At 29.8% G+C, this 288,358-nt stretch overlaps 5 protein-coding genes and 5 long non-coding RNA genes across 25 annotated transcripts; 5 read left to right on the forward strand and 5 right to left on the reverse strand.

Moving 5' to 3' along the window:
* The first annotated feature begins 340 nt into the window (after positions 1-340).
* On the forward strand, positions 341-4,473 carry LOC114129877 (DNA-binding protein Ets97D-like). Of its 4 annotated transcripts, none has more exons than XM_050210897.1 (4): positions 341-553; positions 907-1,101; positions 1,792-2,392; positions 4,407-4,473. In XM_050210897.1, exons 1-3 carry the CDS (start codon positions 524-526, stop codon positions 2,389-2,391), a joined length of 825 nt encoding a protein of 274 aa, XP_050066854.1. In that variant the 5' UTR covers positions 341-523; the 3' UTR covers position 2,392; positions 4,407-4,473. The 4 variants fall into 4 exon arrangements, with proteins under 4 accessions (XP_050066854.1, XP_050066853.1, XP_027850532.2 ...); XM_050210896.1 differs by lacking the exon at positions 4,407-4,473 and adding an exon at positions 2,636-2,779; XM_027994731.2 differs by lacking the exon at positions 4,407-4,473 and having other exon boundaries at positions 342-553; positions 1,792-2,593.
* LOC114129876 (adenylate kinase 7-like) lies at positions 4,244-9,506 on the forward strand. 4 transcript variants are annotated; one of them, XM_050210894.1, is made up of 17 exons: positions 4,244-4,545; positions 4,677-4,894; positions 5,017-5,200; positions 5,335-5,574; positions 5,654-5,758; positions 5,854-6,020; positions 6,094-6,190; positions 6,283-6,360; positions 6,428-6,580; positions 6,649-6,777; positions 6,846-7,045; positions 7,180-7,322; positions 7,547-7,766; positions 7,828-8,030; positions 8,452-8,549; positions 9,012-9,167; positions 9,244-9,506. In XM_050210894.1, the coding sequence occupies exons 1-17, from the start codon at positions 4,363-4,365 to the stop codon at positions 9,433-9,435; spliced, it is 2,766 nt and encodes a 921-aa protein (XP_050066851.1). In that variant the 5' UTR covers positions 4,244-4,362; the 3' UTR covers positions 9,436-9,506. The 4 variants fall into 4 exon arrangements, 2 of the variants coding, with proteins under 2 accessions (XP_050066851.1, XP_050066852.1); XR_007607005.1 differs by lacking the exon at positions 8,452-8,549 and having other exon boundaries at positions 9,244-9,392; XR_007607006.1 differs by lacking the exon at positions 9,244-9,506 and having other exon boundaries at positions 7,828-8,066; positions 9,012-9,035.
* Positions 9,507-9,854: 348 nt separating this feature from the next.
* LOC114129875 (PR domain zinc finger protein 5-like) lies at positions 9,855-12,545 on the reverse strand. 2 transcript variants are annotated; one of them, XM_050210898.1, is made up of 6 exons: positions 12,153-12,545; positions 11,922-12,022; positions 11,730-11,820; positions 11,286-11,346; positions 11,038-11,089; positions 9,855-10,956 (listed from the first exon to the last, which is right to left on the reverse strand). In XM_050210898.1, exons 3-6 carry the CDS (start codon positions 11,806-11,808, stop codon positions 10,468-10,470), a joined length of 681 nt encoding a protein of 226 aa, XP_050066855.1. In that variant the 5' UTR covers positions 11,809-11,820; positions 11,922-12,022; positions 12,153-12,545; the 3' UTR covers positions 9,855-10,467. The 2 variants fall into 2 exon arrangements, with proteins under 2 accessions (XP_050066855.1, XP_027850530.1); XM_027994729.2 differs by lacking the exon at positions 11,922-12,022 and having other exon boundaries at positions 9,861-10,956; positions 12,153-12,541.
* Positions 12,546-14,083: 1,538 nt separating this feature from the next.
* Positions 14,084-83,927, reverse strand: LOC114129872 (uncharacterized). Of its 5 annotated transcripts, none has more exons than XM_050198990.1 (13): positions 83,641-83,927; positions 82,133-82,312; positions 51,856-52,011; positions 31,383-31,566; positions 29,943-30,125; positions 27,749-27,856; positions 26,007-26,439; positions 23,253-23,711; positions 20,630-20,893; positions 19,139-19,501; positions 17,731-17,909; positions 16,395-16,582; positions 14,087-14,864 (listed from the first exon to the last, which is right to left on the reverse strand). In XM_050198990.1, the coding sequence occupies exons 1-13, from the start codon at positions 83,910-83,912 to the stop codon at positions 14,573-14,575; spliced, it is 3,261 nt and encodes a 1,086-aa protein (XP_050054947.1). In that variant the 5' UTR covers positions 83,913-83,927; the 3' UTR covers positions 14,087-14,572. The 5 variants fall into 5 exon arrangements, with proteins under 5 accessions (XP_050054939.1, XP_050054947.1, XP_050054946.1 ...); XM_050198989.1 differs by lacking the exon at positions 83,641-83,927 and adding an exon at positions 82,517-82,746 and having other exon boundaries at positions 14,088-14,864; XM_050198982.1 differs by lacking the exons at positions 82,133-82,312; positions 83,641-83,927 and adding an exon at positions 59,068-59,711 and having other exon boundaries at positions 14,084-14,864.
* Positions 83,928-87,714: 3,787 nt separating this feature from the next.
* LOC114129697 (Krueppel homolog 1) lies at positions 87,715-136,545 on the reverse strand. 4 transcript variants are annotated; one of them, XM_050197811.1, is made up of 10 exons: positions 136,175-136,545; positions 123,476-124,479; positions 120,236-120,313; positions 113,443-113,710; positions 101,527-101,711; positions 94,106-94,298; positions 93,811-94,008; positions 92,616-93,098; positions 92,117-92,486; positions 87,715-91,965 (listed from the first exon to the last, which is right to left on the reverse strand). In XM_050197811.1, the coding sequence occupies exons 2-10, from the start codon at positions 124,163-124,165 to the stop codon at positions 91,407-91,409; spliced, it is 3,024 nt and encodes a 1,007-aa protein (XP_050053768.1). In that variant the 5' UTR covers positions 124,166-124,479; positions 136,175-136,545; the 3' UTR covers positions 87,715-91,406. The 4 variants fall into 4 exon arrangements, with proteins under 4 accessions (XP_050053768.1, XP_050053766.1, XP_050053772.1 ...); XM_050197809.1 differs by lacking the exon at positions 136,175-136,545 and adding an exon at positions 124,715-125,105; XM_050197815.1 differs by lacking the exon at positions 136,175-136,545 and adding an exon at positions 124,715-125,104 and having other exon boundaries at positions 94,106-94,277.
* Positions 136,546-200,785: 64,240 nt separating this feature from the next.
* LOC126555928 (uncharacterized) lies at positions 200,786-208,643 on the forward strand. Its single transcript, XR_007607019.1, has 4 exons — positions 200,786-200,997; positions 203,157-203,275; positions 203,658-203,677; positions 208,470-208,643. It is a non-coding gene; the product is annotated as an uncharacterized LOC126555928 (long non-coding RNA).
* A 2,325-nt stretch (positions 208,644-210,968) lies between these two features.
* Positions 210,969-211,712, reverse strand: LOC126548974 (uncharacterized). Its single transcript, XR_007603100.1, has 3 exons — positions 211,575-211,712; positions 211,355-211,483; positions 210,969-211,286 (listed from the first exon to the last, which is right to left on the reverse strand). It is a non-coding gene; the product is annotated as an uncharacterized LOC126548974 (long non-coding RNA).
* A 5,060-nt stretch (positions 211,713-216,772) lies between these two features.
* On the forward strand, positions 216,773-219,351 carry LOC126548997 (uncharacterized). The gene is made up of 2 exons (XR_007603139.1): positions 216,773-216,945; positions 219,067-219,351. It is a non-coding gene; the product is annotated as an uncharacterized LOC126548997 (long non-coding RNA).
* Positions 219,352-230,276: 10,925 nt separating this feature from the next.
* Positions 230,277-233,692, reverse strand: LOC126548996 (uncharacterized). 2 transcript variants are annotated; one of them, XR_007603138.1, is made up of 4 exons: positions 233,359-233,692; positions 230,957-231,036; positions 230,518-230,814; positions 230,277-230,445 (listed from the first exon to the last, which is right to left on the reverse strand). It is a non-coding gene; the product is annotated as an uncharacterized LOC126548996 (long non-coding RNA). The 2 variants fall into 2 exon arrangements; XR_007603137.1 differs by having other exon boundaries at positions 230,277-230,814.
* A 2,746-nt stretch (positions 233,693-236,438) lies between these two features.
* LOC114123702 (uncharacterized) lies at positions 236,439-243,791 on the forward strand. Its single transcript, XR_003592377.2, has 3 exons — positions 236,439-236,547; positions 237,286-237,358; positions 243,619-243,791. It is a non-coding gene; the product is annotated as an uncharacterized LOC114123702 (long non-coding RNA).
* The last annotated feature ends 44,567 nt before the right edge of the window (positions 243,792-288,358 follow it).

Genomic DNA, 288,358 nt, shown 5'->3' on the forward strand with positions numbered 1-288,358 from the left:
TAAACTCGATTATATTAAGAACAAATCATGAACTATTCATATCTATCATGTATAATACATATCCCTAAGGCCGGCGTCAGTGGCGTCACACTTGCAGAATGTCCGCCGCGGAATTTACACTATATCGAAATTCACATGTTTAAATACTACTGGTCACATTATAAATTGGCCTAAATTATATATGTAGAAAGTAATATAATTTTGAAGTATAATATGCATAATATAATATAATTTTTATCAATCTTAATATTGAGAGTTTATTGTCTGACGGTTACCTTCCTGCTTTCGGAGTCTTATCAATTTTCTTTCTCTTATCATTCTTCGGACAACTGCTGATGCCCCATTAATAGGTATATTATTATAAAATTAAAAATTGTATAATAGTATAAAATATCTTCAAACTATTTTATAACTATTTATTTATTTTTGTATTTTTGCAAATTTAATTATGTAGTATCTATTATGTATACTTGTGAATAACTGTTTATAGAAGTCTGTGTATAATAATTCTATATTATTATTTATGACTGAAAGACATACATGCACAGAACAAGTCAGTTCATCAATAAATACAGATTATAATATAATATTATATTATATAAATGAAACATCAGCTGTAATAGGTATTTGTGATATTATATTCTATCCATTAACAAAACTAATCGTTTGTTTAAATGTTACCCTAAAAGTATCATTAACCATTCTTCTAGTCAATTTTAACATGTTTCTATTGAATACAATAGAATATACACTTACATGTGTAAGGTGGGTGTAATTACCGACTGCTCATACATCTATGGGTTATTCTAGTTTATAGGTCTATGATTAGTAGTACTGTATAATATGTATATGCATTTATTATGTTTTAAACAAGATATATACCTATTTATTATAAAAATATTTTAGAATAATCGATCAAATCCATGGATGGAGTCTGCAGAGTGGCATGAGACTGTTTTTGTGATTGGTAAAAGAACAAATGAAGGAACATTTGATGTTGAAAATTGCAAAGTGTTTGATAAAAACGGTTATCGTTGGATTGTTGAGCAAGAGTTTTATAAAAGATTAGAAATACCTGAAGATCCAGGTAAATGGGATCAAGTAGGTACCTAATTAATATCATTGATTAAATATACATGTAAATTTATTATTAAATGTATATTTAATCAATGTTAATAACCTTAGTGATAATATTATACAATATACTTATACACTCAGTAGGGAAACTTATAGGGATTAGAGTGTGCTGGCATACTCGTGCCTGTTTCATGTTTGCTCATTACGTTAATTTATACAATGTTTTTATTTAATCATAAATTTATTGCAAACTATTCAACTATAAATTAATTTTTTTAAATAATTTCAAAATTTTAAATTAATAAAACATGCAACAATATTTTTAAAAAATGTATATAATCTTATTATTCAAATAGTCTTAATAAATAATATGTTTATATATAGTATATAAACTGACTCGTGGTTTTAATTAATTGCTTTTAGAATATTATTTTAATTTTGATTTAATAAAAGAATTATTTTTTAAACAGTATTTATTGTAAATTTATACTTAAAATAATTAGTTATGTGAACACTCTTGTTACTAACATTTTTCATATTTTGGTGTATTTAGTAAATGTAGATGTCAAGAGATGGATTGCACTTAGAATGTGAGATATCATGAAATCATTGTGATCTTGACATGTCTAGAGTCTACATCATATTGTAAAATTGTGCATTTGTAGGTGTTTATAAAAATAAAAGATTATCTTGGTATTATATGTTTTGATCTAGGTGCAAGTTCATACTTGGATGCAATGGGCTAAAAATGAATACAATTTAACTAATTTAAATATTACTGGATTAACAATAAATGGGAAACAGTTAATATCAGATAATTTTTGTTGGAATATTGCTGGTTTGGAAAACAAATCATCAAATGATGATTTTTGGACACACGTTTGTCTGCTTAAAACTATGCACAAAGTATACATTAAACAAAATGATGAAGAATGCATTGATATATGTATAATTTTAAATTATAAAAATAAAATGCATTTAAATTCAGATTTTAATCATGGTATAGAAATTTGGCAATTTTTACTAAATTTATTAACAGATAGTGAATATCAAAATGTGATTGAATGGGTCAATAATGAAGGAACATTCAAAATAATAAAACCAAATACCGTTAGTATTATGTGGGGTTTGATTAAAAACAATTGGAGAATGAACTATAGTAAAATGGCTGCAGCATTAAGATACCATTATGGAAAAGGCATTTTAGAACGAGCCAAGGGAAAACATGTATATAAATTTGCTGGTGATATAAAATCTATGATTGGATATAATCCTATGGATATGAAGAGTATGTTTCAACAAGAATCTATTTAAGGTACATAATAATTGTATTATATTAAAAATTAAAAATTGTATTGCCTATGCTGGTTCTCATAAAAAACTTATTCATTTAATGGTTCACTAAAATTTGAATGGACTGATCATGGTTTACTTAATTATGTTTAAAGAACCACTGGACTACAACTGATTCATTAATTTTTTGGTGAAACAAATAAACAATCATTTATGCAACTTAGTATTAGTCTTATAATGATTGCATTATATATTTCATTCACAGTATGTCAGTATCCTACAAAAAGCTCTACATTTCACTGAAGTTACATCACTTTACAAAAATCATATTCATGTAAATCAATTATTATTTATGTACAAATAACAATTTCATCCAAAACATAATTTTTATAAATTTTATACATAAATTTTTTATTTATATATTTATAATTTCATGTTTTAAAAAATCTATTTTACTTTTATTTCATATTAAAAAACTGACTTGAATAAATTGAAGTATTAAATATACCTTTTGTACGATCTTTATAAATGGGTAGTTTGAACAAAATATTGACCTTAATAAATATAATTAATTATAATATTATATTTTTATTTTAAAATGTGATAAATTAATAAATACCAGACTATATTTTATATTCTCCCAGTTATTGTACATAATTTAAAGATATTTAAATATGTTATATTGAAGTGCGTCTGAATTATACTAGCAAATAATTTTAGTTAAATAATCATGGTATTTATTTGTATATTACCCAGAAAGCTATAATATTTGATTGTTTGATACTTAATTTAATTTTTTAATTATATGAGCTAAGAAATCATTTGATTTTTATATTTAACTTAAAACCAAACTACCTACCATATTTATACCATACTTTATATATTAAATTTAATATAAAAAATAAATATTTTCTTTTAATTGTGCTTAAAATATTTATGTCATTTTATGATTTTTCCATAATTTTATAAATATTATACTATAGAATTTATAAATAACCTTTATGAATTTAATTGTAATACAAATATATACTCTGTGATGTGACTATTGGCATAATCAAGAAGCAGCTTCATTTGATATTTTTTTAAAGAATAGTGGGTGGATTATTTATAAAAGGTATTATTTTAATATTTATAATGATAAATAGTTTAAAATACAAAATAAATGCCTTGATTGAATTTTGGGTGGATGGACGGAACACTAAATTAGCCTTTATAAAATGTCAAGTTTGCCATCTACAATTCATATTATACCATAATTGATGTCAATATGTCATTATCTAATGTAGTTAAGCAATTCAGCTCCTTAAAAAAAAACTATAATAATACATTAATTTAAATTAATATATAAAATATTTGTAACAAATACCCATACCTAACCTTATTATAGTATAACTTATAAGATTTATGGCACGACCTAATTTAACTATTAAAAAAATCAGCTGATCTCTCATAATCAGCCGTCTAGGGCAACAACACTCTGTAGCTACCTCCCTAAATACAGCCCTGATTTTAAATTAATATATTATTAGTAATTGATAAGATTACCTAAAAAAATATTATAAAAAAAAGAAAGTATGTAACCGCTCATCTGTAGGTACATTATAGGTACAATTTAAACTTAAAATGTATAATAAAAACTGCGTTTATACATTTATGAGAATTTTTAATTTCAATATGCAAATTTGTATTAAATTGTTTACTTTTAACTTTATCGTTACCTATCTACTAAAATGTTTAAGTTTTTTCAATTAAAACTAGAAAACTAATTTGCTTATAAACTAAATGATATTAAATTAAGTACCTACCTTTACAATTTTAAACTTTAAAGTAGATTTATAGGTAAATATAATTTTAGAGTTAGAAACCATAACGACCAATAAGTAATTTATCGTTTTAAAAGTTATTTATATTAATTTTTTTACTTTTTATAATAATTTGTATTAGTTTTGCTGCTGTACTTGATATTTGTTTGATTGACTATTTAACTGCAACATGAGTATCTTTAATTCACCTTTATCTGATAATTATCTATCTAGATTAATTTTCGACGAGATTGAACTCAAAAACAATGTTAACCAATACATTAACCGTATGAAGATATCTGAATGGTCTAATAATTTTAATCGTATTTTTATTAGTCCAGGAAACTCGTTTAATACAAAATATTTCATAAAGGTACCTATAATTAAAACAAAATACAGATTTTCTATTATTAGGTATAACTTATTAAAATATGTAGATAATGTTACTTGTTAGTATTATAAAAAATATCTACAGTACCTACCTAATTATTGTGTTAAATCTAGTTTTTATCGTCAAAATTGGCTAAAAATAGTCGGATGTCTAAAGCACATGTCTTATCCAACTCAAACATAGAAAATCATCAACTAATATCCCAAGAATCGCAATCTAATGTCATAGAGTCTCAAAACTCTACCATTATAAATAAATTAAAAGTGGAAGAAAATGATGAATTTGTTGTTGATACTATTATTGATAGGTTAACAGGTGTAGAATTTTTTAGGTGAATGTTAATATATTATATATAAAATGTAACCATATTATATATCTGAATTACATATTATTATTTTTTAATTTTAATTACATTGATATTTTAAAATTGAATAATAAAATATATGGATTCAGATTGTTAAATATAGAACCGAGTAAACGATTAAAGACGATAATGTACAACTACCATGTATTTAATAAAACTTTAGAAGATGTATCGTTTGAAAAATTGGGTAAATCAAGAACTGATGATTTAGAAACTGAAGTTCCATATGAAATATACATCGAAACAATAGATGATAAATCGCTAAACTTGAAAGTAATATATTAGAATATGATATTATGATCTATATAGTATAATATTTAATAAGTAACAATATTAGTAACCTACTTAATCAATAAGGTTTTTTGACCATAGATTAAAATTATTATTGATACTTGTATTTAAATTAGAATGAAGTTATAAGTACAGTAAACAGTTCTGATCTTTTGAAATTACTTAAAACTTGTGGTATCATAGTAATTGACATATCTAGAGATACTGCTGAATTATCGAAAGGAAAAGAAATATTTAGATCATTAAAAAGAGAAATCGTCAACTTTAAAGATATGGGAAAAACCCATGGATCGAAAAAGAAAAAGAAAATAGTGGTAATATCGACTGTAATGACTTGGGCAGGTGTTAATAAAAAAGTAAATAAATTATAACTTTATAACGAATGAAATAAATAATAATGATATTTTATAATATCAAATTATTTATTAAACAAAGCGTTTTGTGAGTGAGAATGATGCGAATAACAGAGTCCCAAATCCAGAATATGCAGAACACTATGAATTTGAACTTGAAGTGTTAGCCGTAAATGAAACTGAAGGAGTAAATATTTTATTTTACATTGATAAAAAATAATAAACACAGATCTCGTTATTTTATTGTACCTACTAACAAGTTAAACTATTTTTTATTATTAGCTTAAAGAACATTTAAAAACAATAATCATTTGGTCTGGTCTTACATATGGGTTCGAACAAGATTTGTTACAATTTCTGTTCGACTCGGCTTGTAAAACTATCGATTTATTTCCAATACCAAATAGTCAAAACCATGTACCAGTAATACACGTTGAAGATTTAGCTAGGTACAGATACCTATTTATAGAAAATCTAATTACTATGAATATCTGTAATAATATTATATGTTAATATTGTTAGACTCGTTCATAAAATAATATCTGAAGATCAGACGCCAGAGTATCATTATATTTTTGCTGTTGAAAGTCCAATAATTACGCTAAAACAAATCATCGCTGTAAGTATATAAGAATAGACTAAGCTATTCAGCCATTCAGGCATAATAAAAAATTGCATGAATTATTCGTAATTTGAATAATATTTGCTTAGACTCTCGCTAAATCATGTGATGTAACTATTCCGACAGCGGTGTCATTAAATACATTCTTGAATAAATATGAACTCAAGGTGAGAAAACAATTTTAATTGTGAAATTAAATATTTGTATAAAACTTTCATTTCGAAATGATTGTAGGGCATACATAAACAAATTATGTCAATCGATATTAAAGTCAATTCAAGTATTAACCGATTGTGGCCCAATTTCGAGTGGTACAACAATAAATCATCAATACTGACTTCAATGAAATATTTAGTTGAAACATATAAAAGAGCTCATAACATTAAAGTGCATTATTTTGAATGCATATTTGGTAGTATAGACTAGAGATAAACGGGTATTTTTTTTTTGTATAGAATATTAAGTTAGTTATACTTGGTCCACCAGCTTCTGGTAAGACCAAACTCGCATTTCAACTTGCCCAGTTTTATGATTTAATTTACCTGGAACCCAAAAAGATAACTCAAGACTACATTAATGAAATCGTGAGTTTGAAATTATTTATTTTTAATAAACAATGTATGTACCTGTATAATACACATATTTTGCGAAGAGAGAAGAAATAAGTTCACTGTATCATAAAAGTCGATTAGCTGACGATTCAGTAGATGATGTATTAGACGATGCTGATGAACCAACTGAAATTAATTCGATTATAATTGACAAAATATCAAAATTAAATAAAAAACTATCAATTTTATATTCATCTATGGATGCCAATAATGATATACTGGAAGATATTTATTTAATTCCGTAAATTCCGTAATTTTTTTTTTACATTTTTCTTAAGTATACTATATGTATTGTCGCATCTACAATAAAATTATATACTCTATTATTTATATATTTTTTATACTTCTGTTTACTATATGTTTTTGTTATTATAGACTATTGATTGAAAAAATTAAGTTTTTTAAACGTGGGTATGTTCTGGATGGATATCCAACAACAGTAGCTCAAGCCAAAATGCTATTCCAATTCGATGATACGAGTTCAGTTCAACAAAATATAGATGTTAATAAACTACCAAGTACCTATATAAATAATCTATCGTTTTTTTTTATTAATACAGTTCCATTTACTCACTACTCACTATACAACACATCATAGTGTATTATAATAGGTATTCGGTATATTTAATAATAATATATACTAAGTATAAGTTATTAGCTATATTATTAAAGATTAAATATACCTATTAAAAAAAAAAATGTGTTTTTGCTTATTAATTTATTATTTATTATATTTTTGTAGACTTGACGGTTACTTTAACGCAAAACACACTAGGTGTTGATTTATTCGCTGATCAAAACAGCGATATCGATATCAGTATAAACACACTTAAAAATACAAGTACAAAAAGACGACTTCTGTTCTCTGAAGTTGACAAAATACATTCATCGAGTTCTGATATCGCCATATCAACTAATGTGGCAGCAAAACCTATTCTAAAAAAACAAATAAAAAAAAAACCGTAAAATATTATTCATTCTGTAAAAGTTTTAATCTTTTAAAAATTTTTTGGATCATTTTAGCAAACGACTAATTTGGAATCGAAAAAATCATGATAATCTTTTGAAATTTTTCAATTTGTATTATGCGCCAATAAAGATTATTGAATCTCCATATTCGCCACTTAACTATAATACTGACAAAGTTGAATTACCAGATATTGATCCAAGTTTTGAACAGTTTCTTAATGCAGTTGTAAAAGAAATCGAATTGAATCAAAATCATGGTAACTGAAAAATGATAGCACTTAACATATCTATAGGTAGGTACCACAGACGTATTTAGGAATTTTGCGCCCCAGGTTTTCTGAGTGCCATTACTTTTTTTTTATCACCCAAATGACCTAGCTAGTAGCTACCGTATTATATCAAAATACTCTTTAAATACGTCTAAATACGGATCCTAAATATGTCACTGCTAGATACTAATATATTACTATAACGATTATAATATTTAATATATATGAGTAATAAACCATGCATTAGAAATTAATTAACAATTATTAACATTATTATTATTACATATAATACAGTTTCAATATAATATTCACAATATCGATGTAGGTACTGTACTATTGTGTTGGATTTTGTATTATAGTCTATAGACGATTATAGTTTATAGGTAATTTATAAATTATATAATTATAGGAATATTTGAGAAAATGACTGATTTAAATAAAATGAATTCATTAGTAGAAGAAATTAACGAAAATCAAAAATATAAACTAATACAGCTTAAGGAAAAAGTAAGTACCTATCTTTTATAATCACTATTAACAAAGAACATTATGGGTCAATGGTTACAGTATTCGCATATCACAATCTTAACAGCTGAAAATGTTTTTTTTTTATTAGGTTATCTTTACCTTTTTATAATTATAATATTTTCCTTAAAATATATAATTTTATTAAAAAACCATACCTATGTAAAAAAAATCAAAAAATCATGTTATAATTCATACCTATGTGTACAATTTGTCGATATGCAATTATTACTTACTTAGGTCTGCTATAAAAACAAAGCACATAAAAAAACATGTAAATCTGAATAATCTGATGACTTTCAAGCCTTATTTATAACCAACTTTATTTATACCTAATGGATAATTTCCATTTATGGCAATGACAATAGAATAAATTAATAATGACAAATATAATGTGTCTATAAATATTGTTTTAACAAAAATGTATACCTATGCATTTTACAGATGACATTGCTAGAGGATTTTGAGAAGTTAACGGATTTCGAATACATTGAAAGCTTAACTAACGAAGAATACTTAATGAAATATGTTACTCCTACCTTGACAAAATTGATAGTACAAGTTGCTAAAGTGAGACCAAAGAATCCTGTTGATTTTTTGGTGAATGAAACTAGGATATTATCTTCCTATTTGATGTATTGAAATTGTATTATTATAATTATTATACTTATTGTAGGCTTATATGGCTCTTAAAGAGAATCCGGAAGGTTTACCAGACTTTCCAGGCTATTCTAAGGAGGGTGTGAAAATACAAAAAATATTGGAACGCATGTTCCTTATGTATAATTACAATGAACATGAAATGATTAAATTAAAACCATTAATGGACGTTTTGACAGCACATTTTATAGATGATGAAGATATTTAAAATAGTAAAGAAGTAGTATAATTGTATAATACAAATTTCACACAAAGTGATAAAAAAAAAAAAAACAAGAATTATAATTTATTTTACATTAATAAAATATTTCATGTTTTAATTTTTGTTTTTGTTAATTAATATAATTGGTTTATAACATAAAATGTTTATTGTCTCTTTTTAATTTATTTATAGGAATAAGAAATTTTGGTTTTTTTTTTTTATATATACATAATTAGGTGTGTAAAAAAAGTTATTCAATAAAATATAATGTCAGATTATTGGTTAATTATTGTAGAAAACTACAACATTACTAACACCTAGTGTTAAAAAGAAAAAATTAGCAATTCTAAGAATTTCTTAAAAGAAAAACACACACCTCAAGGCTTAAAGATAATTTTATTTTGATATTAGTTGTCATCAAGAAAGATAAATATAATACATATTATATTTTACGTGTAACTTGTTATTTCAATTGTATGAGTTTAAAAAGAGAAAAACCTCATTATAAACATTAAACTATTTGGTACATACTGTGATCTAAAAATATAAGTTTTATCTATTTTGGAGTTTTTCCACATTGGGTATAGGCCATAGGGAGTACAGAACAAACCATGATCAGTATGAACTAAGTTTATTTATTAATTCTCAAATTTTACTTTACAAGTTCCCTTAAAAATGCATTTTTGAATAAAAACTACAGAAGTCAGAAATATTAAAAACAATTTTATTTATGTAACTAATTACTAAGATTTTTTTCACATTAGCATTTCAATTAGGAATATTGATTTTTTATTTATTTTAATATTGTTTTTTTAAAAATAAAGTATTGCATATTTGAATGAAAACTTAAATATAATAATATAAATGATAATTTAGATACATTTTTATAAAAAAAAAAAAAAATGATTTGAAATAAATAAATCAGTGTATAAATGAATAAATTTTAAAATAAAATAAAATAAGTAGCTGAATATTTAAACATGATATAATGTATTGTCTTTAAATGGAAAAATTATAATAGTTCTTTGATGAAATGTATTATATGGTATATTTTATAACTGTATCACGCTTTGCAAAACTCATTTTACAAGTACAACATGATGAACAATGTATGCCTTCACTGTGTATTTTTATGTGATCAGTTAAACTTTGAGAGGGTTTGTCAAAAGAGTACATGTTAATGTGGTTCAAAAAATCATTAAATTGCTTAAATTTTTTAAAACAAAATAGACATTTTATACTTTCTTCTTCGTGAAAAATATTATCATGTTTGGATAAATCACTAGGATTTCTAAATTTAATATTACATAATTTACAATCATATACTATCATATCAACTTTGTGAGTTGCTTTGTGTCTATTAAATATTGAAAGGTAAGAGAAATTCTTATTACAAATATCACAATTATAAAAAGTTTTATGAGATTGCATATGAATAGCAATATAGGTTTTCGAAAATAATTGTTTACATACACTGCATTTTACTTCATCATTGTCAATATGATTGGACACTTTTTCATATTTAATCTAAAATTTAAAATAAATAATAATAATAATAATAATAAATGATTTATTTTTATTTTTAGTCAATCAAAAATAGGTACTTACTTTCTTTGATTTCTTTTTCTTTTTTCTTAATTTGTTTACAATTCTTTTCAACCTAAATTCAACAGTTATTATTTAAAATTTACATAATGAACATCAATTATAAATAGTAAATATGCAAATTAAAAATTATTTAAAGGCATAATATTATATTGTTATAACAAAAATATACAAGCAATTTACTATAATGTGCATTTTGAAAGTCAATAAAATATAATAGAGACTAAATTATTTTTAATTCAATAACTTACAAAAATGTAAATTCTTCATCATCCAATGAAGTTTTTGAAGGATAGGTATTAGTAGTAATATCTAAACATTCAAAATAGATTTAATAAATTAAATCAGTATTAAATTCATATTAGTTGTATTATAATTTATAAGTATTGTCCTTAAATAATATTCCTAATATGGTATAAAAAAAAGATGATTCAAATTCTTTAAATGGAAATTATAGATTTACAGTCACAAGATATTCTTAAAAACTTATTAAAATTATTACCATTATTTTTTATTCATATTCAATATTCAATTCTTACATTCATATCAAAAATAAAGGATTTAACTGTAAAATACTTAAGTATTATGTTTAGATCTATTAAATCTACCTGCATACGTATAAACAAACTTACTCTCACATTTAATTTTAACACTCATAAAAGATCAACAATTATTATAATAAAAATTAAACATACCTTTAGTTTTCTTTTCTTTCTTGCGGTGGCGGATTTCATTTCTTTTAATATTTGATACAAAATCATCTTTAAAGCCCATGTTTTTCTTAATCTGCAATCATATAAAAGAATTTATAATACAAGAGAACAAATTAAATTGATGGTGACATTAAATTAGAATAAAACATTATTGGCTAACTGATTCTAGAATACCTATTTTAAGAACTTTATAAATCTTAATTTTTGGATGTTGTATTGTTGCTACATGGTTTCTTATAACCATTACCAACCATAGTATACTGTGTTAGGTGAATCTATATATTATAGTAACAAGGTACATTAGTCTTAAATTAATTTAATTGTTAATTGTACAATGTACAACAATAAATTCATATTTTCACAACAATACCTACTATAAAGTAATACTAAATAAGGTATAGGTACCTGGATTTGTATTGTGTAGTGGTATATGGTAGACACTGTGGTGGTATGAAGAACCGAGAAAATTTAAATAAAAAGTCAACAAGCTTATTATTTGGCATTTACACAGTTAAACGATTGCAAAATGTACATTGTAATTTATATTTTAATATTTTATGGAATATTATACTATGCAGGCATTGCAGGCTATAGTATTGCCTTGAGTCTTAACCGATTTATGTATTCGCACAAGATTTATATTTAAGATAATTAAATTAAACATTAGATCTTTATGGTTTGTAGGTATTCTTGGTACTCGTATGGGCCATCCAAAGCCAAACACGTGTTTGTGTGTTTAATCTATTATACCTTATCATCCGACTACACTGCAGTACTGACAATACTGTGGTCTAAAGCACAGTAAAGCTTGTTGAGTCTATAAATAAATTTGGAAAATGTTGTATAAGTATAATATAATTTAATATTAGCACGGATAAGGATACATACATACTATGCCTATTTTAATTTTTTTTAGTGACAAACATTGTCAAAAATATTTTTTTATTGGAAAAAAATTCACATGCCATAATGATGTACAAAACTGACTAAATTAACAAACGAGAAGCTTGTTTTTTAGAAGGTAGGTAAATTATATTCATATTTCATAACACTATCATTAGAACATGGTCACGGACTAAGATATACTAAGTAAAAAAACTTATGGTCGCTTGAAAATTTATTTTAACTTAGGTATTATTTTAGATGAAAAGTTGTTTTCTTTTAAAATTCATTCAGGAACACCTGTTCATCTGTTTTATATATACAAATACGTTAATTACATCATGGGATATAATTGATCACATTGAAATGTATAAAGATTATCTTTATATATTATTTATGGGTAGGTACGTGTAATGTTAGATAAAAATATCAACACTGCAAATATTTTAAAAGCATACTTTCATGCTAATATACATAAAAAAATAAATACTAATGTACATATACTAGGTCATTTAATTAGTCCCACGAATAATTTTTCATTGATAAAACTCAATTCTCTTCGTTCTGTAAGTATTAAATAAAATAATTTCAGAAGTGTAAAATAATATATACTAAAAATTGTACATCCAACAACACTCAATTTTGTTGCACACATTCAGAGTATCTATGTACCTATTTGATATCTTTAAGATTGAAGTAACCAAAAGTTTGTTTTGAAACCAAGATTAAAATTGTTTATGTGATATCAGGGGGGCGTGGCTTTCCCCCTGCGGTTGCCCTTGAAGTGAAGTGAATACAGAATCAAATACATTTTAAAGTTCTCTATTTAGTTTATTTGATGTTGAAAAGTTCTATCAACAAAACATTTTTGAGTAGGTAGTTATAAAAGTATAAAACTTGCATAACTACGGGTTGCTAACGGCTGCATACAAATTATGAGGATATTTTTTTTGTTTTTAGTCTAATGATATTTTATTTTTTAAAAGATTATTTTATATTGAACATCACTGTTTCATTAAATAGTAATGTCAAGACAATCTATATTTATATCAGTTTAATTGTTCTAAACGCTACAAGGATACTGTAACATAACAAAGTATTATGTATAATAAAATGTACACGCCTATAAATATTTTAGAATAATCTAAATACTTTAAATATTTTATTATGCATAATAATTTTATAAAAAAAACAAAATGAGTCAGACTTAATATAATATTAGGTACTAGTCAGGTATGGTATTGACAAAACCAAATAAAATAAACCCAAATATAAAAATATTTTTCCAGTGACTTGTCACTTAATAATCAACACATGATTAATGTCGAGCACTTACACGGAGCAATTCAAAAACGCTTCATTTTGAATGTATGTGTTAAAATAGGGTGGATGATAATGCAAGTCGCGTATATACACGATCAAATGGAAATCAATATTCTATATTTTGAGAGCATATAAATTTATTTAAATAAAGTAAAATAAAAAAAAAACAATTTCAAAGGTCTTATTTATACATGCGGCGCGCGAGAATAATATATTAAAAAATCGTATATATAGATACTATAGTGTATGTAGACTGTAGAAATTTAGATATTATAGTTTAAACAATATTATATTGTATTATTTGTATAATATATAAAACTATACTATATCTGTATATATTATGCTTGAATCTGGTCCTTAACATACAATTATAATTTTTGTGAATTTTTGTTTTTAATTATTAACAGCATAGAGAAGACAACGTTTATATAATAGTATACAATGGGTGTATCGTATAAATTATAAATATTATTTAAGTATTATATCTATATCTATATCTATATATATATATATAATATGTATATGATAATAAAATTAATAATCGTAAATATAATATGTATATAAATAATAAAAATAATAATAATATGGAACAGTATTGCGTATAATATATAGGCGGTATATTACTCTAAAAGATTAAGAGTGCTATTGGTCTTCCTCAGTTGAGCTCTCCACGGAATGATTTTGGCAAGACCATCATCGCTGTCTGCGTCTTTAGCGTTGTTATTAGAGACATTTTGCTGTTGCTGCGAAGGAGGCTGTGGCCCCGAGAGCTTCTCATCTGTGTCTGCTACAGATTCGTCGTCTATTGCTGGCTGATCGTTTTCCTTGTTCTGGCCGTCCGCTGCAGTATCGGCAAAAGTCACCTTGGCCACGGGAGCTGGCGGTGGTGGTGGTTTTCCATTGGTCGACAGCCTAAGCAGACAAAAATTTTCCGTCAATAACAAATACGACGAAACCACTACCTAGGCATTTTTTAAATTTTCAGATAAGTTATTTCAACAAGACAATATTATGACTGTCCGATTAAGATAAAGACAAAATACATCTAATGTATTAGTACCTACATTCAATTGCTACCGTTGTACCAGTTTTCCTCAAAACTCATCAGGACCGTTGTTTTTTTTTTTTTTTTTATAAATTATTGGTGACTACATTTTTAAGTCATTACCAATTGCCAGCTGATATTATTATACTTAATATAATTATAGTAGATATTGTTCCTGTTATAATATAGGCATATGGTGAGTAGATGATGTGACTTAAAATGTTAATAATTATTAAGAATGCTATTTTGTATTATTATATTTGTTTTTCATATTACCTATATTATTACTGTTAGACATTTTTACATGTTAAAAATGCGTGCCTTTTGGAGTTATCTAAAGGACGCATTTAGTATGCAATCAAAAAAAGTAAGAACAACTTGGACCAAAAAAATGAAATACTGCAAGCCGAACCTCCTCCCAAATTGATGTACCTGGTACCAATAAATTTAAATATCGGTGGCACAGTAATACAATTTCAAGGTAGCATGATATAAATTTCAGATATAATATATATACATAAATATATTATATAACAAATATTACATTATAATGACGAAAAATATAATTTATTAATTCACATTTGCTTATACGTTTGTTAGAATTTATATTTTAAGTTTATACTACGTTTGTATTTTTTATATTAATTTGTATATACTATTATATAACATAGAATATGATAATCTTAATACTTATTAAATATTAATATCATACTGAGAAATTTTCATATTGTAATTTGTAATTTAAGTATACGTAGAAATAGTTAATAGGTAGGCGACTATATTATACTTTTAATCTTCAGTGAAAACATTTTAAATTTATACTAATTACGTTGTTTGTATTGGGGAAACGGCCATAATTAAATTTATTCCTCAACAGATATTTAGGTTATAAAATAAGCTTTACTCAAACTGTTGAAAATGTGACAATGATGATAATGTATCTTGTTTGACGTGTACACACTCTCGAAGTTCGAACTGTTCAAATGTGGATTAGTATTTAAATTACGTAGACATGCAATAAGCACTAATATTTTTCGACTTATGTGTATAATATAGTATCATTATTGAAATTGGATTTATTCAAGATCATATGAAAATATGAACGATGCCGACGCGTGTTATAAATTATATAATAGTAGTTTTAATTTATTAAAGCAATTAGTTCTTAATTTTACTTTTAATTCACTAATTTACTAATTCTCACACACACACACTCGACACTCACACGATTAGGTAGGGACCGACTATACTTTTAGTGAAAACAACAACAGCTGTGTTCTCGCGGGAAATCAAACCGTGACGGCGACAATTTCTATACCAACTAAGTATCTCATTAGACGCTGTCGAAATGTATACCTAGGCATTAGGCTCAATGTATTATATTTTTTAAAACCTACTTATCGTCTTGTCTCTTGTTTTGCATCAGTTGCCTTTTCCACGGTGGCAGAGATTGTAAACGCTTTTCTTCAGCTTGCCGGCTAAGTTCCTCTTCCATATCTTTTCGTGCTTTTTCCGCTGCCTTTTTAGCCATCATCTGACGCTTCCACGCAGGTATCACATTACCGTTGGCGTCCTTTTCCGGAATCTAGAAAATAAGTATTTACAACGATATTTTTAAAATCTTGTTTTTAACAATGCAACACATAAAAATATTAACATATTAATTAATTATCATATAGATTAGTGTATATTACAATTATTATATATTTATGGTTGATAGAAATGTTATAATATCTATAATATATTATGTATATATACACTAAATTGTAGTAGAATATAGCTCGGTGAATATGTTTCAAATGATTCAAATAATAAACAACTAAACAAGTTCCACCGACACTAAACATAATAATATTATATTATAATTAATTAGAAACATAATGTGATTAACGACCGACGAGAATCGTATGAAAAATAACGTCATTAAACGTCTTGATGTCTAACATGAGGTGAAATCGCATATATTATTATAGCTTTCAGATATTTTTATGCTTGGAGTGAAATGCATGTAAATCTAATGGCGATGGAGTATCGCACTGGTTTAGTCACGATATTATGATTGACGGTGTTTGTGTACTACATAATATATCAAATTAATGTTTTAAAAAGTTTAAATTCCTAATATCTCGATAAGTCCAACAGTGGAACTTAAATCACACATTACAAAAAAAAAAAACAATTAATTTAATAATTATTATAGGTATTATATACATAAATAAGAATAACCAATAACCATATTATTTATATTTTAATTAATAATAGTTAAAAATTCATAACAATAAATAATTAGATGGGTAAATAATTTTTGAGCTATTAAAATCATTTAGAATGAACGATACTATTAGTTTTAATTAGAAAATCAATCTATTTTAATTTTTATAAGATATAACTTTATAATTATTAAAATAAAACGTATAGGTAATTAATATTTATTAACACACACTTAACTACAATGTCGAATGCAAGTATAGACTTAATAATAGGAAAAAATTATTTAAAAAATATGTTATTGGAATACTAGATACATTATTAAAATTAATAATTAGGTACCAACGTGATTACCATTAATCCGGAAAAATCAATACCGATAGTCGTTAATTTTGGACTTAATGTAACCAATGAAATTTTGAATACAGATACATATTAAAATTTAATAATATTATGTTTATTATTAATCAAATAATATTTGATCTTATTATAGTTATAATATTTTATATATTCAATTATAGGTACCTGATCTATGATATTGTCAGGCGACAATTGTTTGGTGATCTCGTTGATCTTTTGTTTTTCGCTCATCTCATCCATTTTGACTTTTTCCACTTTCATCTTTTTAATGCCGTTGATATCTTTTGACATTTTTAGTTCTGCTATCAGATCTTGCCTTTGTGCTTGTAACGGAGGCACGGCACCTAATGAAACATAATAAGTAATAACACACATCCTACAACACGAGTCAGTGAAAGCCGAAGAAATTAAAAACTATTCTCACAAGATTGTTATTGTAATATTGTCTAATTACACGCGTTGTTATTTCATTGTTGGACTTTATTAATATGATATAGAAACTAATAAATTTCAGTGTATTGCATTCGCCAAAAATCGATTCCGTCATATTATTGTTGTGTACAGAAAGCATAAGAATGAAAATAGAATCTATATAGATATTAGGCAGTATTATAGGTAGGTAGGCACTACTACACATTGCAATTTGCATATTGGTTTTCTTTTAAACATTTATATACATTTTTCTATGATAATATAATTTGTTATTAATGTAAATAAAATATAACTTAAGCTGGAATTTGATTATTTTATAAGAAAAATGATAGACAATAATTAATAATACAGCGCAGAAGTATAAGTACAATCTTATGGTAGGTAAACAATTTGTCTCTCGATATAGATTCGTCACCATCTTAAGCACGTATATAATTTCAATTATTGTATATTTTACTCGGAATAATTAGTTTTCTAAATGTATTTAATGATTTATTTTTGAAACGTTGTTCAAAGTATATAAACATAAATTGATTTTTCAGTTCTAATTTATGCGACTATATGCGTCAGTTTAATATTTTGTTTATAGTGTAATGAAACATCGTTTTATAGTTGATAATGAACGCAGTTGCATTTCGAAATCAAATTAAATTACCAGGTCATAAAAATAATTAACACTCATCATAAAAACATCATTTATACATCTAAGACGATTCTACAAACAGAAAAAAAATTCACAACGTCGTGAGATGTATAAAATATGTAATTAAACGTAGAAAGAGAAGAATATGAGTTATTCATTTCAATTACGATTCATTGTTTTGTCAATATCTTCGTAGCAACATTCCATTGCAGGTGTGATTTATTGAAAAAATACCAAACCTAATCTATACTTTAATAAATAGAATCATTTTTCCGTATAGAATTTCGACGAATAACAAAAAAAAATAATGACAATATCATATGAAAAACATATTATCTATGTGTCCTAAACCGACGGAAATATAACAATACTTTTGTGAATAGTTTCGTATAGGTACAAGTTTTGATATCAGGTCAAATACCTAATACAGTGGGTACCTTTATACATAGTACAAACGTATTATACGGTGACAATATTTAACATAATATTATTGTTTACCCGAATGTTTGTCCGCGTCGTTGTTGTTGTTCTGCATGATCTTCACGGTGCCCGGCGTCTTTTTGAGCTGTACGCTGTGCAAGTCGTGTATGCTGATCGCGGCCAACGGCTGTTGCTGATGCTGTTGTTGGTGTTGGACTGCCACTGACAGTTCGGACTTGGTCCTGTGCAACGGCGCGTTTGCTGGCCTGACTTCGTTCGGGTCACCGGTGTTGCCGACGATGCTCTTCAGGTATTCCGAGGGTTTGATGAGTCCAATGTCGTGGACGCCCGCGGCCGGGAACTTTGGCGGAATGAACGCTGCCGGTTGCTGAGGCCCGGTCATCGCCGACACCGTCGCCCCACCGCCTTCCGAAGATTCTCCTGCGAAGCAAGCGAGATGTGACTTACCGACCGTGCGCGCTTTATCTGATGGCGGCGGGCAGTGTGCCGTGTGTGGGCGGCGGTTAACAGCGCGTGAAGATTTTTACATTTTTTATTTTCCTATACGCTTTTTGCACACGTATGAACATCGCGCGCGGGACATCTGCGATAACGCTGCGGCACGGCCAGCATTAGGACCCATTACCCATAAACGGGTACCTAATACGAGATTACAGTGTGATGCGGAGCACTCGCCGATAATTGGCGAAAGCCAAGTGAAATCGGAGCGATTTGTAGAGGATTATATCCTCTTTTAAACCGTATTTAATTATTTTAATTGCACTCGAAGTAAGTCGATTAATAAATTATTATTGTGATAAAGTCATGATTATTAATAAATTATTAAAACTAATTATTATTATGCACTGAACGAAAAAACTAGGTAAAATCAACTAATCTATGAGTTGAATTCATAATAATTAAAATACGGTCCATGAACACGATTACTTATTAATAACACAAATTTCATATTATTAAACTCACACTCCGCAATAAATAAAATCGTTGAATTAAAAAATTTATTATTAGTTTATAGCAGAAGATTTAGCCGAATTTTAGAGCGGCTTTGTATTTTTTTTCGATTATCTTGTAGGTGGTGGTACTACATAATTATATTAAAGAGTTCGAATAATCATCACGTCACCCTATCCGTATTTTTTTCTTTTGATTTCAAACATTTCTCGTCGTGAAATAAACAATAACGGTTGTATATAATTAAGCATAACGATTAGATTACCACAGTTAATATAATGTTCAAAAACGTATATATTGTAAAAACATATAGGTATACTTCTATTGCAAAACGCGTTGAGCTTTTTAATTTAAATTAGACTTTTGCATTTTCGGTCCAAACTACCGACTCCCAAAACGACGACTTTAAATAGAACCGTAATTTTTCAGATGAAAAATGATGGTCGCCAAGCCGCATCAGCTCGTACGTCTATCGCCGCACAATATTATTCTATTTTGCAGTCATATATAATAATATACCTGCGGCGCGCGTACTACTTATTTTCGACGGTCGTACGATAATAATACGATAATATACTAAGTATATAATATACTCACTGGGATTGCGGACCGACTGCTGTTGCACGTACACGTACACCTGTCCGTGGAAATCGTTGACCGGCATGGGCGGCGGGGGCGGCGGAGGACACACGCCCGCCGCCGGTTCCGACACCACGCGCTTCAGCGGCGTCCGTTCCTTGTGGTGGTGAACGGCCGCGTGCAGCGGCAGCGTGTGATGGTGATGCTGTCCCGGCATCTCCGGGTCCGAGTCTTCGGCCGAATGGCTCACGTCCGACGGCGAGCCGCTCGACACTCCCGACTCTGTCATTACACACACGCGCACGAGGCGTCACGTTTAATTTTCGTTTTTTTTTTTTTTTTTACCGCAATTCGATTTATAAATAATAATATATATGATTATTATTAAACCCATATTACACGGATAACTACGACCGGCGGCATGATATATTATACACTAGCAGTTATATTATATACGGTGGTCGAGGTGAGATTATGGCGCTATATGCGGATGCCCTCTGACCTCACCTCTCGTATAATATAGCCATCACAAAGAAAAAGCTTAAATTCAAATAAACCTCCGATCGTCATCATAATATTTTATATTTAATCAAAATGGTATAATACCTAACTTTTACTAACATAAACGATACCTAATAATATAATATAGGTTACCTAACGTCCTAACCTAGGTATTTATTATGAAATTGTTATTTTTTATTTTTATTCTTATGGTAAACACACTGAACTATACCTACTCGATGTTTAGTTTTAGTTTTTTTGGTACCTATTAAAAGTCGTAAATAAAACTTTTTGCATATAGGTGTATTATTTATATTAAATGTAATAATGTATATTGATTCATAAGGCATAAGGTACAGAAAAAAATATTGAGATAAATTACCAATTACCCACCTACCAAATAAATGTTGCTCTCTACGCCACTATGTTTACCACACTCGAACACTGAAATTATATTTTAAAACCCAAGAAGGTAAACGAAGGTTTCCTATTTTTAAGACAGATCTTTTTGATAATGCACTATTATAATTAATAATTATAATATCAAATTCCCACATTGTGCGTGTGTTATTCATAAAGGATACAAATGATCAGTGCCTGAACAATATTATGTATACCTATAATTATCATGCAGTAATTCACCGTGACTCGATGTAGACTGATTATTAATAATTATTATTTCTATGCAGTTATGTCATTAAATGGTTAAGTTCACTGCACCGAATACAACATATTGTAATTTGATTATAATGAAAATCCTACTTTATGATTTTACTACTTCGAAAGTCGAACCTACTTATTTGAGATTTGTTGATGTGAAATTTGACTATAACATCACGATTACGATTTATGATAGGTACCTAATTAGACTGAACAAGTGTTATCGTTAAGATATTATAATTCATGAATATAATTTAATAATTAAACAAATTTATAAAAATACATTTTATCGACTACCGTAACTAAATAAACTATATAACTATATAAACATTGTGGAACATGAAAGTATAATACAATCGATTTGAAATCAGGTCTGTTACCATAAAATGATAAAATCATATAGAATAGAATAAAATGTTATACATTGAGTATATTATAATGTGAAAATCCAAGAAACAAATTAATCAGAGTATTATAACTGGTTATTAACGCCGTAGGTAGTGGCTTAAGTTTTTAAACGATCCAACTCGAGTAGTTGTAAATAATTCACTAATGGCAATAAAGAATAATTATTATTACGGATGTACAAATTAAAAATAAAATTCAGTGTTTTCTACTAATATTGGCGTATTCGGAGTCTCTCTTTTTATGGAGTAGTTTATAGAGAAAAGGTATTATATATATATATAATATATAATATTAAGAAAATTGTCGACTGTAAATTAATGCTATTTGTTCACCAGTTACTCAATCTGCATCTTGGTGATCACGTCATAGAATTGAATGTTAACTCAGTAAGTCATGCTCAATGTGACCACTATAAGTGACTGGTTTATAGTATCGACCGTTTATCGGTATCAAAAATAAAATATAAGCCAAATCATACACTACTAAATTGTTAGTATAGCCTTTTAATATTTAATTTATACGAGACAACGATTAATTGATCACTTTTCTGGCTTTATACATATATATTTAAATCAGAGCTCATTATAATAATAATTCACACAGTTTAATTTAATTTTAGGCAAATAAGGAGAAAAAATATGCGTTGGAAATTTATTGGTAACGCTCAAAATCATTGATAATATATTATATACCCAGGTATGTAAATATGCACGACGTATTAATATTGATAATTGGGTATCAAATATCAATAACTGGTCAATATAACCGTGAAACCGATGTTTGCAATATTCGTATAAGCACCGTCTGCCGTACACGATTTATTATTATTCACTATTTTACTTATAATTTTTTAACGGATTCGAAAGAGTAAAAAACAAAAATAAGTAATCTTAACAGTACTTGGCTAATATTTATAGTGTTGTGTATGATAGAAAATATTGTTTCCGTACATAGACTTTGATCGTGCATATCGTACGTTGCACGAAGAGGGTTTAACAATAATCAAATAAAAACGATAATAACATGACTTATAAATTAGTTATAATAATAATATATCATTATGGTTGCATACCTGGCGTCATTGCGCCGACGGGCTCGTAGCACTCGATCATGTCGGTCGAACCGTTGACGGTGACGTTGGTGACGGCCGCCGCCGTGCACGACGACGGGTCGACCGATTTTATTCCGTCGCCGACGCCGCCGCTGCTCGTGTGCAACACGACCACGGACGAACCGACCACGCCGCCCGTGCCGCCGGTGCCGCTGCCCGTGGAGCTCATGGAACCCGATCGGCTGTGGCTGCCCGAGTCCCGGCTAGGGCTCTTGGACTCTTTGCCGCGGTGATGGTGGTGTTGCCCGTGGTGCAGCATGCCCACGCCCTCGGCCCGGTGCCTCACCTCGTAAATGTCCTCGTAGTCGTTCTCGCCGGCCGCCGTGCCCGGGTCGCTGCCCCTGTCCGACGACGACGAGCTGAGGTTCTCGTCCGACCCGGCGCCGGAACTGCTGTTGCTGCTGTGCACCTCCACTTTGACTGCGGAAGAAAAACGGGGCGCCCGAGGCGTCGTCGTTAGCGGTTTGAACGTGCCCGCCGGACCGGACAGCGACGCGACGTCGTGCCGGGCGGCCGCGCTTCCGTTCGGGCCGCGGCCGCCCGTCCACCGGCGCCGCTGCAGCAGTCGCGACGGGCACGGCGCGAGCGCAGCGCAAAGGTCGACGGCGACCATTATATTATTATTATTATTATTATTATATTCGGTTATATAATAATAAATATTTTCGTCCGCGGCGGCGACGTGTGAACGCTAAACGGCGGCTGCACTGCAATACTGACAGACTGTCATAATAATATTATAATAATTATTATTATGTGATATTATTATTGACGACGCAGTGTAAGTGTTAACACCGCGACGGGCACACGGCGACGCCTTTTTCCGTTTTTCATTTATTATTATTTACTCATAGTCTTAACTATGTATACTTATCTCGGCGACACGTAGATAACGCGCCCTCGACGGACGAGATAACGGCGGCGCAGAAAACGATTGACTACAATTTTATTATTATTATAATTATTTGGACGAGTCGTCGCAGCAGCTAACCCGTATCGCGGAGCGCCGTTAGCATTTTTTTTTTTTACGATTTATCGAATCTCTTCGGACGACGAACTAGATTTTTTTTTTTTTTAAAACGGTCGTTTTTAACACCTGTGCAACGGTCACGTGAAAATCCATAACACATACTATATGTATGACGCGCGTACCGGTAAAACGGCTTCGTTATCGTTAATTTATTATTATACTCGTTATTCGTTATGGTGTAGTAAAGTATACCTACTACTGCGCTACTGCGGCCGCGGCCTGGGTTAATCATCGTATACGCGCGAGAACGTGAAAGTGATTAGAAAAAAAAATGCGACCTACGTTCGATATAATAATATGTTATTATTGACGAAGAGTCGACCCATAAACGATCCCGCGATATTTTTGTCCAGTGTGTGTGTGTGTGTGAAAACGACGACTCGAGAGAATTTATACTTATGAAACGGACGGTTTTTGCAGGATTGTAATGACGTAAAATCGATAATATTTTATAGGGATATTAGGCTCGAAAACACTTATAATATGCGTCGTCGTATTTGCCACTTTCGTGTCATTTACATTCACATTGTGCATAATAATATTGCACTTTTCGAGTACCGGGTCGGGCCCGGAAATGCGTCGAGATCGTAAAAAACGGTCTTATCGCATTATTTTATTAATATTTGTCAACTTTTACTCCGCTCCAACCTCGTACCTACCTCACGAATAAATTCTGTATTTAAGGATGATTAATTCCTCTAGATCCCCCTCCGCATCGATTACACACATGAGTAATGAATGGTATTGCGACGCTGATCACATTTCGTTCAATTATATTATATCTATTTCTGATTTTTAACCCGGCTTGATGTTTTACACCAGCTGTAGAATCAAAATTTGTAGAAGTTACTCGACACTCCTTTCTCTCAATGTATTCGTACGTAATGTTTCTTTACCCGTATTAGGTATATAATCTCTCCGGTCATTCCTTTTGATATATTTTCATAAACCTACTCTCTGCCCTATCGCATAAATGGAATAATTTGAAATGTGATTTTTCTCACCGACTACTGTTTAACCGTCTATTGTTCCCGTCAACTTCACATTCCTCGTTTTCATTATCATCATCCTACCGTATTGCTTTTACAACTGTAAATTGTTTAAAGTCTCAGTATATTCTCCTACCAGAATTACCAGATTGGTAATTTCTATATGTTATTATTTTATTTGTATGTTAATCGCACTTGAACGGTATATTTCCAACTGTATAATATTATACACCACACGCAGTGCGTTGTTATGGCCGAGGTAAAATTTTTTTCTCGTTTTCTTTTTTTTTTTATTTATAATAACCTTCAATAAACCGACAACAAGACGTCATAATTTATTGAAGTGTCAACGTATATAATATACGCGTATTCCTCTGTCCTATACAACAATTAATAATGATCTTCCGATCGGTCGGATGTCACTCGCGGTCACGTCAAGTCGTCTTTCGCTATTATAAACAGCTATAATATTAATATCACGCCTGCTAAATAAATATGACGACGTAGGCCGCAGTATAGAATGTTATTAAACTATCATTACGCGCGGGCGGCGGTGGCGTTGTAAGACGCGTTTAAAACGAACCGAAAAAAATCCGTCACGACAAAAAAAAAAAAAAATGGTGCACATTTAACGACGAGCAAAATATCACACAATAATATGTAAACGCGGTGTTAATAACAATATAATTGACTTACCGGTCATCGTGTTGAGGCCAATGGCCGGCAGTGGCGGCGGCGGGGGAGCGGCCGCGGTCACGTACGCCGCCGCTTTTGCCGCCGTCTTGTCCGTCGTGAATATGTCCTTCACCGGGTCGTCGATCAATCCGTTCGGGTTGTGCAGGTAAAACGGTCCCTGCGGCTGCGGCGGCGGTCTGACCGGTTCGACGGGCTGCAGCACGACCGTCGCCGCGTTGACTTTGCAAAACTGTTGCTGGTGCTGTTGCTGCGACGACGGCGGCGACGGAGGCGCGTTCACCACGTACAGACCGTCTTTGACGGCCACCTTGCCGCGGCCGGTCCCGTTGTGCTGTTGTTGCTGTTGCTGTTGATGACCGCCCACCGGCAACGGAGGGTGCAGGTAAAACGGTTCTTGGCTCTTCTTGTAGTTGACGCAATCGGCAAACGAGCACTGCAAACGACACGAGCACGCGTTATTATTATTAATCCGATACAATTTTTATTTAACATCTGCGGTTGTGAACGTCGCAATAGCGGAGATTATTATTTTTAATGAACCCTGCAGGAGCAGTGACATTTATTTCGCGACGGGAAACTGATCGGAAGACCTGAATATTGTTTTTAAGTCGGGAGTTTTGCCGAAGCCCCACATCCGGATGCCAAAGGACCACTGCGGTCTGGTCTTATAATAGATTTTTAAATATTAATGCTTTCTTGAAGATCGAAGGGGTGCAGGCGGAGTCTCGAGTAACTGATTTTATTTTATTTTTTTTTTTTGAAATGTCAAGCAGTATTAAAATATAAATTTGAGTGACACAGATTGTACAATAACTGCCTTGCTAGATGCCGAGATGAAACTAACACCACATGCAGTCCGGTGTCATCTTATAGTGACGGTTTTACTGCTTATTCTAGTAAGAGGTTTGACCGGCTTTAATGGTGATCTATAATAATATTGTATCGATTGAGACGAGTTCAATAATTACTATCGCAGTAAATACGTGTACAATCTTATGAAGTCTTTACGTGCCTATTTATAAAATAAAAAATTTACTATAACATTATGTAGGTATATAGGAAGCAGGCCAGCCACTCATCGGGAAGTTTAACGGACGTTAAAATGGACGAGCAGCAGCAGTGTGTGTCCGCGAAGATGTGTAGATAAATGATAATTCTAACTAATAATTACTATAGTTATTGATTTGTGTTTGTATACCAAGATTTTGTCAGGCGTTTTATGTGAATTTATTCTATTATTCTATTTTTTTTTAAATACATAACTTAAGTACGAAGAGCGAGAATTTAACTCAGTTAAGTTAAAAGTATAGATACACGCATTTTTAAAAACTTTTTTGATTATAACACTTGCTTACTTTATTTTTTTAACAACTCAAAGCTATTTCATGATCATACAGTATTTTTATAATACCATATATTACTTAATTGAAGTTTTCGTCACTAATTTAAAAAAAATGATTTACATCGAAGAAACACCAAAACATTATTGACATGAAAACAAAATCGATTGAAATGTAATTTATTAATAAAAAATAAATAAATTTACTTCAACGAAAATCTTATTGGTTTATTCACGTTAATAAAAAAACAATTAAACCGAATTAGTATATCTATACTAATAAAACCCAAAAGTAACTATATTATACAGGTAATATAAGACAAGTAAGATTAACTTTTTAATTCGTTAAAGCCAGTCCTTTATATTATAATTTATTTGTAATGTTATAATAAAATACACTCACTCGTGTTTTCGGTTCTTCTTTCCGACACGTACAGCCCAACAGCCTGCCGTTCTTTTTCTCGTCGTGATAATCCGGCATCGTACCGTGTTGCACCAATATGTTCAGACACTGCATATACACACAAACACACTCATGATAATATAATATTACATTATTAACATTTCGAAAGGGTGCCGGTATAATACATATACATACAATACAAAACGTATTATCGCATTATAATAATATATATAAATAAATCGATGGGTTTCATAATACTCAGATTTATTTATTATATTATTGTATATAATATATTATACTTATTATTACGTGTAAGAAATGATGCAAACGGCTATTAATTTGCGGTCGACATATCGAGTGCGTATGTTTTTTTTTTGTTTGGCCTATACACATACATTACGAAATGTCTATACGGGATAAATGTTAGGGCGTAGTTACATAGGTAGGTACTTTCGTTATATATTTTTATGATTGTATGCACTCTGGGGTAAGTACGTATATTTCTTCTTACTTGGCATTTTATTAATACGACTCACAGCGGAGAGAGTTATAATATTGTACGTAGGTATTTAAGTACATTGTTGGTCAAAGTTTTGAGCTTTCGTTTTTCTCACGTTGTATACCTTCGTACATAACATAATATCGTTCTTTCACTGGTCATGACGGATCAAGGTCGCCTACCAACGGGAGAATCTGCAAGAGGTTATTGGAACGTGAACGCAAACAGTGCCGACACCGGAATGTCCGTTGGTCGTTGTCGATTTCACTGTGCGATGATCACTATAATATCATTCGCCCACGGTCATCATCATCGCTATATAAATATGTTGTGTATATTGGTATAGCCTGTTATAGTTAAAGATCACGGACGCGGTATTTAACGAGCCACGGAAATAATATACATTGCACTGATGCAGCTGCATCAGACTAATTGGGTTAACTATCCGGGCGGTGAGGACAAACACGTTTTCCTTGTTTGTTTGACGCTACCGCCGATATGCTATCGGAAATTCGACAAACTATTGCTGTAAAAAATTGCTAGTAAAATAGTAAATATAACAATATTATGATGATAGGTCAATGCCAATTGAAGACGACTGACGAGGTTATTATAAAAACGCTTTGCCGAATGTTCGTCTGTAGTACAGGAACGCGAGTAATAATATTGTCGGCGCGTGAAATTGATTTTATTCACCAAACAAGCCGATTTACTGTGACCTCATCCGACGCATTTGACGTACGTCAGTATAGAGCAACAGCAGAAAATTGGGTACACACTACGTACACAGTATTACAATAATAATTATTAAATTATTGTTCCTTTCTCGATAAAATATTATATGTTACATGCATATAGCCGGAAAAACGATAAAAGAGAAATTGATGTACGCACTCGCCGTCTTCATTCTCTCACACGAAATCTAATAAGTAATAACTATCATCGAGATTCATCGACTATGATGAACTACCAGCGGATATCAATAAATTTGTGCTATTGAATTTATGTCGATGAGTTAGTATATATGTCAGAAAGTACTAACAATAATAATTACAGAATTTATAAGAACGATATTTCGTGCAACTACTTTTTGTCGCATGCATTTTAAAATATAAAAAGTCATCAACTCGTTTCAAACCAATGAATTAACCATTGTTATTTTATGTATCTTAAAAGCGGTTTGTAGACTAATATACTATATTTTGTGTAACTATTTAATGTACAAGACGGGAAGACTTCTCTTAAAAATAATTAGACTTAGACAATGCTCATGTATTAAAATTCTAGCTTTATCATGGTGTTGAAGTATAAAAATATAATTTAGTGCAAGTTATTAACATTGATAGTAATAATTAAAACATAATAACATATGGAAATACCTACTTAAATTACAATACAATACATTACATTTTATATTTTTTCTTAATAATTTTAATTTTAAAATTGTAATTATGCTATATATTTTGTCATTTTGGTATTAGGTTTTAATATAATTTTTTTTTGTTATTGGATTTCTTGAATAAATACCCTTAAGGAGGGAGAAAGTATGGAGAAAAAATTATATGAGTACATAAAAGGCAGGAAAATGTGCAAAATCTTCATTCTTTGTTTGGTAAAAACAAGTCATATAATTATTATAATGTAATATTTTATATTTTATTAACGTCGATTATGTTGTTGGCGAGTTTTGCTTACCTCCATTTGATGGTTTTCCGCTGCGTCGTTGATTGGGCTTTTTCCGTACTTGTCGACGACCAGGTTGGCGCCATGCCTCAACAACCATCTCACAGTGTCAACGTGACCCCTGCTTGCAGCGAAATGTAACGCAGTTGCACCATCGCCATCTCTGAGGTTTGGGTCGACTCCTTGATCTCTAACCTGTTCGATCACACGCACGGTATAAAATTCATAATAATATATTAAAATAATAGTAATAATAAATTCTCGGTAACGACGATAATAATACTGTAATAATTAATAATTTTATATGCGAAACAGAAAAAACAACATACACGATATTATTATATTATATCAGGTAGTATCCACACAAGTAAAAAAAAAAAAAATATTGGATGAGATTTACAGTGATTAGCTTGTAAAAAATATTTAAAAAAGAATAACAATACCGCCGAGAACGTCAAAACCATGACGAAACATCTCGAGGTTCATTGATATAAGCGTGAAAGACGTTGTTATTTCGTGTTTTTAATATTATGCGTTATTCTTTTTATAAAGGTAGGCTTATTATAATATGAAGTTTAAGCATACAAAACCTTCGCAAAAATATTCTAACAATGTATGCACGATCGAAACTTAATATTCTTAATAAATAATAAATACTGATGTTATAGCTACAAACTCATCAAAATTAAAATTTATTACATATTATTATGTTTTTATAACTTTTTAAGATTTTTGTATTGTTATAATTTGTAAGTAAGTACTTGACTTTCACTAAATTTTAATGGAAATAAGGTTTTTTATTATGAAATAAGACGTTTGTATTATGTGTTTTGAAGACAAATATTTGTATAACATGTTAACTATAGTGATTATATTTTAATTATAATACAGTTATTAATTATTATGTTTGTTAGTAATTAGTACGTAAACTATGCGTGAAACCAAAGATTAGCAGATTTTATTATGAAAGTTGAGTAGTTATAAAATATAAAAATCCCACGTGCAAATATCTACAACTTCCTTAATACTTTGTAAGATAATTAAAAAAAAAAAATCACACATTTCATTTTTATTATAGTGGCTAGTTCCTATTATAATATATAACTAAAGTAAAATAAATGTTCGATAATAAATCATTATAAAGTGTATGACATTAGCAAAACTTATTATTATATTATATACCTGCATAACTGATTGCGTAGTAGGTCAACAACTTTAATATTGGAATTAAGAACTACTAGCTGTGGCTTTATATGGGTAAAAATATGTTGAAAAAAATGATTTATGTTCTATTTTCTATTAATTTATTTCGTCTAACGTGATTAAATCGTACACATACAATAATAAGTAATAACACATAACATAAGGCATTCCAAATAATTGTATCGTTAGGGCGCGGTTATTTCGTCAGAGAATCATAGTGCAATATTAGTGGTAAAATGTTGAGCTCACCATCCATTTCAAACAGTTGAGACATCCCATTTGGGCGGCGGCGTGCACGGGTGCCATACCGTCTTTAGCTCGGACGTACAGCGAACCGCCTGCTTCGAGCACGAGGAATTTGAGTACTTCCAGGTGTCCCTCTTGTGCGGCCAAGTAAACCGGAGTGACATCGTTGTCCATCTGAGTGTTCGCGCTGCAATAAAATACATATGATTAATATATATCGTTAACATTATAATATTATATACTATAATAATTAAATGCATGACAATATATTGATATGTAGCTGGTTGTGTCTAAGTGGTTTAACTTATCAAAGCAACCCGAGGCAATATATTTTTTTCATCCCTATAAAATAAATTGTATTTTTTACGCTGTATATTATAAGTTTATATTTATTAAATTTTTGCTATAATATATAGGTACTAAGTATTCAATAATTGTTTGTAGAACCCTAATCACACATGTTAACACTTTCCAAAAAAATGTACGCCCAGAGGAAACTGGAGTGTGGAGACGAGGTGAATGATTGATGTGATCTATATATGATCAGTGTATAAGTTATACACAGATTATACAAATATAGTATAAGGGTCCACACACACATGGCACGTTCATACACAACGGTTGACATATCTTCAATAGTGTCAAAAATATTATATTATTCGTTTTCTGTGCAATCAAGAAAATTTACCAGAAGTATTATATATTGTATACGTACAACGTCCGTTCATTGAAATACTTTGTTGTGACAAGTTGTGTACCCACAACTATAATAATATAAACATAAATATTGGAACACTGGTAGCCACCAGGTACCGTGAATGGATGAAAGTATACAGTGTTATTATTTATTATTGTACGGCTTATTTGGGAGAGACTTCGAAAATAACGACCAATATAAGTATTATGCGATCACCATAATATAAGACAGCGCAGTACGCTAATTGCGAGTATTCAAATTTTCGTGATGCATAAACATGTAGGATCGATTAATTTCATATTTTTTATGCATAGACATTAATGTACGCGTATGTCGCACACATGCATGAAGGTTTTTTTTTATAAAATGTTTCAGTAATTCCGTGCAATTATTAATTTTTACGGGTCCGATCGTCACGTCACAAATTGTGTCAACTATTACAGAGAAGTCCACTTATTCGTGAGTTCGTAACAAATGACACTTGAGGAATTTGCAATAGGCATGCGCATTATCGACATCATATTTTATATTATAAAGTGTCAAGACGTAGATTATATATTATTTTTTAGAGATATCTTCTTATTCTTTAAACAGTTTAAACAAATATGACTTTCACGTAATGTGTTCACTTTTTATCTATTTATTTTATATTTATAAAAGAATTTTTTCCATACATTTTAAAATTTGCAGAAGTCAATCAGCTAAATATTTTTTCTTTAAAAATTCGTGATGATTTGTTAAAAATCGAAAATATTATAAACTAATTGTAAATCACTAAATATAGTAATAGTCAGTAGATGTATTGATTACCAGATAAAAACGGTTATTATATAAATTATTTATCAAGAATACAGGATAGGATTCATTATTTACTAAATTTATTTGAAAATAATGAATATTCTACGTACTACGTAGGTAGGTATAATACTAAATACTATAAAATATACGTTGAATAATTGATATCAATTAGTAGTGTAATTTACGTCCACCTCAAACGGACGATTCAAAAGTCGTATTAACACGTTTTAAAAATTTAAAAAAAAAATAAAATATTTTTTCTTTCACTTATACAGTTAATTATTGTCATATATAAATAATATATAGACTATTCTATCGTGTTATTATTGTTACCCAATTGTAACATTCAACTGGTCCCGCAGGCCACCCGGAATTGAACAGGTCATTTTAGGGCTATCTGCAGATCGTTATAGCAAGTCCAACTAGGAACAAAACAATAATATCTTTATTGTACAATCCCCGTCATGACTATAGACTATAGTGAAACGTAACTATATATACAAGTATATAGACTTATATGAAAGCGTATTTGTGTAATATGATTGAAACATTAAAGGTTCAGGTATTATTACGTTGGAGAATTAATGATATTTCACGAGGTTAGTGTCTACGTTAAATAACACGCATGTTATTGTTCGACACACGCAGTGAACCAAAAGAACTGGACAATATAAAACTTAGGAAGTATAAGGTTACTGGCAAGGTATAATTAAGAGTCCGGAAATGATGTAGACTTCTCACAGTGGTATACAAAAAGGTTAGGTTATATAGCTATATTATTTATTTATTACATTTCTCTGTTTGAACTTTGGTATTCGTACATTTTAAATACTTCGTTAATAATATTCGATGGAATATTGAACAAAATTTGACAAAATCGTTTATACGTAGGGATTCTTACAGGTGTACTCGTGATTAAACGTTCATGAATGTGAAAGAAAAAAATTATTTGTACACGGTTATATACCTGTATGACTATGGTGCAGCGAGTCGTTCTCGCTGGAATGCATAATTGATTAACCTGCACATAGGTATTTTAGTGCAGCCGATTCGACATCAAAACGTATCAGGAACACGTTTTACATTTGTCAACATAAAAAATATACCTATATTGGACTCTATTATAGGCGTTCGCAAACTATAGGAACGATTATTAGGCGGTTTTCAGGTTGAAAAACCAGGTTACCGATCCGGAATCATTTTATCAACTAACTCGGTGGCAATAACACTATACGCTTGTTAGCTTTTGAGACCGATTCGCGTGTCTGTGGCGGGCGTAAATAATAAAAATAAAATGTGTAAACATTATGATGTTAACATTCAAGGCGGTCACAACAAAACACCTACCGTTTATTCTGGTGGTTTTATTTTTCAATTATAGACGGACGTGGTGGAATACTAAAAACAACAACAATAAACTTGTTTGCTTATACAGTTGTAGACATTCGATGTTTAAAAAAAAATCCATGGGAAAAAATGTACTTAAAATTAAAATTTATGCGAGACGCAGTTTCCCCCCTTATTACAAGACAGGCCTAACGGACAATGACACGAAAGTGGGCGACAATATTCGCAATCGGTATTGCTTTGCGCGAGCGTCTATAATAAAATATGAAGCAACGGATAATATTATATTGTTATATATGCTCACGCGGGGCTTTAGAGACCTCAAATAATTACAATAATAATACCGCCTGGAAATGAGCGCGAGTCGTGAATTACGAACAACATCGCACTAGAAAATTAAAATCAAAACTACTGCAGCAAACAATATTAATATTAGATTGTAATATTATTTAGCATACTGTTACGATGCCATCATTCAACCGAATGGCTGCATATATACAGGGTAAATCATTAAGCATTCTCACCCCTTTTTTATTACCCAATAATGCAGTTGTAGTGAGTATTTTTTTTTTAAATGTTTGTAGTAAGAATAGTGCCCTTAACTATTTTACAAAAACATAAAATAAATGAAATATTGAATCTAGCATCTATAATACATACTTGAATCATTTTTATAAATTATATAATTATATAAATGATGATTACATAATAATATAATATTATAATATGTTTATTGTTTATCTATTGTTATGAATTTATTATTCTTGGTACAATAAGTGAAATAACTAAAAAAAAACTACTTATTCAAATTTTGATTTTGATATGGCAACATAATATTTAAAACAATTATCCAATATCCACTAAATAATTTAAAGTATACAAAAGGAAAAACGAAAGTTTGTATTTCCATAGGACACTCTTTAAGTAGTACTTCAAATTGAAATATAAAACAAAATATTATCTTTAAGTATACCTAGATATTTAAAAATTCCAAAAATTAGATTGCATTATTGAAGAAAAAAGGGACAAACATGCTTGGTAATCACCTGTATTTAAAACGTTATAATACTTTATTTTGATATATGAGTATACACTCGCTGTCGTCATTATTAAGACCACTTACTTATGAGTGGTGAAAAATTCCAAATACTCGACATTTATGCCACCATAATACATGTAATTATACGTGTGCACTATATACACTATACACTATACAGTTATTGCCAGAATTATCGTATACGTAAATGTATATACATAGTACAGTATTAAATTATTGTGTTGTGTAAAATGTACGTACATAAATTCCCAGTCGTGTGTACCGTTTCTAAAATCTAAATGTACTCAGATTTTCAGTATTTTCATATGATTCATTATTTAATTATTATTAATTTGTTCTTCCGTTTCTCGAAAGAATAAAAAAATTCATTATAGTACAGTTAAACATAACATTATAATAAACTTGCAGTATACGTTTATGTCAATAAATTATTTGTAGATAGTATAGGTATTATAAACATTATCTAAAAATTAAACTTTTAAAATAGTTATTTCGTTTTTAGCTTAACATTTTAAATACTTTTAATATTATGTAATTTTATAAAACCGTGTTAATGTTATTATTGTGTTCGTTTTGTATTAACTATTAAAATTATAATATAAATATTTTTTTTCGATTTTGAGTTACTGCTGCTTAAGGGAACCAGGTGAGCATTACTCTTTCCTATTGTAATTAAATATATACTTAAGTACTTGCACGTTTAAGGTTTAACTCAAATAATAATTATTACTTTGTATTACGTATTTTTTGCTTATTCAATATATAATATATCGTTTTAATAATAGATAATAACAATAATAACATTTCAAAAATTTTATTTTTGTACAATGATAGTAATAATTATTTTCATCAATATGTATACGTTTTGAGTAAACACATTTTTTTTTTATGGAATACGAAGTATCAAAATATTATGGGTTTTAAGTCATTTCTTCTTAAATATAAATAATAAATACAACATATATTGTTTTGTCATTTAGATTTTTTATCGACAGAAGTAGTTCAGACATTTATTACAAATAGATGAAACGATGTTCCGTTAATCTTTTCACGGCAAATACCATCGTGATCGAAATAATTTCGAAACACATGTACCCCATACGCCGTTATACCATATACAGAATAATTTTAAAACGTGATGTGCCTATTCCTTTATATGCACGAATCTTCTATTTGTTCGAGAGATATGATATATTGAAACATGGAATTAAACATTGATTTTAATTAAATTTAAAAATGTATCTATAGCTGGCTATAAAGTTTCATAGATAATGTAACAGCAGTAGGTAATGTTAATTAATATCGTAGTATTTTTCAGCTGTTATAATATTATTATAATGCTTTGTATCAATTCTATTTGAGAAGGAATCTATCGAAAATAGGTTGGTTAGAACAGTGCATTTTCATTTTTATTTGAAACCAGACTACGTCGGAAGTCTATCTTAGTTTTGAAGTATAAAATAATTGAAATAGGTATTACAGTTCAAATCAGTAAAATGTAATTAATAATTGCATTAGAATATTGCATTTTATATAATCAGTATTTGGTAGTTACTTCATAGGAATGCTTGTAGACAAATAATAATAATAATATAAAAATAGGTTAAATGAGATTTACATATTTCAAGTATTATTTATAATGTTTTATATGACTTATGATGTTATATAGTTATTACAATCCATATTTCCATGTTTCCACTAGCGTAGAAAAACGACAGTTAATTTATGATTTTTCGTCCAAGTGCTTGAACAGGATCAAAATTCCATAATTTAGTGAAATATATTATACAGCCAATATTACTATCATTGGGACCTTCACCTATAATTATGTTAAATATGTGATTTTTCGAAAACTTCATAGTTTTGGTAGGTATGTATAAAATACACGTGAGTGGATATTACAACGCGTTTCAAATGGGTTAATTATATCTCTCAGTGACAGTTGACCAATTAAAACGTAACATAATAATTAATAATAATATTATGTAGGTATTCTGAAATCGAAGCGAAATCTTTAGCGTCCACGAGAACGCAATAAAATTGCACAGGTCCTAAACGCTGAGCACATTCCTCGCGCAAACCGAATCGCTATGTAAATTTTCACAGCGAGGTTTCCTCAGGCTAAAATAAGACGATATCTCGTGTATGCGTGTAATAACACGCATACACAGGTACTACACACATTAAAATATTATTATATTACCATGTATAATTGTGTGCATGTATTTGTCTCCGCTACAATTCCAATATCGGTCAATTGGATGGCATGAAAAATAGTTTTATATTCATACAACCGATACGCGCCAAGCCATTACACGGGTAATTGCATCTCAACTGGTCGTCGTCCGACCGACCAGACAAACAGTTATATTCTGCGTGCCTGCCGCTCTCTTGCCACTACAGCGTATACTACGCTACTATTTATTATTATATTATATGTGTGTATAGTATAAATGCTGAGAATTTTATGGAGAAAAAATACACACATACACACACACACACACACACATAATCCAACAGAGCACCAAGATGACACACATTTGGAGACATAAAAAATATAAATACATGTATAATATATTATAGTCATATATTATGTATAATGTATATAATATTATTATATACACACGATGAATCCATAACCAATATTATTATACTTGTGCACCAGACGAGAACTATGCTGCAGTGCTGAAGGGCATATAGTCCGTAAATAATTTTTTTTTTTTTGAGGAAATAAAATAAATATCGATAAAATAAGGTTAATATTATACTTAGACAGTGTTTACAGTTCAGTAAGAAATTCTATTGAGTATTTTGTGGTTTTTTAATATGTTTAATAGATAATGTTGGTATGGAGTTTGATCGATTAACAATAAATAAAATAAGCTTTAATATCAATAGGTACCTATTATAATTCATATATAATTCAAAAATATACAACATTGATATTAGAAAAATAAATAATTATTTACAGATTGTCTATTGGAAATATTAAACTCATTAAAATGTCAACAACAAATTTGTTGAGAAATGCTAGACCGAGATTGGCGATATTGAATTGTTAATTTAATCAAAAGAAAACAGTTACGTTTATATTAACATTTTTCAAGTTGAAATCGTTATAGATAAATGACTGTTTTTATGATGTTGTAAATTGAACAATTTTAGTGTACAGATAATTGATAAATAATTATGTCTTTTAAATTGAGTAGTTTCGAATTTCAAATAATTTAACAAATTAATAGATTTTCGCTAATCGTTTAGGTTTAAAATGTTAAGTCAATACTTACAGACCACATTTATTACGTTCGTTGATTGTCATAATCATGAATATAGATTCTTTGAAAACATTAACAATTCCAAACAGGTGCGAACATTTAAAAATTAAATTTAAAATCTTTTTAAAACGGTCCATTTTTAGACGACACGCGACGTGACACCTCTGATGCAGTAGTAACACTGACTGCAGATAAGTTAAATTATATTAAAACTATTCGGGTGTAAAGAAGATTTCTCTGAGTCTTTTCGTCGGAAAATTATGTAATTAGGTGAAAAAATATGACAAGGCTCTTAACCCGAAGCAAAACTAATCCGCGAGATGAACATCACTTCTAGGATTATACATTTGCGGTGACAGAACCCGCGCTGACATAAATTATCAAAGAGAAAAACAACTAAATCAACTGAAAAGTTGTATAACGCGTTCGATTTCACCTCGACAAGTCTTAAAATATGTCTTTTTTACTACATAACAGTACTGCAAACTGCAGCTAAGTACGACTAATGTTAAATGTCAATTGGTTCACTTTTTATAAATACACGCAAAAACTTAAAAATTGTATTAAACAGACTTCATGAATCAGTGTATTTATGACTGAACAACACGATTTTTGAACTCATTGCAGATAATATAATATAATAATATGTGAAAACGTTCGTCTACATCAGACAAATATACCTATAAATACTATCCTGAGAAAAAAAACAGAATTATTAAGCCCATGGTTTCTTGATGGGACTAAGTAAAATATATAATTATCATGAAGGTCCATAATAATATGACGTCAAACGGTTTAGGTTAGTGAAAATAATGGAAAATTATTGTTATTTATTAAACAGATATAGAAACTATGATGATATTTTTCTCGTTTCTATATAAAGCATATCACTATTATAAATCTCCATTAAACTACAGCTTTATTTTATAATAACACATTGTTACATCAGTAAAAATATGGTACGGCGGTTCGCATTCTTTTCGTTTCATTCTAATAAACACTAAAACACCTATACCTATATTATGTATATAATGAGCATGCCTATTTCAGTTTAAAAATCACAAAATTTGTCTTTTTTTTAAATTGACATAATTATTTTTCTTGTAATAAACAGCGGGAGTAAACGACCCGTAAAATTTACAACAGGTGTCGGCTAATATTAGTGTATCAACTTAAAAATTAAAATACAACCAATTCGAAACGTAATTCCTATAATATTAATACAACGACATTTCAAAAATCTCAAATTATTATTTCTTATTGGAGTTATTAATTAGAAAATTATTATTTACCTAGGGCTATAGGTATAAAATTGCATTATGTTGTGTGTATAATATTACGAACCTATAAATACAATTTTTCAGTTGTGTTGAAACGTCTGTGCTTATAATAATGTCAGTTGACAACTAATAAACTGACTTAACACATACTTTAATGAGGGTCTTTACCCTATATACAATTTCATGAAATATTGAAGATTCTGAAAATATACAACTATGCGATAATGTGCAAATAATATAATATGTATTAAATAAAGCAAAAAAATCGAAATTTAAAAAGATAGGTGTGTAATGATTATTTTAGTATTTTACAGCGCGATAATTTAAAAAATAATGTAACCAATAATTGTTGAATTCGACTTAAGACCACATAATACATTCATATTATACGCCCAAATACCTGATATAGCTGCGTGTATTGCAAATGCATGTATTCATGCATATGCATGTATAATAATTACGAATGATGTTATAACATTAGCGAAAGTTGTAATACATTTGCGGTTTGTTTACTGAACATAATATTTTATTTTTATCGTATTTTTAAGCTATGAACTCTTACTAAAAATCTTAAACTGCACCGATCTATAGAGCTTACAGTGCAACGGTTTGCAGCTGTGTATAGGTACAAGTAATATGGTATAAAATATGATATCATTGTGTTTTAGATAGTAGTTTCCACGAGTCGGTTCTCAGACAATTTAATGCGGACTAGAATATTTACCATTCGCAGCAAATTGGGAATATCGAGCGAAATGTATACAATATTGTACGACCAACCATAACAGTAATAAATACGCGTCTGTTCTATGCGAATACGAGTGTGGATATATTTCTCGGAACGAGTTGTTGGTATTGTTCCGGACCTCTGGATTCGAGGTGCGCGCCTGGACCTCGTTGCAGTCCGTCGCCGTCGTGCGGAATCCGTTTTACTAAAGTCCACGCGCAGTCGACCGTAACCGGACATCGCGATGATGTCTGTGTGTTTTTTTCCTTTCCGACACACTATACCTTTGTCTATACCCCGCCTACAATACCGTCATAGCCACCGTCGTCACCTTCCGTTTTAGTGTAGTTCAATAACGTAATGTTATTTATGAGCCGTATTAATTATTAAGCAGTCGAAACCTGTGACTAGGATCTGCGATAAAATACTGGGCTTATGACTATCAATGTAGTATGTATATAAAAAAAAAAAAAAAAAATGGAAATAGAGTTTAAGTTTTGTCTTTTTTAAATTGCATTATTAATATTTTAGATTTTTCCAATATGTCTTGAAAATTTACGTGAATATGTGTTGTAAGTGCTTATAATAGTCTACGGATGGTTTAATCTGATCCTGCAGTTCATATATGAATAATATTTATACATTGAATTTTCCAGATTATTGTCAGAGTTCAGAGGTATTATTATATACATTATTCGGATAATCTGGATAACATCTATAATGCATTATGATATGGCATTGCGACAATACGTCAACCGGAGACGGTTTTCGTTTTCTTTAACGAATAATCGTCGCGCAAATTCGGTGGAGCATTAACAGTTGACGACTTGCAACCGTGCGCTTGTGGGTGGTGTCTCTTTTTACACAATAAAAATGTATAATGTCGTTGGCAGTATAATATTCGCGTATTGTGGTGTGTATTGGTGGCATCGCGCGACAGCCTGGGGAGTTCAATCAACCTGTACGCGAAGCGCGGGCATTGTGTATTGTCGAGCATTCCGTTGCCCGCCGCCGGTCCATATTTCGTTTATACACACATGCATAATATATATCATGTATGGATATAGTATATACATATATTTTGTGTGTGTGTGTGTGTATCATTTTAATACACAGTAACCGTCGGGCCGACATCATTGTGTCCGCAAATCAAATTTGTTCCACATATACACACGTCTGAAGCCCCCGCCTCGCACAGAATTCGATGACATTGGCCACCGTATATTATATACGCGACTATAATATACATACATATAATATATCATATTATCTCCACGGTCAATGAAAACTCGCGATGTCAATGAATCCTGCCTATTATACTCCACGCAGTACCTATGCCGGTTCATATAATAGTCTTGTATGTATGTACATAGAGATAATATTATACGGACCGAGCTAACACCCATTATCTTCAAAACCACTAGCTATACGAGTCGATAGATATTATATACGATAACGATGTGTAGCACAAGAATGTACATATCAACGCTCACTTAAAATCCAAAATAATTATCATAATAAGCAATAATAAACATATGACTAATATTATAGTTGAATATAATATTAAAATATATATATAAATATATATTATTATTATCATCAGACTGTGTACCTAAATTTTGGGTGATGACCGCGTTTCTTCCGGACGCCGGCAATCGAGGCGCCATGACTCCTGCTGCTCCTGACCACCATGTGCACGTCGTCCTGCTGTCGGTACGCAGGTTTCTTTTGCACACTACACCCGAGACCGAACATCGTAACGACTATTACTCAAACGACGAAATCATGACTGTATTCTATTAGAAACTCGTATTATTTTATGTAGCCATCGGTGGCGGTCGGTAACGGTTCTCTTGCGACAATTCGCTGTTGGTGCAAGTATTTTAAATTCACGTCACTATCTCGGTAAGTCGCTAGTTTAAAGTGAAAAAAATACACCACTGAGACAGACAAAACGATTATTGTAATAACATATAATATAGGTAACCGATACGACGACTGCGGTAATATTTATACGATAATATTCTTAATACTCGTAATTTTAATTTTAATAGAAACAATTAAAAACTAATTAAAATCAACAGAATTTCACAATATCGTACTCGGTAACTAAAAATTAATTTAAAACAACTAAAAACAGCCGCTGTTTCGTTTTGGGAATATTATGGAGAGCGAAGGAAGAATAGAGAAGCGTGTAACATCCACCATCACGACGACGCTCGTCGTGTCGAAAGAAAGGTTGTTGCACGTCTCTCGGCGCGATTGTCACTGGACGCGCACGCCGCCGCCGCCGACCGCTTGAGAAAACCGTTCTTCCACGTACCTACCCATTGCAGTACCAATACACTAGCGCTCCGTCGCGCCATGTACCGTTTGTTGGAGTTTTTGTTTCTTTTTCTTCTTTTTTTTAGGTAGCTCACGACAACGACGTGTGTCTGTGTATGTGTGTGCGTGTGTAATTACGCAGGTCTTTCAAAATCGCACTAGACTTACGTAGTCTTGTTTAATCATTGTCCTCCAGGTGAACGTTTGTTGAATCGTCTATATGGACTATTTAATATTATGCTCGGCTGTAATCTAGCAGCGTGTGGGCGACGAACGATCAACCCCACCGGAGGCAAAATAGCAAATATACTCGAGACTAAATCGTATTATATTATTATTAAATATAGGTACTGTATCTGTGTGTGCATCCGTAATAACGTCACGCGGAGTTCATTAACCTTTATGATAGATAAGGCAGTGAATAATTAATACAATAAGATTTTTAGACTAAGAAAAAACTCAATAATTGCCAAAATTCCGATGCAAAATAATTTTTCGGTACCTAGCTGGAAGAGGGGTGTAAATGATAATAATATTATATAGTAAGTGGTGGTCGTTGCAGCCGTCCATAGTTTTCAATCGTTGATGCCGCCGCCACTTAAAACTCTCCTGCTACGAGATTTGGAACTTTCTCCCAAAAACTGGTATGACCGGTCAAACGAAATTATGTTTACAAAACACATGCTCATAAAAAAAAAACAACTCATCTTTCTCGAAATTTCTCGAGTACCTACCTACTCGTATACTGTTCAGTTTAAATCTTTTGCGCATTGCATTTTTATTTTTTCTTCCTAAACTTGTCCACCTAGCTTACAGAGTTTAATATAGGTTTGCGCGCATACAGGTAGTTAAAACTATATTTTCCGTTGTGAAATATGAACACCGTCAACCGCCTGCAGCCACCGCTCAAGAATTACACACGAAAGACGAATTAAGAACAATAATTACTAAAATAAAAATAATAAATCAAAGACCTCCCAAGTAGCGCAACAATTATATTAACATACAATATGTTATTTGTTTCAATTTCAGAAATTTCTTAGCCATATTGAAATCTTTAAATAGCTCTCTATTTACTATCACTTTTATTATGTTACATACTGCATTAGTATACATTTATGTATAAATCGTATTTTATTATGATTTAAAACCACTTGAGTCCTTAAAGATTTTTTTGGAATAAGTAATACACACTCATTACTCATAGACTAAATGGCGCTAAACCATACGACGAATACGTCTATAGGACGAAAGTCAATGGTTTGCAATTTGTACCGGAATGGCAAAATATATATGATTACTTAATGGAAATAACTTTTGATTGACTGTAATGATACCATGTGTAGGTATCAAACAAAATCGTTCATCGCGCTTGTTAACACTAGAAGCAATATAATGTAACGTTATAAAATCACATTGCTTTGGCCGATTTTCTATAGCGTGTACTCATACATATAACAGGTATCTGGTATATGTATACTTATTACTCGCAGACGGGTCGTTGCACCTACCAAGTGGTCATTGTCATAGTTATAGGGCTCCTCATCACGCAGTGTAGTGTCCCATTCAAGGCATGTTCGGGTATATCGATGAATGGACTACAGAAGCTCCGTATACTACGCGAATAACGGCAGCGATCGCAGACGTGGTACTTTGAATGGAAGACGAAGATTATATTATGCTCGCGGAGACCTTATAACTTAAATACTTTCTTCGTGTATGTATAATGTTTATAAATAGACGTTCATCATACATTTTATAGAATGGTATATATGTGTGCGTATGTGTCTTTTTGTTTGTGAACAATGTTTCAGCGATCGCTTTACCGTGGGACATTGCGTGAGCGCCTCTCGAGGAGCACTATTATATGTATATATATATATATACATGCAAAAAGCAATGTCGCCCAACGGCGGATGCGATGACGACCACAAACTCGTAAAACGTATACATGTAGTCTTACACGGTACGGTCACGGTCCACCGACTGTATTATGTCTTATACGTTATGCGTATAACTATATAGGTACCTACTGCAGAGATCGCATAACTAAATACGCCGTTCGCTAACGCGCCACCATGGCTGCTGATAACACGATAACACAATATCGAAGGGGTTATTTACACTGATTATTGCTCTAAGTACCTAAATAATATGAACTCGTGGTATCTACAAAATATGATACCTACGTTTTATTCCTTCAAAAAATATAATTTTATGGTAAAAAAACTAAAAAGACAACTTATTTCCGTTTAATGAGCCTTTTATTTCTAAAAAAATATCCATTCGGATGAATAATATACTGGTAAATAACACGAAAAATGTTTCACGGGATAGACAATACACCAAAATATTAGTTTCCCTATAAAAAAATTAATAAATAACATTTTACGCTTATAAAGCCGTTTATAAAAAGGGTTCTAATGTTTCTCTATCTCTCTCTCTCTCTTTCTCTCTCTCTTATAAACAGATATTTTTATTATTTTGACTTTTAGAAACTCAGAGTTCAGAGAGAAATAAATTCAAGTCATTTAAATTTCTGAGATATCAAATCTAATTAAGTGTACCTATCTATAATATATTTGGTTTCTGAAAGAGAATTTTTTATGTTTGAGATTTTATCAAGGTTCGATTTGCACCGGTCCTATTTAATACATTATTTTCATAAAATATTTTTAATGCAAATTAGTTTGAGAATACTATTTAAAAAATCTTTTACTGAGTAATCAGTAGAAGGAAAAAAATTACCTGAAAATGGAAAGAAATCTGTTATTTTTATTACATCCAAATTGTGCTTTAAAATAATTATGAATAACCAAAGATAATATTTTTATATTTAATTATATTTAAATGATTAACCTTCATTGGCGCACAACAGCCTTTGCAAGAAGCACATAATAATGAACTTTATATGATTGTCTATCAGATAATCTTATTATGGCATTTTATTAAGCATAAAAACTGATTTCTAGAAATAAATTAGACTTTTTTTTATCTATATTTACATCAAAGTATCAAACCGTATATTGTATCCTGTTGTAAGGCAAATTATTTTAGTATATCTAAATATATATGTGGTCCACAAAACAAAAACAAAATCTCAGTCACCTTGTTTTACATGGCAATAAAATAATGCATACTTTTATGATTTTTTCTTCGTAGAAGTAATATTAATATTTGAATATATACGCCTATAAAGTATTTTCGCTGTCGTAGTCGTGTTTTTATAATATTATTATAGTTATTATAGATGTCTAGCACTTATTAGTTATTACACTGATCCATCTGCAGCAAACGAACTATTTCGAATCTCGATCATGTATTTCGGTCAAATATTTTTAAAATAAAATAAAAATAAATTAATACGTGTATATAAACCTGCAAGTATCAAGGTGCTATTATTAGTGGTGCTAAATTTATAAATTTCCATACAATTTAGTTACCGTTATGAAGTTCCGGAATCATCACCTACTTTGTTTTTAGATTTGAGGAATTATCACTGTAATAATTAGTAAAATAGTATCTGTCTTTTTATTATTTAAATTTTTTCCTATTAATTCTATAATTTCTTGTACGATTCATAGTAATTTCCCACGATCGTAATGAAGGATAAAAATACACAAAAAACATATAATAAAAAAATGGTAACCGCTTATAAATATTTAAGCAAACAATGTGTCTACATCAAATATTATTTATTTATTATTTGGTTCATAATGAGCATAAAAAATATTTTTAGGTACTTAGCAGTTATGCAGAACTTCAATGAGATTTCAACGAGTCAACATAAATTTCATAGTATTGAAGTAATTGCAGATGAACGTTTCAATATTTATATTTTATATTGTAATAAATATGTTAATAGTATTTTATATTTACTTTTATTGGATTACAGTAAAATCGTGTGATTCAATCAATAAGAATAATATGTCATTGCAAATAATATTATTTAAATACCGGTAAGTATACATGCACGCGTTACACCCTAAGTGGTTCTATGACTTCTATATATGCATACACGTAAGGAACAAACACACATACCACATGGAATTTAAATAGGTTGACGAAAAAGGTAGCGTGTAGACTGTAGATATAACAAATTATTATGTATGTCTTTATAATAAGTAGTAACAAGGATCAGTAGTAAGCAGAAATTGTTTACACTCTATTTCGCAAGCTGTGTTATCATCTATGAATAAATCATTAAGGTATGTAATAACTAATAAGTAGCTGAGGTAAAAAAGGAAAGAATATTGAAAAATTATTAACGTTACTGCTATTATTATGTTTTGATAAAAAATTACTCGAATAATGAAAAAATTCATATTATATCGTGTAAATTAAATATAGTTAAACATAGTTATTAGAGCAGTTTTTAATGGTATTAGTAATTAAATTTTTTAATTAAAATCCAATTATACATATTAGTTTGACTAGTAAAGTGCATAGGTAATCTAATAAAATTATTTTTGTAAACAAAGTCATATTATGTAAATAATTAAAGTTATTGGTTTATAAATTTCGTTACGGATGTATATAATAGCGTTAAAAATTGAAGCAAATAATCATTGACATGTAAACAGTGATTTTGTTTTTTATTATTAAATTGAAGTAGTTTTTTTACGTGGTAATATAATTTAAGTTACGCGAATTGTTACAATGACATTAATCGTCTATTCGTGTTGTTGATTTACAATTGTCAATTGCATAACAATTTGCAGTATAATAAATTAATAAGGTATCCCCATTGTCATTAGTCATTATTCATTGGAGAATATTTTAGTTTCTCAAACAATAAGTATACCATAGCTTATAAAAAAAAAGTATTATGACATAAGTTCTATATTTATTATTTCATGTGGCTTAGACACATGCACAAATGGAGGTATAATTACTGTTTTAATTTTTTATCAACTTAAAAAAAAGAACATATTCTTAAGAAAAAATTATTTCACATAAAGTTTTCCACCTTTTACTTCTTGTAATGTTTTCAAATAAGACATATTTCATAATTATAATAATATTTATATAGAATTATTTTAACTTAACAGTATTTAAGAAAAATATTTATAAACGATCATAATTATAAACTAAAATACACGTATGAAAAATTTTAAAAGAAATTCATTAACCGATATTCAAAAAAAAACTTCTTATTTTTTTTTTTTACTTTATTTTTTTGTTTATGTTAACATGACTTTATGATATTTTATGAAAATAAAATACAAGTTTAAATATCATTGCTTAATAGTTTGAATAGTTATAGTAAACGTTGTATTCTGTAGATACTTTACTTATAGATAGTTATGTTGTTTGTATGTTATTTAATTTGTAGAAAAACGGTGTAAATTAAATTTTAAAAGTAATATTTTTCATGGTCCATTAAAAATACTTATGTAAGTATATATAATATATAAATGAAATCAGATATGACTATTATTACGGAAAAAATAACTGTATTCGCGGTGTACATTTTACTTAAATCGTGTCATTATAGAATAATAATCATAAACTATTTTTTGTATCTATTTTAGTAGACTTTACTTGAGTTATAGAAAATAGGTACATATAACATAATATTAAAATTTATAACGGTCCACAACTAACAGAGTGCAATGCACACATGCATACAGGTCACAGCCTTTCACATCTATTTTACCTAGGTTAGGTATTATTGTATTAATGTATATCCTTTTATTGATCCACTAAAAATGATTTGTCTTACCGTGTGTACCCCGGGGCCCGGGTATATCAATTTCACGTGAATATATCACAACTCATAAGATATTATTATGTGTCTAGTTCTACAATTAATATCACTCTAAAATTTTAGATATTAAATATCATTACACACAATATATACAATATGTCAATATTTACTAGCTAGGAGTATCACAATAATTAATTTAAGAACGTACACTACAGTATTTTATGTAATTAAGGGGACAAAATCGATAAACCACACATAAAGTGTATAAAAAATATTATTATTACGTTTACAATTCCAGTGCGTTGCATGTTAAATAGTCCGTTAACTGTTAAGGAATAGTTTTGGGAGTATAATTATTATTAAAAAAGTCTGTTAGAAAAACAAAACGATTTAATTGAATTTCGTATGCGCAGAGTGTTATGGAACTAAAAAAAAACGAGAGCGTTTTGATAATGTCTCGAGATTTGTCACGTTTACCAGCCATATAGCACTGCAGCATTAAATGCTATTACATATTATTATATTATTGTGACAAAACGATTAGGTAGGCGGTAAATACTAAGTATACAGTCGTCTTGTGGAAAAAACGATTAACCGCATCGACACATAGCCGTTCGGTCGTTTGTAACAATTATTACAACTTTCTAACTATAATACGACCGCCGAATTTTATATTGCATATTATTATTATAAATCCGGTGCTCGATATAGTATTATCCCATATTATCAAAACACAACGGAAACGTTGTTAGCTAGAGATTGTTATACGATTTTTTTGTGGGATTAAAACAGTATAACCGGGTACTGGACACATAAAAAAAATAATACAGTCGTCACGTCTTATTGGTTTCGGTAGGTGGGGTAGGCTGGACGAGGAATCATCGCATTGTCTGTTCAGCGTCCGCGGACAATCGATCGCATAACAAGTACCTAAACCTATCTATGTATTATTATTACCGATAACGACATGCACATATCTGCAGCGGCACAGGCCGTTTACCCGCCGCGCCGCTGGTTTTCTGTTATAAAACTGCGGTCGTGCATGATAATAATGTTCACGGAGTACTTCACTTCCTACATGCAGAATACTTGCATTGTATGCATCTATGTATGTAGGTACCGGTAATCTCACCATTTTACCTATACCTACTGAAATTTTATCGTATTACGTATTATTACCATCTTCATAATAATATAATCATCATTATTCACCATAATATTATGACGGCATCGGATGGATCGCAGCGAGTTGTTCGAACAGACGAGATTCCGCGCGCATAATATTCTTATTATAATAATAATTTTATTGTTATGCTCGCACGTCGATATGATAATTAAGAAGAATTTTTCTCGTGGACTTCCAAAAGTAAAAGTATAAGAAATAACATGCGGGTCAAGTTATAATATTATTGTTATTATTACAAGACATTAAAACCTAGCGGCTAGCGGTGTGTTTTCTTTAAAGAAATAATAAGCGCGCAACGTCCAACGGAAGCTCCAGCGCTTTCGTGTGAACCACGGCGCAACAAGAGAGTGAATATGACGGTAGACGTGTAGTGTTCGTCTGCGGTTTCTCGAGTTCCTCCAAAGATTGGCTATTAATCCACGCGGACGTGGTACGTATATTGTACACACATATAATATTTTAGTAGTATCATATAAAATAATATTACACGCAGTGACGATGTACAATACATCCATTGGAAAATGCCGCGTTGCGCAACGATATTTTAATTGGTAAAACGCGTGGTGTAGGTACGTGTAAAAGGTGCTTATAAAATAACCGCTGTTCACTGTTGAATAATATACCGGTACCTACTTGACAAAAATGTTTCTCAGAATAATGTTATGCTCTTGGACATAAATGATTTTCTCGAATTAATCTGATGATACAATTTGGGTGCTGGTGGTGGTTATTACGCGGTCGCGGTTAAAGACGAAATAACTGGATATCTGAGAGTGAAGAACGGCGGTGGAAGTATCATCTTTTAAATACAAACGTGTTCGAAGAATCATCTCTGCGTATAAATCGATTGCATAAAAATTGAAAAATAAAAATCAATTATGCGTATCGGGAAGGAAGTTGCGACTACGACGTAGCAATAAGATACGACGAAAATATTATCACGATAACGACGGCGGACGCTTTCACTTTTCACTGTGAGCAACATCGGCTATAACAATATTTTAACGTCATATAACATTGTACAGCATCAATAGTGTGATTATTAATCGAATCCCAAAGGCCAACAAAGCTTAGACCGCGGCGACGCGACGCTGCCATACCACTGCCGGTTTTAAAACGAAATCGAGCATAATAGTGTTTCATACAATATACTAGGTTAATCGTATTTATAGGCATATAACTTGTGTATATTAGGTTTCAGTCCACAAAGCATGGTATTCAATATTTAATAATATTTATCGTGTGTTTTTATAGTTTTTGTTTTAATTTAAGTATTTTATCCCTGAATACGAACTATAATATTATTATTTCGTTTTAATACAACGAAAAATAATCTTCTCTTTCATATTTCTACATCGACTAATGAATTCCATATTATTATTAGAATAAGACATCTATATTACAACGTATACAAATATGTTTCCCACTAAGAAACTACTCGTTGACATCGGTCATTACTTATTAATGTACCTTTACTTATTCAACTAATAGTTTAGTTTGATGTTTATTTAAGTAAAACTGAATACTGATGATGGTGCACTGTAGAGATAGGTTATAAAACTTAATATATTATTATACTTCAATAGATATTTTTAACGCAGGGTTTCATTACAACATTATTAGGTAAGTAATAGGCATACTTTCAAAAACCTTTTTAAAATAAATTTATCGTGTAATTACATGTATACACAAGCGTTATAATATTTAAATTCTAATGTACCTATATAATGTTTAGACGTAATCATTATGTCAGTAAAGTAATAATTAATAAGTAAATCGTGGCTATGTACAAAAAAATATCTTTTTACTACACACATTATAAAATTGACCCCGTCATAATATTTTTTAAAATGTATTAGTATTCTATTATGGCTATTATAGTTATTGATTATAATGACTACAATATAGTACACAATATGATAATTTGTAATAGTAAATTTTAACATTATCGTTTTCTGCAAAGTGACACAGTGTGTATATTACATAGACACAAGTAGTGCTATATAGCATAATTTAACCTTTGTGGAATGTCATTTTTCTAACTATTATTGACTATTGTATCTACTAAACTTACCATATTTCACCGGCCGATTTACATAGGAGCTTCACGCAGTCCAGACATCCTCTGGCCGACGCGTAGTGCAGTGCCAGAGCACCGTTGTTGGACCTTTCCAGCACCGGCATGTCTGCTTCCCACAACAGCCACCTGACCACGTTCACTCGACCATATCTGAACAAGAGAGAGAAAGATTTAATATAATAATACATGTGTAATACTATGCACTTAAAACGTTAGCGTTGCGCAGCTGTTAGCAGTAGGTAAACATTATTATTGAATAATCAAAGTTAATTATTGTTTATATTATTATACTGACTAATGAAAGTTTTAATCACGTCATACGCGTAACAATTAAGCAATCAACCGTAGAGAAAACAAAGATTTTTGGATTCGCCAGTCATACTCATACACCATACGTTTTTATCACAAACAACAACAATAATAATAATTATTATTATTATTGGGTATACCTATTCTATTATTTATGTCTTATGTATTAACTGTGTACACGAACAAGAATGTTTAACAATCAATGTTTGTATAAACTTAACATATTGTTCACTCTCAACATGACACGCGCAATTTATGCAGATTTATTTATCAATAATATTTGTACTGTTTGTTTAATATGTGTTAAGATAATATGTCCTACATAACATTATTATGTATAGTAAAATGATTTGAATAAAAATCTTTTAAAATTTTTTTTATGATGTGATAAACGCAATTACTTATTTTAGTTTTGTAAAAATATTGAGTTGATCAATCCTATTTCTATAGCAATAAAAAGTCGATTTTAGATTCTGAGTGGATGAATGATGTATTTTTTTTCTGTCGACACCTTTTAAAGCAATAAAATTACTTTAAATTTCAATTTTGAAGCAGGTTTCTGGTATTATATTGGATCTAGTTCATATTTTTCAGGGGCACTTAAATTGCATCCCGTAAAAAAGGTATAAACGAACGAATAATTGCATGGTTGGGTAGTTAAACATTATTTCCATTTTCAGAGATTATTCGTGGTCTATTATTTATAAAAGGTCTTTTATATTATTTGTTTGATAAATATATGTATTTATAATGTAATATCATAAATTACGAAAATGAATGGAATTTTTTTTCTAGTTGTTGGTTGATGAGCAACAATAAAAAAGTTGTCGTTCATCGTCATAACGATCAATAAAAACTCGGACTTTTATCATCCTGTCTATACTGCGTACTATACCATCAGTTAAATTTTATGTTATAAATATATATGTACCTCTTTATCATCTATCTATATTGTAATATTTATTATTGTATTATAATATATTATTAGGCTTTATAATAATATAATAAATTAATAAAGCTTATGTCTAAACCATTAATTATTTAAATGCTTAATTAAAACAGAATTATATTTACTTGTTACACAAATATAGATTGCATAACAATATTTTTTTAACATAAAATGGCTTGAACGTAGGATATACATTACTTCTAATATTAATCTATTATACATTATATAAGTGTATTGATTTAAAACCATATAATTTCACAATTCTATGAAATAGAAATTTTTTTATTTTGAAAAAGGCGTGTGATGTTGATCACTTTAAATCGTTTAGTCAATATTACATTGATATTATAATTTATAAATAGACACTAGACAACTGTTAGTGAGTTAATTATTTTTTTTTAAAGAAATTACAGGTTATAAGTACTTAGTTGGTTTCTTTTAAAGCATAGCATGGATAAGTTATGTTAGATTAATTATTATTATTATGTTTTTATAGATAATATCACAAATAAATACATTAAAACAACTTTCCTAATCAATTTATATTAAATGATAACCATTGGAATTCGTAATAATTTTATAACTATATACCGCATAAGTTAAAATATCAAGGCTAATCGGTTGAAATCTGTTATATGTCATTAACATTTAAAACGTAGTTTAGATTAATACTTGTTAGTTATTTAGGTATAATATTTGTAATAATGTGTATGTAATTATAATATACTACAATTTTTTTGTTGAAATTATTCTATTTTTACATGCGATAATAAAAGAGTTATAGTATATTGTTTACAATTTAGTATCTTATTTAAAAGTGGTAATTTTGTGAAAAATTGAAAATTTTCTGTTCAAAATTTAGATAGAAAATTTCAAACCAATTAAATAAATGTGTATTGCAACTTTTAAAAATGATGAAATCAAGAATATTAATAAAAAATTAATGATGGAAAGTTGTCACTACCCTAGTGCCCTTATAATCATCAGTCATCACCTTTCAACTGTCACAAAAAAATGTATTATATAAACTATTGTTCCAAGACTAGTTATTTTTAGTTAAAGATATATGAGAATCATAGATTAACGAATAAGTTACACAAGTTTTATCATACTGTTTAACTAATTTATTTAAATAACACCATCTGAATATTCTGAACATTTAACTTTTATTAATGTTATAAATTATACCTACATGTGTATGGATTTTAAGCTAAAAAACCACTTGTGTATAGTTATAATAATGTTTTAATTAGTGATATTAAAAGATGACTAAACTACTCGAGTCGATTCATAGTGCTTAAAATTATTAACAATATATCATACAGGAGAAATAATTAGATAAATAGAATTTTATCAACTTCTATAGGTATATAATATTATATATTATCAATATAATTTTGTTAAAAGGTTGAATGCCTACAATAATTCCATATGCAAACATTTCATTTATTTATACTGTGTGTATAATAATTTAGTTTGATTAACACAGATTTTTTTTTAATTTACAGTGTACGTAGTCGTAAACGGTTGATTTTTTAATTTATATTCCATTAACTATGCACTACAACGTTGATATAGTTTCGCGTACTAGAAAAACAAAACTTACAGAAAACTTAAAGAACAGTTGTTCACTTTACAAGTATGAACGATTTCGTATGTTTTTATTTTAGGCGCTTAAATAATTTTCATTCACGTTATGACAGACGTCAGTTATTTGTCGTTTGTAGGAGAGTACGATTTATTTATTTACATTACCATTTAGAAAAAATAATGTACAATTTGTGTTCGCCTGACGTACAACGAATTCGGCAACACAAAATACGTGCCAGTGTATGTCTATAACGAATAGTGAATGGTCGCGGCGTAGCCGAAGTGGCGCCAGTGGCGATGGTACGGTATAAAATTATATATTTTGTGTTTGTCGCACCGGGGTCACATACTCACATGCATAGGAAACGCGATCCGGCAACGCACACGAACCATGACCGAACTAGTGGTTTATTTGTTCCGGCCGGTGAAGTCCTCGTACATTATAATATATATCTGCGTAGCTGCAGTAAGTAATAATAATAATAATGAAAATTATTATGATGATAATGATAACATAAAACGCATATTATTATCATGATTAGTAATGACTCAACTGTTTTTGCCAAACAGAGCACAAACGTTGGTAAGCGCGTGCGCATACATTATTAGACGTAGGTACTGTCGTATTATATTAAGCTTTTTATCTCACGCAACACGTTAATAACAATATTGTTGTCGACGGTAAAAAGTGGGTATTCCTCTGCAAAATGAGTAGTATGACATAGTGACTGCTGGGTAAGTACCGCAGTATCTGTGTATATGAGCGATTTTGCACATAGCAGTTTAAACTGAGCACCTATAATGGTTAGTTGGTATGTTTTAATTTGTCTTCAGTACAACGTTCGATATCAAATAACTCAAATAATATTAATTAACATAGTGTAATTAGAACCGTATGCCACATATTGAGACATTAAGCATTAACATATCTTCGAGATACAATACACTGTGTTATACCACAACAGTATGAAAAACGAAACACATAAATTATTATGATACTAACTTTGTTATGTACAAAGTACCTACAAAGATATAATAATATGAGTAAAAAAAATAATAATAAAACGTACAGATATATTTTTATTAGCACATTTGTTAATACATAAAATCCAGATTCTGTGATAGTATGACTAATGATCATCATTCATAAAAATGATACAGACGCACAGTAAGATATTTTATTATAGTTATTAATTTATTATTACCAATTGATAGACGATGGTTGTACAAGAAGCGTCCAATTCCAAATTTTCAAAATGCGTCAAAAATTGTTTTTACATAGACATAAAGGTTTACGGTGAATAAGATGTGCTTTAGCACACTTGTTGAAAATGATCCTTTTATATACTCGTATATACATATTATTCGACATCAGTTTTATCTCCATTATAGTTATATTTATATGTTATTAATTATAAGGTTGTTAAACATTGAATTTTTATCATACCTATACATATTTTTTTTTCAAAATTAACTACTTATAAGTATATCGGACAACTGTGACGCCCGGGTTCTCGAAATCGCACTAATCAAACTATTTAATGGAAATTCTTTTTAACAATGTTGATTTACTTAATTCAAAAAACTTGTAGCTTGAAATATTTATATTTATAATATTATAAGAGTCATTAAAAATGGTTTTGCAAAAATATGAAATAAATATAATGTTTGATTTAGTATTTATTAAATTTGGACTATTTTTTCAAATTATAATTATTGTTTATTAATTATTATAACATATTGAGATCATGATCATAGTCTCAATATCTTCCAAACCTAATATTACGGAACTTGGTACGTAAAACACTAAGTTAAATTACAAAAGAGCTCTTCATTCAAATGTTGATTTTTGTGAATCAACATTTTCCAAAAAAAATATTTGTTTACATTTAACGGCTAAATAATTGAATGTTGTAAATTAAAAAAAAAAAAAAATTATCGTTGAAAAATCAAAATGTGTACTAAACATTTTTTATAAGTAGTACAAACAATTTAATGAATTAAAAAATATGGTCTTTATAAATATGTTTAAAAATTTCAGAAACCAGATTTTGAATAAATTAATTATTAAAAGTAAACCGGAATGAGCATTTTTGGTAAATCACTCTGTTTATGGTATGTACAATGATTCCATGATGTGCCATCTTACTGGTACATCAGATTAATCAGAAACCATGATTAATATACATTAAATTTGTATATTTGTACGAAAATGGTTTGAACGAGAAATGAGAATCGAATGGTATGATGAACGTGGAGGAAAAGGCCGATTGTGACTGTGTCATTTACTTCACACTGACTGACCAATGGTGAGAATCCTCGCGTGGCAAATTCGCTCGAGGGTAAACTGTATACACAATGTTGATCGCGGTTTAAGTTTCATTTATAAGCGGGGTTTCTAACCGTGAATTGTTCTAAATGAAAACGGAGAAGACTAACGCTGACAATTTTAAAACTAATTGAAGTTAAACGTAGTATTCAAGAAAATGTGTATATTTATCGGTCAATATTTTAAATATTTGACTAAGAAATATTTTATTGTTAATTACTAAATTACAGTTAACTTTATGAAATCGAAATAAATATATGCTGTAAGACAAATTACGGACATAGACATCACGATTCACGACTGTACAACGAAACAAGCTTCGTTCATGGCCAACAGCAGTCTGCAGAAAGCGAAATCGTATACACTCTAACTGTCGATAATATCAACATTTTGTACTTAATCATGTTAGTATTTATTAATGTATTTCGTCCAGTATTTTTATTGTATGTAACCTAGGAAGATAGGTATTAATAACTCATCGCGGTTTTTATGTTTAAAAACTTCGTGAGACACTTCAGAGGTTAAAAAAATATGAATAATTGTGCAAAAACTATTTTGTATATATTTTTATCTCAACCGAAACATATAGTATTGTGCAAAGTGGACGATCCTTTTGTTGGGTACGAATTCACATGATGAAAAAATGAATTTTTTTATTGGGTTATTAAAGATTATATCTACAACTTACTCCGTACTCGTACAGTACGTATAGCCATATAGGTACTCAAATTATATTAGTTAAAAGTCATAATGATAATAATGTTACAAAGAAGAAATTTTGGTCACTATTTATTTTTTTAAATGCAGTTAAATATTCTTAATGTTTACTTATGGTATATGTAGTAGGTACGAATATTATTGCTATGTACGTAATACTAATAATTATTAATAACACATACTATCGAATAACGTTCAATGTTAAAACGAAATATTATACAGTAAATTTAAATGTCAAAACTAGTTTTTGTGGTCACTGGTCAGCTGTTTAACACAGAACGAGTGGAAAGTTACAAATCCACTTTCGTTGGGTTGTAATAAATTTCGGATGTAATAAAAACGTTTTGATGTTATTGTAATTGGTGGCAGCGGGGAACATTCCCGTTAGAACGACACAATTAAAATATAATATGTAAAACGTTTAATGGTATAGTTTTTAATGTAGAAATCGACAAATATATTATTTTACACGCAGCAAATCCGAAAATAGATATACAAAAATGTAAAATACTACCTACATAAAAGGTAAATCGACAGACGATAGAAAATCTATCGTTATAAAATATACAGACGATACGCTATAAAAGTCGGATCATTTTGATGATTTGACGTCGGTTGATGCAAGTGATAATAAAAATACCAATAATTAATGTCGGATCCAATCACGAAGATTGAGAGTAGTGAAAAATCGTTCATTTAACTGCTAACAACTATAATGCTGTTCATAACATCTGAGGAAGGCACTTGAGTAGTTATATTATTTTAAAAATGTAAAAACAAGGTCCAACTCGGCAACATGTTATACAAATAAATCAGTGAAACAGACAAAGCATAGATCATCGAATAAGTACATAATATATTTTAAAACTGACTATTGTTATTGTTTTTGGGTCCATCGACGATGAATATTTTTTAAAAAAAATCAAAATAAACAAATCGGAAAGAAAATTACAAGAAACCAATAAGTTATATTGTATTAATTGTATAATTGTTATGAGTTTGGATTTAATATTATAAAATATACTGGGAAAAAAGTTCAAAATACCTACAAAAGTAGTATGATATACGAAGAAGAGATTTTAACGCGTTCGATGTTAGCAGTTATATAGGCGACCTCGCCGTCGTTCGTCGAGGTAAAATCCGTGTGTTGTATAATATTTACCTACAGATAACAACATTATAATACGCGTTTATATTTTAAGACTTATAATAATGTCTACGATAATATTCTGCCAACTCGCCGTGCATAATTACGCGATATCTGCGCAGAGTAGTAGTTGTAACCTTACGCGTTCGCGCATCGGCGTAATACCTCAGATTTTCCACTTTGACGCGACACGATTCGGATAGCACGTGCCGGTGTTTCGTGACCACTTCGACGGTCCGACGTCGGACGTGACGCTGTTGCAGCTGGAGGTGGTCGTCGTCGTAGCCGGGCATTAAGCTGTCTTGGAACTCCTCTTGCACCGTCTCCGTCCGGTCCACATGTTCGGCCCTGAGTTCGATGACGGTCGTGTGAAGTCCTGAGTCGTCTGTCCGGTCTTCGTAGTAAAAATCCGTGTCCGAGACCGACGAACAGCCGGCCGCCGTGTCCGAAGCCGACGACGCGGACGACGTTGTCGACGACGACGACGAGGTAGAAGACGATCCGCCGGCACCACAAACGACGACTTCGGTGCTGTCACAAACGTCATCGACCTCGGCTGCATTCGACGCCGCCGCCGCCGCCCGCACACCGGTGCCGTACGAGTCCATCCGAGTGCGGACCTCGACGGCAGGATATCTGGAGCTGATCCTGTGCACGCGCACCTTACGCTTGGAACCGCCCGACTCGGACCTCCGTTGACTGGCCAGCCCTCGCCGTACGCCGTCGGCCGGCCGTTCCGACGACGGCGAAGCCATCACCGCGGACATCAGACACCGGACGCTGTCCAACATGACGACCCGCGCACGACTGCCGGCGAACCGGGCCCGATCCAGGGGCACCCGGACGTTGTATAACCTCCCTCCGCCGCCCCCCGTGTCCGTGTCCGGCCAATGCAGGGTCACCGGAAGTCCAAACAATGTGCCGTGTACGGAGCAGCAACCGTCGTGCGTGTCTCATTTGCGTTCATTGTGTGCGCGGGAGCAACGCGTTCTGTTGTAGTCGCACAACACTCGACACATACCCATTTTTATTTCATGATTTATCGTTTTGTGCGCTGCGAGTGTAAGCTACCGCGTCACAGCGGTCGTGTTTTATGTTTATTTACCCACTGCTATTTCTTCGAAATCGGTCCGTGTTACCGTGGACGTGGTATACTGTGCAGTCGGATACCTATCCGGGTTGAGCCTTGAGCAGTTGAGCGTGTATGCGAATATTATCAGTTTCAGTCGGACTAATGAGTATGACGACGCCGACAGTGTCGACGATTGTTGATTCAATCGCTGCTACTATTTTAATCGACCGACTATTATAATTATATGTAAACGCGTTGATTATAATGACATTCCGTTGACAATAACGCGTTTTATACCCGTCAATGCCACGCTGTTATTTACCGAAAACAATTGATTTTTAACCGCGTCAATGTCGCCTATGTGCCGCCAAGTATAATAATATGTTCGTTTCCCGACTATAATATATTATAATACAATTAAAACTATCACGTAAAAATTCGATTCATCGTAATGAGTATTAATATAGACTAAAAAAGTCGATCTAAAGTCTAAAGTCATTCTAATAACTACCCAGCTGGGCTTAAAGCATAACGCGGGTATGGTTCCTGCATGGGTCTTTGCTATACGGCTGTCAACATTCAAAAGACTAATTATACCTATTTATCCGTACAAACGCCGTCATAACCGTTCAAGATATGACAGATGTGAACTGTTAAACGATGAGATATTGAACAAAAAAAAGATTACTCTGAAACCTTATTATTACACTATTGTTAAACCGAGTGTATTCACTATTGTCAAAACAATATTGTTTATTATATATATATTTATACGAGTAAAAGGTGGTATATTAGGAAACTATAGAAATACCTTAATAAATCACAGCTTATCACTATAGTTATATATAATTGTATGATTGGATATTAACTTTTTACCTAATACTTTACCGTCTATTAACTATGAACTCCACATTTAAAATTCAGTGATACAGTGGTACCCACGTTTCAAAATTAATAAAACAATTGTGAATTTGCATGAACAATGTTAAAAATATTTTGAATTTTTGTCATACACATTGCGAGTATATTATATTTTAGTGTACTATTAGATTAATTTATTATTACATGATATAGGTTATAATACTTGTATGGTTGATGGTTGATATAATAGGTATACGAGGGAAAAGTCGTAATTTGAGTAGGGGAGTGTCATAGACGTTGGATACGGTACAACGATTACTACCACCAGTTACCACTCCCTCGAATTTCAAATGTACGGTTTTTTTTTTTGTGAATATATTGTAATAGTAAAGTTATTTGTAATAAATTCTATTTATATGCATCTTATAAAATGAGTAAGTTATGAACTATGATCATTTTAAAATGTACAGTTTAAAAAAGGTGATAACTTTCTTAAAAATAATATCGATAAAAGGCTACGTGTAGCCATAAGTAATAATCTTACCTTTATACATTGTATAATAGTTCGATTCAGTGGAATATCTAAACTAACAACACATTATTGAAACCGGTGAACGAAAATTTGCTAGGCCGTAAGCGTTTAAGACAGAGACAACACATTCGGGTACGACGCGCGACGCCTTTTTAATTATTAGAAAAATAGAGACTAACGAGTATTTCTCCTATTTCCAAGAGTTTTCTTGGAGGAAAAGATTAGAAATATTGTATGATAAGATTTTAATATTATTAATTAAGGCGGGTTTCCACTACATTCGTCGTGTAAGCGCATAGAAAATTATTTTACACGGTAAGCTTCTGGTATACCAGAAAGTTTATACGTTCCGACCAATCACAGAAAAGTATTTTTGTGCACGTACACGTATGTAGGGAAAACCCGCCTTTATACGTATACGCCGTATACTATACGGTATATTATACCGTATACCGTATAAACGTATTTTAAAACACAATATTGGTTAAAAGAAAATAATATCGGAACACGCGCCATTAAATTAATAACATTTTATCTTTTTATTGATACGTAAAATTTTTAGATAAGTCTTAAGTGTCACTACGAGACGACTGCATTACACATCATTCAATTTACACGTTAAGTTCAATAAACGTGATGCGATATTTGATACGCGGCAGTGCGTTAAAAAAGGTAAATTCATTTTATATATTATATACGCGATAATTCACTTAGGTAGTATATAGGTAGGTAAGAGTTGTCTAGAGTATAATAGCTAAGAATTATAATAGTTCAGCACTGCGGCGGCATAAAGAAGTTATCATCATCGCGCTACACTATGATATTATCATCACCGAGAATATTAATATCAAACGTCTTGTAGGTACTTTGTACTTTGTGTAGTAAATCTTTCTTTTCGTCTATTGACCAAATAATGTATAGCACATTAGAATCCTTTTGTGGTCATACTCTGATAACGGAACGAGAATTTTTCACGGTGCACGCCCTGCCTATACCGTCTAGTATTATTTACGAACGAGTGATAGAGCATTTGATGTTTTCAGTCGACTCGGTATCATATTGTACACATAAGAGTCATTATTATACATATATATGCAATATAAATACGTGTACGATAATCGACGTATTATATTATTGATGTTCGCAGGATTCACTTTCGCCCGTGTCCGAATAATTTAATGTGTTTGGTGAGCTTATATGAAATTCCGAAGGTAAATAACTAGAAAAGTGAACGTATAAAATATATTTTACGAATACCGTACGAGATTATAATAATATTGTATTTCACTAGTGCACGTTTCCTTCTGAACTAATGCGCGCGAATTCTGTTAATCACATAGTCGTCTACCGTTGGAATTATATGGTACCTACATAGTAAAGTATATAAACACGGCTAGTACACCATCTACCTACATAACAATAATAACATACTGTAAGTTATAACAACGCGAAATCTACCGATATAGCCATATAGGTATCATAATATAGAATTTAGATTAGATTTAAAATCGCACTGGCATTGTGTCGGGTTCTTTAATCAATTTCGCCGGAGAACAAAAGTATAATTTTTTTCAATTCGCGTACTATATTATACTATGAACAAAATTTCTTTTTCCCTTAATCAAAATATAATAGATAATATGTATATTGTATCCTTATCGGAATTATTGCATATAATAACGCAAAGTATACCGTATACAATGTTATGCGAATTGATTTAACTATACTTATTAATTTATCCTGTATAGACGCCTATTTTAATGAAATTATATTAATTATATTTTCAATCCTAATTTGGTTTAAGAAACCATTGAATTTGGTATCTATTATTCACAGTTTAAAAAAAAAACCAAACAAAGATAAAAAAAAATACTTTTTTATTTAAAATATATTTAGAAATTATCCTATTGATTATTGATTACCGCTTGTCAGAAAATGTATAGGTATATAATATTGTCACCATTACGATAATATTTCGATGAAAATAATCTTATTTTTCAGGCTCTATATTTCTCTTCATTTAATTTAAAGTTTTTAGTTGAACTACCACCTTTATGTGTATTAGATTTATATTTAAGTACTAGTTAATATCATCATCTAGTATCTACCCATTTACGGTAAATAAAAATCACATAGAGTGACAAAAAATAAATATTTTCTATCGGATCTCATTTAAAGATTCTTAAATTCTTATTTCAAATTCTTCATTAAGCATGCCTTCTTGTAATTGTAAACATTCAGTTATGCAAGCATAAGTTTTAATATTTGTAAGATACTCTTTCCCCTGTTCCCGTAAAATTATGAATCATAAAAAATACACGAAAACAGTCAGCTTTTGTAAAACGACACATTAAAAGTCAATTTTTTTGTTAATTTAGAGTTTAGACGATTTAATATAAATGTATATACAATATACATTATACATATCCACTACAATTTTTCGTACGACCGTATACCTATTATATTATTTGTTATACATACTAACAGCTATTTATTAGCGTCATGGCATCATGTTAAACAGCTTTGAATACTTACTATTAATTGAACTTCTATTACAGTAGGTATGTGATATGATCTAAACTTTTAAAAATTATTGAGAAATAATAATAATTTAAATAACGAAAATATAATGAATGTGCATTTTATATAGATCTTATTGCAAACAATATAAATCGAGGGAATTAATCTAGATTCTAGACTTTTATAAAATTCAGTTTCAAATTTATTGGAGTATATAAATACATATATCGATATTACTTGGGAAACTTAATCGAAATATTTCATTTGGATAATAGGTAATAACTAATAATCATGAATTTACTTTATAAAGATAGATTAAATGATCCTTTTCAAATTTTGTTTAAAAAAAAAGTATTATCTTTTATAATATAGTGCCGCATTAATGTATATATAGGTATAACAAGTATTTTCATTGATCCGCTCCAAAAAAATGTCTGCGGACGTCATTGTATAAAACACAAATGAATTCACAAAACAATGCAGTCTGTGTACTTGGAGATGTATAATATATCAAATAAGAAATCGCAATAGATCGTTTGATGCTTTTCGATTACTGTAATAAAATACAGCAGCGGCGTCGTCTGTGCGGTTAACCAGCTTTATTTACTTTTGGTATTATTTCCCAATCAATAGCGACCTAACCCACGACAACTATAACATATATATATATATAAATGCAAGTAGTACCTAGTCGTAGTATATAATGATGGTGCTACAGTTGTATGAGATGTTCGGTGCCTATGACGACGATTATATTCGAGTTGCGGTCGCAAAAGTATACCGGGCACTGTATCATATTATTATTATATGATTTTAGCTAGCACAGACGAAGACACGATGGGTGGTGGGGTCGAGGTTATGGTCCAGACCGAAAATGAAAACCAATATTATAACTACTAGCGTGTATTTACACGACTGTGTCAGTATTACCTATCGTTGTTCGGCCGGTGCTCTGAGTCACGGACGTAACCGAAAAAGTGAAACTCGGCGCGGTGAACTCGCGGCTCCGGGGCAACATATCGAGTAAAAGATTAAAAAAAAATAAAACCGCGAACGCCGCCGTCTGTGTGCACGCGCGATTGACCTTCTACACGAAACCGACGGCGGCGTATAATCGTCGTCCGGCGCGAGATAGTTTGGATCTCATTTCTCTGTCCGCCGACAAAGGCGGGGACGTTTCGTTTCTCGTTTTTACGATTAGTTTTTATTTTTTATTTTTCCGTTGGTCTTTTGTGCCTTCAGTAAATTTGACTACGGCTGTATGGCGTTCGAAAGACACGGGCGAAATCGACTTGTCGAGTCCCGGGGTGCGTTGCTCATCTTCTGCCCAGCGCGTGGAACCGATATAACAGCTGTGCACATCGCGTAACACGCACACGATATTCACATGGCCACGAGACCTAAACGGCAATAATTAGCATGGAATACATGTGTCTCATAAAATTTTCTAACAACGAAATTAGAGAAACTTATGAAACGTATACTCCGCGTTTCGTGTTTCATTCGGAAGAGAGATAGAGTGAGACGCACGGCAGTGCAACGACGCACCGTGGTCGCTACCGCTGCACCTAAGCAATGTTATCGTGTGCGGGTATCTAAATATTATTACTCGAATCAGTTGAATTGGCATATTATATCTATATTAATTTATGAAGTACGGGATGCAATATGTTATAATATATTTCATGGTCTGTATAGGTCCATGCCGTTGTTTTCCATGAAAATCTCTACGCCATTCTGATAACGCGACGAAGTAGGTCGACATTATTCCGATGTGTGCAGTATATACTATATAGTATAGGTAATGTTATACATTTTACTCTGCAACGGCCATAAACTGCCTGGAACCAGAAATTCCAATTACCAGTTTCCATTTCTTCCAGCAGATGTGTTTTAATTTTTTTTATTTTTACCTTCCAGCGTCTTTTCCCATATTCCGGTTTACTGGCGATTCGATTTCTTCGACCCACATCTTGGGTAAATATCGAACCAACATAATAATAATAATGTATACTTAACGACTCGTCGAGTCCAGTGTGCACATTATGCTGCATAATATTGTATTATTATTATACAGGAAGGTCGGCACTCGGCGGGTTGTTTCGACTGTTTTGAGTTTGTTAATTAGACATTATAAACATTCACGTTTATTTATTATTATTTTTTTTAATATAGACTTTAATATCACATCGGCATTGGTTAATTGAATTCAACTCATAACATTACAATTAAATAACATGATATTTTTTTCTTGATTATATACTGTGTTTAATACTTTAATATATAAGTACCTTGTAATTTGATATTTTGTAAGATCATAATATAATCGCTATAATTTTTTCAATGTTTCTAAACTCAAATTATTGATCAACACATCATCTTTGTTTTTATAGTTTTTAATCTAACATTTTTATAAAATAATTCTTATATTTTTAGTATAAATATGGTTTAATTAAATAGTGAATAAATTAAATTTATATTGGTGAATGTTTTTTTAGAAACCATCTGAATCATTCGGTATAAATACAAAGTATGTGTTACCAGCTACGATGTTTTATTATCTGATAATAAACGAAAACCAGTCTTCTATGTGCGTTATAGATCATTAAACTCGATTGCAAGTGTTTGTACTCTTAGAATAGTGAAATCATGACAAGAAACTGATGAGTTTACATAGTAGGTACCTACATTATAATATTGGCACAAATAAATTGATTAACTTTGACATTATTGAAAATTAAATTAAATTGTTATACATAATTTTTCCTAAATAGGTTTGATTGAAAAATTATATATATATATATAGGTAACCTTGATGAATATGAGGAATCGATTAAAATGCAAAACGTTTTGAAATTGTTTACATGTAAAACCATAAAGTATATTTTAATCATATGATATTTGAGTTCATTGAACTACAAATAAAATTGTCTAAATATATGAAGTCATTATGAAAATTTTAAAACATGTGTGTTGTATGTAAAAATGATAAATCCCTTTAATCCTGATTATGCGAATTCCGCGCCAGATTATGCTGATTATTTATTACTAGCAACTATGTTGGAACAAAAGACTGTAAACGTTAATCGATTGGTTTAGGAAAACACAATAAAAACGGGTCTTTGAGGTTAATGAAATACGATTTGAACAATGATCAATTCAATTTGTTTCGTTCGACAGAATTGCATTGGCTATTGATTTATTGCAAATCCGGGACTGCGTTATATGATTTTGTTGGCTCATGTCACACAACGTTTCCGGTTAAAATAGACTTTCCGATAGTCCTCTTGTTCACATTTTACTTCATCACATTAAATTATTGGTAAACAATAAAATTGGAATTTTATGTATTTCCAATTGGTTTAGATGAATGTAAAATACATTATTAATACCTTTTTACCATAATTATATGGTTATATGAGCAATTTTTATTTTGAGTTAATCATTTTTATATTATAAAGAGGACGTATACGAATATTATTTAGGTGTATTAAAAATTATATTTTTTCTAAAATATTATAATATATATATGTATATTTGAAGTTATAAATACTAATATTATACTATAATATTATGTAAATAATTTAAAAAAATTGATATTCACATCTATATAAGTATGATTTATTAATTATTATATCTATAATGATGTTAGTTTTTTTTTACAAATTTTAATATACCACGCTGACGCTGAATGTAAAAATTAAATAAATCAATACAACAATAATTTATTACGATTTGTATGACGGGTATCGGAATATTTTTATGATATGTTCATAGCAAAGAAAATATTAATCATTTGGAATTTTATACTATTATGGAAACTTGGTGGAGTATTTAAGATCGCCAATAAATAACAAGATGATATACGATATGAATTATAACTTGTAGATGGTTTTCTATCGATATGGTATAAAATTATTATAAATGCTATACAAAAAAAAAAAAAAAAAAAAAGTAATTAACTTAATTGTAAGCTCTTCTTTGCTTCCCAGTAAACAAATAACATATATATTCATCATAGAAAGCTGTTGACATTTTATCATGTGACTTCATATGAAACATTGACTGTCAAGAGCCCCCGAGTGAAATTTGTGTCATCAGTCGGTCTGAAAGAAAGCGGTCCTGGTACATTTGCCTCGGGGTCATCAGCTTCACCCCGCCGACTTTCCCACTGTCTAATGCGTCTAATGGGATAATTGATAGTAATGATAACCTTCAAAACGTTTGCTTACTTATAGAGTATTATACTATAATGATTAAAAAATTGTTGTAGCAAATGTTCGGAATTTGTCGATTTTAATTAAAATTTTATTTTTATTTTAATTGAATGTTTTACTATGTTTACACTGGTAAATGGTAATATACATATTAAAATCTTTATTATAACTACGGTCTATGATTATAATAAAAGAAAGTGATATATAGTTATGATCATGTCTTATAACTGATTAATTGAGTAATTAATGCATCCTTTTTTTGAATATAGTTGTAAGTCTAATATAATATATATAATGTTCGTGACATTAATATTAGCAATCATTATAAAGTACTTAAATAAGTAATTTCAAAATGCAATATTCGATTCCATAATATAATATAGGTTTAGTAAATAGTTTAAATAAAAGATTATAAACTCAAATCTTACATACTATTGTGCATTTGGATTTATATATTTATATTTATAATTTATACGATGTATTTAAATCTATAAATATTTTTAGAATCTAAATGAAACGTTAAATGTATCGGTTAGGTTAGGTTATGTGTTTTCTTTTCGTGTTTTAAAAATACTTATATCTTCAACTTCCAGTATGTTTACAGATAGAAAATTGTATGTAATTGGTAATTAAAATTCTTCATTCTTCTCTTAATAGTTAGAAAATTTATACATACATAAATAAATTGTAAGTTAAGAATTTAAGAATGTTCACGAAACACAAATTTTAGAAAAATACGATTTCATCGATTATATTTTTTTGTAATTAAAAAACTTATTATCATATATACTAGAAATTTACACCAAATAATGTTAATAGAATTTTTTAGGCATACTATAATTTTCAATATATTTTGGTTCTTTTTTAGCTAGGTATTTGTAGAAATTTAAAATTTTCTCTTTATTTTTTTTTTAAATTTTGTTAAAAATGTGTATGTTCTGTCGATAAACTTGAAAATACAATGCAAGCGTTTTTATAATATTAAGTAAATTATTTTAGTTACTTACTTAGTTTTTAATGGAATTAAAAAATACTCGTAAAGTTGAGCTTAAATCCCCATATTTTTTTTATAGGTGTTAGAAGTTAGAATTTTGATAAAATCGGATATTTACATACAAAATAACAACAGCATTCGTTAAAATCATAGATATTTACAAATCGTTTTGAAGTAAAAAATTTCAATTTGAATAGGTTAGATTTGAAAATTATACACAAGGTAAATATTTCATAAATTCATTATTCTTACTACACATACCTACCTAATGCTGATAGAAAAATATTAAAAATATTTTTAGTAATGTATTCTAATTGCCCCAGTTAGAATTGTTATTTGTGTACAATATATAATGATATTATTGTTGATTATAAATTTAACACATCCATTATAGTAACATATTTAATGATGATAGACATAACACCTACTATATAGCAGAGCGAGTTCCCCGTTTTTTTTAAAAAAAGTTAGGTAGCAAAAATATTGTACCATCTAAAAAACATAAAAAAAAAAAAGAGAAACTCTAGAGAATATTATGCTGTCACTTGGACATCATGATAAAAGTTTAATATTGAATATTTGTATAATACGTCATAAACTAACGCTTAATTTCACACACGTATTTTCGTGTTAAACGCGTGTTTACAAAAATTAGAGATGGTTGCATCGGTGTTGCAATTATTGATGAATGGGTATGTCATATTTTAAATGTTAATTTCTGCAGAGAAACTGGTAAAATTCAACTAAACCTTACGAAAAAGAAATACGTACCTATTTTATGAATATTGAATCAAAATTATTCAATACGTTAAATTTGATATATTGACGTATAAGTGATAATAATATATTAGAATATTATGATGTTTTTATTGTATTATATAATATAGATTATAATGTTTATATCGTATCACTTTTAAATTAATTTGAATATTTCATTTATGTAAAGACAATATGGACATAATATGCACAATATACTCGTATTTAATTTAAGTATAATACATGTATATCTTTAAATATTTAATAATATGAAAATGTGTATCAATAGGTCTATTTATTTAAAAAAAATTAATAAAATATAAATTTTTATACCTAAACAACTAAGTACAATAAATAAAAGCTAATGAAAATATTTACGGTCATATTAAATAATATTTTAACTAGAAAGTTAAATTTTTAATTAATATAACGAGTTTAATATTCATATTCTAAATAATAGTGACAGTTATATTATGTCTATGTAGGATACTAATATTTTAGTAAGTGTAGTCATTATTAAAAATTATATAGGATACAAATTATATTTACAGAAAATGGTTTAATATTGAAAAAAACTTTTGGAGAAACCACCCATTGACAAAACTCCTATAAGGTTTTAGATTAGGATAGATTTGGCTGTGTTAAATTGTTTGCGAGTTGTTTGGGTGGTTATTTAAAGAATAATAGTAATTTCATATATTTTTTAACGTAAAAACATATAAAATTGTATGAAGGTACAATTATTTTGGAAATCAAAAAATTATTAATATTAAATATTAAAAATATTGAAATTTTTAATTTTCCGTACCTAATATCAATATAATAGGTATAATAATATATTTTGTATTTTAATAAATTTAAATAAGCTCAATCCTTACCTATTCTATTGTAAGTTATATACTTATACATAAACGATTAATACATGTAAACATTTAATATTCAAACCTTAATGGCTTATTACTTTATTAGTACTAAAATATAATTAACTATAGATTATATTAAGCCAGTCCTAAAATAATAAAATCAGACCGTAACGGACGTTGAAAAAATTATTATAAAAAAAAATTTATACCTATCGAAAATAATAAATTTGTTTAACTTGGACTAATATATAAAATTATAAAAAAATAAATTCTAGCCTAACTGGATTGAAACTATAAAATGAAGTTAGAAATTCTTATCGTTTATTAAAATTACAAATTATAATCAACTATCACAATAATAATATAATCATATGTGAAGTATTTTCCATAAGAAGTAGAAATTCCAGATAGAAAATAAAACCTTTTTCTTAGTGTTACTGTGTTATAGATACACATCTTACTTCATTCTCTTTATTCACTTAATTCAATATAAAATATAATTTGTAGTAATTTGGTGCTACATTCAATAACTTTGATAAACATTCTATAAACGATATTAAGTGGAGTTTTAAAATTATTTAACAGTGGGATGTTGTTTTTGTCTTTAGAGAAAGTATTGAATGATTACGATCAAAGATGTGGCATTGAACTTTTCAAGCATTTATTCTACTCATAAACGCAATTGTCTCAATTACAATAAAAAAAAAAAATACTAAGGGTGCTTAGCTTTGTATTTTCTTGGCATTTAAAATAATAATTAATAAGTTTAATGAATTTTTCGAGAAAAAATACTGAATAACAATTTAAAATTTAATGATAAGTTTATTATAATTTTATTATCTTCATATCTTAAGTTACTACACATGGTTATATGTATTTTTTGATAGAGTGTATAATTTACATTTTTCATTTGTCTATTAATTAATCGGAAAAACTCAACTTAATAAATAATACTCTGAGTGTATTGTTTTATAAACAAAGGTTTTAATACATGAACAATATTGGAGGATGCTATTACACTTAATTGCGTTATAAATTTACGGTTTACTCCAAAAAATATTTAATATTTAAAAAAGATAAATTTATTTTTAAAAATTGTTCTAAATCTATAATATAATATGATTTAAGAATGATATTGTAAGGTGGCATAATACTTAAAGAATTAATTATTATATAGTTGAAACTTTTTCTGTTATTAATGACATTTTATCGTCGAATATCATATTGTGCTAAGTATGTATTTCATTGATTTAAACTAACTTTATTCATTTATATTTTAGTAAATAACATACTATCGTTACTTAACTATTAAAATTTTAAAAATGTTATCTTCAAGTTTAGTATGAAATCGTAGTATATTTTGGTATAAAAACTATAATTTTTTAATATTTATCTATCTATTTAAATTAATATTTCAAAATATATTATTCAATTCTTAAAAATAACACTACATACCACTGCAGAAATTATTGATAGAGATGTTATTAATAAACTCAAATATAAGTGCATAATATATATATAATATATATCAGTAAAACAAAAAGTATTAACGTCGACCAAAATGTTTTTAATCGGGATAATTCATTTTTTATTGCTGTATTTTTGGAGGTAAAAGTTATTTAAACTCAAAATTTTATATTTTAAGATTAATAAAATATTTTTTTTTATAAAACTTAAAAAGTATCAAATAGGTTAATAAAAATAAATTATATATTTTTTATTATAAATTATGGTTAATCTAAGGATTACACATAATTTAAGTGGTTTTAGCTCAGAAAGGTTACAGAAAAGTAATAAAACAATATATATTTGTAGTATGTATTGTATTGAAAACGTATTTTAATTATTTAAACACACAACCAATTCACTTTTATGCTACCAAATCATTAAAATATCCAATTATTGAAATTACTTCCAAAAATAAGAAAACTTAACAATATCAATAATAAAACAATATGCATAATACACAGTTTAGAGCTCTTAAGTATTATATTTTATCTTATTAGTTAGTGATATATTTGTATTTAGTTTAGTTTTAGAAATGAATCGAAACTTACATTTAAAAAGTGAATTTTTATCTGGATTTTAGTTCCGTCGAAATAAATAGCACGTGTATCACAATCGCACTTCACCACCACAAAAAAAAAATTAAAAATATTTAAATAAAAAAATTTAATTTAATTGGTTTTAATTTACGTTTAAGAAAAAAAACCAAAACCAAAATACCAATGTAAAAACACCCTATTCATCACAAAAGATACCGGCAATAATATACGATTAAAAAAAAATATCTGAGCGCATTCGAAGTTAACGGACAAGTGTGTCAGGCAAAACAATAAGACGGTATGGTTGTTGATAGCGGTGGCGGCACCGACCATTTCTCCGGAGGAAGTTCCCTCTCACTGTCGGTCGGTTAAGGTTGAGGTCGTTAAGTAATGAAATTATTAATATCAGTCAACGATCTTTCTTTTTTTCCGCAGACTAGTTTTAAGCACACCGGGATTAATAAAAAATAATTGAAATAATTTTCTGAGATATCTTGGTGTCAAATGCAGTATATTATAATAGCTAGAATAGAGATTTAGAGCCAACAAGTTAATAATAAAATTGGCATAAAACATCGCGCATATATCTTTAAATGTTAACTATAAAAATGTTATTATTCTATTAACGCAAATCAACGGTTCAGGAATTTACAGGTTTTAAAATCCATTTAAGCTTCTTATTGGTTATTCCATAAATTTAATATAATCTTGTACTTCTTATTATACATTTATTTTTTTTATGTAAATAGTGAACAATAAAATTCGTTGAAAAAGCTAATTGAATATAAATTGAAAACATTTCATTTATAAGAAAGTTGTGGGTACTTTAACTTTTTTTTAAAAGAGTTTTCAAAGAAATAGTAAAAAGATAAGTACATAGTATATTATAAGTTATAAGTTTTAACTAATAAGTAATAACAACGACGGCTATCAGCGTCAAATTCGCCTTTTTTTAAAAATAAATGTATTAAGACAAGTATAACATCTAATTTAATAACAACTAAAATTAAACAGTTTTTAATCTTTAAGTGTTATTATTATTTAAAACTCATTATAGCCATCATCATAATAGTATAAAGAAAGTCGAATAAAAAGTTTTTTTTTAATAATTATATTTCTAATTATTCTTATAATAATAATAACACTTAAATTCTCGTAGTCACCAATAATAATTTAAAAATAATCTTTAATAAATACTTAGATTCCGTACATTATAAATAATAATCTTTTATATTAATTTTACAGACTGTAGAGTCTGTAAACTGTTATAATTTATAGTAATATTAATGTTATATTATATAAATAAACAGTTCAGCTTTGAAATGTATTAAATAAATATTTAAAAGTTGGTTATTGTAAGTACATTTTTTCTGAAATCTACAAAATTAGAAATTTCTAATCGGTTTTAGATAATTGTTAAAAATTTGTATATAAATAATTATCAGTAACAGGAATCAAGTAAAAATAAATTATTATATACTTAAAAATGCAGTAATCCCAGTAAAATATGTGAATAATATTATTATATTTAACCTTAGAATATTAGTTATAAATATTAGTACCTATTTTATATTCCATGCTAGCAATAATATACCTACTGCTACAATAACACTTTAGATTACCTATGTAAAAATCAAAAGCAATTTAATTAAATATTATTAAAAATGCATCCAAAATTGTTATTTTTGAGCTACAGTAATTATTCAAAAATATCATAAAATAATAAAAAAAGCTTAAAAATTAATTAATAATAGTCTCAAATATAGTACAAATTATTCTAAACCCTACTCGTTTTAAAATTCATCCAAACTAGATCATTTTTACTGAAACATATTAGAAACTTAGTATTATAGGTACCATATATACATAATGAAATTGAGCTGTTCTACTTTATATGAACCGTGTTCACTGACTTTGAAAATTAGTCGAAACTTAGTATTTTACATACTATCTTGAAAACAAAGGACTTTATTTTATTAATTTAAATAATACGAACTCTTTTAGTTGTTTCTACTTATAAAATTAACAATTATATTAATATTGCATTAATTTGTTAGGTCATTAAATGTGTTAAAATGTTAATTAACTATACTGAGCTATGCAATTTTAAATGATACTAATTTATATGGTTTTCAAATATGTTCACATTTCACTTATTCAGTGAGCCAAATATTTTCAATATTCTTAGAAACCTACACTATCCATATTGGTCTTTCATGAAATTGAGATTATGTAATAAATACATACAAAAACGATCTGAATATACCAAAATTGTGAAATATGTAAAATAAATGCACTAAAAATATTGTTGATATTATAAATAATATTGAGATAAAGAAAATAAATTAAAACAAATGACCAAAAACATATATGTATACCTAACTATTAAAAAATTCCATCAAAACTTTTTGAAAACTATGTTAGTGCGTATTGTGATATGTATGTTAGTAAAAAAATAGATATACCTACCTATATTATGAATTATTTTGAACTACCTATTATTTATCTTAATTATTTATTAAGTATAATTGTGTATTTGTGTATGTATAACATTTAATTTATATGTTTACCAATACGATTACCTATTTATCAATTAATTTAAATAAGTTATGCTACAGTTAATCTCGAATGATATTAATCGTTAGTTGAACACTTAAACACTCATTAGTTATACAACGTTATTCATCTATATTATTTAAGTAAATATTTTTGCAATATGTTTCCAATTTATCATATACAAGTTTTAGAATAACTAATGTGTATAGTTATTTACATTTCTTAATATTTCCAATAGATGAATTATTTAAATATTATTATCATATAACAATATACATAAACATTTAATATTCTCACGGTCATACTACTCATACTAGATAACTTAGTTAATATTAAGAATTAGATAGCTGAATATAGGATGTCTATAAAGTAATACAGTTTATTAAATAGGAATCTATATCATTTAGAGTGTGAACTATAATGTTTATGACGGCACATGAATTCTCGAATCATAAAATGTAAAAATGTCAGTAGATATTTGTTATACTTTCACGAATAAAATAAGTAATTACCTACTTATACTTCTGTAGTAAATCCATTAAATGAGAAAATTGTGATTTAAATTTAATTTTTATACCTAATTGTTTTTTTATTTTGCCCAATTTTATGATAGAATATAAATAAAAATGGCTCATTAATTAAAAATAAAATAATAGGAGCATGAACAACATTAGGTAAATAAAGTTTTTATACATTATATAAATTTAGCTATAACATTAGGTATATATATATATATATAAATATAGGGACCTTATAAACATATTATTTATAAATAATATCCTATTGATAATGCATTTAGTGTTTATCAAAAAGTTATTATTTTTAAATTTTATATAAACAGAAGACTAAATTGATATACATAATATAATATTATAATATTCATAATTCATATTATAATTTTAATGAATGCAATTTTTTTTGATAAATAAATTTAAAAGAGAAAATATACATTATTTGATACATAGATCTTTTGAAATATTATTGTATTAAAAATATTATGTATTGGTAGAAGTTGTAATTGTTTAGGTAATTGGTTTGGTTATTTTAATAGTTTAATATTTTTGTATCGTGCATACTTTTATATTGTATAATAATTAATAATATTATATTAGTTTAAATATATATCAAACAATAATATTAAAATATTGCATTTAGTTTTAACACGCATAAATATATTTTCATATACACACGATGTATTGATGTCAAAAGTGAATAAATTTCATACCTACTTATTTAATAATTAATAAGTAATAGACATGGGGCCACATAAATTTCAACTCTAATTTGAAGAACAGATTTAATTATAGATATAAACGACAATGAAATTACAAAATGATACTAAATCAAAATTTTCGACCGTAACGAAGAATATATTATGTAAAAAAAACCTCGAAAAATATTTAATTTATGTGTTTTTTTATGAAATTTTATTTCTAAAAATACATATTATAGCTGTTTATCATTTATTCTTCAAGACTAAAATATTAAATAGGATTTAACAAAGGAATATAGAATATATCGTATATATATTTTATGTACGATATTTTGTTGTACACTTTTTAGTGATTCAGAAATTTCATTTTTTCATAACGCGGGGTATATATTATTGGTAGGTATTATAGTGAACTTACTGTAGTGGGTAGTATAATATACTTACTACAATCTACTTATCACAATAGTCGTTGTATGGAATTAAAACCACATAATTATTGATAGGTACTTGAACAGCTAGACATGTTTATCAGAGATTATAGGTGTATAACGTACCTATATTTTATATTATAATTACCACTTGTTTGGGTGTTGATATCTCATTATTTTGTACGGTTATGAAAGCGAGTTGAATATCGAGAGTTAAGTGTAACGTACATTAAATTGTTAGCTTTTTGAATGTAAACGTTTTACGGGCAAAAGGCGGAAAAAGTATAATCGTCTTTTATTAAGGTTTAATTGAGCACGCTTGGTGGTTTTTATGTACCTAGATACATAAAAGTATAATACTCTAATATAATTCTAATTGTCTAGTAATCATTTATCAGTGTCTTTAAGTTGTACGATTTTTGGGAAGTTGAACAAAACAATGTGATTTTATGAGTTTAATGATTAGGTACTGTCCATTATTATTTATTGGGTATTTGTGAAATTATCAGCATATTATCTAATATGCGAGTTTAAAACAGATAAAAGTGTTAAATAGAGTTTTATATTTTAGATTTTCGTCGAACAAAAACATCAAAAACCTTTCAACAACACCTATAGGTATATACAATATTATTTAAAATTTAAATAACACAGTATAGTTTTTTTTTCAAAAAAATTAAATAATAAAACGAAATTTGCGTATTAAGAATAATTACATATTATGCGTTTGTTAAAATATTTTGATTGAAATTAATGTGTCATTTCACGTTTCAGGGTTGATCTGAGATGCAAACGAGACTACAAAAAAAGTCTAGATACCTATAGGAAATTATATTAGTTTTAGTAGGTAATATTCTACATAAATTTGATATAATAATAAACTTGACCCACACATATATATTTATGACGTGTACCTAATCATAAACATTTATGTGATTCGACCGTTAACGATTTTGGCCTGAATTCGACAAACGACTAAATAATAATATCGGAATAAATGACGTTTTGATATACCTACGTATGTATCATATAGGTATTAGGTACAATTTGATTTCGGTTTAAAGTAAAACTCATATTGTTATGGCTGTTACTAATATCAGTATACTGTTACACTCAGTCTAGATAAAAACTAAAAAGATGGTTCGAATACTCGACTTTACATAAAACCCATTCACCACATCATTAAGTACCTATTCAAAACCTACAAAACGCTTGAAAAATTTATATCTTTTTTAAAAAAAAAAGTAAAAAGAATATTCAACATTTAGACTATGATACTATTTGAATTATAGATTTTAAAAATATGTATTACGTTTAAAATGTATCCATCATAAACATTCTCAAGATCATAACAGTCATGTACCCAGATATATACAAATACTATAAATATATTAAATGGTAAACAAAAAATAAACATATATTATTTCAAAATCAATTATTATTTTGTGTCACATAATTTTGTTCTGTTTTTCGTTTTTTAGATGGAAATATAAGAATCTACCAATCGGATAATCGTCATTTTATGATGATTTAAGAAATGTGATCGTAATTGTGATGTATATAGTAACTTCTATAATTAGTTAGATACCTAAATGAGTGTTACTCAAAAAATAATTTCTATCCATTCACTTACATCGCCAGCGAGGTTGTATTTAGAGAGGTACTACAGGACACTGTTACTCCGGACGGCTATTTTTTTTATATTTAAGTTATATACAATTTGTATTTGGTACAATGACGGGTTTTTTTTGTTTTTTTTTTTTACTACCCCGGGGTGGAAAATTCCTAAATACGGTTCATCTGATCACCAGTGGTTCAAACGTACCAGCTTAAACACTATTTGCCGTACTTGATACCATATCGGATTGAAAACAATAAAACTAATGTCGTTGACAGAAAAAAAGGTAAAAAAGTGTCAGTTTTCTGTGAACAATCCGCCGTCGATAAACGGCCAACATATTGCTCTAGCGCCATCTACATAACAGACAATGTGGTGATGACGTGCTATCGTGCGAGAATTCTGACCGTTTGACGTACCGTCACAACTAGAGAGCGCTGTACTATACGCAAAGCCTATTTAAAACGCGATATTCGTACGGTCTGTAAATATCGTAATAATGGGTGCATTATTATAATAATATAATAACCAAAATTGTGATAAAATACAAAAATAAAAAATATTGACGAATAATTAATAAGAAAAAAAAATTATCGTCTGATCGATTCGGTACGGTACTTTTTAATATTTCATCGGTTTAAATATTTAACAACGTTTGTTTCTATATCATGGTCGAGCAATATTATCGAATAAAATAAATCAACCCTGCTTGTTTGCATTACAAGAATTCGACAAGTCTATATTATTATGTTCGGTAAACATATACCTACTGGCTAGTGTTGTCGAGTTTTAAATATGGTTTTGGACATAAAATAGATACCATTGTCAGTCTATTGGTATTATCTAAGTAGGTACCTATTACATAACCTAGACGTGTTTTAAATGGTCCATAAGATCGTAATTATTTTTAATTCAATTCCGGAAATACTTACTACCAAAGTGCTAAATATTATTTTGTTTAATATATGATATAACCACTTTAGCGTTCCGTTTTTTTCGATACCTTTACTACTTATTTCTTATTATAAATGTTTCATACTTTAATACTGGTAAACAAGCAGTTTAGTGTAATTTTTTTGAATCGCCAATTTCAGCACTATATGTTATGTACAGCACCAATCATTTTATTGTCCTAATCTATCGTAACCTATAGTGACTTTATTTAATTATGTTTGTATAGATTTACAAATCGATCACGTATTATAGATCTACAGCTTCCTAAGCTTCACTACATTATTGTAACCACAATAACTGAATAACAGTATAACAAAATTGGTTAGGGTGTATTTTAAGCTGCTTGTGGGTTATTTAAGATTAGTTTCTCTACCACTGAATACAGCTATTTGATAACAAAGATCACGAAAAAATAAAAGTAATTGAAAAATAATTTATCAATATAAATTAATGATTTGATAAAAACGGTCATTTGTCTGTATACATTATATTTTGTCTATAACGGGCTGCAATGTTATAACATGTTATGCCTAAACGTATCAATTGTCCTATTTCAGTATTTTCCGATATTTTCCTGATAAAAATTTTTTTATCCAACACTCAAAAGATGTATTTATTGATCAATCGATATTTAACATAATCTGCAAATCGAAAACTTAATCGAGTATTTTATTTTTAATTATTATAATTATTTCCAACGTATTAATTAATTCACAATGATATGCATTTTTAAAAAAACTAAATGATTTTGTAGTATATTTTGGTAGGAGTAAAATTCTTCAAATGTCCTTTTAAAAATACATTATTTTAACTTTTAAGAAATCTTAATTTCAAACCTATTGTGGTTTTATAGTTACAACTTATAATAAAACTAGGCTATACATTAGCAGGGGTCTTTATTTCTTCAAACATTTTGTTTGAACGCCGTATATACATCGATTACAATTAATATAATTCACAGTAATATAGTTACTTCTGTGATAATTATTTACATATATGCTTTAAGTAATTTAAAGTTCAAACGTTTCAAATTTTATCCTCTTAAGTCACACTTTATGATTTATTAGATATGTTTTTTTACTTGGAACTTATTAATTATAAGTGAAAATTATAAGACCGCGGAGTATGTTATTTATTATTTGTACTTGTAAATAAAATGTATCCTAAAACTATAATAGAACATTAAAAAAGAAATTCAGATTGAATCAGTTAAAAATACTAATTTGTGCTAATGTTTTCGACCAAGTTAAATAATATTATGTCTGTAATTAGGTGTTAAATATAATGAAAGTTATTTCCATAAAAAGTAGCTTGTAAAATATAACGTAATTTTGATAAGTGATTGTTTGTATGTAACGGTTGTGATTTTTATGCAATCACCACTAATTATTTTACACTTTTAAAATGTGATAACAGCATTTTTTTAATTTTATTTTACGTAAAATGTAATTTAAATCACTGTTAAAACCTTGAATCATCCATAAAACAAAAAAAAAGAGAATACTGAAATGTAACGTGCACGTCGTGCAAACCACATTTTGGTAAATTAATGAAATATTATAATATTAATTTTAATTTAACATTTTTAACCACATTATGTTAACTTTTTATAAATACCCGAATAATACATAGTCAAATCAATTAAATAAAAAATAATAATAATATTTTAATATTTTATAATTAATGATAATATTTGAGTAAAATGACTTTGGTGCAAGTTATACAATCAATATTAACTATGATAATATTTAGTAATAATGGATAATGATTTTATGACTAAAATTATTTAGTTATATTTAGTTTAGAGTATTATACGCCAGAAAACATCAATAACCTTGGAAACAAAGCGTTTTACAACTAATAGCGTCAACCACTTTAACATCTACTCGGGATGAAAAAATTGTTTTCAAACAATTTAAAAGTTTAAGGAGTTTTGTACTAATTTAACATTTAATATCTTTAAGGTAACAATAAATGTATAATGAATGTTTATAATTAAATATTATTTCGTTTTTCATTTGTTATATTTTATCAACAGTTTTGTTTTAGTGCTTATTTAGATTAGATCACAAAACAAATAGATTTTGTAAGACACTTTAAATATTTTTCTTGTCTTACAATTATTTTAATCGACTTTAATTTCAGACTAATAAGACACTATTTTTAAAATATCTTCGGGAAAATTGATTTAAAGAATTATTTAAATTAACTATAGATACACAACTTAAAAAAAAAACACTATGTAAATACTTTTGTACATATTTTCTATTGTTATTGGAGTGTTGTGTTCAATTTAAAAATATTAATTGTGTTTTATTAATCAACATCGGATCTGGAATAACATTTTAATAAATCGATATTTTGAAAACTTTTCATAAAAATACTATTATTATAATATAGAAAACAATAATTTTATGTTACTTAAACCGTATACTTACATATACCTACATATAACCTATGTACGTATAATATAAAGCCACACGTATAAACGTTATTTTAATAGATTACCTATTATATTGGCTATTTTTAAAACTTTTTATTTAAATAATCGTTCTAATGGAAATATTGTTAAAATTATTTTAGTATAATATAGTCACTTACTTGGAAGCTAAATGAAGAACATTGCAACCGTCCACATCTTTTTCGGTAGGCTTACATCCCGAGTACCTGATCAACCATTCCACGCAAGCTACGTGCCCGTTGATGGACGCCTCGTGCAAGGCTGTGTACCCTACGGACGATTTTTTGTTCAGGTTTCTTATACCGTGAATTTTCAAAAACCTACAAACGAAACCGTTGATATTATTATTTATACGGTAAATCGCAATATAAATAAATATACGCGTACAGCGAACGCACGTCATGTCAATATGTTATAATATTATAACGTATTAATTAATAAATAATAATAACAGTTAAATGGGGCAAAATTGAAATTGATATCGTAAATTATTATTATAAGTACATATCCGTCCATCGTATCACCTCAGCACGGACAACTGTCCGTTCCTGGCGGCATAATGCGATCCCATTGCGCCACGCGAGTCCTCGGCCTGCAGACGGTTAATGTCGGTGCCGGCTATGAAGCCCAAGAAATTGAAGTCGCCCGTCCGGCAGGCGCGTAAAACTTCCGCGTTCAGCTGTTTGTTGCTGATCAACAGCACTTGTCGGTCGTTGTACATGTAAGACGCGTCGGACATGACTGCGGAAACCGTTGTGAGCGAACCCAACAGAAAAGAATGAAAACGGACGGCGAACAAAACGGAAATAATCCTCTCGGCCGTGTTACGGCGATCTCTGCACATGTATTATACACACTCCGCGCCGCTGTAGAGATGCGGATCGGCGACGGCGGCTAATGTTTCGAAACGATTTCGTAACTTTGCCGCGGCCGACGAGCGCGCGCGACTTTTACGGTCCGCGTGATTTCGTGTTCGTCGATCGTTGAATTCGATAAAACGCCCGCGAGTTAAGCTTTTACACGTGTGGTAAAACATAACTGTTTGTAATGATAAATGATATCAAAATTGGTCTGCGATAAGACGACGAGAGCGAGCTACCAGCCCGTGATTCCCGTTCACAACAATAATATTAACAGGATAAAAAATTATAGAAAAAGCGTCTCGTCGAAACTCCCGCGTGTTTATACTCTGCATAATGCACACGCACGCCAATGCGGAATACGAACTACCTCCAAAATCTAGATAGTCATTTGTGTTATTTCTGTTCATCGATAAACTACGTTTATTATACAACTATAGAAAAAATCAAATTTTTGAAAGAAAACGTTGCATTCTTTTGTATGTTTTAAGACATTTTAATTTGCATTTTTCCAAAAGTTAGGGTATATCGTGTCTTACTCATTTTTAATGACACGCGCTCTGCAGCCTATAGGTAATGGGTTCTTAGCAGTGGTGTAACTGAGTGCCCGCAGACTCGGTAATTCGGCGCCTTTGGTTATAAAGTTATGTTTGGTATAACAATATTTTAGGGGCCATTTTTAGTTTTGCGGGGGGGGGGCGAATTTTTTTGTTATGCTACTGGTTCTTAGTCAACTAAACGCCCTTCCCTGGGGAATAATATATATATATATAACGACATCGACTTGCCTGTTTTTCTCGTGAGCCGGGAGAGTCGGAGCCGCGTGAGCCTGGAGAGTCGGAGCCGGGAGAGTTGGAGCCGGTTGTGGAACTGTGCAGGGGCCGCAAGAGTCTTCGCACACGTTTTCCAGACTGAACTCGCCACTGGATATCCCGCTATCGGACATATCGTCGTCCGACGACGTGTGCTGCCGGCGCAGGTCTGCTCCGTCCTTGCAGTCGTCCGAGTCCGACGACTTGGGTCGCGTCCAGCCTAGAAGCAGCAACTTCCACAAACACATGACGTCGCGGATGTTACCCGAACCCGCGGCGATGCGCCTCCGCAATAGTATAGTGTTGTAGGTTTGACAGTGATGGGTAAGTATTATACTATATGCAGATCGATAATATTGTTACGAAGAATAAAGCGTACGCATAAAATTTCAACGCGTTTTAATGATAATATATAGTATCGCGCGAAAATTTTTTTTAGGCACGATGTACTTACTGCACTTATACGGTGTACCGCGCAGACCGGCGAGACGAAGACGAATGTGCACCGCCGCCGTAGTGTTTCAGTGATTTTCGTGCGTAGTACACGACGATTTTCTACGGTGGAAATCTTTCACCGCGGCGACCAAGTGATTTCGGCAGCCTCGATGTTATATATAATACCTATGTGTGTTTTCAATTCTCGGCGGACCGCGACCAATCGTTCTATTTTACCTGATCGTCCGACTATAATAACACACACGCATTAGACGTAGTACACATTTAGGCGCTCGCGCGTGTGTGTGAGTAATGTATATACATTATATACAGATCTGACGCAGTATCACGCGTTATAAAATATAATAAATAATAACGATATTTTATGTCTAATATGCCGAACTGCCGACGAGACGAATATAACTTCTGTAGTCTGTCACCGCGACAATACAACTCGCAGTGACACGTAGCCGAACATCCTTCAAATCTTTCGGATTTTCGTTTTGTTTGTACATTGTATATCAAGGTTTATTACGTAACATTTAATCTAGTATACAATATAATGTGATGTATAATATACCGGCTCGGGAAACGCATCGCGTAAGATTTACGGATTTCTCTGCGCGTTAAATAATAATAAAATGTATATACGTTTAATTGCGTGACGACTTGACGTACCTCCATACATATATACCTATATATAATATATAATTAATAATAGTACAGCAGGATACCCCATACCCATACAACTATTATGAGTTATAATGCTCAGTAGTTATAAGTATATTACAGTGTCGGGTACCACGTAAGTTTAAATTAAAGAAATAAAAAAGTATTCAATTTTTCTACCAAACATAATATCGCAGGTATATACATTGGACCTCTATGATTTGGGAATTATATAGTTTTAAATGTTTGATTTATAAAAAAAAAAAATAAAGAAATAAACTGTATAAATACATTTTTTTTCCCATAATGTACAGTTAACTACACCGCATTTCGAATAATCGATTGTTTGAATTCATGTTGATTCTATTGTCCGGTTGGCCTACCTAGCTGTATCATTGATATTGATAATTGTGTACATATTAAAAAAAAATGAACCAAATTAAAATGGAATTCTAAATTCTAATAAACATGTATCGTTTTTTAAGAGTTATATGTTTATTGTAATGATAAAATAAAAGTTAAAATAATTAAATAACTGTAAAATATACAAATAATAAAACTAAGCTCAAAGGTATAGCAAGCTTTAAATAATATTATTTTATAATACCGTCTTTCGTTTAGATTTTTGAAGAAACGGTGTCAATCGCAGTACATCTAAAGTATAGTGCTATACTTTTCGTACACATATTATTATAAGATGCATGTGAGTGGCCGAGTTATCCTGTAATCTTAAGGTTAATATTTCAATATATTTAATAAAATATATTCTTCCACGTGAGATTGGCCAATTATATTATACTATTATTTAATATCTTACAATGTTTAGTATCTACTATATTTGCCATAATCGATATTGTAAACAGATTTAAAGTCTTCGAAACTTCATATTTATGTCATAGTGACAATTATTCTGCAATTGATATTGCATGCTTCTTGGTTTTTAATATATTTTTATATAAATTTGTATAATAAAACTTAAAATAATGAAACAGTTCTATTCACGCTGCTACTTAGAACTATTGGAAATCGACTGGTTCTTCAGATAATAACTAATTATACATTTATACGTTTTCCGCCTTTAATTTTTTTATTTTTTTACAAAAACTAAACGACATAAACACTTTCGTGAATACAACAATATTCAAACATTTACAAATTATGCACAGAGTCACCTATTTATATGCCATGTTTATGCATATATTGTATTATTTAGTTGGTGCGCAAGTAGTCTTATCGGTCTCGTTTTGCTCATGTTTTGATACATATATTATAAATACAAGAAAAAATGCATTCGCGGATACAAATAATAATCGATGAATCTATACACTATAATGACGAATTGACCTGATTTAGTTTGGCGATTTCCTTAAACGGTCAAGGCCGTGACCGACTATAGTGAGTGTGTATTCACGTTTTTTCCGATTTGACCAAGATGATCGAATAGGTTTTCACGGTCCATCTAAGCCCGTGAAATATGCGAAAAATCGTGTAACGCACTACGCACAGTATAAGTAACCTAGACAAAAAAAAAAAAATAACCAAGAATAAGTGTGCTGTAGCCGATAAATATAAGTATATAGGTTCAAAATACGTGGGAGATCATCAATTAATATTTTTGGAAGGCTCCGTTAGGGGTTTGGAAAAATTTTGCACCACAAAAACTCAATATAGAAAAAAAATCAAGGTAAAATCCAAAAATATAATCTAAACCATGTATAATGCAAAAATAAAAAACAATAATTAACAAATCTACTAGATGTGTGTAATAATAAATCGAATAAATATTATGAACATGGAAAATCTGCCAATGACAAAAATGACAGATCTTGATTTTAATCGCAACATCATTCAAATTATTACGCTATGATTAATACACGTGCTATCTTAATTAGTATGTTCAGATGAGTCTTAATTTTTCTCAAATCAGACTCATAGACTATCGAAAATTTCAGTGTTGGGGTTTTTCTGATACACCTATACATATGTATAATCTTAATTAAAATTCATTGTATGTAGAATCACTTTCAGTTTAAATACTTTTCATTACTAATATTATATAATTTGTTTCAAATTTTTATTTAAATTTACTTAAATACTTTGTAGCATTTAAAAATACTTACTTTTTACTTGTCCTGCATTTACCGTCAAGCTGCAAAGTACAGCTATACTGTTTAAAAATTGAACAATTTTTTGATTTTTTTTTTTTTTTGGAGTACCGAACATAAATGTATAGGCAAAGAATAACACGGAAGGTTCAAGACTTTAATGACTTTAACGTATATTTTATATTAACTAAATTTTTAATACAATATATAATATAAATATCGTTTTACTACACAAACATCATTTTTTATTTTCACTTATATTTTTATTTTTGTTCAATATATCTCGAACCGAAACGTATAATATATAATATAGTCGTGTTTCAAAACTTCAGGACAATAATTTTCATGACAAAATATAATAATATTAAGGAACCGAAAATAATATAGTTATAATAATAATAATAATAATAATAATAATAATAATAAAAAAATTATAATGTAATAATATAATATTAACATCGAATATCTAGACAATTGTTTCCCAAAAAATTTTTACAATGGTAATAATAATATATTATATACTTTTTAAATACATTTTTGTTCCAATTTATTAAATTTTTTTTTTTTTTTTGAGCAACTTAATACAAATAATAAAAATAAGTTTTTTTTTGGGGGGAGGACCGTATAATTTAGCATTAAAAGTGTAGCTTATATTATATAATATATATAAAAAAAAAAAACATACCACACGAAAAAAACTGAACAGATATATGTGTATAACATAAACTTAACACCAAAAGGAACACAATAGAAAAAAATCAAAATCAATTGTTTAATTTTAAAACTATAATTGATTTTTGTAACAATAGAAACATTTAAACATTCTGTCTGTATGAGTGTGTGTGTGTAAAACTGAAAACCGTACTATTATTATATGTATGTTGATTATTATTATTCTTATTCAAATATTGTAAGACTAATATTCCAAACTACGTTTATAGTGTATATTTCATCCATTCATAAAAAAAAAAAAACACTGTCTAAATCCAGTAACTATTATGTAATGTAATTAATGTAATATTATTGAAAATGTAATAATGTATTATTGTTATAGTAATAATAATAATAATAATAATGAAAAAAGTCGTAGTGTACTGTAACTATTGTAACATAAACATAGTCAGCAAAAAACGGAAAACTAAATTATAACGATAAAACTACTTTTATAAATTGTTAATTGCAATATTATTAAAAGCTGATAAAATAAAACGGCAAAATGAAAACTCAACTGGGCATGAAAAAAAAAATTATAAAAATAAACGTTAACGTATAATAAGGTAGGTACGTGTACAAATAGCGGGTGAAAAATAAACAATAATAATTATAAAACTAGGTCGAAATAGTTTTGTAAATTTAAACATATTATTTTGTAAAAAAAAAAAAAAACAACAAACAAAATAATAAATAATAATAATAAAGGTAATCACTTTGAAAGTGAGCATTTACATTCATTATCAATCAAACAAAAATAAAAATAGGTATAACATAGTGAATTCGACTATCAACATTAAAATATTGAAAAACATATTCAAGATGAAAGTAAAACTTAATAAAAAAAAAAAGGGGGGGGGGAAATAACCATTGAACCGTTTTATTTATCTCAAACTGTATTTATTATCATTATTATGTTATCGTTATATGGTTATTAATAATATGGTATTATTTATTTGTATTTAAAACGGCACTAAAAGTATCCTACGAACTATATGTATTTGTATTACACCTATTAGCTAAATAATATCCAACGGATTATAACTGATTATCAGTTTTAAAATAAATAAACAATTAAAAGAAAAAAATACAGATTCGACGAATCTGCGTCTGGGTATATATTATGATGTTATTGGTCCATTGCACGTTCGGGTCCCGCGCCGGACGTCCCCGAAAAACGACAAGTGTCTGTAGTACTCGTGTACGGTAATGGTTGTATGAAAGTATAAGTAATAGGTAGGTACTTAATTAGAGTCGCGACCTGCGATAACGTTAGGATTCGCGTACATAAAAATTACCGTAGCGACGAATAACGGTTGTTGTGGACGGCCGGGGGACGGATATAATAATATCATGGAGAAAGTGAAACCAAAAATTCGATAACATTTCAGTATCATTCGATCCGAAATTTTGAACTATACTAGCAATGGCTTAATGTGTGTGTGTGTGGCCGGAAACTTTCCGGTTTGGGCTATTGTATAATATAGTAAATACGCACAGCAAATAATATCATATTAAGTGCGGTGCGTACATATATTATTATTGTATTCGGACCTATCCGCTAAATGAATATATTATTATATTGAAATCTGCGAGAAAATCTTGCATAATGAGTGTTTGTGTCTGTGATACACAGCGATAGCGTGTATTTGGGCTATTGTAAATATTATATATTTATATTGTGTGTGTGTGTGTGAAATACGCGATTTACTCGGAGTCTGCAGGAAAATCGTTCGCTGCAGAGGTTCCGCCGTACATCGATAGCTGAAATCGAGACGCGATCGCGTATTTTTTGTCTATTGATCGGTTTGATTATTGTTTGAATTTCGTATCTGTGTCATCCGTCAAATGGTACTGAGAGATTATAATAGAAACATGTGTGGTTTATATAATCATAATATATTATGTACGCTCGTTTACATATTATAATGTGGTATTATAATATTGTTGTATGTGGTGTATGTGTTTATGTGTGTACATATTATTATATACCGCAGCTCGTTCGTCTCAGAGAATTAAACGAAAATAGAATTTGTATTTTTCCTTTATTTTATTGCACGAGATTGTTTTGATTGGCATGTTGACGGGTAAAAAAAAAACAAACAATAATATTAATAATAATTATAAACAAATAAAAAAATCACATAATATAATATTTTTGTCCTCCTGCTCCCTACTCTCGAGGTAAGAATTAAGCGCACGTGTATTTGTATTTTTATACTTGAACGAGGAAAAAAATAAAATCAAAGGAATTACAAACGAATTTTGTTCGGCAAAACGATATATTCCAGAAAAATGACGAAGAGAACACGACAGCCGCTTTTTGCATTGGTTTCACGCGGACTACATAAACACGGTGAGCCTATCATTTTTATGTATATAAGATGATATTCGTATTGTTATCCTCGTGATATGAACGTATGGGAGGTATAACCCGGACGGGTTGTAAGCGCCATACGCGGGGGAGAGAACTAGGGTCTGATATTTCGTAAAACATCGTTACCATTTTATTATTTAATTATTACATTATTATGTACAGGGTTGGCTATTCAGAAAATATTTTGTTTTTTTCAATTTTTTTTCATTGTATTTACAAGTAAATAAATAAAATAAAAATGTCTGTTCTACTATTATCACTATCATATTATTATTATGTACAAGATTGCGCGCTCTGTCGTGTTGTCATAAGAAATTCAATGTTGAGGGAGGAAAATGCAGTGTATTTGTGAGAGTATGTTTTTCATTTTATTTACATGCTAATTATTATTACACGGTGTTTATTTCCTAAGCTTAAGTCTCCGAAAATATTTTTTCGTACAAGATGCTTTTGATGGGGGTAATTTGCATATGTGTGATCTACCCTACGACACGTCTGGGAGTCATATAAATTATAAATGTGTTATTTCATAAGAAATTCCTTACCGTAGAAATAATATTACATGATAATAATCGTATTAAAATTAAGTAAACCAAGTGAATAATGAGTTTATTTTTACTAAAAAAAAAAACTATTTAAACACCGAATAAATTAAAATTGCAAAAACCCCTTGGATGAAAATTAAAACTAAAATAAATATAAATTAACAGTAAAAATGATTTGAATGTTTATAAGTAAATAATAATATTTTCGGAACCTAAATGTTGCTTTATATTATACGTTATTCGGATCAATCGTAGAGCGATCCGTATAAATTGGATTTATCGATTTAAATGTATTTTGTTTTTACACAACTCACGTAAAAAACCACAAATATTATACATGACTGTACAACAAAAATTTGCTAAACGACGTTTTTTAAAAAACAGTTAATTTTTAAAATCGCAATTACGTAATATTAATTAAAGTATGTACAATTATTTACAAAGTCGACACACAAGTCGTCGTCGAAGTAAGTGCTCATGACACGGTCGACGACGACGACGACGAGAACGTGTCTTTCAGTGGGACAATTATTATCGTTTTGGTAAAAATAAAATTATTATTCTTATGATGATAATAATAATAATATTGAGTAAAGTAATACGCCTAGTAATTAATATAATAGTATGGTTATAATAGTAAATAAATATCGTAAATACAATAATAATAAATAATCATGTGCGCGCGCTGCAGCAGGTCCGCCGTTGAGCTTTGGGAGATGGATGTGGTGGTGGTGGCGGCGGGTGTTTGTGGATGAGACAACAGTTGTATAATAGCGTATAATAACAAAATAGTGGGCCAGTAGCCAGTGGTGACGGTGGAGGGAGTGGATTTGGTGGACGTGAGACGGCCGAGGGGAGGGTAGTTTAGAGGTCCTCTCGTCGTTAATAGTAACTGAACTCTCATGGGTTGATGTGACCCTGTTGGGTGTTACCAAAAGTGAAGCCCAGAGCCCTCGGGTCACCACCGTGCAGCCTTAGCGCCTGTTCGAGCCGCTGTTCCTGGAGCCTGAGCGCCTCCGAGAGGTCGGGCGACACTTGCCCCTGGTGGTGGTAAGGGTTCTGTCCGTTCATCAGCTGCCCCTGCGCCATGGCGTTGTAGTTAATCGCTACGTTCTGCTGCGGCTGATGCGCATTCTGCTGTTGCACCGAAGACTGTCGGTTCTGCAGTTCGGGCGCCTGCTGTTGGCCGGACGAAGCGGCCACGGCTTGCGAGACGGCCAACCTGAGCGCCGCCTCCGCCTGAGACCTGAGTATGGCCTCCTGCATGCGCAACGTGGGTGAGCTCTGCTCGTGGTTGGACTGTTGGTGGTGGTGGAGCATGGACTGATGGCCGGACTGTTGGTGGTGTCCGCCACCGAGGCCATCCACCATGGACGACATGGAAGCCCGGACGGCCGCGTTCATGGCCATCTGGACGGCCGATTGCATAGAGTTTACTGACGAGTTTGAACCGGAACCACTGTCGAACAAAAAATAGCACATCCGTTTTAATACACATTCGTCACATGTAAAGTGCCACCCTCTTTTGATCGACATCAGCCGGAAAAAAATATCATGTCTTTACCACTCCCCCTATCCCCCGGGTCACTAGAATTGAACATTATAAATACCTGGAAGTCGTGACCAACGGATTTTGGTGCATGGCATTCGACTGGGTGATGCGCATGGCTGCCGCAGCGAGGTTGGCCGCGGCCGCTTGCACCACGGACGCTGGGGTCGGAGGCGCAGATCGCGGTGAGTGCGATGGCGACGGCGGGTTCTGCTGGAGTTGCTGTTGTTGCTGTTGCTGCTGTTGTTGTTGCTGCTGTTGCTGTTGCTGCTGTTGCTGTTGCTGTTGTTGCTGCTGCTGTTGCTGTTGAACCTGCGAAACAGCCGCATGAGCCTGCTGTTGGCTCATGAACAGTGCGGCAGCCCGCTGTAGGTCGTTGGCGTTGTACTGGGGTTGTTGGTTCATGTACTGGTGACCTCCGTTACCACTTACTGCGCGTCAAACAAACGGAAAAAATGTTGAAAATATTTTCGAAAACGAACTACGTTAACGCGTCAGGCAGACGGGGCGGTATATAGGTAATAGCAGAAGGTTATAATATAATAGTGTTATATACTCACTCATGCCTCCGGTCCGTGCTGCCATTAGCTCGGCCAACTTCATGGCCGTAGGATTGTTGTTGTTGTTGTTATTGTTGTTGTTTGTCGTCGTGTTGTTGTTGTTGTGGTGCAACACCAACGGTATTTGATTGTCGGCCGGCGAGACGGACAGCCGGCCGCCCGTGGGAACGACGACGTTACCGCCTGCCGCAGCCGCCGCCGCGGCCGCGGCCACCGCGGCGACCACGGAGTTATTGGTACCAGTGCCCACCGAACCCGTGGAACCAGCTCCACTGGGACCGTCCATCTCGCCGTTGTTCGACGAAGACGAATCCGAGTGGACGGAATGAGGCGACGCGGGACCGCCCATGCTGTTGGTGGCCGTCACGGCGGCCAGGAAGTTTTCCCGTTCCCTGCGCTCGGCCGCCGCTCTGCTCAGCACGTACTGAGCGGCGAACTGATGTTTGGGATCCATGCGCATGTGTTCCATGTGTGTCAACAGGCCTGTGCAACGAAAACGCGAGTTATAAAAAAAAAATTGTACGTCGGCCGGCAGTGACGGTGCTGCACATAAATCTATATATAGTTAATGATAAATTGCGGTGCATAAAAAAATTGATTTGTTTCGTATATTATATTATACGCATGTGATTATAAATTTTTTTTTTCCCTCAGTCGGCGCAACATATGACGAGATTTATGCGACGTGCGCGCCGTAAATCAGTTATCATCGCGATGTTGCACCGCTAACACGGCACTGCACTATGTTTTAGCGATGGTCATTATTTTGTTCGTACAAACCGGAATTCGAATTAAAGATTTACAATCCTATATAAGCTCGGATCCGATCCATTGAGATCCAGGTGTACACATACGTATTATGTGTTTATTATAAAATATATAATATATATATTATATATTATACATACATATTATAATAATATGTGTAAGAGACTATCGTAAAACAAATCTAGATATAATATCGCATACACGATACGTTTAAAAATATAAAGGTATGATGAAGAATGAATTCGAAAAAATATTTTAATTTAACAATAAATTACTATGATATATATTATATTTGTAATTCGGTAAACTTAAAGGTTTCAACAACTCGATAAAAAAATGAATTTACGTATATCCTTAAATCTGAACGTCACTGATATGAATCGATCAGGACTTAAAAATGGCCACACTATAAAACGCATTGACTCACCTGATTCGTGAGTGAATACGGCTTGACAAACAGAACACGGCCACATCCTGAGTTGGGCGTACTGTGCTGTTTCCGGGTGGCAAGCCAAATGTTTGCGGAGACTTCCTTCATTCACGTAGTGTTTACCACACACCGGGCACGGGTGATTGGCCGTTCGGCGTTTGGCCATATACGGACCAGTACCGATATCAGAGTAACCTGTGAAAAAAGATCAATGTGAAAAATGTTCACAATTTTCTCGAATATTTTGAAGATTTTCTCTTAATGTCTGTTATATTGATATTGTATCACTCACTTTGAACGACGGCTTGCGACACGGTGGTCGGATCGTTGTGATGGACTTTCATGTGTTCGACCAGTGACTCGCTACCTAGGAACAGTTTATGGCACAGCGGACAAGACGTAGTACTCGCACCGCCCATCAAGGCGGCGTGTTGTTGGAGCACATCCATGCGAAGTTCAGCTTCCTGAAAATAAAAAAAATGTTCCTGAAAATAACAATAAAACATACGTCAGGTAACCAGTAATCAGCGAACCCGGAAGTACGCGCGTGTTCGGGACTTGTTGGCGGGGGAGACACTTTAAATTATAATATACACACAGCCGCCGCCATTGCACAGCGTGTTTCCTTTCCGCTTCGCGTGAAGGAACACAATACCAAAGTAGTCCCTTTGGACACACGTAGTATTAATCTACTATCTAGATATACAAAATACATATATTATACACACTCTTTCTTTCTCACACACACACACGCGCGTATATTTATATTTGTAAATAAATATATCGTAGTCTATTGCGAGTTTCAATGGCCATTTTGAAAATAAAAAAAATAACTGTTTCCGTTTTGTTTTACGCGCCATTCTGGCCGTGGTATACATTCGTCGTACACGCATAAACCTGACCAACGCCACCGACGTCGCAAAATATACGCTCGGAAAGATCAAATTTATGGCACGCTGCTGTTTAGGCGACGGCGTGCTCAGATTTATCGTTATACACTCATGTATATTATATGCTCTAAAATTTACCGACCGGAGTTTATTGTCGCACAACAATAATATTTTAATCGTTATTATTTTTTCCACCCCGTTTCGATATTATGTGCGACTAAAAATCATACGAGAACGAAACTATATTCTGGTTAAATATACGTATAAATACACAGTGTCTACATTTATACGCCATGATATTATATATTGTGTATTATTGTTGGCAATGGTGCGCAGTGGCTATACAGAACAATATAATGATATCGGCGCCTTGGGAGATGTGTCCGAGCAAAAAGTACTCGGCCGGGGAGGAGAAGTGGGCGACGAGTAAAGGGGATGGCAATAAAACAAACGTAATTTTAATTTTTAAAAGCCCTTCCGACTACTTGCAGCCCGGTGACTTTTATTAAAAGTCCGTCTGCGGCGTCGTCCAAGGAGCGGAGATTTACATTTTTATTAAATATTTTATAAACAAAGTATAATTTATCGGTCTGAGTGTTCTCGAAAGTCGAAAGAATAGGCGCCCGCCTGGACTCGGGACACCGTTAATAATTACTAGCGGTTTTTGCACGTGATTTGTATACGGCTTTCGTCAAAGTATACATATATAGCTATCCAGTCCTTGTACACAGAATATATAGCCTGGTAATCTAATAGTGTTTTCTTAAATTAGCATTTTTTTCTTTTCGCAATGGCATATTATACAATATTAAACACGATAAGTGTTGTGGAATTAAAAAATAAAAACTAATTGAAATATCGTAATTGACCAATAATGGGTTTTCAATAGTTCAATTCAGCACTGTGCCAATACTTAGGCATTTTAACAGAGATATAAATATAATTTTTGTTTTACCCGTATTCATTATATTTTTTGTTAATACCTGGTTTAAAAGTTTACTAACCCAACCGCTGACGAGTCATTTGAATATTTAATGTTGTGTATTTTTTATACGAAAAACTATAATCGCGTAAGTACACATTTACCAAAAGCGAACGAAAAATGTCATTATTAAACATTAAATTCACCGTGACCATTACCATTTCCAATATAAACTTTATATTAATGCCAAATACTTTTACTTTGCGTACCTAAATGATTTATGCACCTTTATTGCATAAAACTAATATTTTCTTCGTGAATTTTATCGTTTTGCATGGCGACGCACTGAATTAAATTATTTATAATAAATGTCATACAGAATGCTTTGCTGCAATATGATTTACCTACGTATTTTCTTATCACGCAACTTATAGCCGACCAGTTTTTAAATTATCTAGGTCTTACAATTTTGACTGAATTGAAAATAGATTTAATTATATGTATTAAAAAAAAAAACAAGCGAAAAACAAAAATACACTTAGAAAGAGTGAGTGAGATGGAGAAAAATATGCGATTATAAACCCTTGTTCCGCGAAAAGTACTTAAAAAATGATTATGTACGAAAATAACGTTTTCAAAAAGAAAGGATTATTGTATAATAATAATATGACGGGGGAGACGACTACGATGAAATTGGAAAAATTAATGGAATTCCAGTGCGCAGATCCACTCGGTATACACATAATCATAACCGTTATCGGCTGCTTTAAATGAAAAACGGGTTGGCATATTATATTATAATAATAAAAATTGTAATAATTAGACGTAGCATAGTCGTACGGCGCGTTATAATAATATTATTGGAGCTAGTGCGCGTACGCTGTACAAATAAAAATAATTATAACTGACGTCATTATATATTTTTTTTTATTGGCACACGACTAAAAAACAATACGCGACGATGGTCTCCGCGGCGGACGCCTCGACGCACGTATAAATTAATAATATTATGTTATAAAATGAGCCCTAAACGACATTTTTTATCGTAATTTTATCCCGTACCGTTGCCATCTCTATGCGATATTATATACGTTATTATACCTACTATAATATAATATTGTGTTCAGCTGTTGTATACAGTCGTACAACTATCTAGCAAAACGTACACGGCACACGCACACGCACGCACGCACGTGAATACTCGAACTGTAGAGAAAAATGCGGTTAAACTTTCCACGGTTTTTCGTGTACACGCCGCCGTTTCCCCGTCATCGTTGTCGTCGTCGTTCCATTTACGGAAAGTGGTCTACGGCGACACGAGCGTCCGCGCGCGGTGTATTGCCCGCCGCAAAATTTATGGCCTCTTATTAGAATATCATGTGCGCGCGGCTTCGCTATATAATATACAATATAATATATATAGGTATATAAGTAGGAACACACATACACACATATATATATATATATATATATATAAATTTATATAAGCACAAGCACACACATATACATAAGTATTATATATATATATATATATTGTATGCCGCGCGCGGTCGGTCGCGTCACCTATCTATACTGCGCGCTCCGTTCTCCACCGCCACGCTGCCGACGTTCACGGTCCGAAGATCGGTCCCGCTTTTTACGTCCGGATGAGAAAATAATGAGCTGCTGCCATTAAAAATATAAGAAAGAAAGAAAGAAATAAATAAAATATTATAACGTGCTCGCTGTGCACGGGAATATATATATATATAATATTATATCGTATAGGTATAGGTACGAGTGAGTAAAAAGCGAAAACGCGCGTGCTGGATATCGATCTTTAATATATATCATATTATTATATTATACATTATACACTGCCCCGCGGAGAGACTATTAAACGGTTGTTATTATTATGTATGAATGGATTACTCGTATATAATATTATATTACATAGGTTATATATTGTATGCGCGAACGCGTGTGACTATATATGAGAATATTTATAAACGCGCCGCGTTATAATACTTGAAAAATGAAATACGTTTGTCAATGGCATTTTTGACGGCTATCTAGTAAAACACATTCGGAACTCGAAAAATATTATATGCAAGTAAAATTATTATGACAGTAAATCTTAAAAAAAAAGCTTCATAGATGGTCTTTCCGTTAACGTTTAAGTAGTAGGTACTGATGTCGAAACGTCAATACAGAACAGATCGTAAGCAAAATAAAATACGATGGCGATGGTTTTTAGTGCACTTATATAATACTTAGAATCATAAAATTTGAAATAAAAACAATTGATAATCAAATTATCCAAATAACAGGAAAGAAAGGACCGAAACGCCGAACATACGTGTTATTTATTTAGAACGACATGCATGTATGCACAATGCGTTGGTACTTTATTTTTTTTTTTTTTTTTTTGGTATCGTTAATAACGATTATTATGTGTACAGCAATTTGAATGCGAGTGCATTCAATCAAACGACAAGACAACGTGCAATTACTGCCGACACTTGCATTATTATTCAATATCGTGTGCATGTATATACGAACTACAAACAGTTTCAACACCTGCTACGCGGGATGCATCGCGCGAGCATATCGCATATAATTGTACAATGTACATGCACCAGGATAAAACTTGAACGTCGGGTAGGATGCATAAGAAATTAAAATAATTGTTTGGTGGCCAAAAAAAAAAAATGTAACTGTACATAAAGAATTGTTTTTTTTTTTAAAAAAATGTGCCTGGAAAAATAAATAACACGCCCACGCCGGATAAAAGAAAGAAACCGAACAAACCACCTGTATGCTCAGAAATCAACGGTCCCTAATTTATTTTTTTAGTTTCGATAGAAATCAACAGAAACATTCTTTCGTTTTGTTTTCGACAAGTGTTAATTTATTCTATTTCCGAAAAATTAATCGTTCCGTGCGTAGTATGTAAATCGGTTCACCTGCTCACGCACTATATAAAAGTAAGTGCCTCGGGATACGTCGCGTGGCCTATAAGATTTACGAAAAGTCGGTACGTATAAGATATATACGTTAGATCGTAAAAAATGTAAATATTATATATATATATATATATATATATCTGTGTTATCTAGTTCCCATGTTATTTTGTATTTTTTTTTTATACACAAGGGTCATAATACGCATAGAAGTATGTTAATAAAAGGCTGAACACAAGAAGGGTCAATAACGAATACTCTTAATACCCTTTTCACATTTTTAATGAATATCGTCGAATAGTGGTGTTTTTTTTTTATTACGTCATATTTTTGCACAACCCTTTTCATTCTAATTTACATTCGTGTTACACTTCACCGGATTTTCGCCCTATTAAACATTTGAAAATACGACGATAAAAGAACATACAAATATATATAATTTGAAATGAAAAAATTTTGTAAATCAAGTGCGGTCTGACCGAACCACACAATTTTTGAGGAACGGCGTAATCAGTTACATTTTATTACTTAGAATTGTTTGCATAGATATATTGAAGTATGTTTTGTGGTAAATCAAAATAATTGCACAAAAACACATTGGAATGGCAACGCCAAGTTTAACGACCCGAGAATGTGTTTATGGTTGTTTCTATTTTTATGGATCGGTCACTTGGCGAATATTATGCAGAAATTCAATTTATACACATACTCCCAGAAAAGTATTTCGCATCACTGCCACAATATTATTGAATAGACACAATCAAGGACGCGCGTTCATATAAAAATAATTATTTATACATTACAATAATAATAATATATAGATAATACTTTTAATAGTATAGAAAAAAAAACATAATGCAATAAACACTTTGGTTAATTCAACAAGACAAGAAAAAAGAAAACAAAAAAAAAAAGAAGTGAAGCGTTGTTTTGAAATGAGAAAAACTTTTACCCCACTACGTTAAATGTTTCACCCTTTCGTTAGACTACTGAAACTTTGAGGCATAAATTAACAATAAATAATAATCAACGATCGTAAATGAAAGGTGCCTCGTCTAAAGTAGAAAAAAAAACATGAAATGTCATTTTAATCGTATAAGTACCTACTAAAAATTATGACCCGATCATTTTTCAAAACTTATTTTTAAATAAATAAAAACATTTTTTTATTTGTTTTATGGTTTTCGGGAGTTTGGGTTACGGAATTATTTTAACAAAACGTATTTTTATTAAAACAAAGTCATAATGTCTAATGTTTTCAAACGACTCGTAGTAGTAGTAATAACCACACTATTGAAATAATTATTATTATTGCAACTTGGCACACGTACGAGTGTACGACAAATAATACCGCATAAACTTTTTTTCTTCTACACTACATATACTTTTAGATTTTCTACAAAATTATATATACGTGTGAATAAAATATAAAAATAACGTCGAAAAAATGTGATTATAGTAGACATTAACACTTTGGCCCACATATGAAAAGTTTCGTTTACAAAATAATAAAAATACCTACCTACGTGTATTTTAACTGATATGATTTAACAGAAATTAGAATTAAGAAAATGTTTGATTATTTATAGTTTTACGTATTAGGTGGTCTTACTGATTTTGTCGAGAGCGAGAGGAAAAAAAACGATTCTGTAGTTTGGTCTGATTATCGGGCGTTGTTACTCGTGACAACGTTCGGCGGCAACGGTAGTGTCGGTGGAATAGTGAGACCGGAGGGGAAAATAAAGTCCATTTTTCGCAGTTTTAATTACAGCAGTGAAAATCGTAACGTGGCAGATTTGAAGAAATAACAAAATTAACTAAAAATATAAGATGTCCGTAAGAATTAAAAACCCTTTTTGCCAGCTTTTTCCCATTAACTTTTCAAATAAGCCACCGAGTTGTCACTATATTTCATTGGCCGCGGCGCTATCCGCTACTCTCTCTACACACCCTCATCACCAGTTCAACTACATATAATAAAATAATAATAATAATGATAATAATATGGTGTACGCTTGCGTGTAATGCAATCTCGGCGACCACGACGAAGACGGCATAATATATACATATTACATGTATAATAATATAATTCCATAACGAGGAAAATATTATTGCGGTCGTTATCGTGACAAAACGATTAAAAATCCGTACGTCTAGTCAGCAACTGTGTATATTTTATGTACATTATACGTGCATAATATAAATATATATATATATGTAAGAGAAAGAGTTATTATATTATGAATTGCAATATTATGTGCGTGTGGTGAAAAAAAACTTTTCTCTAACCTATTTAATCTATCGAATATATAATATAGGACGTGTGTGTAATAAACATTTAGTTATTTGATTTGTGTTCATTATAATTGAATTTTCTATCAGTCACTGTTTTTCCTCTCGAACGCAAACACACAAAAATATAATATTATGCTGCACACCATCGTTGACGATGACGTCATAACTTATAGGTTATGACGACAACGACTATGCATATAATATATCGTCGTCATTGCTGTCACGGGGACCGATCATCCTGGAGAAAATCCTCTTTACTTCAAAAACTGGGTCAAAGTCGTATACCTTCACGCCACTGCCATACTATACGACCACCGTGACTTGGTCGTTCTGTTATTCGGTCGACTACCGCAGCATTTGGTAAGCGGAAATTCGATTAAAACTAACAAAATATTTTGTCCGTAATAACGTCATTTCTTAACGATGCGAGAAATACGTATGTGCTTACAGGTACACACACACACACACAGCACGATCGATGTATATAAAATTATTTTTTCTTATTAATAATCGTTGGACACCTGCTATACAATATAATATATATATATAAGCAACGTATAATGTATATATTAATATATTATTACACACTTCCCAGGCACCATACGCGTGCCTTACTATATCGAACGGAATAATAAATAATGATATCGAAACAACGTCTCCTCACCTTGGCCGTGTGGGTGCGCAGACTGGACTCGGTGGCGAAACCTTTGCCACAGATGGTGCAGTGGAACGGCCGGTTTTTGGCCCTCTCCACTTGGGCGTCGTGGTTGCGGAGATGTTGTTGCAGATTGGACAGCTGTATGAAAGCTCGTCCGCACTCGGCCAAATGGCATCTGTAAGGTCGTTCTCCTGTAAAACGAAAACAAAATAATACATGAACAACGAAACTATATATATTATGTAATACGCGTTTTAACCGTCTCTGTACAACAGTAATCACAATAATAATAATAGCGTGTCGGAAGAAAACAAAAACTTAAAAGTATAGTAAAAAAAAAAAAAAATTAAAAAAAAAAATGCCATCATAACCGGTTATACTGCAGTCGTATATACGCGCGCAGCCGTTTCATATGCAAATACTAACAAACATTATACAGCGCTGTACTCGATGTATATATAAGTACGCGAGCACTGCAACGATATAATATAATAATATCATATATAAACGTGGTCCTTTGCGGAAGGAAGAGCCGCTATTGTTTTAACACGTTAGTACGATGCCGTCTGATTTTTTTTCGTATAGTCGTCGTTATATTATATTATTCTATTTTATTATTTTTTTTTTTTCATATTTTTTTCCCTTTTTGTTTTTAACAGCGCGTATTATATTATATTATTATATAATATGCGTGGACCTATACCTATACTGTATACGCACTGCACTGCCGTCTACCGTGTATGTCCCGCCGCGAGTGATACACACTGCATCAGCACCTTGAGAACCGCGCGTATCCAATTAGATATTCTTTTGTTACATTTTTACCGACACGTTATGGTAATTTTACCCGGATATGTGCGTTTTTTGCACCAACAAATATAATAATTCCCCTTTCGTCTTAACCCCTTTTCGCAGCCTGCAACGCGATCCCCGCGGACGCTTTTGTTTTAACGCGAGCATTTCATTTGATTCACTAATTTATTTATTTTTTTTTTTATTATTACTATTATTTTGTTCACTTCGCTTCTTAGCGCGTCTTCCGTGAGAGAATATTCATATAGAAATGCTAACGTGCAGACCACGTATAGTACTTATACTTATAATACAGTATAGTAAACCTATGTGCCCATACAAAGGCGGGTTGCAAAAGTAAATTCAAAACGAACACTATTAATACCCGTCTATTATATTATAATAGTGCTCGCGTTTTTAATAAAATATTGTTGTGCGTACAAACAACTAACGGCGTAAGAGAAATGCTCCTATACCTACGTACCTATAATATAGGTAGGTATGTAATACATTTTTATTACATTTTTATAGTTTTATTTTCCAAACTGTTTTTTTTTTTTTTTTGTTTGTTTGTTTATTTGATTGGGGGAGGCTACGTATACGATATCGTATATAATATATACATCGACATACCGTTATTACCTATATATATATATATGATGTGTATTATATAATCACGTTAAAATGACGTATACGACTGCCAAAACAAACGTGATTGAGGGCAGTGTAATAAAAAACACACGGGTGGCAGACCGGGTGGATTTTTCCCTGAATGATTTTCGGAAAAACGGCACAAAAAACTGTGTATATTTATGCACATGTATGCGTATAATACATCTATACAATGTCACGAGATTTATGTACCGAAACGGGTGGACACATAAATCGCATCGTTCATATTTTTCGCCGCGGCGGTGTTATTTTTTGTCCAATTCCCATCGGTTTTTTGCGTGTTTTCATTATTATAATATTATTTACAGTCCCTGGCACCGCGTTGTTTTTTGGTCAAAAAAACAATTCGGCTCTGCTAGAATGATTTAAAACACTGGGGTCCACAAAAATACAAAATAATAAAATATATTATGCGTACAATATCGAAATTCATATACGTCATCCTGTCGATTGCCCGCACGTACAACAGCGGCTAATGACAATAGTATTTTTCGTTTATTGTCCGGTCCTGTCTATATATATATATTATACACGCACACACGCCTATATACAATATTATACACTATTATCTATAGATGTATACGTTTATGCATAGCGATAGTATTGTTACGATTATTCCAATTATGTGTATCGCGTGTATGTGTGAAGTTTAAAAATTACGTTTTACATAAAACTGGCCGTGTATAGGTAATTATATAGTCTGTGTGTGCCTAATCGAACAAAGTGAAATAATAATAATATTCAATGATAATAATAACACTGTAAAATGGTTTGGCGACAGGTAAGTGGCTATATAACTGGGGCGATGGCTATTTTGTTTTCCAATAAAAAGTTCTCCGAAGAGGAAAAAAAAGTCCGGTAATTGTTTGCAGAAAGCGACTACAATATAAATAATTGAATTTAGTCCCTTTTCAACCCTTTGACGGGATTAAAACGGAGAAAAAAGACCTTTTTATTATTGTTGTTGGTGGTCGCGCGGTAGATAGTGTTTTGGCTTTTGCCGACCTTTTTTTTTCGTGTGGTTTTCAATCGTCTAAATCACATGGTATTTATACCAATAATGATGTAAAATCTCAGCGGTCAATCCTTTATAATATCAGTTTATATATTATTATACTGCAATTACACTATTAACGCATTACAACTCTTATAAAGTACATATATTTAAAATTGTTATTTTTTCTTAGGAACTTCTGAGTACTGACGATATGAATGTGAATTTTTTTTCAATAACAGTTATATCATATTAAAAATATGTTATGTAAATTATTTATGAAAGTGTATAATAACGATCACGATTAATAGTTAGGTATAAGTGTATTAAATATTTTTATAATATAATGATTTGATTGAAATCGAAAAATGCTGAGTTGTGGCTGGGAATTAATAACTGATTATAGAATATTGTTAGTGCATTAGTCCATATATACTAGCTTGACCTTTCAACTGCAATATTATAACATATTATATTAGCGATCACCTTGAAAATAACACGCACAACACCGTATAACTTTATGATATCCGAACTTATCCCGTGCATATTATATTATATTTTATTATTACCTATATTTACCTATGTCAATACACTATATTATAATGACGTGTTTCTACATGTCTAGATATATTATAATAGTATATACCTTTTCCCTAGACCAGCCGTTATATAATATTATGATAAATTGTATTGTACGGCCGTATTTGTGTATACATAAATTGGATGGATAAAAAGAGGAAAAATCTGTTAAGATAAGCGGTATACGTTTGTGAGCGGGTTGGGTGGATTATTATAATCTTTTTTTTTCTTTTTACCGATGCGTGCCTACGTCCAATAAATGTCGTTCGTGCCCATAAACGGCTTGTTTTCCGTTAACATTCTCTATGTGTACGCGTCCTATAACCGCTACGGTACGCGTATACAGCACAAGTCTATATACAATATACATACATATACGTATACACACGCACAGTTTATATACATACAACAAGCGCTAGATTGGAAAAATAAGAAAAAAAGAAGAAAAAAAATGTATCGAGTAAGCAAAGAAGTAATCCCGTCAATATGTAAAAATAAAAAATAAAATATATAGGTATATAAGAAGTCGATTTAATCCATTCGGAACGTGACCGATAATTTATTGCCTCGAAGTATTCAACTGAATCTACATACTTAATGAACTTTGTCCACTTTTTCATTAACCCAACATGTATAATGTCGATAAATTCTGCTGTAAATCATCGTACACCGCGAGCTAGACCTAAAGTGACCCTGTTCGGAGACACTTTCTATACACACACACTCAATATTCGCACACTCACTTGCACCTCATAAACACACGCATACAATCACACGTACTCACAATATACAACGAGCGGGACATCGGTCGTCGTCGGACTTGGAACATTGCCCGACCACACTGTTGTGTAGTCTTGTATATTAGATATTATAATATATATTTCACACAACGCGTACAAATATATATAGATATAAATGCATGCACCTATATAGTGATAAAATATGAGAGCCCAGTGCATATAGATTATAGATGCAATACAACGCGTACCTACGTATATATATATATACATAGGTACATATATTATATATACACAAACGTTACGTTACTTCGCGACGACGTCTAGATGGTATCTGTATACTTGATGACGTGTGCACGGATATTTATCGGATAAATTGTTTTGGAGCGACAAAGGAAAAAAATGGAAAGATGTGCGTGTTCATGCACGCTAAACGTTTATATATAGGTATATATTATTAAATATTATTGTGGTTAATTTTGTTATAGGTAGTTTCACATTTTGCGTGTAGCCAACAAATTTCCGATATTGTTGTCGTTGCATCATCCATACGCCAAATAAAAATATTTGAACCGATCGATTTGTATAGAGGCAACTTAAGTAACGTAATTTTTAACAACCACTTTTTCTCACCTCGCAAAATACGTGACCGGAATACGATTACAAAGTACTTGTCGTTTGCCCAAAGAAATATTGTTATTATTATACGGAAAAAAGGCTCTGCAGTTTTTCCGGACACTTAATAATAATAATATTGTATCGCCTTTGCTTCGTTTATATGCTAATGACCGTGCGGTTGATGACAACGGTGGGCGTGGACAAGGGCTACACAATTAACTGTGTTAGACGAGTAAAAAAAAAAAAAACCCAAAAAAACATAAGAAACTTAAACACTCACTACCACCTTATATTATCGTGACCCTTTTACGGAAATTAAGTGCGTACGTTTTGCGTGAGTTTTAACTTATACATTTTTTCAACCCTTTCCGTAAACACAGCAGGTATCGTCCACTAATGTCTTCGGGTTTCCTGGATTAAATTGTTCTTACCAAAATATACGATATGAAAAATAATAATAATGCCGTTCTATTTCTCGGTTACTTATTTAATTTCTGCCTATATGTATATATACTAATGAACGTTATATTTTGGTATGGTAAAAAGACAAAAACGAGTTAAAGAGTTGAGACAATAGCATGAATCGAAAACCGCGATTTTATGCCGTCGCCGTTGTGTCCGTTCTATAATAATAGTACAAACAGAATATACACGACCGTCACTGCCACCACGTGACACCGTGTGTGAATGCGTAGCGCATAGACAAACGTGTTGACCAATAGTGAAATCGCTAGCCACGGCTAGACCAAACCCATTTTCGCGCGGCCATCGATGCAGCAATTTAACCCCCACCGCAACCGACGCCGACGCCGCCACCGCATCCGACGTTGACGACCATCAAAAAGGGTGTCCACCGCCACTTCCATTTCATTTCCCGCTGCCCTTTCCTTCGTCTAAAAAGCGTCCCGGTTAGGGTCCAGAGAGCGAGAGAGACCGTATGAGAAAGAGAGAACTGTGTCTACATATATATACATTCGCACATGGAAATCAATAATTCCAGTTAGTATATATTTTAGACGAAATAATATCGACGGTGTACATGTCTAACACACGAGATACGCATACTCGTCCGTTTACATAAGTTTATGAGTACCTATATAACAATGCCGTTACATCGCATATGCAATTTTAAAATTTACAAGGAAGGGGCAACACATATAGGTATGCTATATAAATATACATCACGATGAAATCTGTAATAAGTAATATAACTAATTTAATGTATACGTAAATTAACTCGTTAATAGTTAATACGTGTTATCATTAACCATTGAGCGCGTAACGAATACATATTATATTATAATAATATATCAATATATCATCGTAATATAAGTGATCCCCGCCACATATTTAATGTGTACAAAGTTGAAGGTGCAACTTTTTAGACACATTTCAAATACACTATAATATATATATAATATTATAATAACAATTTACAATATTGAATATAGTGTATTTGTATTTATAAATCGATAGTACCTATAGTATAGAATATTGATGTAGCTATAAACCGAACTTATTGAATACAAACATTAGACATTATAAAATATGAAATTTTCTATACAAAAAAAAAAAAAATACTGAAAAATACTTGAAAAAAAATAACAATTGAAAATTATGTGAATTTCATTAGTAGTCAACAACCGAGAAGTATTATTTCGTTTACGTGAAAAAATAAAAAGTTGTAATCGTTTGAACAAACGAGTTGTGTCAGTAACGTTTAAAGATAAATCATTATGTACGACCCCGAGGGGGCGTATAATTATATACATTTTTAGTCCATGGGTTTTTATCAAAAAATCTCGTTTTGTTTATTCTAGATTTTATTTGTAAAAATAATATAGGTACCTACCTTCCTATCTACCTAATGTATTTCTTTATTTTTATTATTATATACCAGAACGTTTCACCAACTAAATAATGGCATTAAATTAGACCTTCCGTAGTTCTCTGAAATCGCAACGATCATTATGAATAGTACTTAGATTATATAATAATTTAGCACATAAAAATGCAAAACGTATGTATAATAAGAAGTTATGTTTTTTTTTTGTGAATGTGTATTAAATTTTTTAAAACAATGAAGATTTTCAAAAGTACACTACTAATCTATATTTTATTAAAAAAGTTTTAATTTTATCTGTATAGTATATACAAGTTAAAAAAAATATTTTTAAACTTATTATTCTAGAGGTCGATATTTTAAGTAAGAAGGTTTAAGGTTTAGATTATATTTGGAACACTGAACCGCTGAACTGATTTTGTCGTCTGTATTCGAGTTGGGTCAGAAAATAATTACAGTTCTTTTTAGTTCGATTAAACATTTTATAATTAAATTAAAAAAAAAAATTAAACCATACTTGTAATAACTAAATAATAATGGTTATAGACGGTCCCAAGTTGGTTAAAATGGATAAAAAAATGTATTTTTTCCAAAACCCAGCTATATAAATTATACAATATTATTTTTAATTCGGAATCAACTACTATGCGCCGGATTTTCTACGCCCGTTTTTCAGGTAAAGACATGTACCTAATATGCAAATGTTTAGATAAACTATCGCCGAGCGACAGTTATTATATTACCGATTTGCCGCCAATCAGTCGGCCGCCGCCACACGGGACGTGTCCGGCGGACGTCTTTATATTAATATATTATACAAATAGGTATAGTGTACTACGACTGTGTTCTACAATATTATTTTATTTCTCGACCGTTCGCGCGTGCCGTTTCAACGTTTGTTCCGTACGACGACGATCGTTCTTCCCACCGCCGCCGGTCATTACGCGGTCGTACATAATATACACTGCGCGTCGCTACAAAACTAGTGCCGGTACTTCCGGCGAATATATTATTATTATTATTTATACTATTTGAAAATAATTGCGAATAATACGAATTAATTCCTATGTATAGGTACGTCCGGGGTGCTTCTTGTTGTACGCGTATTATGCACGAACGCCTTCGATGTCGCTGGCCGCTGCCATCGTTGTATATATTAGAGTTTTTTTTTTTATACAAGTACAGTTTTTGTTATTATTATATTAGATATATCCTATGCCTTTTACATAGCTTGATCGTTTCGATGGTTTACAAGTCATATCTAATAATGTGCATCCACCTCTCATTTCTCTGCTAGCGACGAAGCACAACGCAAGCACCCGGTGATGACGATTTTAAAAATGCTTGTGTGTATACTGACCGCATTTGTTACACGTAGGTATAAATATCAAACTAGAGTATTAAACGCATTATAATACATTATGTATTAATATAAAATATTAGTATAATAACATTAATATGACAACCACGGAGAATGAGTTTTAAATGCCACGTGTCAATAATTATTATTTTTTACGCTGATTTTTTTTTTTTTTTGTCGGCGACAATATTTTTCACCGGAGATTGGCGTACACGCGGAAATTGGTTTCGGTAATTCGATTCGTTCCCACCGGGGCCCGACCAAAATCATATTTTCGCATTGCCGTCGCTAAAATATTATGTATTTTTAAATTTTTGGATGTGCATATTTTTTTTCATTCGATACCGATTTTATTTCGTTTTACATAATTAATTGACCATCGGGGGGAATTAAAAACTCAGAAATGCTGAGGGATATTAATAGAAATGAGTTTATACACGTGGACAAAGTAGGCTTTTCTAAAAAAACGAACCGACATATTTTATGCGTTTATATGTAATAAATTTATAATTAAATATTTGTAGGTTCTGCGAATTGCAATTGAAAAATAATCATATTATAGATATTTAAATATAATATATGTGAAAACAATTAAAAGTTTGCTACAGTGTTTGATCTGCAATTTGATTTATTCTGAATAACAATATTGGGGAATTTTTGGAATAAACAAACAATATCATATTTACTATGGGAAAAAAATAAAATTCTCCGTTGATAATTAAATTGATGTAGAGCGTCCGTTTATAATTTTTAGTGTAGGTATAGTAAACGGTTTACTCAGTAACTTGTAGGTACTCCGAATCTAAGCTAATCTAACCATAAAATTTATTCTGGTGAAAATTAATAATTATTATTACATTGATATAATTTTTAGCATATTCATCGATTTTCAGTATAATAATACATATTTTATTAATAGTCGTCGTAACTATGATAACACACAATTCAGCCGTAGTTTAGTCTTATCTGCGGACAAGACGGGGCCTTAGCATACAACACACAGTGCACTGCATATAATATACCTAACTATATTTATATAATATTATACAATTTTATTACGGATATACGGATATACGGATTATGAAGTATAATAATAATATTATCATAATTGATCGCGACGCAAAAATGAAATTTCATCTACATTAGCTTTATTTCACAAACGTGTTGATTTTATAATTTAAGTATTAAAATAATATTATACAGGCACCTATGGTTTATATAAAGCTAATCGACGTCGACGGATACATCTAAACGTTATACCTACATCATCTGAATGCTACGGGATAGATACTGAATGCATATCGTATTATACCTATCATTGCATTAAATATACTTTACTTTTCGTATCAATGTAAATATAGGGCTGTATAGGGGTATGTAATAATCAGAGTTTTTCTAGGATTATTCTTATATCGATAACCTTCGTTTTACCCTAGCGTATTTTGCGTACACGGTGCTGGACATCAGCCATGTTTGATTTCGCACACGCCCACATGTGTGTGCCAAACCCCACCCAGAGGGGGTGAGAATTGAGAATGTGAGATATTACCTATTATTATTACTATTATTATTATATACACATACGATGTCGACGTGTGGCGTGTGAGAGCCAATTCTGACGCAGCTGCAGTTTTAATCGCACGCGTACGAATCGTACGTATAATAATAATAATAATAATAATAATAATTTAATATAGTGGTGTGTGTGTGTGAGTGTGTGTAAGAGGAAAGACCAATATTTGTTTGGCTATTAATTAAAAACGGAATCTCTCAGATGACGATCGATTAAAACACTATGTTATTATACACTATGTTATTATATGATAATAATTTATAACAGATAGGACGGTAAGCACGACGGGAAAAATAATGTGTTTCCACCAAAATCGTAGTATTTTTTGTAATTTAAAAAAAAAAAAATTTAATATAAGTGTAATGTGTATACTAGATATACATATTTACTTTTTAATAAACGTCAGGATTAAATGGAGCAAAAATGTGATGGCAAGCTACTTGTTGATGATATTGAATTTATCAGAGAATAATTGAAAACTTTTTAGTTTGGTTTTTTTTTATACTATTTTTTTATGCGACAGTACGGGAGTACTTGCGAAACGCCCTTTTTTTCCAATATCTGTTAAAAGTAAATAACAATAAAACGACCAATGAGTTGACAAGGGTCCGTGAGCGCAGCCACCGTGGTCGTCGCTGTAGGGAAAAATCAAGAAGGTTTTTTTAGTATTTCGTCGCTCTTTTTATATTCATAAAAGGGGGACACTTTTCTCCGAGAATATTGAAGGGAAGAAAATTAACGGGAATGAATAGCTGTTAATGATGGACCATTTTTCGAAACGTGATTTATTCGGGAAATGCGAAAAAATGATTATATTTTTTTCGTGTTAATTTCATTCCATTTATTTATTTAGTTTTTTTTCCACTTGTAAAATTGTTGATGCTTACTGCCATCTTTTTTTTTATGGACTGTTGAGGGATATATTTACATTTCAATTTTCAAAGCTCAAACGCATTATTTAAATAAATTTCATCAGACGGATCGTGCATTAAATATTGTACCGCGGCTCGATATACGCCTACCGTGTACGATGGCTACTGTTATTATTCACACATTATTATATGTATTGGTGTAATAATTATTATTAATAATTCGTGAATTACGGCTGACCTAGATTTTATTACAAAAATAATAATAATAATTAATAATTGTTGTTCGCTTATCGATGCGTTTAGTTTTTAATGAATTATCCGTACTTGACGCATTTGGTCATAAAAGAGAAAAATAACAATAAAACGTTGCACACATTATTGGCAAATAAATCAATTCATATCGTCTAAACAACGAGATGTATACATATGGCTTTGCGGTGGTTGGGGAGATCACGCCTCTCGTCCAACGCTGATAAAGTTACACATCGGTTCACTGACACGGCCACAGTCGCGCTGTGTTCGAAGTTAAGTTGCGGTCTTTATCTCGTACAATTTAATAAAGACTTATAATATGTTTGTATTAACTTTGTATTGTACATAATATCACATACCTACCTACATAAAATATTATAATATGTTATCGATATGTGATGAGACGGTTATTATATTATATACGTGAGGTAAACAATTTTGTAAAGTGCACGTCGTCACCGTTGCACCAAAGCATAGAATGTTTTATAATAACTACTACAGTACTTATCTATATAATTGCACCGTATTATATAATTCTTAATACGTAACTCAGTGGAGTGTGGGACGTCGTATGGTTATATATGAGCTTTTTTACTACAAAAAAAAAAATATTGCACTAAAATCTTAGAATAAAAGAAGAGACTAGGTACTCAATTTTTATTTTTTTATTCGATCGTAAAAAAGACAAAGCTGGATGGTAATTCGATAAGTAAAAACGTCGGCACGACTATTTTATAAAACTTATCGGCCGAAATGTATAATTAAAACTCCGTCACCGTTTCGGCTTTTAGGAAAATATATATTTTTTTTTCGCCAATTCCGAACGGAACACAACGGTAAATTTTTACGGGTAGCGGGTGGAAAGGCTTTTCAAAAAGTTTGAATACATAATAATATAAGTAAATGCGCCCGAGAAAACGTCGAACTGCAGAAAAAACGTCAACGACCTAAGGTAGGTGCGGGGTGGTGACAGAGTGAGTTCCATGCGACGATGGAGAGTTGTTTGACTGGGAGAGAGGGTGCAAATTGGTTGGATATGATTGGAAATTCGCAGGCTCGTAGGAATTAAAAACAATATAACAACTTTACTCGACTTTCTTATTGTGTTTTACTTCGTCGTCACAGCAAAATCAGTATATACCTATAAGTATATATACTGCTACAAGACGTTCTATAAGGAATTTTTTATTTTTATTTACTTTTCTTTACAATCACGTCATCCCTTTATTTTTTGTTACTTTCAAAAATCCATTTTCTATAATTACAGTTGCAGGAACAGCAGCCGTAAAATTCCGGCAACTTACGCCCCCACGCCCAGTTACAAGTAATGTACATACTATTTACGCATACACTATTTTTTGTTAGTATAGTCCATTGTATATATAATAAGATATATAGAGATATAAATTAAAAAGGCCCGCGAGTGGACTTACGACTTTCACATCAAACACGAACCGAATCGCACTTATTGCCTCATATTATTATTATATAACATTATAGAACCTATATCTATACGGTTGTTTAAAATTGAAACACGTAAATAATACGAATGCGCAGAATATTCAACGTTCGTTTACTTATACCCTAATCATATTATATTTATACATAGTAATGATATTTTATTCAGTACCTGTGTGTAGTCTGGTGTGTTGTTGGACGTGGCTGAGCTGTTTGAATCGGCGCTCGCAGTAGGAACACTTGTACGGCTTCTCGCCGGTGTGGACGCGAATGTGCTGGACCAGCTGATGGTTGGAGCTGAACGACTTGAGACACTGTTGGCACTGGTGCGGTTTACTCACTTCCAGGCCGCTGCCACTTAGCGAACTACCACCGATGCTGCCGGGTCGGCCGAAGTCGCGAGCCTGCATCTGCATGGCCGCTGACTTTTGCATGAATATCTGTGGCACAAACGAAACGGCTGTGAGTAAGTACGCGGCGGAGTTGCGGAGGATTGCCGCAGATGCGGCGGCGGCGGCGGCGACGGATTTACGCTCATGGTATCACTGATTGCGATGACAATATAATTATGTTATCGAAATAATAAAAACAAAATTATAAGCGCGAGACGTAAATGCTGCTGCTGTTACTACTACTACTGAACGCGATCGCCGTGCGTGTACGGAGCCGGTTCATATTTGACGGGGCGCGTGACGAAAAGGGGTACAACACATTATATTATGTGTGTCAGCAGCCACCGCGGCAAAAGGATTGTCGGTGGGGAGGGGGAGGAACTGAAAAAAAATTGAAATACTCGGTATATATGCGAACGGGGTATAAAATAAACACGTCGCGCGTATTATTAGGTCCCGTGAGGGTTGGCACACCTGACGTTTTAAAACCGTATGCGCGAGATCATATATGTATTATAACGCGTTGAAACGAGGGATTAATTAAAAAAATAAACCCCAAGTATAGGGTTGAATTACTAGGTTACAGACTTTTTTTTTTTTTATAATTTCGCTCTAAAATATTAATTGAAATGCTGCTTTTTTTAACCCATCCGTGCGGTTAATTAAACCGGAGCAATTAAAAAATTATACTTCGTCGCCGCCTCCGCATCGCTGCCGTGTCATCGTCACCGGCCAGTGTAACACACCATTATATACTATATAATATTATAGATAAATTACAAACACATACACACAAATACACATACTATATATACACACGTACTTATAAACAATAGCTCATAGTATAGTATAATACAATAAGGGACATACTATATAATGCATATACTACACTGTACGGACACAGGCAACATGCTAGTGCTTTAGTCGCGTACACGTAAAATAAAATAAAATTGGCAAAAAAATGAGAAAAAAACACGAGACGACACTACAAAAACTACGGTTAAAAACAATAAACCACTTAACATTGATTGCATTTTCTCAGCAACAGTGATGGCCGTAATGTATATGCATATATTTTTTTTTTAGCACTGACTGGAAGTATGGTGGTAAAAAGGGGTAAATCCATTACAGACACTTAACGGAGCCGATGTGATTTTTATGGATTCCGACGATGATTAAAAACTATTTTTTATTCTCGCGCGCCCGAACGCCGTTTGACTGATATCCGAACATTTGCACGACGACGACGGTCGACGTGGGTTGCAAATAAGACAAAGAACAGAAAAAAAAAAATTAAAAACCGACGGATGGAAATTTATTTTAATATTATTAATTTTGATTTACGCTGTACTCAGTGACGTCTGCCGAGGAACACAAGCACACACCCCGCGTAACTATATATGATCACCTGCAAAACACCGCCACCGCCGTCCACCGCCGTCACTGCAGTAGTCGACATAAGGTCAACATAAGATAATGTCTACGGTGGTTCGAAACACCAGGTGATGGTCGTAACGGGAAAAAAATTTAAACAAACAACCCTTTCGGAAACCCGTCAAACACGACTAATGAACACTAATGAACTATACAGACAGACACAATCCATCAACCCCTTTGGCGATGCGTATCAGTACTGAAATAATAATGATTATTATGACGGAAAAAAATATAAAGAAATCTTCTGATTGATTAATATTAAACGCATTAACTGCAATACTATAAAAACAAACGCAGGCATTCAGATTCACGGACTGTTTTAGTAATAGGTCGAAGAGGTTAAATTATATAGTCATGACTCGCACTGTCACGTCGTTATTCATCAGCGACGTAAATACTATATTATGTATTTATGTCTATTATGTAGCTGACCATCACTAGGGTCAACGCACCGCATGATGATAAGGCTTATCGTGTTGAGGTTGGTCAGTGTAAATATGCACGCGCAGAGGACGAAACAAGTATTATAGGTGTGCGGTATATAATATACAATAATAAAAGATGACGAGTCGAAAAAAAAATATTAAAAAATTCTGTCCGAACAACTTGGTAGGGAGTCTCGTATGTTTTTTGGGTTTTCAAGAGTCGGGATGGTGAGCGAACGAGTGGAGGGATTCGGGTTCACGACCGGCCGGACGTATTATAATTAGAAATCGTCTAAAAATAGCGGACAAGGACGCGGAAGGAATCTGGGCGAGTTGTGACGCGTCGCGGAAGACAAGCAGACCACCCCGGTTTTGGGCCCGATTGATTTCTACCGATGGTTGACACAACGACAATATAATACAATGAAATACCTCTAAATACTGGACACTCTTGGTCACTGAATTTGTTTCCATTATTTAAAGGTGTCCAATATTTAGAGGTGTCCGTTTGAGGAGATACAATTGTATTATTATCATGAGAGTTGAGTTTTATTGATAAACTGTAAACGGTTTGAGAGTATCCGTTTTGAAATTTGACAGGGCGATCGTGCACCCGACGAAAAAGCGAGTAAGACGCGCGCTACACCACCGCCGTCGGCCACATGTCGACGCGCGAGACCGATGCAACTGTTGTGTGTGCACTATAAAGTGTGTGTAGGCGTGTATGTGGAAGACGTTTTTGGTACTAGGTCGTAACAGTAAATAACAATAATAACAATAATAATAATAACAACTAAAAGGAAAAATTATAAAAAATCGAGAGAGAAAACAATGTACAGAACAAACATACCCCGTCGGCGGCTGGTTGACCCAGTTAAATCGGTGTGGTAAGCGAATGTGCGGCGGTAAAAATATAAAAATATGTACGCGCGAGTCGTAATTATTGCTGTACTACTACTCACTTTGATCTGTAAGTCTAAACAATTGAATTTCATGATAATTCCGACGGACCATCAAAACGACTTTTTTTTTCTCGTGTTTATTCGAACAACTTTGAAATAATAAAATAATTCGATACGATGTTATTGTAAAATTAGCTTATCGCGCAAACCACGGCGGCGATAACATCATCACGGCGTGGAATTCGCGGTTAGACGCCGCCCGCGGTTGTTGGACGAACGAAGACGCAGACAGTACTGTACGCCGCGCCGCCACCACCGACGTCGATATTAGCCTAACTCAACGTTGACTTAGGTCGGGAACTTTACATATGTGCCGTGTGTGTGTGTGTACATGTGTTTTAGAGTGTATATTATAACTGGTGTTCTTTCTTTATCGCATAGTGTATACGTCACCAGACGTTTAACGACCTCGCGGCGAATCCGAACGACGACGATCGCCCGCCACAAACCATTCGAGATTATCATAATAATAATAATAATAATAATAATAATAATAATAATAATGTTTAATTATTAATAATGCACTGTGTAGTGTCATTATACGTCGCACTAAAACATTATATATTATTGTGTACCTATATAATAGTATATTGAGTGGGAGATAGGTACTCGTTATGGTTCGGGTTTTTAGCTGACGACAGACTTTTTTTTTCCGCAGACGATGCGTGCCCAAACGGTTTTTTCGATTTACGATTTTTTTTTTTTGTTTTTTAAATTCGTTTTTCTCCGTCACAAAAAGTATAATAATATTCGATCAAGTAAACACACTAACACTCACGGGGGCGGCAGTGTAAGACGCGATAAATTTAATTTTGATCGGAGATGTTGTGTGCGCCACGGTTCGTGCACGTGGCGGTTTTGGCCCGAGAAATCAGATTACGATATTGTACATAATAACAATAATTTTTTTTCTTGCTTTCGAGGGTTGGGCCGTCCGCCCCGGGGCCGCTCGACAAAACTATAGGTTTGCCTATTTATATAACTATTATAAAATATGCGCGCGCGCGCGGGATTTTCTTAGCAGAAAAATAAACGCTGTGGCGGCGTTTTATTTATGGCCACATTCGTATTTCTCGCGTGCCGCGTTCGAATTTATTTCTTTCGGAAGCCTCGACGACGTTTTTCGTTTTGTTTTACTACTCGCATTATAATATTATTATCATTATTATTGTTGTTATTATTATTACTATTAAGTATTTGCGTATGAAATTGCCGGGTCCGAACTGCCGCCATTGTGGTGTGCCCCCCCTCCTATCCACCATTAGTATCGCTAGGTGTTGTTTCCTCGGTCCGGCGATTTTTAAGGCATTGTGTTCTGAGTACTTTTTTAATTATTTTCGATTATTTTATTATTATATTTTTTTTTGTTCGATACAATTTTTCATTGTTTTACAATAATAGGTTTACGCGTACCGCTGCCGCCATCAGGCCTTCGGATTTTGGACCGCTTCACGGGTCGGCTTCCGCCGGCCGACGTGATTCGAATGCACGTTCACTACAACTGTTGTAGTTACAATAATTTAATGCTAACAAAAAAAAAAAAAATGTATTTCTCGTATCATTGTTTTCACGATGGGAGCAAAAGGCATAATAAATAAATGACTAAATAATACTTTATCGGGCTATTACACGGACGAGAGTTAATTAAAATTGCGATATTTATCCAAAACGTTTGCATTCAAAAATAACATAATATAAACGTTACTATAAAAGCCTGGCCGGTGGCGACGATCCACGACCGGCCTAAATGGACCGGTAAAATGAAAGTCGAAAATTATAGTTAGGTAGCATCTTTTAGTATAATTACATAGATCATAATTGATAAGCGATAGATTTTGTAATATAGAATAATATACGGCTACGAGTAACTTTATATTATAGATGACTTTATTGCTACATATATATATATTTTTTTAATTTAACATTCACAATAAATTTATTTAAAATCCATAACGTTTAATGACGGGAATCATAGATATTATAAACCTCTCTATAATTACTTTTTTAATTTAAACAAGTTTTAAGCATTTGATCTTTACTGTGAGAACAACAAGAGTCAACAATCGCTGAAGTACATATTTTAATGTTACTAGTAAATAGTGCTTATTAACTTTTCCCGGTTATACTGATAACATGTTTCGAATCGAATGAACGTGCAATAAATTATTAATATTATAATTTATCTATTTGAATTTAATATTAATTACTTGTCGTATGTATACGAAGCCAATTCGATCAATTCAATTCATACATACATAAACAAATTAAGATAAGATAAAATTTAAATGAAAAAAAAAGAAACATTTTAATACCGTTTTAGTGGTGTTTTTTATTTTTTATTTTAACCGTTGTAATACCGTATGTAAGAGATATGATATTTTTTTTAATCCTCTTGTTAATGAAAAAAATATAAACCGGATTGTCCCTGTATGCAAGATAACGAACTGGGGTAAAACAAAAGGACCGGGTAAAAAAAAAAAATAATTTTTAACAGCTGCTAACGGTACTTTCTCACGGTTTTAAAGATGAACTACCGTGGTTGGACTTTCAATGACTTTTATACAGAATACAGATACACCGGTGCGCTCGTATATCGCTCTAATTAACCTTGTCCGTGGCACATGTCAGCGTCATGTCTTCTCGGAGGAAACCGTGACGTAGTGAAGTGGTTATAATATGGTAGAGGGGAGAGGTAAAAAAAAAGAAGAATTCATTAATTGAGTTTGGACGGCGGAATCAAGATAGCGGATGGATGTATATTTACATACAAAAACACAATCGGACTTCATACGGGTATTGGAGTTATATAGACGAGAATACGGCCTGGCGGTGGCGACGGCGGCGGCCGCCGTTACCAAACAGAAGGAGTACCTATCCTTTGTTACGACAAAATGGTTTTAATTGACGTTATGCAAAACTTATAGAGGGTCATCGATCCTATATACGTAACAGTAGAAAAATGGAATATTTTAATCCGAAGATCTCTATCTCGGGTAGTATATTATTGACGAGCGATTTTGTATTGTTCGGTGAGCAGTTTTTATTTTATTTTACCTCAAAATCGTCTAATTGTTAAATTCGAACGTAATTTTAAAAAAGTAGAATAATAATATTACAATACAATATAATATGGGCGTGCTTCGACACACATATAATATTTATTTATACATAAGTGTGTGTATAATATTATGTAGTTTGTAGGTAAATAATATGTTTTCACGTGATAGAACCAAATGAGCAGCTTGATTTTTTCCACACGATTGCCTGGCAAAGGGCATTTGTGTGTGAGTGTGTATTGACAGGAGACGTCCGTAGGTAGAACGGTCGCGTGACCTGGAGACTTTTGTAATACGGTATTTTTCTTCGTATATTTTTAGTGCTCTCACTCCACCCCCTCTTGACTGATATAGATTGTATACATACATATACAAATAAAATAATACCTATATGATGTGTTGTATAGCACACAAAAATAATATCGAAAGGAACGTGCAGTAAACAAATTTCAGTCGTATATTACAATAAAAAGCTATTTTGACTTTTCAGGAGGGTAATAAAAACATGCAGGCGAAAAGTGAGCAAAATAATAATGTTATAATAATAATAACCAAACAAAAATTCCACACACACACACGCATAAAACACACGCTATTCGTTCGAAATAAAACAATAAACAAAATTAAAGTTCAAAATAATACTATATAAAATACTATGATTATAAAATTGTTATATGTAAAAATATAGCGTACTGAACGAAAGACGTTCCAGCTGACTCGCTGAAGAGTGGACCAGCATTCTTCAAGAGTGCGGTCTGATATCGATCGGTTCTGCACATGGTGAATCCACAATAAGCAGCATTAAAAAAATAATAATACACAAATGTATCTTTTTTCTTTTGTTAGAGTCAAACGAAAACACATTATATTAGTAATGACATATTTTTATGTGTAGGACCAACTACATTATACACTGCTTTTAGATTACTACAATAATTGGATAACTTATTACAACTCGGTTTTTTATTTAATTTTTTAATCGATAACAATAATATGGTAGTATAGTATCGTAAACAAATACATTTTTTTTTATTTCATAAACTTAATTTTTTTATCTTGTTTTTTTCATACTAGTATTATTGGTGCCTATTATTTTTTATTGATTTAATGTGGCACATTATTTTATTCTAGCCATTGAAAAATTGTGTTGGCAGTTAATATAACTGTTATATAATATTATGGTTTTTATGTATTTATAATAATTATTATATTTTTTTTTTTTACGAAATACGTTAGTCAGGCACATGTAATTTAGCTTCAAATCGGCCAAAGGGGTTGTGACTCGTGTTGTGTTCACGTGGTCACTACGGTTTGGTGTCGGTATCGGCGGCAAAAAGCTTGGAGCGAAGAGCGCGCCACCGCACAGTAGTACACTGGCAGAAACGCGCAGGTCCTTTCCATTTCCTTTTACTCCTTCGTCCTTAAACCGAGTTTCCTTATGTCCTCCTCCTCTGTATTCTCCATACTCTCACACCCACCCACAAGTTTTTTTTACCGCGCGAGTTACTCCTATTTTTTCGTAGGCAAAACTTTCGGACTTTAGTGGTTTCCTCCCCTTCCACTCAAAAACAAAAACTACAATTATTCTCAATATTATTTTATTGTTTATATAGCATAAAAATTGTATACTTGTTAATATTATTATTTATATTAATATAAGTTTTTCAGTAGACTTTAAAAATTGTGTCGAAACCAAAAGAACGACAGCGGCTCAAATGGCCAGTCGGCACCCCAAAAATATAAAAAATAAACTACTAAGGGCAACCCCATTTCGAAATACCCTACATGTTAATAGGGGTCGCGCGTGTTGCGCAACACCTCCTGGCGACCATCCGGTTGTGTAGCCCGTGCTCAAGCTGGTCGACCGGTTTTTATAAGGCTAGACATTCGAGAAAAAAACTACCCCCGCGGCAGTTTGGGCAACAATGACCACGGCACATTAGTGTACCGTGTCCAGTCGTGAACTTCAATTTCACAATTCAACATACTAAATTTTTACATTAAAAATGGTTAATTTTTTTGGTATTTAATAGTTTTATAATTATTTTTTAAATTTAATTTTGTTATTTTCGGTGAACAAATGTGCATTTTACTTGTAAGTTTATACAGTTATGTTTTATATACTTTTAGCGCTTAATTAGGTTGTTTGCTATTTTTCGTTACTGCACCTACTGCGCAATAAGAAAAAAAAGTATTTCGGTATGCTTTATTTTTTAATTTGAAGCCTTTCAAGAGGAATGAAGCCAACGATCTATGTTTGGCGCGATATTCGATGAATATACAAATTATTACTTATTAGTTAATAGTTAATAGTAGAAAATTATTAATTCTTAAAAGCTCAATTCAATAAAATAAGATATTTTAAAATTTTATCTTCTGGAAAATATGAAAATATTTTTGGATGATATAAAAGCATTAAAATAATATACTTAATTTATATAAAATAACAATAATTACAAGATTAATAACATTAACTGTAAAATATTTTTGTTTTATTGTCAAGGTTTATTTTTTAAAATTTGAATAGCTCTATATTCATACGTTTAAGTAGTTTACTATAAATTGATCTCATTTACAACTAAATATATTGAACTTATCTGGCCATTATTATACATATTTGTACTAATAAAATAAATATTATTATACTTTGTGTTATTTTATTCATAAAGAGTTATAATTAATAATTAATTTAATTAAGAAGAGATTTGTATTATAATATAATTGGGAAAATTATAGGATATATATATTTTATATTATCAACATTTAAGTACTAATTATTTTTAATAATTGAGATTGAGCAACAAAATTAAATATAATATCTTCGGCTTTCGTCTATCATTATTTTTACACCTATATGTCGCTTTTAATTACTTTTTTTTATTGGCCGTCATCAACTCTTTCTAGCTATTTGATATTATGCCAACAATCTGTTTTGTATTAATATTAGTTCAGTGCATTTATTTTTTTTACCTCGGTATAATTTAATTTTAAAAATAAAGATGTGTTTTTCTACTTATTGCAATCCAAGTACACGTGCAGTCTTTTTTTTACTTAAAAATAATATTTTTTTTGAAACTAATTTGTATATGATATATTTTAAAATAAATATAATATTTAGTATTACGAACAATAAATAAAAAATTTACTTTGAGATAAAACGGGAAATTTAGTTAAACATTTTATTCATTGATGTTTTTATAAAAAATAATTTTTTTTTCAAAGTTTAAAATACAAATTCAATACCACACTTTGCAATAATAATATTTTGAATGTTACTTTTTAAAATATTATGAAAACTACAAAAAAAAAAAATTATTTCAACTAGAAAAAAATAGTTGTCATCGACATAATATTATATAAATATAATTTTTTTTGTAATATTATTTTATTTCATTCATTTAATTTAATTCTGCCAGATATAATAATTTTGTTCTGCTCATAATTTATTTTAATCGATTATAAAACATATTAGCGTATTATTATTATATATAAAAAAAAACGTATCTACCTAACATGTTTTAGTTGGAAAAATTAGAATTGCAGTTTGTACATTTTTATTTTTTTTAAATTATATAATTTTGATATAAAACCGTAGGGATCATTATTATATTATATCGTTACAAAAAAATAAATGTATTAATACTTTTACGGCGGAAAATATATTCCTTGTGGAAAAAAAAGTAAAAAATCTTGCACGTTATTTTTTTCTCCATACTACACTGTTTATGAATTTTTTTTTTTAATCCAATTTTACATTGGAATAATAATAATAATAATAAAAAACTGGATATAAAAAACTTGTCGATAAATAAAATTTTTGTTATCGTAATGGGAAAACGGGTTATTATTTAAATCGCGGGAATAATATTAATATTATTAGGTATTAAAATGATGGAATATAGACTGTTAGGCGTGGAAATAAAATCGACTCACCTGTAGTTCGCTGACCAATTTTTCGGTCATCATTTTCGGGTCGCTCAGCACTAGCGAATTGTTCTGGTTGATGACGACGGACACGGACGGGTCGCCGCCGGGGACCGTCGGTTGTCCGGCCAGTCCGACGGCTGACGCCGAGTCCTGCTGCTGCTGTTGCTGGACGGCCGCGCGGATGGCCGCCGGCGACGGTTGTCCGACGATCACGTCCGCGTCGTCGGCCATCTCGGAGTTTTGCGTTTGTTGTTGTTGTTGTTGTTGCTGCTGTCGTTGTTGGTGTTGTGCGACTTGTTGAGCGACCATGGCGATCGCCTCGTCGGCCGTCACCTGTACGTTGTTCGACGTCTGCTGCTGTGGTTGTTGTTGTCCGACTACGACGAGGGACGACGGCACTTGCTGTTGGTCATGGTTGACTTGCAGCGTGGGCGGCGGTGGCGCCGCCTGAGGTTGCGGCGACGGCGAAGAGTCGACCGCTTGCTGCTGCTGCTGCTGTTGCTGCTGCTGCTGTTGCTGTTGCTGCTGTTGTTGCTGCTGCTGCTGTTGCTGTTGCTGCTGCTGCTGCTGCTGGAGTTGTTGCTGCTGCTGGTACTGTTGCCGCTGCTGCTGCCAAAAATCCGCTGCCGGGTTCATCTTGAACACCGGCCTTTGCAACAACACGGACTGCTGTTGCTGCTGTATGTCCGCCGACATTTCGTCGTCGTCGTCGCCCTGCAGGTGTTCGTGGCCGGGCGAGGCGCGAAGATCCAGCGGGACCGAAGAGATCGTCTTGACTGATGTGAAACAATTCGATGATATTTATTGTTCTGCTCTATTCGCTCGCGTAGCGTCCGAACGACCGGTTGTCAAACGCAGTGGTGGCAGCGGAAGTGGTAGCCGTAGTAAAAGCAGTGGTGGCTGCTGCACATGACGCGCGTAAAATCCGTCCGGAAGCAGCGATTCACTCGATTTGTACGACGATTACACACGAATGCGAAAAGAGAAAACGTAATTTTTATCTTTCGAATCTGTAAAAAAAAAAAAAAACGAAAAAATTGAAAACTCGAGAATCAAAAAAAAAAAAAAAAATTAAAAATAAAATGAACGTGTTTTAGAACATCGTCGTAGTATATAATATTTTCGTTTGAAAATAAAAACCGCGGCACGGACGAAAATTTATCGTAAAAATAATATAAAGTAATAATATTATATTATAATAATATTATATTGTATTATAAATATTATTATAAATTATCAACGAACCGTATATAATAGTAAAACGGAGAAATATTGCGATCTGCGTTTTATATAGCGACACTTGCGGTATATTATCGCGGAAGATATAATATAGTGTAGTGTCGCCGATGAGATGTATGCGTGTACGAGCCTATAAGTCGGGAGTCGGGCACCTAAGGTGTTCGCGACGCCGGAGTAGTCTTGAGACTGAGCGACGTCTCAAGACGCCGGGCCGGAAAAACGTCGGCTGTATGCGAGCGCGGCGAACTGAGCGCGCGCGTGTGTACGTGTGTACGTGTGTGTGTGTGTGTGTGCACTCGCGTCGGCGGCGGCGGTGGCGGCGTCTTGTGTCGGCGTCGCGGCGCGACTGAGGAGATACGCGGCCAAGATGTCTTGGAGTCGCGGACATATCGCCGTCCCTGTCGGTAGCGTGTGCCGGCCGCCGCGCGCCGTCCTTTTCTACGGCCGGTGCGCGCCGCGGCGCTATTGGGGTCGGGTTTTCCCTCTTAGGAAAGAGCGCGCGGTACACCGCCAGACGTTTTCCTTACGTCCGTAGGTTCTGCGCCGGCGTCCGCCCCTAGCGCTCTCTCTTCTCTCTCGGCTCTCGCTCGTCCCACCCCCGCCGGCGGCGAAGAAGCGACAGAGGGTGTACGGTTTTCCCTCCGTTCTACCCTTGTTCTTATTTTTTCGTTTTTCGTTTTCCCGCCCCCCGGCCGCAGCCGGCCCGGTGCGCCTTTTTTCCTCTACCCCGCACGCCGCCCCCGCCGACAATGCGCTGCACGGTTTTTCCGTTTCCTTTCACACCGTCTTCGCGCGCCCGACGCGACACGCTACTATTATATAATAATAACAATAATAATAATAATAATAATAACGGTACGCGATATAAGTATAATATTATAATATAATAATATATACGCGTGAGTAAGGCGCCACGCAAACGTCCGAAAATCATTTCTACGATTTATTTCGTTATATCATTTTTGTACTCAAGAATTTCGTATACATCGTATGATCTACTATTACGTACTTTTGCGTAGAAACATGGGTATAAAATAATGTTTTTGTCGTTCGGTTGCATAAAAAGGTTTTGATGAAAGAAAAATAATAATATCATAGGCTGCTACAAATATTGGGTACCTAGGTATGTAAAAAAAAAAAAAAAATTATGCCCTAACTTATCCAGCAAACGCGTATACAGTCGATTTTACTAAGCTTATAACTTGATAATCGCTTAAAACGTTTTGTTCGTTTTAGATTTTAGTAATCTTTTCTGACGTTAAAACACGTTTTCGTTTGTTCTGAACGTTTTGACGCCGTCCAGTGGCGCTGCCTTACGGACACCCTTCCCAAATTTAACCCTTCCGCACCGAAAGGGTTGACTCGTTTCGGGTTTAGCCCGGGAGATATCGTTGTGACTGCCGTTTTGGTATGAAAACTATACAATTAAAATACGTGAGGAAACACTCGAATGTTATACTCATAGCGCCGCGGTGTTACGTATTAAAGTAGAAAACATAATAACAAGATAAATACAATAAAAATAAAACCAAATAATATAAAGTTATATTCGATCATAAGCACAAACTCACGCAAATTTAGATTTTTTTTATTTATTCGGGTTTGGATAAAAGTTCAAACATACATAAAAATGTCTGCGTATATAAGTACATATAAAAGGTAATCAAAAAAAAAACTCTTGAAAAATATATGATAACAATTGTCATACATATTGTTATGCACTTTTGCACGGGTAATAATGTCAACGACAAAACTCACACGGTTGAATAATAACAAAATTCAAGTTAAAGTTACGTTTGAAAATAAAATAAAATGCTAATTATAACAATTATATTTTACATCAATTAAAAAAGTTATGAAAGAAAATCATCTTGATATGACTATATACATACCATGAATGTCGATTGATTGATCACCTAAACAAAATATATAGGTCGCGTGGCACGCGTCCACGAATAAAATTGAAATACAAATATCGTAAAAAGAAAATATAAATACAAATACTTGCTAATAACATAATAAGAATAACATAAAAATACTGTAATAATACATATTCATTTTTATTTTTATTCCTGACCTAAAAACAGACAAGTGCCTTGAAGCAGTTTCCGGGTTTTTGAAATATATGATTATAAAATGTGTAGGAATAAAATATAATAAATATTATTAATTATGCATTTATGTAGTTTGCATTGTAATGCACTTCTGATAAAATTACTGCAACGTTTGTTATCCAACTCATGAGTTCAAAGATTTTTTCCTGAATTGTTTGTTGATATAACTCTTTGAATAAAAAATACGCAATATAATTATCACTTCAAATAAAAATATATATGGTAATTTATGCATTTTACGTTTAAATATATCAATATTATGTAAAAAACAATATATATACCGTATTCTACACAATGAGCTCAGCACAGTCTTAATTTATTTATGTTTTTAAAAATTAATCTAACCTATATAGTCTTTTTTTATTTATTTTATTATAGTAAACGCCAATTATTAATGATAACAAATTGAATAAAATATCTTATTATATTCGCTTTTTGTCGTACGGTTTGTTAAATGTTTGTAATATTCAATTCTATTTTAATAATTATTTTGATTATTTAAATCCACAGACATTCTGAATTAAAACAAAAAAAAAAAAAAAAAAATCAAATATCCAATATACATACAATATATAGATTTAATTTTCCCTCAAGTACAACTGAATTGTTCGCTTTTAACATTCCTTTTAGGGTAAACAATGTAAATAATAATGGTGAGTAGGTACTTGATATTTGATACACATTATAATAATTATGTTAAGTCATTTTAAATTTTCATCCCAAATACATAAAAAATCGTCCTGTATGTAAACATATAAATTCTGGATTTGAATTTAATAAAAATGGTTAAATAGATAGATAAATGAATAATTTTTATAAAATATAACGTATAGTTATTGTAGAATGCATCATTATTTAAATTTTTGATATAGGTACAAAGTAAAAGTATATAAATTTATTATTTTTTTAAGGTTAAATAATAGCCAATAAGTGAACTTTGCTTTAAAGATTAATAGTGCGTATACGATTATTTATCTCGAATAAAAGTATTTAAAAAATAATTATTATGGGAACTTATGATTCTATTATCGCTGAATAAATAATTTTTATCGTAAGTACATAACGCTATAGTTAATTTAACCTCTAACGCGGTATAAGAAATCACTGATTGCATTGTTGATCCGTCGGATAGAGCACTCCAAGACGTTCGTGTGTCCCAGAAACATAATGGTAAATTGGTAACAAATTATTTTAATAATTGTAGGTACCTAATCTATTTTTATTTTTGATAATTATTTAGCATTAGCCTACATATAGTAAGCAATTGTCATTATTATCAAAACATATTTTTTATTATTATAAGCTAATCAACTATAAAAAATGTATTAATTTGTTAAAAAATATTAAAATTATGGCAATTACATATAGTATATACGCGCTATAAATATAACTATGTGCATGTAAAATGTTATGTTACTTAATGCAAAATATTAAGCCAATCAGTGAATTCTACACGATTCATAAACGTAAACGTAATATTTTTAACGCGTAACGCTCATCGTGCAATAATATGATAGTTACAACATATGTAGACGCGCGTATAAAACGGGAAAAGTTCGTCGCCAGGTGCGTGGCAAACGTGCGATGTTTAATCCCCGACGGAAAAAAGGGATGACCATCAATGGCCATTAATAATAACAAAAACGAGTATTTCTATACGTGCGATGGAACGAACGCGTGCCTATTTATACGCATGTAAATAATAATAATAATAATAAAAAAAAAAGGCCGAGTACTTATTATATTATTATTGTTTTCGGGCGACTACCGCGAAGAGGGATCCGTTCGCGGGATACACGAACGCGGTATAAGTTAGGCGCATATACTTATGTGATGTATTGCTGTGCTGTGTCCCGCTTTCGGTCAAAGGGTCAACCGGCGGCTGGTCGCCCCTCGAGGGGGGTGCCGGGAGACCGTTGCCGCGTGCAGCTGGCCCGCGGACATTTATGAATAAATTCGCGGGCATCGCGAGCGCAGCTGACGTGCAAGCGCGTATAATAATATTATATAATGCGAGTATATGTGATATTATATACAAGTCGTCGCGGGTCGGCCGCGATGATGACCCGCGATCTTTTGTTGTCCGCGGACGTAAATGAAATAAAAAAAATATATATACACACAACGAAAACATTTACTGCATTGTTTAACGAGAGAGACATTTTGAGAGTGAGAGAGTGACGAAGAGGAGAGAAAAAAAGGTCGTCGCGCCGTTATAGCCCGGTATTATAATGTATTGTACAATAATTATGACCTCGGGGCAACAATCCCTTCGCGGCTTTTTGTTTTCTTGTCGCGGACACTACGACGACGCGTGCTGCTCACCCCGCCAAACCCGTCGGTGGAAAATCGCGATTTATTATAATATTATATGATGCAGTATTATTATCCCTCTCGGACCAGGTGTGTACCAGGTATAGGCACACGTATAATAATGTTTTAAGTCGATGTTCGCTAGCGTATAAGCACGCACGCACACGAACGTCCAGCTGCACGTCATGTTACCTCTGGCCCACCCCTTAAAAAACGTTTGCCCCTAACGCGCGATAACCCTATTTATTCTTTTTAATTTCGACGACGGCGCTAATTAAACACACCGGCCGGTCATGACCGTTGAGCTGGCGAGTCCCAACGTCATAACGTCGCGCAATCAATTTTTCGCGTGTACAAGCTCGTGCAATATACACCTATCGTAGTGTTTTATGGTCGTGGCGGCGATGACGTTGGCATATTTTTCAGTTCACTTTACAGAGTCGCCGTATTATTTTAATATTTTTTAACATTGCTGAATGTATAATTTTTATAACGAAAGGTAAAATTAAAAGGGTGTCGTTGTTATTTAATTATCGCGATAATATTAACATGTTTACTTTGTTGTTTTTTGTTTTAGTGTAAAGTTTAATTACTCTAATTATTTCAAAATCTGCAAAGAAAATTTATGAGTTGAGGTAGGTATATCGTATATTATGTTTGTAAATTGTAATTATATTATAGTAGAGACTTAATATACAACTTTTATATTATAAAAACGTTTAGTTAACGCGTTAAACACAATCGCACGCAAACGATCTCACCCAAACAATTTGACAAGTTCTTACATGATAATAATTAATATACCTATATGCTTTAAAAATTCGTAATTCGTTGGTCTAGGCGTTGCATCTTTAAAACAGTATATTGTATTATCGAAACAATCCGTGTACTTTTATAGTATAGGACCTATGTGTTATGCAAAAATTTTCATAGACAAATTTTACTAAAAGAAAGTCTTTTAATGAAATATATTAACTATCGTGATAGTCTTGCATGATCGACTTAACCTCAACATGAAAAAAAAATTGAATCCTCAATAACCAAATTCCAAAAAAAAAAAAAACAGTTTAATTAATTAATTTATTTATTCATAACAAAATTTAAAAATCCAATATTTTAAATTAATGTTACTTCTTTAATAATTGCTTATTTTAAAATAACCTATTCGTTTCAATTATATAGTAAATATAATGTAACTAATGGTCTGAACTGACTAAGTCGTGAAATATCAATAAAAATATAAAAAATGTACATTATTAAAATAACTATACTGTATTTAAAAAAAAAAATAGACAGCATATAAGTTTATGTCACTGAAATTAATTTTTTACAGTATTATATTTTTGATATATGAATCACAGCCATAACTTGCAGGTTGTTGCACTACTTTTTTTTTATCATTACCTTTCCCATCAATGTTTAATTGAATTGTAATTAATACATACTGCAGTGATACATCTTATTATTTTAAGATAAGAAATATTTATTTTTTACAGAAAGTGATTATTGATCGCTTTTTTCACATTATTCATTTTTATCGAAACTATTCAAAGTTATTACGGAACAATAAAATATAAACAATATTGAATATACAATGTACAATGTGCATGCTACCTATATACATAGATTTTCCGTGCCTGTACTATTATTATTATTTATTTTTAATTGGACGTTGTGAACAAACTTCTAAAGTTTTCATAAAATAAAAAGTAGGTAGGTAGGTATGTATAATGGCCGATAGTAAAAGTAACGCGCTATATAACATGACGGTTCGTTTATATAATTTTTTCGCGTGTTATCTTTGGAGCGCAATAAATATTTACGCTTTATAACCGTTGTGTATATGTAGCGGCGAAAACGAGGAGAAATATGTACGACGTCGGGTGCCTTATTCGGTATACATACTTTGTGTTTTTTGACGGCAAAAAAAAAATATAATAATAATATTACGAGTATAAAATAGACCGCTTTTGGATTTTACACGCGATCGCTTAAATTATTATTATTGTTACCATTATATGATAATTGTTGTTTGGATGCATAAAATATAATAATAATAATATGTATCATAATATACGCGTGTACGCCACAGCACGACACTGCGCGGCGGAGGGGCAGACGATTTCCAGAGAAAATACTGCAACTACGGTGCAACACTATCGTTGCGACGGCGTGCGCCTCGATGACGGGCCGCGGAGGTGTGTATATTATAATATGACGTATAGTGCACTTTCGCGACGAGCCCTGCTGTGCCGGCCGATATAATACTATTTTATACGTCATATACCTATATAACTGCATAATAATATATAACGTCGAAGTCGGTAATCCGAGCTCAGTGGCGGCGTATATGCGTTCGTTCTCGTATTATTGTTTCGATTCCCACGCGCGTGGCGGCTGTGGTTACGGCTGCAACCTATATAATATATTTCTATATAATAATATTATATATATGCCTACAATACATGATAATATATATATATATATATATAGGTAGGTACTTGCGTATATTATATTATTATATATATAATGTATGTATTAATATTGTACGCGCCGCGTGTCCGTTCGTTTCTCTCCGTCGCAACAGCAATAATAATATAGCGTATATAATAAATCGGGCGCTCGAATATACGTAATATTATTATTGTATATAAAAGAAAATATTATGTATACAAGGCAAAAAGGCAGAAAGACATAATAATATATAACGGGCGGCGCAGAGAAGAAATTATGACTTACACCGATGGGTATAATATGTGTTATAGTGCTCGCTGAAAGCTCAGAGGTTTTGGTATATTATATTGCTGCAGCGTATTATATATAATGATAATATTAAAAGAAACCGATAAACAATTTCGATGTATTATATACTTGTACGTCTGCGTCTGCGTCTGTAGCCAGCGCTCCTGTAGGTACCGACGAGGGCAACCTACGACACGACGACGATGCCGATATTATATTATAAAATTATCATATTATTATATGTGTCACATATACCTATATATACGTCGTTATTTGCACGGGTATGTGAAAAAAAATAAAAAAGAAACAGCAAACATAATGATAAATATTATTTGCACACGCGTATAGACATTAGACATGTTTAGGTTTGCGTATATAATACATATCCAAAAAAGCGTATGTATACCTACTGCATAATTTACGAGAAAAATCAAACTGCATCGCGAGCACTGAAAAATTACATCGGTCCGCAGCTGCTGCTCGTGCCTCATTTCCCTGCTGTATGCAGCAGAGTGTACTTATATATATATATATATTATTATAATGTACGTGCGATCGCGATATTAATGATTTCCTGGCCGAGCGCGAGCATATTAAATAATAATAAAAATACAAGTTTTGTTCTTCATACTATTAAATGTATGTATATTGTTATAATCGAGTCGTACGCACATTGGAAAACGACTTTTGCGGGTGAGGCGCAAAAAACCGTACGAAAAGAAGTGAACAATTAATATTATATACGTTATTCGCGGTGTCCCGTTGATTTATGTCTCGCATTCCGACGATGAATGCACGATAGTTACCTGCTGCAGTTTACCACTGCTGCAATATCAATACGAGAACTGCGTAAAAAAAATGCAAATCGTTACAACAGGTGCATTGAGTCGAAATTAGCGCTCACGCGATAATAATAACAAAAATAATAATATTTTTATGTATTAATAATTGCATTATATGACGTATTAGAACATTTGTAGACTTACCCCGTATTCGATTGATAGGCTATTTTTCGCACAGCTATATATTATCATGTATTAATTGGGTATAATGCATAGGTATGTGTATTTATACGAACCATCCGCGTATTTGCACAACACCACTCACGATCGCGCAAACGTACGATAAAATGTATTTTAAACATCATTGCGGCGAAATATACATATTATATTTTCTAGTAACGCCCTGGTGGCGCTGCCCGACAAAATTCCCTCCCCTAAAAAATAGATTTGACCGTGGTGGGAGAGATATTGAGAGGATGTCCGCTATCACAATAATATCATAATAATGATATGTATACGCAACGGTTATATAAAATGTATGTATATGTATATAGGGGACGGTGTTTTTCTTGTTGATTTATCTGTCGGAATTCCTAAACCATTACCGTTTGTTGGTATTATATTTTCAAAAGGGATTACAACAAACCGCTCGCGGTCATCATAACAGATAAATTTTTATCTATCCCGTTCGCCCGCCACCCGGCAACGGGGCCGCCCAGAGTCCACTGTCCAGCAATAAATATTTAAATTTCCGCCAAAATGGATTCGGCCATTTACAATATAAATATAACAGTTCCCCCACAGCAGCCGGTATGTTTATAATAATATGTATATGTATGGTATTTAGATGTTAAACGGACACGAGACAGAAGAGGCTGTGATGGGTGGTGGTAAAGGCGCGGGCAATGTATTGATAATAATTATTCACCATAACGATAATAATATTATATATATAAACAACGAATACGGAGTGCGAGTTTATATACACGCATATATTATAATAATAATACAGTCGGGAAATTCGTTCGGATACATATTATAATACGTCATACACATTGTGTTTTTGGACGTCAAGTATAGCAGAGACGTGGAGGCGCGGTGAGGAAACACATACACATATATATTTACTATATTATGGAGATTGTGAGAGAGTAGGTAGGGAATTTCGTGCTGTAATATGTAATACGATATACCTATATACGTATATAGGATTAGTCAATTAGAAAATAACAGTAATTTTCATAAAATATAACCAAAAATCTTATATTTTTAACGTATTATGATAATAATTTTTTTATATATATATATATATATAAAAATTAGACACTTCTAATATACTCAGTTCAGTGTACTCATATACTATAAAAAATATTATAATATTATATTATTATTAATATTTATAGGAGTAGGTACCTATATTACCCATAATATTTATTTAGTCGAGAAAAAAACATAGACTTTTGGAAACTCCGAATAGGAATGGTGGACGTATAATGTATATATTAGAATAATTAGGAAGACCTATACTAGACCAGCGATAGAGCTGTCGTATTTGTGTGCGCTTGTGCGTGTGTGCATGTGTACGCGCGTGTAGGCGGAGCTAGACCAACCCAACATACACGTGGGGATGGTCACGGGCGCCGCCCTACTCTTCTTCCTCTATATAATATATTTATACATATATATATATATTATATGTATATATACATCTGGCACTACCGCCACTACGAACATATAATAATATAATATATTATATTATTATTATATGTACACGTGAACATTGCTGCCCCGTTGCAATCGATTTACCCTTCGGATCCATTTTGGAAAACACGCGATGACCGTCGTATTTAGCTTACAGTATTTTGTCAAAGTTGTATTATATAAAATATATCTACTCCCGTACACCACTGTTACGCGAATAGTGCGACTAGTGCGAGGCAATTATATCGGCCGGGGTGCAGGTTGAAATATAGCGTCCTGCTAGTGGGTTTTCGACGTATACGGTTAAACGGTGACTAAAACTGTTATATGTGTACTACGTAATAACGATAATATATGTTTTGGCCTGGTAACGCCTATTATTATAAAATATTTTTCATTATAGGTAAATATTATACTAAATTTTTTCACCATTTCGTTAACGAACGTTTAAGTCTCCCCAGTTATCAATCAAAACTCTAAACTAAATTGACATATTGCAATCATGTATATAAAATATGATCGGATTTATACAACAAACACTAAAAAATTTAATTATAAAATACGTAATTAGTTATAGTTAAAAATAATAATATTTTTATTAGAGAAGTATCAGTAAAATAGGTTTTTAGGTTCCATTTATTTTTCTAAGGCAAGAAAAACAACGAATCTAATAAGATATATTATATATATACATCTATAAAGCTGATAGGAAATTAAACAGCAAGTATTACAGCAATGATTTCTCTAAGCTTGATTCCCAAGTGTATGTAAAATATTTATCTAAGTAAATGGTATGTAAAAAATAAACTGTATACATAATACACATGGATATAAGATAAAGGTAATCATGTAGATATGATAGATACTAGTTTTTATTTTCTGTTATTTAATTTTTTCATTAGTGTAGTAGAATACTTCATGTAAAGTTTAAAAGCATAAATATCATCTATTCTATTGTGCAACAACTTATTATATTCTTATGATGCGGTCGAATAATCTTGATTTGGTATTATTTAATAAAATAGGTGTATTTCATGTATCATATATAGAAAGATATAAATGTATTTTGGTAAATTTCTTACAGTATGCAATCAAATGTTCACACAAATAATGTACATATCGTAGACGTATTACCAAGAAGAAGTGGATACAGTAGAGCTCTATTGATGTTTCCATATAATTATCTACTAGATTATAGTCTACATTTTACAATAAAAAAATAATAGATAATATTGTTATTACTAAAATACAAAATACCAAACTAAATTATCTGATATAAATGTGATTCAAATTTAAGTTAGGTATAGAAATAACTATAGTTAGAAATGAAAGTTAAAAATACTAATAAAAAACTTATTAGTCATCGATATAGTATCTATATAATATAGTTTACATTAACACGATTATAAGTTCAAGTAAAAATAGTAACGCCATAGGTAAATCATGATCCATGACGTATATTTTAATTTAATAAAATAGGTATTAGTCATGATACTATGGTACTACCTAACTACTAAGTTAAATTAGGTAATTTAACAACATGGTATACCTGTCATATATATATATATATCTAATATTGATTTAATACTATATTTACTTACAGTGATTGATTTAGTTTAACTGAATTAGATTATAATTAATCATATTATATTACAACGTATTTTATAAGAAAAATAATTTTTATGTTTTATGAGGAATTTTCATTTAGATATTTTATCCCTTTGTTCATTATAATTTGGTTTTAATTTACAAAATTGTATTCACATAAACAATAATTATTATATAAAAAGTAATATTTCGTACTATTCACTTACCGATTAAGTTGAGTATTATTTAGAATTGAGTTGTTTCCTTGGTTGTTGGTTTAATTTAAGAACATATAACTTATAGGAGGAGGATAAAATAAGGAACTAAGTACCAGTATATTATAATATTTATCTTTCTACTGAACTTTTTGTTACGACACAATGCGTATAAAAATAATATCACATCAATTTTATATAAATACTTCTTTCTTATATCACACAATATTCAGGAACGTTCGAAAGGGTAATATTAATAAAGTTAAAAATTTATAAAATTTTGTATAACGAATTTCTGATAATTTTCTTATCGTATAAAAGTTCCAAAATAGTCATTCAAGTAATTGAACAATAATAAAATATTTTTTTTTATTTATTTGTTAACTTATAGTAATTTATTTTCGTAAACTAAATTTAGAATTTCAATTTTTTAATTTTTATATTTGATTTTTCAAATATATTTTTAACAAAATGTTGTGCCAAAAATATATAGGTACTTAAGCAATAATTTGTTTGATATAGGGGAATGCACGTTGTGATTTATGGTATTTAAGTTTGGTAGAATAAGATTGAATGAATTTGGTGATATCTAGGAGCGTATTTATATATTTCTTATATAAGATTATGTTTATTTATATGTAATGGTACTATTTGGAATGGGATGGAGCCTGTATGGGGAACGTTGTACTACGTGTTAAATTCTAAACCATTTGTCCCCTGTCGTGGTCACTCCGGAAAACGATCCAAACAGCAGCAGTTAAGTGGCACAATATTTCCGTTTCGTATGATACTGTTCCTATTGCCCAGGTCCGGTCATACCGTCCGATGATGTGGTGACAACGATGATGATATCCGAGTGCTGTATTGCCGGATCGCTTGTCCGTGGATCGTACCGTCGCCTCATTTATACCACTCAAAGCTCCTGCAAACCCGAAGTCAAAATTTAATAATTATGTACTCACAGTGTATAGCAATTTTACAAAACAAATCATACGGTATGCCGATATAATGAGATTTATGTTTTATATAAACTTCATAAGCCTAGGTCAATTTATTTTTTTATTTATTTTTTCACAAAAACCAATTTGTTTTTTTTTTAATAATCCATAAATGGAACGAAAATAATAACTATAATTATAAAAATACTGTCCCATTATTTGAAAATGTAAAATAATAATTACTAATGGATGGGAAATTTACTGTAACAAAGTTAACATCGTCTTTTGTTTTCTCCCCCTTTATTATTGAAACATTGAAAGACATTATGTTACACGAAGCAAATCTTAGGGTTGTTATTCATGCTAATTATTATATTATATTTTGTAATAAGTAATATAATTTATTATATTAAATAATATATAAAAAATATATTTAAAGGAAGATAATTTATTGAATTGTATCTGGAGATGAAGCTAAAGTCTCTTACAAAGTTACAAATATTATATGACTAATATTTATTCATAAATCTCTCATTTTATTGATAAAATTTATAACTGTATCAATGTTTTAAATATGGTTATCTTAGGACATAAGGAGTATCAATGACTCAGCAAGTGATACTGTGTTTTGCATATACCTACAGAAACAATAGTTTGGACTAAAATATTTTAAAATATAGTACAAGGTGATTCTTTTATTCAAAATCTATAAACGTTTTTTAAAATAACTTTTTAATATTATTTTCAGATAAAATAAAACAAATTTTTTTTAAAATACTTTTTTTTTTTTAATGGCAACATACATTTTTAATTTCATATTCCAAAACTGATTATTTTTCAGAGTATTTCGATATATAAAAACCAAAATTTAAACGAGTAGTTTATGAGTTCCAATTTTTATTATTTTAGGTGGTAACAGGATTTTAATTTTTGATATTATTTAACTTAACACTTGAATAAAATTGCATATTATACATAATTATATATATTGTATATATAATTAATAATAAATAAAAAATAAGTATAAAAAAGAACAGAAATAGTAAATTTTATTATTACTTATGTAAATATATCTATAAAATACAATTTATAAAATAAGAATAATTTATCTAATAATACACACTTTCCTAAAAAAATATAATACTTAAAAATATTGACTTTTTTTTATGATATTACCCACACACCCACACAGCATAGATATACTTAATAAGTCTATCTATACAATTTTTATACATATATTATAATCAACATATTGATTCTATCAAATTAAAATGTAAGTAAAAACATTATAAGCTGAAATACGAATTTGTTTTAGATTAATGTACTGTTTCAAATGTATGTTTCAATATTGATATTTATAGAATATAATATTAGAAGTTGCACTTCAACATGAACTAATTACAATAATTTTTATCTACGTTTTTGAATAAATACATTAGTGTATAATAGTTTTATATTATTGTTGTTCATTTTACAAGTTTAAATATCATACCTACTATAATTTTTTTTCAAATCAAACTTATTAGCTAATATAATAATATAATACCTGCATTATTATAAATTATATTATTTTATTTTGTGGTATATATAATTTATATATGCATAACAAAGTATTTAATAATTTATTTTTAACTTCTCTTTAAAATCTTTGACTCATACTGGACAATGTTATAAATGTATGATACATAAAGGTAATATTATAGTTACAGGATAATAATATTTTATAATTATTGTTCACAATTGTGTACTGATATAATACGAAGCATGCAATATACATATACATAAATATAGATAGGACATAGGTATATAATATTATATAAGTATATATATATATATCGAATCATAAATTAATCATTGTGGTCACGTCCTACTGATGCAATCATTTGGCACATTCGATGGACACGCGTTTTTTCGATAATACGGTAGTATTAGTGGCCAAAAGTGTTTATTGATTGGCTTTAAAATTAACTACTCTGATTACCTATTAGACCGAACGTTTCAAATGCAGCGAAAAAAAAATTGATTTCACGTTAAAAAAAAAAGTATTGTTTATTCACACAGTGAGGCTGGCGGCGCTAGTTCCACCTACCATTATTATTATTATATGGGTATATTCGGGGACGGATTTCAAGCGCCAAAAAATCGACCCTAGCGTATTATTTTATTTTTTTTCACCAGGGGTGGGTGGAAAAAGTTCCCATTAATCACGTGTCGCCATAAAACAAAACAAAAAAAAAAGATGGTTTCTCCCCGTTCCCAAAACAGTGACGTTTGTTTTTTTCCACACATTTTGATTCGACCGAAATTCCCTATAACGGATGTACGCCTATATTATTCATAATGGAATCCACGCTAGTGTTGTAAAAAAAAAAAACACAAAACAATAATAAAAATGTATATATATATATATATATATATCCGCGTTTGCGATAGTATTGATTAAACATTATATCCCAGGGGAATCCGTGTTGGCAATCAGCATTTAGGGAGAAAAAAGTGGAAATAATATTATTATGACGCAAAGCCCAGTTGCTTGGGGTATGAGAATTTTAAACTAGACTTTACACAAATGAATCAGTATACGTATATATAATTGACTTCTAACTGACATCTATAAAATGTATGTCTTAAGTAGCTAATTAATCATGTATCAATAAAATTTTAAATGTAATACACAAAAGTGTATAAAAAAATGATCAAATTGTATAACAACTGATTGTTCATTCAATAAAACATGACGGATAGAATACCTTATTGGATATATGTAATAGAATGTGTAATAGATATGTTGAACATCTACATTATGATACAGCTAAATAAAAAAAAAATAGTTAATTCCATTCGAACAAATTTCACTGAATAAATTAATTTTGAATTGGTTTCTAATTAATATATTACATAATTAATAATTTATAAAATTAAAAAAAAATACATGATAAAAAAATATCGTAATTAAGTTGCATAGGTATTATACGGAATAGGTTTTACATAATATGTAAACTGATTAATGTCGATAGTATATACATATATAATTGTATTGTGTAGGTTTAACATATTCATTTTTAAAATCTATTAACTATACAAATAAATGGTATATATTGACAATTATAGAAGAAATTCGATGAAATATTCGTAATAATCGTAATACCTATATCTATTATATCAACATATAGCTTATATACCTGTCTAACTATAATTTAAAAAGTTTTTAAATATTTTTTAACTATACAATACTATAGTAATTCTTGTTAGTACTGAAGCTAGAAACATTTAAGTTTCATAAAAGTGTAATTTTTTTTTATTATAATTAGGTAATTTATTTAGATTTTATGTATATAAGGTGGACTGAAAACATTGATATAACATAAGAATTAATAATTAGATCAAACTCATATTTTAAAAATTTCAAAAAAATATAAAATTGAATGTTGTCGTTAGAAGTAATTTGTATAGAATTTAACAAAAAGTATTTCTTCTAAGTACCTATAATACAAAATAATGCTATGGCCATGACATTTTTTGAATTATTTGATTCAAATTTTTGATTTATTCAATTAATTTTACATACATGAAATTAATTTCAAAACATTTTGATTATTTTTGTAGTCATTAATCAACCAATGTTTTATGTTATACCTATTGAGGTATGAAAAAATAAAATGTCATCAACAAAATGATTTTTTAGATATTAGATTCCATAAATGATATTTTTGATTTACTTATACACTTTTTTTTTACAATATTATGACAATTAATTTTATCAATTATTATTAGGTAATTATACTAAGTTTAAATTTTATGCAAAACTTTTATGTATGTAAATGGCAAAACATATTTCTAACTATTAATTTTAACGAGTGATATTTTATGTAAAGGTATTTTTTTTTAATTTTCTGGGTAATAACATTACAAACGGAAAGAAAGCTATTAAAAGACAAATTTATTCATTTTTACAGATTTATTTCAAATCTGAATAATTAATAAACCGTATCTTTACTGAGATAAAGTAAACTTAGTTACGAAAAAATGCATAATACGATGCTTGTGTACACAAATTTGTGATTTAAGTTAATTGCATTTATGTTAGGTACCTGCCTAACCTAACTTACTTAGAGTATTTGAATAAAAATTAAATTAATTTAATTTAATATTTAAAAAAATCAGTGTCTATCAATAATTTTGTACTTGAGTATCTAATATCCATCATTTAAAAAGTCTTATAAACTGTTAACCAATAGTAACAACACGGAATCAATTAAATTAGTTTTAATTTTAAATTGTTCTTATTTTTATTTTTATACTTAATCCTAAATACTAATATAAACATTTCTTAAACAATTTCAAGTAAAACAAATTAAAGGTGTACTAAAATAGTAGGTATTTATAATAACTTTTAATACCAAACTGGTAGAAAGTATATTATTATTTAAAAAATCATAAAATATTGTTTTAAACATAAAAAATAAAATTTTTTTCAAAAACATAAATTCACTTCATTGGAATATTTCATTTATAATAATATACCTATATATATTGATATAATTTATTTTCTAAAATTCTAAATTTCTGTTTTAAAAATTACATACAGTTCTTTATACAAATTATTTTTTATTTAAAATACCTAATCTACTAATGAAAAATTACAATCAGAATAAGTAATAAAGATAAAAAAAAATGACACGAAAGGAAGTCAAACACATGAAAGTCACACAACAGATGAAACTCCTAATGGTTTTAAATTTAAATTATTTAAATGTTACGGCATTAGCGTCATTTCAGTTTATCTGGGTGAGATATATAAGTTCGGTAAATGATAATTGATAAGCTATAGTTGGAAATAGATTGAAATTTGGACAGATTTTAGGGATTTATTTAAGACAAATCAAGGCGTTCTGGTAATTAAACGAAAAATATTATATATATTTTATACGTATCTAACTATAAAATAAAATATCCTATGTAATGTGCTCACATGGTTATACAATTCTTAAATCGTTTAATGTATTTAAATGTGTATCAAAATAAAACACATATTAGTAGATAAATTATTGAATTTAAGCTATCTAACATTATTCAAAGTAATTATTTGTTTGAGTAGTTTAAAGAAATGAGGATAAAATTTAATAAAAAATTATTCTGATAACTGTCAGCTAATTCCCTCATACATGTTTTATTTAAAAGTAAAACAAAAATAATATAATACCTATGCATAAAATAAGTGAATTTAAATTTATTTTGAGTTTTTAATTTAATAAAAAAATAATTGAAATGCAATTTAAGACATTTATGAATTAAATTTAATTTAAGAAATAATGAAGAGACTAATTCTACCTTTAAAAATTAATAAAAAAAATAAATAATATCTTAGTTTGGAAAAAATTCATGTAGTAATATTTTTTAATTTAAAAAATAATATACCTGCATAAAAAAAGTGATATTATTTTAATTATAATATTATACTTTATATAGAATTATTTTTAAATTTAGTGATATAAAAATTAATCGTAAAACACTATGGTAACGAATAAATAAGTCCATATCTATAATACTATTGATTGCAATAATTATTTTAAATCATGCAGATAATAAAGGTTTGATTAAATTTGTAAGGAAAATTATGTATTATAAAATGTTATATCTAATAATAATAATATCATGCAAATTGTATTACTAACTTTATAGGCTGGTATAAAATCCGGATGGCACTTTTTGGTGTCACTTTTCAATGTAAGAAACAAATAAAAACAAAAAAAAAAAAAATAAAAGTATAAAAGAAAACTTAAAAAAAAAATAATAATACAAATAATAAAATAATAAAAATAAAAATAAAAACCACCGTAGTAGTGAAAACTCGTCGATGCGTTCAACTGGTGTAAGTTCCGCGTAGTGCGATCGTAGAGTAAGTGCCTACTACAGCTATTGCCGAACTAAAAATAAAATAAAATAACAACAACAAAACACATTTAAAAAGCACATCGGTCGACCTGATCTAGTGCGTCCCGAATGTAGTTTAAACCGGTGAACGGTCGGCGTGAGACATATAGGCTGTGGCGACTCGTCGGCTATTACACCTAGAGCGAACCACCACCGCCCCCGCCAACACCACCACCGACCCCCCCGTAACCACTCGTCCCCCGTCGTTCAAAAACACCACTCACCCTATCCCACCACCGATGCCACCAACACCTACTCCTTCATCCCTTCAGCCCTCCACTCAGTCCTAGTACAGCATTTCACCACCCCCGCACCAGCACCCCTGGCCATCGGTTGCAAAACATTTTGCAAAACCGTGCGACCACCCACGCCACCTCCACCGCCCCCACGCCTTGATCCACTATCCCTTCACCCCCTACCCATCGTAAAACACACTCGCACACTACTTCAACCCTATACTGCACGCGTCCGAATGGAACCCCTATATTATTTTGGCGTACAGACATAGCGCAACGGGAGAGAGACAGACAGAGAGAGAGAAATTATAATAAAAAAAAACCTCACGCACAGTTCGAAAACGGGGAGAAATTTAAAAAGTAATAATATAAAAAAAAAAACGGCCAAATACCGATATGCTGACGTTACGCGCAGGTTCGTCAACGAAATATTGCCCATGTTATATTAACATTATGTGTAACATGTATAGGTATACATAGGGTTGGTAGAGTCCGTGGTGTATTATACGAATAACGGTTTATCGTGCAGTTCGATCGTTTGCGCATATTATAGTCATTATTGCAAATTATCATTGAGTCGTTAATGTATGTGGTTATAAAATGACTATAATATGTGTGTTATAATGACGAAAACGTACACCCATTAAATGTTATGTTACGCGGACGGTTGACGTCGAAGACGGCTACAGCTACAGCGTCAAACGATTTCAGTTCAACGTGTAATATCGTACGGGAAAATAATATATAATAAATCGCTATGTATCATTCAGTAGGTACCCGTGTGCCTGCTATTAAATCACTGCCGGTGCAGCTGTAATGTCGTGTTACAGTATGGTTTCGATGTTACAAAATAATACGACTGTACAATGTATTTGCTTATACAAGTATATTATACAGACGGGCAGAGTGAGATAGAAAAAAAACCCGCAACCCGCGTAATGCCGGTTATTATTTCTGTCGAGAGGTATTACACGTTTTAAATATTCCATTTACCGTGAAATTAAATGAGGATGTCGGCGGCGGTCCTGTTATCGCGCTGACATCGGATGAATACGCGTATATTATAATATGCAGTAGGTATACCTACACCAACTATATTATTATTATTATATATATATATAGTATATACTTATTATTATACGAAGGAAACGCACGCGTCGCGCACCCAACGAAATGCTAATCGAACCTCCGCCGCGCCGGTCGGTCCACTGAGCACTGTCGTGCGATTCTCCGGTGTCACGATATTGCGACCGATCGTAATCTCGCGAGAGCGGTCGGCCCGACAACGGTGGCAGCGACGGCGGCGCGTATAACTTCATTAAGTAGGTATATAGGTACGTTTGTATGTTACCTATAAAGAAAACGAAAAACAAGCCGTCCGACTTTTCATTGACGTGCTCGGTGCGAACATCGGCGAAATCTCGTTTGGCATCGATTACAATATTATTTCATATGTAACTCATGCCTTCAACTGGAAAACATACACACGCGTCGTGTTCGTATTCGAGATAAACACGAGAATAATAATAATAAAAAATTTAATCCCGCTGTAATATACATACACACAGTCAGTGCACACGTAAAATAAAATGTACTCGTATAATCAGAATCTCGCGTGGGAAATAAAATAATCACGTCTACTAGCCTTTATTTTTCTATAAAATCGTACCGATATAATATTATGCTGTAGTAAAGTTACGATTCCTTCACATACATGCATGTAATATTCTCAGGATGATTCACCAAGTACGGTGAATCTCCATTTTTTATTTGGAAAATCAATTTAATCAATTTCCGATTTTAAGAAGATTTTTAATAATTACTCATAGATTCTTATTTTTAAGTTCTTGGATTCTTTTTTTATACTTATTGGAGTGTCATGTGATGATACAAACTTTTGTTTTTCAAATAAGAACTCACGATTTTTACTGTTAATCATAGTTAATCTAGTTAGTTTTTATGTAGATAATTTGAAATACGAACGAGTATTTTTTCAGTTTACCTCTATACAGAACTAAAACACTAAAAAAAAAAAAAATATTTTAGACAATTTTAAAAACCAAATTTTGATTAACTGCATTATTGAAGAATAAAAAGGGTTGTATGCTTGGTTAATCACTCTGATGTTTATAGAAAGTACCTATATTATATTTTCACTGCGTAGTCTTATAGTAGTGTTAAAATATTTCATTGATTCACGAGTATTAAAATAATATATCGATACGTATATGAATAAATATTTAAAAAAATAACAGTTATTCTACGATATGTACGCGTACCATTTATCATACTACATAATAATACTCTGGCAATCGTTCGGGTGCCAAAAATTCGAAATTATCCGCACCTTTGGTCCACGCAGACGCAACTACTATTCAAATTCCAACATCCGTATAATATAGTCTGTCTGAAAACTATTATTATTACACTGTCATACTCGGGGACTTATTATAAATCACTGTACACGATAAATTATTACGGTTTACGTAGTACCGACTTTGGTGGGACATGTAAGTACCTAGGTCGTCTACCGAATAATAAACCGGTTACCGAGGCGCCACCTCATTACATAATAATAATATGGGCACGCGGACGGTACGCACCGACTCCTCAGACACAACACGCCACACCTGGGCCGGCAGTGGCAGCACAGCGTCAGTGTCGGGCAAGGGTGACCCGTGCCCGGGGTCTTATGAATGGTCCCGGGACACGCGGCCCCGTGACCCATGAACCTTATTGTATTCGAATACGCGCACATTGTAATATATTATGTTGTAAGTATATATATGTATAATAATGGATATAAGTGACCCAGTGTCCTAGTCGGAAGCGCGCGCGAAAGGGGTCGTCAACCAGCTAAGGGTGTCTTATATTATTATTCGTCCCTACAAACGCGTACATCACGCGCCACTGCGACGATATACACGCGGACAGGACGGACTCTTCGTCGACCGTATAATATGATATTATATGTTGCCCCATCCGCGTAAGCCGACGGAACGCAACTATTGTGTAACGGAAAAAGGGTATAGGTACGCGTGTTACAGGGCTGCAGATGCCCCGAAATGCAGGTAGCCAAATCGCAAATTGAATTTCACGCCGAATGCCGTCATCTGCTCGCACACGTATATTTTTACTTGAAAATACGTAAACAAAGACACGATTGAGGGACGATTTGGTTTAAATATGATGGTATTGAAAACAATATATCTTAGCAGCGCCGTAAGAGGAGTCCGTAATCGAAATTTGAAAAATGAAGAGAAAAAAGGTTACTTGAACCGTAATCACACACACGTGGTCGGTTACACTCGGACCAAACTGCGATACGGCGTAACAATCGCAATGGTAATATTATTATTCAGCACTCTACGGCCGCATACGCGTTTGGTATATTATTGCGTATAATATAGGCATGAGTCGTTTACTTGACCCACGAACGGACCCCAACCCAAACTCGTATAATTACACGTATAAGCCCTGTCCCTTATATTATATTATTGTATAATATTGTATATTATAATATTTTACTAGGAATTAATAATACGCGTGCCGAGGTAATACAATAATAATAATAATAATAATAATGTATAGGACTATGATGCGCTCGTTGTATCCCGTAGTTTTACCGCGGGATAGAGCTCATTTGCCGGTGTGGCGATGAGGGGTTGGGGTAAGGGGTGGAAGTGCATGATGATCGGCCATTTTTGGAATAGACGATGACTATACTAGACCATTCGACTTCCGCGCGGCTAATGCACACGCAAACACAAACACACACATGACAGGGTTTGTACGCGGGATTTATCGTCCTAGGCAAAAGCATTGTATATATATATATATATATATATGTATATAGGGTGTACAAGAGAGCTTTAAATGTACGCACACACACACTATTACTGGCCATCACGTCAATCCGATGCCGGACTAATCGATTTCGGACGAACTGATGGCGAGGCGGCGGCAGTGTTAGCTGCGCGATATATATACATGCACGGAGGCCGCGGTCGGCGGGTCGGGCGCGGGGGTCGCGAATCCTACGTTGGGGTGTCACCCCCGAAAAAAATTATTTTTTTCCCCTCGTCGTCCGCCCCCGCTGCCAGCCCAGCACAACAGCCATTATTGTTGTTGCCGGGTCGGCCATATACCGCGAGCGGATTCCCTATGGGTGCTTCTATATTATAAATATATATATAAAATATATGTGTGTGTGTGTGTGTGTGTGTGTGTGTGTGTACGTATATACAATAATGTGCATATATCACGCACACGCGGAAAGAGGACCGCTGCCGTCCGCGCTTAATAAAATATAACAATATACTCGCATACACCTATGTGCGCATTTTGAATTTCGTCGGATTAAAAAAAATATATATTTAAAAAACCGTACCGATAAACCGTCAGACGAGAAAGGGTTTTTCGGCCGCGTGGGCGGAAGACATTAGCATAAATCTTGAACGACGAGGCCGTCGCCGTATGCAAAACAAAGGCGCACGGCAACTCTCCCACGCTCTCAGGCTGCAGCCTCTCAAACCGGTATGTGTACCTATACCTTAGCCACCGCTGCTTGCAAGTGCCGTCCGTTATGACCGTTTTTTATGTATGTGCCCGTGACAACAACAGCAAAAAAATCAAAATAACGTTACACAAATAGAACCATAAACAGTAACACCCTTTTCGAGTCTCAACGTAGTACAATAATGGTAAAAGCAACCCGGAAGAATTATGCACGCATTATGTGATAAGTTTATACGATTTTATATGATTGTTACATATTATAACACTATTTTCAAAATATGGCTGGACCACACAACTAAAACGATTTATTGTTAAATTTAATTAACAGTCACACAAGAATAGAAGATGAGGTATATACTACATAATATATATATATATTTATGTATGATAGGTACATAATATATAATAATAGCTATTTATAAGTATTATATAAAAAAAATAAAACGGGAACAATAAATTAATTTTAAAACAACTATATAGATACCTTTACATACAATTATTAATACTGAATGTGTTTTTTTTTTTTAATTTAATTAAAATAAAATATTAAAACATGATATAAATACAATATTTATTCACCAACTATTATTTTTAAAACATTCTATACCTACCTTAAATCAATAAAATGTATTTATTTGTACGTAAAACTGCATTATAATAATAATGACAATAAAAAATAAACAGATTAATGATGATAGTGTTAATCGTAATTAGTTTATTAGCTTTAAAGTAAGCAAAAATTTGCAAAAATAAATCTTAAGCTATAGAATAAACGTTGAACTATACATATGTACTTGTTTATTAACATAATTATTAATAAATAAATGTTATTATCATCATCATAAAAAATAGAAAATATTCAACACGTAATTATATAGAAATAATAATTAATATTTTTTTTAGAAATTGTGTTTAAATAATATTTTTATTGTATCAATGCTGTTTAGTTGTGTTTAATACGTATATTAAATGTTACATAATTTGTAGACACGTTTCAATGTTATATAAACCTATTGTTTAAACAACTACGTTAATCGATTAAACAGTTTTTTTTTAATAAAATATATCCACAGCTTTATTTTTGCGTACTATTTTATTTTAATTAAAAAAAAAATGTAATTTATTTTATGTCAAAACCAACTCCATAAATTTCTTTAAAATTTCCTAAACAAATATTTCAAATTTATGTATAACAATAAAAAATTCGAAAAATTTAATAATAACATATAATTCGTAGAAAATTATTATTAAAAAGGGTAATTAATCATCCCGTGAGTATAATTTTTGAGCTATGCCACGTTGTAAATATAATTTATTGGACTAAAAAAAGCTAAATAATAATAAACATTAAATTAATTAATTATGGTTGTTTCGAGGCTGGAATTAATATATTGATCGAACCATTAGACGCATAATTAAACCCTTTACCAGTGCACACCAAATCGTACGAATTTTTCACGTATTTTTATTAATAATATATAGGCAGTTCAATCGAAAATTATATTGTATATAATACGCGCATTGCGCCTTGTACAACGGCAATAGCACAAAGCACACAACAAGTGTGTGGGCATGTGCCCCTTGTGCAGGACACGAGCTGATAGTTACAGGACCACAGTAGTGCAGTGAGTCCCGTGTGTGACCCGACAGCGGCCGACCCGAGGACCTATTTAACCTCTCATCACACGAGCCAAATGTGCGTGTGGTGATCCCGTATATGTAATATAAATTCGGTATTATACTTGGTGATTATATAATGATAACAATAGTAGTAATAATAATAATAATAGTAACAAAAATAATGCAACACAATGCGGAACAGTGTATGGTGAAGTCGTATCGAATAATAATAATAAATGACGGTGACTTTCTCACGGTCCATACCTACCCTTAAAACTGCACTATACGCAGCAGTGCAGCACATACCTATTACTATTGCACACGGAGCTACATACAGAGTATATAAAAACCGGATTTCCTGTTTACATCGCTACCTCTTCGTGGCGTATCCCCAACGAAATAGTTTGTTCCTGTGTTAGGCATTTTTGTGTGCGGGGGTGGACCCATTGTTAATCTTCATTTGCACGGTCAGTGTAACGTCTTGGCGCGCGGTGGTGGTAAATTACCGTACGCGGTTTTCGCACAACGCCGCACACGAAATTCATAGTAGGGAGGGTCACCTGGATAATATTATCGTCGTCGTTGTGTCGGCGATTATTCACTTACCCCGTTATTTCCGCTCGTGGCGATTTATGACCTGCACTTCAGAAATTGCCGTCTGTTTTGTGTATTATACTCCGCGAAATTTAAATATTACGACGTTCTAACCCATCGTCGTCGCTGCTACCGCCGACTACGACGATACGTTAATTCCAATGGGCATGATATATATAGTGTCATTGTACCTATATATCATTATAAAAAATGTCTGAATTAATCACCCGACGGCGACCACCTACTTCCGTACCGAACATTTGAGATTTTAGTATAGTTCGTAATTCGTATGAATAAAATAACTGACAAAGATTATAAAAAATTAGGCTACAAAATATAGCTATATACTTATGTTTAATATTTATTATTGTCTTATATCAAATTCATTATATTAAGTACATTCTTGTGTGAACGACTTGCTTTTTAATTGTTTAGGTAAAATTCAAATGTTTGAAACGCGTATATAATAAATATTTTTATTTTATTTTATAGAAGTATTTTAAATAAAAAAAGCATAAAATCGTATATTATTTAAATCAATGATACAACGAGTACATATTTAATGAATATTTCCACACTGCATATTATTCAATATTTAAATTAAATTTTAATATTAAAATAGAGAATTTGACCGTTGTAAGTATCTGAAAGAAGGAAATGTAAAAAAGATATATAATAAATGTGCTATATGCCTGCATTATACTCGATCAAAGTAAAGGTTTTAAGGAATGTGTGATTCTTAAATAAACCACAGTTTTGGTCGATTTTATGGCTATTTTTAATGTAACATTTGTTTTTCGCTTCGAACAAACCGGTAAAGTTTGTTAAGATAAAAGACCAAAGGGAAAACAAAAAATATAAAACAATAAAAATTTCTAGGGACAAGAAAAACGTAGCCTTCTAAAAGCTGCAATAAATTTCGGTTAAACTTTTTTTATTTTTATTTTCTCTTATTATTTCGTTGGCGTTTTAAATAAAAACTTTCGACTGTAAAACTTTTCCGGTCGTTTTTCTTCTCAGTTTTTCTTCTCTTTTTTCTCTGATCCTCGCCGCACCTACTCTACTTCCAACACTATAAATTTCCTGGTCTCGTCGTTGCTGTTATTTTATTATTATTATTATTATTATTATTATTATATATACAGAAATAATTTACCGACTACATCATAACCTTAAAAAACTTTGTATTGTATGGTATAAAAAACAACTTTTTTCGGTCTTTGGTCGTGTTTAACAAGGTGGCATAAAATATCTACTGTTATTTTTTCGAGCGGAACCCCTTTTGTTTTAACCAACTCATTTATACAAAAGTTATGAGTTTTTAACCTTCGTAAAAATAAACGGCATAATATTGTATAAAATTATATTACGCGAAAACAAGTTTGTATTTAGAAATCAAATATCTCTAATAAAACATTTAAAATAGTTTATTTTTATTTTCAATGTATATATATATTGAAATGTATCGTTTAAGAGGGTCAAACAAATAATTTAAAAAATATTAATTTCGTATTATTTTATAGAACGACACTCATTATTATGAAATCTATTGACATTTATGAAAATATTTTTTTGGAGTATTAAATTGCATAAAAAATTTAAATTAAAAATGTTAATAAATTTATAGATATATAAATTTAGTATTGTTTGAAAAAAGAATCATCTTGTACTACATAGTAAAAAGTAATATGATCTTAAAATTATAGATATCTATACATTTATTAAAAATAATAACGTTAATTAATATTCATTTGTTTGTTACACATTTGTACTTATACAAGCGATATAATATACAGATATTATTACAACATACTGTAGTTGTATGAATAAATTAATATTGACGCGTGATCGTATTTTTATTACAGAAATAGGTATTTCAAACGTTACACAAATAAATTAAAAACGACTGTGTTAACAGTACAGAACGTATTTTTTTTACATTATCAATATCATCCAACTTGGTTTAAAATTAAAAAAAACATAATATTCATTTTATTATGGAATTTTATAGTATATGTTATTGAATTAGACAAAGACTATACTTAATTGTTAAAATTGTTAATACCTACATGGGTTATTAATTGTATTAAAGTAACAATCTTTTTTATTTTTTAAATAATATATATAGGTATACGAACAATTAATATAATAATTAATAATTAATAAATATAAGTACAACAATTTTGATATTTATTTACTATTTATATTATAATAATATATTGTTATGACTAACTATACATAATATATAAGAAAATAAATCGAAAATCTAATCGACGATTGATACAACTGATACAAGGTATTCGATGTGAACTACATCCTGTTTGAAATAATAATAATCATAATAATGTGTCATATTTATGTCAATTTTTTTTTCATCGCATAAAAAAAAATATTCTTTGTAAGAGCTAAGTACAGTAATCACTAGTATAATATATATTAGTATATAAAACATTTAATTTTTATTTAATTTCTTTATTTTGAATTCTATGTAAATGATTAAAACATTTATAGTAGGTATGATTTCGCGAGTCTGATGATAAATGATAGTCTGTGGTCAGACACCAATGGTACAACCCAGGTACCGTTTTAATATATAGATCACATATACAACGAATTATATAAAATACTTCAAATAATAATATCTATTATAATATTACTATTATACTAAATGTTAAAGGTAAATTAAATAAATATAAATACCTACTTAATGTTTTTTTATTATTATTAAACACATATGGTTTCATCTACATGAGCTAATATATTTATGCTAGTATTCGCATTTTATACACTTTAATATGCGTATAATTTATAAGTTTTTGAGAGATATCAACCAAAAGTTCATAAAATATTTTCAAGAGAATCGTAATTTTAGATTTAGTATAATAAGTGGTATGTACCTAGGTATTGATTTATTTTCATTTTTTTTTTTTAATTAATTGATCTTTAATTAGATGTTAGTTTTTTTTATTTATATAACAAATTTAATTTCATTGTAATACTAATAAAATTAACAATTTATCTTAATCGAAAAAAATAAAAATAAAAATATAGAAAAACGGGAATAATTTATTATTACATAGGTAATACAAATTGTTGACATAATGTATTTTTTTATATTTTATTACTGATATTCAAAAAAGATAACCTAACTATAGATAATCGAATCTATCATAAAATATTTAAACTACAATTTTTAGATGTAATATAATCTTTTAAAGTACCTAGTTAAGCTTTTTAATTAAATGTTTTACACTCGCTTAAAAAACTTGAAGATTTATTTCATTTAAAACGCTTTTCATAAGTTTTTTTTACTGGAATCGAAAAAACGAGCATAAACCACATTATTTTTTTTATAAAAGTTTCAAATTAGAATTGTTATGACACTGCAACTTAGTATATAATAACAAATTAAATTCATTTTTTTTTTATTATTATAAGCAAAAAAAAAAAAATAAACGAATTAAGAAACTTGGAACATCACACCTTTACTTAAATTTTAAATCTGTTCCTACATACAATAATATTTTTAAAACGCCTAGACTAATTGTAAGTCAATTTTAAGCATTTAATATATTCTATAGATTTTTATTTTATATAAATGATTATAGTTGGTCAAAAAGATTAAAATTAAATAAATCTTCTCATAAGTTGTAATTTTAGCTATTTTAAAATATCGAAAATATCTTATAACAACATTTTTTATAGGTGTTTGAAGTTTAAATCTTGACAAGTAACTTAAAAACTATGAGAATTTGTAAATTATTTTTTTGTTAAAAATGAATTAAAGTAACAGTTACAGTTATAAAAATAAAAATTTGAATAACTGTAACTAGAGAATTTAATTTACGAGTAATGTTACTCATTAGTTGTTCTCTCATAAGTATATAGATTTCAGAATTATATTTATAACATATACTACTTCATTGACCATTGTTTTAATTGATATTTCAAGTTAAAAATTTGAAAAAATTGTAGGTATAATTAACCAAAACCAATGGTTTTGAAGTAACATTTTGTTGTTATTTATAACATATTATTTGCCGGGATAACTTCTTATTTATATTATATATATATTAAATATTATACCTACGTTCTACATAATGCAATATTTAGATTAATTGTAAGTTATTTATTGGTACCTACTTACCTACCTATTTATACTGTTGATCGTTATTCGCCGTTATTTTTCATCGGGTATTGACAAATAACTTATTAACTCGTTGACCGCCACTGGGTTTTTCACCATGTTACTTAAATTTAGTAAAAGATCTAATTCTTAATCTCAAAAAAAAAAAAATACTTTTATAATTATTATTTAAAACTGAAACTACGTATGAGATCTCACTAAAATAGATTTTTACTGATATCTCAATTAGAATTTCAATAATCGGTGTATTTCACCGAATTTGAAAAGTTACAGTGTTGCCAATTTCAGTTGGTATAAAAAGTTTGCAAATATCATTATTAGTTATTTTTTGTCAATATTTATTTAAATCGTCAAAACTGTATCTAAGTAACCCTATCAAAAATCGTCGTTGTGATTAAGACAAAGTACGGTGAGATCCCATTTAGGATTTCATAACGGTCAACCTGTTAATAACGAATTACTAATAACATAATTAATATTTAGTAATTTAAAATGATAATAAATGAGATAAGTTTTTGGAAATGTACCTACTGTTCAATCTACCGTATTGTAGAAAAATAAGTACCATTTAAATTTAACACGCCTATTTTAGTAACCTACTCAATGTATAAAGTATAAATTTGTTGTTTGTTTTAATTTGACTATTTTAATTGACTTTAATATTATTGACTATTACAGTTATACAATATTTTATCATTACCTTAATTATTTATTAAAATAAAATAATGTTTATTTGCAGGTGACTAAGAAATCAGAAGAAGACGAATTTGAAATATTGCCAAGAAATGTCTATATAATTAAAAATTGAGAATATGATAAGTGTTAGAAAAAAATTGTATTATATAGAACTATAAAAATAAAGAACTTTATATCTATTGTAGAAAACTCATAATCTATTGACATTTGACGCATATGATGATAAATATAATGTCATAAAAATTAAATGAGTACCATATTATAATGCCTAATCAACTACATAGGTTCCAATAAATAGTTACATATATTTAATATCTTAATAGATTATCCATAAGTTTCTAACACTGGCCACAGCAATTGAAAAATGTCGTATGTAGCTGCTCGCGCGTAACTACAACTTAAACAATCGACTTACGGGACTACCTTAAAAGGATGACTTTAATACCATAACCAATACAAATATTATCTAAAAGGAAAAATAAAACATTAAAATGAAACATCGTCTTGTTAATTTAATTACATTATAAAAATGTACTCCTTTTTTCGTGCATCGCTATTGTAAATAATTTTGATAATAATATATAGTATCTGGCCTGTGCTATCAATGCATTTAAAATCATCATTTCGATTATAAGAGATTGGGGGAAGGGGGTGTCGTAAATTGAATTGGTGTTTAACGGTTTTCCATTACCTACGCCAGTTAAAACGTCATACATTTATAAGTGTCGTAATATAAGTATAGGTACATATATAATCACTTGTAAAATCTACACACAATTTTTTTTTACTGCTGGTAACACACGACATGCACGAGGTAATTGTATCGGTATTATCGTTATAATCTATATTCCATAATATTATGTTTTTCAATTTTTCAAAAACGATTATTCGAAATATTTTTCTAAAATATAATATATACCTACGCATAAGCAGAGTAATAGTGCGAGCGTAACGTAACTCGAGTTTAATCTACAACAAAACATAAACTCTGAACGTTATTCGAACAAAAAAAAAAAAAACTGTACTTGCGGTTAACATTTTGTTCGAACACAATCGATAATAACGCTCTGCCGACTAAAGACGAGTTGCGAGATTGTCGGAGGCGCGGTAGTGCGCGATACATAATATATTGCAGTGTATACTATATAGATCGTCGTCTCCGTCTCCTCGGGCATCACGCATCACAATTATATATTACATACCTATATAATACACAATATATAATATATGCGTATTACACTGCACACACACACACACACAATACCGCTCGCAATTAAATCTATACGCATAATATTATAAAGGTAAATCTGCGCTTGCACAACATTATAATATCGTATATACCTATACGACTGCAACGGGGCGAAATGTAAGAATATGCCCAGCGCCGCCGAGGTCGGGAACGATGGCGTTTGCGTGCCCGCGAACGTGTAGTACGTATATATATAATAATGCGGCACACGATATTAATAATATTATATAATGTGTGTATAATCACGTACGATGTGCTCCGGAACCGTCAGACACGGTTAACCCATTTGGCGAGACCCTCAAGACCCGACCGACAGGTTCGCGGGCGCACCGACAACGTTGTATTATGTGCCGTGCAACGGGTGGCGGTCGTTCTACTCTTCCGCAGCAGCAGCAGCCGCCGAGTCGCCTCGCAAACGTAATATACCTACGTACGATTATATAGGTATGAATGATCGATGAAGGCGCGAAACCACTGCCATACACCACTACTACTACTACTGCAGTAATTATTATTATAGGTGTCAAACCGCCAACGCGATCGTCTTCACGAATTCACCGCGTGTCGTATCGCATTTCCCGAGTATACGGCGACGTCATGATAATATTCAGGGTAATATTCACGTGTTTGTGAAGCGCGGGGATGCAATTTCAACGAAAAATCGCAAGAAGCGCTAAAGACCCTTATTTTTTATTTCTGTTTCTTAGTAATAGTCCTATTCAATTAGATCGTACAATTATACTACAATTACACGTCAAACTTCACCGCCCGTCGCTCCATAATATAATACAATTATAACGTATTATTTAAATATGCCTCGGTAAGGTACTTACATGTCATATTAATTTATTAATACGAAATAATCTACCTTATAATAATATATAAATTTCAAAATATGCGTCATCCTCTCATCCCGACCCACCACAAATCGCGGCTATTATATTATGCCAAACTGGGTCATATCGACTCGAGCTGTCTCTTGGAATAAAATCATACATCATAATAATATATGACTTCATAGAAAATGAAACGATTCAACATTTAAATCAAATTATGACATTTTAGGTTTTTATTTCCAGTAAAATTCAGAATATTTATACTAGGTATTAAAATAAATTGTTTTCAAAAATAATAGCGTAATTATAATTTATCATTATTAAAAATTGAGTTTATACCTACATAATTTTTCCATGAGCAAGTTACCCGCGTTTACTGTTTATACAATAATCCAATAGTTTTATAATGTATAAAATAATTTAATTATTCAATTTTACCGAAATAAACTGTATGGCTATCAGAAGTTTATGGTATAGAGAGTTTATAACTATTTTGAACGTCTAGCTGCAAAAGTTGACCTACTTTGCTCACGTGTAGGTATAATTATATACTACTCATAATAACACACGAGCTAAAAATCGGGACACGTCTGAAATCGAAATAATAACTGTACACGAATTCGCGCGTGCCCTACATGGGCCAAAGGGAGTGGGCATTGTTCACCATTTTACCCCAGAGCGAGCAAAGGGGTGAGGAGTACTCTGCTGTCGCGTCCACCTGGACGGCCAGCGGGTTAGTCCCGAAGAAGAAGGGTTGTCGTCAACAACTTTCACGGAGCCCACTATTGTGTATTTCCAAGGATTACGAATGGATTAAATAGAAGGGGAAAAGACACAAGGACTTATTATTCTTTTTCCTTTCAGTATTTTTTCCGTTTTTTTTTTTTTGCGAGTTTAAGGCGTAAGACGTAAAAAACACATTAACGGCAATTGCAAAGGGGAAGACGCCTTATCATGCGCTGAAATTAACGAAAACTTCCAAACGTTTTCTCGTCTTCGTTAATCGCCTTTTCGCAAACACATTTATGTGTATTATATTTTTTTTTCCAATCCAGACAGAGACATGAAATGCCGAGGAACGGAGAGTAATACATTTTGCTAATATCAAAAATAAAATAAATATACGCTTCTTTTTTCTTTTTTTTTTTTACTCGTGTCCGATTTATTGTTTATATATAATAATATATTATATTGCCGTTCCCGTCTAGCTCTGCGGGTTGGCAAGGGTCAACTACTCGCGTGTGATTTATGTCGCGTCTTATAATATGTGCGCTCTCTTATACCACACCACAAACATTATAATGTGTACGCCGTGAATACTCCGTGTGCGTCGTAAGTTTCATTGGTGGTTCGCGAGGTAAGAACGAGGTGGCGGAGAAGCGGAAAAACCGGAGAAGAAGATTATCGGATATCGCAGGATTAATTGCGCATCCGGCCTGATATACATGTCTGGTGCAAGCGCGATATACATAACACAAAGTATCCATTATATCCTCGTGTATCGGCGGCCGACGTTATTTATTTTTATTTTATTTCCAACGTGACGTTATATAATACGTATATACGCTTCATAAACTCGTAATACAATATAAATATATAATATTATATATTATACGCGTACTGTAGACAGATACGTGTATGAGTATGATAAAAAAGCCAAAAATAAAAAAAATAAAAACCCAATGAATTGACGATAATATAATTGTTTAGATATATTTAATTTTCAATATATATATATTATTATATATACATATATATTGAAACGAGATTCGATCTACACTTCAAACTTTAAGTGAACAAAATTAACACCCTACCATAAAAATCAAATATTTTTTTGCTTCTACCTATATAATATACACTTGAAACTTACGATCAGTTATGTTTGAAGTTTTACAAGTTATAATGCGTTCATTTCAAAGGTTTGATCAATTTTGTGTGACAACACTGACAACATAATATTGTTAAAAATAAAGTTTCATTTTTGGTCAAAACAAACATTCCCCGTTTTATGTGACATAATTTTTAGGCTAAAATTACTCTAAAATCCCTCTCAGTTTTCAATCAATTATGCAATCCTATAATTAAAATCCTAATATTTTGAAAATTGTACAACGTATTTAAAGTGCTAATATAATATACACTCAGAAAAAGGTTCAAGTATCTTCAAGTATCTAAAGATATATTTATTTTTAAGTTATACTAAAGAAATAAAAACTATTTTGACATAAACTATAATATATAATACGTTTTAATACGTCTTACGTTTTTCTTCATTTTATTTTTATTTTCTGTTTTCCTTATTATATTTAAAAAAACTGGGAATTTTTAAGTTTCAACCACCTAAAAAGTACTAATTAGGTTCAATTTTCTATTAGAAAATACCCTCAAACTTAAAGATTGATGGATTTCTCCACAAAAAAAAGGTGAACCTATGTATGTACCTAACATGTTTGTAATAGACTAAATAGAGTGAAATTTACAATTTTTTTTTTTATAATTCATTCAGAATGAATAAAGTAAAAATTAAATTTGAGTACGTGTATAAAATCACAAGAGAATTTTAACGAAAATATGAAAAATCTTAAATAGCCATCATCTAAACGAACTACATAAAACCCCATATTTTGTTATATTTTTGATACTCTTATCTGACGCCAATCGAATTAAAAGCGAAACCACAACGAGGTTTTTTCAGCAAGGTCATTTATGTTAAATTGCAGATAACAACAGCAGGATGCCTCTACTGCGCTTTTCCTTGTGTGCTGGACGAAGTGAAACAGGCGATAACGCCTTACGCTCGGTGGATAAAACATGGTGAGATGAAGGGAACCGAAGGGAGAGACAAATAACAAAAGAACAATTTTACGTTAAAACCCGTCTTTTTTGGCGGAAAACTACCTATTGTCCTTTGAATATAAACACAAACGTTAAAAAGTTAAGTCCATAACATCTTTGTTCTCAAAATCGTTATTTTTCACGCAATTTGTCTTGCTACCCCACACCCACTCACGTCCTATTGCCAACTCCACGACAAAATTCGCGTACCTTTTACGCGTTTCTTTTTTTTATTATTATTCATTTTTTTTTCTGGAAGGCAATCAAAAAAACTTTTGATTATTATAATATACTCTCTAGCTATTGTATTCATAGTAGCGTAGTGAATTATTCAATAATAATTAAAACGAAAAGTAATGTGCTTTTGATGAGAATTTATTTTTCTTTTATAATTCCATTATCAACTGGCACCAGTTTGATTCAATTAAAAATAAAATAAACATTATAAATGGAGCTGACAAAACGTGTCTTTTTATTTATTTTTTGTATTTTTATTAACAAACAATTTCATATTAAAACGTTTACTCAACTCGTATTTATATCTTTTGGTGGACATTTTTCAATTACCACAGACATTTAATCTGAGTTGAATCAAAAGTTTTTGATCCCTCGTGAAAACGGACGCAACCGCCGAAATCGAATAGATAACGCGGGTTGGGCTTTGATCCGAGTTTCATTGTAGAGTACTTTTGGTAGATGGAAAAATAAACAGTAGAAAATCTTCAAAACTTTTTATATAGAAATGTTAATGGGGCATAAATCACTCTAATCTTTCAAATTATACTTAAATTTTATTAATTTTTCACTTAGCTGCCACAAATCATTATATTTTCATTTAACAATTATTATAATTGTACAATAATATTATAATATTGTTTTAAACTTTTTATTTGATTTTTTAACGTTATTTAAAAAAAATAGTTTAATAATTACAATAATATTTTCTTATAAGTACTGTGATTGTGGTGAAGTAATGTTCATTATAGTTTACTTTTTATTGATTTATAGCTTTCAAAGGTCCTTTTCAATAATGCATGTTATGTTGCCTATTCCCAGTCTACCGGGCATAAAAATCTACTTTAAATTAACCCCTACATTTTTTTTTCATACTCAACAATAACATAACATCTGTACACTCAAAGAAACAATTTATATTTTACTTTACAATACAATTTGAATGTACAATATTGTACATATATTTTATAAAAAAACATTTAGTAATTAATAAAACAAATACGTATTTACTTTATTTTAATTTTTTTAAACTAGCCGTTTTACGCTATACGTTACAGATTTGTAATGTGTATGAATTAAAATGTATTTAACATAGTATGACATTTTCTAAATAGTAATCATTCTGAAACATCTATAATAAAGACACAATCAATTTTTACATTATTTTAAACTGAGTTTATATAATATATTAAAAATACAGTAACTTAAAAACAGTAAATAAGTAGCGTAGCGAGAAAAAATATTAATGTAAAAAAATTACGTTGTACTGAGTGTAGGTAATTCATTATAGCCTATAGAAAGATTATTTTATTGCAACATTTGGATTGTATAAAAATAGATCAATATCTTTTTATAAATTCCAAGCGTAGCAAAGATATATGGTTTTACAATGATGTATGTTTTTTTTATTTATATATATATATTTGTATCTGATGACACTATTTAAAACAGAAGAAATATTTCAATATTGAAGCAAATATTTCCATCTGTATTTAGTAGAAAGATAAATATTTTGAATCTTAGAAGTTTGTTACTTAAAGTAAAATATTAAACATTCAGAATTGTTTTTGATAATTAGAAAAAACTTACAAAAATATAAAAAAAAAAAAAACCGGGAAATATTTACTCTACCAGCTCAAATAGAAACAACAATTTTAATAAATAGCTCTAATTAAAAAAAAATAAATAAATATCATGTTTATTTTTTCAGTTAAGTTAGATAATAAAACAAAAATAATGATTTTTCCTTGAATGCTCTTATTTTTTTTAGTTTTAATTTAAAAACGATTAAATAATGTTATTTACACAATGAAACTTCTGAGTATATTTTTAAGCTATTTATGTCATAAAATTATTTACACAATTTTACAGTGTGTCGGAGGATTGACTTATGTAAAACATGGTGAATTAGAAAAATACTTATAATAAAATAATTAAAGTCCAACTACTGCAATTTGAAATAAATACTATCACTCGTCTCCTTCACTCATATGTGTTTTACTGTTTTTTAAACATAATGATTTATCAACGAATTCGGATTTAATATACACTCCATTTACCGCGAAGCTAAGCCTATAATGTAGGTATCTACTTAATTACAAAGTACATTCAATAGATAATAAATGGCATTACGAGCGATTTTCGATGGTTTTTTCAGAATTATTTGCAAAATTTCGGGATTAGTTTTACAAGTTTTATAAAATACTCTCATGACCTCCTATAATGTCATAATATGTTTCTATATCAAGTCTATACTTATGTAGTTATATGCATAATATAACATTAAGTTTCAACGATATTTATTATTCTATATAACAATTGAACGCAAAAGCGTACAATAAGTATTAGTGAACAGCAAATATTTATTATTATAAACAGTTTAAACTGTTTTACCGTAGATAGGAGGATACGGTTTATTATATCACATAGTGGTACGTAACTTGTAAGTATTTGTATTTTTTCTTTAATTGAGTAAATCGGAAGCCGAAAGGTTTATAGTTGAGTATCACGAATTAATGCAATGATCATTCAAACACAGACTGTGGCACCGGCGTTTTTCTTGTGTTTTTGTGGAGGGAAGAAAGCTCATTTGAATTCGCCGTCTCTGATGAGATAAGGGATAATTAAATCCATTAATTTTTCGGACAGAGACTATATTAAACAGGAACAAACGCGCGGGGATACGACTGAATAAAAGGTTTTTAATTATATTTTTAGTTTTGAAAGACGGCGCTTCTAGTGACAGATGTGTTCGTCGAATAACTGTGGGAGGGTAGAGAAAAAAAATATTAAAACCCCGACGGGAAATCCAATCATTTCACGGATACCCTATAAGAGATGATAAAAATAAAATTCACGGAGATTCACTGTAAAAGAAATATTTAAATAATAAATTAAATGATACACAAGCTTATTTAATTTAAATTTGAAAAAAATTTTGGTATACCGTTTATTTAAATTTTAAATTATTTGTTATTAAGAATGCACATTTTTAATTATTATTTTTTACGTCTTATAAGTCGAGTATAATTTGTCAATATATACTTATTAGTTAAAATAATAATTTATTTATTTAGAAAAAAAAACTATAAGTTAATGATAAGCTATTGTATTATTTAAAAAAACATTATTAATATTACTCATTTAAAATCAATATTATTATATTATTAAAAATTATTTTTTATATAATTTAGATAATTTGTACATCATAAATTGCATTAAAATAATATCAAAGTACAATGTTTATTTTTTAAATTTTAAATGTTTAAGAAATTTCGCAATTTAATATATTATTATAATTATAATATTATAAGTCTTGTATATTAATTACTTTATAAAAATAAAAACATATTCAAAACGAACTATATTATAGTTCAAGCCTAGTTTTAAATAGTTATTTGGCTAATACGTAATTCTATGACTATTTGCTGTGATCCAAATGATTCAATAATAGTAAATTGGTAACTAATCCTGTTTTCTAATTGCAATTCTAAATCACATCGAAATATAATTCCATTGCTTAATTATCTGGATACTAATATTTAACAAAAATAATTATTTATTTATCTCTTTATAATGTCATAAAAATTTTCAGTTTTAAAAGAATAAAGGATATACAATTGGTGTCGGTATACCTTGCCATTAAATGTTAATTCAATAACAAATTATTGCACACAAAAAAAAAAAGGTTCTGAGTAAAAACAGTATATGTTTATCTATATTACTAAGTTTATTTTCAGATATATTTAATTTGTTATCCTAGAAATTTATTTTACTCAAATTAATAATATAACCGATTGAATAAATTAAAAATATATTATTAATAAAAAACTTTTCCTACTTATAGAATATTTAAATATGCTACTTAGTTTATCTATAGTTAATAGCCGATAGTTGCCGGTATTATTTTATTGATTGGCAGAAATTATATGGGAGACCCATACAATGAGAAAATTAAAAATTCTTTTTAAAATTTATCTAACACTGAAGAAAGGTATGATTTTTCTCATTTTTTTTTTTTTTTTTTATTAGATAATATTTAAAAATGATATTTATAAAGCGTTAAATATGTACGCGTCTATTATTAAATTTTACACGATAAAAACAATTATTAATTTATTATTATTAGTTTTATCTTACTATATTTAATTTTCGAATATAATTCGTGTTAATATTTAAGCCATTCTTTAGTGTTACCTACATTGTTTTCAATCTTATTACCAAAAATTAAATTGTTTAGTGCTTTAAAACAGTGATAGAGATATTATGTTTACAAAAATAATGGTAGATGAGGTAATGCGTGACATTATCGGTGCCAAATGTTATAGAAAAATGAGAAGAATCTTTATGAAGTGCTTTATAATATTTTCTCATATAAATATCAAAATATGTGTTACACGTACACATATGGTGCGACGCGACGTCATAATTCAAAAGCGGAACGTTAATAATTATTATTTTAATAATTGATACTGACGGTTTTATATACTAATGTATGTATGAGAGATAACTGACCGTCGTCAACATTATTATTCTTACGGCATGGTCTACGACGAAATTACCGTCTGGCTGGTTTTAAAAATAAAATTGTCGTATATGAGCCAAAAAATCGAACGAAAAAATAAAACAAAATAAATATAAAACGAAAAAATCAAAGAAAATAAATTGCGTCTGACCACAGAATCCGGCGGGACCTATATAATAGTTACAATGGCATGTGTTTTTGAACATTCATAATATTATGTTTTACATACATGTAGTGTAATAACAATAAATTATAGAGTGTCTGGTCTGTCAATTTCTGGGAGATAATTATAATCGTACACCATTACTATTTTTTTTTTTTTTTTTTAATAATTAAAAGAGAAGATTGTTTTCTTTTAGTCCAACATGCTGAATACACCTATCTATAATATGCAAGTACCTATGTGTTTTCTTACACATCTATAAACTCTAAATTAATTTTTGCACACATATTATATGATTTTTAGATTTTTTAAGACTTATATAGTTATAAGCTTGTGTTAATGCACTACTATTAAAAAATATTAGGTAGGTGCCTGTAAATGATTTCTGATTTTTTTTATAAATTAAACTATTCTAAGTTGGAAACGATTATAGAACAATTAAGTGCAACGATATTCTTGATTTTAAGATCAATATCATTATTTTATGTTATAACTATACTATATTTTTATTGTCAATGGTCTGAAGTTTGTTTTGTCAATTTATTATAACGTTACTTTTTATAAAAAAAAAATGTTAATACATAAAATATTTTTTTTGTTGTATTACAATACTTCTTAGCTCTTAAAAAATCTTAAATCGCATTAATAGTTATTTGTGAATATTAAGTTATAATATTTTAATTTTCTGAGCATTTATAAGAAGCATGTAAGATGGTATGACAAATTTCAAATTAATGTAAATGAATATAATAATATATAATAATATAATATCTTAGGTTTTACACAAATTCTAATTGCAATAAAATATTTGCAGACATTTTTAAGTTATGAAATACTGTTGTGTACCTGTTCTAGTACCTCAAAAATATATAATTTTAAATGTATTAATTAAATACTATTATTTTTAAATTTTAATATTTTAGACTATGAGTAACTATTTTCTGAATTCTATGTAATTATTTTGTATATTATTTATTAATTTTAAATTTCCTATGTTATATGCAATGATTCAAACTGTCATTATCAAAAGAAAAAAAAGTATACAACATATTTCGAGTAAAAAATATTTCGATACAGAATAACTGAAATTTGCAGAGATATCGGAATTTTAGGGATAGGTAATGAATTTAATATTCATTTGTTGTCTTATATATTTGTCTCCAATTTAATGATATCATAGTCTTATAAAATAGCTACCTAGTTATAATCAGTTTAGTGTGTACCTAAATAATTTATTTGCAATGTACAGCAATAATTTTTTACGTTTTTAAAATAATTTAAATCTGTAGGTATAAGAAAATTAAATTAAATATTATATGTATAAAAAAAATTATATACTTCAAAGGGAATAAGAATTATAAGAATTATTTTATCTGATGTTATAACTTATAACTAGTCTAGATATCCGAACATCTGGTGTAGATACTATATTATCACCCATCCCTGATCTACCTACATTTCAGCTCAACGCAAAATGCATTTTATTAAGCGGTTGTACTAACGTCGGCAAGTTAGCAGGTTCTCATCATTATTTTATTATCTTCGACATTTTAATATATTTTCATAACCATTATATAATATTCGACATAAACAATTTAAATGAAAGTATCAATAGGTTAAGGCTTAACGAATATTTTAGATATTATAGAAAAACATTTCAACTATAAATACTATTACGCATTTACGCATACGACATTGAATCAAACCAATAAATTGTAAAATTAAATAAAAATGTGTAAGATGTTGGAATCTGAAAGTAGTATGTAACTAGTATTTTATAATATTCAATAGTAGGTATGTACTTAAGGTACTAGAATAAACATGCAACATGCATTCAATTTATTATTGCATAATAGATAAATAATAGCTACTTGCTAATAGACAGAAGTGGACCAAGTTAGCAAAATCAGATAAACGTAAATCAATAATATAAACAGTCAATAAATAATAAAACAATTAACAAATAATTGTGGAAATATTTAATAATTTATAATAATGTTTATTTTGACATTTAAATCTCTAGCTGGTTCTAGACCAAAAGTGAATCACTCAATCAACTAATAAATTCCACACAATAGTTTGTTCTACTGTTTTGTTATCAATGTTTATTATAACATCTGTATTGACGTTTTGGTTAAGTTTTAATATTAAAACGAATAAAGTTTCAATAAGATACGAGTTACGGGCAATTATTTATTGTCTATTCGCACAAATGATAGTAATGATTTATAGAAAAACATAATATAGGTACCTATTATAATATAGTTAGATTTTGTATACCATCGTATTTGTATTAAAATATGCTATTTACATAATATTATACATACTACAATAATGCATAAATAATAATTAATATGCTAACGATAAAAGAAAATATCTCTTTGAATATTATGAAAACATTAAAACCGTCATATTGTGTTTACGAGTGGGATAAAAGACATAGTACTCAATTGATCTTTTCATTACGGTAATAGTAAAAATATATTATTCTATACGAATATGCAGCATAGGGTGAAATTCTATTGATTCTCATTTTTCCTCGGATGAATATTTAGGTACTATTAAAATTAAAATTTTAAATCAGAAAGCATTTTAAACATAATAGACACTGATGATGTTATAGTTAAAAATACTATAGGAAGCTATTTTATATAACAATTTGTATAATGTATACTTTCATTTTATCTTTATGGTAAAATTACATAAATAATAATAATTAATAATTATTATTATTATTATTATTATTGTTATAATTTACATTATAACACATTTTAGTACTGTTAAAGGCTTAAAAATTATGTATAGATTTAAAATAAAATACAAGATGTACTTTAAAAAAAAAATAAAGATTACATTATAATTATATCACCTTAAAATATTATTAAAAAAAAATATGAAAATTTATTTTTATTAAATGAAATTAGCAATTATAGTAATTTAATTCACTCTGACATTTTTCAAATATCATAGACATCGTTTAATGAAGTTAGGAATGTTTAAGTGTCAATTTAATAACTTTTTTGATAAACTTTTAATAAAAATTAATTATTATGACTTATAAACTTGCAAGTTGTAGTTAGTAATAAAACTAACCTTTGAGTACAATATAAACTATAATAATTTCTTAGTTGTACACAAGTCCTACGAATAAATAAAATGAACAATTACAATTACTTATCTTAAGTTTCATTGAATAATTAAGTTCAATAAATAAATAATACATTGTTTATACAAACAATTAGAGCGTTTAGTATTTTTCTTCTAGTTGGTTTTAAATAACAAATTCGTTTATTTATGAAACAAAAGTAATTTACAAATTTACAAATTCTATTGTTAAGCTTAAATATATGGATTACGTTATAATTATCACCTATATTTACATAATGTAATAGATAATACATCAATTAATTTATATTTTTTTGTCATTAGGTTATTTTTTATAATGTTATTTATAAAGGTAAACTCAATAACCATGCAAGTAGTTGAGTGCTGGTTTTTTTTAAATATCATGGAAATTATTGTGAATTTAAATTTAAAACATTGAGCTAAACAAATATTATGTATTTAAGTCTTGTAATAACTAAATGTGACTTTGCAAAATGCTATAAGAAACATTTCTAGACTTACTATTTGAATTTAGAGTTCTATTATTCCAATAAATAAATCTCCATCTTCAAATTGTGATTTATTGAACAGAAACTATAATTTTTTTTATATTTATTTATTTATAGTGACTTATATTAAGTACCATGTTTTCTTGTTCAAAAATCAAATAAAAAACTAAAAGCACTCAAATTGAAATATTTTTTGTTAGTACAGTGGTAATAATTTGTGAACTCAATAAAAAAAAAAATTAATTTTTTTTATTAATATTATATTTCTCTTAAATATTAGTATTAATTTAAATTTTAAATAAATCAATTCCAGGTCAATCACTCAATGGTCTTTTTATAAAGACAAGAAACAATAATTGACTGTTTCAACACATACGCATTGATGCTTTGTGTCAAGAGAAAACATACTGTCAGCGCAATCTGAGGAGTACAACTCACAAGCAATCATCTATTAACCAAATACCATATTTTTTAACCAGAATTCAAACTCTTTCCTTCGCCTCTTCAAGTAATTCTTAGTCCAGACTCAATTTTTTTTATTCAGTTATTCAAATATCTTAAACTTTCTAATCTATAGTCTATACCATAAAATATAAAGTCAAAGTTTAATATTATTCTTTTATCTCCAATGAACATGGACAGTGGATGCAATTAATAAAATTTAAAAAAAAAAACTAGATACTTAATTAAAACAATTCGAATTTAAGAAATAATTTATTAATATTTTGATTTTATTTAAATATTTCTACGTTATTAAATTAGAAAGTTATTATCATTAGTAATATCATATAATATTTTTCGTACATTTTTAGATTATCAAAAATAAAAACATTTGGTTTGATTCAATTCTACTTTTAGAACTCACTTAATAATTTACCAGTTATAACTATAATGATAAATAACTTGAGTTATTTGTAACTGTAATGAATAGCAAGAGAGATGCAATGAAATTCAATACTCTATCGATGTAATATTATTAAGTTCCTATAACTAGTATAACTATATTATAAATATGAAAATATCAAATATCATTGGTCCCATAATTTAAGATAATTGAAAAGAAAACAATATAATGTAGACATTATATATGTTTGCAGTCTGTGTGTGGCATATATTTTGTAACCGTGGTTCTCGTCGGGATAAAAAAACGAGTGTATTTTTGTTTACACGATACGAAACAATAGTAGAAAAATCCGTCGTAAGCCGTTTCTCGATAACTCCCACGAACAATTTTTTCGCCTATACACGTTGTTTTTGTTATTTGTGGACGCTATACTGCTGGAGACAATGCCTGTTGAATTTGGTCGGATATTAATAAAATAAAAACAATAATACTTAGAAAAATTGATATGTTTTTTTTTTTTAATTACACAATATTATATAGGTAAATGAAGTGGAATAGCATTAAATATGGAAAATTATTTGATTTTTACCTGTTATTTTAAGCATAATTGCAGAATATTAATTTGCAATTATTTTATTTTTACATCAAACATTATTATTTATACGTTTTTTAAGTCATAATTGTTTTAACGATTTACTTAGTAATTTTACATAACTAAATAAAATCTTCAAAGTTCCTTCAAACAAAAAATAATACATAGTTGAAATTAAGACTTTATTATAAACAATTTAATTTTTTTTTTTTAATAAATATTAATTAAAACAAATGAATAAGAGGTAATATTTATAAACATTTTATTCTGGAAAATGATGTAGGGATACTTATAATTGTAAATTAGTATTAAAATCTAATAAGATTTTGAATTTATTTTAAATTTAAGTATTTAGGTATGTTTTAATTTTATAATATACTTGTAATTTTTCCACAACAACACAATTTTTAGAAATAATAATTCTATCTTGGAGGATCAGTGAAACAAAATATTCTTTTAACCGATTGAAAATATTATATAGATAATAAATATATTTTGATATTTAAAAATTCCAAAACTTTTTCGTATAGAACATTTAAATATTTACTTAATAAATACATATATAATATACATATACAGATAGAGCCTTCCGAATTAGATCAAAGTTTAATATTTTATCTTAAATTATAACAATATAAAATGTGATATGTTTAAAGCTGTAAGACTGAGACACTCATGCGGATGTGGTGTTCCCTGTATGTTATTTTATTTTAACAGAACAATTATTATTGACTTAACATACACATAAATGGTCATTCACAAATCAATCACCCGGCATAGAATATTACTAGTAAGCCTAACCAAATTTTAGCGTACAATTTTTTATGATTTTTATTTAAACATTATTTCAAGATACTTTTCCCACTTGATAATTTTTTACTAATTCCACGTACAAATTATATCAGTCATTATCATTATTCATATTCATTACATAGAATTGGATAATGTGTAATCACTAATCATTGTTAGAAGTGTTAGGATATTATGATGATTTAAAGAATTTTATTCAAACACTTTATTTCATTATTTTATGGCACTGCGGGTAGGGGAAGGCGTGCATCGTACGCCGCCTGCCGGCTATGTTTTATTGAAGACAACAATTTTTTTTTTTTCATTAAAACGTATTTACACGGTTCTTATGACCTATATTTTTACTAACAACACTATCCGACAGCTAAAATGTAATAATTTATACATAAATAACGATCGTCGACACGGCACACTGACAGACGTTAGGTCGTAAAACCTAGATCTTAATTTCAATTAGTCACTTTTGATTTCATAATACAATAATACATAATTAATCTTATAACTATATATTTACATAAAATAAAAATGTAACCACTACTATTAGTTACTATTGATTTCTATCCTACGCTAACCTTGGGCATTTTGAAAATAATGTAATAGAATTATATAAAAGAGTATATATTATTTTAGTTATTTTACCACATTTTATTAAATTACAATTATAATTTAAGTCTTATAATCAAGCGTTTTCCGTAAATATACCAAAATAGCTATGAGTGTTATTATTGTATAATATTATTTGATTAATTATAACTTTTTGTTCGATTATTGCTGTCATAATTACATTTAAAAAGATAATTATATTTCTCAACAATTATTAAAAGTGTTTCATTTATGATATTGTAATCAGTTTCGTTATTTAACAATTCATAGTGAATTTTATATTTATTCATAATATTAATTATAATATGTATTATTAAGTAATAGTATCTCTTGTCACTTGCATACAAAGACTCACAACTAAACAAACTACTTGAAATACTTATTACATTTGAAGTATTATTATTTATTATACATTAGATATTCAAAATGAAAAATTGCTATCAAAAAAAAAAAAAATGCAATACTAATAATATTGTATTATATGTACGATTACTTCAAAATTACCTATTTTTACGGTACATATTTTTAACAATACAGTATAACATATTAATGTAATTATCATAATATTATGATTAAGAATTATTATTATTAATAATTGCACATAATGTATAGTTATTAATTTATTTGTTTCTATACGTTTGAACTGTTTAAAGCATTAATTTAATTAAAACTGAACTTAAAATAGGTGTGTCAAAAATTTATTAAGCCAGTTTGCCAACATGATCTACAGCATATTTTTGAGTTCTCTAGTTAAGTAAATAAGAGAGGGTGGAATATGATGAATATATAGGCGCAAAGTTTCTGAAAACCAAATGGTATCCCTTTAAGTCTTAAGCACTTTTAAATAGTAAAATTATATTGTACAAATTATCTGTTCATAAAAGTCATGTGTTATACATATTTTATTAACCATAATCTTATCAGAAAAAAATAAAAAATATTATATCATAAAATTATAAATTAGTACAAAACCTTTTGTTTAAATAATATCAACGAATTTTAAAATGAGTAACTATCATTTATTTTTAAAATTAAAATAAAATAAGCTTGAGAAATATTAAATGTTTGTATATTTACAATAAGTGTGTTGTACTTATAATTAATTTAAAAAATGATTTTAAAAATTAGATTTAAATAATTTTAATACACTAAAAATAATAGTTAATTTGTATTATATTATACAAATAGTTAATTAATTATATATTATGCATAATATGTAATATATACATAATAAATGGCTTATGCGCTAGTTAGTAGTTACTCACTCATTCAGATTTGATAAATTATTTCCGTACATTTTTCATAAATAGTACTGAAAATAAAAAATAGTTTGAAATACATTTACAATAATAATATTAAATAATCTACACATAAAATGGTATATCATAAGGAAGAAAAAACATAGGTAAGTCATTAAATTAAACTTTGAAATTTTGAATTCTTGCAGCAATATATTATTTAAACTACTATTTTCCAAATTCCATCTTTAAGTTATATTATATTAGCTTTTATTCCCTGTAGGTTGTAATTCTTAATTACTGAAGCATAGAATTATTGAACTGACAATTACCATTTAAATTATTTAACACAATAATGTACAATCGTTATATATATTATATAAGAACAGTTTTTCTCTACATTATGTTTCTATAAGTTTCTGACGACATTATTAAACTTTTTTATGATTATTTGTTTTAGAGTAATTCAAAATACTTCAGGAATGTTCTATGATTCACAATTGTATCACTACCTAAGAAAATTCAAACCTTGTTTATTATGTTTAAGGAGCCTTGGTTTTTTTCGACATTTATTCTTGTAATATATAGGGAGGGGCGTATTTAAGGGAGCCCCACGGGGGCAGCCCCCCTTTTATACTTTTTTTTTGATTATTGAGAGTATTAACCTCTTACGCTTCATATACGCTATTTTTAACTTTTTATTTGTGCTCCCTATAAGAAATTTCTAAATATGCACCTGTAAGTATGTAGGAATCTAATTAAATAAACAATTACATTTTAGATTTTAGTTCCTAACTACGTATAAGCGAAGTCGGGTAATTCAGCTAGTATAATATAATATACTAAACTGATATATTATACATAAATAAGTATAATATAAAATATTATAGTATATTATTATAGTTAATATTCACATGGAATAATAATAAAAAACTATAACACTAATTTAACTTTGTGGTGATATTCATAAATAATTATGCTAATAAATATAGTCAGCATTATAAATACTTCTCGACAATAATAAATAAAAGAAGCAGCTGAGTAATGGGTTAAATTAATTTAATTTTACATTCAAGTTAAATAAGTAGTGTTAATAAATCCTAAGTGTTTTTCTAAAACACAGCATGTCATATTAATAGGTGTTTAGTAATGTTTAAATGTAACACAAAATAAGTTTAAATCAAATCCTTTTTTATTATAAATATTAACTTAGTAAGTATACCTAGTTACATATATTTTGAATTTAAAAAAATTAATTGTATAATAATGAAACGATAAGTGATGACTGATGTAAGAGATAACTAGATTAGAATTAAATAAGAAAATGACAAAAATATATATTATAATAGCCATTGACTAAAATCTATAAGTTGTATTTATATTTATATGATATAGGAAATGTAAGCCAAAGCATACTTTTCCTGTTATTATTTTAATCTATTATTTATGCAGGTATGCTATTGAACAGAAACGATTTTGATTTATTATTAAATATTAGTAGGTAGATATTTATCGACCGTTATAGTTTTATGACTTTTTTTATAGTTCTATTGTAGTGTTAATGCCGTTATTGGCTCTTATAAATCTTACGTGAAAACCGTTTACATTTTTAAACACTTCACTTATATACCTACACAAATCAACTTAAAACAATGAAATCCGTATAAAAATTATATACTGATATTCTAAGTCTACATCTACATGTGTCATCTAGTTGATTAAAACTAAATTTGATGAAAACACTTTTTAAATTATCTATATAAAATACGTATAATAAAATGAATAATGCTTGGTACACGATTTAAATTTATTATTATGTCACTTAATAAAGATATTAGATACCTAATATATCTTATAAATCATATAAAACACATATACTCATTTATACCTGTATCGTTTATAATTATTAAACATTTTGAATTAATGATATAATATATAAATACGTAGAACAAAAATTATATTCAACATTTTTAGCGGATTTTCAAAAATATTTACCTAATCTATAACAGAAAAAAAAGTAGCAGTGTTCTTAGTATAGATAAGTACGCAGAACAAAATTTAATTCATCAGATAAGAGAAAAATAATAAACCACACAGGAGAAGAGGTAAAAAAAAGAAGATATAGTTGTAATGGCATGTTAAAGACTGGAGCATAAACATGGAAACACGGGACTTTTAAAACGTAGCTTCCAAAATTACAGAACTATATAAATATATCATTATATAATTATAAAACTATAATATAAAATGTTAAGGTAATAGTAAAAATGTTTTCTTATTTCACAAGTTGGCTAAGAAGAATAATTACTTATTAAGTTATAATATTCTGTTGAAGATCATTTTGAAAATTATGTTAAAGACGATTAATTTTAATTTTTAGTAATTAAACTATTAAATAAACATTTTAAAAAATACTGCTAAAATAAAAACACTGATATTATTCAGGACACGATCATTTAAAATCAAATAATTATATATTTTTCTTTATTAATTAAAAATAATCATTTTAAACTCGGTCATTGGTTGATAATTATATTGTTTTAAAGCTTTGTTTACAAGATATATTTTTCTTACAACAAATTGTCTACATCGATAACTTCAATAAATTTTAGTACTTGTTTGATTGCTGTCGATTTTCGACACTGCAAAGATTGATGTAAAAACTTAGTGAATAAGTTTGACTCTGTAACAACTTCCATTTGCTTCAATTCTACTAAAAGTGTTAGATTACTTGTTAGATTCTACAGATTATGTATATGGTTTGATAGTCTATGTTTAAAAGATTACTTTTCCTTTTCTATTAGAATTTTTTTTTCACAATGCTAAGTTGTCCGTTTCATCTTATTTATTTTGGTTTATTTTCTTTTTCGTTTTTATATTAATTTATGTAGGAATACTCAGAATAATAATAAATATTTTTCAGTAAAAAGGTTTGAAAATTAAATAAAAAACTTCTCTTATTATAATTTTTTTATATAAGAATTATATAAAATATATTAAAAGAAATTTTTATTCTGAAAATGATTTATATTTTAAAATTTGCGAGATTAGTTAAATTATATTGTAATCTTTAATTTTAATACTCAAAGCTTGAAAATTATATACAAGATTCCTCACAAGTTGTATTTAGAATAAATTTAAAAAAATTATTAAGGCACATAACTTTTTATGAGAATTTAAAGTTAAAATCTTAACGGAATTGGCTACTCAAATTATAATACGAAATTTATGAACAAATAACTTTTGTTAATTTTTTATTAGGTACCAAACTACTAAAAAATATTAACCTAAAAAACTATATTTCATACTTTGGCTGTAAATTAATTTGTCAATTTATATAAGCAAAGCAATTTTAAAATATTTAGATTAATTTAAAAAAAACTAGTATTAAGATTTAATTTATTTATTATTTTTGGAATTAAATCTTGATAAAAATGGTTTTGTTTGTTCAATAAACTTAAACTTTTAATACAAGATCTCACATAACGGATCTTAGATAAATTCAAATAACTTTAATAATATATACATACACAATTTTTTATTTATAAATGTTGAAGTTTAAATGTTTATTCATTAAAAAGCACAAAAATGTGTATTGTTTATTGTACATAGGCATAAATGTATAATATTTTGAATTTAAATAGGTATAAGATTGAATACTGAAATACAAAGTTTTTCATCATAATTTTTTTCTTTAAATACTTAAACTTTTTAAATTGCTGTATATATTTTTGGCAATAATTATTAACCTATTATATTATTACAAATAGAAATATATTTTACCATCAACTACATAAATATATATTAAAATATAAATACAACATAATATAACATATCACACTTATAGATCTTGGCCAATCAGTTTTACATATATTTAATAATATGTTAAGTATAATACATTTCCAAAAAATTTAGTTTAATTATCAATTATCAATTTCTAAAAAAATATTATCACTGGGACCTAAAACTTTTTGTAATTCCATTATTATTTTTCAAAAACAATCAAATTCTCAAAATAATTACTGTAATTTTAAGTTTTTTGTGTGAAGAACCTATTATATCTACGTGTCTATTTATTTTTAAGTTAATAATAGTATCTATGGTAAAATATTATATTATATCATCGACATAATATCGTATATTCATATGTAACATAAACGTATAATGTATATAATATATATAAAACAATTAATTACTCATAGGGACATAATAAATACATATCTGCTTAAAGTCGTTGTTTATATACAGTTATTTATCATTGAATTCAAATATTTAACTAATCCATTACAGTGATTAATTTAAGTTAGAGGTATGAACACTTGACATCTTCTGTACAGCAGATCGTGTTTACCGGTTGTTTTTTTACTCACACATGCAGAGAAGATGTATACCACCTGTTACAATAATACACTTTTATGTATATAATGTAATATATTTACAAATTTTAAATAAATAATCTAATTTTGTTATTGATAAGCAAAATTTAAAATTATATGAATAAATTTAAAAAAATGTACTTTATTGTGAAATATATTACAGGTACAGCGTGGTACACATTATCATTAAAAAAATAATCGTACAATACAAACAAATATGAATAATTTATTTCGAGAAATATAATATCTCAATATTTTTATGTAAAAATTTATTCCAGCGGTCAGCGGAGAATCAAATTTATGGCGAACGTATATGCGAACCACCACATACGTTTTTCGGTATACCTACAGGCTACAGCATAAAATACTGTAATGTAATCGTTGAATAAATACGTAGGTATATACTTATAAAACATGTATAGTAGGTATATAGGTACTATTTACTTCAGATACCTGCTAATTTTATAAATATAATAAAAATTTAATCTGCGAGCCGCGAACCACTGTATTATGTTGTAATACAACATAGAAGAATGCACTTATTGACATTGGCTTGTACTTGTGCACAATTAAAAAAATGAATAGGTGAAACCTATCTGCTATACATTAGAATAAAAGAGTATATCATCATGGAATAAAATATAGCATTTTAGCTAAATATGAGTACAATGATAAATCATCGTGTATATAAGAAATAAAGAAAACGATTTTGGACGAAAGGGAGACGCGAGCATCAGCAAGCATTATTTCTATAGGTAAGTTGATGTTGTATTATTTATATCATTATCAGAATATGTGGTAGATATAACTAAGTTTTATCAAAAATATTATATTATATATTTAAAAAAAATGTTTACAATTTTAAATATCAGGTGAAAATTTTCAATGCAGTTATTCTTTTCTGAATTACAAAAAAAAAAAACTAAATTGATTTTGTTAAAAACTATTGTTTTGAACTGTTCAAGTTTTCAACTATTATTTATTGTTTTCCAATTATTAGGATTTAGGAATAGTACTGCAAATTTTCCACATTTAATGCCAGATCAATTTGTCGTCAAAAACTGCCATCTACTTATATTGAAATTTTGTTGAAACCGTAGACAATTTTCTAATTTAAAATTATCTATAGTTTATTAATTAATTTGCAGGTCGTTAATCGATACAATATAATAATAATATAGAGTGTGAAATTATGTAGATACGAGAAAACGCATCACCACGGCCACTGTAAGGTCGTCTATAAGTCGTTCAGTCGTTGCCGGAGCATTACATCGCACATATTACACAGAGAGAGAGAGAGAGAGTAATATATACTAATTTAATGACTTTCGCCTATACCTATACATAATATAATAAAATATAATATAACAAAGCGGGAAGATTGCGAGTTGGAGCCACACAGGTAAATGCGCGCGCCGTGTTACAATATAATATGTACACAAAATACGTACACCGATGTTACTACATACCTATGCGTGCGCGATCGTTAATCGGCGACGTCGCACGCACCGCGTATACGACTGCAGTAACGGGGCGGGGGCGATATATTTTTTTTTTTTTTGAAAAAAAAAAATTTAACGCGTATACTCACGCGTCGTTGGCGGCTCTCTGCGACGAGGGGGTGAAAATATAAAAGATAAATGTAAAATAATAATAACGCGAACCACCACCCCCGTCGGACATGTACTGTATACGTGTGTAATATACGTGCGCGCGCAACGGCCGTGCCGCGGTAGGCGGGGCGGACTGTGTGCGCACTCTCCGGGTCTGGACAAAAGGGCACGCTGCCTCTGCCCGGCGGTACGTGCGCGCAAAAATCCGCTACCCTAATCTATACGACCGACCGCCCTTGCCCGCGTACACATACATTATATATATACCTATACGTATATGCTGTAGGTATGTGTGTGTGCGTAAATGTACGCCCCCACCCCGATGTCAAGCGATGACCATAAAATATATACACACACACACTACGCGCGCACCGATGAGGCGGTGGCTCGATCGCAGCGGCGCACGGAGAAGGGTTTTATCAACAACCAAAATGGCACTACTACAATACATAATGGCTAATGCCAAACTTTACACCCCGCGTGAGTACCCCCCTCGCAAAGTATATATACATGTGACCTCTCGTCTATACACACACGCACACAAAAGCACACGCTGCTACACCCACCCACTCACACACACACACACATCCCTGGCACTCGGTGTGCCGGGAAAACGCGTGGTGGAGATCGAAAAAGGGAGGAAATTATATGTACGGGGTAAACGAAATGCGCGGAGCACAAAGTACCTCCGCGTCCCTATACGTATACGTATACACAAACACACATACACATTTATGTATGGAATTGCAGCAACCCATATCTGAATAATTTGATTGAATGATGAGTTTCGGGTCCTCTGGGTGTTGTTTATTGTGAAGGGCCCCGGTCGTTAGAAATATGTGTTCGTGGCCGAACGAGAGTGAGGGGAAATTGGCTTCAGCGAAAAATATCGCCAAAACTATATTAATATACGCTCCATATATATATGTATACACAGGCGCTGTTCTAATAATATAATTAATAATATTTTCCATCCCCCCTGTATAAAGCCATTAGAATTTCTCGATAATATAATATTGCAGTTTTCCCTACACCACATACGCACGCACAATGCGCGTATATAATAAATTTTATTATTACTATATAGGTATATACATATTATAATGAGCAAAAATACGCTATAAAACGCACGGGCGTCGGCCGATATTTGCAACTGCTGCGTGTTGTGTTATCTTTATATTAATCGCGATCACACAGGGCACACCACGGACTGTTGTACATATTATATGAGATAGGGTAAGGTTATAGAGTCATCACGATGAGGTTGAATAATATTGTTACAGTGATATTATATTATATTATACTTTATCGACTGAAGTACGCCAGTTGTAGGTAAATGGGATATTTAGGTACTGTTATATTGTTTTAATAGTGATTCTATGGCTGCGCTTTACCGTTTTTATTTTAAATTTTGTCGACGGTATAATGCATTTGAATATAAATTGCAACGAACAATTAATGTGCACTTTAGAGCGTTCATTATTTCACTACAAAGTCTCGTGTTTGAACAAAAAAAAAAAAAATGTTCTACCATATAGTCGTGTTGAGGTCATAATGTAATAAAAATTATATATATTTAATGCGGCTTAAATTTATTTCAAACGATACATTTTATGCAAATACCATATATTATTTTAATACAATAATATTAAACAAGGGTTAACAATCAATACAGTTTCGTTGTACCTATATGTATATTAGATTAAAATTCCATAATGTCATAATATTAATTTAAAATAATATCGGTTGTGACCCTTATTTATTTAAGAGATAAAATTATGTAGCTAACACAATTAAGTATATATGACTAATGCTATTTTAACTATTTTAACTCGTGAGTTATATAAATGATTCAATTAATTAATTAATTATAGTTTCATAGTAGATACTTTTTTTTTTTTGCTAAACCTATAAACATATTAAAATAATTAATTTAAAACGTTTTTAAATTTATTCCTGAAGCTAAATTTTTTTTGCACTAAAAACGTGAAATACAATTAATAGGGATGCCTATAATAAATTAATGTTATCGGTAATGGATACGTCAAGAGCAGCTGGCTAAATTATTATATAATACACAAAATACATTGTAATCAATACATTTTAAAACCAAGACAAATATGTATTTGTTCGTTAATAATTATAATATATCAATTATTATTATTTCTCATTTATATATATATGTATATATATATATATATATATATATATATATATATATATATATATAATATATATATACAGACTTATCGAACGCAAACATAATATTATTATATGATATGTATAAATAACTATAATTTATTTTGAAAATTCTCTTGTCAAACGTAAAATAATAATAACGATACTACTACTAATAATAATAATGTATGTTGCTGTGCATGACACTTTTCATACAGTCTGAAAAACAAACATTCACAATAATACTAGAAGTACCTAAAATAACACATTTGCGATAAATGAATAAAATATAACGTCACAATATTCGGTTTGTCGAAATCGAAATTCCAAATAATCGAATAAATTGCGCGTCCCATTGCACACAATAATAATATATTGTAGAAAATAGATAGAAAATATCGTTTTTATTGAGTTGTTCGGCGACCGTTTTTTTTAGCTGAGATATAAAATAAAATAGCTTTATAATTAAATTAGTACGATGTGCGCCGCACTTGCACATTTGCATATTATTATGCAAGGTGTTCTAAGAAACGATAAAACGTTTTTTAACCATATTATTTTATTCTTAATTACTACTTATACTTATATACCTATACTAGGGTCAGTATATAATCGTTGCGTGTCAGAGTTGTATAAAACGCCGTCGTCGGAATGTTGCGGTTTTTGTTTTTTACATAGGCTGCAGTGCACTTGTTTCCATTTTCGATTGTCTACAACACCAGCAGTATATGAATACATTTAATTTATAAATCGAATTATCGTTATCCTTTCGCTTTTTTCGCAGTAGCTTTTTTATTGTTTGAAAACTATTTTTTACGGTGTACTTTTTAAACACTTAAAAATATAAAACCAAAGTAGCTACTGGACAATTCTAACATAGAAAACCGTAAAATTATAATAGGTATTATATCGTTTGGATAAAATACAATGAAAGTGATGATGTGTGTTATTTACGCTGTACAGGAATACAAAAACGGCGCAGAAGTATATAATATGATATCTGTATAGTAAAATAAACACAATTTAAATTTAAACTCCGATACATAAAAGATACAATTTCGTAGTATGTAAGGCTGGCTATATAGCTACCAGTATAAGGTATTTTCACTTAAGCTCACACATATTCATGGCAGAAGTAGGAATTAGAAAACTTAATAATATTATATAAATCCATGTCTGACAGGTGGCGGCGGTAGATTATGATATGATATACTGTTATTTTTTCTTCAGACAGTAATAATATGAAGTTCTCATAGGTACATACTACATACAATTAATGTATAATAATTACATCTTAAAAGTTGACAATATTAATTATAAAATATAAATTATATATATATTTCCAAAAATTATAGTTTTAGGTATTAACTTTTTAACAATCGGTAACAACGATTTTAAAAATATTTCAAACGGAAAGAGACAAATTTAATACTATTAAATAATCAAATACGCAAAAAAATAGTTTTCATCCTCTTATCTTAAGATTAGTAAAAACAAAAGTTTATATTTTACATCCATCAAATTAAGTAAAGATAATATCTATAAATTAAAAGATATCTTTTAATAAGCTTTTATTGATATTTACATTTCAAAATGAGTTAAGGCATTTTAAAATTGTAATATATTATTTGGTTATAGTGATTTCAAAGACTTCTTAACGTTTAAAAAATATATTTTAATTACAAATGAAATTTTTAAGTCGCTACAAAAAGTTATTGATAAAAAAAATGATAATTTTTAGTTACTTACAATTTTGTTATTGTAATATTATTTTATTTTTTATGATGATTCATCATCAATAATATAATATTATAACATAGGTAGGTAGAAACATAAATAATTCTTGATATCAGAGCACCTGTATGAAGCACTTGTACCCGATTATGAAAATTCAAATAAAACTTTAACTTTTTAAAAAATAACTAAACTTTATAACCTAATAATATAGTTAATATGTTTTTTTTCTTTTTTTTCTGCTTCTCTGCTGTGTTTTATTTTTTTACATTGTACAATGTACATACTAAGATTAATTTTATTACAATAATGTAAAATTCTACATAATATCCCAATGTAATAGTTATCCTGTTAATATGTAAGCTAATAACCTTAGTTGCTGAGACTTAAATAAATAAATTAAAAATAATATTTATAAATAGTGAAAACCATGTATATAGTAAATAAAGTAGTATTCGTAAACTGCAGGAGAATGAATTATTACTTATTCGAGTACCTATACATATAGAAACATTTAGTTGTATTTATTAACAAGTTAATTTATTAAATAATTGTTATTATACCAACGTCCAACAGTCGTTAGAATCCTGAATATTGTACATAATCATATTATAATATGCGTGTGCACAACAATAAAATGTGGCACCGTTGTGACGATAATGCATTAACATTTAATAGTAATAAGTGTATAAAAACTTACATTTAAATTTACTATTTTATTATACAAAACGTTTTGTATCCAGCTATGTAATATGTAAATGGGATTTATCTATAAATTATAATTTTTTAAATCAATATAGGCATAATGATCTGTGATAAAGAATGAATTTAAGAATACATTATCTTGAAATTAGTTATTATGATATTGAATAATACTTGTTCATAAAAACTAATACAAATTTTTTTTTCACTTGCAGTGAAATTTAAATTTTTGACACCGGTTGAGGTGTTGGAAGATGACTTTTATGTTTGTCGAATACTGAGTACTTTTTCCTACCCGGTTAGTGGAAAATATACGTACCTACGTCATGACACCAAAAGCGACTAAAACACGCTGTGGTTAACTTTAAATTATTGCGTCAAACACTGACAATATTCACATATATTGTGGTCCTGACAAAACATAATGATTAATAAGTAATAACCGTTGTTGCGTTAATATCGATTAGAAGCAAATGTGTAACAAAAAATTAGAATGAGTAATTCGTGTGGGAAGGCAATGATTAAAATTTATTTTAAAGAGTAAAATTGGACCTATTATGGCACCCGTCACCGACGACTCAAATAGCTCACTCCCGCCTTTGCCACACAGTATACCTTTTTATTTTAAGTATGATTTGTGTAATTTTATAATATAAGGAAATATAGATAAGTAAGTAATAGATATGTAGTTTCTTATTGATTCAATATTTGAAATATTATTTATATTTATAGTCTACAGTTCTACACCGTCACATTAATATAATACTATTGTCAAACAAACAATAGTTTTCAATTAACTTATAGGATAGTGAATAAAACCATTAAGTATATAATGATGATTAATAATTTTTTTTTATTATTATCGATAAAATATGTAATATGGGGATGCGAAGGCGTAAAACATGCCGAAATTCATGAATACAACCGTATTAAATTTTGTATAGGTTCCTGAGTTCCAGTTTTGTATGTTATACATGATTGCTAGGTACATTTTTGTTTTGCAATAATGTACAATACTAGGTACTGAGTTAAACAGAAATAACTGACAAATATAACTAGTACCGTTGATTGTGTTATCATTTATTGTTAAGTTTTTATGTTAAAATTTTGATATACATATTCTACTTTAATGTGTCTATACTATACATGTTTAATAATACATAATTAATTTTCAAAACACCATAAACTCACGAAAAATGTTAAACATTTAATATTTATTTTTATCCAACTACTAATTCTTAATTAGTCATATAGCAGTAAGCATCTAAAGAGTCTACTAAAAAGAAAATTCGAATACATTGGCTGTAATTGCGGAAAATGATTATACATTGTTGAACATGATCAGACGTGTATGATCACACTGAAACCAACGAAACGCAATTGATCAATTATTAAACAGCAACATCCAAAATATTATACATAGATTTAAATTTAAATCTCATTATCATAACCCTAATATACTGGTTCATACTATATTGTAAGTTCTTAAGTAAATTATAATTTAAAAGCATTTTATTCTGGGAATTATGTCGCAATATTGTAGTGCAAGTGTAGAATGTAGTAAAATACATAACAGTGAATATTATAACTAAATTTGAAGGCATACATTCAATGTATTCTTAGAATAATACACAATTTAATCCAATCATTTTAGTTTGATGAATTATAATTTTGTACATAAAGCTAAATCAAAGCTATATGTTAATATCATAGTAATTGTTTATAAAACTCAATTTTATACAAATTGGTTTTGATACTTAACATCCTCCACTCGGCGTCTCAGCAATCATCAAACTCAATTTTTTTAAGAATTAAAGATTGTTTTACCATTTTAACGCACTATTAATCTACTATATATAACTCAATAACTGTATTATATAACTATCATTAAAGTACGATTTTAAATTTCAAAACACCATGTTATTTTTTAAATTTTCTTTTAACTAAACAAGAAGTGTAGTATTCTAAATGTTGAAATAAGTGACCAGCACACAAAATGGTACCTCAAACAATCAAATGTTACAATTTAAAATAAAATAAAAAATATTAATAATTAAATGTATAGATAAGTACCCAGTATCTTCACCGTATACACCACCTATACTAATTAATTCAATTTAGTATAACAATATGCTTAAGCTCGTGTAATTACAACCATGGGTATGTAAGCCTCAAAACCACAGACTTACCATTCATAACCACATATTTTAAATCATTCATAACCACACACATTTTTTTCTATTGTTAAAAAAGAAAATTTGGAAGGTCAATAATTCAAAACCACACACATTTGATTTACAGTTAAATATTAAACATTTATTGTTAATACTTAATTGTTATTAAACAAATGGTTGTAAAAATAATTCAGTATACCTATGAGATCTTATAATTGTTATAGTTGTAATAGTAATTGAAAAATATTCTTTATGTAATAAGATATAATAAAGTATGTATAGTAAATAATACTTAGATTAAAATAAATGTACAAGCTACTAGCTAGAGTTAACAAATATTCTATTAAATTAATTTAATTGCTTATAATTTTGTTATTTTTATTAAATATGATTAATTGCCAATTGGTGTATGATTCTAAACAATTTAAACGATAATATGATTTTAGATAAATGTGTTCGTTATTGATAAATATCAATGAGTGCGGAATTGAACAATTTGATTTTTGGAAAACTATGTGGAATTTATGTATAAAAGTATGCAGATTTGACGATGATCGACTGTATATTACGGTCAAAGAAGGTATTTCAAATATTGTTTACAATATCATGTTACTGGTACGCAATGTTTGATTAAATATGGGCAATGTGAAATAGATGATTTTAAAACTATAATAGGTATCTAAAATTCTTACAATCTTACAATGCCGGATAAGGTCTACTTTGATAATTGGAAAATGTGAATTGAATTAAATTAATGTTGTAAAACATTAACAAACATAATATGCTCCACACTTAGGGTAATATAATATTAATGTGGACATTTTTCAATTTTGATGGCCCAATGTTTTATGTAGGTATACTATACTTTATCCTTTAGAATACTGAATACAACATATTTTATCAGATATTGTCTTACACAGTTTAATTGTGATTAAAGTAGTTAATTGAAAATATTATAAAATATTGAAATAGTCGTTCTATATAATAGTATAGTTTATAATGTTTATATAAAATATAATATATTTTCGCATGTTTCTAATTATATTTTTAGTAATTTGTTCTATTTATTTAATTATATAGGTACTAAAAATAATTAATGGATTTCCAACTTAGCCCGTAACATATTATTATATACTTATAATAATAAGCTTGATTCATTATATTTAAGGTAAATATTTTAAAAATAAAATAAACCACTTGGATTATATTATTTTTGTTTTAACATGTAGTGTAATTTATAGAATCGATTTCAGTAACTTTGATAAAGATCTATTTTTAAGACCTTAATTAACTTTAAATGGTCCAGAATATTTTATTTCCTAGATAAGCAGCTCAATTTGTTTTCTTCCCATTCAAAATTATATACCACAACTTAGAAATATAACTATTAGAATTATTTATTCTACGTCATGTCGTTCTGAAAATTACTGTTTTCAATTTGTAAATATAGTTCTATATTTGATGCATAGTGTTTGAAAATCAAATAAAAATTAATTACGAAGTTCTTAGAACTAGTGTTGATAACTTAAAATCGGAGAGAACAACTTCTTGACTCTAACATATTTAAAATGCAGGAATAAATTATTATAAATTATGATATTAGTTTTCAAAATAATGTTTTAAATACATTTCAAACGGTTATGATAGCATCTATACTATATAAATATATAATACGTTATGTTATGTATAAGTGCTTAAATCATATGACATACTTTTGCCGGAAAATGGAGACAATTGAATTTGACTACATTATTTAAATTCATTGAATAAAATTTCAATAAAGATAAAACGAGTATTTGAATATGTTCAGTTTAAAGTATAATAATTACCTTTACATGAAACAAGAAACTCGTTTAAACTTCATTGGTATATTATTGTTATTGTTATTTTTTATTTAAAATAATGGTAGATTAGGTGTGTTGGAAAATATATACATCGATTGTTATTATTTTAATAATATAATAAGCCTAATTACATTGTTAGGTAAATAAAGTAATAATTGAATTAAATATGTATAAATAATAAGTTATATATTCTTATAATTAATTAGATATATAAAAAAAACTTATTTGTCTGCGGAGAAAGTAAAAAAATAGATAAATGCTTAAGATCATTTTATAACATTTAAATAATTTAGTTTTTAACATTTTTTCATTTAATCGCTATGATCAAATTGTGATACACTATTCATCGATAGATTGAAAAAATAATTATTCAAAGATCTATTATACTTAAATATTATATTATTGTGTGCTATCAATAACATATATTTAAACGTTGTGTAAGTTATGAATTATATCGAAAACCATACATATATAATATTGCTGATGAAAATGTATTCATTATTCGAATGGGGTTTTATGAATTCGTGAGAAACCTCCCCTCGAGCTTTAATCAATATTCGTAGGGACTGTACAGCGTCAGAAGCAACGTATAGGGGGTTATTAGTTTCACTGTTATTTACTGCCATCCAAAATGGCCGGGCGACCATAGAATAATGATCAAAAATAATTTATATGGTGTACGATAAATCGGCTCTACAACAGCAAAAATAGATAAAAATATTTTAATCGAATATATAGTATCTCTTCGTTTTAATACGAACAAACCGATAATACTATTATTGTAATAAAAACAAAGTCGAAAATATAAATCGAAAACGTTTGAAAGTAGATATAGGTATGCAAAAATGACGGGACAAATAATCTAATAATTAATTTTTATTTCAAGCATATTTTAGGACATAAAATATTGTATTTCTTACTATTTCAGGCGAATAATACAGTCAAATAAGGAAAACAATATCACATTTATAATGTATTTTCTCGCGCATTATTTAAATATCTCGTTTATAAAAATCATTCCGAGGTCACTGTTGAACATATACTATGTACGAAATTTAAATAAAATAAATCATGGATCAACAAATATAGAATGGTGGTGACGGCCAATTCAACGTAATCGGTTTTATTAAAAAAAAAAATTAAAAAAAAAGCCCTCACGTTGATGGACGTTTTGTGGTAAACGTTGATGGTGATATTATATTAAAACGGCTGCCAGACACGAGGGTCGTGATATATTATTATCATTATCATCGTCGGTGTATTGCGGATTTCGGATTTTCCGGGAAAGGGTTGGTCGGTTTAATTAATGCGTGTTTTCGGTACGTATGATATAAAGTACGCAGTGGAGTTTTACAAAGTATTCCAAAACTATAAATTTAATAAATATTTATATATGAAAAATAAAGGGTGGTAAATAATAATATTTCGCATACCTCGTGCAGGATCGAGGGCAAAAACCACGGGCGACGACGTTGAAGCGCACGCGCGAGGACGAATCGGCAGCACCACTAGACGACGACGACTACGACAGCGATTCAAAAGTGTACAATATATAATAATATAATTTCGAATTATTAAATTCGACGAACTCGGTACGTCAACCCTCGCTACGACGTATTCTATTATTATCGGCAAATCGATATGCCCAATATCGAATCGTTACGCTCCGTACGCGCGAATCACAATATATAGGTACCTATTATTATAACAATATTACGGTCGAGCAATAAACGTTATCATAATACCGCGAAACGAGCGTAGTAGAATATTATTGTAATTCTGTCGTCGGGACGCACTCGCGACGGATTCACGTCATCGGCGGGTGGAAAAATCGCGCGCGAGGCACACGGGTACGGCGGCGGCGGCGGACGGGCGATGCGATGCGACTCGGTCGGTGCGCGAAGTACGACACACGACACTGGAGCAGCGTACACACGCGGCGCGGGAGATCGCGGCCGGTTTGCATGCGGTTCTGACGGCGGCGGGGCCGGTTGTCGGACGGAGCGGTGTGAGACGGTCGGCCGAGGTCGGTGTGTGCACGTTCGGTGCAAGACGTTAGGTTAGAGACGGTGCAGTGCGAGAGTGGTCGCAGCCGAGTCGCGAGTATATTCGTAATATACGTATTTATTATAAATCGGAGAGAGAGACGAAACGCGAAATGAGCGAAACAACAACGGCACGCACGCACGCACCAACGGTAGAGTGGCGTATGTGTGTGTGCTGTTTGCGCGTAAGTTTGCGTGCGTCTTGCGCGTACACATATAAGAATAGAATCGCCGCCGCCGCATTTGAATAATAATTTTATTATTCGATGCGTGCCGACGACGCTGCCGCTGCCGCCTCGGTGGAAGGGGTCACCGGGTGTTCCCCCCGCGTGGTAGCCGTCGCCGTCGCGGTCTCCTCCGCCGCCGCCGCCGCCGTAGTCGTCGTCTTCGTTCGGACCCCCGTTCACATACTACCTCCCCCCGCACGACCACCACCCCCGCGCGACGGTAAATTTTTATTTCTTATTACACCTGGGGAGTCGGCGGCCGACGTGAACCGGTTGTGCGAAAGCTTTTTTTATTTATTTTTTTTTGAAAACGTCCGTTTTAAAAATTTCACCATCCCCCGTCGCCGTCCGCCCCGGGGGATGCGTGAGAAAATCCGCGTCGAGCGCGAAAATAAAAAAGTTCGAAATGCCGACGACCGGTTTTTCGAAAAAAGCGCACCCCCTCGGCCACGCCGTTCTTTCGAGGGTTGCGCGTGGGCGTGCGGGAGGGGTGCAGCGGGGTTTGTTTACTGCTGTACCTACGAATGTGAAACCCGTTTATCACCGCGGCGGGCGTATATTGGTATGTTATCGCGGTTTTTTTTTTGTTCGTGTGATTTTGATAAGTCATCGTCCGTTTAACACACATAGTATCATTACGTAAAATAATAATACCTATGAGATACACTTCGGCGGGAGTGGTACATTTTTTTAAAATAAAATTTTATTATTATGCGCATCACTACGAGTAATATTATGATATTATATGCTTAGACGGTTATGACATTTTTACAGTGACCCGAGTGACTTATAACTCAGATAATATTACTATTTACCACCAGTAGTTACCAATAGTAAACCATTCACGACAATTAAACATTTTTGTGATACTATGAAATCGATATTAATTATCCATCTAGATCGGATTATAAGTTCAAAATATTAATAAATTATATTATTGGTAAACGTCTACAATCGTCTGCCTTTATACTAGAATAAATTAACGATTTTATTATTAACACATGCGAGTTTTATAATAACGAATGTTTTCAAACCGTCCTCTAGGAAGTTTTTTTACCTTCCGCCCACGCATCATTCGCGCATATCATGCCCGTGAGAAACCATAAAAGGGGGACTCGGAAAAAAAAGTTCGACGCACCGACCGGTTTAGGCGCGCGAAAAAACGCGCTTCCTATTCATTCGTAGAGGGTTCACCCCTGTTCGTAGGACACAATTTTTTCGGAATTCCATGGGAACGGTCAATGTGCATATGAGAATATGGGAATTAGTATTGAGTTGAAATAAATTTTTTTAAATTCGCACAAAGGTTCAAAACTTTTGTCAAACTGGTTAGCCAAGACGAAATAATAATACCAATTGAAAATTTTTATCAGCAACAATTTTTGTTTTTTTTTTGTTTGTTACCTACAGGTTTATGGTCTCAGGGTTTCCACATAGCATAATATAATACCTTCCGATACACATTATATTAGACAAATACATTTTTTTTCAGCTCTGCAGCGAGTCGTTAAAAACGAATGCGATAGTCCTGTCGAGGGTAGATTTCTAGCTCTATCGTTGGTGAAATTATTATTACATTTTTTTTCTTGCAAATTGTTTATTTGCATAACTAAAAGAAAAAGTTAACCTTTTATATTACATTATCTGCAGAACTCTTCAAAAACTTCCGTTACACAATTTTTATGTACGTTACGCATTAGCCGTAATAATACCTTTTAATCTATACATTATATATGTACCTATATAGTTTTTCTAACCATATTCAATTCACGTGCAGAAAATATATATTGCTCAATAGAGTTATTATTTGGTTTTTTAACCTGCGAATATAATAATTATACATTATCCTTATCCCTATAATTTATGGCAATGGCATCATACAGCATCACTGTAGCACTGCTTTTAACTAAATATTTTTGTACTAATTCATTATTTTTTATGAGTAAGTATTGCGTTGATTTAAAAAACACAAAGAGTGCAGTTTATGTAAATACATGTAACTATTGAATAGTATCTATATTCTGTATCCTTAATTTTTTTTAGAACAAGAATAAATAATAGATTTTCGGTTTCCAAGTTGTATTGATTTGTAAGTTTGAAATATTTTTAGGTCTATGTAATATGTACTGCTACAGGTCTATGCTAAATAAACTTAAGAAAACAAATAAAAATATAATTGTTCATAAATCATACAACTTCACCTACTATAAATATTTTTGATGTTTTGATGGCTATACTATAGGAAATATAATGGACGTACGTGTGTGTAGGGTGAAAGGAAAGCGTAGTCCATTTATTATCAGGTCTATGAAACAATTTAATTACATTTCCGTAACCACGAAATATATTGCATAATGATTCCTATACAAGTAATGTATATAACTAATACGTATACGTATATATATTGTGTCTTATGGAATAAAATCCATTGACAATTAAATCAATCGTAATAGTACTTATCAAATATTTGACAGGTCTCTTTGTTAAAATATTCGATATAAACTATACAGACAGGAAAGCCATTGATAAAACTATATACCTACTGAATGCAATGATGTAGATATTAAATGAAGCCATCAGATAATACAAATAGGTATCTATACAAAATGTAATATTGTTGGACTATGGCGAATCCTGTAGTCTATGGGTGTATGTTTAATTAATAATTCTGTGCTCGTATGCCATAAATATAATTGAATAAATAATCCTTTGTAAAATAAATAAAATACATTTTATTGATATTTCCCATCGTACGGTTTTAATTTCTTTATCTTAATCTTAATTATTATACGTGATTTCAAAATGTACCTAAGCAATTATAATAATTGATCATTGAAATTGTGAACTATCTTAGGAGAACGTTATACCTGCATGTGTTGTCTCCGTCTTACACACGTACGACACTGCAAATTTTCGTCATCCAGTTTCAAAAGTATGCTTCTAGTTTTGGTATAAGAGTGAGTTGATCTATTATAAAATTAAAATTATTAAGGTAAATTATTGTTTATTATTATTTTTTTTTATTACTTAGCCTTTTGTTGAGCTTATTTCTAAGTATTTTTTTTTTATGATCATTTTAAAATGTAGAGTTTAGAGTTTCAAAAAGGTCATAACTTACTTAAAAATAATATCAATTAAACGCTACAAGGGATCCTAAATAATTTTACTTTTAAATATTATAATAGGTCTATTGACTCTTATATCAAAACTAACAGCATACTTTTGAAACTGGTGAACGAAAATATGCTATGCCGTACGTGTGTAAGATGGAAACAACACATCCAGGTATACAACGTCCTCTTAACAAAGTTATTTATTTCATAATTATTGGTACTGGAAATATTAAAAAATATCGCAATTTTTTCATCACTAATTACTCACCAATATAGTTATGAGAATTATTTAAAATTAATATATTTCAATTGTATTTTCTATGGTTCATAATTATTGAACAACCTACTACTATACTTATCGTAATAACAAAATATTTTATAATTTTTCTTAATTAGTTTAGTATTGTTTTTAGTTGTTATATTTGTATATAGATTCTTTTTATATAATTGAAAGTTGAGGTCGTTTTCGGGATTAGGTCTTAGCACTGTGCGTCTACGGTGTTGGATATTTTGTATTTTTTGAACTTGTCTTTACATTTATAAATTATAACAATCCGTAAGTAGATGTTTAACTATTAATGGCATTCCACAGGTCTTACATATTATATAGGTGGATCTTCCTTTACGATCAGAAAATTATTTTTTATTCTAGTGTGTTTGATTCTTAGTCTATTATAAGTTTTGTTCTTTTTCTTTTCTTGATAGTTTTGTAAATATTAGTTACTCAAATCTCTTTACCAAGAAATCTTGTATTATTTATAATTTTATTTATTGTATATGCATGCGTGTGTCCATCTGTGTTTAATATTTATTTTACGCACAAGTCGTATGAGCTGAAAATAATATTATCTGTAACGTACGCAATTTCTTAGAAAGCTGATTGAAAATAATTTAAAAAGAAATAAAAATATGTTTTAATATTCGCCTAGACTATTTTTTTTAATAAATCATTAACACATATTATAATAGTTATGTTTAAAATATATTACAGAATAGATGCAACATTTTACATAATGAAATCGACATTATAACCTATTTTCACATCAGACTATACTGCAAAAATACCACCCACAAAGAAAAAAAATTGTCAGCAATTCGCGTTATATAATGTGCGCATTGAGGTGGTCTTATCAATCGAAATATTATTTGCTACGTTAACAATAACGTTATAGCTGCCTCGTTGAATATAATGTTACCTCATATTTATTATAGTAGGTATACTTCCTACCTATATAAATTTGAAAGTATAATTATTAGACGATAATTAGTTGAAAGTTATAATTGGTTTATAAATACTGGTCATATTATAATAATTACGTTTAGAGTGTTTAGACTTATTTTATTACAGGTAATTCAAACAGAACAATAAACAATGTAAATTAAAGTTGAGTTTTAACTGAACGCAGATGGACTTAATATGTTAAGTACTTTTTAGAATTAACATTGTTTAAATGTTTAAGCATTAATAGTAATTATCGGACGCTAAGCCATCATACACAATGTATCGCGGTCCGTTGGACGATATTATGTCGGGTGTAAAATGTTAACTTTAATAACATCATATCGGTCAGAAGCCTGATATAATATTATGTACTCGTATAAAATGTTCTAATTTTGATATTTTAATTTTTAAACAATTATTAATTTAAAAGGACTTCGTACTCCCTTGAGTTTTTTAGATACTTGTCTTTTCATAACTCACTATAATTTACGTTCAAAAGTTCCAAATTGCTGATGTTTGTTTTAATTTTTAAATACAAATATTATCAGAATTTCTTAATTTTCAAGCCAGTTATGATAATTCAAAATAATATTAATATGTTAAAGTGCTCATAATTCGCTATTAATAATAAAAATATTTTGTGAAAAACGGATCACATTTTTAGGTATATACTTTTGAGTTTGATTACATGGCCAATATTTACACTGATACTGTTACTAGTATTATATAGTGATATATAATACTTCTTATTCACACCACATGGTTTTCAACAAAAAAATTATTAACGTTATTTTATGTTAGAATATAGTACAGTGATATTATATACACATATATATATATATAAAGTACGTATACAAGATATATGACTTTTGTATATACTTATATACTTGCTTATATTACATAGTACCTATAATTTTATTATATAATGCGCATAAATCTTGTTGCTCCCAAGTGAGGAGAGTTTGTCGGAGGCTAGAGAATAAGTCTATAACGGTATTTTTGCGACCTACGGCTATCGCGAGTTTTCCATCTCTTATCATGCACACATACACACACACATGTCATGCACAATAATAGCTTTTATGTATTATTATTATTATTGTCTTCGTCCCTCTTGCGCGTATGTTTTATTGTTCAGCATTATGGACCATCATGGTCGTTTAGATTTATGTATCGACGGTCTAGTGTAATGGCCGGCCGGGCGCTTTTTGGAGCGCACGCGCACTCGGCTATTAGTGTGGGCGCAAGTTTGTGTGTATGTGCCACCGTCGCCGTCGCAAAGTGGAAAATGCACACCGATCGGCCGGCTTTGCACCGTCATACCCCCCTTCATGGCTCACCAATTGCGTACGCACATGTAAAATACGACCGATCCTTTTACCTCGACGACCGCCGCTGATTCGCGCCAAATTGCATTTTCTTTTCTCTCTATAGCCTCGTCGCTAACCCAGTATACAGAGCGATTCACCAAGCAAGCAAAGTCACCCCCAAGTTTTCCTTTAACAGAGATTTTATTCAAAGCCTGAATTTTGAAACTTTCAATTCACTCAAAGGCCGTGTTTTAAAATTCTTGAATTTATTGTTTTTTATTTTTTTTACTGCCTTCTTAAAAGAGTGTCCTGTGGCAATACAAACTTATATTTTCCAAATGACAACACCCTGTTTATTAATTTTTTTTAAAATTTTGATGAGCCTAAATACGATCGATTAGTTTTTCATAGTTACTTAAATCTATAAACTAAGGATAATTGCAGTCCTTATGAAATGGTTTTACAAAAGTACAAGATTAAGTATTAAGTATTTATTATACTTGAACCATTTTTCAAAGAAGGGTTTAATGTTAAAAAATAGAAGTTTGTATCTGAAAATAATAATTCTTAATTAGAACAAAAAATTCTTAAGAATTTAAAAATTCCAAAAATCAGATTTTGTATAACTGTATTTTTAAATAAAAAGAGTAATGAGTATGTTTGGTGAATACTTATTATACTCTGTAAATATTCTATATTAATAAATGTCAAAGTTTATGTGTGAATGGGTATACTGTATAAATGATTTACAGCTAAGTCTATCGCACTTATATGGTTCTGAAATCTGGTAGGTTATATAGGTAGGTTACACCTGAAGGTATGCACTTTAAACTTAATTTTTTAAATTTTGTATTTTAATAAAGGGTAAACGGAAAAATTTAAATTTATATGCCTATATTTCATATGTAGTCAAAGCCGACCAAATGTATAGTTAATATTTAGTGGAATTTAAGACAGGATAAATCCACTGGAGTTATTTAATTAGTTACGGTCAACAACTCACGGGATCAGCTATAATTAATAAATATAATTATGTCTACTACCTATATAAAATTAAAAGCCTAAAACAAATGATACTTTTACAAATCCATATAGTTTTCTACCAATTTACATACAATTTTCGTCAACATATTTAGCTACAAGATTCGAAATATTACACTGCTTTTTATTATTTAATTTTTACTTTTTCAGCACATAAATATTGAATATAATATGTAATTGACTCACAAAAAACTACGCATTTTTTGCCATTAGTTACACAAAATAATTAATTAAATAGTTGTTATAATCGGATATGATCTTAGAACTGTACTTTATGTCTAGTCAAAACAGCCCAAATAACCGTGTTAAAAATCTGTGCAGTTTATACATAACGCAGTTTAAGACCTGGTAAATCCACTGCCAGTATTTGATTTGTTAAAACCGTTAAGGGTCACCAGCTAATATTATATAAGTCACCCATTGTTTTTACTTAAACTAATGAGTGTTTTCTATAGTTCTATACTATGCACGTCAAAACTTTGAATTTTATTTAAACTATTATACAAGTTGTGTGGTATTGAATTCGTTGGACGGTCGGGTCACATTTATGAATATTTAGAAATTAATCAAACGCTTTATAATATAATAACGGATGTACAGCGGTTATAATATCCGTTCGTACGGTTTATCTACTATATGCGAATTTCTGTACTTTGCGTTTTATGTGATGAGTTTTCATTTTCCTCTCATCACGTTCACATTATTATTATTATTATTATTATTATATATATATAGGCCGTATATAATAATGTATAGTTTCGTACAATATTATTATTATTTATTATTATACATTCGACGTTGTAATCTACATAATATTATAATATATAGTATTGTTGTTTTATTATATTATTAAAGTTTGATTTAGTGGCACTCGGCTACCGATGCGCGTGGTTTTACACAATACGTACAATCCATAATATATATATTATTATCATATACCTAACACGACACTATAACTATACATACTTATACCTATATTAGGTATTACCCGCACAGCCTTCTATTATTGCAAATGTACAGCAATATAGGTATAAACTCACAAAACACTATATACCTATGTGATATACGCATGGAATACACGTCGATCTGCAGACTCGCCCAAATCGTGTATAATATAATAATATGATGTTACATTATTATTATTCGTCGTCGTCAACACGTCCTGCAGGACGATGCACGCGCGTAATCATTTCCATTTAACCGATCCCGAACGCGCGACCACGTGGACTTTCGAAGGAATTAAATTTTAGGGCTTGCGCTGCATAATAACGCTGCCGTATTAATACAATAATATATTATAATATATATTATATTATTATATTTGTAGATCGATGGCGTTGAGCGAGACGGACGTACGGCGATCAAACGGCGCACATGGACGGGACGGCCGGCGAGAGCGAATATTTGCCGACAGCCACGATATCGTCGCTATATTTTAGTGAAATATATATTAATGCGATATATGTAATACACAATCACCTTTTGTCCACGAAATCGTCAGCAACGGTGCCGATGTACCGTATTCCGTGTTAGTAGAACGACACGAGGGGGTGCTGACTACTGTATAACGTATATATACCAGCCCTACTGTACTATATTATGTACGACTGTTGTACGATATTACATACTATATAATTCGACTGCAATACCCAGCCATTTTATTTTTATTTTACTTTTCGAAACTACATATTCATGTAACATGTTTTGCGACCAACGGGACTGCCATATTATTTATTTATATAAAATCAACGGGCCAAAGCCCTTTTACAAAAAAAAAAAAAACAAAAACATTACGTGTGAATTGGCTCAATATGAAGAATAAAAGACAAGTGATAATAATCAAAGTAAAAATAACAATAAAATCAAAGATAAAATTTTAGTCTATAAAACAAAACTATATAATAAATATTTAGGCACTATGGTTTAAAAATAACAAAGTTTTAACTTTAAATACTAATAATAAGTTTATTGCTTTATATCCGTTTCTTTTAAGTCTTTAACGTAAAATTGAACGTCAAACGATTTCAAACAAAATTATAACACGCAATATCAACGTTTTATGGTTGGAAAAACCTTTATTAAATTGAAACAAACATATTATACTTCACTGAGATCCGTGTGATAGGCGATAGCCTTTCGCTTTTTAGTTAAAATTTAAAACTATAATTTCAATATTGTTTGAGTTATTTTACAAAAAAATAAAAGGAAAAATATATAACCACTAGATTACCTGCTATTCAGTAGGTGTATAGTATACACTGTAACTGAGTATAATAGTCAATATAAAGTATCCACGTGTCTTAAAATTAAATGATAAATCATTACACACAAAACACGATTCTGAAAGAAGACATTCAAACACGTGATATGTTTTTTTTTACATCGCTTCTAAAATAATCTTCCTCTAATACCTACAAAAAATGTTGAATGATCGACGATTCAAGTTCTTCAAATACGTAAAAATATGTTTAAAAAAATGTTCAATACAATAAGTACCTATGTATACTAAAAAATTCCAAAGATAAAAATTGTAATTAATATGTAATATGTATGTGAGACAGATATGTTAGAGGTGATAATATTTTTATAACGTTTATAACAAATATTGTAATCATAGTGGAAAAAGTTTTTTTTATGAATCATTATTATTCGCTGACGAATGGTACTATGAACAGAAAAGCACTGTTTCCAAAGTAATATGATCATATTATTCATTGATATACCAAAAATATAGTATTTACACGTATCAATATTATATGAGAAAACGGAAAGTTTAATACCATTTAAGCATGGTCGTTCAAAATACGTCTTTTTCTAAAATTTTCAAGTTAAATATATAAGTTATATTTATATATTATTTTTGTAAATATTGTTATGTATATGTTATATACCTTTACCAAATTATTACCTATTATTAATTTTCCTCTGATTAAGCTGTCGTACATTCAGTGATCTCATTCGACTATAGCCTCCAATAGAAACAATAAGCGGGTTCGTGATTTGCTTCCAGTAAGCGATGTGTGGCTTATCGTATACACTTGGATGGTTAAAGCTTCGTTTATTGTTAACGACGTTTAGTATACCTACCGGTTATATGGATTTACTAACGGTCACTCGAGACATAATCGATGCACCTTTTGAAATATTCTGTTTTTATATTATATAAAGAAATTCGGCGAACGACACATTAGAGCCGATGTCGGCTTTTAACTATAGGTATAAATCGTAAAATTTGCAATTTTTTAAAATGTCATTGATAGTAAAATGTGAACTTGTTTAAATTTTATTAAATGTTTATGATAAAATCTAAGGACTCGGTATGTAAATTTGAGATTCATAAAATGGTTTACCACATGCACATACAGTAGTTAGTATTGAGGTGGTTTTAGGAATATATTAAAGTATAGGTGAGTACAGCTACATAATATTAAACTACACCACTGTTAAATAATTATGATATCGTATTGCAGCGACGTGATAACACATTTGAATCACTTTCCAACCTACAATTCGATGCATAAATAATGTGTACATATTTATAGGTCCAAATAACGGCATAACGTTATTAAGTATTTAAGTGATTTGTAGATGCAATAGTTTTAATCGAGTTTTCCTACCCTTTGAGCGTCACGTCACGCATGGCTAAGACGAACCTGGTGTCAAAATTCCTATAGAATTTTGATTAGAGCTGCAGCGTTTCCCAAACTGTGGTTCACGGACCGCTAGGGGTCCTCACGTGTACCGGAGGGAGTCCGCGAACGTAAATTGAAAATACTATATATACCTATTATACAGTATAGTATAGTATATAAAAAAACGAAAATTGTATTTTTATTAAGGAATCCGCAATTGTTTTTACTATCTCTAAGTAGTTTGACAGAGAAAAAGTTTGGGAAACATTGGGTTAGAGGTAAACGGCTGATTCGATCTCAGTTACTATCATAATAGAATCTAATGGTTATTTTTTGTTTTTCCCTATATTATTTATTTGGAAATATCCTTACTAATGATCTTAAACTAAATTTTAAAAGATTATAATATTTCATTGTATAATATATAATTATTCATTATTATTAAAAATTCTTAATACAATTTATTTATGCGTTAGGTACATATTGTTATAGTTAACAAATTAAAACTGATAAAAACAACAAACTGTTGATTCTACATTTCTACATGTGAGTATACCTACTTAAATGATAAATTATTATTAAGTAATGTGTAAAGCCAGTAATTATAGTATGTTTAATTTTGTGATTGAGTGACAGTTGCGAAATCATCGTTTTATTATTAACGCTGGTATATAGTGGTATAGGTCGTAGCTCGTATATAGATAGGTATGTGACACATGGATAATAGAACAGTAAAGTTATTCATTACACCAAATGTAATTCGACATAACGTAACTGTTGGTCGATTATTTTCCCTAATCACTGATAATGATTTAGATATACGTATATTGTTGTATTTCACAAAACAGCCTTTGGTGTATGGGAACTTGCATAATAGCAGTATTGCGCGCTTTTCCTATAGGCTACATAGTCTACCTTCGCGTTATTATATTATTATTATACCTAATGATATTAAACATTTCGACGTTGTCGAGATTATTCATAACACCGCATATCTCATAGCGACAATGTCAAATTTAACATAATTTAGGAGTAAGAATACAATTCAAAATACAATGTATATACTATAATAATATATTATATTATATATTTTACAGTGTATGAAGTTGTATAATATGCAATCCAAATCTATACGTTAGCCTAACACATAAATATAATTTGTTTCTTATTATTTCGATGGTAAAAATAAGTTTGGAACGTACCGAGTAAGAGAAAAAAAATATTTTTATACACAATCTGATGTTGTCGATATGCAAAAATAAATTATGACACTATACCCAGATATAGGTATGGATTAGTCATTTTAAAAATGCGTACCACCGCCCACTGGCGTGTACGGAAAATACGTCGCCGAATAAATTACGAAGCACCTACGAATGCAGCTGCTGGAACTGGAAGGTATACTCGATTTTTCTATAAACGCACATTATACACAGTGCGTTAGGTCTCTACGGGCAGAAAGAAGTCGCGGCCGACGTAGGGAAAAAATGTGTGCCGCGACCGCAACGATTGCACTGAATATCGCGAGCCACGGGTGCGTGTAAAACAATAACTAATAAGAGACGGCGGCGGCGAGAAGAGATAAAACAATTGTGCAGCCGGCTAGGAAAGAATATATGTATATATAAAAAAAAAAATAAATTTAAAAGAACTTAAAGAAAGAAGGAGAGGAAAAAAGCAATCAAATAGTGTTCAGCGCATGCACCGCGAGATAGAAGATTGACTGCATTCTCTGTGCATCGTATTATACGACGACACGTCGTACATTATATTATTATTATGGGCACTACGTAATACATCTGCACGCTTTGCGCCGCCGCCAACCCATATGCAAATTTATCGACGGGCTGCCGACCTACCTTTCGGACACCTCTAACCACCGCCGCCGCCTCCGTTTGCCCGTTTTTATCTGTTTTTACTTTTTTTTTTTAATATGTTATATTATAGCTACAATACTACCAATATGATAATAATAAGTGATTGCGAATGAAATATACACTGGAGGAGTGTTCCCAAAATTGTGAGGGGGAAATAGTGTAACCCCCATTAGGTTTTTTTTTTTGATCTGTTGATTTTTAATTTTTATTTTGATACAACTAAAGAGGTTTTAAATCTCGCAGTATAAATGTGTAAAATAAACAGTTAGTACAATAATAATTGTGCTTTCCAGGGCAAACTTCACGCAATTTAGTATCTAAAGAGTTTAATGCGTGGGATAAATCTTTAGAAGTAGCAAGAGATATATTACACTTTAGGGTAACTTTTGTACATTGTAAACAAATAAACAATAGATTTAATCGAAGAGAAAAAACAGTAACAGAAATAATAATTATGACTATTATAATCAAAATTACGTACTAGGTATAGGTATGTAATAGGTATACCTATTTAAAATCATTAGGTGAATTAATATAAAATATTGTTTATAATGTTTCACAAGTCTGCAAATTCTAAAACTATATAAGAAAATGATTTAGGCAGGTACTTAATAATGTACAATAAACATTGTATATTATTATGTCGTAGGCATATAGTCAAATTAGGCATTTCACAAAATACCTATAGGCAAATAATCAAAGAGTTTAATTTTTATGCAAATTCACTATCTGTCTAGACATTTAGTTAAATGCCTACTTTAAGTTAGGCAAATAATAAAAATTAAACCTTTTTATATTATTTTAAAAATTAAACTTTATTTTCTATTAATTATTTATTACTATTTTGTATATAAAAAAAAACTATTAATATAATATGTATAAATGGGTTAGTGATAGACATGATTGGAACGGCGTTTACCAATTTGGCATAGAAGTTGGTATAATAAAAAAGTAGCTACCAAATATATTACTCGTCGACCTGCATGTGACCTTAGTTTATGAATTTTTAAATTTGAGTAGCTACAGGTAGCATAAAATTTCTCGTGTAGTGTGTAGTGGTCACGGGAATATAGTATGTTTATTGTTTATCATAATATAATACCCAATAAATATAGTTAACGAAGTTAATGTAAATAATTATTTTAACTTAAAATTAACTCCTTCAATTTTTGGTTTTTAAAATAAAATTATAAGTACGAATGATCATTAAAATAGTAAAAATACAACAATAAATTATAACTTCATAAAATCGTGATAATAGATTTTAAATATAGCTACATTGTATTAGTCATTAATCATTATGTATTGGTAAATAATAAAACTTAACAGATAAATTGTATACATTTTTATTTAAAAATAAATCAAAAACACATATAAAATACGTAGTTTTTGTATATAAAATTTCTAATGCATACCGGTGATCTTTATTTTATACATACAAAATTAAAATATACTGTTTAAGCACATTTTTTGTAATCAGATAATTGTAGTGATTTAATTTATAACGAAAAATAAATAAAAACAAGTCATTTTTAGAATAAAGCGTATTTAGTATTTACATTACGAGAATTCTGGTAGTACCTAATTTTAATCATACCAAATATTAGCTATTCTTGTATGTAAATTTAACAGTATCTAGTAATTTGGTCCACACGTTTATTGAATTTGTCTACAATAAAGGTGTTGTACATGGGACGTGGTCGTGTATAGTTAAATAATTCAACCGTAGGTATCGCGTTTGCATGGTCACACTTCACACACAAATCATCTAATTAGAAGAGGAAGAGACTCAATTTTGTGTAAGTATTAGATTGCACATCACTTTTAATTAGTCAACTACCTATATTATATTAATTATTAAAATAATATAACTTTTTCAATGTAACGACATAGTAGGTACCTGTATTAAAATTTAAAAAATAATAATAAAATATAATAAAATAATATTTTTTATTATTTACGACAATACGACATACGTATATATTAACTAGCTATTAATATATTATTATCATTCGACTGTACTTAATATTTATCAATAAAAAAGTTAGTTGGATGATAATGATAAAATATAATATTTAGATATTATTAGTACTTTATACGACATACGTAATAAATAAGTTGTAATGTATCATAATTCATAACTAGGACTGGGATTTTGATGTAAAGGCATGTTTTTTTCAGGTGTTTTGAAACGTTGCTCCGTAAGTATAAAATGTGTTCTCGGCGATACCGATTATTTTATAATATTTTTTTGCATTTTTTCATATTTTTTGACAAAATTAATCTTAAATGTATTTTTAGGGAATTTTTTGACGATATTAGTGCATTTTCTTGGTTTTTAGATTTTTTAAAATTTTAGAATTGATATCGAAAAGATAACGAAAATTATAGCATTTATATAGCACGATAAGTTATCGTTGATAAAAATGTTATCATAGCTAATCCTTGATAAGTATTACTGAATTAATAACTAATTAGTACGTCCAGAACTAAACAAGTAACAAATACCATAAAATAAAAATAAAAATATATAATATACAATTATTTTCCATATTTAAGCAATAATAATTATAATTTAAATGCATTTTTTGAGTTTTTTTAAGTCATTTTTGCGTTTTTATAATAGTATTAAAATCTCAGCCCTATTCATAACGAATTATATTAAATAAAAAGTTTGCAAAACTATTAAAAAATAATATTATTAGTATACGAGTATAGCTTGGATTTTAAAGTATATGCTCCTTTTTTTATATATGAGATAGAAATATAATTTTTTTTGCATAAATTCGTTTCACGTTATTCTGATTTCAAATAAATCAATTTACTTTTGCTTTTTCAGCTCTTTTTTTATGAAAATGCTTTTTTTTTGCTTTTTTCAGTTATTTCAACCACAGAATTTTTTTTTTTTTTAGTGCACTTTTGAGCTTTTTAGAGACTTAACAGATTACATTTCTAGCCCAACATATACATTTTTAAGTTATCTGACCACATTATATTTATACAATTTTTATTCATAAACAAATAAAAGTAATAATCGAATTCATCAATTTATATTTGAATAAATTACATTATTGATATCTAAAATCATAATAGACTTAAAACAAGGTTTATAATAAGTATATTAGAAATTATTATAGACGTATAAATTGTATTAAACTTTAATTAATTTTAAACTCTATGTAGAAAATTTTAAAACATGAATCAATTCAATCGGAATCATTAGGACCATAAATTATTTTTCAGAATATTATTATGTTACTTAAACAAATGAGATACTGATACATATTTTGTTTGTTGAATGATGTTATGTTTGACATTATAACTTACCATTATATTATTATAATTTATATTCTTCAAGAAACTCCTCCACTGAATATTATGTTTCATTATAGTATAATAAAACATTCCATAAATAATTTAAACGTGAAATGTATAACGACCTAGGTCCTAGACCACTTTTGTTTTTAATAAATTATTAGAAAATATTATTTCAACAATAAAGGAATAAAAATGCCAATATGATTATTTCAGGAAAAATATTATTGTAAATATTTAAGTAAACTAAGTAAGTGTACAACATAACACATAAACAAAAGCATATTTTGTAAACATCGGTGAAAAGTTTTTTTTAGATTATTAGAAAAACAAAAAATCGGTATTCACTAAAACTATAATACATAGGTATTATAGTTATAATATAGGCTATATTGAGTATTATAATATTAATTTATTTTTTTATTTGTAATAAAATAAAAAAAAAATAGAGTGGTCTAGTGAGTAACGCTCTGCTGTATAGTAGGTCACTATATAATGGACGTATTAAACTTGAATTCAATGAATAGATGTCATTGTAGATATATGGAAAACGTTTCTGAACAGAGATAATTTGTCAGCCTAGGATAGCCTGGATATTTTCCAGTGGATGGTGAAAAAAGTGGTTTACGTTTTAATGATCTGAATACTTCCAAATTTAAGTATTTTTATAACTATTTAAGCCAAACTTATGGAAAATCTTGTATTATATTTTCAAGTTTTAGTAATTTATATAGATTTTTTTTACTAATTTTAACTACAAAATAATTTTAAAATATTCATGATTTTGGCGAATTGTTGTTAATATTTGAACTTCAAATGCTAATTACAAAAATTGTGGCTATGTATTCTTATTATTTTTGAATCACTATTAGACTAACTTATGATTAAATTTGTATTACATTTTCAAGTATTTTGGCTTAGCAAAAAATTTTTTATCGGTATTTATAAAAAAAAAAAAACTAAACGAAAACGAATATTAAAAATGCCTATAAATAGCATTAAAATAAGCGAAGTATTTTGAAAATTAAATTAAGCAAGAAAATGTTAATCTAAATAACTGATAAAATTTTCAAGTATCTACAACTTACTTATACTTTTTGAATAATAACAAATACTTTAAATCGTTTGATGATAAAGCGATATCGTTACGCAATTTCGTAAAAATTTTAACTATAAACGCTATTAAAAAAAAAAATGTGACTTACGATTTTTGTTTTTTTTTAACTACGAGAAGAATGATTTATGAGAAACTTTGTATTAAACTTTCATATTTTTTTGGGCACCCAAAATGTTTTTTCGACCTTTCAAAAAAAAAAAAAAAAAATCAAAAAAAAAATCGTAAATTTCAGTTGTCTTCAAATAGCTCAAAAAATTCCAAAATATTTTGAAAATTAAACTGTATATAGATAACACCAATGTAAATATTTAGTGAAAATTTAAAATATTTACAGTGATTTGTTTTTGAGTTACAAGTTTACAACCATTTAAAAAATTTAAAAAATTGATTTTTTTGAAAACTGTTTTTTGTGAAAAGAACTTTTTTTTTATAAATTATAACAATATTATATCAAACATTATTGATTGTTATTAAGACGATGCTACATCTGCACGTGTTGTCTCCGTCTTACAAACGTACTACATAGTAAATTTGACTTCATTAGAAGTGAATTTGAGTTATTAACTTTAAGCAAGTTGACCTAATATTAAACTTATAAGTAACAATACAATCTGTTAGTTTTGTAGGTTTTAGTATTTCTTATCTTTTAAATATAGTAATGAATGATTATTCAGGTAATTTAATCAGTTTGTAATAATATGATGTAAATTTTTATCCCTATTAAAATTGTTAACTTTTTTCAGTTAAAAAATCCTTTTTATCACATTATGTTAGCTTGTTAAGACCGATATTTCAAATATTTAAACTGTCTAAATTAATAAAGATAGCACAGATATTTTTATTGGAAAGTAGGTATAATAATGTGAATTGTAAATATCCTGAATTGTATTTTACACACGCGTGTTTATATATAAACACTTACTATTAGAGGAGAAAGGTGGAATGCAGAGGTGACAATGATTGTAGAATTGTAGAAATAAAGTTATCGACTGCAAAGTGGGCGTGATGCGTATAAATAAAAAAATACCTGATGTAATTAAATAGTAGTGAATGAAGATGTGAAAAATTATTGCTATAGCCTTAGCTTATAGGTTATAGGTGTGTGTTGCGTGTGTATGTCGTATGTGTAATAAATGTATATATTATTATGTTTGCGTGTGGGTGCAAGTATTTTTTTACATAATATAATCATATGTCAATATTCAATAGTCAACAGATAAGTCAATAACATTCAATTACTTTGTTAGATATTCAAATTAAACGAAATTATTTTAAAAACATTGATTTATTAAGAAAAAATGTATGTTATATAGTATATAACATACATTTTATTATGTTTACAATATTATTGTTATAATTATTAAGCACAATGTTAGTTTTTTTACGAGTATAAAAATTAAACTTCATCGTTTTATAATTTATCGGTAAAGAAATAATTTTCAGTTGGACGCTGATAAAATAAATATCTCCATAATATAAACAAAAATTCTATTATAATAATCATAATCAATAGACAATAGGTTTATAATAGTATACTATATAAGTTATAATAAAACCAGTGTTAAAAAAGTAATTTTTAAAAGTATTTAAGTCATTATACATTAATTTAGAAAAAAAAATATTCCAAAATATATACCTACTACTCAAGTCTTGAACACCACTTTGAGTAAAGTATTTGATCATTACAAAAATACTTTCAAATGGGCACTGGAAAAATTAAAGTTAACTACCTAAATAAAATTTTTTTCAAAATTTTATTTATTTATTTATCATTACAAATTATTGGCATTTTTTCTATGACAATAATATGCGCATTTTTAGTATGTCTTCTTTTATGTCATAGGTGTCCCCATCATTAAAAATACATTTTATAAAGACACTATTTAACTTTATAAAACACCCGAAAAGCTACAAATAATTTATATTTCTTATTTATCTAAAGCAAACGTAATTTAAATAAGTATTTTAGAGTAGGCAGAAGTGAAAGACTGCTGCAATAATGATATACGAGTAGCTATGAGGATGATTCTAAATTAAATTTCTGAATTGTATTTAATGACCTTCTATAATCCATGCAATTTTGTATATCGGGTGCCTGACAGAACTAAAGAATTAATGTTTTTTCAACATTATTAATTAGTAATTTAAACTCTATTCGGGATGGTTAATATTTATAAAAATAGTATTAAAACATTAATTTGTTCGATTAAAATAAAAAGTATTAAAAAAAAAAAACTGATTATCATTCAAAGCAGCGTTATTTAAAATAGTAAAATACTTATATTCCTAGTACACTGGGAAACTAATTTCCGTATGACCTATACTAATACTAGCACTAATTATTTTAATACCTTGTTTAAAAAACTGCAGCATACGATCTAAAACATTGTGTTATTAGTTTTTGTCCAGTAATCCATAGTTGGTACCTATCTACAATTAATCGAAGGATAGCATTTTTTATTACGATAAATATACAAAGGCAAACCGCAAAATCATCTAAAACTCAACACACCGTAACTACCCGTATTATTATTACAATAATAATTATATCACCTATACAGGTAACGGACAACGACTAAAAGTATAAAGGTAAACAATAATTCAATGGACCACAACTATGTACGTACGCGTCGAATTGATTTCAGCTAACCAAAAACAAAAAAATCTATTGGTGCACAATGAGTACACTATAATATGTATCGCACGATAATTAACAATATATTATATATCACAGACTCGGTATTGTATATACTACAGGTAGAAATGTGTATTGTTTGTGGTAAAATTCAATTCGAAATTCCTCAAAACTATTACAAATGATAATATTATTATACTCGATCGTTTTAAACGCAGTCCAGATTGTTTAAAAATAGTATGCCTAAGTCTATTTTACATAGGTACATACGACATCCCAATCATTGTACCTAATTGCCGATTGAAATGCTAAGAAATAGCATCAAATCTAGCCAAATTATTATAACGCCATGACCTATTTGTGAATCTATTATATTGCAAATAAACATAATATACGTATTTGAAAAATAGTGTATATTGGCCATTAAAAATTATAATATAATAATAAGCAATAAACATATTTTTACATTATATTATACTTTGTATTGACAAAATAAGCGTGAAAATATTATATTACTATTAAATTAATTTTATTGCAAACCAAAACCAATCTTATAGTGCCGCGTCCTCGCCATTTGTATCGCTAATATTGCACGCGTGAATACAAATTGCCCAATATGCGCCTTTTGAAAAACGAAATTAATCATAATATTTTATATTACTTTAGTATAAATCTTATACTATCAATATTTATTTGTCTTAATCGTGTGGTGATTATTTTGGTATAATAAGAAATTAATAAATTAATAAATAATTGTACTAGAACAACTATAAAAAATAAAACGTTGATGAAAAAAAAACTAGACGAGTTAATTTTTCGAATTATCTTTACAATTCATTCGAAGTCTCGACCTAACGTTAGATTTATATTCTTTAGTATTTAGTTGTAATTAATCAAGTAAATATAAAACTTAAATTCTATCGATTTTCAATACTGCAGTTATACATGCATAGAAATATATAATATATAACAATATATTAGTGTTCAAATATTTCAAATTATCGTTTTCACAATATTTTTTCACATTTAAAATAAGAGAACATTGACTGTACAGTGCTGTTTTTAAATTTTCATTACCAATAAATACGAAAAAAATTCTTATTTCTTCAAAATGCATTATTCTTGTGCTTTTAAAACTTCAATAACTTTTTTTTTTTTGTTTTGATATCGAAAAAATAAAAACAACGTTGGACAGTCAAAGTTCTCCCTTTTTCGCGGTTCGCAAAAACACCTATTAGCGCGTTCTCTTGGCCGTTTGAACGTTTCACCCTCAATGTAGCGTCCTCTAAGGAATAATAAAACATTTTTTTTTTAACGATTTTAATAGAAGATTTTATAACGATTTTTAAGCGTTTAAATTATTTATGAATAATTGTAATAGTAAGTAATCTATTTTTAAAAACATTTAAACTATTTATTCGAGTGTAATTAGTAGGTAATTACTATACTTACCATTTGCACGCTGAACAATGAACATGCATAACATTAGGTATAATATTATAATATATTAAAGAGGCAAAAAGATTAATTCGAAAATAGCAAACTGAAAAACTGAAAAAATAAAAAACAAAATTCTTTATTGAATATTATTGTTAATAACAGAATACCTACTAAGAATAATATATATTATATTTTATTTTTGATGAATTTAATGTTTTATAAGAAAATACATTGTAAGTTTTATTCTAACAATAAACTATTTTTATGTATTATTAATTTCTGAGCATAATGATTATTTATTTTAATAAATACTATTATAATATAAATTAAAATAGTGAACTTTTAGTTACTCAAACCACACTGCAGGTAGTAAGCTACAGAAAATATTTCAAATTAAATAATGGAAATTTGCAGAGGGATCAAAAATCGACTGTACTACTGTATTGGTAGTAAATTTGCCGAAGCTATAAACAAGGCTACATACTGTATAAGTTGGGATAGCTATATTTTATATTTGTTCAAAAAATAAAATATTTTTCAATGTTTTTATTTTAAGTATAATTGCAAATTAAATTTATTTAACAATAATGTCTATTTTATTATATATATTGTATAATCAGATGACTATTCTAGTCTTATTACTATAAAAGTAGAGTGTAACATAAGTTTCAAATACCAAGTATAGGTACAGTAATATTTCAGGTCTGAACAATCTTTGAATTTATACAAACATAAGTATATTTTCTTCAGTAAATTCTTATTCCAATATGTTTTATTTAATTTATATAATATAATTATTAAAGGCTGGAATGTCCACCTTCTTCACTTCCTTTCTTTTTTTCTTTCTACTTCCTTCTTTGAAAAAACAATTCATCTACAACCACAGTAGGCCAGTCAAACCTACATAATGGAATTATTTTAATTGGTAACAACAATAAGGATTTAACCCTGAATGTATATGCCGATCAAGCACAAAACACTAGTAGTTAGCTTGATCGGCATATACATTCAGGGTTAAATCCTTGTTGTTGTTACCAATTAAAATAATTCCATTATGTAGGTTTGACTGGCCTACTGTGGTTGTAGATGAATTGTTTTTTCAAATTTTTGGTATTAACTTTTGATATAGCTTCGACAGCGTAACCTACCTTTTGCTCAAGTCTAACAAAAAATTACAATCTCGGGCTTTTATATTGACCGGCCTGGTTTTTCGATATTTTTCAATTTATTTTTAATAGTTTCGATATCATCATACCTATATTGATGCTATTATTTCCATATCATGCTTGTTACTTTTGGGTGCCTATGTTTAAAAAGAAAAAAAACGAATAATTATAATAATTTTATACTTTCTAAACTTAGTTTACTTACTAATGTCTGATTTTTTTTTGTATAACTGTATCCGTACGTTATGTTTATCAAATATGATAAACAAATTATAATTTTAACAAAAACCGTTTTCATGTTAGATTTTTTTGGTTTTTCGTAAAAATCTTCAATCTAAAAAAAAAATACGTAACAATATTATTTCTAGTTACAAATTAATCAAAAACCATTATGGCATTATAATATTTATTTGCGTTAATTATACACGATTTATTATAATGCATTTGACTTAAAAAAACTGTGATCAAGCTTTCATCACAAAACCTTTAGACAAAATGATTTGTTATTTCTAAATTCGTCAATCATTGAAACGTAACCATGTATGGTTATATTGGTTTTTTTTCTGTTATTCGCCAGCATATAATATTATTATTTTAATAATTTTTTTTGTGTAAGATATCAACCTGACACAACACATATAGTCGCTATAGTGAAGTATTATTTTGATACAAATTCGAATTTTCAAGAAGAGTTTAAATTTGTATCAAGCTATTCGGGTTATTTTATTTTAACTCGTTGTATCATTAGTTTTAATTGTTTATAATATTTATACGCATACAGATATTTAAGAGAATTATCAAATTAAAGTTAAATTAATAATTAATTCGTATAAAATTCTTGAAAGGAATAGTTAATCTATGTAGGTAGTATCGGCTTGGCATACAAAAGGCCTATACACAAAATATTATTCTATATATTTAATATTAATAAATTCACTCACAAATAAAAGAATAAAGATGATTAAAACATTACGGATCATTGATTTTTGAAATATTATTAAGTAATTTAGCGTAAAAAATTGTTACGTTTTGCTGAACGTAAATATACTGAGCTATAAAGAATTAAAATTAATGAACTAAAATAGAATGACTAAAATGCATTGACTACTCCCACAAACATATGTTAAACATTTTGTTTATTCTTATAATAATTATTATATTACATTAAGATTTCAATATTGGAGATGCTCTATTGTCATATTGCCCATCTGAAATCAAATACATATCTTTAATTATGAACTTAAACTTTAATCCATATTTCTTAGAATATAATTTTAAAAAAGCATAAAATCGATTACACATTTATACAAAATATTATAATATGTGGAATTGTGGATGGTAAACATAGCTATAATAACATTACGAATGTCGGAATGTACAAAATACAATCTTCATAATAACAAATAAAAAACATTTTTAAAACTTTAAAAAATATTAAATATTAATACGATTAAAAAAAAACAGTCATACAATGGCAATACATTATGCACATGTAAGTATAAATCAAAACATTTTTTAATTAAACATAAAAAAGTGATACCTAATATTATAATATTTTATATATCCTGCGCAGCGTAGCGGACTCCTGAGAATATTTTATTCGTATGCCTTTGACCACCAGGGTAGTCACCGATTCAATATTTCTGTGTTTCAACAACTCCCCTCGTATGTGGGGTAGATGTCAGCATTGTCGATCCATCGCCGTTCGTTGTAACCTTTAAATGGTGTGACTACAAATCTTTAAAGTAAGAAAAACATAATCATATTATACTCTATCGAAAATAAATCATCATAAGTTGGTATTATACGTCGTATCTTATCCGGAAAATCATTTTTTATACTATTAGCCATTAGATGATTGACATAAGAGGCAGACAGAAAGTTGCTGTGAATTTGATCTCTGCTTGATTTTAATGTATTTTATTACATTGATATAAACGTTCATTAGAATAATTAGGTAAGTAGATAGGTATAGTACCTAATTTGGATCTCTTACATTTTAGAATAATTAAAAATAATACCTAATTTTGGTCTCTAACATTTTTCACACGTCTTCAGCCTAATAATTATTTTTTATAGTGTATCAAAGTATTTTCCACCATAGATGTTTAAGACTATAAATAAGACGTAGGCATCACGTATAAGACGTATGGCAATGCAATACAATATTACTAAGTTCCTATGTAATTATCTCGATCTTATAACTTTTAATAAATATTTGTTTTCAATCGCATGGTAACCATTAAGGTTTTTTGATATTATTTTAAAAAATATACGTAAAATTGTTAAAACATAATATGCGCTAGAGATTGGATGTCGACTGCGATTTAAAATTCTAAGTGATCAAAACGTTCTAGTCGAGTACTTATATCTAAATATTACCGTCATCGTGAATAATGCGACCACGCGTTCGTATAATAAAATCGTATTGGGATCTCACACGTTAAGTATATAATATATTATATAGGTACCGGTAACCGTATTTTTTTATTTTTATACTTTCACTGGGACACGTCCCATATCCGAGAGCTCAAAATAATCGACAATGGTAGTGTATTAATATTAATAGAATTTATTGTAATATAAAGGTAGCCTGTAAATAATTGTAGTTAACATTTTTTTTTTCGTCACATGCGTCACGCACACACAAAACCCGACGGGACGCGACGACGCTTCCGTTTCCAATAATACAATACCAGAAGCCGAGAAGGGGTAAATAATAAAAAAAAAAAAATGGCGCACCAATGACGGACATATTGATCGATCGACGGTTCTATTATATAATCTCTATAAAATATGTTTATTGTGTGTGTCCCTCATCGACCATTTTGCGCGGTGGGATATAAAAAAAAAAAAAAAAAATACCTAATAAAAAACGATAACGACTGCTATGATGTCTATGTGTACGCGTGTCCGTGTTGCATTGTAGGTAGTAATACTATACCTATACCAAACATAATAATATTATATTGTTTGCACAATGCACATAATGTATATCAATAGATTAACAATGTGTATACTAGAAAAAATATTATTGTAATAAAATATGACTTGATTTGGGCCTGAGATATTTTCTAGCCTATTCTTTTATACGTACATAATCGTTTCTATAATACACGAGACGTTAAGCTATTATTGTTGTTTACCTATAATATTATTTTTCCAAAAAATATGGTTTTTTTCCGTTTAATTATTATTTATTATGATAAATAATAACATCTCTCGTAAAATCGAGTCAACCCTCTTCATCGTCCTCGTGTGTATTGCAGCGTGCATAAGTCATACAACAACCCACTAAAATAATCGTAAGACGTATGATTTTCCGATGAATTACGACGTTGTAGTAAGTATGTTCATCTTTACACTCAGTTATTATAGAAGTTGTTATAGATATACCCTACTCCATTACTTCACTATAATAACTGCAGCTGTGTGTAAATATAATAATTGTATTGCATTTTAATAAACATTATTATTAACTTAAAAATGTATAATAAACGATTTTATAAAATATGAATAGACACCTTTTAAGTAGCCGGTGTATTCGTGTGTTATTGTATTATGCACATTATATTATATAATATTTTAATCATATTATGAACCATATGGCTTGGCTTATGTTTACGTGGTGTTGAACGTAGTGTGAGGGTTTACTACCTGTGCATGATACGTTTATAATGTTTACTAAATACCAAAAACTTATAATGAATGTAAATTTTTTAATTGATATCACGCATGATCTGTTTAGGAACTAAAGATACGTGCGATCTTACAAAAATATACAGGTATACAATACTACGTCGATAAGTCATACTTAGTTTGACTTATCTCTTTGACGAAGAAAGAAATATAATAGGTATTATAATTTATAGTGTTGTAAATTATTATCAGTAACTTACTGATCATAAAAGTATCAACCATATTTATATTAATAAACTATAATTCGCTTAAAATTTAAATAATATATTTGAAGACGAATAATTAATTATGATTATTTTCTCGATAGTAGAGAATTCAATGAAAGCCAAACGGAAATATGATAAACCTAACCACTTATAGTAACCAAATTTTGCATATACTATCAAATATTAATATATTTATTAATTTAATTAATAAAATATGTATTATTATTAATTTATAATAGGGTCAATGTAATAAGTGAAATATAACCAGTCATATACTATACTACATTAGAAAAGATTTTAATTTTCTTTGAAGATTTCTTACTTTCAAGTGATCTCAGAAATCCAAAAGATTAAAGAACATTTTAATACTTTTATAATAATCTGATTAAGTATGATAATTTGATAAGAATAATTTATGAATATGCCCTTAAAATATATTTCAATATAGCTAGTGTTTAATACTACCTATACTTGCTATATTTCTAACCTATGCTCTTATACAGGTTATATCTACAGTTTTTATTTTGTAAATGTTTTACATAATAGTATTTCAATAAATGAGAGTAATAAATCGCTGATTGCATTAAGCTACCTATTAGTCAATAATTAAGCTGAACTTTTCTAAAATATTTATTGTTTTAGTTACAAATTAATTTTAAGCTATACTAACTTTATTTTTTCAGAAATATAATTTATAAATTATCACGTATCATCATAATAAGAAATCAAGTACCTACTACCCGCGTGTTTGACCAGCCGTGTACTAATAGCAGAATATCCCTTTGCCCTAAAAATGTTTGGAATTTTTTTCATTCAATTTAATCGCTATCAACATTAAATTTATAACCACTGCATGCGTACAACGCCATAGGTCATTAATAAGTTAGGTTTAGTTTTGTGTTGCGTTATATATTATTTTATTTAGTATTATTGAATACACATTTTACTTTGACAAATAAACAACTTTCATGATTGATGTAATATGTATATCATAAATTAAAACTTAAAATACATGATGCTTATTGGAAAACTCAAATAGTAAATAATAAGTAGGTGTTAAACGATCAATAATTTATTAAATACGCATGTCCACATGAAAAATAATAGAAAACGTCATAGAGAAATATTGTAAAAATTTGTAGAAAAAATAATTTCAATCGATATGCAGACAATATAACATGTACATAGACTTAAGACGTTCTCAAAGTCAAAAAAAAAAAATCACCATAACGTAATATTCTATAGGGTACATAAATTATCGGCACTCGTGCACTCGTATAATATGTATTTTAGGTCCATTAATCGACGAGTATTTATTTTTATTTTTAAAGGAAGTCTATTAGAAATAATAAGTACATACTTCTAATATATAATATTATAATACAAGTCATAGTATAAGAATATAAAATAATATCATTTAATTGGGTATTGAAATAATATTATAATATATTATAAACGCCTGTGTTATACATATATTATACAAAATGTGTGTGTTTAATTGTAATGTAAAAAAAGAATAAATAATTTTCCGAATCATTGTTTAAAGATGTAATAAAAAAAAAATAATAATAATTAATATAAAAACCCAGAATGCGAATTTCGGATTGTTATTGTTTTCGTTATCGGCTTGTTAATTAAATGTATTAAACGTATATATTATCAATATTATCGATCTACATATATTATAGCCTACAGTCAGTACCGTATGGTCAGTATGACTATGAAATCGATCTCGAGCATTTCAAAATTTAAGATTTAGTGTTTTAATTTGAAACATCTTTGTACTACGCACCGATCACTTCATTGGATGTAAAGAGTACGTTATCTATGTATAAAAATATTCTGTGGGACAATAAAGTCCATAACTGCAAAAAACCTACTGAAATATACGGTAATTATTTCTTTTTTTAATTTAAATTAGTATTTAAATTATTTTTATTAATTTATATAGGTAACTAATTCATGTTAATTTTTGGTCAAACCTTTTTTTTTGCTTTTTTAAAACAATTGTGTGTTTTTTTAGTTGCTATTATATTCTTTAAAACCCGAGCCTATTTATTACAAATACTGCAAACACTTCTAATGTATTAATTTAATTGCGTAATTTTTTTTTTAAATTTACTGTTCATAAAATATTTATAAAGTGTGTTATAATATTGAGTCGTGGTATTTTAATTAACAAACTAGGAAGTATGGAGGTGTTTTAAACCTTCAAAACCCTGACATGCCCCTAGGTAGGTTCATACCAACAACTATACAACAGCCTTATACAGGCTATAAATATTTTAGGCTTGCCGCGGTTAGTTTGTTTTTAAACAATCATATTATTATCATCCATATTATACTAGAATCGTCACGTTATGATTTTTGCGCTGTCGATTCATGAGTACGTTAACTACCATAATATATTATCATATATTATATTCTATGTGTCATGTCGTTCACCAAAGACGGTGTGTCGTATTATATAATAATATAAACGATGACGATATGCAGCGTGATGAACTCGTGGTTAATAGTATAAATACCTATGCGATTTCGTATTTTGACAAATGACCACCGCGGCGCGGACACCAACGACGGTTTCCGGATCATCGCATGTGCACACGTATGTATATATTCCGACGTGGGGTGGGCATATAATATTATTATGTGCGTGCACGGATTATATTCGGTCAAAGGCAAACAACACGCGCGCCCGTTGTCTGCCGTTTTATTATAATATTTGTCAATAGTATATAATACCTATATGTATATACAGGACGGTTTGCTAAGCACGCTCGCTCTTATTTTTTCGTTTAATACTATTTTTTAATAATTAATTTATTCAAATATTTTACGATTCTTGAGACAGTCGAGATTTTCTGTTCTATTCGAGGACCACGACGATGATACGAATTTCTGTTTTTCAAATAAGAAACCCCCTTACCCTTTTTTTATTATAGAATAATCGAGTGAATGATTTTTTTGAAAATTTTGATATATCATCAAATTTTAAATTCAAACGAGTAGTTTTTTAGTTATTGAAACTTGCGTATATAGATAGGTATTGAAAATAATACTCCTTAAAAATAGTTTTACAAAACTATAAAATAGTCGTGACATCGGATCTAACATAATAACACAGTGCATTTTTTAAGAAGTTTTTAAAGGGTTACAAAAAATAAATTCTCAAAATAGTCAATTACCTATAGTATTAAAGAATTATTTTATACTTGCCTAGTTCTTAAAAATAAAGTTATAGGAACAAAATATTTTCACTATAGGTGACATTTGTGTTGCCTAATTTACTGCAATAGTTTAAAAAATGCACTGTAATAACATTACATAATATTTTATTTGGATCATTTTTATGAATTATAAACATCACTAGATTAATATAAATTACCAACATTTTCAAATTATCGTTCAATAGTTAAATCGCTCTAGAAAAAATAGTTTGAATTTTTATTTTGATACATCGACATTTTCGGAAAAATTAATAGGTTACAGTTGATAAGGGGACTTGTCATCGTTTCAAAAACAAAGTTTAGACTTCCATTAAAAATCTCCAGAATTTGAATACGGTGTCTTTAACATATATAATATATATATATTACAAATAATATCTGTAACGTCAAAGAATAAAAAAGGGGGTGAGGCGAGCGCGCACGTTAAATCGCCCTGTATATTATATTATATAATATATTATTTGAAAATTATCGCGATGGTTTGAATAACGCTGCGGATGACCATGGTCCGCGTTGGTATCGGAGGGTCGGTCGACAATAATAGTTTATAATATTTCCGTGTTCGGACGTCTAGTCTGGCGTGCACAACTGCAATAGTATGCAATATTATGTATATTATTATATATACTGTATACGCCTATCTATGTATACAGAACTCGCGTGGATCGTGCGATAGTTTTAATCTCCGACAGGCGTCCGACAACGATATGCATACTATTATATATTATCGTTATAATAAATAATAGGACGACAATATTTATTTTGTATCCTATTTGTTTTAGCGTCCGAAAAAACACGTTCGCCACCCGCGGTCACGCCGACCCCTCGACCGTGTGCCGTGTGCCGCTTGCGGTTAGGTCAGGTCAGCCGTGCGGCGGACGGACTGCGATATTTTTGGGAATTTTCCAAGTACACAAACAGACGCACACATTTTAGCCGTCGAAATATTATCGAATCTAATTAGACGCGTGTTCGCGTTATTTATATTCTATTATTATTTATATATATATATGTATATTATATTATATTTGCAAATATTATTATTATATGTTTGTTTTATCATCGGAGCACGTACGTTTTTCGTTCTTTTGGGAATTTCAGCACATGTACGTCGAATGTAAAATGTGCATAATATATATGTGTGTGTGTGTGTGTACGTATTTACACGTATGTGTGAAAATGACCAATGATTAAACACACACATTTTTCGTGTGTCGAGTGTTTCGGCGAAACGGAAGCGTGCAGGTGGAGGAATCTACATTCAATATAATACTATATCGGTAGTTGGTCTCCGTCCAATGTGGTTAAAAACTCGTTAATTTTGTTTTGTTTTTTTATTATTATTATTGTTATTTATGTTTATTTTTTAATCGCCGCCCATCACGGCGCTGCCCATAATATTATAATATGTATACGTATATATTGTTCACGGTAATGTCACTGGGTCCAAATATTTATTAATTATAACCGGACGTCCTACGTGGCGGAAGAAGAATGACATTTTTCGATTTATTTTCATAATTATATTATTATTATTTCGTATTATTATTATAAATATATTATTGTTTCCAATAGCAACTGCGCTGCCATCCGTTCTCTCGTTCACTATATATATATATATAAAATATTTCCATCATTTCCACGCTTTTTTTGTTGAAAATATTTCGATGGGTTCAGTGTTTAAAATTCTCGATATTAATTATCAAAATCCAATGAATAGTACGCGGAATGGTAAAAACGCTCGAAATCACTGGTAAAATATATATTATTTATGAACCATTTACGTTGGTGATGCGTGTATAGGTATATAGATTGTGTATCGTATATATATATATATATATATGTGTGTGTGTGTGTGTGTGTATTATCATATAAAAAAAATATACGCCATACGCATAATATGATTTATGGCACTATTTACCTTTTTGCCACCTATTGTAAATTGTTGTGCATGATAATTTTAATTACCTATACCTAAAATATGATTAATAATATTGAATATTATAATAATAATTAATTTATCAGGTTCTTACCGATTTCTTTCTATTAGTTTTAATTTAGTTGACCTAGTGTAAATCTGACATTATGAGAGATAAGTGTTGACATGATATTAATGTTGTGAACCCGAGGAAAACAACACAGGTGGTAATTTATGCCAAATGAAACACGCTTATTAACTTTAATAACTTTATTAGCTTAAAACATAAAACATCATTGAAATACTTTTGCTAGGTACTAGGTAGTGACAAGCTTCGACGATTAGATAAAACACATTTACTATTACTTTAGATCAGTGGTGACCAACTACCCCTCACGATAATTTATTAACTAGCCCGTAAAAGTATTAAAATTAAAAAAAAATTTTATTCAATTTTATTAAAAATACGTATAACGTCTGTAAAATGTAATGTAATTGATACTTCTCATTTATTATCGTAAATTACGTTGTTAATTAAACATGGCCTTGTGTTGCAGCCTTATGGCGTTGCACGTCATCTAAGTATAAATAACATCGTATTTATCGTTTTGCACGAACGTCATTATGCATCACTATTTACCAAATATCAATTTAGTTGTTTCTTGTTATTGCGTTGTGTGGTTACAATTGATAATGTTAAAAAAAAAACAAAAGCCGATTCCGAATGTCGTGTTTTTCAAAAAAAAAACAAATACATACTTACCCTACCGGCCACCAAGAATTTTTTATGACTCTCGGTAAAAAAAAAAGGTTGGTCACCGCTGTCTTATATTATCCTGCACTCCAATGGTCAGTAAAAGGGATTGCTTAATTATTTGTATATTATAGGTTTTTTTTAAATATTTGAGCTATAATTATTAATTAATGTTATACTTACCTCTTTTTCTTGTTTTATTTAATTTAGGTAAGAACTTAAAATGCATTCATGCGTTTTGACAAATTATAATTGTAGAATTCTCTTCAATTCTTTTGTTATGTTTATTGTTTCATAGCAAACGAAATCCCAATAATTATAATCCTTGATACTTCTCATTTCATACTAATCTGATTTGCATCCGATATCAGCAACTAAATTCTAAAATAAGACTAAACAACAATATGTAAATACAACAATAGATTGTAAATTTGCTGATTTCATAACGTTATGGTTATAGAAGTATTTTTTATTATTTTTACCCTGTCAGTGGTTTTCTACCTTCCAGTTAAATAAATTGATTAATTAAAAAAAAAAAAAATTAGATTTATTTAATACATCTTAGAAACATAGTTGTACGACTTATATTAATATATATACAATATTATCCAAATAATAATAATATGATAACTGAATGTATATACATTGATGAAATTCATTATTACGCACATATGTCATATATGCATATATTATAATGTACGTTTTGTTTCAAAAGTTTTTTAATAACCTCCTTGAAAAGTCTATAGGTGTGCTTTTCATGTGAATAAGTGCATTTATTAATGATGTTGAATGTTGATTCTTGGATTTACCTAGTAAAGTAGTAATCCTAGTACGGTTTATTAAGTGATGAAAATGAGTAAAATTGTTTTTTTTTACCTAAGACAAATAACTTACCGTTTATAATTTTTATACCTATCAACATTTTAGTGAAATTCTAAAATGTTACCGATTTATTTTTAAGTTTTATCATTCATTTTTTTACGTATTAAAACATTATTAACGATAATTTATAGTACTATATCTACCAGCTATAATACTATAAATTACTTGCAAAGGGGTGGTAATGAGGGTTCAATCCCCATCCCGAAATTTCAAGGAAATTATTATGTAAGTACTAAGTACGTTTTATTGAGTAAAGGTGATTTCTTTCAATATAAACTTCTTGCTAAGTATGAAAATTTAGAATCTTAACCCCCTTCCACTCAAATATTTGTTTGTATACGATCTTGATACCTACTTATATATAACTTACACGCGTTTATATTTTATAGATTATAGCATGCCGGCATGAGCGTACATTATATAGTTAACATAAAATATTATTATACAGTTTGGCATAGGTTATTAAAATAGCTAATATTATATATCATTACATTTTATCTTAAACACAAAATAAATAATTTCAATTCACTCGTTTTATTTTATTTGTTTACTACAAAAGTGTATGTCTTGAATGACTGCAACATATAATAATAAAGCAATATAAAACGAAACAAATACAATTGTTGATGAAAATATTCATTTTTATTCTAACCTTTATACATAATCATTAGAGATTTTATTTAGGTACCTATAATTTATTATTCGTTTTATCTTTATCACAGTAATAAAATAATTTCATTATTATAGTTTTAATATTATGATACTAAAAAAACAGTTTATAGAAACATAAAACAAATAGCTAAAATAAAATATAATGGGTATGTAAGTATCTGTATTGGGTTTTTGAATTCATGATTGGCTATAAAAATTAATTATCTAAAAAATTAATCTTAAATATATATTTTATATTTTTGTTTGTACCTATTTAAATTTTATTAATCATCATTTTGAAATGTAGATATATAATATATATATATATATTAATATTACTTTAGAAGTAAGCTAAAAAAAAGTTTAATTTTTTTTATTTGAGTACAATTTTTTGAAAATTATTTATGTACATTGTACATGTATCGTAATGTAGGTAATTGTTGACTCAATAGAATTTATTCAATTTATGACTAAAAGAAATTTGTAAATTCAACACATTAACCCTTTCCTGTTCACGAACGTATATTTTGAATGCACATATGGGACACAGTTGCTTAACAATGCAATCATTGAAACGGTCATTGGAATATGTTAGGGGGATTCGCAGTAAAACGGGTTTTGTAGCCCCTAAAAACACGTAGGTATTTCCCCCTAAATAGAATATTTCAAGTGGTCAGCGAGTGTTTGAAACTCTGCTGTTGGTATGATAGGTAAAGCGTCCAATATACATAATATTATAGATTAAAATATTATTTGCTAAATGCGATGTGTTACACAAATGGTAAAATACAAATTTATTGAAAAATATAAAATCGAAGTATTGTTTTGTAGGAAGTAATTTATAATTTATATAACACACGTAAGATATCTATATTTATTCATTGTTGAAGTTATTTTCTGTACCTGTAATTACATAATCGTAACAGCTGCGGCACATACACGTAGTTTGAGACCATACGACATCTTTAAATTTATTCAAACTATTGTAATAAAGTTCTTCGACAATAATAACATTATGATGCTATATATTTTCACGCTGCTTGAGATGACATATAATGTCAAGAAAATTTTACATGTTAAAAGTCAATATTTGTTAAGATTTTTAGGTGGTAACTCATCATCTGTGATGATCAAACTTCATCGTCCTATTTTTATTTTTTTTTATTAGTTGAAATTTAATGGTCTTCGAACATTTTTATTCGTGCACATTGCTGTTTGTTAGGTATTATTCTTGTTGATTAATATATTTTTAATAGGTACCTGGCTTTTAATTTTGCTATATAAAAGTTTTTTTTTCAGAACTACAGTAAACGAGTAGGTTTATCTTCAAGTGATGATCCAGTAAATGAAAATTATAGTATAGTGAAAAATGGGCGATTTTTTTTTACTGAGTGCCAAAATGTAAATGTACAGTAAGCAAAAACGGTATAGATATTACATTTTTCGTACATGTTTATTTATTTTACTACATTTAATCATGGTTTGTGGGTCACATAAGCTAATACCTATAATATAATATAATTACATAAATTGTAGATTTGCATAACCCCGATACATATAGAGTGGTATAGGACTTGAACGATTCGGATATTATAATAAAATAGGCTCGTTTTCTTACTGACTCATAATCAGAATGCAAATCTCGTATATTACATATTTGCATTTTACAGTTTAACTATTTCATCAAGCCGCTTGTATAATATATACGTATTAGATAATATATTATATTATGTATACAACCAAATATCTACCTGCATTTAATCTGCACGGTCTGTAACATAGACAAGACTATAAGAGGGCGCTTGCCTCTTCCAAAAAACCACATATTTAAAATTTACGAGGGGATGTATTATTCTATACAGTATATATACATATTTGATCATCCTATACGTCCGTAGAAGTTGAAGTAAAAACTTTCTTATAAAAACCCGACCAGTCTGGAATAAATCGTTCGATGTTAGGTATCAAAACCAGCAGAAATATTTAACGCCGACTAATTATATATTTTAATATAATATAACAGATTTGTACACACTTACAATAAATTATCATTGTTACGGATTATAGTATAAAACATTTGAAGAAGTATTTTTTTGTATCGTAAAACTAAGAATATAAAAAAAAAATCGTTTTTACAACGGGGAACGAGTGAATTGAAATTTTATAAAATTTCATCGGTACATCGAGGGAAGTATACATAATATAGTCTCTTCCAACTACGATTGTCGAGACAAGCGTGTCGACGTGCAAGTCCCCGATCACCCAGCACCGTCATCTCTCGCGGGCCGTCACATACGTTTGTCCTACGATCGCCGACGGAGGACGGGATCATCGGAGCGACTATAATATTATAAGAATATCGACTGCTCTACTAAAGTTAAAAAGTCGTTGGTCGGATATGGCATGGACGAGCCAAATATAGAATTATATATTTTTATTAAATCGGATTATTTCCCACGACGATAATTTTTTTTTTTTGCTCGCGCGGACGGTCGTCGTACGGACGGGCGAGCGACCCCGACACCGCGGGACGGCTCGCGGGGTGTGGAAAAAAGAAGAACGAAAGATGGTCAAAAAGAGAGTGCGGAGAAAGAGTATAAGCGTAGTGAGCCCGCCCCCCGATCAATATATTTGTACGCTCACCGCCGCCGTCGACGTCGTCGTCGTCGTCGTCGTCGTCGTCGCCTTTGCCCGTCGTCTTCGCGAACGGCGCGTTATATGTCGTCTCTTTTTCGCCGCCCTCCCCCACCGGCCGTCCGCCGAACTCGACGGTCGCCTTTATCAGCAGGACTCGCGCAGTTTTTGCCGAGCGGCGCACACACAATATAATATATATATATATACGTACGTATGCCCCGCCCGCCGCCCCGTAAATCCGCGACCGCCAACCTCCCCGCCACCGGGGACTTTCTCGGCCGACGGCCACCGTCGTAGCAGCCGCGCGCGCGTTATGTATACGCGGCGACCACAATCGCCGCCGCCGCCATAAATTTCGCCACCTTATCGCGAGCGCAGTTTTCGTCGCGATCGTTTCCCAAGGAGCTCGTAAACCCCCCCGCGCGAGCCTCGCGGTTTTTCTGCGTCCGCCAATTTTATCGCCCGGACCGCAGATAACGCGCGCGCCGCACACTGTCTTGACAGTACTCTCCCGCGGGAACGACGACGACCCTCTTCCCATCACCCGCGAGGTGGTTAAAATCTGTCGTTTACATATATTTACCTTATATATACATAATACAATATACATAGACGGCGTGCGGTTATTGTTCGTCGTCCGACAGGTAAAGCGATAAACTTTTACTCCGTTCCCCCCGCCCGACACAAGGACGCACGTCACAGAGACGCATTGACCGTCACGACGAATATCGCATGGTTTTTCTCGGACGTCTTTTGTATAACGTCACGGACGCTTTACACAGATGCGTATCGGTCCGCGGCGCGAGACAGTCTTGATATAGTTATATATAAAAACGAATGTTTGTGTGTCCTAAACCGCTCCTATAATCCGATTGTGACGAAATTTGGTACAGAGAAGCTGATGATTATGACCTCTGGGAAGAAGATGGGCCAATTTAAAAAGAGAGAGGTCTGACCCGGGAAAAAACAGGGATTTTAAGATTTACAATGGAAATTTTGGTTTATAAACGTAGTCGGCAGTTCATATTAATTTATAAGTAATTCATTACTCATAAAATAAAGTATATTAGAGACGGAATTTTTAATGGGCAACGAAGTGCACGGGATCAGCTATAGTTATATAATAAAAGCCGAACCCTGTTTTGAACCAAAGATCTTTTTGCGGAGTTGTTTCGACGTATGTATTGTTTTTTTGTTTTGAAAACGGCGTGTCACACGCTCAGTGACACAGAAGGGATTTCTACTTCGATAGATTTCGCAGTCGTCGTTCTGCGTAGGCTTTTCTGATAACCGGAGAAACCCAATTACTCAAAAATCAAAAATATAAACAAACATTATCATTTCCTTGCAATAGATTGTAAATTCACGTGGAACTGTCGTACCAACAGCATTTTTTACTGTTGTAAAAAAATGAAAAAATTCAACAAAAATAGCACGTGAAACCAACACACGTGTTGCTTAAAATTTAAAATAATAATCCGACCCCCCTTAAAAACAATAGTTTCCAACCCCTGTTATAAGGTTGTATGCAACGCATCTATTAATTGTGATAAGGCTTTGATTGACTACGAGAAGTATGTGATATTATTATCTATTTATATACTCATATCTTTTATACCCCCCCGTATAAATTATGTTAATATGCACTTATTATATTTGTCTGTTTGCTTCATATTGTTATATAGTCGGTTCTGTACAACCAGAACGGAGTTTTTTGTTTGCCAAATGAAAAACTTCGTTTCGCTTAAATATATATACATTAACCAGCGGCGGCCGCAGACCGACCGCAGAATCGTAAATTGCACTCGGCTTATTTTTTGCGTCCCGCGCAGTATAATACAAATATATATATATATATACGTACATAAATGCGCTCCGGGAGTGCGAGCACGCGTGCGCCCTTTAAGCTTATAAATTGTGTTTTGGATTCAAACGAGCTTCCGTTTGCCGTCGGTGGTGAGAGCGACGAGGGGGAGGTCACCTCTCGCCTTTGCAAATCGGCGGCGGCGGGGAGTCAAGAAAAATCGTTGCGCGCATATATAATTAAGAAGGCTACGTCGTAAAACCTAAACTCCTCCGCGCCACCATCTCCTGCTACCACTCTTACACACACACATACACATAGCTGAGAGGCGGTAGTGGAGCCTTTTGTTTCTGCAGTTTACTTGGACTGCTTTTTATGGCGCGAGTCGTCGAGAGTAGGAGGGAGATGAGTTATACGAGATTAAAATACAGCGCGCCTCTCGTTTTTATCGTCCGCCACCGTCCCCCGCGGACCGTTGCAGCTCGGGCTCAATATGGCGGAATATAATATAACGTACAAGGTGAATCACCGACCATGCTCACCCCCATTTTTTTTTATATATAATAATACATTTATTCGAATTCTGACTTTTGGAATTTTTAAACATATTTAAAAACCCTATTTTAAACTCCATGAGATTGTGTATGCGTCTCTAGAACGAATTTTCTGTATCGATACAAACTTCTGTTTTTAAAACGAAATCTCTAATTTTTATTGTTAATTATAGTGAATATATTTATTCGATCATACTTAAAGTTAATTCGAAATTCGAAATAGTAGTTTTTCAGTCATTAAAAAATGTTTTAAAAAAAATAAAAAAAAATAGATGTACTATTGACACTAGTGTTCATTATACTTGGACTATTTTTACAAATTATAATTATAATAATATAATAAAATAATAATAATATAATATAATATAATTATTATAGTTTAAGTATATTGAATAAAATTCGTAAAAAAAAAAGTATAGAAAATATACGTGGACAACACAAACCACCGGTTGTCGGACGGTGATCACCGGCATTATTGTTCACAGCCATATAGTCGCCCTTTTTGGGAAATCAAGATGACGTGCTCGGTTGGGGTTGCAATTATACCACGTCTTCTTTTTGTTTAACTGTCATTACCCAGTTTAAAGGGTGTGCACTGTGTATGGGGTGCATCGTGCATGTACCAGCACGGTGCTTCAAGACTGAATTTATCTTAAAAAATTTTCACTCGATTAATTAAAGGAAATCATGAATCATTCGATGTACCTACTTCCTTAGTCTAAATGCTTTATTGTTTAAATCAAGTTCTTGTATTGCAGTAACACCCATCTTGCCAGTTACTATTTTAGACGAATTCACATTTTGCTCATTAGAACTGTGTTTACTTAGCAAGATTAAATTTAAAATTGGATTATTATTTATTATAGTTTATATAAATAGTTATTGTTTTTAAAAAAATTAATAAAAACAAGATACACCTAGAGAATTAATAATAGACTTATTTCTAGTTATTTAAATTACAACTATTTACTATACTTTAGTGGAATGGAAATAAAATAATGAATCAAAATTTATGATTTCCACATAAAATTTTCATTAAAAAATACTAACAGAATCTATTAAAAAATACATATCTGAAAATTGATAAAATTGATTTGGTTTGGCAACTATACATGTGTTTAAACATTTTTAAATTATGAATTTTTATAAAAAAAATTGATAGTCAAAAATAAATACATGATGAAAAAAAACCACAAATAACGACATAATAATATGATGTGATACGTTTTCAACTGTGTTTATTAGGTTCAATTACAGTGCTCACAGTATCTACTGCTCTGTCTGAATCATGTACCTACGTATTATGGCGATTGAAATTATATTTTATTATTATTCGAACCTCCTAAATTTGATACTTTTCATATACAATTATATGTAAAAAAGGTTAATTTTTAAGTTATTTGAAATAGAATCCGTTACAGTAGCAATACATTTCTGCAATAGAAATTCAACCCAAACTCCGACGAAACCGTTCCTATGATTTCGTGTGGCGTTTATGTTAGAATATATTTAAGTGTATATAGTTGTATGATCCAGGTCGGCAAACGTACATATACATTACTGGATTGTCGGATGGGGTCCCAGACCTCAATTAACATACCACTCGAGGGCATGAGTGTATGACAACAGTATTTTGGCAAAATATATTTGTTTTAATTGTATATATGTTAAGATAACAATTTAAATAGCATCATACGTTTTTATTTATAAACTATGCCTAATGCTTTTAATAGTATACAAGTCTACTCGACTGTAATTTATGGAAAAAAATAGGCATAGGTTAATAAATACTTCTGGAGATGTTATAATTTTTTATAATCTTACTCGATTAATTTATTCTTAACACATTGGTTTATTATGCTTAGTCGTTTTTGTTGTGTTACAAAAAATACGACTCCCAGTACGAAAAGTCAACGCTGGCATATTATACATATTGTGTGTTTGACTTAAATTGACGTTATTTCTACACTAATACAAATCAAAATTAACGTCGTCGATTTAAATTTTTATTTTTTAAAGTATATCATTATTAACTTGTACAGTATTTTAATATAAGTTATACTTTATGATGTTTATGTGATGTTACAGTATAAAACATCGTCCAATTAAAAAATGTATAAGCTTATTAGTACCGATCAACAAACAATATTTAGAATATACAAATATAATATTTAATCGACGAGTATTGTTATTTGTATGACGCGTTGTATAACAGTGAATAGAAATTCTGACTCAAAATCATTATCGAAAGTTATAAAAAAACAATAGTTTTAAAAAAATAGCATTTTTTTTCACTTTTAGATCCCGATGACCTATATCGATAACGCTGAAATTGTTCGATCCGGTTGATTATGTTTATATTTATTTTTTTATTTCATACATTATAGCTGTAACCAATCAACCATTTTTTATGAGTCCACTTTATTCACGTCTCCGCGTCACTACCTCGTGCATAGATAAACACGCCAGGTGAACATGAGCATATGGTCAATTCGTCTTGGTGGCGTTTTTGTTTTTGCCAGCGCCGTTGCTTCAATTACATTATTATTGGATTTTTTTTCTCTGCACTGGGCGTATGTGTTCGTAAAGCACCCAGAGGCGTCTAGGAAAATCGCCGTTCCGGACCTGTTGAAACACACTCAGTCCAACAGCTGCCCGACGGAATAATGTAAACATTGTATAAAACAAAAAAAAAGTTCAGTTAAAAACGGTAAATAAAATTTAAAAAAAAATTTACATATACATCGTTTTATTGTTTTATTTTATTTATTTATTTTTTACAGTGTAATTAAGTATGTTTAAAATCATGATTTAACAAATTTAATTTACGTATGTGTAGTAAATATTATAATACTATACTTGTCAGGAAGAAAATTATGACTTGGAGCCCAACTTTATTAATAGAGTTTTTATGTCTTATTTTATTGTTGATCCTAGTGAGTTATACGTTATATAGATGATCTACGTGTCAAACAAAAAATTTGATTATTCGTATTGCACTCATAATAGTTATTACTATAATAAGCTTGATACCATTGATATTTGATTATTGCGATCACGTAAATACTAAAAGTACATATTATATTTAATGTAGCTTCAATTTATTGATTATAGATTTTACTGTTACAGCCGTCTTTCAGTTTTTGTGGAGAAATCATGACAATTAATGTATTTTTCCGTTCTTATAACACTTTAATACAGTAATTTCCTTCGTCATTACGACTGCGCTTATAGAATTTTGTATATAAAATCATTTTTTATGATTCATTCTAATGTCTCCGCGGTATTGAGTACTTATAGTGTGATTTTACAGAATTTTTCATTTAGCATCTGCCAAACAGAATTTTGTTGTTTAAAATAAAAAATTTAAAATTTAATAAAAATATAATGATATTTATAGTTATATTTAGAACTGAAAAATTATATATTTATTTTTAGCATTTGGTAGTATTCAAACATAGTAAACACTCACAGTGAATTTTTAAAGTCGCAAGTGTGAAACTTAAGTTAAAGAATTTTCAAATGAGCGAAAACTGTTCGTAGCTAAAATTTCTAGATAAAAAAAAAAGAAAGAAACTACATAAGAATATTAATAATTGTAATTATTAGTTATTTATTGGCAATATAATTTTTAACTTCCAATTTTAAATATATATTTGTATACGATTATATCTGATTTTAAATATAGAATCATAGATTGTGATTTATTATACTACTAATAACTAATAAGTAATAGCAGGTTATGGATATAATAGTTTATGTATCAAACATAAATTATCTGATATACAATTTATTTATTACTTAATACATAAAACAATAGTATAAGTTATATTTAATAGATTATAAAGATTTATACTTTTATGTCTATCTTAATAATTAAATAAATTGAAATCGATGTATTATTTTGTAGTATTAATGAATACTCGTGTAGTATAAAAAAGTATACTTTTTTGGAAAATAAGAACATCTCTAAGAGCACGGATTGGAATTATTGTAGTATTGTAATAAAATAATGCTATGGTTTGAATTATTATTAATTTCCATTACTCATTGTATTACCTTATTCAAATGCTTAATTAAATCGTCAAAGGGTATGTTTCTGAAATAATTTTAACTCTAAAATGATTTTTAAACTTATTAAACTAAGTCGTGCAATAGTTATTCTGATCTTTTATATTCATTAAATTCGTGTAAAGCAATATGTTTAATCGTTTTAAAAACGTAATAATTTTATATGTCAGTATAATAATATCATCACTGTTTTATTATAAGAATATAGAACATAATGCAATATGAGTATTATTTTTTTAATTTAACTTATTTCATCATATCTTATAATCTCAATAGTTGTTGTGTTGTATATTAAAACATAATTGTGTTCTCAGTTATTCTTATTATTTTTTTTACAAAAGTAATTTTTCATATTTATTTTTTTTTTCAATTTTTATATATTATAAAATGAGTTTTGTGTAGTATTTTTAAATTGGAAAAAAATGTGTAAATTTCTTACGTATTAGAATAATTAACCAATAAAACGGATTGCCATAATCACAAAATATAAAATCAATGATATTATGACTTAGCGTGTGGACGTGTAATGATGTGATATAAACTAATAGCTAGTCTTTTTACCTATAGTTGAGTTTTCAGATTAGACGGAAGTTCTACTGTAGAAGTACAATATCGGTTGTATGACAAATATTTTTTTAAGATCGACAAGAGCGTCTTTAGAATTCTACACACGTTTAGTCTTCAGTTAAAACTTAACTGAAGGAACTGATAGTGACGATTTTAGTCGATCAAGTCACACGCCTACATACGTGAGTATAATTGAAACAGTGGTAATAGCGGCGGTGGCTTGGGTGTCGGATGAAAAGATGATGTTACCGATTGTATTCTTGGTAGGAGTGAGGTATAGGGTGGTGCGGCTACAGTTGCGTCCATCAATCACGGTGTGGTGGGTCTGGCGGATTCTCGCGAGAGCGTCAGTTTTTCGGGTAAACGAAACGTTTCAAAAACATACAATATTAATAGCATCCGTTTGTTTTGGGTAAGAAAAGCGCAACGGCGTCATTGTGCGAACGCGTCAGCCATAACCTCCCGAGCTCCCAAACAAATGGCCGCATTTTCTGGCGAAAACCTAGTCGTGTTGGTCGGCGGGGCGAAGAGAAGAGAGCGAGATAAATAATGGACCGATGGTAAGGATTTAGGATCGACGGTGTAGGGATGGGGTGGGGATGGGGGCAAAGCGACCGTGATGGGGGTGTGAGTTTCGTGTCTAGAGAAGAAGAAGAAGGATTTTTGGAACGAAAGCTCGACGATATTACGATGGGTGGGGTGGGGCGCTGCGGTGGGATACAAGACAGTATGTATATATATGTATATAATGACGACCGAGTGTGACGGCGGGCGAGAAGCTCATTGGACGTGGTGGAGGCAGGGAGAGTGTGACAAGGACTCCGGGAGGGCACGAGGACGGTGGTATACTGCGGGTGGGTGAATTGTGCAGGGTGTGTTTTCCTTTGGATGCAAAAAGGAAGCGGCAGGGTTCGACGGCGTGGAACGTCTCGGGCGCGCGCACGCACAAAAAGAACGGTAGACAAAATCCCCGAGCCTCATATTTCACTGTCTGTCAAGCCGTCAGGGGTTTTTACAATATAACAGATAAGCATCTGGCGAAGAAGAATTGCGCCCATCAAAACGGATCCGCTGCTACTACCTCCGTCCTCGCTGATATTATTATACAATATATATACATGTGCACATATATACCTCCACCGCGCCGCTACTGCTGTAGCCACCCTCCCTTTCCTAGCGAAAGCTTTATATCGTGTATAAGATTACCATAGATTTTTTATTTTCTTTATATGTTACCTGCATCAGTGGCGATTGACTGATTTCGACAATTAGGCAGGTCACCTCAGAAAGCCGCTATACATATAGCAAATTTACTGTATGAATGTAACTTGAATCAGATCGATCTATTCTATGAAATTTTCTAATAGAATACAAATCAAGTTGTCTCTAATATGTGCTTTGTAATTGCTCGTATTATGGCAGCGCGTGTTTGATATGCGTAATTACATCTGTTTCCAGGACCAGAGTCCAGGAAAATCAAAGTTCAAAATAAGCCATCCTCAAAAAGTTTCCTTACGTCATCAAATGTAAACAATTAAATAAGTATATATTTTTATTTTAGAATTTTTTAAACCTTAGCAACCCATAATAATATCAATAACAATTCATTATTTGAAAATATTATTCGACCCACTAAAAATAAAAACCCACAGTTTGGAAACCTCTGCATTAGACGCATGGCTTTTTTTATACAAGTACTTTTTGAATTCCAAGGAAGGCTAAAAACGTATTTTCGGGGCTGATGAAATCCCCAAATACGTCGATGGTTCTGCACACTGCAAACCGTAATGATCTACTGGTCGATCGCTTCGTGTTTTCAGCGTATTAATTAAGAAGTTCAGAACAACAATGAATTATACACCTGTTGGTTTTACATCGTAGGCGTTATTCCGCAAAACCTTATATGTTTTTAAGAGCACGAAACATGTTATTATTTATTTACTCGTGAAACAAAATATGTGTATTGTTTATAATTTGTTCTATTGGCGAAACCGGAAACGTTTTTAATGAGAATCTGTATAGTTATAATAATGATTAGTAAAATAATATAAAATGGGGATGATACATACAGAGCAATAAATAATATTATAATCATTATTTTATCATTATAAATTTTAACAATATACCTATAATAATGTTATTTTATTCAAACAATATTAAAAAAATAGTGAGTACCTATCACGGTATTTTTCAGTTATTTTTACAATATCTAAATAACATCAAAATATATATGTAAAATAATAGGTATATTTAAAATTTATAGTTAATTTGTAATATTAATACCTTAAAAACATTTATTTAATTATTGTTCTAACAAGCATTTATTAAAATCTAACTTTCTATAACTAAATATTTATAATTAGTATATAATATTATTATAATAGCTGATATTAATTGTTTCAAAGTATTTCATAATTATTCTGTGATTTAATCACGAATTTTCGTTTAAAATCCACTGTGATGGAAACATGAAGTTGAATTTTCTGTTTTCTGTCAGAAGGATGCGTGTTTATAGTAAGTTAATGTCAGCGTATGTCGTCCTGTTATTGAGTTCAATCAACCATAGGTAATATTTTACGACGTACGTATTATTTAAATTTGAATTTTCTTCAAAATAATCGTAATGTTTCTTGTGTATGAGTTATTATTTATTGTAATTTGGTATTTTCTGATGTATATCAAACGTCAATAACAATCGATTAATTGTGGCAGTATGTATAGGAATTCGTGGAAGGGACTTTCATACATTTTCGCTAATACAAATGACTCAACTTGAAAATTATTGAACCTCGAATGTTTTTTTATTATGTTTCGCAGAAACATGTTATTTGTTGTTTGTAAATTTATTATATTTTATTGATTACTGTTGTGTACCGTGGTGTTTTTGATGTATTCGCGACGCTATACGTATTAACCGATAAAAGAAAACCTAAGAAATATTGATTCCACGTGACAAATACTGAATATTTCTGTAATAAAGACTAATAATTTTGAAAAATTTACAAATACACATTTAAACCGCTTATACCGGTGCGTTAGTGTACATTTATATTAATTGTTTAGGCAGTAAGAACATTGTTCACACGATTCGTGCGAGCATTTTCGCCAATCCACCAATACGTATACACTAGATATGCGGTATGCGATAACTACGACGAGAAAATTTAGAAAACAAATCGGAAGATATATCGGCTGCACAAGCAGTACGCCTCACAGTCACGAGTGAAAGATTGAAAGATACACCACAACCGTTGTGTTTTAATAATCAGGACCAGTCGTGGTGGACTACGAAAAAAATACGAACAATCATCAGTGATATTTCTAAGGTATAAAGGCAATCTACCGCCGTTAATAGTAACCATCGAATATTGTCGTAAATATAAAACATAATATTAAATTAAAAAATATAAGCGTGTAATGTGTATAGATTTTTTTTTCTAATAAATCACTTATTTTTTTTTTGAAAATGTCCAATATCTTCCACATGGATATTATTCAATAAGTTTCTCTTTACTACGCAGTGCCGGGACAGGAACACCTAATAAAACGTATAATAACAGCTCACCACTGTCCATCGGGGAAAAGTGCCTATACGTATGTCCCCCGCCGCCGTACGCAGGACGCCGTATTTCGAAAATCGGTTACCGGTCGCGATGTAGCAACTATTCACGCGCGGCATGTGCGCGCTCGTCATCATCGCGCGTACAATGTATAGGTATTATTACAATATATACGTTTATTATTTTATTCGGACGCGGACGTTAAATTCGGATTGCGCATAAAAAACAGAGAGGGACCTTTTGAAAATCGTGAGAATATTAGGGTCATAACGTCGCTTCCGGCCATTGAACGGCGGCGGCGGTCCGCGTGTTCGGACGGCGAGCAACAACTGTCCCTTGCGCGTCCGCGACCGCGTTCCAAGACCAGTTTTTCGTACTTAAAGGTGGTTAGGTCCGTCTGCGCGTGTGTGTGTGAGTGCATAGGTATTATATTATCGTTATTATTATTAGTAACGACCCCGGCGAGTGGACAATGGGGACCAAACCGGTTGCCGCCGTTGTTGTGCAACCCTTTGCGCTTGACCGGTGCGCGCAGCGCCGATCGTCTTCCCAGCAAACCGGTTGCCCCGCCGAACACAGAGGGATGAGCACGTCGGATGTCCCCCACGATATTATACACGTCGTTGTACCTGGTTTGACGCGCACGCACGTCCGACTCGGTGGGAACCTCCGAGAAATCCGGTCCCGTTCCGGGCGCAGTCTTCGTTTCGTGTACGGTCCGGGTCGGTCGTCCGCAGGAGATAAGGCTAGGTAAGTCGCCGAAAACGGTTTTCAAATATATTATAACATCACTCGTATCGTGTCGTTCGTTCGTTCATCGCCGCATAAACGAGGCGTACTCTTCGAGGAATTATTGCGTTTTCAGGTGCCGTATTTAAGGTTTTTCAGTCCATATAAGTGTCCAATAATGTTCATTCGTCCGTACATAGGTATAACGACGATAGTAATATAACACTACTAGGGTCGTGGTTGTAAACGCTAGACTACAGTTGTGCTCGTCGAATGACGATATCCTACGATGCGACATGGCGATGAGGTGCGCTGTTCGGAAACACCCGTCGGATCGACGTGTCGTGTCGTTGTTTACGATGTTAATTTTACTATTATAAATCACGAAAATTACATTTTATAAGAGCAGGTATGCTAATTTTAAAAACGTCATTTTGACGGGAAACGATTTTGATTTTGATCGAAAACACTTGAGTTTGATCGTCGGGGTGTGATTTATTTGATTGTGACTAATTTTGCATTTTTTGCATTTTTTTTTTTATACCGATAATAAGTATACTGCCGTCGTATTACTATGTGTTTATAGTCTTCGAAGGGCGTGTGATGGTTTGTTTGTATTTTTGTGAAGACGAAATCATATGGAGTTTTTTTTAACGATTTTGCTCAGTAGAAACGTATTTATTCGACAAAATGTCATTTTTAAAAATAAAAATAAAAGTTAAAACCATACTCGCATCAAAACGCTGTCAAAAATTATCAGAAAAATTCATTAAGCGTATAGGATAAAGGGTGAAAACACAAACATTATAATATTGTGTATGTGTGAATACGTTCGCGGATGTGTATACGTGTTTTATTTTTTAATTTAATCTAGTCTGACAAGTACCTATCGCACGTAGAACAACGGCACACTTGTACGGGCGCAATAACACGGAAAACAATCGCAGGTGAGTGGTTTATTAACGCGAATGTGTTCAGGTTGTATTGTTTTCCATTAATGACCTGTGATTCTAGAGGGTCCCCTATTGTTTCCGGGATGCCACGTCTAAACGACCCCCTTTTCTCTTATGTTAATGAGCGAATATTACATATAACAAGGTTTTTATGAGTAGTTTTTTTGGTTTGGATATTTTAAACAGTTATTTTTTCTTTACGTGTAATACTAGATTATACCTATGATTTGAAGTCAGAATTTTATGATTTTACATATTTATTATGAATTTATTCAAGTGAATGGGAATAACCTATCCGGAGAGTAATATTTTTAGTGAACTAAACATAATAATTAATTTAGAGGAAGGAATATTTGGTTCTAATTTTTTTTGATACAACAAATGTTTTTAATGCATATAGAATATTTTAAAACATATGTTAAAAAATACGGAAAAACCCTTTTTCTATTTATTATTCAATAGCTGTTTCATCATTAACACGAGACATGCATTTCTATGATCTTTTATAAGTATACAGGACTTATAGGTACGTTATTTTATTGATATTATATTTCTGGCAGAATTTTTAATTTTTTTTTTTAAATCGATAAACTAAATTTTTATTATACTTTGTTGTTTTGCTTTAGATAATAATTTTACCTCCCGTATTTATGATGATTGACTCAAAAACGCGATGTTATAAAAATATTGTTATTACATTGACCCTTTTTAATGGCATAAAAACTAATATATGTACAATGTACGTGTAACAAAGGTTTTAAGATAATGCTATTCCATTCTTTACGCGTAAGGATATGACAGACTTCATGGTGACGTTTTTGGTCGTATTTTCCGGTAAAGATATCGTCTCAACGTCCTTGATCGTGTTTCGAGTACATAATATTATAACAGTATAACGGCCACCACTACCGCCGACGCCGATTCGCAGCGATCGATTATGGCCAACCAATTAAACCGATAATGGTGGATGACGCGTATTTTTTCCACCCTCTGTCCGGACGTACACACGCGCGAGGGTGGAACGTTCGATTCGGGTGCCATTTGTACCGCGTACTCGCCGAAAAAAATGGCGTAGTTTTTTTCAGTGCAACATCTAATAAGTTATTTTTAAAATTTACATTAGACGATGCAAAACCGATGAACGTATATTTATCAACGCGAAATAATTTCCGTAGAAAGCATATCATAACATTAATAATAATAATTGACAGTTGGTGTGTGCGTATACGAATATAAAATCGTAAACTCGCCACCGCCGTCACAGTTTCAATAGTCGATATTATATTATATTTGTGTTTGATATAACACACGTATATATATAATACGCAAAGCCGTTTTTTCGTGAATTAATAATATAGACTAGATCGGACGAATTGACAAAGTATAAAATTTTTATATGATCAAACATCAATATGGCATAATAATATAGTATATAATTTCGTAGTGCACTGCAAAAATATATTGTTCGTATATAGGTAATAGATACGACTTCATATTAATATTATATATTATCAAGTATCTGGGTAGGTATATATATAGCGTACTGCAGAAGGTGGAATTCTTAGTCGTTTTAGGGTTGTAATATATATATATATTATGTGTACAATAATTTCGTACGTTTTAATTAGTTTGTTTCTCGAGGCCGTAATCAACCCAAAAGGTCTACCTGAGGCGGTGGTGTCAGTATTAATTCATCTGTTTAATTTTCCGACGAAAAAGACGGCTAAAAACGCATTAAATCGGTTGCGCGTGATGGTTATACTTTCCGAGCCGATTCTGGCCTATAAAATATATAGCATAAGTATATAATATGTAAAGAATATATAATATACCTATTATGATTATAATATTAGAGTAGGTATTGGTGTATAAATAATATATAACTTGAGCATAGGATTTTAAAGGTGTAAAAATTAATTTGTACGCATATAGCGATAAAGTTAATTAGTTTCGATTTGCTTAATGAATGTTTCAATAATTCCGTTTATCCGTCAGAAAAATTAGTTATAGCTGCTTTTTTGTCGCATTGTTGTAACAATATAACTAGGCTATAGTTGCTTAACGATAGCTTAAAAGACATATTTTAATACATTTTTTTCTCAAATCAAATTGTCAGAAATAGTTAATTAATATTTGACAAGAGAAATGTTAATATTTTATAGTATTTATTATGGTTTAACTCGATCTTATAAATATGCGTTTAATTGTAATATTTTTTCATGATATCAATAATAGATTATGATATGTACTATATAATATGTCTTAATTCAAAATGTAACTCACACATAAAAGAAACACTACTTTCTTCTGATTTTTCTGATTTCTTCATCATTGGAAGAAAAATCACACACTTTTTACATTTAAAACGTATTTAATATACCTATTCATATTTTATTAATTAAATTAATATCACAATATAAATAGTTTTTAAATCAACTTTTAATATCCCAAGCGTAATAAATTATGTTGAAACAGTAATACAGTATACATAGTTTTATTATTCAATTGTTTCAAATAACTTAAACAATGTTAAGATGTTGAAATCTCTTTGCTGATAATATAAAACTGTAAACGCTAAGTATTTTTAGGTTTATTTTATAGTTTAAAATAATTAAATCATAAAAGTTATATTAATTCAATAGATAAATTCAACAACCGTATGCGTATAAGTATTTACATTAAATTTACCAATTTATTATTAAGTATTTGAGCTTACATCTTAAGTTTCTTATATATTATAGCACACTTTACATGTATGTATTATAATAACCATTAGTGCATTAATGATGTATCTTTATTATATTTTAATTATGAAATAAGAATCGGTTTTTTATGGATATGAATAATTTATTAGGAAAATCTCAAACTAGACGTATGAACCAAAGGTCACATTCTGAATACGTCCATATTAATAATGTACACGTCAGACAAAAGTCATACCGGACGTATCTAAAGTTTCAGTTTCACATTAATATTATGTTTCCATTAAATACATAATATATAAAATGTATCTCCTTCATTAAAGAACAAAAATTTTGGAAAAACTCGACCGGATGTTTTATTTCTACTTATTATTGCGGCATACTAATACAGTATACAATATAAAACATTGAACGTTCATCAAAACTTTACCGGTCAACTAACGAAGTCCATGGACCTGTTTATGTGAACAAATTGTATGTAATAAATTAAATTATAAATAATTATATTATATAATATATAAATATATGAATGTATATTAAATAAAGAGCCATGTGTCTTAGTTCTCACGCAAAGAAATTTTCTATAGAAGGACGTCGGCTGACAGTGTCAGCGGATAACAGAATGAGAGCACGAGAGAGAAAGATGGGGGGAGGTGAGAGAGAAAAAAAACCTTTTAGAAAACTCGTCTGTAGGAAACTTTTACGAGGAATATGAAATTAAATGAAGAACTCGGTGGGTAATGGTGACTGGAGGGGAGTGGTTATGTGACAGGGTGGAAGAAAAACGAGAGGGTTATTAGAGGCTGAGTTGTGAGAGAGGGAAAATGTAGGAAACGCGCGCGCAGAAAAACAGAAAAGGGACAAGGAATATACATTAAGGGTGCAATTTGCAAGGGTCGGCGTGCCGGGGGCGTGGGCAGGGAGATGACGAAGGTGGTGGGAGGATTGAGCGCGACGCGAAGAAAAAGAGGGCTCTTCATTCTCGTTTTAATCGAAAAACATCTTTTATACGTTCTTTCATTATAATAAAAGAACCCGGGAAACTACCCTGCAGCACCCTCGTGGCACCGCGGAGTGAAAACGACGACCAGCGGGTAGAGGAAGGTGCGATTCGGTGTAGAAAAGAGAAAAAGAAAGAGAGAGCGAGAGAGAGAGCTTTACGATATTATTTCGGCTCTCTAATTATTTTCTCCTCGCCACGCGTTATTAGATGTACGTTCTGAAGGCGAGGGGTTTGAAAAAGGGATTCTTTGGCAGATGTACCCCCGCTCCGCCGTCCTTACGTCCGTCGTATAAAAAAAAAACTCCAAGCTGAATAAAGAACGTCGTGCATTCCGTACACATACATTGCGAACAGCGACGTCCGCCCAGAGTTTTCCATTTTCTGAAAGGCTTAAACAAATTATTCGCGTTGGTTTTTGCACGAATACATCTGCGCAACGGCGGTAGCGGCTTCAGTGGCGACGACTGTGAAAGAATATTATCGTATCCGAAACGAGATTTGCATATTTGCTACGGCGGCGTTCATTTATGTAAATCCTATGCCCGGACGTATATATATATATATATATATTTATTATATTATACTATTACATGTGTGTGTATGAATTATGTTTATACGTAACAAACACAATAGCACCAGGATATCATATTTTCTGTTTGTTTGTAGGACAAAAATGGTTTAACGATGACACACGCAAATGAATTTCTACTTCCGCCGTCAACAACGGATAGATGATAAATATTTGACATAATATAATATTTAGTACTGTTTCTTGTTACATGACAATGTTATATTATATTTCTATCACGATTTGCGTAAAATATTTCTACTCTTGTTAAAAAAAAAAACTCCATGTCTGACGACAGGATTTTAATGCGGTTTTTTAATTTAACTCGTTAAGACGATTTTTTAAACAAAACCTATCAGATATTTTTGTCAAAAATATTATTTTTTATTTGTATAACCACGTAAAACTCGTAATCGAATTCTGTCTAATACATTAATAACTTTTTTAGTAACCCGGATATAATATATAAAAATAAATCTAAATAAAATTAAAGATCGAAATTGAACGATACGCGTAAATATAACGTGGAAATAATGAGACATACCTTCAACCTCGAACAATTTCAGCACTGTTTACACGATTAAAGTTTTTTTTTTTAATATCTACTAGAATATAACAACGATTAATATATTTCCACAATAATTTTATCAATATTTGAACTCAAAGTGAACTTTTTAACTGCGAGTACGTGCCTAAGACGTAGAAAAAAATATAAGCTAAATGTTTATGTATATTATGTGGGTTATTTTAATTTAAAAATGCGTATTCATTGATTGCAATTTGTCTAATGTGGGACCCATTGTAAACCGTCATAACCAGAACAAAAGTAATAAGTTAAATAAATTAAAATTTAAAATTTAATTACTCTGTACTCGTGTATTTTTTTATCCATTACTATTATCTAATTGAGATATTAATTTATTAATTTCTGTATTTATTTCATTTTACTGTATACTCCAAGTATCTATGATGTAAGCTAGCCAAAATTATGTTATATGCAATAATAATAATGTTTAATGTTTATATACTTGATATACATATATAGTATATACGTGTATCTTCGTGTAATGGATATAAAATCATTTTTAAGGACTTGGGACATTATTTTAGTATACTGAACAAAATTAGTTTGAAACTTAAAATGTTTTTGTATAGTAATTATTATAATAATACCGTGTATAATAACTAATACAGTGTACAATGTAAACGATAATTTAGAGCGTTAGTGTATAGTACCTGTATCCTGTAACCCTTTATCGTATTCTGACAAAACTTTAATATTCATAACGTCTGTGTAGACAATATATGAAAACATTAGACACGCGTATAGATTCAAAAAGTTGGATGTACGTCGTGTAGTACAAAATACTTGGACAACGCGAGACTTACAACAATTATTACAATGCATGCATTTTCTAAAGGTTTGTCTATTATAAAACATTGTACACGCATAAAAACAAAACTCGGTTTCGATGAAACGGTTTAGCTAAATTGCTGACGAAGATTATAAAAACATATAATACGTGCATATAGTATATATTACAGAATATTACTATCGAGTATATTTTGTAACGAGCCATCGATGTATTATTTAATCGAATCACATATTTTGTATTTAGTTTAACAGTGATTTGATAACGTAACAGGTACGCTATAATTTATAACCCTCGGACGGTTAGGGCAGCAGGCAGATGAAGCAAACTTGAGTGGTTATATGTAGCCTTTAAATCGTAATAGCCGTGTAATACAGTTTAATCTATATTGATTAAAAAAAATAAAAAAAAAAAAAAAAAAAAAAATATATAGTCTTGTGAAAAACAGATAATAGACAATTAATATTAGACAAAATAATTATATAATTTATATATTTTATTTGATAATTATAAACTAGTGTCCGTGTTATTTATTTCACTAACTTATTTATTTTGAAAATTTATTGCTATGCGTAATAACATATGGTATTTTTTATTTATGTTTTCAGAAATCAAAAATCCTGGCAATTTAAAACACACCTGAATGCAGTGACTAGCATGCAGCTGCAAGAATATTTAAAAACAATTCATCGGGTTCCAGATTGGCTCTAAAGATTTTCAAATACTAAGATAACGAATACAAATACATAATAATATTATAATAAAATGTTCATTTTTTCAAGCCTTACTTTTAATGTTTATTTCAGTAAAAATGTATAATATTTATTTTTATTCTTGAGGTACAAATATTATACGCAGTAACGGTTAGGATTGAAATTTGTGTTTATCGGATTACTCTTATTTATGGAATTTATGATACCAACAAATCTATATTCTATGAATCGCAATTATAATTTAACTCTATAATTCAACTACGATTAAACGGATGTCGAATTCTATACTAATTCGCCAAAAACGAATATTTACTACCATCATTATTCATCTAAAACATTAAACTGGTACAATTTGTGATTCAAAAGCAATTTAAATAGATTTTACCTACAACCAACATTATTATAAAATAGGTATTTACTATTAATGTATTCTCATATTGAAAATGTATACAGAGTGACTGTATATTCATAGTTAACATCATTATAATTTTAAAAATATAATTTTTTTCCCAGATATATGCAATCACAGCATGTTATGTTATCATCATTATTCTCAGATTTATTCGTTTTTAAAACCACGATATCCACTCCTTCAAATTTTGAATTAGGTATATTAAAATGTTCAAAAAATTAATTATTCACTAAATAACTTTCGGTAAAAAACTGCGGTTTATATTTGAGAAATAGGAATTTGTATCATTATGCAGAACACTTTTTAAGTGTAAGAAAAAAACCGTAAGAATTTTAAAATAATAGTCTTTAAATATATTTAAAAATACTAAAATCAGAATTTGGATAAATTCGTTAATTGAAAAAAGGGGAAATTATCTTAGTGAATTACCCTGTATAATATACATTTTATCATATAGTATAGATTTAAAAAAAAAAAATAGGTTATCCTTGCTATTGGTACCCACATTTCTGTCGTGCATGTAAAATGTTTTAAGGTCCTCACTATCACTGAAAAATAACAATAGAATCAATAGGGGTTGATATGATTTGCATAATAAAGTAACGGGCAACGACTAACGAGTACATATATTTTGTTTATTCTTGAATATTTCCATGTTCCCCCTTCTGTGACACATACTATACACCACCATAATTTTTACAATCCATTTTCTGTGTAAAAAATCGATCACGTATATCGTTTAGATCAGCGTTTTATCATTTTTATCTATCAATAATTAGTCACGTAATTAACAATAGTTGCTTTTTAAATTGTTTTTTTTTCATTTTAAGTATAGTTTATAATTGAAGAGAATATTTAAGTTTATAAATTAATATTTACGAATTGTTAATAAATCTAAGTGCTTATAAATTATAACTAAATAGTCTATATTTTAGCTATTACTTTTAAGAAGTTTTTTACAACTCCAAATCTTGAAAACAACTAAAGTATTTACATTGAATTTTAGATATGACCATAAATAATTGTTTTAAACTCGTATCAAAACAAATAACTGAAAATAATTAAAAATAGGTACATAGGTACTTGTTTTTATAATTGACGATTGGAAATTATGTTGAAGTCACTATAATTATTGTCAAAACGTCATGATTTTGTCATACGTATAGTCAAGTGACTATGCCTATAATAAAGAGGTTTATTTGTTTGTAATATAAATATGATTTTAAAACATTTATAGAATAACCGAAAAAATAACGACGTTAACTTTTCATATTGAATAATATTATAACTATTTATAAGCAATAATTTCTTCATGACTGTATAATATAACAATAACATTGACTATTATTTAATTTTTTTTTTCACCAAATTTATTAAAAAGACAACAGCGCATCAGGCTTAGTCCTTCGGGAATTTCCTATATAATATCACCAAAATATTTTCTACTTTATCCTCTGTTTATACATTATGTTTAATAAATTAAACACATAAAACCCGCGAATTTACATATTACATTATTTCAACAAATCATTAATTAAAAGGTCGATGGTCGTGATGTAAGGTTAAAAACCTCCGTACATAATATTATGTATAATGTATATTTATTATAACATACATACTATATACATATATAGGTATAGTGTATACACATGTTATTATAACTTGCTTATAAATAAATATAAATATATATATATATTGTGAACCTACCACCACTTTCCCACGGCAATGTCAAATCAATAAGTTCACGAGTGCCGTATTGACGAATTGTTATTGCTTAAACGTATAATATAATATTTTTGGTTGCGATTTATATCGGTGTAAAAGTTGTATTTGTTTTCCGGTTGGCCGGGAGACCGGAAAATATTGAATCGTCGTTCGCCGTTGGTTGTACAGTGTAGACACACGTATCGTCGTCGTGATAAATACACATTATACACATACACACGCTTTTCTGTGGCTATAAATGTTACGTAGGTGCCTACAACGTACACGACGTTATATACACACTATTGTACACTGTACGATGTGAGTATAGTAATATCATACCGTAATAATTTCTCCGTACGATATTATTATGTGTTTTATATATTTTATGTATTATTATTGTTCTCTTTCTTTTTGCTTTTGTGTTTTTTCGTCAAGACTTCACAACGGCTCACACAATGGTGCCAAGTCGATTAATCATTAAAAAGTCAAAGGGCCGACGATATAGGAGACGTGCAGGCGTATCGAGGAGTGGTAGTAGTGCGGTGGTGGAGTGAGGGATGGCGGTAGGGGAAATTAACCCGGTTACCCGCGCTCCTGCCATATTTATTATTAAATTTTAAACTCTGGGTTCCCGGACCCTCTGCGCGCGAAGAATACAAAAGTATATATGCCACCACCGCCACCGCCACCGCTGCCGACGACGACGACGACGACGACGAGGTCGAGGATGACGACGTGGAGGCCGCCGGGTGAAAAGTTTATCGGGGTGGCGGCTGAAGATAAGCGGGGTCTTTTGGGTGGCGAGGGTGGTGGTAAGGGTGGTCGTAGCAGTACCAGTGGATTTCCCGCCTGGGGGCCATTGTTGAGAAAAAGCGGCTTTTCTTTATATACGCGCATAGTAAGGGCCGCCCGAAAAACTTAAGACCCAAAGACGCTAAACTTTCGCGAAAACTTTACTAATATAGTCTGGGCGTTATTTCTTATTTCTTAAAATTATTTTACGCACATTGTTTTTTGGAAGAAATACACGAAGGGGTGAGCAGAGGTTAGACGATCGCTTTCCGCGACAGACGAATATAATATAATGTATTATATGATTGTATAATTTTCCATATTCGAATCGACCAAACCGAAATCAAACATGAATGAAAAAAACACTAGTACATTTAATAATAATAATAATAATAGTATTAATATCATGTAATTTGAATTTTTTAATATTAAGACTGAGTTTGAAAGTTTTTTTTTTTTAACAAAAATGGTGGTTATTCTAATACGATACAAATAAAACATGAATATGTAGGTACTACGTGATTAATTTTTGTTTTATAAATAACTTTTTAGAAAAACAGTTTTAGAAGACAAAAGGTTTGTGACTATTCCGGTGCATTCGAATTGTATGCCAAAAAAATAAACGTAAATTGGAATGTCCAAATTGCATGCCGACTCTTAAAGGGATCTGTCCGAATTGCATACCATGCACTTACCTACAAGTTTATCTTTATTTATTATGCACTTATGTGATATGTGCACGACTTAAACTTTATTTTTGATATGTGAATAATTTTGAAGATTCCAGATAGGACTTATTGATTCTTTATTAATATTAGAAAAATCAGGATCAGTCAAAGAGTTCAAATCAAAAACTACAGATTAACTTCGGTTTGAGTTGATTTATGTTTTAAAAAGAAGTTCGGGTTGGGTGCAGTTTGTATTCAAAAATTAGGGTTTGTAACATCACTAATTGTTATATTAACGTTACATAATATGTTATACGTGTATTCAAATCACGTGATAAAATATTACATTTATAGCATTTTGATCAATACATCTTAGTACAATATTTCAAAATTTGTATTTTATTAAAGTTAATAATTCTTAAATTGTGGACGTTTACGTAATTTTGAATTGTTGATATTTATAGCTAACATCAGTGTATTATTTAATTGTATTTTAATTTTAATTCCAAAATATATCATATATATATAAATATACCTACTTGAAAAACTTTAAATGTTTAATTAAAATAAATCGCATGCTGTTTTACAGTACCTACCACTATACTATATTATAGCGTTGTTCTTATAAACAACACCAATAAATATTCTTTAAATTATATATTAGGGCATTAATTCGGATTTATATTACATGTTGAAATATGCAGAGTGTACTATATAAATGTTTTAATTTAATGTATATTTTAATTAGAAATCGTCAGAAACTTTAACTAAAAAAAAAAATAATATTGTATAACTAACTACTAACTATATGAGTTATAGTTATGTGATAAGGTTAGTATTAAAATTTAATTGATCTATAGTAGATCATTTCAACTTTTTTACTTGCGTTGAACAGTAGTTATTTTGATTGAAAAATTATTTTTACCTATTAAACTCGATAAATTTCAATAAATATATTACAACAGAGCACTAATTTTAAATTACCTGTTGATTAATTTGTGTATTTTTGACTATAGTACTATATACCGTATTTATGTACTAATTGTAGTATAAATATTCTGAATTATTTTTTACTTAAAACATTTTGTTGAATATAACTATAATAGTAATATTTAAAGCCGTTAGATATTATTTAATTATGAATGTATATATGTATTACTTTTCAAAAAAAGCAATATTTATTGTAATATAGTATATGCATCAACGTACAAATGTACAATAATAGCGTAAGTAATAAGGTCATGAAAGTAATGTCGAGAACTTTGAATTTACATAAAAAAGAAGTCAATTATTATCATTGACACTTTCAACGTGGATGGTAATATACTTTATTATTGGTTTAAAAGTTAACTGCTCCAACTTATTTTAAGATGGCGTAGCAGAGTAGGCTGTTGATCATATAGTTGATATAGTAAATAGTTTATGCGTAGCGACTGGCTGTTTCGTCTTAGTATACATATTTAAAAAAATTAGATTAAAAAAAATAAGGCTTGACAATGAAGAATGGGACATTATTAGTATTATACAATAATATTATATTTTGTTGACTATTTTTGCGACATCAGTAATTTTTTTTATACATTTATAATTATTTATTGAAATTTAACTTGCTTACGATTTATTACTTTCGCCGTGATCGGTTTAATTGTTTTCCAAGCAATATAAATCATAATTGTTTTGATATAACTTGGTTAAGTCCGGTATTATATAATATTTATAATGTAATTAGTTATATTATATTGACCAATAATAGACCTATAACGAGTGATGGGCCTCGTGGGTCTGAGATTTGAAGACACTATATGTATTTTCTAAGTGTATACATAAAAATAAAAACAAAAACGACATGTTTAACAAGCGATTTATAATGTTTCATAACACTTTATAAGTGACTTTTATTATTCCAACGACGTTAATTGTATATAAATTAGTAGTATAGTTATTGGGCGTACGCCGCACCGTGTGAAACCACCGTGTACACACACGCGTGTAATGTGGTTAACCGACGAGACTTTAGTCGTCGTAACTGCAGCGGTCGCAGTTTAGGGTGATAAACATATCATTATACACGTAGAGATCATTTAAAATATAATAATTGTATCGAAAAACAGAAAAAATAACCTAAACATAATAATATAAATAAACTAAATCGGAATAGATAATATAAAGCAATAATATGTTAAATATATGGTATACGCAATGAAAAATGTAAAATATTCGTGCAACGTTTTTTTTTTGTTTATCACGTCTGTCAATAATCACTAATGTAGACTTATATCATATTATTAATAAAATAAACTTTGAAAAAAAAGCCAGTCCGTGAATATTTTATAACATTTAGCCGTGTAGGTATACGAATAATAATATAAAGTTTAAAACGCGATTGCGTGAAATCGTTTTTCCGAACACACTGCTCCCCCGCATTACAGTTCTCTCACTCTTTCCCTCACTCACCCCCTTTCTCTCTCAGAGTATCGCACATTACTATATGCCATTGCGGTTTTATCGTTTTTACCCTTTCTACCGACAAAAACCGTTTTTTTCCCTAACGATTATTATTATTGCTTTCCCTTATCTACTTAAAACTTTTGAACGGTTTTTTTCCCTTCTCGTTCCGTATTACGACGGAAACTCCCTTTTATACATCCATACTTATTATACATAATATATATTATATTATACACTGCAGTTGCAATAATAATAATAATATTATTATTATTATTATTATTATTATAAGCCGTTCGTCGTCGTTGTCGTCGTCGCAGTTGTATTATATTATTATTATTAAAGTCGTATACGCTGCCCTGCCGCCGGTAGAAAAAGGCAAATAACTTTTCACGTGAACTTTGCTCGACGAGGTAGGTATATATTATGTACACTGCAGTCGTCGGTTGCAGAAGTGTAAAAAGCAATTTTAAATTTAAATCCGTTTTTTCTTCATGAATAATATATTATAATGTACGTGATTCCCTTTCTAAAAACTATATTATAAGATTAATACATTATATCATCATCTTTTTCGTTACTATTCCACCACAGGTGAATCATAATATAGCATGGTCCATTGGTCCATGTATTTCGAGTACGTCACGTGCAAGATTGAAGGCACATAAACACGAAAAAATTACTATAAAAATAAATTTCAAACTCGATTTATTATTCTATAGATTTCAACGATTAATAAAAGTGTGTAAAAATCTGTATACGCATAATACGAGTATAATATATTATAATTATTATACATACCAACGAACAGTCGTGGGAGGGTTATATGCTGTGTGTAATAATATTATAAATATAATCAGTGGACTTTATTCCCCCCGAGTTTATCTGCAGATATTTTTTCACATTCCGTGCAACCGAGTTTGTTTTTGCCGTATATAGCTGGGAGTTATAAAATAATAATATAATATATATCCAGTCCGCCTTTGCAGTGTTTGAAAAAGCGCTTTTCTCCGACGACGCCGTTTTTTGCGCTTCGTTAAACCCCACCACCACCACCACCACCACCACCACCACCCCTAACCGACGGATTGGTCTCCGTGTCCGTTTCGCCCGTAAATTCTTCTTCGTCATTTTCTTTTCTAATTACACCCTCTCCCCTTCCCCCACCACTTAACTCATCAACCGCTCCCACGACGTTGCTGCTGCTGCTGCTGCTGTTCTTGGGCATGTCATCTTTCTTCATTACGCTCCACGTATATATACATATAGCACCCGGGTTTCTCCTCTGCCGAAAACGCGCGCTCAGGCGCTCGCGTCTCATCAATTAACTTTCTAGTTCAATTCATCTTTATAATGATCCGGACGTCACGCCGCATTCTACCACCCGTCGGCCAACGCGCCGCACCTCCCCCGGCAGTGTTCTTCGCACACGGCTCTCGCGTCTGCTCTCTTTTAATATTATAAATTGTTTTCGTACGTCCCGAATAAATCGATATCAATAATATTATAATTACACACATACACACACACACGCACACACACACACATATGTACTATACCTTTAACTCACCTGGTTCGTCGATTCGGCGCAAACGTATTTTTCTTTTACACATTATATTTATAATATTATACAAGTGAGTATACGTACGTATGTATTCGAATAAAATAAACAATATTTACGAACGATTAGCTAAAAGTTCGTATGTTTTGGTTTGTTATGACGTATATATTAATTCTATGCATTTCGAATAATGCGATGTGAGTACTTTATATATTATAATATAATTTAACCACTTTTCTTATACAGCGATTGATTTATTGACCTGGATAACACGACATTATATTTTACTTTTTTCCCTCTAGCCGTTTCAAAGAAACGGTCTTATAAAAGCATTTGTTTTGAACAAAGTATTGAAATCGAAATTTATCGTGTTTGTAAACTCGAATACTTATACAATGTTAAACTATTTAATTTCAATATTGGTGTATTAAGAAGTTTATTAATTCAACTTTATATTAAATGTATTATTAAAGCTATTTTATTTCATGGAAATATTATAAGAAATAATGGTAGAAACATTTCAATCGAATTATAATATTGTTATATTGTTAGTTAATAGTTTTAATATCAATAATGTTTATGTTTAAATATTATTCATGATACAACAATAGGCGGTGCTATATAATAATAATTTAGAGATGAAATATTGAAATTTAATACAGTTGTAAAAATAATATACATTAACGATTAACAATTTGTATTTATTTTATTATAAATTATTATGTTATGTCGTATAAGATAACTGTTGTATAAAATATATAGAAACATTTTTAAGTTACAATAAATTACTGAAAATCGTAGATGTGCCAATACAAAATAAAAATATAAGTAGTCTTTTCTGGTTTAAAAATATGACTGAAGTCTATCCGTATAAAGTAATATTGAAAGGACCATATAGATTTTGCGAGTTTAAAGTGAATATTATAAGAGGAGTAGAAAGGAACATACGGTGAGATTAGAGCAATTAAAGATATGAAGTAAAATTTCCCAAATCGAATAAATTAGTTAAGGTACACCATAATTTTTATTGTATTGATATTACATTTTATTTATCAACCTGCTTTATTTTATAAAATTAACATAAACATACTATTTTTTATTAAAAAATAAAATAAGCATTGCTTATTTCATAACTCAAGAATAAAATTATATTTTATTTTATTATTGTGACCTATTTAATAAATTAATATACTTATTATCAAATGTTTATAAACTAATTAATCAATATTTATTAATTACAGACGTATCTGTAATTAATCCTAAACCCTTAATACATTATTTATATTTTATGACGAAAATATTACATTAATTTCAACTGTTAAATACATTGAATTTTATAGTTTTATAGGTACCTACAATATTATAAGTTAAGCAAAATAAAGTTTGAATTAATTCGTTACTGCTAAAAGTGATGATACGATTGTTATTTATATGACGTAGTTTTAAACCTCTATAAAAATATAAATATAACAGTTAAATTAGAACGCGTGGAAAATACAATTTTTTTTTTTAGTTATCGTTTGGTCTTGCTGAATTTTAATCTACCAACCAGGATTTGATTTCCTCTCGTGGAACTAAATAAGCGCCAAAAAATAATCATACACGTTGATACTTTCAAATTAATATTTATTACTTTTAATTAACTCGCCGGTTTCGTAAACTAAAATCACCGTATATATGAACGACGAAATCTAACGAATTTCCGAGTGTTCGCTTTGTGGAGGTAGAAATTAAATTTTTATTGTTTTAAAAACCTACGAGCAGACAATAGTACAATAACTTAAATGACGTCTTCTTGCAGTGGCAATAATAAGTAAAATAATAATAATATAGCGAGTAAGTTAAAATGTATACGTAATTTCACGGACATGACGTCACGTGATTCAGAAGTTTGTAACTATACATATGCATACCTAATCTTCAAGAAATAATATACTTATTACTTACGTGCACACAAGTATCATATTATATGCATTCATATAATACGATACAGTGCGTATACTACTTGTGGAGATATGTCATTTGTGTAATGACATATTATATTGTAAACTCTCACTGCAAAACTACTGTACGAACCATGTTGTTATATTAGAGTAAATTGATGAAATTAAAAAATGTTTGAAATCGGTTTGTGTCGGGGTCGTTTTTATGTGCCGAGTAAAATGTAATGATAGGCGTATTTTGCATAACAGTGGCAACCGTATGGTGTGTAGGTGTGCTATGCCTATTATTTTATGATTTGGATCAGTGTGAGCGGTGGAATGTGGTCGACGATTGTGCGGTTTCTTTCACATGTACACACTAAGCTCAGACACACATATATACAGTACACTATAGTCGTACATATATATACGTATATTATATACGTGCTTCTTCCCCTTTACAACGGAACAATAAGGTTGTGGTCGGTGGTAGTGGTGGCAAAAACAACCGTACAAGAAAACTCTCCATCCGGACGCCATCTTTTTCCGACCGGAAGTCTACGTGTTGGTGTGCGTCTGTTTGCGTGTGCGTCTGTCTGTGTGTGTGTATAGGTAGGTAAGTGGGTGGGTGGGTGAGTTGGTGGTGGTGGCGGTGACGGAAAAGGCGGCAAAGCGCACACAAAGGCATCTGAAAACAGGGTGACGGCGGAGAAAAGAAGAAAGTCTCCGCGTGGCCAACCCCATCGATTCTTTTTTATACATCCCTTTCGGCCTCCACCGCCCACGTTCTTTTTTCGCGATTCTCTTTCTTTACCGCGTATTTTGTATGTATCTCGTTCGTCGTCCGCGGTGATCAATCGGATTAAATACGCTCGCGATTAAAAGCCTTTTCTGACCACAGTATTACGACCACTCCCCACACGAACCTCGTCATTTATTCTACCCTATCATGAATTAATGATTGTATATAATATGTGCCCAGGATAACATTTTTCTAGTCAATGATTTTGGGTCCAGTGTATCAACGATTCTAACGACGTAAAAGATTCACATAGTTTTCACCTCACGTATATAAGTGAAAATATGGTAAATATACGTGTGTTATATATATATATATATATATTATATATGTATATTAGTTTATTTATTATGTTTTCTTTTTCAGGTGTAAAAAGAAAACAATTTCAACTTTTAAAGAGTTGTTCTTAGAAAAAATATTTTTGATATATCTATACAATTTTGTTTTTAGTACTCAATAGAAAACTACACATAAATCTCATTAAAATATTTTAAACGTATCTTCTTTTTAAGCGTCTAACCTTAATTTTCATTTTATCTGCATATAAATACCCTTACAAATTGATTTATTTTCGACGTAATACATGTTCACATGTGATAGAATAAAACGAAATATTTTATTTTTTTAGTGATTTGTAATACTTATTGAGATGATATTTTTTAGTTATACATTTAAAAATTTAAAGTTTTTAGGAGCGGAGTAATGTATCAAAAAATTATTTTTATCTCACAATTTAAGGTTGAGATTATCAGATAAACCTTATAAACATAAGCATAATATAATACATAAATGCCGATTGTAAATATTATTTATAAATTTTAAACTCATTTATCTAATATAGGATGACCATATTTAAAAATATGAATAAAATATAATATATTGATAGTCAAAACATAAAACAATATACAATAGTTAGTACTTATATGTATTATAAATACAACGAAAAACGGGACAATATTTATGTTTAAAACAGGACCCATGGTCATCATCCTAATTTAATATAATCATTATTTCCAAAAAAACAAATTTTTGAACAACATTTTTCTTCAAGTAGTATATTAGATAATGATTTTTAATAAATGAGATAAAATTATCAAAAACGAAAATAAAAATAAATTATTTTTACGATAGTTATAATATTATAATACATAATAATATATTACATTATTAACTCTTAACTAGCATACTATCATGAATCGATTTATTATATGAATTAATGAAAACTTAATGTAAGTTAGTTTTCCAGATAATATCGTAAATTTTCGAACAATAATGAAGATTTTACAATTTTGATAAACTGCTAGAATATATTTAATCTACTACCATAGTATATCTGATATCTGTTGAACATATCTGTACCAAAATTGGAACTCATTAATTATACTCTCGAGAGTACCTATTCACCTCAGTACCTATTTAACATTATATTACAATATATTTTTCAGCATCTTATAACCTATAGGTAAATATTGCTTATTTTACAGTGTTTCGATGTATTATATGATTTTATTGTGTTTTATTTGCTCTATTCTCAATTTATTATAAAATTATGTTATAGTCATGATGGAAACCACCCATTATCATGATTTATCAGGCAATAATAATAATTTGATTGGGCAATGGCATAATTGATAAGTAATTATTGACAAATCATAACTTATTAATATAAGCGAAGTTGAAAATATTTTTAGAATTAAATGATTAAAAATATTATTTCTGATTCTTCGAATATTATTGCACTATACACGTGTTTCTAGCTCTTTATCGTCGTGTTATTTTTGTTATTAATTACTAGGTATAGATAATATTTCCTCTTCAAAAGTGTAGACGCAACAGATAAAAATTAAATCCTGTCTGCAATTATAATATTGCATAAATTATACGCCAAAGGAAATCATTTTTATTTATTATTCAACATTGTTGAAAAATGTTTTAATTTGATTCATATTAAAAGTATAATATCATCATTAAAAACCTTATGGTAATTTACGTCATTATCTAAAATATCATCATTGATGGTAACATAATATAATATAATATTGAGTAATAGCTGTAAAATTAGTACTATAATACGTATAGTATAATATTATGTTCTTAGTTAAATTCGTTCGATCAATATAAAGAGTCATCAAAATCAACAGATCCACATCCCGTCCTTGGCCGAGGAAATTTGATAATAATATTATATGTTAGAATCTCATGTACGTGAATTATTAGTGACATCATAGTTTTCTATACATTTAATTATGATTAATCAATGTATTCGGTGAATGATATACCGCGTGATTAAACATTCGTGGTCAAAAAAGATGAATAATTTTTATATGTTTTTTTCAACAACATACTCGATGTGTAAAATTTATAACTTTAACGTGAAGGGTCAGATGGACGTCCAAATGGTTTAAATTTAAATGGTGTGAAAAGGGATAAAAAAAATAAATAAAAAAATAAAAAACTCAACACGACGATGTAATTAACCGCATTTCCCCCAGCTCGTGTTGAAAAAAAAGATTGTTATTATTAATTTTTTTTTTATTATTCTACGTTGCTGTTTATTTCCATTTTTTTTTTTTTTTTATTCCATTATCTCTTTGATACCTACCCTTGGCTACAATGAAGGTTTATTTTAATAAACATATGTTCGGCTTAACAATATTTTCCCTTTTTTTTCTGGGTATAAATACAAACAAAACGTTATTTGAATGAATAACACGGTCCCAACAAATAATTTACATTCATTTTTTTTTTACGACCTTTTACTTTTAACACCTTTTTTTCACTACGAGATTATACTTCTTACACTGTATTATAAAAGTATATTAATATTAGTCTTTACAAGTTTTGAACTCATACGTTTTTATAGAAAACCATAAGTTACTACTAAAAACTTAAAAACTAATATTAAAATCCACACGCTTTAAAATGTACACTATTCATTATTACAATGTAAGAAAATGACAGGTGTTAAGCGTACGTATTTCAGGTACGTGTAGAAATGAAACGATTGCCCTGTAGTACATTCTACGTTATTCTCGTCATCACACACCGAACATAGAACATTGTATAATATACTGTTTATGATATCATAAAATAGAAACGAGAAACTAAATATATTCAAATGAAATGTGTTATGAGTGGTTATATTATTTTCTCCGTTGAAAGGAAATTGTACGGAATTGAAAAAAAAAGTAATTAGTTTTATAATTATTTAATACTTTAAGACGACTTTATTTCGACTTTATTGTTCGAGTACAAATGAATGCAATTCATAAAACACATTAACTTGAACGTATTAAACCACGTGACAGACGTCAAGAAAATAAATCGAATATAATATTATTTGTTCAATATATAATGTAGACAGGTAACTACCGATAATTACTTAGTGATACACCTATTGCAGGATCATACAATATTCAATTTGAGTTATTAAAAAAAATTTAGTTTTATGATCATATTATTATAATTATTTCATATATTATCCTAAACTAATTTATGTACTGTAAGTCTGTAAAGTATTGTACAATAATAAAAAAAAAATTAATTCATTATGAATTATTCATATAAATACATATAAACACATAATTAATAATTAATTTTAATTTTAAAAAATATAGAGATATATACATACTAACATTATGATATAGTTATTTACGTTTAAAAATTAAGAAAATCAAATCAAATGCGCAATAAAATACCTACATAAACTTCAAACAAGCAAACTAAATTTTCACTGGCCCAGACGGTCATCCCCCAAATAAATTGGCATCTCGTCAACAGCATTTATCTGCATTAACCTTGACCAATGATCCTTTCTACGCACCAGCATCATCGTTGGTGGATGAATTAATTTTCTAGTTTATACAATAAAATTAGTAATTGTACCTAACCATGTGTCACAAATTCCAAATGTTTACAATGACTGTGTAAATTTTTTTTTGACATCCTCGACGACGCGATGATAAATATAATTAGTTATTCGATATATTATGAAAATATTATGGCAGAACACTATAAAAATATTTATTGATATGCTCAATATCCTAAAATATTGTTTAAACAACCTAAAAAACCCTAAAACGGATTAATATGAAAATAAAAAAATTTACCATTCAGTAAAACCAAAAGTTTAAATCAACTATTTGTTTGCCAAACCGATAAAAAACAAACTTAAAAGCAAATAAATAACAGCTAACCCGATGATCGGGCAAGAGAAAAAGTTCAAGAAGTGGGGGGGACGATGAAATAAATCATTACCAATATAAATCACAAATCAAAAGTTAAAAAATAAGTAAAAAAATACGTTTTCACGTAACATTTTAGAGAGGATGAGGATTAACCTTCCGACCACCCACTTTTTATGTGGTTGTTATCGATATATAATGTTATAGGTAAATAGATACTACGAGCATTATAAACGGAAACAGTTTGTGATTTACCCACGACTTTACCTCGGGCACTCCAAATATATGCGCTTTGTACGTTGTACACGGCAAAACGTCATCCTCACCCACAACCTGCAAACCAAAACGCACTCACACGACGCTGCAGTTACTCTATACAGTATTCCGGTGACTGTAAGTATGAATTATCTTTGTATGAGAATATAACGACAGTCGTATATAACAGTATAATAATAAGAATAATAATAATTATTATTATTATTGTTGTTAGGTTGTTGTTATTTGCGGTGTAGTGCGTATAATATAAAAGGACATTGCTCGACGAAATTTTCGAGTGCGCACACCATTATGCGTATATACTAATATATATATTGTATATAATAATAATAATAATAATATATCATTTCGCATATTATTATTGCGTTTCGCGTGTGTGTACAAAAAGTGCGCGTTTGTTTCGTATACAGAAAATAAATGGCCCGGGCGGGGCGGATGCGTTCACGGCAAGGAGGAAACTCGTAGCGAGTGCAACGTGGCTTTTTGTCCACAATCGTTCGCTATTTCTCTACCGTCACCGCCCCCCCCCGCAGCCCGTTGCGCTCGTGCAGTATATAATATCGTTTTACTTCTTCAGTCGGTTCTCCTTTTTCCTTCCGGCGACGCGCTCAAATCGCTTTTCTATGGTAAACAACACTGTCTGGAAACTCGCGGCGACACAAAATATTCGCGCTTTGTGTTGTTCGCGTCGTCGTCGAGTGTCTAGCGTTGAAAAACGTCGTGTGGCGGCAATGGCGAGCGAAATGTATGGCCGTAAATGAGGGGAGGGAGGGCACCACAATATCGGAGTCGGATGAGTGGTATAATATATTATTATTATTATGTGGTTTGGTGGTGTGAGGGGGAAGCGAGTCCTGCCACTCCTGCAGCGTATAATATTATTCTTCGGGTCACATCGTGCGCCGTCTTATGACTATTTAATGGATAACGGAAGATTTTAATTTTTTGCGTCTCAACTCTGCAGTAATTATAATACATAAAATATATATACTATGTGTGTATATATATTATAACATAATAATAGCGTTGCACACTTTGCGTGCGCGTAACGCGTACAAAGACGACTTTATAATAATATTACATTTTTTATTATACCAATATTGTGTTATTGTGCGTAGTTTTTTACAGGTGATAACTTAATCGTGTGAGGCTGTAACGCAGTTTTTTCTGTCGTACCTTTCGATTACTCGTTCTACGATATATGAATTTAATTATTTCGACACTAAAACGTGTAACAGCTTATCATCAACTACGAAGACCGAAATAAACCAGAAAATAGTAATGTAAACACGTATGTCAGCGGCGTTGCGACTATACACTTCGCCGCCGAGTCGGTTAAATTATTTCCACACATTCGTTTTTAGAATGTTTGCGGTTAAACATACATTTCCGTTGCATAATAATTATTCCTAAAATTAAGCCCTTTTATAAAACATCGCGCGCGTGTAGTATTATTAAATAAGTTTTGTCGAAATCTTTTGATAAACCGCGAAAGGAAAGGAAATCAAAAAAAAAAAAAAAAATCAAACTAAAGTTTCGTCGGGTTCGATCGTTTAACCAATATATTTTATATAGGTACGCATATACGTCTAACGTTGAAACGAATTTCACCGACGACGGTATTGACTTCTTCGGGGACTGATGACTTACACATATATTCGTATATACGTGTACATAAAATTCCATATATTTCCGAGTGTAAGGTACCGTAGTAGGCTTCAAATACGAGTTAGCGTCACGCGCATATGATTTGTTTGTGATAAAACACGATCGGTAGGCTCGTCTGAAAACCGTTGATTCGTCGTATTAAAATCGTCGAGTTTCAATTCCATTTGCGAGCGACGTATCCAATTGTTTATTTACCGGAATAAATACGTATCCAATATTGTTTATTTACGTATATTATATTATTATAAATACATATTAAAACGTGTGCGGTGTACAGCGGCGGGGCGGCGGCGGCCACTGTATATCATTTCAGTCGCATAGGGTTCGGGTCTCGGGAGCGACCGTTTGTCATTGTTTCAGTGGCGGCAGACGAGTGGAGGTTATATACATTATAAGAAAACGCGAACATTAATAAACTATATTCAGCAGAGACGGTGGCGGTAAATTTCATTTCGGGAAGCGTTTCTTAATTTAACCCCTCGAGCGTGCTGTGAGCGTGCTGCCCGGGGTCGACGGGGACGGAGATACCCAAATAAATTCACCGGGCGAGAGCGGACGGCACAACGGTGCGATGGATGCGGACGAGTAGTGGATGCTCAGGGAATACGATGAGGGGAAGGAGTAGTGGATGCTGCAGGTGGGGGAAAAGAAGGAACACGGCGAGGGTAGAAGAGAAGTAAAACGAGAAGAAGTGCGTTCGTTCGCTGCTGCCGGGGCTTTTATTATTCTTTCCGTAAGTTCGAACGAAGAAACCCCTCCCCACCCCTCACCGTCGCACGCCGTCCTATCCTCTTTTTACTCGGGCGTTTCTCGTTTTTAATTTTCCCACTCAGCCTAGCGGACATTTTGAAAGTTCTTATAATATTTAGCAATGCTTGAAAACTCCTCCGCCGCTGCCTCTTCTCCTACGCCGTGACGATGGTCGTGCACACGCTGCAGCGGTGGTGGTGGTATTCCCCCGCGAGAGGATGTTGGCAAGACAGAAAAAGGAAAAGGGCGGTGGAGGTGGCGGAGGCGGATGTGGTGGTGGCCAAGATGATGGGTGTGCGGTGTGAAGCGAATCGCGGAAAAAGCGAGCAGCGACGGGCTAAAAGTAAAATGAGATACATTAATTATTCCGCGAGACGACGAACCGCCTGCCTCCGTTTACCCTAGCCCGCCATCCGTCGGTCCAGCTTTATATAATAATGTATATATTCGAGGAAAAACTTATTTCTGCGTTTTTAATAAATATTTTACAACGTTATTTCGAGCGTCGGAGGTCGAAAAGTGCGTCGTTTATCGCGTCGAGTTTGCGCGATTTATTCTACCACCGCGCCACCGCCGCCGTCGAGGGTTGAATACGGAATATTATTATATATTACTATATAATATACGATTCGCAGACGAACGAATTTTAGACACGTCGAGTATTATATTATTATTGTAATCTATGGCCGTTATTTTTAGAATATATATTACATAATATTATTACGTGGACAATTTTAACGCGCCCAGAGAGACTCGTATTTTACTTGGCCCCCTTTGTTTTTTTATTTTTATTTTTCTTTATAATAATTGCGTTTTTAAGCGAAAATCGAGTAATATATTGCAGTAGTATGCCCGTTCATGGTACAATATCGTTTTTTGCATGCTCAGGGTATTGATATGAGTTTCTAGCGGTTCGTTTGTAGATCAACATTCGACAAAATACTATAACTATTTATTGACAATATATAAAACTATGTTATAGTCATTAACAAAGCCGTAGCCAGGGAGGGGGTTTAGGGTTCAACCCCCCCTCCCCCGAATTTTTTTTTAAATAAGACTGAATAGTTAGAATTTTATATTTTATTACATAATATAACATATTTATACATTAACCCTCTCCCCCCAAAAAATAAAAATAAAAATATTTTTCTAGCTACGGCCTTGGTCATTAATATGTAATTTGTATAGTAGAACATATTATTCTTTACATAAATTATATAATTTTCATTCAAAAACGAAAATGCTAACAAAATACTATCTACCAAAAAAAAAAAAAAAATACAACAATAATTCGTATTGGGTTTAATTTCAATATTTTCGAAAAAAATAATACTTACTCAGAACTTACTTAATGAAGACTTGGCATAGTTTTAAGGGATTTAAATCCCTCTAACAACTCCCTTTATTTGAGCCAATGTTTATTAGTAAGTCGGCTATAATATGATATATAATCGGATAAAATGTATATGACGCACTATCAAAGGTTAACCCGAAGGTTTAATGAAAGCTCTTGCATAAACAACTTTTTTTCAGTGGCAGGGAGTGGTTTTAATATATCCTTGTTGAAAACACTAACCGAGTGTAAAGTACTTTTCAATCGTCGACTTAAACTTTACTGGACGCGATCCAAAAGTTCTCTTTGGGAACAAAAGGATTTAGATATTTTATCTTAAGTTTCGGTTCATTGCTTCATGAAATGCTCGTATCTTTCAATTTCTCCAATCGAACGTTATTTTTTTCTTTTAGATTTTGAGCGGAGCGATGAATACATGTATTGGTTTTACAATGATGTGTTTTTTATATATAGGATTTAAAAGAATTTAAATATACCTTTCTTCGTTTCTCCAGTGTAGTACGTGATAAAAATATTTCAACCTTCAATTTCAAATATAATTTTTAGTGGAAAATTGCATATATTATACTTAATAAAAAAAAATTGTCAGTATTTTTTTAAGCAAGCGATGAACAACTATAAAAAAAATATTACGTAAAAACAGAATTATTTATGCATTACCGGATTTCAGCAAACATTGATGAAATTATATTGCTGTAATTCAAAAATAATTGTATAAGATACTTTAAATTTTCACCATATAGGTACTACATCTTTATTGGCATTTTAATTAATTTATAAACCAAATAGATAAAATTTAAATTTTGTTGATTAATTAAATCAAGACAATATTTTTAATAATACATATTTGTGGTACACCAATAAATGCACTGAACTCCTACACCTGAAAATGCATTAAATTTACAATGTGTATTACTAATTACATAAATAAATAATAATGCTGACATTATAATGGTTCAATAACTCAAAGATTAATTTAAAACGATACCATTATATATCAAACATGAACAATATTCTTGGCAATATATTTACATAATTTAATAACTCAAATACATCTACCTACCTATATTCTGTAGGTAGTATTTGCAGTATTATAGATTTTACCTCTGTCGCTAAGAAGGTATTATATAAATTCAATACAATACCATTAATATGTTTTTTTTTTTTTTTGTTATTATTCTGTTATTTTATATCATTTATATCATGTTTTTAACGTAATATTGCAGTATTAAAATAATATTAATCTTTTAATAATAATCGGAAGACATGATTTTGGTTTGTGACGATTATTATTTTTCAGCAATATTCTGTATTAATTGTTTTGAGTTTATTTCAATGGCTTTTATAGAACAAATCAAATCTTATAATATTATGTATAATATGTGGTCTACAGTATAGCCATATATACTCGGTTCTACTGTGTTATTGTAAAAAAATACAAAACTGCTGCGCTGCTACTGCAAGAACATACTTATAACAATTTTTTTTAAATTTAAATCGACGATATAATATGGTTAAAAACGTTAAACGTTTTTTATTCACGATTGAACATTATAAAAATACATTACGTATACCGGATTACCGTCTATATCTATATTATAACATTATATTTTACTGTTTATCGATGTGCAAACTCAAACGCGCCACTATAATATTACGCGTAGGTAATAATAATTACTCCAATCGTTTAAATATCATTTTATTTCACAAGTCCGCATATATTATTTGGAAGCACTCCCCTGTACGTTACCCCTATGACTACCAGACTACCCTACGGCCTGCGGTATGTCGGTCGGCGGCGTCGGTCACTCGTCAATCGGAAAAACCCATCGAATGCGAAAACGACGAACGGGGTCCGATGTATCGGCTTTGGACGATTGGACGTCATCGAGAATAGTCGCGAGCGGAGACCGGCGAGGGGGTCGGTGTGACTTTTGAATTCGACGCCGCCGACAATAAAACGCGCGTCAAATAATATAATATAATTGTGTGCGACCTATAAGCCGGGGGCAGTGATTTGTGGGGGAGAGGTGGTGCGAATCGACCGAAAAATCGAAAATAACGGTTAGAGTGACTCGCAGTGTATGGCGGAGATGCAGGTGGTGGTGGTGGTGGTACTAGATGTCATTATAATAATGAAACTGTTCCGAACCGTTTCGTCGGCGCGTTATATGTGTATAAATCAAATACCGTGTGGGCGGGTGACCGGTCGCTGTGGAGTATAGGGGGGGGGGGGGCGTGACGCCACTCAGTTTTTGCCACTTTTTGGTCGCGCGATTCTTCTATTTGGCGACGGCGGCACATTAATAATTACACGGCCCGCTATATATGTATAATATATTTACCTATATATATGTGTGTGTGTGTGTGTGTGCGTGCGTGTATAGACGCACAAGCGGCACATAATGAATTGAAAACGTCAAACCACCGTTTTTTGATTAATATCGCCGCGCGTCGTTCGCGTTTTAATTACATATCGTCAAAAAACACAATGCGCAAACAAAATCCAATTGTTGATGTGTATCGATGACCTTTTTTGCAGCGTATAGTATATACGGCGCGAGATAGGTGAATACAATAAATATATATATATATGATGCTGTTATCGTCGATCTGTGACGGTCGGGAAGTGTGGGTAGTCCAAACTGCGTGCCGTCAACGGGCGCACCTACAGCCGTTTTTCAATAAAAGCCGTTCAAACGCCGATCATTCGCGTTTGGTATAATATTATATTCACGTCGAGACGATGAGCACCGCCGTCGACGTGTGCACGACGATTTTGTATTATATTATTGTCGTGACAAGTTTTGTTTGGTGTGTTAGCTGATTTTCTTCAAATTCAGCCGAATCGTGCATGATAATAAAATATCCTTAGCGAATAATATTATACTGTGTTTTACAAATGCTCAACGCATTAGACCGGTAAAGAAGTTCAACTAATTTCGTAAAACTATAAAACAGAGACATTCTCAGTGTAATAATGAGGCTTATTGTAAAGTATTATTTAAAGAGTCTTGTCTCAGTTTAAGTCTTAAAATAATCAGACTAACAAATCTTTAAAAAAGTCGACTACGTTTTAAACGTTTCACCTGATTTCTTTCTAAACGAGATACCAAACTTCGTTCACAGTGGTTTTTTAAATGCGATATTATCACCATTTCATAATGATATATGAACTTAGATAACACATTGTTATGCAGTGTATATAATATACAATATACATATAACAAACGAAGAAAAAATTTTATTGAATATTATTCTTATACGAAGATAATATATTAATATCTAGATTTTATTTAAATTAATCGTATTAATCATATTACATTTATACATATATATGTATGTATTTGAAAATTCAAAACGATTATTATTTTACGCAATAATGTATTTATATACGCATTATTTGATGAGGAATGATTAAGAAGACTAGTAATAAATAGAAACCGAACTAAATTCTCAGAATAAGACTGTTTTAAAGCCGAACACATTTTGAATATTTTAGTTTATCTGAATTGTCCGTGAATGAAACGCTTATTATAATCATCATATCGGAATTTTCTATTACTACTCGAAAATCTTTGTAGGATTTTGTGCTTTTATCAAACCGGTCAAGGGTTAGGTTAGGTTACTACTTTGAATATATTTCGAATTCCTAACTTATTTTTAGCGTTTAAATACAATATGAAAATAAATTCTTCTTGCAAAAATGTATCCCCTATAATGAAAATATGCGATATATTATATAATATTATATCCTATACACACCGCGTGTTTTGAGAATATGATATCGGTAAGTATTTCTATATTAATTTACATAATAATTAATTGGTATGTTTACGATGTTATTTTATATTTGAGATATTTTATTATCTATTAGTACATCATAGTTAAGTTATTATTATTTTACAAAGTAAATAATAATAATACTAAGAAAAAGCAATATACGTGATTATAGGTAGCACAACCGGGTCAGCACACAATATTATGTACATATATATTTAAACGTTGATATTGTTCAAAATATATTGTGGTGCCGTAGCAGTTTGAAAACAAAATGCTTTTACCGCAAAAAGGTTAAAAAAGATTTTAACACGAAAATAACACGTTAAAAAATACAGGACACTAGGGGTAAAAAAGGTTTTACAATATGCCCTTGATGACACCCGCGGTTAAGGGTATGTATAAGTTACAAGTGGTATAGGCGTGTCATTTGCGTATATATATATATACATATAAGCAACGCACGAGTCTTCCGACGTAAAAAAAACATGCGATATTATGTTTCGGTAGAGTTTTTAACGATGTCCCCAAAGTCCCTTATCGCGAAAGTGTTGGGGAAAAAACAGCTTTTCTGTTTCAAAAGTGTCCTTCCGTTTTTTTTATTCGTACTTATAATACTCGTACAACACTGGTATACATAATATGTATTTGTGTATACTGTGTGTGTGTGTATGTTTTTTTTATCTTTCCCCTAACCACGTGATATTAACTTTTTGTAATTAACGGGTACGAGGAAAAAGTTAGTCGTGGAGACATTAAAAGTTTAATTAAGTCGAACGTGTACATGTGGGATTTTTTCAGGCGATAAAAAACATAATAAACAAAAAAGTCTTCGAAGATACTGTTTATTTTGTAAACTATATCGTATATTTGCCTCAAAATAATAATTACCTACCTATTTAATATTTGCGGTTGTTGCGGTGTATGTAACATGTTTATATATTTATAAAACATTTTACTTTCCAAGCAAGTTTGAGTACATAAAATATTAATATTTAAAAATACTTATTACATAAGTTAAACATTAAAATACCGTAAAAACTCACGCACAAACATACATTAAGTTTGTCAATTGTTTTTGTCTACTTATAATAATCTATAACTTATGTCATTTGTACGTAGATATAATATATGTTATGTCTATAAGTGACGACAGAAGATTTACAATAATGATATAATATATTATATATATATAAAGTGATATTTATATACATTATTACACTCTTATAATTAATAATAATAATAATAATAAAAAGCAATATTGTGGTTCGAATCATAAGATATTTATTTCATGACTTTCAACACTTATATAATATACTACGAGACTAATTTTTCGGAATTAATAAAATATATTGTTTTTTTCTATTGGGTAATTCCACTAGTGGTTAGTTTTACGAGTTCTGATTTTAAATGTATGAATATTTTGGGACTAAAATCTAGGTACGTGAAATGTGACCCTGTTTAATAAACGAGTAGCATCAATCTTACCTTAGACTAAATTTTTAATGAAACCATGTGTGTGGTCATGAGAAAAGTTGATAAATTTTTAAAACGCAAGTCATAGCCAGTAAAATAAAGAAACCATTTTTGAACCTGTTCAACTCACTGTAGATAATATGTCTTTTTAAGCACAAGGAACCATATATTAAAATCTATCTTATTAACGACTAACGAGATAGATAAAGCTAGAAGGCAATAAGTTAGTTAAAGTCCGATGCATTATGATAAATAACACGTACAGTACGTAAAGTTTTAAAAATAATGATTTTTATATGATTACTGAAAGATGAAGAAGGTACTAATCTAAGTCCTATGTCTTACCCTAATACCATACTTAACGCAAGCATCGGTTATTAACTGAGTAATTATAGTTTATTTTATTATATGTTCTAAATAATAACATAGTCTTTATAATAATATTTTTGTCTTTAAATTTAATCATAGGAAAATTTACTCTAGTAAAAATGCTAATCGCACTAAATTGGTGCTGTCAAACGAAGATGTAGTATATTATTGTATTGTGTGTAGATCAGAGAGTGTAACAAATAATAACAATAATTAATGAAAATAATCACACTGTTCTATGACCATTTTGTGAAATACGTCCTAAACACGTACAATTTGTTCCTTCCAGGATAATATTAGAGGAATAAATTCCCTCTACAACTCATTCCCAAATTTATGCATTATATATGTATAAGTGTATAACGTATATGTATTGTAGTATATTTTATAATGTATTATTGTTTTTCTAGAGATAAAGTGTCTATAACAACGTAAGTCATAACGACTTACTCGTACAATGCATCTATCATTGTAAACCAAAAATAATGATAACTAAAATAAAGTAAATTTTATCTTTTCAGTAAAAATTGATTTAAGTATATCCAGCAATATTAATGGTTTATGGTTAGATTACAAAATATGCTTAATCAATTTTGCCATAAATCATTATTTTGTAAATATTTTGTTAATTTGATTCGTCATCCCGCACGAATTTATTGAGTTCTCTACAACACTTATAAATATTATAATATACCAAAAATATGAACTAAATATTAATCATATTATTTCACACGCTTACGTTGTACACGTGTAATTTATACTAGGTACCAGCGAATAATACAAATGAGCAATAAGTTCATATTGTTGTCTAATAAAAAGCTATATATTGTACAAATAACAATAAGATTTAAGGATTTATTCGAGTTAAACAACTCGATTCAAATATACACTTACTTTATGCGTCTCATTAACCTGTATTGATTGATGAGTTTGTACAACAATAAGTCATTTTCCTATGAATAATGTATTCACATAATGTGGTTTTGCTAATTTTTCAATTGGAAAATTATAAATATATACATGTATATTATACGTAGGTATACAATGTATGAAATAAATCGATGAACGCAATCGTATATAAGATTGTAAGTGTGTATAATATAGACTGTATATTTTAATCAAGGCTAGGCGTGAGTTGTCTTGCAGTGATATACCGCATAAACAGTAAATATGTATGCCGACCGGTCGTCGACCGTCAGGTTATTGGATTTTTAACCAAACACGATAGCGTACTCGGAAAAGTTTCTCAGCCGTATATACGGATAGGGTAAGGCGGCGTACGTGAGGCGCGAAAAATAAAGGAATTGCAGCGAACGCTTTTCGCTTATAAAAGCGCGATCGTCCTCCCGCAAAGTCTGGCGCGGAGGATATATAAAGTTAAAATTTCTCATTTCTATACTTTTGTGCTTTTCCGGGAAACGTATAATATTATAGGACGTTATTATAACACTTGTGTTTTGCCACAGGTTACACGTCATACTATATATAGGTACACGTGTTATGTGTATACGACACATATTATACTATAACCTATATTACGCATTGTACATCACTCCGCGAGAAATGCGTAAATCCGAAGAAAATATACTTTCACGTCGCATTCGAAGCGATCGTAATATTTATTCCAAAACGATTATGTACCATATTATTATTATTATATTGCTGGTACGGAGTGTCGGAGTGGGTATATAACGTATGATCGACGAACAGAGGTGGATTGTCGCGCGATCCGCCGCAGCAACACGCGTCTCAACGCGTTCAGAGCGAGTAATATAAACTTCTCTGTGGCCGGATAAATTTTCACTCTCTATCGGCTCAAAATTTTGTAGGGTACGTGTGCGGTACGCGTTTTTCCGCGTTCACAAATCACATTCGGACAATGACGCGCACTCACGTCGACGTCGAAGTTTACCAATTTCTAGTTCTGTCAGCGGTACGCGTTACGATCCGTAATAACTCCACACACTCACACGCTCGAACATGAAAGATATTCTTTTCGCGACGACAAACAACAATATAACGACGACGACGACGAAGATGACGATGATGACGATAGTAATAATAATAATAATAATAATACGAGTTGTCGTCGTCGGTGGATTAATACCGTACGTACTTGGAAAATTTTGTCACACTCTGTCGCAAACTTCTTTCCGCGCCGCCACCGCCGCGTTGCAGTATTAGTATATAGTTGTATTATTATGTAAACGTAATACTTGTATGTACTCGATGGTATATATATATATATACTATGTACCTATATATTCGCACACTGTATACATATATATGCGAACTTTTCCGCCACCAATATAAACACCGCGCTCGCGACCGTATGCGAAACGACTTATGCACCGCACACGCGAGTTTAACCGCGTATACCGCGTGTACGGTCATTATATTATAATATAATAATAATAATAATAATAATAGTAACGACGAAGGTGATAACAATAATAACACATATTGTACAGCGCTTGTTTTCGCGATAGGTTTTCTTCGTGGCGTGTGATCCGACTCGTTAATGACATAATAATATCGTTAACACGCCAAACTCGACCGAATCGCTACGACCGCATTACCGCATTACTATATTATATTATGTACATCATATTGTTGTATATATATATGTGTGTGAGTGTGTGTGTACTTACATGTACAAACTATACGATGTATATAATGCTAAAACACATACGCGTGGTGGTTAAGGGTCGACGCCGAAACGGGTTCGAGTTAGACGACCCGTGTTATTTACACATAATAATATCATACATTATTGTTTAACATCGTGTGCTCGTTCAAAGTCATACTTATAATTATATGATATAATGCAGCATTTCTTAAGCTTTTTTTATCCGCCAAACCCTTTTTTATCGTGCAGAATTACTAGGTATTTTTTTTTTTTAGCTTTTTAGCTATTTTTAATCATACCTTTCACAATAACAATATAGTGTTATTATACAGTTCAATAATATCAGAACCCCTATAGTTTGTTTCGATAGTTTTAAGTGTTTTAACGTGTAAGACATATTTTTCCCATCTACACTTATGTGCTTGTAGTCTGATTTTTTAAAGTAGTATTTATTCGTTAATTTCGAAAAAAATCACTCGGGTTTCGTGGAACACGATTTAAGAAACTCTGCTATAAATCGTAATGTATACTGCAATGTATTAATACATTAATTATTATTTTTATTATTTTATTTTAATAAACCATTATACTGTAATTATTTTTAAGTTTTCGTTCATTGCATGGGGCGCCGAGTAAAAGAAGACAGAGTTTACACAAAATACTTTCCGATCTAATATCGTATAGACTTCAATCAGACATCGGGTTCGAGTTCACTGTACCCATATTACTTTATTTAAACGTGCACCTAGCTATATATATTATGTACTTATATATTATGCATTGCGTCTAATAATATTTATTCAACCCCTCTCCTATATTTACGCATTGCGATATAATATTCATCGTACTTTGTGTATAATGCTCAAAGTTCACAATATACAATTAACCGCAAAAGGATAAGTTAATGAGAACAGATTTTTATAGTTCATCATAATCATTGTTTCGACTTATTCAAATTAAAGTTAACGCTTAATTTTATTGTATTTAATTCAGCCGAGTAAGTTTAATTTTTTTTTAACGTAATTTAAAATTGCTGTGTTATTAATTAAACAATAATTAATTCGTTTGTTTACAATCATAGAATACAGTTTGATTTAGAAAAATTAGTAGATATAACAAAATTATGATTTATGAAATGGTATAACTAATAATAATAATAATAATAATAAATATTAATGACTTAAATAAGTATAGACAAGTTTAGTACACATAAATCAGATCTAATATCTTTTATTTAAATAAGACAATATAACCATTTAAGTTAAGTTGAAAGTTGATCATACAATCGATTTTAACAATAATAAATATAAAACTAATATATTATTGTCTATTAAATATAGGAGCATATTAATTATTATACCGTATTGAATAACACTCCAAAGTTGAATTAAATTTATATAAATACCTATTCAATTCTCTAACTAAATTTTAGAGTATTCGACTTTTTTTCTTCGGATAATTCATAGTATAGTATTAAACCTACAATTCATATTGTATATAGATACTTTTGTTTATAAAATTTTCATTCGTCAGTAAAATATGCTAATTTTGTAATTTAAATTTCGTATAGTATTATCCAAATAGATTTAAAGTTTATGTTTGGTAACATTTGTGTGAAATTGCATTTTATACATTTCCCCTACATGCAGTATTTTATAGTATTGCATTTTATTAAAATATTATTATATTTGTTTGAATTTTTTTCTTTTCAAATTTATAAGCTAATCCTTAACAATAAATAATCGTAATGGATATTAAACAGGTATGTTATTGATATAATACCATTACTCATCGAATTTAGAACACTATTAAAATAACAGTAATAGTACTCATGTAGTAGGTATATTAGGTATGCTACCTACCAAAAAACTGTACAAGTGTATTATGCTTCATTACTACCAACTGATAAATAACTATAATTGATCAAACTAAAACTTACTTAATGTACTTCTGATGATCATCATTGTCAATTATTTTATAATATTGTTATAATACGTATGTCATCATATATTATTTTTATCATCCCAGAAAATTTCTTATAATTCGTGTTATTAATGAACCATTATTCTTTTAATTGGGGGTCTAATAAATGTGTTGCCCCTCTTTTTTTTAAAAAAAATTGATTTATTCATTATATATTATTTTGAAGTAAAAACAATTTATAAAATTTACAAATTAAAATTCACGATGAAAAAATAAATACGCAAACATAGTAAAAATAATATAGGTAATATAGGAAAAAAAATATGCATCCTTTATACAGATTTATTTTTTATTGCACAATAATATATTATTTTGTTACTCTACCAATGTTAATAAATTAATTGAAAATCAAAAGCTTATTATACATTTTCATATTATAGCCTGCAATTTAATTGTTATTATTGTTAATATATCGGTAAAACCTATTTCACAGACTACTACTTTCGATCTATTGGACTATGTTCGAATATAAAACATAATCATTTTTATTTTTTTAACTTTTTACTTACTACAAGGCAACCATAGTACACAATTTATTAAAGTGTTTGACAAATCGTTGTTGTAGCTAGTATTATTTTTATAAAACAAATGGAATATATATTAAGTGAAGCAGATTTATGAACAATTATTGATGAGATAAAATGTCAGAGGCGTATCCATGGGGAGTGATCAGAACATCTCGTCATGAATCTGAAATATAGTAAATCAATTTTTATATAAAACACAGTTTTTCTTAGTAACTATTCAAGAAAATCATCAAAGAAACTAAAAACCTGCTTATCTAAAAAAAAAAAAAAAATAAAAAAAAAGTGTATAATATCACCTTCAGTTTCCACTATTCTTGTGGGCTACGAGTTATCAAGTTTAGGTTAAATATATTAGTATAAAATAATATGCCACGTGTCGGAAGTTGCACATGCTACTAGTGACCATGACACTATTATTGTTACTTATGATTACTATTTATTTATTTATTGTATTATTATTATTATTAGTTTATTAATATCGCTATTTTAAATTAATATTCACGTAGTCCTCCGCTAGGAGGCTGCTTCTCTCTGTCTTTTTAAATGTCGTTATTTATTTTTATCACTTAAGGTTATTGTTCAGCAGCTACAATATATGTCATAAATCATAATATGGAATTTTGAGAAAAAAATGTATTTAGAATTTGACTTGGAAATCATAATTAGTTTATATAAATGTATTATAATATTGTACAAGTCACACACACTCACGCATTAAACATTCATATGTAATCATGTATTGCTTTGATAATTTTAACGTTGGACGTATTTGGATTTGCACGACCTCATTAGTCATCAGACAATTTTAAATCGGTTCGCGGAATCGGTCGTCTGGGTCCCAATAACACTGTTTGTACTTAAAGTTTATTTTAGGTATTGCGTTCATTCAACACGAGTACGTTATTGTGTAAAGTTAGTGAGATACTATTTTACATTTACTCTGTTTGGCATTCAGACATTGTAACAAGACAAATTATAAGACGTCTAAAGTTTCTTAATGGTAAGACATTTAAAAAAATTAATTTTTAGTATTAGCGATTGGATGACAATTATTAATAATGTTGTATTTAATATTTATATTTTCCAAGTTGATTATATTCTTATGATATACTAAATAGTATAGTCAGATATGAAGAATTAAGTATACGATTATATTAGATAGGTAATCTTATTTTATTGATTTCCTAAATCGTTACTATTATTATAGGAAAATTCTCAAACAAATATAGCAAACTTGAAAAATTTTACTCCATTTTTTATCTATATCAAAAAACTAATGTCAACCTGTCCAACAATATGTACCGAAATTGATAAAAATAATTATCTGATGAATGAATACCTAGTAAATAGTGAGTCTTCACTGGTATATAAGTTTAAATTCTCTAACCCCCCCCCCCCCACCATCATAAGTTCCTTTATACGCGCCAGTGCAATATATCGACTATCTTATTACAATTTACATTTAACAGTTTAATTTCAGAATTTTTAATTTTAATTTTTTAATGTTCAATTAATTTATTACTATTCATTACGTTTTATTGTTATGCTTTACATTATGTGTTGTGTCTATTGGGTTGATAAAATTGTTATTGTTATTGCTAATTCTTTGATTTTAAAACTAATATAGACATATTATAATAATATAATATATAGACGATAGGTATATCATTCAAACTAAGTAGCAGGTACTGTGTAATTATTTAAATACTAAATATTGCAATATGACATACCTATTTTTGTTATAGGTAAGGTACTCACCTTATTCATGAGAAATAAATAAATTAATTTTACAAGTAATTTACTGCCATCTGTCGGAGAACCTTACGGTGAACTACTAAAAAAGGGGAGAAAATTGTTTTGAAATAAAAATGCTACGCGTTGAATACAGAAACTACGGAACACTACATTCGTGTCGACAACTAAAAACAGAAACATTTTTTTTTTAAGTTCTTTAACATTGGGTAAGCAAAAATATTTATCGAAATGCCGTAAAAGTAATTATTATAATATCTATAATAATATTTTAGTAATGTAAAATAAGTAAATACTATTCTTACTTTTTTTCTTAATAAAACTAAGATCATTATAAACAATATAAACAGAAACATTTGAACAAAAGTGTTTATAATAATAAATTAAGATTGTTGATCTAATATTATTCTAGATAATTGGATATATTTATTAATTTATTAATTAAATACAATTCAATAATTTAATTTTAATATTTTCATGCATTTTAAATATAATTTTGATTAAAATAATGTTTTTCATTTATTTAGTGAATTTATAAAAATGAGTTTTAATCTAATACCTACAAGATGTTTTCAAGTATTAGTATTTAACTTGAAGATAATTCTTAATCTAGTTTGCTTAAAAATGAACTAATACATTTGAGATACATATAATTTAGCGTGTATGTGTGTAATAAACGAGAGTAAAAAAGTAAAAATTAAATTTTCATACGTTAAAAGATAATATTATGCTCATTGAATTTTGTACGAGTTAGTAAACTGTGATTAAATGTCAGCGGTTGTTGTGTGTCTTTATTTTATTGATAGTCTTTAGTGTTTAATCTGTCCGATAGTATTTCTGTGAACATCAATGAACACTTAGTCTATAGAACATTTAAGCGGTGAAACGTAAACGTTAACGTATATATAATATACAATTATATAATGCGTACATGTATGAATTACCTATAAATAATAAATAGGTAGCCAAATCTGGTCATTTAGCTAAAAATATTTAAGGATAAATAAAATTATCCGAAATTTAAGTCGAAATGGGAAATAATTCAATTACTAGAATATAAGTAGATAGAAATATATTTTTAAATTAAAAATTAAATTAAATATTAATTTATAAAATTGCGAGCGAGCATTGAAAATAAATGTATAGAAAATAAAAAGATATACAAAGATTTTGTTAGGTGATTTTGTTCATGTATTTATATTATATAGTATTATAGTAATATTTTGTATTCTCTCCAACTGAAATCTCTCACCAATTCGGCCATGAGTTGAGCTTTTAATTTTTGTAGAAAATTCTAATAATAAAAAAATAACAATAACAATAATATAATATTATTATCAAAGTTCACAAAGTAATAATCGTCATAATATTATATCGTATCTATAAGTAACTTATCGTTTTACATAACCGAAAAGCTCGAGTGACTATAATATCGATTTTATCTGATTAGTGCCTATAAGTTATTAGATTTTCTTATATTGTATAACCACCACGTGGTTAGAACTTTGGAAGTATATTTTGTGAATTATTATATTATTACTATTAAAATTAAAGGAAGTTATTTTACTATTATTCATACAGTGTATTTAGCGGACTAGGTTAAATTAATTTTACGAGCTAATTTTATTAAAAAATTAAGTGTTTTTAAATTTGGATATTTTCTAAATATTATTTTATTTATAAGGTACAAGAAATACTCGTAATACAAATTCATCAGTCGAATAAACAAATTATATTAAATGTTAACAAATTTAAAAATTATAATTTAGTATCAACAATTGTATAGTCAAGATGTTTAAGTTTATTTCAGTAATTAAAGTTAAACTTGAATTCAATGATAAATCATTTAAATAAAATTCAAATAAATGAAGACAGTGTAATATTATTTGCTATTTTTAAGGAAGTACCGATATAAATTAAACCATTTTAGAATTATATAACAAAATAACTAAATTGATTATGTCGATAACTAGTATTGCACAATTATGACTGGTTTTCTGATTTTTTTTTTTCGTAAGGTGTTACCTATAGTAACTAAAGTATATATCTAATTAGAATTTTTTATTATTTTTTTTTATCGAGGTGGGTTTCAGTTCCAAAGCCGAGAAGGGAAAGCTATAACTGATAAGTGAAAAGTAATATTATACATTTTTTTTACTAGAAACGTTTTGCAGATATTAAATTAATTAATCGATCAAAATCATTTAATATGTTTGTTTTTTTTTATTCACATATATACTTATTTCGTTTTTGTATTGAAAACTACATTATCAATTACTACGTTATCAGTATAATAAGTATAATACTATAATATGATGATAATAATTAAAAAAGTAATTTTTTAATATATTATAAATATGTAAATAATAATATTTTAAGAAACTACATATTTATTTTGGTATATTTAGTGGAATTTCAAATGTTGATGTTTTAAAATCTTTGTGAAATATTACTTCGTTACATATAACATTTAAATAACTAGTGATTTTCAGGGAGCAATAAATATTATATGATTATTAAATTAATGACCTTTTTATGTTTTTTTTTTTTTTTGTATTTATCTTTTGAGTTTTTTTATATATTCATATTTATCGTTGTTTATGAATATATATATCTACACAACTAACACGTAATAATCTATAGAAATGCTTTTAGACTATACAGATAATTATGCTAAATTGAATATTTAACAATAATATAACGCTATAATAGAGGTTTCTTTAGTATTTTATATCGTTTGTTCAATATATTTTTAAATGATGAATATAGAATTTGTAAACATGTAACTGAAATGTTATACAATTTCTAATTGCTTTCTTGTATAACAATTAAGAAACCTAACTAGGTAATAAATTGACATAATTTATAATTTGGTATATTATTGTTTAATAAATAGAATAATTTGAAGGAAAATATTAAAGCTTTCTGCTTAAGGGTAATTTTTACTCTCAGCAGTTACACAATTAGCATACCTACTTACAAAAAATGTATGCAGGAGTATCATTTCAGTTGTATAATAAGGTTACAAATATACTTTTAGATGGACTAAATTTTTACATTACCTGGACACAAAAATGACAACAAAAAATTAGGGTAGCATTTCGATTTTACACTGGATACAAAATAAATATTCTTTTATCATTCCATGCACTAGGTTATAGATTAAAATAATAAAATAATTCAAATATATAATTAAAAATTACCCATTTCAATACTTATTAAGTATTAAATTATTAATTTATACGATATATTCCCTATTTATTTTATTACACGAATTACTCTAACTTTGGATGTATAACTACCGCCAGAATAAAATTAAGATTGCGCCCAATGGTACACAGCTAAAGTTGCAATCAATGCATAACACTTACTTTACCCTAAATGGAACCCCTCTAGATGTTATGTATAGTATTCATGTCATAAAATATTTCATATTAATTGTGTTAAATATATTAATAATAAATATATTTTAGTATCTGCGGCACTGAAGGTGCATCATAAATTTATAATAAAACAATATAACAACAATAATATTGATAACAATGGACATTATGATATTAGGAAGTAAAAATATTTTATTTTATAGAAAATAAATCAACAACAACTTTAATAAAATATAAATGAGAATTTATTTAAACTAATACATACCAAAAATGTATACTTTGAAAATTTCAAAAAGGGTTACGTTGTGTCCGTTTACTGTGTAAAACCAGTTCTCTCGTCGGTGTTTGGTGGTGTGCGTATTGTATTATCTCTGTATATTATAATATATAATCGATTCCGAGCACGTGGATATATTTGATGCCGAACTCGACAAACCTGTATTAACAAAAAGGGGATTTATTGATAGGGTAAGGTACAATTGAATAAGTATGTGTACCATCTGCATAATTCCATAGTGGATAAATGATTACAATATAAGGGTTGTATTATAATTGAAAATACTTCGATAATACAAAATAAATCGATAGCACCTACGTGTTTTGTTATTTATTGAATATTTTTTTCTCTAAATTAAACATCTGCAACTAATAACTATTATTATTATACAATGGGGAAAATATAATATAGGTAGGTATACGAGAAATCTACGGATTCGATTCGAAATAGTACAAACATTGAAGAAACTAATCTAAACTAACTATGCCGTGTATAAAATTTGACTAATTCGTTCAATATGTACTTTTCGCCTATTACAGTGAAGCTATATCGGAATTGTGCTAAAGCGTGCTAAGAAAATACGCATGTTAACAAATACACAAATACAAATACAGTGAACGCTTTAAAATTGAAACACTCATTTATGATGTATGTGAACATTCACATTGCTGCCTTTGTACACAATATGTGCTGTATATACCTTGTCGTCTATCTCGAGTAATATTGAAATCGTACCCTATACCTATTGATAAGTGGAAGTGCCTTTCGTCGTCCGAATAACAACATATCAATAAATGTTATATATAGCTACCCTATGAGTTGTTACGATGGGAATATAATTTTTTACGACATTTTCATCTCGGCGTGTTTTCATTTGAAAATATATTCAAATAATGATTGAATTCGTATACAATTTAGAATTGCTCATTTGAGTTACCATTTTAAGTTGCGGGACGCACATTAAAAAATATGTAAAATTTACCATGTTATGCATCTTACACAACTCCGTATGTATTTATACTTGGAGATTTTTTTTAACTGAAAGTGATCTTAAAACTCACTGTATCGAAAATTATAAAAATAGTTGAAAATATATTTTTTTTTTTTTTAATAATTATAATTTGAAATCATTGCAAAATAATTGTTTAGAAAAAAAAACATTATTTTTTAAATTATTTACTTTTTTAATTGACAATATACATTTTTAATTTTATATTTCAAACTGAAATCTGCGAAGTTCCATTTACGAAAACATATTTCAAAAGAGTAAATCATTAGTTATAAAGTATGTACTTCAAGTTTTGATGAATTAATTTTTTGTAACTCGTCAGAAACTAATTGCGTGGACTATGCCGCTGTCTCCACCAGGGCCACTCGTGGGGTCACGAATACACCTTACTACAATATATTATATATATATATACCAAACATGGTAATTAATTGCTTGAGTACTGGTGAGAGAAGTTTACGAACGCGCAACGGCGACGATGACGGCGATAGTCGTCCCATAAGGGAGCTATTTGTCATAGCGATGTGATTTTGAAATTCTAGAAGCTCTGATTTCACATAATATCTCCAAAGCACCTCCCAATCATCCAGTCATATTAATATACACACAAATACAATACACATATATATACAAGCAAGGGCGTCCGTAGGAATTTGAAAAAGGGGCGGGGAATATATTTTAGTTTTTAAATTTTTGTTTCATTATTTGATTACCTAGTGTTAAAGTATTATATTTTAAACTAATATATCTATGAAATCTAGGAGTATTAATTATTTTCAATAAGAAAGTAAAAATTTGGTTTGCACTGTACTTGGCTCCTCCACTGTAGGTATTATGCCATAAACAACGTTTATAATTCATAATCGAGTGTGATAAAAATCATTTGATAAAAAATGTTTTTTGTTTTTAATTTAAAAATATTTATTTTGTGATATTTTATATTACATGATGATTATGATAATTGACCTAGAAAAAACCAAGACAGGCAATAGCTCCTACCTGCAACCCCCCTACGGACGTTCTTGCACAAAATGCTTAAAGTGGCACAAAAAAGCAAAAGATGATTTGATTCTTTTTTTTTTTGTGCGTTCGTTTAGGACGTCTCGTCTCAATTGTTATTGAACTCTATTTGTGCGTCTGTTATATAAATGTTTATTGTGGAGGAATGCGTGATTCTGAACGCGAGTTGAAAAGCTCAATTGCCAATTATTTTTTTTATTTTTATCTAACTAAATATAATATATACATATATGTAAATATTGCAAAATATAAAATTGTACATTTTTGATATTAAATAATTACTTTCAACGCAGGATAAATTATTTTGATTAAACTTGAAAACCTCAGCATACCGTTTGAGAATTTATTAAAAGAGTATCTTTTAAGCGCAGGATAGCAGAGGTAGAAGTCCCCTTGCGCCTCCCCCCACTTAAACCCGCGTACGTGTGTAACACGGTACAGACTACCACCAGGTTGGACACCAGTACATCTACTGGTTATATCATGGAAACCTAAATAGATAACGTTGTTTTGCTCCCCAGGAGGAACTACCTACTACGCCGGAAATTAGTAAATGGTATATTATACTTCAGCAGCAAAACTTTACATCGCCCAGCCATCTATAAGCACTAAAAGACGACCAGTCTCTTATTCGTAATCATATTACACAATCGCATGACAATATTTCAAAAGACGGGTGTGTCATTGTGGTGAAAACAAATCTAAGAATATTATATTATATTGTCGTAATTAGTATACATATATTAAAACTTTTTATGGTGTTTCCCTATGATAAAGCATAACAATATAATAACAAATATCTACTGTCAAAATCATAAAATATAATATTATAGATGTGTTTAATATACATTTATATAATATATATTTCTAATTAATGAATTATTATTCAGTAAAAAAAATTGTTTGAAAATAATATATTTTAGACAACACAAAGATGTTTTTGTTCTAAATCAGTATACGCATATAGAGATTATAGGAGAAAATAAAAATAAAAATATAAACCATGACAACGTCTAAAAATAATTTATTCAATTTAATTTAACAGTCTCGACGCTAAAATATAAATAAATTAATACGCTAATATTTTTAAGTTTCGATTAAAATGATATTTCCATCACAATTTATAAACATATTTTGACAGTTGCTTAATTACGTTAAAATATATGCAAATACTATGTTGAATATATTTTGGTGAATTTTATACTATATAAATAAATTAGTTTCATTGAATTTTTAGAGAACTAGTTGGACGTTTGGTAAAAGAAAATCCACTCCAAACAAAAAAAAAACTATTATGCTTCAGGATAATAATTATCTTTATTAAAAAATAAGCGTTTTACCGTGTAAATCCCTGTGCTAAGTGACAGTGTCAACAGACTGGAAAAAAGGTCGCCATAAAGTTTTTTTTTTACCAGTTTTCCCCTTCGTCACTCCACGTAACGGATAGGGTTCTGAGCACGTGCCAGTGGTTTTTTTTTTATTTGCTTGTTTACCCTTTTTATCTGAGTCTGATATTTTTACAAGTTAATTTTTTCCGACCATTTACCTACACAAATATGCACTTGGGTTGTTTTTTTTTTATTCATTTTTATACGTGTACACGTATACGTATATCATAACTCTTTCTGGTGAAAATTAAATTTGTCAACAACCACAAAAGGTTTATTTGTTCCATATGCAAAAAAAAAAAACAATTTAATACGGTTAATAGGATTTAATTTTATGATTTTTTTTTTTAACTTTATTGTTTTTTTATTATTTTATCTTTATAATTGAGATATAAGTATACCTAGTAGGAAATAAGCATTTAAATAAATAATATTATATTCACATATTTTAGTATATAATATATAATAAATTTATACACTAACACATTGATTTAAATTTTGGTTTAATTACATTGTTTATGGTTTAGGGTGAAACATTTATGTGATAAAAAATGTAAATTTACAAAAACCTTTTTGTTATAATAATAATTGTTCCCATAATTTTTCAAACGTAATACAACCGTTATTTCTGTTTGAAATTTATTAGTGATGACTGATGAGTGACAAACACTGACAATTATAATGATGATTAGTAACATTATATTATGATTATTTGTAATACTACTTGGATTGTGAATAAATATTACATATTTTTCATTTAATTAAGTTAGTTATAGACAAATAAAATTGTCAGGGGTACAATAATTGTAATTATTATTTTTATTATAGTATGGTGACCAAGAAAATTATTTCTGTTAATATTTTTAATTTTAATTGTTTTATTCGTCGTGGAAAAAGGTGCAGATATTTTTAAAACTGTGTTAATATTAAAATAAAAATTTATATTTGTCACTTTAATTATTGGGATGTGGATTGTTAACTGTTTAGGCACATATAGGCTTTGAATTCGTTATTTTTGACATGGATGTAAATATTTTGATGTGTTAATTACAGTATATATGTTAAACACCGTTCGTCCTTAACAAATTTCACCTCTTGAAACTTAATATGTCTACTACCTATTCATAAATCATAATACATTACACAGTATATATTATAATGTTTAAATACCTAGACGTCTGCGTATAAAAATAAATGTATAACTCGTGTATTTTTATAGTACCATAATAATATAATAGCCTGTACAAAATGTTATTGTTAAAATATGTGTCGTTAAAAATATGAACATAAAAGTGTCCTGTGTAACCTTTTTTTTGTCATTTAAAGATAATTACAATCTGTAGTATTACAATAAGCCTAACCTTTTAAATATGGATTTGGCATATATTGATTTAAAATGTTAATAGTATTCGCTTTTGTACCGTACAAACGGATCTTGCATGCAGATGTTTTTTATAGTTATACATTTTTAACACTTTTTCTCTGTAGATAATTGAAAATCAGCACGTAAATATCGTACGACCAATACGCGTCATAGATTATGGGCGTGATATTAACAAAATATAATATTATTGTTTATGTTTTGTGATTATTTGTATGTATATTGTAAATAATATATATAATTATATATATATATTATATTCTATATCATATTCGATTACACGTGTGTTGTTAACGATGACTGACGTGCGTCGACCTAAATATATAATGTATTGCGCGTGATTGACAAGACGCATGCTTACGAAGACGTTAAATATCAAGAGTTAAGACGTAACTAAATACCAATTAACGTAATCTCGTGTGCCACTGTTGGGCCAGGAAAGATGCTGCGACCCGTCCCAAAAGTTATTATCAGTTTTCAATGGAGATTTGAGGATATTGCAGAGTGCAGGTGACAATGCATTTATATAATATATGTGCTTTGCATCCATTTAGCGCACTCACAAACAAACGTCGTTTGGGATTTCGGTTTCCCTAATGAGCATTGGCTGTCAACTTTAAAAGTATAAATACGTCCAACGACTTGCGTACGAACACGTTTCCAAATTAAAATATAATGATCGTGGTGTATAGCTTATAGCTAGCAGGTATACATAGTTATATATTATACCTACCTCACGTACAGATATTTTGTGTAATCGAATAACTATTCGTACGTGTGAAACTCTGGGGCAAGTACACTGCAAGTGTTGTTGACAAATTATAGAAATGTTCAAAGAAGATTCCACTTTACGGTGTAATTTGCTCATATATATATATAATACGACGAGAGATAGGTACGATCCGCACAGATGTCGTTGGTAACTATCGACAAGACGTCTATATACGTATATTATTATGGTTGATCAGTCGTCTCAAATGTATCATACCTTTTATTCATCTTGCTTGTACATTAGGCAATACATTGAAATCTTGTTAAAAAATTTAATTTAAATACTCAAAGTACATTTATTAAAATTAACGATTTACTAACAGTGGATATCACAATAGAATTTCAAATAAATAAATTAGTCGTTATATATTATAGTAAATATTAAAAAAAAAACATACCATCAATATTGATTTGTTTTATTATTATTTATTTTTTTTTTTTGTTGTTACAAACTGAGAATTTTAAATTTTTAAACTAAACTAAATGTTAATCAATATAATTAGGTTTTACATTTAAGTAAAGAAATATACTGATGGTTTAATGAAACACGGTAAAAATAAAAATTGAATAATATTTTTTAAATTTTGGTTGAAAAAATTAAATAGTTTTGCTTGGGCCGGATTAAAATGAAAAAATAGTGAGTTTATAAGTATAGTTAAGTTTATTGAATTAAAAAAAAAAAAAATCATTTCAAAATAGGTAATCTTCTAAATTTAAGGTTTATTTCAACATATTTTATACTTCCTAAAATATAAGTGTAATCGAAGCATATAATTAAAACATATAATATGTAATGCATACTTAATATACCTTACTTATATATTACCTTATACCTTTATGGTAATAATAAAATTAAAATTAACATAGATCTATGATAACATAAAAAAATATACCTAATTGTAGTACAATATTTGTGTACAGTAATCGTTATTAGTTTTAGTTTGTATTACCTACAATAAGAACATTTTTGAGATTCTAATTACCTTTTTAAATAACCAAAAGTGTTAACGTTTGCGTTATCATTTATATGATAACTGCTTGTTCGTTAATTATTATTGGCAAAGTCGAAGCAAAAAATTAACTTAATGTAGCCTTTTAATTAATTGCAGGGTGTTACTAAATTAAGGCATACACTAAAAATATTTAAATTTTTAATGTTATAAGTAGTGCTCGGATTTTGAAGTATAATATGCTTCTTTTTTATATATGAGATAGAATTCTAATTTTTATACATAAATTCGTTTCATGTCATACTGATTCCAAATAAACCAATTTATTTTTGCTCTTTTTATATTAATGATTGTTTTGCTTTTTTTTTAAAAATTATTCCAGCTGTAGATTTTTTTTTATGTTTATTATGCTATTGTAATAAAAACAAATAAATTAATAAGGAATGTAAAATGTAAAAACCCAGAATTCGGCCTAAATATTATCATTATATTGGGTTATTATTGTTTTCGTTATCGGCTGGATTATTAAATATATTAAACATATAGATTATTGGTCTACGTAATATAGCCCTCAGTATCTATATGGTCAGTACACATATAACATCGATATCGACCACTTCAGATTAATTATGAAGTTTGCATTGATCACTTCAGTATATGTAGAGAGTTCCTATTATATCTATAAAAATATTCTGTCGGACAATAGTTAATTTCACTACTACAAATCTACGGAAATACATGGTAAATTATTATTTTTTTAATTTAAATTAACTTTTCAAATTTTTATAACTGATTCATGTTAATTATAGGTCGTGTTTAAAAAAAAAAAAAAAAAAAAATATATATTTCTTGTTTGCTTTTTAAAACAATTTATGTGCTTTTTTAGTTGTTTATAATGCTTTAAAATCTGAGCCCTAGTTATAAGTTAAAACTTATAAATAACAAAAACAGTTATTACAATATTTTTTTAATAAGAATAAACTAATTATATATAACTAATAATAATCATTTTTACAATAAATTGTTAAATAATAAGTTTCAACATAGTACATAGATGCATTTTACTAATTTTTTTTGAAATCAAAATATTTTAAAAGTGGATTGGTATAAGAGTTTTTAAAATAACAATATCAAATTTAAGTTAATAAATAGTAATCAATGTATAAATAAGTTAAAAATATATTTTATAAAAAATTGTATAAGTTTTGGCTTCACTTTTTTTAAAAATTAAATATTTAATTTTGCTTAGTATAATTAAGTTTTTAAAAAAAATATATTTATGCGTTTACATAAAGTTATTTAAAGCAAAATATTTTTATTTAGATCGTTATTTTAGAGTTTGATGAGAGTGATAAATATTATATTGTATTACATTACAATGATGTGTTTTTTTTTATGGAAAATTGCATTTAGTTTGTACATTAAAAAGGGCAAAATTAAATATTTGCAGTTTTTTTTTTATAATCGAAATTAAGGTTATAAAACAAACATAAAATTAAGAAAAACAGGATTTTTATACTACTTTTTAACCAAATTTTGATTAAAGTGATTTCTTGATTTTGTTTTAATTAAAAAACGAATAACCACAAAAACTTGGAATTCGCGTTAAGTACTTACATTATTATTTACTATACATGGTATAATTTTCAAAATATATCGATTTTTTTTTATAAGTATCAATAAAAGAAATATAAATGATACAAATATAATTTAATTTGTAGTAAAAAATACATCAAACATTTTCTGTTTATACCTAAATTAATTTTTTATGAGTATTTGATGTTGAAATTTGAAATATGTACAACATTTTTGTTTTTTTCTAGATTTGTTTTGTAATTTAAAATAACTATAGATATTTGAAATGTTCACAAAATTTTTTTATTTTATGATTTTGTTTTTAATTTTTTTATTTATTTTGAGCTACTTATAGGCATAACAAAGTTTGCAATTTTTTTTTTTTTGTAATAAAAATCCATACAACATTTTTCACTGGATCAAAATTTTTGAAAATATAAAACAATATTTCTCAAAAGTTTATTGTACGTCATCTGTATAGAAATATATAGTCACATTTTTTTATGCATTTTAATTTTTAAGTTAGAGTTTTGATGAAATTCATCACTAAATTATTTATTTATTTAAACGTTAAATAACTATTTTAATTATTTTATTAAAATTTAAAAACATTATTCGTGGAAGCTTAAAACTTTCATGTAAATTATATTATTATAAATTTAACTATATGTATATGCTATGACATTTTTGATGTATATTAATAAAATATTTACCTATTTACAGTATGAATCTATTTTTACTGTTTTATGATATTTACAGAGAGATAAAATTAAATTTAGAGGTATATACATTTTTATAATAATATGGTATAAATTTTCATTAATACTATGCATTATCCAAGAAAAATAACCGTAATAATAAAATAAAATAAATGGCTGTAATAACTATTTTAAAAAAAGCATATCACGAAATATACTGAGGTAGTAATATTATAGGTTACCAAACCGTTTCCTCGCTTTAGAATCATTTTTCGTATATAATGACTAATCAGATATTAAATTCTAATTTCAAATTTAACACACTTATATAATAATTACCGACTCTAAGCCTAATATATTGTAGAATGGTACCTACTTTTCTGGCTTTTTAATATTATATAATTTTATTTTTTAATATTTTTAGTAAATATTATTTTAAAATATTTTATAAAACAATTTATACTTGATTTTTTTCATCGATTTAGAATTACGAGTATTTAATGTTACTATAAACTGTACGCTTAATATTCTTATATACACTAAAAATAACTTATTTGAAAACTTATAAATTGAGATAGAACGTGAGTTTGTCAGTAATCCTTTATTGTATTTTAACTAAATTAATAAATAAATTAATAATTTTTGGTATTTAGGTAGGCGCTTACATATAGTTTGAGACGAAGAATATTTTAATATTGTAAAATGTCAATCATATATTATATAATATGAATTCAAGTTTTGGGGAGTAAAAGCATATTAGACATATTATTTTGAAATATTTCTACCAATACTAATATGATTTTGTTTGTAAAGTCATTAATTTATGAAATAGATTACACATTTACGATGTAACGGTTAAATAAATAATTAATAAAATTATTATTTTACAAGGTTCAACTAATGAATGTTTTAGTAACGAAAAAAGTACCTAACATAATATATTTTACAATTATATTATAGAGTATTGAAATTAAACATTACACGTTTTTAAAATATTTATATTATAATATATTATGTAAGGTACCTAGGTATCTACGAGTAACTACATTATGATAATCAGTATTTAAACTAAAATATTAGGTTACAATATTGTAAACTTGATTTATTATGGTTTTATTGGATTGAGAAT

Source organism: Aphis gossypii, chromosome 1 (genome assembly GCF_020184175.1).
Source record: "Aphis gossypii isolate Hap1 chromosome 1, ASM2018417v2, whole genome shotgun sequence".
NCBI lineage: Eukaryota > Metazoa > Arthropoda > Insecta > Hemiptera > Aphididae > Aphis > Aphis gossypii.

What these genes read in the sequence shown, in the direction of transcription:
- LOC114129877 (XM_050210897.1), top strand. Translation starts at nt 524, where the DNA reads ATGACTGAAAGACATACATGCACAGAACAA. An exon ending in GACATACATGCACAGAACAA is followed by an intron (nt 554 to 906) that starts GTCAGTTCATCA and finishes AAAATATTTTAG; the next exon opens with AATAATCGATCAAATCCATG. An exon ending in ATCCAGGTAAATGGGATCAA is followed by an intron (nt 1,102 to 1,791) that starts GTAGGTACCTAA and finishes GTTTTGATCTAG; the next exon opens with GTGCAAGTTCATACTTGGAT.
- LOC114129875 (XM_050210898.1), bottom strand. Translation starts at nt 11,808, where the DNA reads ATGGGCTTTAAAGATGATTTTGTATCAAATATTAAAAGAAATGAAATC. An exon ending in GAAAGAAAAGAAAACTAAAG is followed by an intron (nt 11,347 to 11,729) that starts GTATGTTTAATT and finishes TTGAATGTTTAG; the next exon opens with ATATTACTACTAATACCTAT. An exon ending in GATGAAGAATTTACATTTTT is followed by an intron (nt 11,090 to 11,285) that starts GTAAGTTATTGA and finishes TGTTGAATTTAG; the next exon opens with GTTGAAAAGAATTGTAAACA.
- LOC114129876 (XM_050210894.1), top strand. Translation starts at nt 4,363, where the DNA reads ATGAGTATCTTTAATTCACCTTTATCTGATAATTATCTATCTAGATTA. An exon ending in ACAGGTGTAGAATTTTTTAG is followed by an intron (nt 4,895 to 5,016) that starts GTGAATGTTAAT and finishes ATATGGATTCAG; the next exon opens with ATTGTTAAATATAGAACCGA. An exon ending in AAGACTACATTAATGAAATC is followed by an intron (nt 6,778 to 6,845) that starts GTGAGTTTGAAA and finishes TATTTTGCGAAG; the next exon opens with AGAGAAGAAATAAGTTCACT.
- LOC114129872 (XM_050198982.1), bottom strand. Translation starts at nt 59,693, where the DNA reads ATGTTGGACAGCGTCCGGTGTCTGATGTCCGCGGTGATGGCTTCGCCG. An exon ending in CGGAAAACCATCAAATGGAG is followed by an intron (nt 27,857 to 29,942) that starts GTAAGCAAAACT and finishes GTGTATATGCAG; the next exon opens with TGTCTGAACATATTGGTGCA. An exon ending in CGTCGGCGCAATGACGCCAG is followed by an intron (nt 20,894 to 23,252) that starts GTATGCAACCAT and finishes GTGTAATGACAG; the next exon opens with AGTCGGGAGTGTCGAGCGGC.
- LOC114129697 (XM_050197811.1), bottom strand. Translation starts at nt 124,165, where the DNA reads ATGTCGGCGGACATACAGCAGCAACAGCAGTCCGTGTTGTTGCAAAGG. An exon ending in GCTGGAACGTCTTTCGTTCA is followed by an intron (nt 113,711 to 120,235) that starts GTACGCTATATT and finishes TTTGTGCCACAG; the next exon opens with ATATTCATGCAAAAGTCAGC. An exon ending in GTCGCAAGCCGTCGTTCAAA is followed by an intron (nt 94,009 to 94,105) that starts GTGAGTGATACA and finishes CTTTTTTCACAG; the next exon opens with GTTACTCTGATATCGGTACT.